Source organism: Mesoplodon bidens (genome assembly GCF_964165515.1).
Source record: "Mesoplodon bidens genome assembly, chromosome: 6".
NCBI lineage: Eukaryota > Metazoa > Chordata > Mammalia > Artiodactyla > Ziphiidae > Mesoplodon > Mesoplodon bidens.
Window position 1 is genome coordinate 76,881,807 of NC_138162.1, and position 253,679 is coordinate 77,135,485.

The 253,679-nt window shown below is 41.6% G+C and overlaps 1 protein-coding gene and 1 long non-coding RNA gene across 2 annotated transcripts in view; both read right to left on the bottom strand.

Moving 5' to 3' along the window:
- The window catches only part of LOC308618917, a 14,078-nt gene extending 13,455 nt beyond the window's left edge, over positions 1 to 623 (bottom strand). Inside the window, exon 1 of the long non-coding RNA XR_014016101.1 lies at positions 412 to 623. This is a non-coding gene — a long non-coding RNA (uncharacterized lncRNA). The remainder of the gene's footprint in view (positions 1 to 411) is intronic.
- Positions 624 to 13,086: 12,463 nt separating this feature from the next.
- On the bottom strand, positions 13,087 to 239,848 carry DOCK8 (dedicator of cytokinesis 8). The gene is made up of 48 exons (XM_081236682.1): positions 238,641 to 239,848; positions 186,190 to 186,292; positions 173,170 to 173,345; positions 170,149 to 170,220; positions 153,764 to 153,887; positions 149,040 to 149,252; positions 144,586 to 144,671; positions 142,105 to 142,171; positions 139,983 to 140,132; positions 136,698 to 136,778; positions 133,173 to 133,332; positions 130,916 to 131,046; positions 129,237 to 129,330; positions 128,352 to 128,514; positions 104,015 to 104,132; positions 102,485 to 102,555; positions 101,262 to 101,400; positions 100,543 to 100,644; positions 98,917 to 99,012; positions 97,990 to 98,224; positions 95,035 to 95,199; positions 93,672 to 93,841; positions 90,717 to 90,812; positions 86,297 to 86,392; positions 79,806 to 79,955; positions 77,487 to 77,600; positions 70,655 to 70,810; positions 68,695 to 68,834; positions 62,696 to 62,865; positions 59,200 to 59,342; positions 57,115 to 57,297; positions 56,652 to 56,784; positions 55,365 to 55,452; positions 50,636 to 50,732; positions 49,116 to 49,250; positions 47,659 to 47,811; positions 46,440 to 46,598; positions 45,697 to 45,797; positions 44,433 to 44,625; positions 39,383 to 39,526; positions 37,435 to 37,566; positions 36,835 to 36,969; positions 35,092 to 35,181; positions 31,372 to 31,608; positions 28,298 to 28,441; positions 26,974 to 27,080; positions 16,704 to 16,874; positions 13,087 to 16,308 (listed from the first exon to the last, which is right to left on the bottom strand). The coding sequence occupies exons 1-48, from the start codon at positions 238,691 to 238,693 to the stop codon at positions 16,248 to 16,250; spliced, it is 6,297 nt and encodes a 2,098-aa protein (XP_081092808.1). The 5' UTR covers positions 238,694 to 239,848; the 3' UTR covers positions 13,087 to 16,247.
- Positions 239,849 to 253,679: the final 13,831 nt, after the last annotated feature.

Genomic DNA, 253,679 nt, shown 5'->3' on the forward strand with positions numbered 1-253,679 from the left:
AGAGAGTTGTATGATTGAGTCCCACATTTGCAGGTGGCATGGCCCCCATCATGTGGAGAAGTGTGGAAGGAGAAGGAACAGCGGAGAACTCTGGTGACATCAAGCCCCTGGCCCCTAACACTTAAGTCCTCAGGGCTGCCTGGTTCTTGCAGTTCAGTGAGCAATCCCAGTATTTTCTCATTAAATTTTCCTTTTCCTTACACTAGTTGGAGTTGGCTTCCTGTTATTTGCAACTGCAAGGGTTCTAACTAACAGCTTATGCATTCATTAACACTGATGATTAGGAGGACCACACAGCAGCATGGAAAGTGATTTTGAAGAATTTTACAAGCAGCACCATATAAAATTATATGAATGATATCATTACAGCTATTTAATCATTCATGTGCAAACTAAGTGGAAAAGAAGTACCTTAAATATGTAATGGGGGCTTCCCTGGTGGCGCAGTGGTTGAGAGTCCGCCTGCTGATGCGGGAGATATAGGTTCGTGCCCCGGTCCGGGCAGATCCCACATGCCGCGGAGCGGCTGGGCCCGTGAGCCATGGCTGCTGAGCCTGCGCATCCAGAGCCTGTGCTCCGCCACGGGAGAGGCCACAACAGTGAGAGGCCCGCGTACTGCAAAAAAAAAAAAAAAAAGATGTAATGAATGTTTAGCATGGTAGAGTTATGGGTGATTTTTTTCCCCCTCCATATAATGGGGTAAAAAATTTATCAAACTATGTTCAGTATGCAAAGTTAAATGTGGCTTATTTGTTTTCTACAACTGACCAAATCTTCCTCATCAACTTCCTTCATACTGACCATTAACTGTATCTTAGTCTCTTTGGAGAGGAAAAAGGTTTTAGTTTAAAAGAGTTGCTTTGTTTTTGTTTTAAGGTAAATGGCTAATCTTGTATTGTTTCCTGCCCTCCTTTCTAATATGGTGCCTTGGTTCATTGCAGAGGCAGGTGCTTGAGGCAATAGGAGTGAGCTTTAGATGTGTACACCTGTTATCAGGGTTGGTGTCATGGACTGAATATTTGTGCCCCCTACCCCAAATTCATAGGTTGAAGACCTAACTCCTACAGTGTGATGGTATGTGACATGGAGCCTCTGAAAGGTAATTAGGGTTAGCTGAGGTCATACGGGTGTGGCTAATCCCACCAATCATGGGATTAGTGGCCTTATAAGAAAAAGAAGAGAGAACTCATTCACTCTCTCTCTGCATGCACAAAAACAAGGAAAGGCCATGTGAATACACAGCGAGAAGTTTGCTATCTACAAGCCCGGAAGAGAGCTCTCACCAAGAACCCAATCAGCTGGTTCTTCCCAACTATAGAACTGTTAGAAAATAAATATCTGCTGTGCAAGCCACCCAGTCTGTGATCTTTTGTTATGGCAGCCTGAGCTAAGACTGTTGGTGCTGACGTTTTTAGCAACGTCTCTGGGTACCTGGCTGGTTGCACTATTGACCTCTGTGCTTGGGGAAACTGTGGCTCTTTCTAGCTCAGTCGGAGCTGGAGGGTCTTCCCTTGTGACTTGCTCCCAGCTGCAGACAAAAAAATGTTGCCTGTCATTTCAGTAAACAAAGAATGTTGCCTGCTTATTCCAGTGAACAACACATGTTTCCAGGCCATCAAGTCATCAGCCACTTCAGCCGCCCTGACAGTGCACCCTGGGGGGAATTCAGGATGGAGGAAAAGCAGGATACTGGTTCTAGATAGTTAAGATGCATATCTAAGGAATAATTTCATGAGCCCAGACTCTTCCATCTTCCCATAGAAAAGCACTAACATCATTAACGTGAGATGTCATTTTTTTGTGATTAGCAGTAATCTTTTAATGTTCAACTACATGTTTTTTGTTTGTTTGTTTTCAGCAAAAACTCCTATATATCCTGGCTCCTCCCTTAATCTTCAGAGTAGTTCCTCAGAGCTATCTGAGAGGCTATCTCCTGGGCTATGGTCCTCAGTAAGGTCCCTGAATAAAGCACAACTTGCAACTTTTAGGATGTCTGTTTTTCTTCAGTTGACATTGCCCCTACCTTGGCTTTGGTGGCCCTGCAGACCACCCTGTGTCTCAGCCACATCCCTCATCTGGTCACTGGCTTAGGTTAGTCAGCCAGCCCATCCCTTACTATGGCAGCCAACTCTCAACTCAGCTGTACCCACATTCTGGAGGATGTGTGGAGATGTCTTGGCCCCTCTTCTGCCACTCTGGGGCTGAAGGGCCCAGGAGCACTCATGCAGACCCTCTGCCTGATAACCATGCTGTAGTGGTGTTGTTTTAGTTGTCGAATGATCCTTTATTGAAATAACTCCCTTTGCAGCTCTTAACTAGCTGGGCATTCCACTGTACCACTGTTGAGGTTTATCTATGATGCCATGAGTGTGGTGGCCATCAACACAGCAGGCCCCTGGATCTCCTTAATGGTTCCAGAGAGTTCTTTGGCTAATGATTGGTACTACATCTGTCTGGCAATGTTGACAATTCCATCTGAAGTACTATTTCCACCGTGCTTAATGTTCTTCTGCTTCTTTCTGTCCCTCGTGGTCCCTTGAGGGCTTTGATGATCAGGGAAGAGGCAGAAGTACCACCTTGGTCTGGACTGTCTGTTCTGAATGGTCAGTTTCACTGTAATCCTCACACCCTTCCAGGTACTGGCTGCCTTGGCAATGTCTTTACCTACAGTTTTTGGAGACAGACCCAGGGGGCCACTCTTGGGGTCCAGGGCAGATGTGGCACCAACGTCCCCATCAGTGCACTCCAGGTTTATGACTCTGATCTTGCTGAGGTCAAACTTGGCAGCACAGTGGAGGCGACTGGTGTCTGATGACCCCAACGTGGGACAACTGGAGAAAGTTGCATCTTGGCATCCTCTGAATGCTGAAAGGCCCATGCTGTACTTTCATTCTCCTCCTTTGTACGTGTTGGCAGGGGCCATTTGTGTGACAGTCCCGTGGCTGAGTCTCATGAGGAGCAGGATACAGTTTCCCTGTCCTTTCAGGGCTCCTTTCCCTCAGTTTATCTACCACCCATGATCTCAGCCTTGAATGGAGAAGCCAGGATACACATGAGTCATTTTTTCTCCTCCAACCTCTGTCTTGTCTTCTGATAGCACTCTCTTAGTTTGGAAAGGTAAAACAACCCATCTCTTCTGTGCAGCAAGGACACCCCTTATGTCAAACCTCAGTTCTCTGTACCCTTGGCTTAGAGCTCAGGTCTGATCTTCTGACCTTTGATATGTTAATGGGAGTGATAGGAATTTATAAAATCCTTTTCTTTTTCTACAACCTCTGACTTCTAAAGACTAGAAGCTGAAATTTGAAAGTCAAAAGCTGGATGTGTACATTTTTTTTTTTTTGCATTCCTGCTATAAAAATCTCAAACCTCCCCAAGGCACAGAGATAACACCAATTGATCAGGGGAAAAGTCATTCACAGAGTATAAAAGAGAATAATATATTTAAAATATATTATCCTGGGCCTCCCTGGTGGCGCAGTGGTTGGGAGTCCGCCTGCCGATGCAGGGGATACGGGTTCGTGCCCCGGTCTGGGAGGATCCCATATGCCGCGGAGCGGCTGGGCCCGTGAGCCATGGCCGCTGGGCCTGCGCATCCGGAGCCTGTGCTCCGCAACGGGAGAGGCCACAACAGTGAGAGGCCCGCATACCACAAAAAAAAAAAAAAAAAAAGAAAAAAAAATATATATATTATCCTTATTACATTTTTTTCAGACTTTCCATGATGTCTTTTACCTTTTTACCTATCACCCAAACTCCCTGACAACCCCTGCCCAAATTGCAAAATGGAATAATACTAATTATTGTTTATTGAATGCTTAGTGTCAGCCAATAACGCTATAGCTGTTCATATCTCCACTGAAGAGATGAGAAATTGGGGCTCAGAAAGGTGGCTTGTACAACGTAACAGAGCTAATTTGCGGGAAAAAAACTTTAGAAGATACATTTCTATCTTTTTTGCTTTTGCTTACTTTGGCTCAAAAGTCAATCATTTATTCCAGTACGGCAAATGTAAAACTTAAAAAGACAAAAAAGAAAAAAAATCCATTGAATAAGTTGGTCCTTAACACACTGCTTAGAAAATAGTAAGCTCTCAAAAGGAAGGCAACAGTTATTATTTATTAATATTATTTCTATTGATGTCCCAGGAGATGAGCATCTTAGTATATACAGATGAAAGTCCATCGTGGTCAAAAGGTTGGTACAATTTGATATTTCCACAGCTGAGCAAGAAAGTAGGTGAAGTACTTTGGGAAGGCAGAAGCTCCCGGTTGGATTGGGGACATGCGGTTGGCCTTCTTTTCTTTTGGCTAGGAATCCGAGAGACCTGGGCTCTTGCTCAAGCTTGGCCAACGATGTGGGGAGGCCACAGAAGGTCCTCTTTATGGTTTAGTTTCCTCATCCATAAAATGAGGGGTTTGGGGACTTCCCTGGTGGTCCAGTGGTAAAGAATTTGCCTTCCAACGCAGGGGATGCAGGTTTGACCCCTGGTCGGGGAACTAAGATCCCAAATACTGTGGGGCAACTAAACCCGTGAGCGCCAACTACTGAGCCCACACGCCTCGACTAGAGAGCCCGTGTGCCGCAAACTACAGAGCCCACGTGCTCTGGAGCCCACATGCCACAACTACAGAACCCACGCGCTCGGGAGCCTGTGAGTCACAACTAGAGAGAAGCCCACACACTGCAATGAAGAGCCCGCATATTGCAACAAAGATCCAGCGTGCCACAACAGACCCGACACAGCCAAAAATAACAAAATAAAATAGAAAAGAAAAAAATTTAAAAAGAACAATAAATAAAATGAGGGGTTTGGAAATCATCAAATGGTTGCTGAGGTTTCTCCTAATATTAGGAATCCTGGGGAAATGACACCCTCAGAGTTGGGAAAGTCTAGACAGCCCCAGAGTGCTGCATTGTCACCCGAACACCAACGTCTCTCTACCTTTTGTCCTCCTCTGATCTCTCCTGTGCTCAACCCCAGTTCAGCTGAGGAAGCTGAAGGAATGTGGCGATAGAGAGAGAAAGGGGGGAAGGGCAGCAAGGGGGACAACAAAATGCAGACGATGGAGAGTGTGGGCAAGACATAAAAATTACACACATACACTTTTAGAGAAAGGCCATGGGGGAAAAGGGAGGAGGAGTCAAAGAATGACCATTTACCTTCTTCTGCTCAGCAAATAAAACAACAGCTGAAATGTATGAAGCCCTCGTTCTAGGCCTGGCACCTTGTTGAATGTGTCACATGGGTTATCTTATCTCATTGAGTCCTCACACATCTCATTTTCTAAACAGGTGAGAACTGAGGCTTACAAAGTTCATCAATTTGCCCCACATCTCTATCTTAGACCATTCAGGCTACTATACCAAAGTACCATAGACTGGGTAGCTTATAAACAACAGAGGTCGGTTTCTTACAATTTGGAGGCTAGAAGTCTGCTATCAAGGTTCAGGACAGACTCTATTTGATGAGGACTCTCTTCCGGTTGCAGATTGCCCATTCTCACTGTATCCTCACACTATTGAAAGACAGCGAGAGAGCTCTCTGGGGCCCCTTTTATAAGGATACTAATCCCATTCGTGACAGCTTCACCCTCATGATCTAATCAGCTCCCAAATGCCCCACCTCCGAATATTATTACATTAGGGGGTTAGGGTTTCAACATATGGGGACACAAACCTTCAGTCCACTGCAATCACTAATGAGTAAGAGGCAGGACTAGGAATTGAACCGCAGTGTCTTTGATTGTGGGGCTGTACTCGTCAACAGCAGCCCACACTGCTCTCCTCTGTGCTAGGGAATGTTGCTATGTCACTTAAGGCTGACTTAGCATTTAATCTTGATCTCATGGCTGACCTAGCATGATGAGTTCACCACCCAGAGGCAGACAGACAGTCAGGCACCTACCTACACACTCCCTCACCCCTTGATGACACTCAAGAAGGCTCAGCAAAGAAAAGTCAAAACAGTGAATAATATAAATAGAAAGCCTTTTTTTTGGTTAGATGCCATCGTATAGGGACAACTGTTTCAGCTTCTTCAGTAACTCTGGCTTAACTGAATGTTGAAATTAACTCTTGTTCCTTCAGATGTAAGTTCACTGTCTGGACACTCATTCTCAGATGACCACAGATGCCTGAGGTTTGTTGGGGGATAATAAACGTATAAGTAAGTGGTGACTAGCCCTAGCTAACCACATCAAATTTTCTTAGTATCATCCCTATCAGAAAACTAGAGTAAGCCTGATTTTAGGGTACTTCTAAGCTCACCAAGGACCACAAGAACTCCAGTAAAAGACAGAGCTGTGATGTGACAGTGTCTCATTAAGGGTCTTTCACACGTGATCATTTCCCTAACATTCCAACTGTGGGATTTGTGAGGAAACTTGGGGAAGTCTGCATCAGATCCCTACCCAACGGTCTCTGAGGGCCATACACACTTTCCCTGGATCTTTCTTTGTTTCATTGTAGGGATATTATACAGATCTTGGAACCATTCAGACTCAGGTTCCAATTCTGCCTCTGTCATTTACTGACTGTGAGGCAGGGGGACCAATCCCTTGCCCATGGAACTGCAGTAGCCTCTCCTGTCAACAGGAATCACAGCCCAGGTTATTTTATGGATCAGGTGAGCCAGCACACAAAACACACCAGCATAGGACCTGGAGCACAGCAGGTGTTCAGTCACCGTGAATTCTCTTTCTTCCTGTCTCAGTATGTATTACCGTATAACAAACCATCCTGAGGAAGTGGCCCTAAGGACTGTGCATGCCTATTTGCCAGGAGAGCTTTAGCTAACTTACTTGAATAACAGCCAGATATTTGCTATGGTTCAGCCATCAGGGTTGGGCTCACCTGGAGTCACTAATGCACTCCTGCATCCCCTCAGGAGGCTCAGTTGGTCTCAGATATCCAATATGGCTTCACTCCCATATCAGGCACCTTTGCTAGGATGGCTAGAACAGCTAGGACCTGGCCAGGGTCCTCTCTTTCCGCAAGGTCACTCCATCACAGGGGTCAGCAGGGCCAGCTTCACAGGATGCCACATGTGTAGTCACCCAGGGCCCCATACCCAGAAGGGCGCCTGCTTGGTTTAATGCTGTTACCACTGCCACTGCCTTGAAATTCTTAATACTTTTTAAATAAGAGACCCTGCATTTTCATTTTTACACTGGGTCCTGCAAATTATGTAGCCAGTACTTGTAGCCACATCTCTTTCCCCAAAGGCTCCCAGCTCCAAGGGGGTGAAAGAAGAAGCTGGAAAGCTTCTTAAGACCTAGGCCAGGACTCACACAGTATCACTTCACTGCATTCCACGGGCCAAAGCAACTCACAAGGCCATGCTGATTCAAGGGGAGGAGGAGGAGGAAAGTCTCTGCGGCCATCCACCTCACCGCCGTTTCCTTCTTCCAGCATTCCCATGAGCAGTCAGGTCCTGACAGAGCTCGTTGGGTGCTAAGAGGCAGAAACCCACCTAAGCTTCCTCATAAAAAGAGGGCTTGACAGTAGAGTCAGAAATCTCCCAAAAAGAAGGGTAGCCACACTTTAGGAAAGTGGAAATGAGAGTTAGAAACTCAGAGCCTGAGGCTATGCCTTGCTTCTCAGGGATCACATTGGTTTCCTTGGTGAGTCAGCCATGATCTGGGGCGGGGGTGGGCAGCAGGAACCTGGTCACTCAGAAGAGACAACTGCCCCTTCCAGGGGCTGTAGGCTGGGTGGGCTCTCAACAAGGGGCTGTGGATAAGGTGGGCCATATAACCTGATGGGATGCTTGTCTTTATTTATCAACTATTTATGAAGGGCCAGTAATTATGAACAAGACCATGTCTGGGCCTATGGGGATATAATTTGGCCCTAGAGGACCAGCGCCCCTTCTTCTCAGTCACATAAAGGCATTTCTTGCTACCTCTTATTGAAGCAAAGGGAGGGGTGGGTGTGGGGATCCGATTTCTTTTTATTGTCCCTTGGGCCCAGGGAGTCAGTTCTGGTTCTTGCTGGACGGCTCACCTGACCTCAAATGGCAACGCCCACCTACAATGGAGGTTTAGGAGAATGCATTCTCTTACTAAAATGTCAACCAGCCTCACAGAAAGGCTGAGTGATGAAGAACCAGAAACTGTGACTTTATCTGAGTCGACTCTGTCCCACTCCAGGAAAGATGGCCGACTTAGGCTCTCAGAAGGAGGGATTCCCACACTGAGAGCCCCACCTCTCTCACACGGCTCTCCTCAGTGTGCTCCCCACCCCACCTCTCCCATTTCACCCCCTTACAGTTCCTTCCTTCACACCCTCATCCAGTGTACTCATCCCTTTCTCAGGAAACCCCACCTACTTCCCCATACATTCTGCCCTTCCTTGTTCCTCTCTTGGTGTTTTCTTGTAAACGCCAACATTTACAGCCTCCGCTGGTGCTGGGGTTCTCCTATGCCCGGTTTCGTTGGCTCCGAAAGACAAGTTTCCATCTAGCGAGTGAAGGAGACATTGGGATCAGACCCCAGTGCAGTTTCCCACCCGTGACAGCTGTGGGAGCGATTTTTCATTCATTTCCTAAAACACAAGCAACTTCAACCAAGTGAACTTTCATATTTCCCAGTGATGACACAATCTAGTTTTATTTGAAGAAATGATATTTTTCTCTATTAACCTCTGACTACCTCCTTGTTAGCAGTAAACTTGGCATGATTTAGTTGGAGAATTAAAATGTTCTGGTGTCTAGTCTACATGATAAGAATCACCACAAGAACTATGAACAGGTCTGTCTTAACTACCCAGGACGGCTAGTGTCTACTTGGATAAGAACTTCCTGATCATCAGTCTCTCCACTGATAAAAAAAGGATAGCTCCTGGCCTCAAGGAACTTCCAATCAAGTGGAGCGGGCAGTCTTATACTCAGATAAAACCAAAGAGTGAGGGGCCGATGAGAGATGGGTGGGAAAGGGAGGAAAGCTTCAAGAAGCAAGCGTGAGGCAGGGATTAGCTTGCAGCTAGGTTCCAAGTGGGAGCTCAGGTGCAAAGGAGGGCGGGGACCCTTTCAAACTGCAGCCACAGCTGTGTGCACACAGATGACCCCACTGGAGTGGAGGTGTTCTCTCCGGGCAGGGACTGGGTCTTGTTTCCTCATCTGCAGGAAAGCCTGCCCGGCTTGCCCTCGCCACTGTGTGGGCTTGCCCTGAGATTCAGGGTTCAGGCAGGTGAAAACCAAGCCTGGGCACAGGTGGAGGTTCCTCTCAGGAGACTTTACTAGACACGCACCCCGGCTCCCCCACCCCCACCCCACTTCCTCTCACCCTTCACTCCAGATACATTTAGCAGCACCTTCTGGGTTCCTCCAGTTGGACGGAACCCAGGAAGGAGATTTTAGCACTGTGCCTATTTCCCATGATATTACTTTACTTGCTTTCCACTTCGACTCCGTTATCAGGCAGCTTCACAATTCCTGAGAGGAATGGTCCCCGAGCCTCCCCGAATCCCTCCTTGACGCTGTGCAGCATCTCCCTTTCCCAACTTCCAGCTACTCACCGCCAGACTGAAGCACCTTTCCGCTCCTGACGCCAAAAAACAAACAAACAAACAAACAAACAAAAAACCCACTCGATGCGCGCACATGCGCATTAACCACACATGATCCACCCTCCCCGCGCCGTGGGGCGTGGGCGTGGCGGGTTACTTGATTTGTCTAAGCCGCTTTTAAATTGGGACGTTTGCTAGGGCGTCCTGTGCTCAGTTCTCGGTGGGTTAGGACCATTGAGTTTCCTAATCAATTTCTGGGCTCCACGCAATCCTTTTTAGAAACTTTTTGCTTGATATGCATCTGGAGACATTCGTGTCCCGGCTGCAAAGCTGGAGCCGATGGAGTGGATGGAACAGGCAGACAGACCCTGGGCTTCTTAACGAGCAACGTCAGCTTAGTTATTCCAGATCCATCCTGGCTGCCAAGTCCTCTTTTTCTTCTTTCTTACTATAAGGGAAACTTGCCACTCAGTAGCTTTGTTTCAAGTGGAAGTCGGTGTGCTTTGATACCCTCCGGGAGCATTTACAGGCGGGGGACACAGGTGGGCTGTTGGAATCCGTGTATTTACCTTCTAGGGGAATGCACTGGAGACACGCTGCACTAGAGGAGAAGGGAAGCCAGGTCAGATTGGCTTTCCAGGTGGCCCTATGTGCCCTCTCCGTTCCACCGATTCCCTTTCTTCTTCTACCCTGAAGGCCATTGCTTTTGGCCTTGGACAGACCATGGAAACTGACACTGCAAGTTGAATAGACCAGGCATTTATTTTCTGATAAATCAGGCCTCTGTCCTGCCTGCACCTTTGGCCTGCTTTTGATAAATGTTGCTGGCATTGAATACGACGTGTGGGGTTCTGGCTAAACTTTCTGGAGGTGTCAATGGTAAATAGTGTTTCCTTACATTTGGGGCAGCACTTTTCGAGTTTCTAAAACATGCTCCATGCAGTAATTGTCTCATTGGATTTCCTCAGCAGGTTGGGAGAAGATGGAGCAACTCATCCCTATTCTGCAGTGAAAAAACCTGAAGCTCAGAGAGGTAGAGTGACTTGGGCACAGTTGCAGGGCTAGAAAGTACAATAGAAGAATAAGAAACCAGGACTTCTGATCCTCGGTCTAGAAACTTCTGGCAGTCACACAGTCTTTTTTGTTTGTTTTTTTAATCTTACTAATTACCCTGATAATCCTGTTGGATAACAACAATTTGTTCATCCATGTCATGTTCTCTTGCTGCATAAAGGAAATGATAAGGGACAGGAGCGCTGATTTCTCAGCTGTAACCTTTAGAGCTCTACCACCTTGCTAATCACTCCCTTATCCTGGATACCAGTGATTTGCCATCTTCCAAACGTGTGGGGAAAATAGTAAAGGTGAAAGCCATTTAGCTGCTAAGCTAATGCCACAAAGATCATCATCAGACCAGGAACTGGGTTGGACTCAGTAGCATCATTCCAGAGAGAGCACTGCTCCCCCAAGATGTGCTGCAGCATCAAGGCCTTGAGGATCAGGAACGTGGACAGCTCTCCAGACAGTTTTCAACCAAGGCTATGCTACATTTCCTTCAGTAATCCCATGGCAGAAAACATAGTGACCATCAGAGCTTTGGCTTTTTAATCAGGCTCTGTGATTCTTATTAAGGATAAGCTCTAGGGTGATTCAAGGGAAAACAGCAGAAAAGAGGGAAAAACCCTCTTAATTCTTGTCCATTCATAATAGGTAAAGTCAAGAGGGAACGGAAGGCCATTCCTCCGGGGCTAGTTGACCTTAATTGTCTGTCCTCTGTTAGGTGCTTTTAGCCGAGAGATACAGAAGAGGAACAGTCTGACAGAAGTCATCACTGATGGCCACCTTCATTCAGTACTTCGGTCATTTACAAACACTCATTGAGTGCCCACTATGGCCCAGGCCCTGAGGATGCCATGATGAGAGACACAATTTTGATGCTTGACTTTCTCCACTCAAACCTATCATAACTTATTCTATTTCCCTGTTGCTCTCACTTTTCTCCCAGTGCCCGTCCCAGCTGAGTTCTGATTCCTGATCATTTGTGTCATTTTTGGCAACACACTCCAGAGGATGTATTACTGGTACAGCAAAACCTCCCACTCCCATCTGTCCCAGTCCCCACTCTTTCAGGATAGGATAAGCCCTAAGTCCTCTTTCATGTAATGTATATCCCTTTCATCTCCCCTTCTAGGGAAGATGCTTCCAGGTCAATGGTTGTGAACATGATATGAAATAAACTGTAATCCTGATCTCCATAGAAGTTCCTTCTTCTGAATGCATTTACTTTTAGTGATGTTCTGCAGGGAGCCCCCATGTTACGCTTCTTTTTCCCTTTCTTCCTGGTTCCCTGGGGAACCACCGGCCCCTCTATCGCTAGCCCTGTGGTTTGAGTTGATATTCATCTTGCTTCTCCTTAGAGGGGAGAACCTTGTTTAGCCTGAGCCATTCCAATCAGAGTGAACCCAAAGAATTTGCCTGAGAATTCTGGAACACAGAATCTCTTTTCTTTGTGGAGCTTGGTGGTATGAAGTTGTGAGGCTCAGGATTGCCTCTGTCATGATGGATGAGCCTGGAATTTCCAGGAACCACTGTTAAAAGCCTGGGGGTGGAGCCAAACGAGAAAGCAGAAGAAAAATGGGCCCAGGACATGGTGGGTAGGCCCTGAATGCAGCTGGGTCTGAACCAATTCTACCTCTGGGTTAATCTGTTAAGTGAACCAATTAACTCCACTACCCCCTTTGAAAACACTAATTTGAGTTTGGTTTTCTGTTCCTTACAAAAAATTGCCAGCTAAGGACTCCCCTTAGGCTAAGGCTTCCCAAATGGTGTGCCATGGTGCACCTGTGAGCTTGCTTATAGATATTACTTGAGCTTGATGGCCCTAGCCTTTGGGAGGGACTCAGGGCAGCCAGAGTGCCAGGGCCGGTCATCTCTAGAAGCAAGTAACTTTGTCCATTTATCCCAGTGAGACAACAAATGCAAAATTTTAATGTGTCCCATTATGGTGATTTTAAAATGTGTTCAAAAATTCTTTAACACTCCTCCATTCCAAAGGTAGAGACTACTTCTCCTCTCCTTGAATGTGGACTGAACTTAGTGACTTGCTTCTGAAAAATAGAATATGGCAGACAAGAGACAGTATGACTTCTGAGACTAGGTCATAAAAAGACACTGCCACTTTTGCCTTGCTTCTCTTGAACTGCTCATCAAAGGGGAAGTCAGCGAGCACTCATGCAGTAGGGGCTGAGGTCCACAAGCAGAAGAACTGAGGCCTCCCATCAATGACCAGCACCAACTTTCTAATGTTATGAATGAGCCACCTTGGAATAGAATCCTCCAGCTTCAGTCAAGCCTTCAGATGATGGCAGCTTTGGCCAATATCTTGATTGCAACCTCATGCAAGACCTTAAGTCAGACTGCCCAACTAGACTAATCCTAATCCACTGGAACTGGGTGAGATATTGTTTATTGTTGTGTTAAGCTAATGAGTTTGGGGGCTATTTGTTATGCCTCAGTAGATAACATTTATACCCAGAATGTGAAAAAGGTTAGGAAACACTGTGGACATACCCAGCATTCCGGAATATAATAGAACCTTTAGTTTTAGTTTGTTTTTTTTTTTAAATGATACTTAGTCAATAGCAGCTTTACAACATTTGAGATAACAAGCATTTAAAAATACATTCAAAGCAAAACAAAAGCTCCCTGTGTTTGAAAACATACTTGCAAACCACAATTACCAGTGACAGCTCTAAAAGTTTTTTGTTTTACAACTAATCTATTGTCATGGAAAGGACTTCTTACTGAATAGAATTATGGAGTTTAAGACAATGTGTGGCATGACAAACCCAAACAGGTCTATGCAGTATATGCATGTTTCACTTTCATGAGATTCTTAAGAGCTGGTGACAGTTGCACCCTTGACCTTGCTAAAGGAAAAGAGGCAAGAAGCTAATCAGAAGATTTCTCCCATAAACTTTCATTGAAGAGTTTTCCAAAGTAAAATCAAGAGGCCTACCATGGCATAGAGGTTTCTCCAATCTTCAGGATTCAAAAGGCCTCGTGTGCTTTACTCTTAGCAATGTTTGAAATGCTTCTTTCTGAACCCCATATTTAGGATACATAATCAGAGGACCAATGCCCAAGTTCTTTGTTTATGCCGTTACTTACGTAAGTGCAGCAATGCCTCCACTTCATTTATAACTGTTACGTAAAGAAGAACTAAACTATCTGGAATTGAGAAAAGAGCCAGGGTTAGCCTAGAAAGAGTATGAGCTTAAACCAGTGTTGACCAGTCCACACTTGCCAACTCCACCAGCTTCACTTCTAGGTAAGCCCATGGGCTCTCAGTCAGAATTCTGTCTTTCTTACTCTAGACAGTATTCTCCCTACATTGGTTATCTATAGTCTGAGCCCACAGATCAGAGGCATCACGTTATAAAAGTTGGAAGCTTCTAGAATTGTACCATCCAATACAGTAGCCATTAGCCACATGTGGCTATTGAACACCTGAAATGTGACTGGACTTAATTGAGATTAAGTGTAAAATCTCTAAATATAAAACACATACATACAGATTTTGAAGACATAGTATGAAAAAAAGAATGTAAAATACCTCATTAATAATTTTTCATATTAATTACACGTTGAATTGATAATATTTTGTACATATTGGGTTAAATGAAATGTATTATTAAAATTACTGTCACCTGTTTCTTTTCCCAATTTTTTTTTTAATGTGCCTACTAGAAAATTTAAAATGATATATGTGGCTTGTACTATATTTCTACTGCACAGTGCTAGTCTAGAAGCAGGCCTACTCACACTCATTCATTCATTTAATTATTCAGCTTATGCTTATTAAATGTCTTCTGTGTGTTGAGTTCTGGGCTAGGGGATAGAAATGCAACAGTGGACACAGCCCTTGCACTTGTGAAGCAAGTGGTACCCACTGCGGTATAAGAGAGACTGAAATCAAAAGTGACAACACATATCTAAAAGCAGGGGACATTTAATCCGGAATATTTTAGGTCATAGGATTGTTAGGGCTTTTAGAGTTAAAAGCCAGGCCTACATTACTTACCACCTAAGGCTTATTGTTTGAAGGCAAAATATAATAGGTGTTGATAATAATGGCCACCCTGGAGTCACTCAGGAAAGGTTACCTTCCGCAGCGCCTGTTCTAGTCTGCTGTGTATTATGGCTACAGCCATACAGACGCTCTTCCTCACTAAACTAAGAGGCTTTGGAGGGCAGTGACACTTGTTTGACCTTGGTCTCACCCAGTGTCTCCCACACAGAAGATGCTTAAAAACACATGGAATTAAAATATGTCATGCGTACTCATTTAAGAAAACAAACATATCATATACTTTAGAAAGAGTTCTGCCCCAAATGCCTAAAAAACAAAAAGTTTGCCCCTTAAACTAGTAAGCTTTAGTAATTTAAAAACAAAACAAAACAGTCCTCTTTCAGAATATAAATTCATGCATACCTGATGGTGTAAGCAAAAAGTTCTGGAATATCCAAATTGAATTCTCTCTCATGACCGCCAAGATTAAATATTATATACGAGGAGTGACCCTGGATAGCACTGTTTGACCAAGGCCATGATCATGCATGCATCTTTCTTCTTCTCTGAAATGCTTTACAAAAGTCATGAGTTGTCGAAATAAAAAACACGAGTTGCAAAGGGAAACACTTTGCTTGCAATTCTTATTACATTTTTAGTACCAGTCAAGGTAATCAGTCATATTAAAAAATATATAATTTAATTCTCAAATAATAACTTTGTTCATCTTTCTCCTAAAGTACACTGTCCAAAGAATCCTGAATATATTCTTTAGTTGATGTACACATGCCGACGGACAGCACAATGTTCAGAAATGAAAGTAGAAATATTATCCTTTTATAAAAATAAACTTGGTCCCAGAGAGGATGAGAAAAAAGAGTGAGCATAAGAAAAAATGCAAAGCTTTAGAGGAGAATTGTTTCAATTTAAGTAACTGCAGCATCTGCAACTTGGGGCGGGTCATTCAGAGTACCGTTATCTCCTACCTCAGTGCTTCGAGTGTGCTCCTCTATAAATGCATGTTAAATTAACCACCTAACAGAACAATAAAGCAAAAATAACTATACAACAATTAGTCCACCGTTACCAAAAGGGTAACAAGTTCACAAATAATTAATTGATCCCCACATTTCCAGCCTTCATGATCTTCTGATTTCTAGTAAGGCCTCCCCTCACAGTTTTATTGGAAATGTTTTGTACTCCAGCAAGGTCACCCTCCTTTCCCATAAAGAGGGGAGGAGAGAAGTTCACTCTGAATAGGTTGGTGGACAGCTTGTCCATTTTCCCTTGGGCAATTTGGGTTTATCTAAATTCAGGTTAAATTCAAATACAGGCGGGAGGAAGTCATCAGTTCCTGACCACTCAGCAGGAGATGCTGTTTATGCTTTGTTTTGCACAATTATGTGAAAAAAACATGGCTTAATAAATACACAGGCACCCCTGATTAACCATCCTCCACCACCTCCATCCCCCAAATGCCCCAGATCTGCTCAGACCCCATTTAGGTGTAATTCCCATGGTCACTTGGATCCCAAAGCTTCCAGACTGCTGTCTGGTCAGGGAGCATGTGGCATGTCCTGTGTGGCAAATGTCCTGTTTTAAGTTCCAGCGGGTCCTTCTCCAGGGTCACAGGGCCTCCAGTCTTCATGCGTGAAGATAGCTTTTCTTAGCTGCCCTGTGACAACTGGGTTTCACATTTCCTGAAACTAGATCTGTGGAAGGAGTCTCTGAAATTAAGGAGGGAGAGAGAACAGAAGTAAGAAACATCAGTTAGCCTTTTAAAGAGGAAAATCACTCACTAGAAAAGCACATCAATCATGGAGAATTCAGTAAAGTAAGTAAATATGGGAAAGTGCGGCCATGCCTTCACGCTGTGCCGGAAGAAATACAGGCAGTAATTCGGCCCTGGGAAGACGCCTGGCAGAAGGCCGCATGGAGGGGCCCCGGAGAGGTCAAGGAGAAGGCACAGGGGGAGCGGGATGCAAGCAGAGCAGATCACGCTTGGGTGGCTTCTCTGATTCCAGGGCCGGCTCCCACACCCAGAGGTTCTGCAGTTCTGATTGCTGGGCCTCAAGCGCTATCCTTTATCCTCTGGGAAGAGGCCTCCCTGCCCTCTTCTTACCTCTTATGACTGTCAACTCTGAATATCGGCTTGTAGAGTTCTGGAATTTTCCGCTCTATCATTGGCCTGAGGTTCTCTCTCAGCTTGTTATAGTTCTTTTTGAGTTCCAGCTGGTACTCCCTCTGGTCTGCCGTGATGAGACGCTTGTTTTTCTCCACGGCTTCACCGCATCTGAGATGCAAATATCAGGGTGGGGAGAAAATGAGGTTGCGTTTCATACAAGTTTGAAGTGATTACAAATTTTATATATATATATATATTTTTTTGTGTGTGTGTGTGGTACGCGGGCCTCTCACTGTTGTGGCCTCTCCCGTTGCGGAGCACAGGCTCCGGACACGCAGGCTCAGCGGCCATGGCTCACGGGCCCAGCCACTCCGCGGCATGTGGGATCTTCCCGGACCGGGGCACGAACCCGTGTCCCCTGCATCAGCAGGAGGACTCCCAACCACTGCGCCACCAGGGAAGCCCACAGATTTTATATATTTAACTCATTTAATCTTTACAAAAATTTATGAGGTCGGCTATTATCACCATCACACCTCAGGTGAAGAAACTAAGGCACGGAAAGCTTAAGTAACTCGCTTCATGTCACAAAGTCAATAAGCTGCAAAGCCAGCTCCAGTCTGTCTCCCATGCAGTACGGTATGTACTAAAGAAGAAAACCATGTTATTCAAACATGATGAAGCCTTGCCTTTTATTTTATACTGTTCTACCCAAGGGAAGTTACAAATCAACGAATCTTGAAATGACAACATAATGGCTGAAACTTAGCTGACGTACAATGATTAGTAATGATTCTGTTTTCCTTCAGATGAATAGGATTCCCATGATCAACATGGTTTAAACAGTTTTCTTAATAGTGATGCTAGATTTGGATTGTGTTATGGGGATACCCAGGCCTTGCTACCAAATCCTTCCTATTACCACTAAACACATGTAGCTACGGGGCAGGGGAAAGCTACCTGGCCTAGGCAACATTAAACCTACAGCCATAGCTTCATGATGGAATCAGCCTGCTGTAGAAGAACGGCTTGATTTAATTCACCCTGGAAGCCAATAGCACGCCCTTAACTGGATTTTCACCTATCTTTTAAGTTTGACATTAATTGAAGCAAACTGTAGGATACCAAAGGTTACATATCAAGATTTCAGGGAAGAGGTAGGAAGGGGAGGTATATAGCCTTTGAATCCTGAGAAATCTACATCACCCCTTATTATTTTTTTATTGCCTCTTAACTAACAGTTATGAGCTACCACAATGTGTAAAATGAAATCAGTTTCTTCAAGGAGACTTCAAGGACCAGTTCTGTAACACTGGCAGACAAGAGACCTGCAGGAGTGAACTGCTAACTTGGGGATGGCTACTCTGCAAACTTTGGAAGAAGCAACTATACTCTCTGTGATCTTTGTTATCAGAAGACATAATAGCTATAGATATATATAGTGTTTTTTTTTTTTAGTATAGTTTTTAGTGCTTGTTATCACTGGTGGATTTGTTTTTTGGTTTGGTTGCTCTCGTTCTTTCTTTTTTTTATTACTTTAAAAAATTTTTAATTTTTATATAGTGTTTTAAAAAGACAAATATATTAATAGGTGGATCGAATTTTTATAACTTTATATTTTAACAAATTTTATACCTTATAAAATTGTTTCATAGACATTTTCTGTATTTCTTCCTTCCATTTAGATTATATTCTCTAGATTTTCTTATTAAAGTTAAAATAACTTCCACTATGTTAATTTAAATCCATAAACTAAAGAGAGCCATGCATTATGTTTCCCTCCTAGAGAAGAGCCATATCTCTTGGGACATGTATACAGGATCATATAACTACATTGCAAATCATTTTTTTAAATGGTCCTATCTGTAACATTTTCATTAGGTCCACAAACAGCTGAACTGTGCAACTTTCACTCAGTGACACCACCATTCCAGACAGCCCCCTCCTTTGCTGCTCCCTTTGTTGATAAGTTCACTGAACACAAGCATTTTCTTAAAGTCAGTGTGCTGGGATTTTTCAGCAGAGTCCTACAGAAACCAGACTGATGGGGACTAGAAAGGGCAGGAAGTTGTGCTTCCAGAACATGGTTCCTGGTTTTGCTGGGGGTAACTTTCATAGTCCTCTATCTAAGGTGTCTTTTCTACAGAGAGGGTGGTCATGCAGCCCTCACCCTCTGCATCTCTTTTTTTTTTTTTTTTTTTTTCGGTACGCAGGCCTCTCACTCTTGTGGCCTCTCCTGTTGTGGAGCACAGGCTCCGGACGCGCAGGCTCAGAGGCCATGGCTCACAGGCCCAGCCGCTCCGCGGCATGTGGGATCTTCCCAGACCGGGGCACGAACCTGTGTCCCCTGCATCGGCAGGCGGACTCTCAACCACTGCGCCACCAGGGAATCCCCCTGCTGCATCTCTTGCCCTCCCTTCTCTGTGATGCTCCTTCAGCACAGCTCACATATCAGTCCCTCAGTATGGCCAAAAAATTGCTAGTTGCTTCATCAACAACCATTCCCTCTCTTGCTTAGTAGCAGAACTCCAGGTGGTATACCCACCTGGAAAATTACATTCCCTAGCCTCCCTTATAAATAGGGATGGCTGATGAGCTATAAGATGAAGTCACTAGGAAAGCTCTTTAAAGGGGTGTAGGCTTTTGCTCTTTCCTCATTTCTATTCCTGATACCTGCCTAGGATGTGGTTGTGATGGCCAGAGCCTTAGCAGCCATTCTGTGACTATGAGGATGGCTATACTATAACCAGGATAGCAGAGCAAAAGAATGGAAAGAGCCAGGGTCTCTGATGACTTTATGTGACCACCACACAGCTCTGGGATGCCTATCTCTGATCTTGTTTCATATGAGAGAAAAATAATTTTCTATCTTATTTAAGCCACTCTTGATTCCATTCTGTTACTGGCAACTGAATGTACTTCCTAGAGAGAACAGGCTCTGGAGCTGGAGTGTTCACCTCTGAATCCTGCTTTGCTACTTATTGGCTTTGTGACATTAGGCAAGTTACTTAAGCTTTCCATGCCTTAGTTTCTTCACCTGTGACATGATGGTGAAAATAGACTACCTCATAAATTTTTGTAAAGATTATATGAATTAAATACATAAAATGCTTAGAATAGTACTGGTACATAGCTAAAGCCTAGAACACTTATTGTTATTATTATTATTGTTACTATTCCTGATAGACCCAGTCTGAGTGCAGAAACTATTTCTTCTATATAAGAATGATGATGGGATGTCAGAGATTTCATATTCCAGTTCCTTTTTTTTTCATAGTTGATGAAACTAAGATGCAAAGAGATGAAGTGCCCTGTCCAGAGTCATACACCTTTGGGAACAGCAAAGGTGGATGTAAATCCAGGATCCTGTTGCTCCCAGGCTGATGTCTCATCAGCCCCACTGTGTGTTATGGTACAAACCTTACAGAGGCACACAAGTCATGGGCAGACAATGTCTGTATTTAAATCAGATTAAGTCTCTTTCCTACGTAAATCAATCTGGTTTCTATTTGCCCCATAATGTTATATTCATCAATCACTTCATATGTGCCAAGTCCTGTTCTAAGCTCTCTGAATTGACTCTTTTGATACTAACTTTGAGAGGTAGTTACTATTTTATCCCCATTTTACAGTTGGGGAAACTAAGGTTGGGTAACTAGTCCAAGGTCACACAGCTAGTTAAGGCAGAGTAGATATTATTTATTTATTTACTTATTGTTTTATCTTTGGCTGCGTTGGGTCTTCATTGCTGCACACAGGCTCTCTCTAGTTGCAGCGAGTGGGGGCTACTCTTTGTTGCGGTACGCGGGCTTCTCATTGTGGTGGCTTCCCTTGCTGCGGAGCACAGGCTCTAGGCGCACGGGCTTCAGTAGTTGTGGCACACGGGCTCAGTTGCTCTGTGGCATGTGGGATCTTCCCGGACCAGGGATCAAACCCATGTCCCCTGCAGTGGCAGGCTGACTCCTAACTACTGTGCCACCAGGGAAGTCCCAGAGTGAATATGTGAAGCCAGGCAACTGGGCCCGAGAGCCCACACTCATAACCCCAGCACCACAAATGCTGCCTAGGAAAGACCCTGACCCTTCCAGCTAGAATCCAGGCATATGGCCTTGGTCTCAAGTTGGGACTATTCTCTTCCGAGCCCCAGTTTGTAGTATTCTGCCTTTCTCATCTTCTTCCTGGTAACACTGTAGCAAGTCTCCAGCTAAGGTCCAGTAAAAAAACACAGCTGGGGCTTCCCTGGTGGCACAGTGGTTGAGAGTCCGCCTGCCGATGCAGGGGACACGGGTTCATGCCCCGGTCCGGGAAGATCCCACATGCCGCGGAGTGGCTGGGCCCATGAGCCATGGCCGCTGACCCTGCGCGTCCGGAGCCCGTGCTCCGCAATGGGAGAGACCACAACAGTGAGAGGCCTGCGCACCGCAAAAAAAAAACAAAACGATAAAACCAAACACAGCTGCCGGAGTGAGAGGAGAAATACCGGAGAAACTGAGGGATTGGCTCCCCAACCCCTCCCGTGACTGGAGTGATATATGTGGTCCAGGCCCTTTAAGTTGAGGAAGGATTATCTGGGGGCAGGGCACCAAAGGAACATCTGGCCTTTCCACAGGAAGGGCTGCAGTGGATGTGAGGGTCCCCTGGTCAGAGCCACCTCGGCTGGCACCTCCAGCGCTGTCCCCTGCATTTCCTCCCTCCCAGCCCGACCTCTACCAAGCCCCAGATCCCAAGGGCAGCCGGTCTCAGGTCTCAGTGGAAGGCTAGTCTAATTCCCAGTTCTGCCACTTACTTGCTGTGTGACCTTGGGCTAATCGTGGTCTCCTTCAACCACACTTTCTTCATCTATAAAGTGGGTTTATGAGGATGAAATGGTGTCGGGCGTGTGAGGACCTGGCCAAGCGGCTGCAGGAGGAGTGCTGTGCAAGCGGCGTGGCCTGCCTCTCCTGGAGCGAAGTGGGAGAGACGGCCCACCAGGGGCACTGTCCGGGGTGCCCCGCTGCTGCCGGTAGGGAGGCGCCTGAGGCCGAAGGAGCAGGGCACCACGGGGGCAGGGAGCGCACCCCAGGGTAGACAGCAGCAGCCACGGCTGGATCCTCCGGCTGTCCCCCTGAGCCCCCTCTACTTCCCTTGGCTGGGCGGCCCCAGAGGGGCCGGTGTGGCTGCCTGCCTCGGGGAAGTCACAGTGGCCCTACTTCCTCCTCCTAAGGGGGCGAGATTGGGACTATGGGCTTGGGAAGGTGTGTGACACCTGGAAGCAGGTTCTGAGGACCTGCTGAACACCCCAGAAGCCAGCGGGGGGTGGGGTCCGCCTAGATCAGACTCTAGGCTAGTCTCTAGGACCTGACTCACATTACGCTGTCTTCTGCCTCCTTGGGCCCTGGGCGTCTGTTCTGAGGAGTTACAGAGGCCTGTGGTTCCGATGATCGCACACTATTCTCGAATTCACAGTCAGCCCGGACACCCTCCCACGCAGTGCCCTGGCCCTGAAGTGAGAGCACCGTCAAGCCCTGAGGACCGAGACCTTGTTCGAGAGAACCAGGGGTGGAGATGCGCTAAGAGAGGAGGACAGGATAGCACTGTAACTGAAATGGATTTCCTCTCTCGAGAGTGGTTGCAGAAGGGCTGGGAGGGGGAAGCCACGTGCAAGTGTGTGTGTGTGTGTGTGTGTGTGTGTGCTGCTCCACTTGGCTCTCAGTTTGCCACCCAGCCTCCTAGGCCCACTAAGACAGGTGTCTGTGACCTGGAAAAGGGACAGAAGTCCTTCATACGTCCCTGCTATGGACCTGCCCCCGAGCAACCTCTCGTAATGTTTCAGGCTTGGTTTTCCCACCAAATACTCAGATCTCTTTTCACCTACTGCTTCTGTTTCCACCCACACTACACACAGTTGGTTTTCCTTTGGCCACTTGGGCAAATTCCCTCTCCTTCCTCTTCACAGACCTTAACTCCCGTTAACACTCTTTGACCATCTATGCGGTGGAACTCTACTGATGTATCTGAAACTATGTCCCTTAAAGGCAACCTGGGCCTGGTGCCATTGAGTCCTGCTCTCTTTTCTTTAAATATAAAAATGAATTTAAAAATCACTTAGTCTTTATAGGAATGAGAAAGTTCACATGTTATGGACTGAAGGTTTGTGTCCCCCCCAAAATTCACATGCGACCTCCATGTGATGGGATTTGGAGGTAGGGCCTTTAGGAAGAATGAAGGTTTAAATTAGGCCATGAGAGTGGGACCCACATGATGGGATTAGTGCCCTTGTAGAAAGAGACCAGAGAGCTGCTTCTTCATCTCTCTACCATGTGAAGATACAGTGAGAAGGTGGCCATTTACAAGCCAGAAAGAGGGTTCTCCCTAGGAACTGAATCTGCTGGCACTTTAAGCTTGGACTTCCCAGACTCCAGCACTGCGAGAAATAAATGTCTGTTATTCAGCTACTCAGTCTGTGGTATTTTGCTATAGTGGCCTAAGCTGACTAAGACAGAAATATAAGAGGAAAATTTAAAAACACAGACTGGCACAGATTGCAGTGTTTAAAATGGTCCGGGTGCTCTGGGCAGCAGAGGAGGGACACAGTATGTTGTACCTCTCTCTTGGCTTCTGAAACCCTGAGATGTTTCAGAAGGGGATCCAGGCCCCAACTTGGCAACCATCTGAAAAGCCGCAGGACTGGCTGGATCAGTTGTCAGCTGCAGCAGGTCAGCCTGCCAGGTTCTTTATGGCTTCATCCAGGCCCACTACAGCTGAGTCAGACAGGCCACTGCCCAGTGGCAGAACCCAGCTACAGTGTACCCAGCAAGCGTACATTTCCATTATCAGCAATCAGCCTTGGAAGGCTCACTTATGTTCACCTTGGAAACCTGGGCTTATCGACCTACAGCCCAATTCTGCTGAGAAGCTGGAGCTCACTCAAGGCAAAACTGGGAATGGTTTCACCACCAAACATTTTCCACTCCTGCATCATCTCTGCTGATAGCAGGTTCCGGGGAGAAAACACACGGGTGCAAACAACTTGACCAAACAATTCCTCTATTCATTACAAAGCTGTGACTTGCTGATTGGACTTGAGAAGCAATTAAGCAATGGAGTAAAGGAAGGTTTCCTCACCTACTACTTGTACTGAGGGTATAAGTTACAGGTCATCACATTTACCCTTGTAAATATACAGTTTGATTAGTTTTAGTAGATTAATACAGTTATGCAACCTTCACCACAATCTCACCCACTACTTTTGATGCACGTGAAATGAAGTGGAATGAAAGTCACTGTACTTTGACTTTGACAATGAAGTAGTGAGCAGAAGTATTGTTTTGCCTGTAGCCTTGTCTCATGTGTACTGGAACTGCATCTTTGCACACAGGTAGCAGGGTGCCTGGCACAAAGTATGGGCTCAATAAGTGTCTGCTGAATGAATGCACTGGCATCTATAGTTGTTCAAAGGTGTTAATAGTAATGGCACATTTCCTCCTGTGAAGGGAGGAAAGAGGAGGAAAAAGGGTGAGTGACAGTAGGCAGGACCTGACGCGTGAAGCCCTCAGGGACGGGGCAGGGAGGAGAAAATGTGAGATGGCGGCAATCAAGCAACCTCTACAGCTTTGCGGCCTCTGCTCAAAGATCGGTCCCATCCGGCAGCTTCAGCAGCACCTGGGAGCTTGTTAGAAATGCAGAGTCTCAGGCCCACCCCAGAACTACTGAATCAGAATCTGCATTTTGACAAGATCCCCAGGTCATTTGTTTTGCACAGTGAAGTTTGAGAAGCGCTGACAGATATTCTTGTGGCATTCCTAGAACAGGGCGGCAGCCCACCCAGCAGGGGGAAGGTAGGACTACAGACTAGTTTCCCATAGGAATCATTGGAAAGGTTGGAGAACAACGTCGTAAACGGTGAATTTGATTTTGGAAATCCAACATTTCTGCAAGCCATCTGGGGAGAAAGATAACTTTCCCATCAAAAGTCTAACAATACATGACTTTGTTAAAGGATCATCCCTAAGAAAATCCATTTCCTTTTGTTATCTTGCCTGAGACTAGTTTTACTCAGCTCTGGTTTTCTTTGCAGTCACTTGTCCTGGGGCTGGAAGCTAATTAGAGAATGTATGTTAGTTTTTTTTTTTTTTTTTTTTGCGGTATGCGGGCCTCTCACTGTTGTGGCCTCTCCCGTTGCGGAGCACAGGCTCCGGACACGCAGGCTCAGCGGCCATGGCTCACGGGCCCAGCCGCTCCGCGGCACGTGGGATCTTCCCGGACCAGGGCACAAACCCGCGTCCCCTGCATCGGCAGGCAGACTCTCAACCACTGCGCCACCAGGGAAGCCCTCGTTAGGGATTTTATAAGGACATTTTAACTAAAATATCACTTCTCTTAGCAAGCTTCCTTTTATATCTATATTCTATTCCGAGCCCCACTTGTCAATAGTGCTGTCTCCCCAGGCTCCCCTCCCTGTGCTGGCATGCCCACAGAAGGCACTGCTCTTGCCAACTCAGAGGAGCCCAGACGTATCAAGGACACCCCTGCCTCTGTGTCTTGTGCTCCTGTTGGTCCCTTTACCAGTAATGCCTCTGCCTTCCCGCTGCCCCCTTCCTGCCCCCTTCCTACCCCCTACATACTCAAGACAAGGTTTACGTGATGTTTTCCCATAAAGCTTTCCCTAGCCACTCCAGACTGCAACTGACCGTTCCTTTCTGAACTCTTAGCCCTATATTTTGTGTACTCTCCACAATTCTTAGGACATGCTGCATTGCTTTGTTATTTAGCCAGGTAAAAGTCCTGTTGTCAGGAGCAGAGGAATACCCAGCTCCTGTATTCCTACAGCTAATATCATACCTGGGTCCTAGTGTGTGCTCATTAAACACTTCACAGGTCCTTGCAGAGGTCCAGAGAGGTCCGGGCCGCTGCCACCTTCATGGGCCTTTCACAATAACTTCATTTTATATGAAGATACATGGAAAGTAAATTGATCTTTAAAAATTCCCCCAATATTTTTCTAGCCTTTTGTTTTATGAAAATGCATTCTTTACTGAAGAATATCTAGATTTTGCATAATGTCAAAATTGTTATGAAATACAGGAAACAATTCAAGTACAAAACATTAATAAATATAATTTCTGTCTGTGCATGTGGATGTATGTGCATATGTATAGTGTGCACGCACACATACACACAGACACACACACAAACATACCCCTATTACTAAGCAGCTGAGATTCACTGCAGGACAAAGAATGTCTCCTTTATACGTAGCAAATTTACATATGTCTCACCAAAGCCTGTGAAGGAGGAGAACCTCACCTGACACTAGCATTCTGGTGAGTTTTCACTGAATTTAGCAAACTTTAACTTTTAGCCTCCTTTATCCCCATCTGCCAAGTAAAGATATTCCTATACTGTATATGCTGCTCTAAGATTCTGGGTGAAAAGAAATATTAGTACATGTATTTCTGATGTCCTTCTCTCTTATGGGTGAGGTGCCATCCACATCCTTCATAATCATTCCTTTTAGGGCCACAGGAGTCCCAGTATACCTGTCTGCATTGCAGCAACTTGCAAGACCTTGTGCCAAGATTCACTTCCTATCCAGCCTGAACAGGCTGCTCTTGGAGCCAGCTCTACTGCAGAATTCAGGAGCAGAGATGACGCTTGTCTGCCAGTGGGAATTGCCATAGAGATGATTGATACCTTTGTAAAATTCTAGTTTTAGAATCTCGCCTCTATCTCTCAATTTGAGGCAGTGTCTTATACATTTATAAAAATAAGTTATTGTATGATATGGGAAATTACAAAGACTGCCAATGCCAAGAAACTCTCAGGCTCTAATTCATCAGTGGAATATCAGCACATTGAAGGAAGTATGCGCTACTTGGATTCAGAAGACCTGGTCTGAACTCAACTCTGCTACTAACTTGCTGTGTGACCTTAAGTAAAATCATTTCCCATCTCTGAACGTCCATTTCCTCTTTTGTAAAATGAAGATTTATTTTACAATGTGAGATGATAAATATGAAAGCACCATACAGTTTGTTAGTTACTAGTGCAAGTAGTGTTGCTCTATGCAGGCTTCTCAAACTTGAGCGTGCATTCGAATCCCCTGGAGGACTTGTTAAAACATAGGTTGCTGGGTCCCACCTCTGGAGGGTCTTACTCAGTAGGTCTGATTGGTATCTGAGAATTTTCCCATCTAGCAAATTTCTCAAGTGATGCTGAAGCTGTTCGCCTGGGGACCACACTTTGAAAACCACTGCTCTACTGAAATCCCAGCCATTTCCCCTCTTACCGCATTATGAATTCTTTAAAGCATAATCTCAACTTGTTGTGATGTCGATAGAGTTTTGGGTCAGCTGGAATTTCAGCCAAAAATACTTGGGCTACTTCCAGTGGTCCCTGATGGGAAAAGTGAAAAACATTACTGATGTTGGAAAGAAAGTGAAATTACTTGGGAGGAAATGTTGGGAGTGAGGTCGTAGTTTGAACATTTAATTTTGTTAGTTTGACCAAAACAAAATATCAAGAAAGGTCTTGAACTTCTCAGGAAAATGCTGATTCCTTAGGAGGAGTTTGCAGTTTTAGGAGAATATTCAAAAGTATAAATGTATTTCCTTAATCAAATACTACTAATTACAGATTTTCCTTCATATAGAAAGGTAATATACTACATCAAAGGGTATGTGATTAGAGATTGTCTTGATCCAGCCATTCATATTCATTTGTCTAGTTGCCCTAGTGGCAAGCACCATTTTGTGTAATTGCTGGCTTGAGTCAGAGATATGCATAGTACATGTGTAATCTATGGTTGTGGGCTTATAAAGTCTTCCATTTTCATTAAAAGATTGGGACTTACAAAAGCAAAAGCTTCCTAATATTTTCTGATCATGGAAATGTAACAAATACTATTTCTGTCCCCTTGATATTATGTGGACAGAGAATTTTTGCTGGGGAGTCCAGTTGTGCCGAATGAGGAAAGGGTCACGGCACTCATTGAGTTTTTGCATGTGGAGGTGTGCAGATCTAGTTCTGAAATTAAGGAAGCACACTGGACAGAGAGAACTAAGCTAGTATGCCCTCCATCTGAGGCCGGACTAGTTCCATGCTGAGATCGGAGTTAGAATTCTAACGGATCTGAGAAGATCCAGTCTGTTTTGAAGTGGCCCAAGAAGCCGGTTCCAGGTCATTCCTGCTTAGCAACGCTCCGGGCATACTGGTTTCATCTGGTGACTGACCCAGGGGTTCAATGTCCTAGACCCTTTCCCTTCTCTCCTACAGGCCTTCTCAGATTTATCTCAAGCCTTGCAACAACTCTGCCTAAATTGGGCATGACTAAGCACTCCATCTGGATCATATTGCCAGGACTGGCCCCAACTTCTCCAAAAAATGGTACTCCTTAGACACGGTCCACTCATCTCTAGGATTTCTTGTCTACCTTGGGTTGTTACAGAAGGGAAGGGAAGGGACCTCCTCAAGTGTTCAGTGTAAGTTTAGGAACATCATTTGTATGTTGATCAGACTCCTCATCGACCTCAAGAAAGGAGGGAGCAGACATATAGTAACACAAATCAAAATAACAAGAACCAGAGGAGTTGCCACCAGCTGGTTTTGCTTACCTGATTGACAGTAGCTCCGACAGAGCCTTGCAGCACCATCTGAAGCATCTTGGCATCAGGGGGCTCCTGGTTAATGGCCACTGCTAACTGCAGGGTCTTCTTCTTCATATCTTCAATGGCAACTTCAATTGGGGTCAAAACAAACTGAACATAAGACATAAATGTAGGAAAGTCACTGTCAGGTCTTATAAGCCATGGACAAACCTGGAGCTATGACAAAGAGGACACCTGGGTTTGAAGCAGCAGCTAAGAAGGCTTTCAGAGAAATTTAGAATCATCAGGACAGGTTAAGAGGAAGGAAGAGCCTAACATTTCTTGAGTACTTATTATGTTCCAGGAACTTGACATGCATTTATGATTTACTTCTTCAAACAACTTCCTGTTCTCTCCACCTTGCAATCAAAGAGGTATTTGTAAGGTTAAGTAAGTGACACAGGTCCTAAGTGGGGAGGTCAGATTTTGACCACAATAATGTCTACATTCAAAATCCATGTTTTTTTCTACACTGTTAGGTTTCCTTTCCTGTTGTTGAAGAAGTTACTTGACTTATAATTGGGAAAGCTATTAGAAGCACAGCATTCAAGATTTTCTTCTCCACCATAACACAAGATTTTGGCATCATGTGTGCCTTTTCTAACTCACCCTGAAGGTGAATTCTTAGTAAAGAGAATTCTCTTAAGGGTCAATCTGCTAGTTGCTAAGTTCTGTTGGCTTGGAGTATGACCTTTTCTGAATTTTATTGATGGAGTCATGTCCCCTCCAAATTCAAGTATTTAATTCCTAAACCCCAGTACCTCGGAATGTGACTTTATTTGAGACAGGGTCTTTATAGAGGTAACCAAGTTCAAAGGAGGTCATTACGATGGGCCCTCATCCAATATGACCTATATGTCCCTACAAGAAGAGGAAAAATCTGGACATAGGGACATGCACAGAGGGAAGATGATGTGAAGAAACCCAGGGAGAAGGCAGCCATCTACAAGCCAAGGAAAGAGGCCTGGAATAGATCCTTCCCTCACGTCTTTCAGAAGGAACCAACCCTGCCAACACCTTGATTTTTGACTTCTGGCCTCCGGAACTATAAAACAAGAAATTTCTGTTGTTTAAGCCACCCAGTCTGTGGTACTTGGTTACAACAGCTCTAACAAACTAACACACTGGGGTTCTTAGGGAACTACAAATGGCCCAGAAAAATTGTGAGGACTCTTACTGGGACCGTGAGTTTATTTCTGTGCTGTGCCGACATGTCCTAGTGCTGAAGAGTCTAAAACAGTAAGAAAGACAGCAGATGCCTTCTAAACAAACCTTCTCTTAGCTGAGTCATCAGTTCTGGCTTCCTTTGCCCTCTGTGAAAACCACTCTCTGATGTGGTTGCTGAACACTTGAGCTGGTGGACGGCTCTCCAGTAGCCTCAGTCCCTGTGCTCCTGCCAAGGAGGTGTGTATTCACCACAACTCATCAGTGCTTGTTTACCAACTTGCTTACGCTTGTTACACTTGTTACTTTAATGACCTAATCTAATTCCATAATGCATCAACTGGTGAACTATGGCTGTGGAAAGAAGGAGAGTTGTTTCTATGAAAACCAAGCTAATGCTTGGGCAAGATGTTATGAAAACAAGTTGCTATAAAAGATTCCTGTTGGGGCTTCCCTGGTGGCGCAGTGGTTGGGAGTCCACCTGCCAATTCAGGGGACACGGTTCGTGCCCCGGTCCAGGAAGATCCCGCATGCCGCAGAGCGGCTAGGCCCGTGAGCCATGGCCACTGAGCCTGTGCGTCCGGAGCCTGTGCTCCACAATGGGAAGGGCCACAACAGTGAGAGGCCTGTGTACTGCAAAAAAAAAAAAAGAGATTCCTGTCTTATTAGGTGTGCACAAGACAATGGTAAAGGGCTAGGGGGAAAAATCATAAAAATCCAGAAGCATTCTGCTCTTATATTGTTTAACAAGGATCTTTAAGCTCTCACTCTGCTTTACAGAAACCAAAACTGAACATCCTGGACACTGCATATGGTTTATACAAGAAAGACAGTGCTGAATCGTGATCAGCCAACCCTAAATCACAGACAAGGCTGTGGCTCTACACAAAATGAATGACAAATAAGTGCACATGTATATATTTTAAAGTAAAAGAAAATGTTTACAGTATGTTTAATTTTGAGCAGTTTTGTAGCTTGAGACATTTTCTCAATCAGTGCCATTACAATGAACTTGAAGACTTGTGCTACACATGGAACCAGAAAAAAGAAAGAGGTCTTCCCTGTATCAACATTTAGATAAGGAAACTGAATGAAGATAAGTGCCTTGTGCAATGTCACAGGAGGATGCTGGGACTAGAAGACAACTGGTCTCCTGTCTGACTGGCATGGTGCCCTCTTCCAGCTCAACACAGACTCCTTGGGGCTCTGCTCACTTGCTGTTCCTGCCTCTGACGATGAATAACAGAACGCTGCCTGAGTCACATGGAAGCTTTTAAATATATAAAAATCTAATATAAAATATGGTAAACTTGGATATTTCATGTAAATTTAACATTAAAATATAAAGACATAGTAAGTATTATAATTGTGTACATATATTTATGTTAAAGATATAACTTTAAAGTAGAAAATGCTTAAATATAAAGTGTGCTATAAAACATGTAGCTGCCTAAATAGGATTCCCTGGCACCATGAGAGTGAGAGGATACCCACCATAATAATGTTTCAAAGGCATCCCTTTTTATTTATTTATTTTTTTTTTTGCGGAACATGGGCCTCTCACTGTTGTGGCCTCTCCCGTTGTGGAGCACAGGCTCCGGACGTGCAGGCTCAGTGGCCATGGCTCACGGGCCCAGCCACTCCGCGGCATGTGGGATCTTCCCGGACCGGGTCACGAACCCTTGTACCCTGCATTGGCAGGCGGACTCTCAACCACTGCACCACCAGGGAAGCCCAAAGGCATCCCTTTTTAGATTTTCACCTGAGTCTGCCATGAAGGAGCATGAAGGAGGTTTGTGTGTCATCCTGGGAGGTGACCCAGGCCCACTCACTCAGTGGTGGCCTCCGTCCAGAGCCCATTCCCTCCAGAGCCTTACCTCCTCCTTCTGGATGACGCTGATCCTGGTCTTGATGTAGGGGAAGGCGTGCATGGTGGTCAGGACAGTGTTCCGCCGGTACTGCTCGTGCAGTTCTCCCCGAGGTCGGCCCTCCAGGGTGAAGGGGGTGGTGTACATAAACCTCCGCAGATCGAAATTCTTCTCAAAGTAGGTTAGCCTGTCTTTCATCTCATACTCATCAAAGTAGGGCTCCACAAAAGTGATCTGTATGTAGGCCTGAGGGGCGAAAGAGAAGGGGTGAGCTGGTCTGCAAACTACCACCCAGGATGCACTGGGGGGCACGCGGAGCACAGAGGGGCAGCACCACCCCTGTGTGCTCACAAAAGCCGCAGAAGCTGAAAGCATCAGGCGAGACATCGGCCATCGGCCATCCTTCCTCTCCACCCCAGGGATATGAGAGACAGGACTGGGAGAAGGGACGGGAGTGCGCCCGTGTGAAGTCAGGTCCACAAGCTACCCCTCCTAGCAGAGCTGCTCATCCAACTGAAACTTGGGGTGAGAGTTTGCAAACTGCTATTCAGAAGAAGCAAAACTTTCCTTTTCAGAACAACTATGACCACTGCGTGTTTATTAGAACGGCCAAACTAAAGCAACTGACAACAACAAGGGCTGAGAAGGATGGGGAGCAGCTCGAGTGTGCATACACTGATGGTGGGAATGCACAGTGGTACAGCCACCTTAGGAAACAGGTGGCCATTTCTTATATAGTTTAATTATACTGACCATATGACCCAGTAATCCCACTCCGGTGCACGTGCCCAATAGAAATGAAAACTTATGTTTACACTAAACCCTGTACACAAATGTCTATAGCAGCATTATTCATAATAGACAAAAAATAGGAACAACCCAAAGGCCCCTCAAGTGGGGAATGGATAAACAAACAGTGGTACATCCTTATAGCAGAATACTACTCAGCAATAAAAAGGAATGAACCATTACAAGATGGATGAATCTCAAATGTGTTGTGCTAAGTGAAAGAAGCCAGACTCAAAAGGATATATGATTCCACTTATTTACTGTATAATTCCACTTATGTGGCATTCTGGAAAAAGCAAAACAACAAAGACAGAATACAGATTAGTGATTGTCAGGGGCTGAAAACAGAGGGAGGGAATGACTACAAAGAGGCATGGGGAAATATTTTGGGGTGATGGAACTTTTCTATGTCTGATTTTGGTGGTGGCTCCATGTGCTTGTCAAAATTCATAGAAATAAACACCAAAAAAGTGAATTTTACTGCATATATTTCATTTAAAAAATGTACACACATACACATGAGCCCACACAAACATACTATGAAGAAGAGCACTTATTTAAAAAGAAGGCCTTGGGCTTCCCTGGTGGCGCAGTGGTTGAGGATCCACCTGCCAATGCAGGGGACACGGGTTCAAGCCCTGGTCCGGGAAGATCCCACATGCCGCGGAGCAGCTGGGCCCAAGTGCCACACCTGCTGGGCCTGTGCTCTAGAACCCGTGAGCCACGGCTGCTGAGCCCACATGTCACAACTACGGAAGGCAGTGAGCCTGGAGCCCATGCTCCGCAAGGGGAGAAGGCACTGCAGTGAGAGGCCTGTGCGCCACAGCGGGGAGTGGCCCCTGCTTGCTGCAAGTAGAGGAAGCCCGCGCACGGCAATGATGACCCAACTCAGCCAAAAATAAATAAATAAATAAATAAATAAATTTATTAAAAAAAAAAGAATAACAATGACTATAGTCACTGCAATACCCACCCACTGAAATGGATGGATGAGGTCACTGATCTCAGACCATAAATCACTATTGAGTGTGATGAAATCTGGTTATAATTCTGGCTGCAGATTCTCATTTAAAACTCTCACAACCTACTTCGGGCGTTTTAACAGAGGGGAAAAGAGAACTGTGTCAGGGATGTCACTGGTAACTCTACGTGGCATGTGCTGGGCACAGATCACCGTGGGCACACAGCCAATCCTGTCTTTCAAAGATGTCAAACATTTCTGTGTGAAGCTTAGCTCAGCTACTTACCACAGTTATTGCTTCCAGGCTAGATTAGGGAGTGTATCTGAAGTGAGTGAGTCCTTTGAAATGTGTAGAAAAACAAACTCTTAGATTTGGACACTTCTCCCTACTTGCAACATCTTCATAATATCCTGGAGGACGGAACTGAGAGAAGAGTTTGAACTCTTCATTTTATAGGCCTGCCAGATGATGACTGGAGAGGGCACAGAAACTCTGGGATACATCCCAGATCTTGCCCTATGTGTACCCTTTATCACGAAACTATAATCATCAGTGTAGCCCTTTTCTGAGTTCTGGGAGGCATTCTAGTGGGTTATCTACTGAGAGGTGCTATGGGAACCCACAAATTTGTATTTGTCTGGTCAGAAGTGCAAGCGGCCTGGGGTCCCACTTGAGGCTGGTGTCTGAAGTTAGGGCAATCTCCTGCAGGACGAGCCTGTAACTGGTGGAGTCTGACCCTAACTCTGGGTGGTGAGCATCAGAATTGTATTGCAGTACACCCAACTGGGGGTGAGACAGAATACATCCTCACTTGAAAAGTGAGGAAACTGAAGTCCAAGCCCTTTTCATCATTCCTCCAACAGCATAATGACCCTGCACTTGGCTGAAAAGAAGTCCTCCACCAAATGCTGTCAGTGAGAAGTTTGTATCTTTTCAACATATTTTAAATTGAGGATTCAAGGTTTTAATAGAAGGGCAATAAAGAGAAGTGATTAAAAGTGCAGGTTTGGGACTTCCCTGGTGGCGCGGTGGTTAAGAATCCACCTGCCAATGCAGGGGACACGGGTTCGAGCCCTGGTCCGGGAAGATCCCGCATGCTGCAGAGCAACTAAGCCCGTAGGCCACAACTGCCTGTGCTCTACAGCCCGCGAGCCACAACTACTGAAGCCCGCACACCTAGAGCCCGTGCTCCACAACAAGAAAAGCCTCCACAATGAGAAGCCCGCGCACTGCAATGAAGAGTAGCCCCCGCTCACTGCAACTAGAGAAAGCCCGCACGCAGCAATGAAGACCCAACACAGCCAAAAGTAAATAAATTAAATAAATTTTAAAAAAATCTTCTTTAAAAAAAAAAGTGCAGGTTTGAGGATGACAGACCCTGAGTTTGAATACTGGTTTTGACACTTGCATGATCTTGGAAAGCTGCTTACCCTTTCTTTTCTCATCTGTAAAATAGGAATAACAACACTTATTTCAAAGGGCTTTAGGAGGATGAAATGAAATGCTGTACGTGAAGGGTCTAATGCAGTGTCAGGCACACAGATGATCGTTAATAACTGGTAGCTCCTATTATGATCCCTGCCTTTGAGTATTGTTTCTTTTTTTTTTTTTTTTTTTTTTTTTGCAGTACACGGGCCTCTCACTGTTGTGGCCTCTCCCGTTGCAGAGCACAGGCTCCAGACATGCAGGCTCAGTGGCCATGGCTCACAGGAGTAGCCGCGCCGCGGCATGTGGGATCTTCCCGGACCGGGGCACGAACCCGTGTCCCCTGCATCGGCAGGTGGACCCTCAACCAGGGAAGCCCTGAGTATTGTTTCTTTAAGACCTAACCAAATAGTAGTTAAACGGTAGACAAAAAAAAAATTTGGCTGCATTGAAATGACTTGAAGAGTCCAGACAGAGGAGGTCATGTTATGTTTTTGGGTGTAGAACAAAGGGAATCAGAGCCTGATGGTTATTTTTTGCAATTTTCCCATACCTTGTTAGGGTCCAACTTGCTTTTGTCCACAGGAGCAGAGTCTTTTATCACTTCCACAAATTCTGCACCAAAACACTGACTATAAAATCCCTAGGCAAGAGAAACCAACAGATTATAAAGGTTATTTTAATATACTGCAACTCTTTGTCTCTCAGAAGTGGAATACGTTTGGAACAAGTGTAAGGGAGAATATGCTTTTTTTTTTTTTTTTTTTCTTTTTGCGGTATGCGGGCCTCTCACTGTTGTGGCCTCTCCCGTTGCGGAGCACAGGCTCCGGACGCGCAGGCCCAGAGGCCATGGCTCACGGGCCCAGCCGCTCCGCGGCATATGGGATCCTCCCAGACCGGGGCACGAACCCGTATCCCCTGCATCGGCAGGCGGACTCTCAACCACTGCGCCACCAGGGAGGCCCAGAATATGCTTTTTGATTACTGAAAGTCCCTCTAAGCTAACGAGGCAAGTTCAGCATTTCCTGAGACAAAAATAAAAACATAAGGAAGTCCAGCATTGCAAACTGATATATGCTTCCTTATAAACTCTATGCGTGACATCTAATTCAACCAACATCATCATATTTCCTAAAGATGCTCCAGGGGCATGGAACTATTTACTTCTTGCCTTTTGTACCCTAGGGTTTTGGAGGTCACCAGGCTTCCCGTAATGGGACAAACCACAGTGCACAGGAAGATAAAATATATGCTTCTAGTACTAAATTGGGGAAACAAATTAGGGAACCAAGTGGCCTGGGGTCAATTGCTAATTCCTCTCATGAGCTGAACAACTTTGGGCAAGTCACCCAACCACTCTGAGCCATGGCTTCTTTGGGTCAAGTAAGGATTAAAGTCTGTTGTCTCACTTGGCATGGATGGAGCAATTTGACAATGAAAGTGTTTTAAGTTTGACAGCCACGAAAGGGCATAAATTCAAAGCAATAGCAAGAAAGCAAAGAAGTGAATCTCTGGTTGTTGTCAGCAGTTCAGGGGACCCCAGTTATTCAGTCTGAGATGGTTTTGTTTTGAGGGCACCCCCTGACTTTCCTCCTGAGTTCTCAGTGCTTGGCCCTTTCAACGTCTGTTTCTTTTTTTATCACTCTTCTCTATGTTGTTTCTCCTTTTCTCCAGCCTTTCCTCCAAGAACATGCTGCTCTCTTCTGCTACGTTACGGATCAAATATAAACAGCAGGTTGGATTGGGGCTGCCAGCCCATGGAATGGGATGCTGACTCTGATTATCCAAAGAGGGGTGCTCCTTGGTCAGCAGGGAGAGTTCATTTGTTCCAGGTCACAGCGGGCCTATAGTCAAGCATCTCCATGTCAGAGTGGGAAGTGTTGTCTGGTGACACCAAAAGGATGACCACAGCATTTTCTAGGGGTAATTTGATAATTTGGCCCAATGACTTCAAAGTCAAGAGGATAAACTTCAAGCTGAAAAACTATTACTAAAATTTGGAAAGGTTTATAAGAAAGCACATGACATTGATTGAATTTGGATGCTCCTGAAAAGAAATATTCACCATATAAACTTACAAAGTTTGAAAAGTATGTACAGAATCTTAGGGGAAAGCTATCCTTATCTTGCTTTACCTCATGATCTCACCTAATATCTTGATATTATACAAGCAATGTGGGAAACTTTATATACGGATCAATGAGGAATCCATGACTCTTGGTTTTGTTGTAATGACCCACTCTAACCTGTTTGTGTAAAGCACACAATGTCAATCACCTGGAATCACTTGTCTTACCTCTAGTCTATGAGAGATCTCAGGAAGCTTGGTAATTGCAGGCTCTTTGTAAATGAATTCCTTCTCATCCAAGTCCCCAAATTTGGATCCATAGAAACCAACTCGAAAGTAGGTTCCAAACATTCTCTTATGACCCTGATGAACAAAATAAGACAACCTCTCCTTAGTTATGTAATTCATGAGGATCCATTGAGATGAGAGGGCAGGAGTCTTTTATTGTTGGCTTATAAAGCATTCTATTCCTGTGGCTAATACAAACAGAATTCACTCCTTTAAAAAATTTTTTTAATGTTTATGGAATAAACTTGGGAAATAATGGCAAAAAAAAAAAAAAATCCCATGAAAGATTTCTAGGACTTCTCAAGTGAATTTAAGATTTTCACATTCCTGGTTGTAAAGTAATTCAAGCTTCCTTCTTTCACAGTTTGAATCACGGTCCTCTGTCTCTTCTCAGCCCTCTTCCGTTTGATAGGAGAGAGCTACAATAATGATGTCCTTAAGGTAAATCACTCCCTAGAGAGGAAGGAGGGCTAAGCATCTCTGAGACAGGGTCACCTGCTGCCAGATTATAGGACCTGTTAGCCAGGATGCCCCCACTACCTTGCTAATGATGCTGTCAAAGGTCTTCTGCAGCTTTTCGTGGGTGGAGGTCAGCTTCCGGAAGTCTCGATGAGCTTCCAGGATGGGGGTGACCAGCTTGTAGACCTCATTGACCGTCTCGTACAGTCCTCCCTTGGAAAGAGGAGAAAAAAATCAAAAAGAATTTAATCCACTGGAAACTTAAAAGAGCAACCAGAGTGCATTAGGCATTGGAGAATGGATTTATTAGTGGCACCACAATATTTTATAGAGCAGGAATAAAGTCTGAGCGTCTTTGGGATGGCTGTAGCATTCAAACTGAACTAGACACACTAAATGGTCCTATTTGATAATGTTAAGTTGGAAAAAGGAGTTTCCTGGGGAAAAAAATAGGACAGGAGACTGGCAGCAGGAACTAAGAACAATTCAGGAAGGCAGCTTTAGCATATTTAAATGTCACCAGGGGTCCTCCTGTAGCCAGATGTTCATTGCATGCCTGAAAAGAGTTAGGGGTCTATCTACCTGGTTTTCTAGAATTCCAGGAAAAACAAGAGTATCTTGGACTTTATGTGAATTCTGAAAGGGAAAGCTGGAAAAAGAGAAGATAGTCAAAATAAAAATTAAAATACATAGATTGTAGGATGGAAACTTGGAAATGAAAAGTAGAGAAGAAAGAAAAATATCAAGATGAAAACAAAACTGGATCAACTAAACAGTGAAGTATTAAATATTTGCTTGGCTTAAAATTTGAGGGAGGGCTTCCCTGGTGGCGCAGTGATTGAAAGCCCACCTGCCAATGCAGGGGACGTGGGTTCGAGCCCTGGTCCGGGAAGATCCCACATGCTGCAGAGCAGCTGGGCCCGTGCACCACAGCTGCTGAGCCTGCGTTCTGGAACCTGAGAGCCACAACTTCTGGGCCCGCGAGCCACAACTACTGAAGCTCACGTGCCTAGAGCCCGTGCTCCGCAACGAGAGAAGCCACAGCAGTGAGAAGCCTGCGCACCACGACAGAGAGTAGCCCCCACTTGCTGCAACTAGAGAAAGCCCGCGAGCAGCAACGAAGACCCAGTGCAGCCAAAAATAAATAAATAAAATAAATAAATTTATTTTAAAAAAATTTGAGGGAGTAGGGAAACTATGAAAATGAAAATGAACAACATACTTTCTTCCCTGCCCTGAATCTCAATGACTTAATCTATATATATATATATATATATATTTTTTTTTTTTTTTCTTTTTGCGGTATGCGGGCCTCTCACTGTTGTGGCCTCTCCCGTTGCGGAGCACAGGCTCCAGACGCGCAGGCCCAGCGGCCATGGCTCACGGGCCCAGCCGCTCCGCGGCATATGGGATCCTCCCAGACCAGGGCACGAACCCGCATCCCCTGCATCGGCAGGCGGACTCTCAACCACTGCGCCACCAGGGAGGCCCAATCTATATATTTTTAATCTCTCTATATTTTTCTCTTATTAGGAGTGTTTAGACCCAGATTAGGTTAATGAGGGGAGTCTCCATGGCTTCCACCCTCACATTTCTCTGAGCTGTCCCTGGTCTGTGACGATCCTGAGGATTACTCAGCTGTCAGCTGAGTCCCTCTCTCAAAGAGAGGGAAAATAAGAGAGTGAGAACGTGCCTCGTGATTTATTGTGTAACCCTGGGCAAGCCATTTCCCCTCTTTGTGGCTTAGTTTCCACCTCTGTTAAATGGAAATAATACTGTGAAACTGCTGCCCAGCCAGTGAGCGTGCAGTGAAAACCAGAATACTGCAGTGATGAAAGGCCTTCTCACCTCCCTGAATGCTGAGGCAATTTACATACATCAAAGTCCTCCAGCCCCTCCTCTGCCCTGCACGCCCCTGAACGTGGTGTCATCATGAAGTGGGACTGGCTGGACGTTAAGACCGGCGCTCAGGGCACTGACACCAGAGTTCAGGCTGACTGTGGAAGCCCAGACAGCTGTGTGCACTGACCGTGCTGAAGAGCTCGGCTGCCTGCTCCAGGAGGCCCACCAGGCCGCTCTCGGTGAAGTACCGGCCGGAGCACACCCCGTCCTCATCCGGCGACAGGGTGTCATCAGAGACCGCAGACTCCTCCAGCACGTTGGAAGAAATATTCTGAAAGAGATCATAGTATGAGCCAGGAGAACAGGGGAATCTGACTAACAAAGGCCCCACAGGAACCCGTAACATATGGAGGAGGAAGCCCTGGCTCCAAGATCCTCACCATCCCTCATCATACAAGGTCTGTAATTCCACCCACAAGAGCCTTTGGCTGCCACTCATTTTGAAAGAATGCACAGAACAACTGGCCTTCAAAACTCAAGATTTTCTTTTCTTTTTAACTATTGGGAGATACAGAAAGGACACTTCCTTCAATGGAACAATAGTTGAGTTGCTTTAGAGAAAGGACCCTAAGGGACGTCCAGCAGGGGTCGTGGTTTTTAAAAGCCAAAGGCCAACGAACAGTTAACTAGACTCCTTGTTTCACCAGCTGAGTGACCCTCTGAAGTACTTGCTATGACTGACTTGGCTTTTAGGTGAACGGCCATAATATCATATGACAATTGCAAATGAGAAGGTCTTCTTTATGAAATCTTTATGGCAATGCAGCAGTTACTATTCCCCCCCCCAAACATTTTGCTCATTTCTACACACTATTCTTTTACATAAACCATAGTTTAGAGTCTCATAGAGAATGCAGTGATCAGGGCCAGGATTAGGGTGAACAAGGTGAAAACAAAATGTAGGGAACACTCACTCTCAGGGTCCTGTAAGTCGTGACCCTGAACTTTCTTGACCCCAAGAGTGAGTGCTCCCTTAAATTCTGCACTTCATGTGCCTTATTCACCTCACCCCAGTTCTGGCTCTGACAGTGACTCTCATACTTTTGACAGGTCAAGAATCATTTTCTTCAACCTGTCTCATGGATATAGAAGAAATGCATATGGAACATAAAAGAAACTGGAAACCTTTGTAGCTTAGGACTTGCATACAGGTAGCACATTTGCCTTTCCTTTTATGCATACACTCATGGCAGACAGAACTAATTAATTATAGTACTCTTTTCCCTGAAGCTTGGATACGGTCTCAAAATTCTCCTCAGCATGGTACCCCATTCAGTCACTACCAACTGACCAGAGTTGGCTAGTGAAGTAAAATTTGTCTGCCTCTCGTCGGCCTGGCTAGCAAGATCAAGTGACTCATCCTTAGCAGTCAAGGAAGAGAGAGTTATTACAGTCCTGTATCTTCATATCCAAAATTATAAGGTAGTTTTAGGAATATAGGAGGCTTTCAGAACCTTTTGTGGCCAGCCTTTCTTTCAAACCTGGTCTTTCTATTATGATGTTTCCGAATTGGAAATGGTAAAAGGTCCAAGAGATTCAGTTGAAAGAATCTAATAACCCAAGAAACGAATACTATTAGTATTGTATGCAAGTTTCCACATGTAGAGGAATATATTTGCAGTTATGCAGCCTTATTAGCTGTCGTCAGAGGGAAAAGATTCTGGGCAGAATTTCCTGGCTTCAGAATTAGGGAGGTGAAAGTAACAGCAGTTATGTGAGAATGTATCCATATCTACATTTGTGGAATAAATATTGTACTCTGGGGCATAGAATTTCAACGATCTCAGTTCCTTGGAATTCTGTGGCCTCAGAGTTATTTTCCTTGCACAGATTTATTTATCTCCAGTTTATAATTCTTTTCAAAAAAATCAATTTTACTGGAGCAGAACAAGGTTGAAAACTAAAGCACACAGCATTTAAGAAATCAACACCAGACATCTGTAGTTAATGCTGCCCAGAATTCCTTCATCCTTCTATAAAGTATAGCCTCCTGAGAAACCATCCATAACTCCACGTGTGGACCTCAGCTCTGGCTCTGGCTCAGCCAATCATGGCATTCCATGTCTCTGGCCACTATGATTGGTTCAGAGATGAGCATATGACCCCATCAGAACCAATAAGATGCACTGAGACTGTCTCTGCAACTGCTACAAATGAGGGATTTCTCTATTCTCCTGGACTTGAACCTGGGAAGATGTAAACATAAGTATCTCTCAATGAGTGTGGGAAGCCTATGAAGAATGAGGCTGACATAACAGAAAGCAGAGACAGGAAGTGATGATGACACTGAGGTCTGATGACATTGTTTGGACCCCTAGGTCCAGTTTGGCAGGTGCTACTCCAGACTCATCTCTCTCATGCAAGCTGATAAATTCCATTTTTACCTTAGGTCCATCTGGGTTAGGTATTCTGTCACTTGCAAGCACACATTTCCAAAAAGATTTGGTATGTCTCATTTGAGAGAAAAGAGAATTTGTTCATAAGCATCGGCATAATTTGGCTTCTCTTCTGTAGCTGAGAACACCTAACTCACCATGTTCTGTGTATTCTGAAGACCTCATTCTTCACAGTCCCTTCTGCTTCCCCCTCCCGTTCCTCGTCTTTCTGAGCGTTCCATGACCCCCAGGCTGATAAACACTCACAGCATCTTGTACCTCTTTATTACAGCATTTATCATAATTGAAATTGAATAAGAAATGGAAGAATTAGCTGTATGATGCCACTCTCCCTGGCTGGAATGTAAAGTTCATGAGGATGGAATAAGTGCTCAATAAATATCACCTAAAAGAATGAATACGTGGATAAAGATCTATGAAAAAATAGAGCTATATGCTCCCGTGTAGGGACAATGTGGAGTTTTTCTGTTGTTTCTAGAATAACTATTCTACTCACCTTGGCATGACTTACTATAAGCAAATTAAAAAGAATTTATAAGCAATAGTAATGAAACAAGACAAGAGGTTGATATAATTCCACATTAAGTGTTAAACCCAGAGATTTCTGGTAATTGAAAGAGTAGCACTTATAATATTTATCCTTGCTAATATCATATGGCCAAAATAAATTTTACAAAAAAGCAAATATGTCTAAAATCGATTTTTATACCTTTCTTCACTTTTATGTGATTCAAAATCAGATATGATTTTTTAATGTTTTTTGTGTAAGAATTAAATTTTTGGCTTTATAATGAACATTCCTGAATTGAGAATAAAATTTGTTTGCTGAGAATAAAATGATAGAATAAATACTATTGTTACTGAAGACCATAAGAAAGGAGGAATTAGCAGTTTGAGGCAATACCCAGATTGCCTGGTGAACAGTATTCAGGAAATCAGAAGCTCCTGGCTCTACCAGCAACCATTTTTATGCCTTACTCTATAAGCCTGGGAAAGCTACTTTAAACTGTCCTCTCTTTCTGGTTCACACAGCATCACAGAATTGTGTTGAAGAGCAACAATGAGAACAGAGTCTTTTATAAAATCAGTCATGAAAATTCAAACAAGAATAATCCAAACACTTGTAAATGACTTTGTGAGTCTGGCTTGAAAAGGGCTCTCTTACTGTACTATATTGTTACAGGTTTCAGGGATTGTCATTTCTACAGATTATGCCTCTAAAAGTACTCGTAAAATTTTCTGTTTCCTCTAAAGACTGTTTTAAACTACTCAGCCAAAACAGTCCAAGTGGCCACTGAGCATCCCAGCCTGAACCAATTTTCAGGCCTAGCAGACAATTTCCCTCTGCTAACTATGGGTAATATTCAGCTCATCCTAAGACAGTATTGATTCAGCCCTTTTTTTTCCCTTCCCAGGTCAATTTGGTTCTTTCTTTCTTTTTTTTAAAATAGATTTATTTTATTTATTTATTTATTTTTGGCTGCATTGGGTCTTCGTTGCTGTGTGCGGGCTTTCTCTAGTTGCAGCGAGGGGGCTACTCTCTGTTGAGGTGAGCTTCAAGTTGAGGTGAGCCTCAAATTGTGGTGGCTTCTCTTGTTGCGGAGCACGGGCTCTAGGTGCGCGGGCTTCAGCAGTTGTGGCTTGCGGGCTCGAGAATGCAGGCTCAGTAGTTGTGGCACATGGGCTTAGTTGCTCTGTGGCATGATCTTCCCGGACCAGGGGTCGAACCCGTGTGCCCTGCATTGGCAGGCGGATTCTTAACCACTGCACCACCAGGGAAGTCCCAATTTGGTTCTTTCTTGATTTTAGATTAGCGAGGAGGATGTTACAGAGTTGAGGAGTGTAATCAAAGGAATGGGCCCTGAAGGAAATAATTTCTCCAATATTTAGAAAAAATACTTTCACAGTTGTCAGTATACTGTGCCAACTACAAGTCTTTGAGAAAGGGTTTAAATAACCTTAGAAAAGTTGCTCTCTCAGTTTATCTGTGAAGTGGGAGTAATAATACCTTCTCTATCTGTCTGTTTCACTGGTTTATGGGGAAGGTCAAATGAAATCATGGACGTGAAAGTGTTTGGGAATGTCTAAAGTGCCTATCGACTCTACATTTATTATAAACAATAATTTTTGGGGGGCTTCCCTGATGGCGCAGTGGTTGGGAATCCACCTGCCAATGCAGGGGACACAGGTTCGAGCCCTGGTCTGGGAGGATCCCACGTGCCGCAGAGCAAATAAGCCCATGCGCCACAACTACTGAGCCTGCGCTCTACAGCCTGTGAGCCACAACTACTGAGCCCACGTGCCACAACTACTGAAGCCCACGTGCCTAGAGCCCGTGCTCCACAACAAGAGAAGCCACTGCAATGAGAAGCCCGCGCACCGCAACAAGGAGTAGCCCCCGCTCACCACATCTGGAGAAAGCCGGCGCACAGCAACGAAGACCCAACACAGCCAAAAATAAAAACAAATAAATAAATTTAAAAAAAAAATTTTTTTAAACCCAAGATGGTAAAGCAATTAGAAGAGGCAAATTTAATACACTAAAGCAGGGTTTTTCAACCTTGGCATTATTGATGTTTGGGGACAGATAATTCTTTGTGGTGGGAGCTATCCTATGCATTGTAGGGTGTTCAGCAGCATCCCTGGTTTATACCTATTAAGTGTCAGTAGCATCCACCTTCCCACCCTCAGTTGTAACAACCTAAAATGTCTTCAGAGACTGTCAAATGCCCCCAGTTGAGAATCAATGTGCTAAAGGAAAAGCTAAACTTGTCCCCCCACCTGAAAGTTGACGCTGCCCACGGGCAGGTAGCTGTGGTCCTCCAACATGCTCAGATATTCAGCCACTAAGGCAGCTGCGTGCACCAGGCACATGGCAGCCTCTGTGTAGCACTTCCTCTTGGTGTGCTTCTCCGCCATGTTCTGGAGCCAGGTCAGCCGCAGATCAGGAGATGTCTGATAACTCTTGGCAATTCTAAAGATGGGTTGAGAAAATTTCAAGGACAACGGGTTAGTGACAGTGTTTTTCTATTGTGCATGGCCACTTTTTTTCCCGTTAAGGGTTTTGCCTACATGTTCAGAGAATGAGAGAAAAGGCAAACATCTATCAGTCCAGCTTTTTTCATTCCATGTTTGGGGTGTGCAGGATGCCAAGAATGCTATGATTTAGTTAAAGATTTATGGGGGGAAAAATACCTGATAAAATGATGTCTATTTGAATGGAGCTCTAGCAATTTTCTTCTTTTCTCGCAAAAAAATAACAGAAGACAAAAGTACTATCCTTGGGCTTCCCTGGTGGCACAGTGGTTAAGAATCCGCCTGCCAATGCAGGGGACATGGATTTGAGCCCTGGTCTGGGAAGATTCCACATGCCGCGGAGCAACTAAGCCCGTGCACCGCAACTACTGAGCCTGCACTCTAGAGCCCGCGTGCCACAACTACTGAAACCCGCGTGCCTAGAGTCCGTGCTCCGCAAGAAGAGAAGCCACTGCGATGAGAAGCCCGCGCACTGCAACAAAGAGTAGCCCCCGCTCGCCACAACTAGAGAAAGCCCACGTGCAGCAACGAAGACCCAACGCAGCCAAAAAAAAAAAAAGTACTATCCTTCTTATGACATCACATCAGAACAATTTTGCCTTTGTAAGTAGTTTCTCCTAAAACAAGGACTATAAGACAAAAATTTAAATGACAGAGTAAAATATGATTTCTAAATAAAACTTACATGTATGTCTGAATATAAGTGGAAAAACATTTCAGAAATAATTCACGTATCAGTTGATATTCTTTTCTCTCATTCTATGGTAAGTAGAAAATAATTTCAAAAAATAAGTAACCTCCCTTTAAATTAGGGAGATCTTTCTGAAAACGTGTACATGAATCAACACCCTCTGAATGGTGATTTTCTACCAATTTCTAAGTACAGTTTTGCATGTCAGCCAAAACAGTGTACCCACATTTCCTGTGACTGTTATATTCATAAGAACTTCATAGTGACAAACCCTAGATCCTTAAGTGACACCCTTTTGATTTTACCAGAAAAGTTTACCTGTACATGAGATCCATAAGCATCTCAGGATCTTCCTGAAATTCCCTCATTTTCACTGTGTCGTATAAGATGCTATTCAGATTGCAGAGAAGTTCTTCCACCTGCAAAAAAAAAGTGTACGCCCCAAACAGTCTCAGCTTTGTAGTCCATGGTAACAAGTTAGGATGCATTGAAAGTCCAAGGGGCAGACATGGACAGGCTTCACTAAGAGAGGAGAGAGCACAGGTGAGGGGAGTCTAGACTGGATCCTCTCTGACCTCACCTTTGCAGGTCCAGGTACTTCCGAGGCCCAGATGTGACTTGGCCCTTGGGATCCATGAATTAGTCCTGAAATCGTTATACTATCTTCCCTCTCCAACACCTTTTTGGCTAAATTAGTTTGAACTAGTTTCAGTTATCTGCAACCTGAAAGCCCTCAACTGTACTCTGGAACATCAGAGCTTTTTATACCAAGTAGGAGGCAGCTTAGGACCTCAGCTTAGATTCCATCTAATATATATCATAATACGTTATATAATTATCTGTATCATATGACATCATTATAATATATATATTTCACAAAAATTATATAATCTGTAACTATATGTTATGTAATATATGGAATTATATATTACATACATATATACATGCATATATATATGTATGTATAAGTATGTATATGTGTGTGTGTGTATACACACATACATACACACACACGAGTTTATAGCTGGCTGATCACAGACAAGCCATGCTCTTCAGTCTACCTGCATGGGGAAAGGAGTGGTCTGCATGTCTGTGTCCTCTTCCGCATAGGCCAGAATTGTCCTCAAGGATCTTCTCAGGTACTCCTCATTAAAGTCTGGTGCTTTTCCCACCAAAGATGCCAGAGACATGGTTACTTGCATCTTTACTCTTGCAAAGTTCTGAGTCAGGAAAAAATAATGATGGAACAAATAAGAGGCACTCAGCTAGTAGATAACTGAAGGCAGTAGAGCCAGATACCAATAACTCTCTGGTGTTTCTTTAACCCAGTCTCAATTATTTCCTTTTTTTCCCAATGAAATATGAGCTATACTTTGCTCAAGACTCATACTGTTGTTTAACTGGTTTAAATGGCTATTGCCCTGACATAAATCTGTTAGTTCCCTTTAAATTTTCATTGAGGACCTGGCCAGCTCCGTGCAGCAAGGCTGGAAGGTTCCTACAGAGTTGGGTCACAGGATATCTCCCTTTGTGTCAAGATTCCTCTTCTTGGAACTTTATTTAAACTGCAAGGAGGAACAGGATCTATATGGGCAAGATTTCTGAGATTTCTGGATTCTGGGTAGGCAGCAACTTTGTTTCTCCTTTCCTTCTAGGCCCATGGAAAACTATGGCTATTCCAAGGGCCTCTGGCCTCTGAGGAATGACCTAAAGGCTTTTAAATAGTTATACTTAATACATTCTGAGGGCCCTGCCTTTCTTCCATGGGCCAAGTTATCTTTTCATATCAGTTGAGCATGTTCATTAACATGACTACAAATGTAAATTCCAAAAGAACATACTAAAATCTAGACAAACTAAGACTGTGCTGTAATAAAGCTGAATTCCAAAGGCTGCTAAGCTTCAATTAACACTCAGGTGTAGATGATAGCAATCATTTCAAATTCTCTTCCATGGGTCATTCTGGTACCAATCAGATTTTAGAAACAGGACAAACTCTTCTGGAGTCCTAATTCTGTTGTATTTTTTTTCCCACAGACGACAACCTTGAATCTACACATATTTGTTCATTTCTTATTGAAACACATGGATGGAAACCACTGCATTCATCAATCTTAATAATTTACTTCTAGAAGCAAAGTCAAACAAAAGCTGCTATCCATCTACATGCCCAACTGTTTCCTTCCCACGTAGCAGAAGTCACTGCAATAGTGCACACTTTTCCTCCCCCAGGGCTTTGCATTGACTCTCTGCTGATCCTGGGTTGCCCTGGGTGCTTACGCTGGTGGCTCCAAAGCTGAACCTCATGAGGAGGTAGAGAGTGGCGCAGGCTTGGCCCCGGGCGACGTCCATGCTGCTGCTGCAGTGATGCAGCACTCGCTGACACAGGTCCGCGCACTGCTCCACTTCCTCCTCAAACAGTAAGTCGCCGAACTAGGAGAGACACAGGGGCCATAAGACGTCACTTGGCACGATCGTACACTTTCTGGACTGGATGCCTGTTGAAATATGGAAATGGCTGCTTGGACAAGCAAAAAGCCCACAAGAATTAATGCGTTGCTCCATAAAGATGATGAGTTACTTGAATCAGAAGATGAAGTGGGGCTTCCCTGGTGGTGCAGTGGTTGCAAGTCCGCCTGCCAATGCAGGGGACACGGGTTCGTGCCCCAGTCTGGGAAGATCCCACATGCCACGGAGCGGCTAGGCCCGTGAGCCATGGCCGCTGAGCCTGCGTGTCTGGAGCCTGCGCGTCTGGAGCCTGTGCTCCGCAACGGGAGAGGCCACAACAGTGAGAGGCCCGCGTACCGCAAAAAAAAAAAAAAAAAAAAAAAAAAGAAGATGAAGTGAAACAACGGAGTCGACTTAAGAGCTCCTTATGAGCTGTTCAGCTAAGATCAGGGCTGCGTAATTAGCTGCATGGTTAGCCAGGCTGCCTTCCCTGCTGAAGTCCCAACTCTGAAGGAATTAGCCTGAGTTTACTGGGTTCCCTGGAAATTACTGGTGACTAAGAAAAAGCAAATGATCCTGACGGGTGAGAGCAGAGGGATTCCACTTTATTTTCTTTTTCTTTCCCACCCCCCCTCCACGGCCACGCTGCACGGCTTGCAGATCTTAGTTCCCCGGCCAGGGATCGAACCTGTACCCCCTGCAGTGGAAGCGCAGAGTCTTAACCACTGGACCTCCAGGGAAAGTCCCGGGATTCCACTTTCTAAATGTAAAAGATCCCAGATAGAAGGCATCAACCGAGATTTTCAATAAAGGGGGAGATAGGAATCTGCAATAGACTGTTTTACCTCAGGAAAATCTATATTCTTCAGGCTATGAGAAATGTATTGCTAAACCTTCTGCATTTTATGACATGACATTTTGTAAGATTTATGAATGGGAGTCATGTATAGGAACTGAATCTCACTCAGATAAGTTACTAAAGAAAAAGGGTGAAAAACAAAGTTGCTCAACTGATTTCCACTCTCATGTCTTCAGTGAGTGGCCATTTCAAATTTCTATAGTTGGGTCCACATTTCTAGTGTGAGAGGCACTGTTTTTCCTCTTCATGGTGAGTGCTGTAGAATCAGTGTACCTGCTTCCTTCCTAATGAGACTTAAGACTTTTACCGCAGTGTCACTTAACACAGTGGTCTGTGGGTTTTGGTACACCTGAAGCAAGAAACGTGAAGCTAGATTGATGAGAATCTTAACTCTTAATTAAGAGTAAGAAAGCAAGTGTCCCATGCTTACCTTGGCAATGAGAGCACGGAGTGTCGCAAAGCAGTGAGTCAGGTAGGTGGTGCTCTGATCACAGCTCAGAGAATTCACCAGGACCCTTAGCACGCCTCCCAGCAGGCTGTCTTTACAGTCCAGAGCCGAGCTTGCCTGGGGGAACAGAACAGCATCAATGAATCCCTGTGCTGTGCCCATGAACTGAGGGGGAAGACACAGGTGGGTGCTCTTGGCAATTAGCACAGTGATGCTGATGTTTCATCTCTCTCCGTCTATGATCTTAAGGGTTTGGGAAAGCACCCCGTATATCGTCCACTACCAGGTGAGCTGAAGACCTATTTCCACATGACTTTATTCCAAAACTCCCAATTGATTTGGGATGTATGCCTAATTCTGGGCTGCTAAACCAAGTTATAAGGTAAACCTTCCCCCAATCCTGGGCAACAGCTTTTGGAAAGTTCTTTCCTTGTATACAAGGCACAGCTTTTCTTATGGGCTTTCAAACCACAATTGTGGGCTTCCCATTACACTAGGGGCTGCTTGTGGCAGTGATGTTTCTAAATAGAAGCTTATTTATCAGCTGCAGCAGGACTAATGCCCCCCAAAACAATGATAAATAAGTTTCAGCTTCCTTTGAAAACTGCAAATACATTTTGAGGACTGGGTTTAAGAATATAGCACTCAAAGCAGTATTGTATAAAGATATAATCAACATGATGCCAAGTATTTGATACCAAGTATTTATCAAAGGTATCATATATTTTTGGTCTTTATTTTTGTACAATAATCACTTTTTAAAAGATAACTTAAAAGTTGGATTACTAACTTCAACTATGTTTCGACAATATTTCTTCTTCTAGCCCTCTAATAAATGATTTTTCATTGGAAACATGTAAGGACTCATTTTTCAGGTTAACTAAAAACCCATTATCACCTAGATGTCTTGAGAATTTCTGGAAGCATTCACTCAGAAAACGAAATTAGTATGGTGAATTGTATTACTATAAAATTCACATTGATATAACACTTTTCTACAGCAGGGATGGCAAATTCATGGCACAAATGATTTTTCTTCACTAATTTGTGTCCAAAACAGACATCATTAATCACACTTAGCACTCCTTTTACCTAGCCCAGTCATAATCTTAGCTCCCATACAGACATCAACTATAATTCAAATGGAGTTGACCTATCAATAAAACCCCTACCACCCCTATTCTAGATACTGAACTATAAGCCCACCACCCACATTATAAACTTTGCACATGCGCAGGCAGATTTAACTACGAGAGTCAGTCTGTCAAGCACCTAACTCTTTCCAAGCAAGCTTCAAGTCAATGAATCCAGAAGGATGTTTGGTAAGTATCTCTGGAATTTGTAAGGTGGACACTATTGTAAATGGTAAACTTCCCAACTTCATTTAAACAAAAAGCATTTCATATCACGTTTATTTCTTTCACAATTTTCTATAAAGAATTCCTTATTAAATTCTAGTAAACATATTCATGTTGAATAGATCAGTTGTTTGTTGTCCTCACCTGGATAATGTTTTCCTGCATATCCAGGATGATTAAATTTGCTTCGGTAGCTAGATTGCCACTGATCAAGGCTTCTTGATCTAACTCTGCTTTTGTTCTAAGGAACAAAAAGAGGTCAAATTAAAGTGCATATCAAATCGGGCCATTTCCCAATGATGGTAATCTATATTCCAAGTGTAAGGAAATCTTCTGAAGAGTCAATCTTGAAGTGAAAACAAAGCAGCTGGTTCCTGGTAACTAAGGAATATAGGTGCCTTCTGTAATTGGTGTCTGGTTAAAAAGGCTTCCTAGGTAAAGTCTCCAGGTCATCCCCATCGCCCCTATTATGAATAATTATGACAATTATAAAAATAACAGAAGGGGTAAAAAAGCAATTATTGGTTATTACTAGCAATTAGGTCAGCCAATCAGATTGGTGCTTAAAGCTTCAGGGTCATTCTTGCATTTCACCCATAAGAACCATCTCCTGATCTGAGCCAAAAAGCCTCAGCAACAAGCTAGAGGAGGTGAGACTGGGTGTGATGTGAATTTGGCTAATCGCGATGCTGCTTGATTAGGAAAGGATGATGTTTCAGAACTGGGTCAGGGAAGAGTCAGTGTCTTGACTTTCCAAAGACTGCCTTGGGGTTGCACAGTCAAGTATGGGCCTTTTGTCCTTTTCCAGTGGGAAGAAAGGTTGCATTCCTGTGCGGCAGGCCATCTAACATCCTGCTGGACGTCAGTGGTTATTACCCACGAGGGAATGGGAAATTACCTGGTGCTGCTTCTCTATTAGGTTCCTTTTTAAAGAATCAGAACATTTTATGCATTAATTTATCCATTCTCATAAAATCCAAGTGAAGCTGGAAAGAGACATTTTGTATCTTCTAAATATAGTGGCCAGGAAAGGAAAGTGTGAAGAATTAACTTTCCCAAGATGTCCCAGTGGCCAACGTGTTGCCATAGGGGTTGGGGCATCCTGATATGAGCTCAAAACTCTTGGTCCAGGATAATCACTTAGCTGTGCTTGAGTCCCCTTCACCCAATGATGGGGGCATTGCTATGGCTTACATACCATCAAGGGCTCAGAATAAATATTTCCCTGCATAATTTTATTTATTTATTTTATTTTAATTTAATTTTAATTTTTACTTTTGGTTGTGTTGGGTCTTCACTGCTCTGGGTGGGCTTGCTCTAGTTGTGGTGAGCGGGGGCTACTCTTTGTTGCAGTGCACCGGCTTCTCATTGTGGTGGCTTCTCTTGTTGTGGAGCATGGGCTCTAGGTGTGCGGGCTTCAGTAATTGTGGTGTGTGGGCTCAGTAGTTGTGGCTCGCAGGCTCTAGAGCGCAGGCTCAGTAGTTGTGGCCCACGGGCTTAGCTGCTCCTCGGCACATGGGATCTTCCCAGACCAGGGATCAAACTCGTGTCCCTTGCATTGGCAAGCGGATTCTTATCTGCTGCGCCACCAGGGAAGTCCCTTCCCTGCGTTTTAAATGTTTTCACTATGGAGAACAGTATGGAGGTTCCTTAAAAGACTAAAAATAGAACTACCATATGACCCAGCAATCCCACTACTGGGCATATACCCTGAGAAAGCCATAATTCAAAGAGTCATGTACCACAATGTTCATTGCAGCTCTGTTTACAATAGCCAGGACATGGAAGCAACCTAGGTGTCTATCAACAGATGAATGGATAAAGAAGATGTGGCACATATATACAATGGGATATTACTCAGCCATAAAAAGAAACAAAATTGAGTTATTTGTAGTGAGGTGGATGGACCTAGAGACTGTCATACAGAGTGAAGTAAGTCAGAAAGAGAAAAACAAATACTGTATGCTAACACATATATATGGAATCTAAAAAAAAAAAAAAAGGTCATGAAGAACCTAGGGGCAGGATGGGAATAAAGATGCAGACCTACTAGAGAATGGACTTGAGGACACGGGGAGGGGGAAGGGTAAGGTGGGACAAAGTGAGAGAGTGGCACGGACATATGTACACTACCAAATGTAAAACCGATAGCTAGTGGGAAGCAGCCGCATAGCACAGGGAGATCAACTTGGTGCTTTGTGACCACCTAGAGGGGTGGGATAGGGAGGGTGGGAGGGAGGGAGACACAAGAGGGAAGAGATATGGGGATATATGTATATGTATAACTGATTCACTTTGTTATAAAGCAGAAACTAACACACCATTGTAACGCAATTATACTCCAATAAAGATGTTAAAAAATTTTTTTTAATTAAAAAAAAATGTTTTCACACTTAGGATAGGCTCTGTGGTCCAAAGCTGCTCTACATTTTTTCCTCATTCTCCAGATGATAATATTTGGATAAAATAAGTGAAATTTAAAAGCCACTTTTTATTAATTTACTGGAGGTTTAGATTTAGAGCAAAGCTATCCAAAAGAAACATAATGGGGGCCACATGTGTCATTTTCTACTTTGTAGTAGCCACACCAGAAAAAGCAAAAAGAAACAGGTGAAATTAATGTTAGTATATTTTATTTAACCCAGTATATCAAAAAATGGTCAATGTATAATCACAATAAAACTTACTAATGAGATATTTTACATTCTTTTATTTGTGCTAAGTTCAAAATCTGGCATGTATTTTTCACTTATAGTACTACCTTGGCTATTGTACTGGACAGTGCAGATCTAGAGTGACCTAATCTGGATTTTTTTTTCCAAATTTTTTAATTGTGGTAAAATACACATAATACAAAATTTACCACCTTAACCATTTTTAAGTGTACAGTTAAGTACATTCATATTTGTTGTGCAACCATCACCACTACTAATTTGATTTTTAAAAAGCCATTTTTTTAAAACGATGGTTCTCAAATTTGACTACACAAGAAACACCTAGGGAGTTTCACCACATACTGATTTCTGGGTCCTGCAGCTGGAGATTCCAAACTAACTGTCCTGGGGTACACCTGGGCACTGGGAGATTTTAAAAGCTCCCCAGGTGATTTTAATGTACAGCCCAGGTTGAAAATGACTGCTGTAAAAAAAACAGAGCCAAAATAATTGAAAAGTGATCTGAAAGAAAAAGGTGAAAGACACCACTATTATAATTACAAAAGTTTTCCAAATAGCTTAATTTAGCACTTACAATTTTACTATGTTTTCTCTTTTTAAAAAATCACCCCTGAAGATGATCAGAGGAGAATCATTAGCTCTGATTATGAGCAGTCCATCCCGTAGCTCAGGGCTGAGACTTGACCTGGAGGGCTTTGGTGCACCCTGCATGGAATGTCTCGGTATTGTGTTGTTTCTGCAGCAAAAGGGAAAGGTTTCCCCACACATCCACTCACACAGCCCAGGCAAACATGCTTTGTTAGGCTCTTCTTTTAATCTCATGGCCTAACCACCCAAGCAGTTCTGTGGCAACTAACTACATACAATATTTCTTTAATTTTTGGGGGATGGGGGGCGGGTTTCATTGCCTGAACTAGAACTTATGCACTCTCAGAACCAATATCTTATAAATCAGTTCAGGGAACTTAGAACAAGCATAAAATACCCAAACCAAATGGATACTATTCATAAGACCAGCAACTGGGCTGTGCAGGTAACACATACAATAAAAATATTTACCTCCTTAATGTTTTAAAATAAATTTGACTCCCAAAAGTCCCATAAGTGAGCCAGAATGATTCATTCTTGTGGTAACAACCAAGATAGTAACATATTTATTTACAAAACAACATTGCTACTCACATCTGCCCCATCTCCCACCCCTCCTTATGATGGGTGCTTTATACACCATGGGGATCCCCTACCTATGCCTTGTCAAGTGTGTGTGTGGGGGGGGGGGTCTTTAGCCATATAATGTTTTGCCAGTGAACCCTAGGATTCATTAGGCTACCTGTTGCTAAGAGGAGCAGCTGATATGTGCTATCTATGCAATTTCATTTTAGCACTCATATGTCCAAATTGTTGCACATATAGCTATATGTATATAGCATATATTGCAATCCAAGTAGGATTTTTCTTCTTTCATTTCCTTTTAGCATTGTTTTCTGATAATACATCATAATACACATCCATTGTAGGACACACAGCAAAGTATAAAAAGGAAAACATCATTTACACATATTCTTAACACCCAAAGAAAACCATGGTTAATGTTTTGGTAAATTTCCTTCCAGTCTTTTAAAAATGTATTTACTATGTGTAGCTGGAGATTTAAGATTATACTCTAAAAACAAGTATCTGTTCTGCTTTGTTCACTTAACATTACATCATAAGCATTTCCCATATCATTAAAATGATTTGAAAACATTTAAATGCCAATCTAATATTTCATTCCATATTTCCCTATTCTTAAGCATTAAGAATGTTCCAGTTTTTTTCACAACTTTATGTAATGCTGACATAAATGTCCCTGAATATACATCTTTGTACACACTCCTGGAGTGTAAATATGGATTGAAATGATGTGGTCCTGGGTACCCTGTCCTGCCTTATCAGCAGCTTTTCTTAAGCTAGCTGAGATTGCTAAATATTAGTTTTCTTTAAATGCTTATCAGTGTGATAAATGTTTAAGGGCTGGAAATCATAACTCTTTATACCTTTGATTATCCTGGGTCCCTGGATGAACTGAATTTACACAGATAATGATGTTTCATTTTCTTACCCTTGGAAGGATGTAGTTGTTTCAGTAATACAAGTAGCCTGGGAAAAATAGTTTTGAACTTTAGGTAAAAGTAGCACAAAGTTGCTGAGTGACTTACTTATCTAGCTTCTCATTAGCTTGCCGCCAATGTGTCTGCTCTTTCCTCCATCTCAAATTTTCATTTAGGCCTGGAAATCGGTCATTCCCTAGGAGTTAAGAAATGCATGACAGGAATTTGATTAGCAGTAGCAAGATAGCCAGAAGTTCCGTAACAAGCTCAACTGAGAGGACTCAGCATCACTTCTCTGGCTAATTGGAATCCATGCTGGGTGCTGGTGGGAGACAAAGCCCACAACCAAGTCTGGGCTGACCTGCTCTTTGATTGACAGGCTAGAGCTTAGAAGAACACCTGCCCTTCTGGAGTGTCAGCAAGCACATTTCTCATGAACACAGGGTTCCGGTGAAATTGGGGGTTCTCCCTGAATTATTGAAAAGGAGAGTGTTTGTGTTGAATGAGGGTGTCCAACCACCACTGAAAAAGCTCGTCTCCTTCCAAGTTCCCTACCATGGTGTCTCACTGCTGAAGGAGCTGTCACTCTGTTTTTCTTGAGCACAGTGAATAAGACTGAGGGTGCCTGAACATTTCACTCTATCCTACAGAGAAGAGCTCAGCTTTTTGGAGATCATTCCTAATGTGGTGAGATCCCTGGAGGACTGGAACACTCTGAGACCGTTGTGAGGATTGTATCCATTCTAATAGTGCCCTGCATGATTTGAGAAGATGATCTTGGAACCAGAACTATCCAGTAGAACTATCTACAAAGACTATTCAAATATCCCAGGGAGAAGTGTCAGCCTTGAGGGAGACACCATTAATCTCATCCTATGACTCACATTCTTGGACAGGACCTTTTACCACCAACAAGTTTGAAACAGAAGATGCCATTTGAGGACATTTCCAGGGTTCTTGTGATCTCAGGAAAGGAGCTTTCCCTTAGAGGAATGGGGTTAACATCACATACATCTTGCACAGAATCCCAGAAGCTGCTTGTCTCTATTACCATAACGTCTTTTTTTTTTTTTTTTTTTTTTTTTTTTTTGTGGTACTCGGGCCTCTCACTGTTGTGGCCTCTCCCGTTGTGGAGCACAGGCTCCGGACGTGCAGGCTCAGTGGCCATGGCTCACAGGCCCAGCCGCTCCGCGGCATGTGGGATCTTCCCGGGCCGGGGCACGAACCCGTGTCCCCTGCATTGGCAGGCGGACTCTCAACCACTGCGCCACCAGGGAAGCCCTACCATAACGTCTTAAGAAAGTGATGGTGTCTACTCATCATGTGGGGAGGACACTCCTTCCCACAAAGGGTACAAAGCTCTGCTGACAGCAGGGAAGGGCCGATCCAACACACCTGGAGCCCGGCAGCGCCGCATCATCTCCCCTCTGGCCCCTTCCCCACGGAGCAAAGCCTCTTCCAGCCTGGCCTTGACGTCCCTCGACTTCTGCAGAACTTGGGTACTGACTTTGTCAGAACTCTGTTTTCCCTGGATCGCACAGAAGCAGAAGGACATTAAGTTTGGTTAGATGTCTGCTCATGGGGAGAATCCTAAAGACAGAACACTTCATGGTGACATCAGCCAGTTTGGACATGTGCTACACAGACACGCCCCGAAGGCTGAAATCCTGTTAACGGGAATGAGGTTCTCTCTGCAGAAGGAAGAGATCCTTTGCCGGTGGAATTATCATAGCTAGATAGGTTATGGATATACAAATAGGCTATGGACTTTAATACAGAAATAAGACAAAGTTAAGGATGCCCCCACTGCCCAAACAGAGGGGAACAGTGACAAGACAGGATAGAACTTGAGCAATACCTTGTATTCAAAACATGAGACACAGATGAAAAGGAGATCTAAAATCCTGTTTAGTTGCATTGATGGCAGGTCAGCAATCCACTTCCTAAGGAGGCTCTGATCAGCATTTTTCATGATCCAGAGGAAGCAAATCATGAGGTTTCGGGTCGTGTCGGCATTCAGCATGTTGTACTGCTTGTAGGGCTGGAAGCAGGCAGATTGGGAGATCGACGTAGGGCAAGAGGCTGAGCAGCAGACACATTGAAAGGGATGCTATTTCCTAAGACACAGTAACTGTACTTTTCCTTGACGGGGATGTTTCCGGGAGCTCTGCCTTCCTCCAGCCGGGGAGGCCGTGTTCTTTTGAGTTGGGCTGCTTTGCAAAGGGGCTGGCCCGGGGCAGTATTCTAACCAGGCTTTCAGCCAGGGCACCCTCTGTTTCAGGAGCAGTGTGGTCTGGTGGTCCGCCCTGGACCTTGACCATGCCCTCCCCCAACCCAATCTCAGTGATACACAGGGCCTTCCCAGCTGTGAGACCTTCAAGTATTATATTTCTCCTTCAAGCTGGCGACTGCAGGGTTGGACTTATAGCAAAGAACTACCCTGGCTGGTTTCCCGAAATACCCTAACTGTTTAAGATTTAGCTTCTTTGTCAGAGTCCAAAGTATAAGGGTCATGAACTGCTCAGCAGATTAATCAAGTGCATAATTCAGTGGAAGCCTCTGTAATGGGACTTTAACCACAATTTATGCTCTCCTGCGGGGGAGGTGTAGGGGCTCAGACTGTTTGCTTTCATACTTTGGCTGCAGTGTTCATTTCAGAGTGCTGAGCACACTTTCTGTCACCCATCCAATCAACACAAAGGACAACATGTGATTCACGTGGCATAGCTAACATCCAACGGAATGTAGTGGTGAAGCTGCAGTGAGGTATCAGTTCATATGTGAGGGGAATGGTAGGTCTGGATGGGAATGATAGGGCTTACGAAATTACTTTAACTTTAGTTTTTCTGAGTCTGCCTACAAGAAGAAGTGAAATCTTTAGATGTATTGAGTATACACACAATATTATAACTTCACAGGAAATAACTTCTAAGAGGTGAAGGTTCTTGGGCTTTTGAGTTTCTCTGTTGGAGACAAACAACAATGTAAAAGGCACACACCACCTCAGGCAGCTAACTTTGGTAAGAAGGTAAGAAGGTGGAGGAGGTCATAAAGCACACCATATTTATTCAACCGTAGGATGACTGATGTCAACTCTCCAGTGTTTCTTTTCTCTTTTTTTACCTCCTGTCCTTCAACTCTCATGGGGGTGTGTGGGGAATGGGGGAGTGCTGGAGGGAAGAGAAGAAAGTCACCCAGCAAAGCAGAATTAGGTTGAGAGGCTGCCTTCCCAGGAAAGAACTGAGCTGAGTTCTCTGCAGATATGAACGCTACACTGAAATGCAAAGTTAAATTAAGCTGGAGGATGCAGCGCTGTCTTGACAAAAGGATTGTCAGAGCTCAGCAAGGAACAGAGGTAGATCCCACCTCAAGTGAATCAGAGGTTGTATTCCTGCACGAGCCCCTCTTCAAGCCCATAGCGTCTGTGCAAAAGGACAGAGCCAAACAACTCTGCTTAGGCTCTCTGGGGACCTAGAAAAGCTGAAGAAGCTTAAGACACCCCCTACCAAGCGACCGGCCTCCTTCAATCTTTTTTTTTAAGGCAGACACAGAATGAATAATATACACATAGAATAAACACAGTGCCAGCCTCCCACCTGAGGGAGCCTTGGTTTGATCTCCTTTGCAATATCTCAGGTTTTCCAAGTTCACCTTTCTTGGTTTTCTGAGCCTTGAACTTAGCACCATTGAAACTGCCTGAATTTGATCTGTGAGTCTCTTGCTGTTGCCAGAACCCTGCCTGACTGTGTGCTGCCTCAACTGTGCCATTTCCCTTTTCAACTGCTAGCTCACAATGATTCCTTCTAGCGTCAAGCAATGAGGCAGAAATCTCACTGCCTGCTCTATGCTGGGTTCGGGTGGGTGAATTTAGGAACAAGCCCATTAAAGGATGGGAAAAGACACAAAATGAAAAATAAACGGCAGAAGTTGTGCATCAACATACCAGGGAAGACAGCGCTGTTCCACTTGTCTTCAAATTAAAATTCCCAGCTATGGCTAGTGCCACATTCTGGTTAATTGCACTGGTCCCTTCTTGTTCTTCATCTGAGCCATTGGTACGATTTTTTCCACTGCGGGCATCTGCAGCTGCAATTAAAATACTATTGGCCTTACCATATGATCCAGAAATCAAGTTCCTTGGTATTTACCCAAAGGAGTTGAAAACTTATGTCCACACAAAAATCTGCACATGGATGCTTATAGCAGCTTTATTCATAATTGCCACAACTTGGAAGCAACCAAGATGTCCTTCAGTAGGTGAATGGATGAATAAACTGTGGCACATCCAGACAATGTGCTAAAAAGAAATGATCTATTAAGCCATGAAAAGGTGAGGAGGAAACTTAAACGCATATTAATAAGTGAAAGAAGCCTATCTGAAAAGGCTACATACTGTGTGATTCCAACTACACGACATCCTGGAAAAGGGAAGACTATGGAGCCGGTAAAAAGTTCAGTGGTTGCCAGGGGTTGGGGGAAGGGAGGGATGAATAGGCAGAGCACAGCAGAATTTTAGGGCAGAGAAACTAATTTGTATGATACTACAATGCTGGATACATATCACTATACGTTTGTCCAAACCCTCAGAATGTACAGCACCAAGAGTGAAACCTAATGTAAATTATGAATTTTGGGTGATTATGATGTCTCAAATGTAGGTTTATCTATTGTAACAAATGCACCCCCCTCTGGAGGGGGCTGCTGATAATGGGGAGGCTGTGCATGTGTGCAGGCAGGGGGTGTATGGGAAACCTCTGTACCTTCCTCTCAATTTTGCTATAAACCCAAAACTGCTCTAAAAAATAAAGTCTTAAAAAATCTTTCTTGCCATCAAGCTAAAGATGGTATTACCCTATGTTCCCTACCCACTGCCCCATGTGTGACTGATACTTAGTTACTAAGGTCAGCACAGTAATTTTAAACCTGAAATTTAGCATTATTTATCTGCTATAGGAAAATAGCATCTATTTATTCCTGTTTAGCATCTATAGGAAAAAGTAGGCAGTCTAATAAAAGAGAGAACATGTCCAGCACAAGATTAGGCTGGAAGTTAATTTTTCAAACTGTGAAAAAAAATTTCAAAGCTTTCATAACACTTTTCTATAATATGATATTTTTACTTCATTCATATATTTCAAATAATGACAAAATAGAAAGGAACCTATAATTACAGAATTAAACAGTACCTTACAAAATAACAAGCTATTATCACAATTTCAGCAATAATTTATTAAATTTTGAATATTTGAAATAAATGTTAATTTATTGTATCAATGTAATATAGATGTATCTATATTTATACATAGGTCTAGATGCATGCAAACAAAATAAGGACCCACCAATTAAAAGGCTCGTTTTAAGACCATTATGAATCATACACACAGAAAGTATTAATATTTGTTTAAGCAGTTCTGAGAAAAGTGTGTTAAAACACGTATGACTGATCCATTAAAAACTTGTAATTTTATTAGACCTGTCAACATTATAGTATTTTGACTTTCAATTTTTCATAAAAACTACAGTGTCAACAGTATTTTCACCTGCCAAACTTATAAAAGCAGAACTCAATTTTTAAAAATAATAATTCACTATTGTTTTTAAGTCAGTTGAGTTTTTAAACCAATGGTGAAATGAAGAGCATGTGGCAATTATTCAAGACCTGATAACTTTATCAGGATTAATTTGAGGATACGTTCTCATTTCCCCTAAATGTGCATAGGGTCATGGTTACAAGACAAGGAGAGGAGAGGCTAGAAACATTTGCTGCCAAAATGCTTTTATAGAAGTTCTCTCATTTCATCTTTATCACAACCCTAAGATATAGGCATTGTTATCACATTTTTACAGCCGAGGAATGGAAGGGAAGGCATTAAAAGGCTGAGGAACTTTCCAAAGGTCATATATAGTAATAAACAGGCTGGAATTTGAATTCAGTTGTATCTTTTTTAAAAAATATACTATATTCTTATTAGTTTATCAATCAAAAGATTTCATATGTAACAGATGCACTACATTACCTCCAATAGTAGAATACTTATACTGTTTTCCCGCTTGTCGGCTACATCATGACTATAAAGTTCACTGCATACGTAAAGAAACCATTGAGACTTAAAAGGCTCAAAGACCAAGTGCTGAAAAGTTTTGATCCCAAGTCACTGATCTGGAAAATTCTAATCAACAAGGAAGCTTAGGATAATGCAGGCGTATGTGATTCCCTGCTTTGGGAACAAACAAATCACAGGTCTTCAAGTGAAACTTTCTTGAAAGGTCCAGGCAAAATCCTAGAAATGGTCTGCAAGTCACCTGCCATGCTCTGAACTGCATCTTTAAATCTTGAAGACAACTCTGCTCTCCATTTGCCCTCCAGTCAGGCACTGCTACAGAAAGCTCCATGCACCTCACCCTGCAGCCAGCTCATCTCGTGTGCCGAGCTTGCTTCTGTAATTTCCCTGCCCATTTTTTCCTCATTTTATGAGCTAAAAAATGGTCACCACAAGGATTTTAGAAATAATTTAGTCACATAGGACACTTTGCATTTGGAGGAAGCAAGAAAACATGGATGGTGCTAAGATTCCGAGCATGATTGCTTCCAAGGATGCTGGGCTCAATAAGCATTCCTTGGGATCCTTCCTCAGTTGAGAGAACAAGCAAGGTAATTTTTAAGAACTTCCCTTTGCTGAGGAAAAAGCAAGAACCACTCTGAAGTGGTCAGAATTGTGTGTGTTGTGGGGAGGGTAGGCAGATTGGCTTGTCTTTCTCAGGTCTCAGGTAAGATACTCTTTTTTGGGAGAGGGTAGTTTTGTTTGTCTACATTCCCTAATCCACACAGTAACATGCAAATAAACCCAGGAGGTACACAAAGGCCTCTCAGACAATCTCTCCTTTCCTCTTGTGGCCAAGTGGGAGATACTGACTTTCAACCTTAGAATGAGCCTCTTAGTGACAAAGGCAAAATTCCTCTGCCGTGGCAGAATCTCCTAAGAGTGTCAGACACCATGCTTTTTTTTTTTTTTTTTCGTACTACAAGTGTTTAGACTCATTTGAGCCTGCTTCCTTCCTTAAAAGCTCATAAAAGAAAAAAAAAAGAGAAGGAACAACTTTATTTCAAGGCGTTAGAGCACGGATCTCCAGAAGAAATAATTCTGTTATTATCTTATCCTTTGTGGTGTATGGTCTATAATGTTCATCATATACCAGCAGACCAATGAGTGAATTAATAAACAAACAATTTCTAAATGAAAAACATATACAGGTCTATGTGCCTTAAAAAAAATACACTTATTGGGGCCTATGTTAAAAAAAAGTCTGGAGAGCACCGGTGCTGGGAATTGCTCACACAAGCATATCAACACTGGAGCTAGTAACAGAAACCTCATTTTAGTGGGGCATTTGGCAAGAGCTCCCATCAATCTAAAGAAGGAAACAGAAGGCATTGTTACCTGTAAAGTCACAGAGCTGAGGCAAAGCATCCAAAATGATACCAACCAAAGGCAGGTAGAGGGCAGCAACTTTGACCTTCACCTCTGGTTTGACACAACGCGGGTCCAGGTCGTGAGAACTGAGCAGGCTGTGGATGGCACTGACAGCTTTCCTTTGCACTTTGCTGATCCTATTGGCACCACACAAAAAGCGAAAGGTTATAGTGAAGCGAGGTTGACCAGAATGCTCCTAAACGATGGGGTGATGACATGAAAACCAAGCAAAGTAGGGTAGAGGCATACAGAATCCAGAGACAAACTGCCTGTGTTCTAGTCCTGGCTCTGCTGTTAGCATGATGTTTAAAGTTCATCATGTTGTAGAATCAGTACTTCATTCCTTTTTATTGTTGAATAATATTCCATTGCATAGTCAGATCACATTTTATTTATGCATTCATCAATTGATGGATATTTGGGTTGTTTCTATTTTTTGGCTATTATGAATTATGAATGCTGCTATGAATATTTGTGTATAAGTTTTTGTGTGGTTATAGGTTTTTTATTTCTCTTGGGTATCTACCTGAGGGTGGAATTACTGGATCATCTGGTAACTCTATATTTAACCTTTAGAGGAACCACCAAACTGTTCTCAACAGTGGCTACATCACTTTACATTGCCACTAGCAGTATATGAAGGTTCTATTTTCTCTTTGCCAACACTTGTTATTATCTATCTTTTGTATTACAACCATCCTAGTGGGTATGAAGGTGCTAGGAACTGAATGTTTGTGACCTGCCTCCCAAATTCATATGTTGAAACTTAAGCCCTAATGTGATGGTGTTTGGAGGTGGGGCCTTTGGGAGGGCTTTAGGTCATGACAGCAGAGCCCTCATGAATGAGATTAGTGCCTTTATAAAAGAGACCCCAGAGAGCTCCCTTGCCCCCTTCTGCCATGGGGGTGACACAGCAAGAAGATGGCCATCTGTGAACTAGGGAGTGGGTCCTCACAAGACACTGAATCTGCCAGCTCCTTGATCTTGAACTTCCCAGCCTCCAGAACTGTGAGAAATAAATTTCAGTGGTTTATAAGCCACCTATTCTAAAAATATTCTATGATATTTTTGTTATAGCAGTCTAAAGGAACTAAGACAGAAGGGGTATTTAACTAGTTTTGATATACATTTCCCTGATGGCTAATTATGTTGAAAACCTTTTCATGTACTTATTGGTCACAGCTTCGTTGGAGAAATGTCTATTCTGATCCTTTGCCCTTAAAAAAACTGAGTTATTTGTTCTTTTATTATTGAGTTGTAAGATTTTAAAAATATATTTTAGATACAAATCCCTTATTAGATCTATGATTTGCAAATATTTTCTCCCATTCTGTTTGGTGTCTTTTCACTTTCTTAATGATGTCCTATAAAGCATAGAAGTTTACATTTTAATGAAGTCTAACTTATGTCTTTTGCTGGGTGTATTTTTTATGTCAGATCTAAGAAACTACTGCCTAATCAAATTTCACGAAGATTACCCTTAAGATTTCATCTAAGAGTTTTATAGTTTTAACACTTACCATTAGGTCTTTTATTCATTTTGAGTTAACTTTTGTATATGGTGTGAGATAGGGGTCCAACTTCATTCTTTTGGATGTGGATATCCAGTTTTCCCAGAATCATTTGTTGAAAACACTATTTTTTCGCCATTGATTTTTTTCACACCCTTGTTGAAAAATCAGTTGACTATAAATGTAAGGATTCAATTATAGACTCAATTCAATTTCATTAATTTACATAGATCTATCTTTATGTCAGAACCACACAGTCTTGACTACTTTTGCTTTGTAGTAAGTTTTGAAATTGAGACGTGTGAGTCCTCCAATTTTGTTCTTCTTTTGCAAGATTGTTTTGGCTATATTGGAGTCCCTCGAATTTCCACATGAATTTTAGTATCAGCCTGTCAATTTCTGTAGGGCCAGCTGGAATGTTGAGAGGAATTGCACTGAATTTGTAGATCAATTTAGGGAGTATTGCCATCTTAACAATATTAAATTTTCTGCTCCATGAATACGTCATGCCTCTCAATTTATTTAGATCTCTCTATTTCTTTCTAAAGTGTTTTGTTGTTTTCAGTGTACAAGTCTTGTACTTCTTTTGTTAAATTTATTCCTAAGAATTTTACTCTTTTTTTTTTTTTTTTTTTTTTTTTGCGTTACGCAGGCCTCTCACTGTTGTGGCCTCTCCCCTTGCGGAGCGCAGGCTCCGGACGCACAGGCTCAGCGGCCATGGCTCACGGGCCTAGGCGCTCCGTGGCATGTGGGATCCTCCCGGACCGGGGCACGAACCCGTGTCCCCTGCATCGGCAGGCGGACTCTCAACCACTGCGCCACCAGGGAAGCCCGCAGAATTTTACTCTTTTGATGCTACTTTAAGTGGATTTTTTTTTAAATTTCATATTGTTCATTTCAGGAGTATAGAAATACAGTTAGTTTTTGTATACTGATCTTATACCCTGCAACCTTGCTGAACTCACTTATTACTTTTTTTTTTTTAACAGTAGGTCCTTGTTGGTTATTTTAAATATAGCAGTATGTACATGTCAATCCCAAACTCCCAATCTATCCCTCCCTCCCACCCTTCCCCCTGGTAACCATAAGTTCATTCTCTAAGTCCGTGAGTCACTTATTACCTTTAATAGTTCTTTTAGTGGGTTCTTTAGGATTTTCTATAAACAAATCATGTCATCTGTGAATAGAGATAGCTTTACTTCTTCCTTTCTGATATGGATGCCTTTTATTTCATTTTTTTGTCTAACTTCTCTGAGTAGAACTTCCAGTACAATGTTGAATAGAAGAAGCAAGAGTGGACATTCTTGTCTTGCTCCTGACCTTAGAAGGAAAGTATTCAGTTTTTCACCAATAAGTATGATGTTAGCTGTGGGTTTTTCACAGATGCCTTTATCAGGTTGGGGAAATTCTCATATATTCCTAAAGGGTGTGTGAAGTGTCTTTTTTCAGGAAGAGTTAATGGATTTTGTCAAATGTTTCTTTTCAAACTTTTTATTTTATATTGGAGTATATTTGATTAACAATGTTGTGTTAGTTTCAGGTGTACAGCAAAGTGATTCAGTTATACTTATACATGTATCTATTCTTTTTCAAATTCTTTTCCCATTTAGGGTGTTACATAATATTGAGCAGCGTTCCCTGTGCTATATAGTAGGTCCTTGTTGGTTATCCATTTTAAGTAGAGCAGTGTGTACATGTCAATCCCAAACTCCCCAGCTATCCCTTCCCCCCACCCTTCCCCCCTAGTAACCACAAGTTGGTTCTCTAAGTCTGGGAGTCTGTTTCTGTTTTGTAAATAAGTTCATTTGTATCATTTCTTTTTAGATTTTGCATATAAGCGATATCATACGATATTTCTCTTTCTCTGTCTGACTTACTTCACTCAGTATTTATTCACCTACTGAGATGACTGAGTGGGTTTTATCCTTTATTCTCTTCATATAATGTATTGCATCAACTGATTTTCAGATGCTAAACCAATCTTGCATTCCTGGGATAAATCCTACCTAGCCATGGTGTACAATCCTTTTTATATGTTGTTGGGTGCAGTCTGCCAGTATTTTTTGAGGATGTTTATATCAATATTCGTATTTGTCTGCAGTTCTCTCCTGATGTCTTTGTCTGCTTTTGCCATCAGAGTAATGCTGGTTTTATAGGATGAGCTGGGACGTATTCTCTCCTCTTCTATTTTTTTGGAAGAGTGTGTGAAGGATTGGAATTAATTCTTTAAACATTTGGTAGCGTAACACAAAGATGCTAGATAATTTCCACATTCTTGAAAACCACTATGGATTTAATGATATGTGGATGTTTGTGGATACCCCCAGGTAAGGGGGGTTCCAGAGAGATCCATTAGAAACTAGACCTGTGGCTCCTTTTCAGGAGTTCAGGTATTGAAATGTGTCCCACTGGCCTTGCGCCTCATATGGGAAGGTGTTGGTGAGTCTACTAATTACATTGGCAGCAAAAGGAAGTACTGATCAAAAGGAAATATTGTCAAAGGATAAGATGTTTCTGAGATTTTCACCCACAGGGTAAAGTCTGTGGTGGCATTTTTAATGACTCTCCAGGAGAGTAACTGACAACACCGCGATCAGGGATTCCTGTGTTGCCAAAGGAGTGACACTCTTAATTAGTTTCCTCTGGGGGGTAGAAAAGGTACCTTGTGTGTATTTGTGTGTGTACACATGTGAAGAATGTCCCTACCTGATTGAACATAATCACATCATGGCTTCTGAACATACTCTACTCTGTTGCTAGTATTTAAAATAACAGCAACAATTTTAGGAGGAATCAAAACAGATGTAAAGGCTGTTTCCTTAGACATTTCACTAGAAGAGAAATGGAAAATAGAAACTACCGTTTATGTAAATACTAAAGAGCACTTTTAGAAATCACGTAAATCAGTGCTATTAAAGGACAATTAAGACAAAGCATGTGTGTGTGTGTGTGTGTGTGTGTGCATGTATGAAGGCAATTTTCTTTGTGCATAAGCCTCCTTCTCAGTGCCTTTCAGCATATTTGTCAGGGCACTTTGTGTTGCTGTGGAAATTTATGTTAGCTACAGAGTAGAAAGTTCTATTGTGAAAATTGAGAGGAGTTTAGTTAGGGTTGAGAGAAGACTAAGAAATTGAAGCCTTGGAAAATGAAGCTCTGTAAGGATACACTTGGCACCTGAATTTCTGGAAGGAGGCAGAATTCAGAGCTAAGAACATCAGACTTCCCACAATGACCTGCTGGGCGACAGAGACCTACATTCACTTAGGCAATATCAGTATAGGCAAAGCGCTTAGGACACATTTGTTATTGAAGTTACACTATCTTGTGCTCCTGTAATTGTTTCATACAAGGATGTCCTGTTTTTGTCACAAAATTATAAGCACTTCGAGAGAACTTGAGAATTTCCAATTAGACAAGAATCTATAACATACAGCCATGCTGCCATTAGTCAGCGTACTCTATTCCAGAAACTTCTTTAGCAGAGGAAGGAAGAATGTAGGCATTGTAGGAGTAGGTTCCCAGGCAGGGAGATGATGTGGTATAGGAGGGTGGGCCCTGAGGAGGGACTCTCAAGACCATGGCTCTAGACTTGGCTCTGCTATGTAACTTTTGGCAAGTTCCTTCAATTCTGTGGGCCTCAGGTGAACACCAAAAGGGCTGAACCTAAATTATTTTCCAATCCTAAGGCTCCTCGGATTTGAGCCCCTGAATGGTGAGCTCTCTGGGGGCAGGGGATTTTGTCTGTTTCGTGCATTGAAATATCTCTGATATATTCCAACACTCAACTATGTCTGCCCCATGGTAGGCATTCAGTAATTGCTGAATGGAATGTGTAGTATTGTGGAAGGCATTGTCTGCTTCTGTCCAGTCAGGTCTGATCCTTTGGGCTTATGGAGCAGAGGAAAAGAAGGAAAGAACAGAAGTCCCAGTTCACTGACTTTAAGTCCAGATATTGCCACGTGCCTATAGGTCATCAGGTTTATAAGTAGTGGAAGAATGTGTAAGCCCTGGACCCGTGGCATCTCTCTTAGACTGGGAAGGTCTTTTTGCAAGAAACCTAATCTGGACACGGGGCAACTACCTTCTCATCAGTGGCCACTTCCTTTGTTAGCACTGATCCAAATGGCACCTGGCTGCTGTGTGCACACATCACCCAAGGCATGCACTGCTTCTAAGGAGCTCACGAATCAAGCATCCCTGGGAAACCTAGTAGAATTGGAAACTTCCTCTCAAAGGATAGGAGGTTGAAAAGAGCTATTTTATGGTTTCTCTCCCTACCCCATGCCTTTCCACATTCCTATAGCAGCATTTTCTCTAAACGTGGCTGCTTCTACTCTTTGGAACTGGTGAATGGCAGAGATTTTCGCCAAGCAAGAGAGGCTGAACTGCAAACTTCAGTAAGGAGCACCTTTTTTTTTTTTTCTTTGTGTTCCATTATAAATGTCTGAAACATACCCTTCCCCTTCGGCATCCAGGGCGGCGGCCAGCTCGGTAAAGAGAAGCCCAGCGAGGAAGTGCTGCTGGCGGTACTCTGGTGTCAGATCAAACATGCTGGCAATCTTCTGGTCCTGGAAACTGGAGCAGGAGCTGGAGTTCTACAGAAATGCAAGGAGCAGTTCTATGAGTGACAAGAACTGGAATTAAAATCATGATGGCTAGTATTTATTGAGCACATGCTATGGCCAGGCTCTGTAGGCACGATGCAGTGAAGCAGGTACCACTTGTGTCCCCGTGTGACAGATGAAGAAACTGAGACTTAGGGCGTTCACTCTGCTTTCCCAGCAAAGAGGATTAAAATCTTAGGATCACATTTGGACAGGGAAATGGGGACTCTTTCCAGTGCTATGGCTGTGAGCAGGTGATTCCTCTGTAACAAACTGCCCCCTTTATTTAAGGCTCCTGTTACACTTCTGAATATGGCTTACATACATTCTCTGAATTTTGCTGGCCTGGAAACCAGAAGCAGCGTCAGGCAGAGAAGTGTCAGATTGACCAGTCCTAGGCAATTCCTGTGTTCTTATCTTGGGGGCATACTTTATATGTCACTAGGAGAATCCAAAATGTCTCTGGAAAGCCTTTCCAGTTTGGTGAGGCTGGGGCAGTCAGAAGGGGAATGTGGGAGAGGACCCAGGGCAGAGCTGGCACGTCTGGAACAGCTGCTTGTCAGTCAGCTCTTTCCCAGTTCACAGGAAGATGGTCATGCAGTGCACATCTTGATCATGTCATTTGGCATGAATAGCTAAGAGTTTTAAAAAATTATTAAGACAAGCCTTCTCCTTTGGGCTAGTATTCAAGGAATATGCATCAGAAAGAAAACCTAAGAAGAAGAAATCTTGCCTGCTGCTCTGAGCTACTGATTTGTTCCCTATAAATGGAATGTGACTATTAAACAGCATTCCTTTAAAGTTTTTCTAGAGGACACTAGTCCCCCGAATCATCAATGGAGGAAAAAAAAAGATTTCCAGAGTCCAGTCATATTGGGAATCACTGCTTATCATACGCAGCCTCCCATTTCCTCTCCCATCCCATAGGCATTTATAATTTATATGAACAAGTTAGAGACTCTTGGATGGCCTACTGCAAAGAAACCTGTTAACACGGGGTTTTCAAAATGGATTTGTCTTTGGAATTCTGTATTTGCATAATACCTCTTAACATCCTGTAGAATCTGGGGCCCACCAAACTTAACCTGCAAAATATTGTTCTACAAAAAAAGATTGGCCATGTCAGTCAAAGCCTCATCTCTAAATTTTAATACAAGTGTTACTCTTCTGGGCTGATGAAGAAAAAAACTTGTTAGAAATACACTCTCTATAAAACAGAACACTTGATTAGTTTACAATGAGATCTTTTTAGTGTTTCAAGAGCTAAATTTTCTGGAATATGATCCAAGGAGGAATCACCTTGTGCTGAATTCCATTCTAAAGCACAATCAGCAGAAAGTTCTAGGATCGTTCAAAGATATAATATCCATGTTAAAAACCACTACTAGATCATTTGGGAATCAATATAAAGGAAGCTGCCATTTCTTAAATTTTATGGTGTTGAGGTTTAGGAAAAGGGAAGTGAGCAAAGGAGACTGTCAAGCTAGAGTGGAAAGATGCCTGTCAGACAAAGGAAGATCTGTGACTTTTCTATGAATTACATATTTTTCATAGTGCATAGGGACTCCTTGCTCTACTTGGCCTCAGCAGGGATCCTTGGACCTAGGAAGAAAACAATCACATAGCTTGTAAATGATTAGTTAGATGGCACAACTATGGGTAGCATACTTGTGTGTATCTGGATCAATTGATCTGGCTTGAATAGCTCAATTTTTCTTCTAATTAAGAAGACCAATCTTTACAGGAATAAATGACTAAGCTAAGCTATTTCAATGAAATAGCTTAAACAATTTTTTCAGTTAGCCGATTACCTGGGAAGATATGGAGGGACAGGGAGATGCTGGAGCAGTATCAGTATTCATAAAGAAGAGGTTCAGATTGAGGTAATGTTCGTGGCTGCAGAGAATTCTCAGGAACTCTAGCCTCATGGAAATGAGCATTGGAAGGTTGTTGAGCTTGGCTGACAGCTGGGAAGAAAAATGAGAAGAGAAAAGAGGTGTTTAAGGTGAATGGAGTTGAGGTTGACAGACACAAAAATATCCTTTCTCCCCAGATTAAGGCAATCAATCGAATAAAAACAAATGGGACAGGGCAACAGATGGCAAAGTCTGCATTACCGGGAGGCCCAGTAAATTTTCATCCATTACTGTTCCCTTTAATTATTCTAGTCTAACAGCTATCTGAAATGAGGATGCTTACTGCGACTCCCACCCTTGTCAAATCTCTAATACCATGGCAAGCCTGTGTTAAAAATAATCTGGAGGTATGTCTTCAGTGTAATACAATATAATTTCACAAAAATCCCACTGTGTCTGAGAAACTAAATGAAAGGAGTTGACCCTACATGGGGCCACACAAAATTAATGGAATAGGACTGGATGACTTCAATGCCACAAGTGTTCTTTTGTGGTTTCTAATTAAAGGTTCCCCTGGGAAGTTCTCAAACCAGTGCCCTAGATGAAGGCATCAAATTACTTAGAAAAGCATGTAGTCCCTGCATAACAGCCAAGGAGTTTGCCCCAGACTGGGAGAGGAGGAAGTGGAGGAGAAAGAAAGAGAAAGCTGGAAGAGTTTCCAGGAAAAATCTTCCCTTAAACAAACCAACCCTGAAATAAGCAATGAAAAGCTGGCAAAGGTGATAGTCTGGAAGAGATCTCTTGCTTCCCTCAGGTAGGTTGACAATTGAAGGACCGAGACTCTATGGGCTGTGACTCAGAGACAGCTTCTCTTAAGGCAAAGTAAGGAAAGGAGGGTCTTGATGGACCTTCTACCTCTCAATATATCATTATAAATACTCTGCTGCCGCAGCACAGGAAACCAAGGATCTCATCCTTACACATGCCCATGCTTCCTCTTCATGCACTTTAAGAGCAGTTTTATAAACTATACAATTTAAATGAGCACATGTTTTCAGCCATTTTAGGAAAAGCCATTGTGTTATGGCATTTTGCCTATAGAATCTATAGTTAGACAGTTACTGGAAACAAATGAATACCATTATGTATTATAGAAAAAACAGAATATACGACTTCTGTGTAAAAACATTTACCAGAACCCGTACGCTTGTCAATGTGCATTACTGGCTGATTTTGGACCAATGGGGACACCAGCAAATTGAACTGATTAGAACTTGGTCTTATGCCCATCACTTAATGGCCACTCACAAAGTTGTTGGGTCAAGCCAGCTAATAGAATTTGAAAGCACAAGATTTTTTTTTTTTAACATTTGCATAAGCCTGTTTTAGATCTTTTATTTAAATTACTTTTTTAAAAACATCTTTATTGGAGTATAATTGCTTTATAATGGTGTGTTAGTTTCTGCTGTATAACGAAGTGAGTCAGCTATACATATACATACATCCCCATATCTCCTCCCTCTTGTATCTCCCTCCCACCCTCCCTATCCCACCCCTCTAGGTGGACACAAAGCACTGAGCTGATCTCCCTGGGCTATGTGGCTGCTTCCCACTAGCTATCTATTTTACATTTGGTAGTGTATATATGTCCATGCCACTCTCTCACGTCGTCCCAGCTTACCCTTCCCCCTCCCCGTGTCCTCAAGTCCATTCTCTATGTCTGCGTCTTTATTCTGTCCTGCTCCTAGGTTCTTCAGAACCCTTTTTTTTTTTAGTTTCCATATATATGTGTTAGCATACAGTATTTGTTTTTCTCTTTCTGACTTACTTCACTCTCTATGACAGACTCTAGGTCCATCCACCTCACTACAAATAACTCAATTTCCTTTCTTTTTATGGCTGAGTAATATTCCATTGTATATATGTGTCACATCTTCTTTATCCATTCATCTGTCGATGGACACTTAGGTTGCTTCCATGTCCTGGCTATTGTAAACAGAGCTGCAGTGAACATTGTGGTACATGTATCTTTTTGAACTATGGTTTTCTCAGGGTATATTGCCAGTAGTGGGATTGCTGGGTCATATGGTAGTTCTATTTTTAGTTTTTTGAGGAACCTCCATACTGTTCTCCATAGTGGCTGTATCAATTTACACTCCCACCAACAGTGCAAGAGGGTTCCCTTTTCTCCACACCCTCTCCAGCATTTATTGTTTGTAGATTTTTTTTTAATTTTTATTTATTTATTTATTTACTTATTTATTTATGGCTGTGTTGGCTCTTCGTTTCTGTGTGAGGGCTTTCTCCAGTTGCGGCAAGTGGGGGCCACTCCTCATCGCGGTGCGCGGGCCTCTCACTATCGCGGCCTCTCGTTGCGGAGCACAGGCTCCAGACGCGCAGGCTCAGTATTTGTGGCTCATGGGGCTAGTTGCTCCGCGGCATGTGGGATCTTCCCAGACCAGGGCTCGAACCCCTGTCCCCTGCATTGGCAGGCAGATTCTCAACCACTGCGCCACCAGGGAAGCCCCTGTTTGTAGATTTTTTGATGATGGTCATTCTGACCGGTGTGAGGTGATACCTCACTGTAGTTTTGATTTGCATTTCTCAAATGACTAGTGATGTTGAGCATCCTTTCATGTGTTTGTGGGCAATCTATATATCTGCTTTGGAGAAATGTCTATTTAGGTCTTCTGCCGATTTCTGGATTGGGTTGTTTGTTTTTTTGATATTGAGCTGCATAAGCTGCTTGTATATTTTGGAGATTAATCCTTTGTCAGTTGCTTCATTTGCAAATATTTTCTCCCATTCTGAGGGTTGTCTTTTTGTCTTGTTTATGGTTTCCTTTACTGTGCAAAAGCTTTTAACTTTCATTAGGTCCTATTTGTTTATTTTTGTTTTTACTTCCATTTCTCTAGGAGGTGGGTCTAAAAGGATCTTGCTGTGCTTTATGTCATAGAGTGTTCTGTCTATGCTTTTCTCTAAGAGTTTTATAGTGTCTGGCCTTACATTTACATCTTTAATCCATTTCGAGTTTATTTTTGTGTATGGTGTTAAAGAATGCTCTAATTTTATTCTTTTACATGTAGCTGTCCAGTTTTTCCAGCACCACTTATTGAAGAGGCTGTCTTTTCTCCATTGTATATTCTTGCCTCCTTTATCAAAGATAACGTGATCATATGTATATGGGTTTATCTCTGGGCTTTCTATCCTGTTTCTATCCATTGATCTATATTTCTGTTTCTGTGCCAGTACCATACTGTCTTGATGACTGTATCTTTGTAGTATAGTCTGAAGTCAGAGAGCCTGATTCCCACAGTTCCATTTTCCTTTCTCAAGATTGCTTTGGCTATTCAGGGTCTTTTGTGTTTCCATACAAATTGTGAAATTTTTTTGTTCTAGTTCTGTGAAAAATGCCATTGGTAGTTTGAGAGGGATTGCACTGAATCTGTAGATTACTTTGGGCAGTATAGTCATTTTCCCAATGTTGATTCTTCCAATCCAAGAACATGGTATATCTCTCCATCTGTTTGTATCATCTATAATTTCTTTCATCAGTGTCTTATAGTTTTCTGCATACAGGTCTTTTGTCTCCTTAGGTAGGTTTATTCCTAGGTGTGTTATTCATTTTGTTGCTATGGTAAATGGGAGTGTTTCCTTAATTTCACTTTCAGATTTTTCATCATTAGTGTATAGGAATGCAAGAGACTTCTGGGCTACTTTACCAAATTCATTGATTAGCTCTAGTAGTTTTCTTGTAGCATCTTTAGGATTCTCTATGTATAGTATCATGTCATCTGCAAACAGTGACAGTTTTACTTCTTCTTTTCCAATTTGGATTCCTTTTATTTCTTTTTCTTCTCTGATTGCCATGGCTAAAACATCCAAAACTATGTTGAATAATAGTGGTGAGAGTGGGCACCCTTGTCTTGTTCCTGATCTTAGAGGAAATGGTTTCAGTTTTTCACCATTGAGAATGATGTTGGCTGTGGGTTTGTCATACATGGCCTTTATTATGTTGAGGTAAGTTCCTTCTATTCCTACTTTCTGGAGGGTTTTTATCATAAATGGGTGTTGAATTTTGTCAAAAGCTTTTTCTGCATCTATTGAGATGAACATATGGTTTTTAGTCTTCAGTTTGTTAATATGGTGTATCACATTGATTGATTTGCATATATTGAAGAATCCTTGCATTCCTGGGATAAACCCCACTTGATCATGGTGTATGATCCTTCTAATGTGGTGCTGGATTGTTTGCTAGAATTTTGTTGAGGATTTTTGCATCTATGTTCATCAGTTATATTGGTCTGTAGTTTTCTTTTTTTGTGACATCTCTGTCTGGTTTTGGTATCAGGGTGATGGTAGCCTCGTAGAATGAGTTTGGGAGTGTTCCTCTCTCTGCTATATTTTGGAAGAGTTTGAGAAGGAGCGGTGTTAGTTCTTCTCTAAATGTTTGATAGAATTTGCCTGTAAAGCCATCTGGTCCTGGGCTGTTGTTTGTTGGAAGATTTCTAATCACAGTTTCAATTTCAGTGCTTGTGACTGGTCTGTTTATATTTTCTAAGAAAGCAAAGATATTTGCATTTGAAAGAAGACCACATTGTGGCCATCTTTCATAGGTCCCTTGAAACTTCCATGAAGACGGAAATTTCAAAAATAATTTTAGCAATGTTTAGGAAAGAGTAAAGTGCCGTTCCCAAAACATCCTTTGCAAAGGTCAGGACCCAAAGCAGTAGCCTCAGTGGCCCAGTTTTCACAAGGATCTTGCTAAATCAGTTTAGCCAGAATCCCTCACCCTTGATATCTGATCACTCTTGGGATCTGACCAAATTCCTCATCCCTCACCATCCCCCAGGTGGTATATGATCACCTGGCCTGCCTTCAGCAAAATCCTGTTAGGTTAGTTTGGCCAGAATTCTTCCTTTACCCCTGATGTTTCCTCTTAGTAATTTTTCATCCACTGACTATTCCTACCCTGCTCCTTGGCTATAAATTGGCATTTTTCCTGTTGTATTCAGAGTTGAACACAATCTCTCTCCCCTACTGAAAAACTGTGGTGCAGTGGTCCCTGCACCTATCACGATGGTCCTGAATAAAGTCTGCCTTACAGTTTACCACGTGTCATGCATAAATTTTTTCTTTAACAGAGGCTAATCCTGGGCTTATAGTGGTGTTCCAGTATCTCTTTTCCATATATTCAACTTCAAGTTTTGAAAAACATATTAATTTACATTTGCAATTCATCCAGCGACCTGCCATCCTAAACACCTGAGAGGGATGGCAAAGAGAAATGGCACATTCCTCCACCACTCCAATCTGGTGGGATAGGGACAGAAGATCAATGCAGGGTCAGGAGGTCAGGCTGCACCAGATGTTGGTGCTCTGAGACTTCTGATGTTTCCTTAGGATTCGCTTTTTATAAGTGATCTTCCGTATTAGGTGTCTCTTTAGAATAGTCATGGTCTTTTTACTGGGAAGGGGAGATCCTTTTATTTTACAGATGAGGAAATGAGACCCATAGAAATGTAATGACTTATCTAAGGTACAGAGTAATTAACCTACTGTACCTCGAGTTAGGTAGCCATGGCTCTTTCTTCCCTGGAGAAGTTACATAACTCCTCTAAATTTCAGCCTTATAATCTGCAAAATGTTGACAATGACACCTTGCAAGGATCAAATGATACAATTTCTATAAAGTGCTTAACACAGTGCTTTGTCCGGGGGTGGAAGAAACCAGGGGTGGTGACAGTGATGGTGATGGTGGAGGTGGTGGGTGGTGATACTGGTGGCAGTGAAGACAGTGGTGGCGGGTAGTGATGTTAGTGGCAAGGATAGTAGTGGTGGTCCTAAAGTAGGAATATGGAAGGAAAGGAGCAGCAGCAATAATAGCTGCTACTTACATTTCTATTGTTGGGATAGTTTGAGGAGGATAGAGAACAAAAGAAGAATTCCATTTGAAAAATCTGGGGCACTGAGAAGATGCTCCTGGATTATAAAATACGGTCGGCCCTCTGTATCCACAGTTTCTGTATCCATGGGTACAACCAACTGAGAATTGAAAACTATTCAGAAAAAAAAATTCCAGAAATTTCCAAAAAGTAAACCTTGAATTTGTACTGGCAACTAGTTATATAACATTTACATTATACTTGATATTATAAGTAATCCAGAGATTTAAAGTATGTGGGAGGATGTATGTAAATTATTTGCAAATACTATGCTACTTTATAGAAGGGACTTGAGCATCCATGAATTTTGGTATCCTTGGGGGAGCTGGGGAGGGGTCTTGGAACTAATCCTCTACAGATACACCAGAGGACAGTATTTGCTTCATGCCAGGTCAAATTCAGTCTCTTTGATTTTACCAGGGTTCTTTAATGTCAGAATTTCACACCTACAATTTAATTAATTACCCTGATATGAGAAAAGAGACCTCATATTTTCAATTCTGTACCTGGTCAAAGACTGAATGCTACAGTCATGTAATTTCTGTTAGATGTTAAATTGAAGAAAGCAGCTCATATCACTAACAAATTTCAATTCCCATAGGTTAACTTGTTGGCTCTTCTGTGCTGGGTTGTAAATGCTTCAGGAATCCACACAAACCAGTGTGTCTACAGACGTCCATGGCACAAAACAAACGACTTGAAGAATATACCACAAAACCCAGAATGTTCAAGAGTCAAGTTGTCTAACTTGGCAATGAACAAAAGAACATGCCGCGGCAATGAGCATCACATCAGATGGGAAGGAACCAGAACAACAGGGCTGGGTCTGAGGGAACACTCACCTGGTTGCAATAATGTTTGATGAGGTTAAACACAAAGCCACGATCCATGAGTGAGAGGAGGTCATACAAGAAGAAAGCCAGGCTGATGTTGATCTTTTCCGCCTGTTCAATTTCCTTAAAAACAAACATACAAACACCCACATCATTTGGTGGTAAACCCTGGTCATAAACTCCCAGGTCTCTGATGGGAAAGTTGGGAGAGGCAGGTCCTATGTTTTTAGCCAGTGTCCCTCTGGAAGTTACTGAGCAAAGCAGGTAACCCTGCAAAAGTATAGCAAATATAATTTAGAACTTAATTGATGCCATGAGTGTTGAATGAAGTAATTCCTTATCTACTGTTAATATTTAGATACATTTCCTTCCAGGCTTTTATTCCTACGTGCATATTTATTTGTATATAATTGAGCTCATTCTCTATCTACAACAGGGTCCTGAATTTATTCATTCAACATTATACTATGAACATTTTCCCACATTCTGGTTTCTCATATTTCTTATATTCCTTTATATTGCTCTACTATAATTTATTCAATTCTGGTAACTACTGTTTTGGCAAAAGTAACTTGAAATGTATTCACTATCTTCAATGAGATAGACTCTTAATTTGTAAGGACTGTTGCAGAAAATCTAATCAAGATAAAAGAACCAGTTTTTACTTAAGGATTTTTTTTTTTTTTTGCGGTACACGGGCCTCTCACTGTTGTGGCCTCTCCCATTGCAGAGCACAGGCTCCAGAGGCGCAGGCTCAGCGGCCATGGCTCATGGGCCCAGCCGCTCCACAGCATGTGGGATCTTCCCGGACCGGGGCACGAACCCATGTCCCCTGCATCGGCAGGCAGACTCTCAAACACTGCATCACCAGGGAAGCCCAGGATTTTTTTTTTTCTCCAATTAGACAGCATTCTCAGCCCAAGAGAGGTCAGAGTCATACATGGTAAACTCTTGCATGAATTGAGGCCATGGTTTTGTTTGTATTACTTCTCAGTGCTCATATTTATGAGGGATTTTCACAGCACTTCAGAGCAATTGGGGATTCACTTTTTCATGTTTATGTCCTTTATTCTCAGAATTATAATTTGCTCTGACACTATTGAAAATATGATTTTAAAATATTTTCCTCTTGTTATCATGTACAGTTTGCAAATTCAGGCCAAGCTGACCAGCCACTGGCATGGATGGAGACTTGGTAGTTTCCACAGTTACCATGGAGTGGCAAGTCCTCATGCTTTTAGCATCCTCCACATGGACCACTCCTTAAGAAACTGAATATTCTGGGCTTGGAATCTTCAGTCTTGACTTTGCTGCTAGCTGTGTGACTTTTGGAAAATGTATCAACCTCACTGTGCCTCATTTTTCATGCCTGCCAAAACGGAGACACCATTGCTGCTCTCACAAAGTTTGCCATAAGAAATAACCAAATGGAAATTTCTTCTCCTTAGTACAGGAGAAGTATGCTACCTGTAGTACTTGTATGCTACCATACAAATACTTCTCCTGAGTATTTGTATGGTAGCATACAAATCTTCATAATGATAAAGGTATTAATAATGATCATTGCTGCTTCAAATTTTATAGAATTTTAAATTCTGCGTCAAATTTTAGAATTTTGTTTTATTTCATTTTACATATTTTTTTACTTTCTACTTTGAAATAATTTCAAACTTAAGGAAAAGGTGCAAGAATAGTAAAAAGAACTCCTTTAACTAGACGCATCAATACTTGACATTTTGCTACATTTGCTTTATCATTCTCCCTGCATATACAAATTTTTTTCTGAACCATTTGAGAGTAGGTTGCAAATATCATGTCCATTTACCTCATAATACTTCAGGGTATATTTCCTAAGAATAAGAATATTATCTCTCGTAGCTACATTGATACAACAGTTTAAACTATTGCAATTCCATATTGTAATTTCTTTTTTTTTTATATCTTTATTGGATATAATTGCTTTACAATGGTGTGTTATTTTCTGCTTTATAACAAAGTGAATCAGTTATACATACACATATATCCCCATATCTCCTCCCTCTTGCGTCTCCCTCCCTCTCACCCTCCCTATCCCGCCCATCCAGGTGGTCACAAAGCACCGAGCTGACCTCCCTGTGCTATGCGGCATATTGTAATTTCTTGCTAGCAGTCCCCAGCCCCACCCCAGGGTCCTGTCCAGTATAACATACTGCATTTAGTTGTTATGCAGTATGTTAGTTACATTTTAATTACTGTTTTAAGATGATGCTTATTTTTCTTTGATTATGAAAATAACATATGCCCAAGGTAAAAAATTTCAGAAAGTAAAGAGTAAAATGACACAGTTACCCTCTGAGGTTTTACTAAAAGGGCTGCAATCTCCGAGGTGACCACATTAACAATAGTAGTTATGTCATCTTTGAAACGGTCGGAAAAACGAGTCCTCCGAAAATTGTCCCGTTTGTCCATGTTGTGTACATACTGGGCCATGCTTTTCACCTGCAGAGAAGATAGGGGAAATGTCAGTGTGGAAACTGGTGACCTGCTTGTACACTGTGGAAAAGGGGAAAAGCCTGGAAGAAAAGCTCATTAACAATGGACTTTCTAACACTCTATCTGTGCTGCTGGTTGCCCAAGCAGGCTCTGATCTGAAAAATGCTCCTGACACCCGGATGGTTACCATGGTGGCAGGAGGTGGGAAGGGTGCCCCCTTCTTGACCCCAAGTCAAGGGGCTCCCTTTTTGCTGCTGACAAAGCCAGGGAGCTTAATTCTTTAGCTGTGGTGTCACAAGACTCCCTTTCTCTCAACCGGGAAGGCAGACCTAGACTGGGCCCCTAGGGCCACTGAGGCACCACCCTATCATGGTACACAACACATTCAAGAAAGAGGAAGTGTTTATGAGACTGTTTTTGATGTGAACTGAAGTAATTTCTGTCTCTGAAACTACAGTAAGGAGAAGAAGAGAGAAATGGTAATCCTATGTCAAGTTTCCAGTTGAACAGGAGAACAGTTTTTCCAGAAGCAATTCTATAGTATGCTAGCTGGAAACTTAACCACTGCTTGGAACATTACCTCTAGGAGGAATTATGTTCTGAGTTTTATGCGACTAGCTTGCTAAATATACATATATATGTATACATTTATATTATATAATTATATATTTAAAATACATATTTAATGTATATGTAGTTTAAATAAAAACCTGTATATCAATCAGTGATTCTTTGTATTATGACTAGTACAATACCAGCTCAATGCCTACCACAATTTTAAGTCAAAATCATGCTTATTTTTTGGACTTCTTCCTGGCCCAGGAGATTATGGGTCAATACACCCCCTTTTGATACAGCCTGAGGTTGCGTCTTGTTGGAAGCTGCCCAGAGCTAGTAGGAACAGTCTGACGGGAAAGGCTGGAAGAGGCTGTGTGGTCAGGTGCCTACCTTTTCCATAAATGTTTCCACACTAGTCTGAGAGTCACTGCATAAAGAAATGGCCCTGGAACTTAAACCACCCACACTGGCCTGAAGGTGACCCACTAGGTCAGGGCTGGAAGAAGAGGGGACAAAGACAGTGTATGGGAAAATGACTTTCACTCCCAAGAGCACTAACAGCACTAACATTTCTAAGAATGCAGGGGTGGCAATATTTTTAGCACTGAGATAAACAGAGATTAACAAAAACAAAACAAAACACAGAAGAGGTAACTTAAGAAGTGAAAACATACAGATAGGTAAATGTGTTTTCTGTGTTCAGATAATGCCATAGCCAGTTTGGGGAAGACCTAAGAACATAAAATCCTGAAGCCCAGGGTAAGAACCACAGTTTCTCTTCACAGTAGAGTCCTTCTTGGCTCAGGACACACTAAAGTGTCTGTACCCCACAGAGTCACATGTACTTGATGGAAGACCTGAATGAGAGGTGGGAACTGGACCCAATATTTGTCTGACAAAATGCCTCTCTCACTATGATCCTAACAAAGGACCGAGGAAGACGAGGCCCCTTTGTTTAGAGCTACCTGCTCCTGACTCCCTGCTGCCTAAGCCACTCCAGCACTGGGCTTTTAGAACTCACTGCTGTGTTCGGCTCCTGCCTGCTGAGTTTGGCCATCCTACAAACAAATAGATAATCCTCACAATACCATACTTCCAACAATTGGCCTCTTGCCAGACTGTCAGCTACTTGCCAACTACTATGTTCTTTGCATCTCAAGAGAGGAACACCCAGTAGAAATAGTAGTGGAGACTTGGCCCGTTATTTGTAGTGTGGGATAAGGCAGGAAAATATTTTCCTCCATATTGGCCTCTGTGACCCATTCAAAGCTGGGATACCAAGAACCCCTTGGTGTAGAACTTCAAGTCCTGGGTAAACTGGGTCACCATTTACCTCTGGATCCCCAAAGTCTGGCTCAGCAGTTTCTAGAAGCATGGGAATTTATTCATTAGCAAGTGTGAAATCTGCCCAAGGATTGTGTTCAACAGCTCTGATGCCAAAGTGGTTGTTCATTAGCACGTGGGCATTAATACAACTAAAGGGTGTTAAATTGCCCAGGTTGTTGGCTAAGCCCAAGGAGGCTGTCACTCCTTTCTCCTCAAGTTTCTTGGGAAAAAAACTGTTTTGGTTTTGCAACAACTTCCTAGGCATCTGTAAGGCAAATGCAAAAGCAATGCATGGAGGACTGGGTGTCCTGTCTGGGTCCAAGATCGGTTTCCTTGCAAAGTTCTGGCTGGGGCTGATAGTTTCCATTTGCCTCCAAATGCAAACTCCAGCTCCCTTTCTTGCCCTTCTCCATCTATCTCTGAGCCCTGGGAAGCTGATCCCTATAGACTACATCATTCAGGACTCCTTGAACTTAGGCCTCTGGTTGGACCTGGCAAATGGGAGGCACCATCAGGGGACCAGTGGGCGGGAGAAGAGTGGTGCAGGTACACATCCACTCCACTGCCCTCATCCCTGTGCAGCATGCTTCTGGCAGTGGCAGTGTTTCTCTAAGATGCCAGCTCCTTGTCATGTGGACCCTCTTCTCTGGCTCAGCTTTCTCTTGCCCCCAGTTACACTATTCCATACCCTTGCTTCTTTAGAGCTAGGAGAGAGAAATGCTTCCAGCACCTTCTGCTCCCAGGGTGCCTCACCAACCCTTATCTGTTCCTGTAACCTGGCACATACCCTGGGCAAAGTCCCTTTGATAAATGCTTTTCAGTTAACCCTTTTGAGCAATGCCAATGCTGTCCTGCGAGCACCCTGACAGACTTAGTTATAACCTGCAGGGCCCTGGGCGACTGGGTAGTCAGTATCCTGGGTGATCTGCATGTTGACCAACCCCCTCCAAGCACTCGTATCAGTAGGACTTTCTTTCCAGCTTCTGCATCTGTTTACCATAAAGGACTCCTAGAGGAAGGAGGGCTATCAGCTTTAGCTTTTGCTTTCTTCCCTGAGCCTACTGAGTCTTAGTAAATAAATGTGCAAGATCAACAGCAATTTTCACCTGTTCCATGGTTCTCAGATCCCTGCAGTTAGGGGCACTGAAATGGTACTGATGAAGTCTTTGGCAGACCTGGAGACTTCTTACAGCCTCCACCCTTCCTCCAACCCCATCTGTAAACTGGGGATGATGGAAAGCTCCTGACTGAGGGTCGTCTGAGGATTCAACCAGATGATGTTTACAATGCTTACAAGGGTGCCTAGCATGTATATCGATGCTCAACACATTTTAGGTGTTATTATTTTTCCTTCCTTGGGGATGCCAGCTGTCACTGGTATTATATGAAGGACAGAGTATCATTACATTTGCAGAGAATGCAAACTTGCTTTTGAAAGAGAGCTCTAAGATGCCACGAGGAGCCATTTAGGGCTAGCAATGCTGAGTTCATGCCTACTGAGAATGGGATAGTGATTGCAGCACTCCATTAAAGCTGACTTCGGAATACAAAGGTTTTGCAGGTTGTTAATACGTTAGGCTAAGAAAATGTTTTGTCACGTTAAGCTTCCAAGGAGAAGCAAAATGGCAGAGGAACAGAATTTGGACTAGAGCATTGCGGAACTGAGGCCCTGCCCCTCCCTGGCTGAGAGGACTGGGCAAACCCCTACTTAGCTTCAGGGTCCTGTGTTTGCACCGGGGATAACTGCTCATGATAGAGCTTATAATACATAGCCACTAAATAACATCTAAGAATGATTAGGTGAAGTGTGTGCATATGTGTGCATGTGTGTGAGTAAATGACATGAAACATCTTTGAACTGAGATACTGCTTTCCTTTGGGACTCTCTTCTAAGAGATTCCACAATGTCAAAGTGAGTTTTTGCATCATGTCTTTTAAAATTTGCAACATGGCAGATCAACTCAGTTGAAGATTATTTGTATAAATTATCTATAGATGGATTACCACCTGAGTAAAACTTCTTTATGGAGAAACTTGATGGTGGTAGGATGGGCACATAGAAACAGGATGTACTGGACACACAGTGGTGGTTTTGATCCTCCTCTTGCCTCAAGACAGAGTTTATGGCCAGCCTCTTCCTGCTAGATTGCAAAGCTCATGTCTCACTGCCAATGCGGTTGCTCCAAGACTTGTGAGCTGCAGCCACCCACCTGAATCAGCTTGTCTTTTAGAATGCAAACTCCTGGTGCTGGCTGCATATAGAGACCCTTAGCTCTGTTCGGGCCTCACAGAGCAGAGGTGTTGTGGACTAGTGGATCTTCAGCATGCTTGGAGGGCACCTGGGCAGACAGGTTCATGCACCGCCGGCTTCCCCCTCCTCATTGCACTCAGTATTCTAGGGAGGGGCTCCAGATCTGCTTTATTCTCACTAAGCACCCTAGATGATTCTGCTGCAGGCATCTGGGACTGTGTTTGGAAAAGACATCTCGCTAGCAATACCTTTCTCATACGACGGGTGGGAACTTGGTGAAACTCTAAGGGATTTGCAACCTGGATGTGCTTCTGTGGCATGGGCCTCACTTCTTTTTTTTTTTTTTTTTTCGTGGTATGTGGGCCTCTCACTGTTGTGGCCTCTCCCATTGCAGAGCACAGGCTCCGGACGCGCAGGCTCAGCGGCCATGGCTCACAGGCCCAGCCGCTCCGCGGCATGTGGGATCTTCCCGGACCTGGGCACGAACCCGTGTCCCCTGCATCGGCAGGCGGACTCTCAACCACTGCGCCACCAGGGAAGCCCCCTCACTTCTTTTTAACTCTGTTGCACACTACTTCCCATTTCCTCCCCAATGTATGTTTTATTTTTGTTTCCTTTGACCCTCTTGTCCTCTATGTCTTATTGTTCAGTATTGTTCTCTTTTACTTGGGCTTGAACTTACATAGATAAACTAGAGCTCAGGTGAAAATCCTACCATCTCTCTCAAAAAAAAATTATCCACTTTAACAGTGTCACAGAGCAAAGAACCCAGTCAATATAAAGCTAACTCTATCACTAAATCTCAATCCACTATTTATCCTCTGGATTGTTTGTATGTGCATTTTTTTTTTTTTTTTTTTTTTTTTTTTTTTTTGCTGTATGCGGGCCTCTCACTGTTGTGGCCTCTCCCGTTGCGGAGCACAGGCTCCGGACGCGCAGGCCCAACGGCCATGGCTCACGGGCCCAGCCGCTCCGCGGCATGTGGGATCTTCCCGGACCGGGGCACGAACCCGTGTCCCCTGCATCGGCAGGCGGACTCTCAACCACTGCGCCACCAGGGAAGCCCTGTATGTGCATTTTTATGTAGTTAGTGTCTGTGCTTTCATACCTTTTTCATTTAACCTCATTTCACAGTGCATCTCAATTTATCCACATTGACAAAATGCTTATTCTAGTGGCTTTGTGGCAAAATCCTTTCACTTCTAGTATAAAATAGGTATTACTATTATTCTCTTTATTTTTAAATTAAAGACTATGCTGTACCTTTTGCTTTTCTGCTAGAGAACAGATAGAAGTTGCAGGTAAACAGTTTTACAAGTTTCATTTTTCCCCCCAACAAATATTAGTTGGTGCTTGTACGATGCCAAGCCATGTTCTGGGGCTAGAGATAAGATAATGAAGAAGATAGACCCCTAATCCTAGAAATCCAATAGGCAAAAGAGAAAAACAATTACAAATTGTGATAAGTGCTAGGAAGGAAATAAAGAGGGTGTTTAAAAGGAGAGGAATAGAGTGGAAGACATATTATGGTATAAGGTGGTCAGAAAAGGACTCTCAGAAGTGGCGACATTAAAGCTGAAACCTAAAGAGAAGAACTCCCGAAGTGTGTATGTATGTGGGGGGCATGAAAGGTACGGACAGGGGAAAGAATCTTAAGACGGCTCTGAGGCTGAAAAGGTCTCAGCATCTTCAAAGGACCAAACTGGAAACAATGTGGCTGAATGACGGGGGGAATAGGGTCTAAGATAAAGTTAGAGATGAAGGGAAACAGAATCATCCAAGGGCTTTTTAGGCCATGAGAAAAATGTGTGCTTTATTTCCAGTACACTGAAAATCACTGAAAGGTTTTAAAGAGGGGAGTGTCATTATCTGCTTAATCTTGAGTCGCCCTGTGCAGATTGGATGGGCAGAGGGCACAAATGAATGCAGGTGGGCAAAGAGGAAGCGAATGCACACATGATGGCAGCTTGACTAGGCGAGGAGCAGTGAAGGTTGGTGAGAAGCGGCAGGTGGAAGTAGGTTTTCAAGGTGGAATCAGTAAGATTTGGTGGAAGATGGATGAAGGGGTGAGAGAGAGTTAAAACTGAAGGAACGGTCCCAGGTTTTCTGCAGGAGCAATTCAGTAGATGTCAGTTCCTACTATGGGAAACCTCACTGCCCGTCTGCTTTTCGTGCCCTATTGAGCACAGATATAAACATGCAAGAATCTCACCAGAAGCTCAAAGAAGAACCAGGAGTACTTGAAGACTGTTTCTTTCACCATTCCAGTGCTGACCACCATCTGCAGGGCAAGCTCCTCATGGAAATGCTGGACAAACACAAAAACATTACACTTACGTAATGATGGTCTGTACTAGGTGCTTTATTCGCCGACCCCACTTTTCTTTTTTCCCAATTGTAATAGCTTGTTAGTATGTGTCCTAGATGTCTTAGACCACAATGGATGGCAGAGTCAATGCTGACATAATCTGAGACTGGAAGGCCCTTTAAGTAGGTAGGAGAAGGCTGTGTGGATCCCAAATCCCCAGAGCCACACAAACACAGGCAGGAGTTTCGAGGGAGGAAGGGGGCACAGCAGGAGTGTATTTTTAATCCTTTCTTGAAAAGAAAAGGCAGTAGAGCATTCTGAGTCACTGGAAACCTGTGCACATGGGGCTTCTAAACCTTACTGGAGAGCTGGGTTTGAAGGAATGGCCTCGGCAGGGGAGTGAAACTAATACATTCTATGGGGGAAGCATTCCTGGGTAGTGGTCAGAACTGAGACTCTGTTCTTTTCCTTCCAGGCCCCACTGTAAACCCTCTGTGTGACCACGTGTAAGCTGTTCCTCCCCTTACCCTCCATGTTCTCATCTATAAACTCAGTTGGTAGCAGTGGTTCTCAAACTTGAATGTGTGTCAGAATCCCTTGGAGAGCTTGTTAAGAAACAGATTGCTGAGCCCACCTCCAGAGTTTCAGATGCAGTAGGTCTGGGGTGGGGCCTCAGAATTTGCATCTCTAACAAGTTCCCGGGTGATGCTGCCACTGCTGGTCCAGGGACCTCAATCAAAGAACCACTGTCTAGGACTTCCCTGGTGGCACAGTGGTTCAGAGTCCGCCTGCCAATGCAGGAGACACGGGTTCGTGCCCCGGTCCGGGAAGATCCCACATGCCGCGGAGCAGCTAAGCCCGTGCGCCACAACTACTGAGCCTGTGCTCTAGAGCCCGTGAGCCACAACTACTGAAGCCCGCGTACCTAGAGCCTGTGCTCCGCAACAGGAGAAGCCACCACAATGAGATGCCTGCACACCTCAGCGAAGAGTAGCCCCCACTCGCCGCAACAAGAGGAAGCCTGCGCACAGCAACGAAAACCCAACGCAGCCAAAAATAAATAAATTAAATAAATTAAAAAAAAAAAAAAGAACCACTGTCTAGATGGTATTTGAACTCCGTTCTAGATGGAACAATTTTTGTTTTTATAATCCTGCTATGGCTTTGTGGGAAACGAGGTTTGGGTTTATCAAACCTCGTTTAATGTAGATTGTCTGCATTAAAAGGCATAGGGGGGATGGGGCTTCCCTGGTGGTGCAGTGGTCGAGAGTCCGCCTGCCGATGCAGGGGACACGGGTTCGTGCCCCCGTCTGGGAAGATCCCACATGCCACGGAGCGGCTGGGCCCGTGAGCCATGGCCGCTGAGCCTGCGCGTCCGGAGCCTGTGCTCCGCAACGGGAGAGGCCACAACAGTGAGAGGCCCGCGTACCGGAAAAAAAAAAAAAGGCATAGGGGTAGCAGCTTGAACTCACCCAACTTCTATACTTCTTTGTCCCAGGGTCAGATGCTCCACTTTATGTCTACACCCCCTGTCAAGTCATCTGACTGCAGATGTAGCAGATGGTGATTTTGTACACCTTTTGCATCTTTTCCATTCCCTACTTTATCTGGATACTTGTTAATACTCTTGACAACAGCTTTGACGGGGAACAAGTTTAAGACTAAAGGTAGGGCAACCAACTCATCTCAGTTTGCCTGAGACTGTTGTGGACAAAGACAATGTTGCCTGTCATTTCAGTAAACAACAAATGTGGCCTGCTTGTTCCAGTGAACAACACATGTTTCCAGACCATCAAGCCATCAGCCACTGAGACCCAGAGGCTGCACCCTGAGGGGAATTCAGGATGTACAAAAACAGGATACTTGGCCCTAGAGAGTTAAGATGTGTATCTAAGGAATAATTTCAATGAGCTCAGACTCTCGCATCTTCCCATACACAGAAAAACACTAAAATCATTAACCTGAGATGTCTGTTTTTCATGAACATCTTTTGATGTTCAACTACATGGGTTTTTTTTTTTTTTTTTTTTCAGCAAAAATCCCTATATATCCTGGCTCTTCCCTTACCTCCTTGGAACAGTCCCTCAGATATCTGAGAGACTGTATCCTGGGCTATAGTCCTTGGTAATGTCCTTGAATAAAACATAATTCTCAACGTTTAGGATGTGCGTTCTTTTCAGTCAACACTCTCCTGGTCTTAAAATGTAAAATCCTATATCCCAAGGACCCCCTAAGTCCCAGAGAAACTGGGATAGCTGGTCACCCTAACTGACAGCAAAAATGATGTCTGGGCATTTCTGTGGATTCCATTCATTTTACAACCATAAAATCTAGAATAAATACAGATGAACTCATTTTTTATTGCTCAGTGGGTAAGAAAGCTGAAACTACTTGAACACCCTAATATCACATCCTAGAGTACTGGCGTATGTGGAAATGAAGCTTTAAAGTCAACACCCAAAGCAAAAATGTATTACAGCAAAGCTTACCCTTGACAAACCTTTAAATTACCCACAGTGTACAGTAGGCCTACAACACAATTTACTGATTCTTATGTACAGTAAAATTGGAGAGTTACTCAGCTATACTAAAAGGAGACAAATGGAAAGATCTCTGTGCAGATGTCTGGGTATTCAAACTATTTACGTCCCCTGATGGTTAATGGGGATGAGTGGAGAATGCTGAAGTGTTTCAGCTTGTCATTGGTCCCACTTCATTCTGTCAGGCGAGTGAAACCTTTATAATCTCAATACATGTGAACACATTTGTGTGCTGTTGTGAGACATGAGGGAAGCTCTCCCATCTGGGAGAGGTGCAGGGCTGCGTGTTAATCTAGCAGGTGGTCTAAGCTTGCCCTGATGTAACTCAGCTACACCCGGATCTTCCCATTGTAGGGAAGACACGCTCCACAAGCTTCAAAGGTAACCTCTGGAAAATAGGTCAGTTTGACTGCCAGAATCTTAAGGCAAGAGAAGATTAGAGGAGGATAAGCCGCTTCTTAAAGTAATTTATGTTGCTTACCAGGCAACATTATTACAAGAACACCTTGCTCCGGAGGGTACAGAAAATAGCCAAGCAGCTAAACCCAGTTTGCTGAGCTATTAAGGAAACCCACTGGTTAAACCTCCCTCTGAAATGAAATGATTCTCTTCTGGTCATTGAAATGACCAGAAACAAAATCAAAACAAGGCAAATGTGCCCAGAAGAAATCAGGCCCTGCCTGAAGCAAGCCAGGCTGTAAGCAAATCATGGTTTTTAAGAAGGAAAATGGTACTTGTAACCAGTCCCTGCAAAGCCCAAAGCTAAGATTTAAAGTAAGTGAAATATTTATTTTCAGCATCTCATGACATCTTCTTTTACTCCTCCTGTTAGAATTAATTCCTGGTACCTCTTTCCAGACAAATGGAGCCCGTATTACTGCCAAGTCTGCAGGCACTGGACCCTACTAGGGCCTCCCCATGCCTGATCTTTCCCTCAGCCAGTCCAAAGTGAGCTGTGCTGAAGCTCATGACCTCCATGGCTGTTTAACACATCTTTCCCAGTGGTGTTAGCTGTTGCAAAGAGCTTCCTGTGTTATCCTTCCAATCAGCATATTTACATTTTAATAGGGGTCTTGAAAGACACTCAAGACCTTAACTTAAGTAGCTACTAAAATGGTGAGACTCTCGGGTGCCTGGCAGAGGAGAAAACTTGGGGCAGACAGTTTCTTTATCCTCCACCCCTTGGACCACACATGACGTGACGACTGTAGAATCCTCTTAACATAAAGAGTTCTTTCTGATGAGCAGTTTAACAGCTTGTCAAGTCTCTGAACTCAGAGGGAAGGCTGATTGGAAAGAATTACAAGGCTTTTCATGTTTGATATCGTATTGAAATAAATGATACCTAATTATTGCCATTCACTTTTTGAGGATGAATTGCCCCCAGCTCTCCTTTTACCAAAAAAGAAGCTAATACAGCAGTTCTCAGGTTCTCAAAGTGTGGTTCCTGGACTAGCGTCAGCTGGGAACTTGTCAGAAATGCAAATCCTTGGGCCCTACTTCAGATCTATTGAATCAGAAACTCTAGGGGTAGGGCCAGCCGTCAGTTTTAACAAGCCACCCAGGTACTTCTGATGCACAGTAAGTTGGGGAACCACTGAGTTAGTAGGTAATTAGGTGGTCAAAAAATGGGGCACCTGGGACAGGGCTGCAAAAGTATGTGTGTGTGTGTGTGTGTGTGTGTGTTAGGAGGGCAGGAACAAGACAGGAGAGTACTTGATGGCATCTATTTTCAATCATAGTGAGAGGCTGGGCAAATTATTCTCACACTGCCTGTTCAGTACCTTTTTGCTGATTGGCCTTGGGGTTGTTGTTGAACTTGGAGCATCATTATTGCCAGAGCAATAGTAAGACATCCGGATGCAGCTACGATCAGCCATCTGAAATACACAAACCATGACTCAACAGTCAACCAACAGTGGTCTCCAGAAAGATGAGCCAACAGCCTGGAAATCACAAGCTTAGAATTCACTGTTAACATATTTCTTTTTCTTTTTTTTTTTTTTCTGGTTACAAAGGTAAAACAACTGCCAAAAATAAACATAAAACAAAGCAAAGAAGGTAAAGTTACACCTAATTCTACTTGCTCCTGAGATATTCACTGTTAGTTGGTGTGTAGCCACCTATAGTTAAATCCTGAACAGTCCCTTCAACTTTCTGACTTAATTGGAAGAGCAAGAAAAAAAAAATGTGTGGGAACAGTGCCTCTCTGTGGGTTAGCATGGTACTTTACCCAGTCTCCTAAACACTCTTTAATAAATTGTCAAAAAACCACTTCTGAAAGGAAGATCATGCTTGATACTTCTAGTTAGACAAAATTTTTTCCCCTCACTACAGAATAATTTAAAAATTCTTAACCTAGTCCACAGAGAGAATTTAATATTTTCACTTTCATTAAAGGAAACCGTAATAATCAAGTCTGTGGATAACAGCTGCCGACCACTTCTCCCCTCAGCGATCCGAAAAGATACTGCTTAAAGAGGACTTAGATGCAAAATTGAACCAGGGTGTGCTGGCAAATGCTTAACAACCAGCTCTCAAAGGGGAGGGGCTGATTGGTAGAATCTGCCAGTTTCTGTGCTTGTGAATGCTTCCATCATAACTGATTTCAAGTTAACATGACATTACCGAATATGGTGTTGCAAAGAGATGTGCAGTAGTAAACCACTGTACAGTAGGCATAAATAACCTCAAGAACATAGATAACAGTAAAATGTAGTAAAGTAATTAAGAAGGGATGAGATTTGAGTACTCCCTTAAAAAGGGAATAATTTTGAATTTATGGACAAGTTGCAAAGGTGGTTCTTGGATACCCTTCACCAAGTTCCTCTTAATGTTAATATCTTACATAAATATGGTACATTTAGGGCTTCCCTGGTGGCGCAGTGGTTGAGAGTCTGTCTGCCGATGCAGGGGACACGGGTTCGTGCCCCGGTCCGGGAAGATCCCACATGCCGCAGAGCGGCTGGGCCCATGAGCCATGGCTGCTGAGCCTGCGCGTCCGGAGCCTGTGCTCCGCAACCACAACGGGAGAGACCACGACAGTGAGAGGCCCGCGTACCGCAAAAAGAAAAAAAAAAAAAGGTACATTTGTCAAAACTAAGAAATTAACATTGGCATATTAACTAGTAACTAAACCACAGACTTTATTTGAATTTCACCAATTTCTCCTCTCCACTAATGTCCTGTTCTGCTCCAGAACACTGCACTTAGATTACCTTTGTTTTCCATATAACTTATTTGTTAGTTTATATAATTTAATTTTTAATAATGTCTGCGTTTAACAACTGGTTCAGAAAGTTCTGGAAAATTTAACAATCAGCTCTCAGAAACTGGTATGAACCAGCTCCAGCACATCCCTGCGTTGATTCTGTAAGTCAAAAAGGATAGAATATCAACAGTTTCATATGATAACAACCTATAGACCATCAGAATCTCCAGGAGTGGATCTATAGATGATTCTTACATTCATCCAGGGTTCAGAACTTCTACAGAGATGAGGAAAATCAGGCTCAGGGTAGGAATTGACTTGCTCATGACCACAGGCCTGGGTGGTATCAGATCGAGGCCCAACCCTGGTCTCCAGATTTCCTGTCTCACAACGTACTGTCTCAAGTGGGTGGTTTGTGTAAGGGGAATGATGTCAAAACCTAGAGAGTTTGATTTATCTTCATCAGAGGAAATGACATTATTCTAAAAGCTTAGCCACCCTGAGGCCACAGATAACTGGAAAGAAAATTTAGATTAAAAATTCATGGTAGTTTTGTACATATATGAAAAAACACTGAATTATACACTTCAAAAGGGTGAATTTTATGGTATGTGAATTATATCACAATTTTTAAAAATTTCAAATGAGAGACATTTTACAAAATACTTGACCAGTATGCCTCAAAACTGTCAAAGTCCTCAAAAACAAGGAAAGTCTAAGAAATTGTCACAACCCAGAGGAGCTAAGGAAATGTCACTACAAAATCTAATGTGGTATCCTGGGTGGGATCCTAGAACAGAAAACAGACATTAGGGAAAAACGGAGGAAATCTGAATAAAATATAAACTTTAGTTAATAATAATATCAATATTGGTTCATTAATTGTGACAAATGTGCTGTTCTAATGTAAAATGTTAATAACAGGGAAACTATGCATTGAGTACACAAAAATTTTCTGTCATATATTGACAATAATTCTATAAATCTAAAACTTTTATAAAATACAAAGTTTATGAGAAAACGTAAAGAATTCATGGAGGGAAACAATCTAGGGCAAGTCACCAACCCTCCCAGGATCTCGGTTTTTGTTTATAAATTTGGCTTTGATCTTTGGGATTCTTACACGGGATAATCAATCTATCTATGGATGTTAATGAATCTAAAAGGCAAGTTATTAAAAAAGAAAACAAAAAACAGTCTTTCTAGGCATCAAAAACAGTTAAAGCCAAATTTTTTTCCTTGAAGATAAAACTCATGGTATTCATCGACTCCACGGGGCTAAACCAGCTATGCTCAAGAAACTTCCCACCAGAGTTCACTAACTCCGCGCATACCTTCAAATGCCAGTCTTGCCTGGCATCAGAATGATCTCAGTCACTTCAAAAGAAAAGAATATTAATAACTTGAAAGCTGAGCATTTGACCAAGACAGTGGGCAGCAGCAGTGGTTGATTTCTTGTTGTCTCTCCAAGTGTTAGTTAAAAATAAAAAAGCCCATGTCTCTTTCCAGGGTTTGACATCTTCCTTACCTTTGAAGACATGATGTTATTAACCTCCTCGTCTGCTGCAGAGTGTGTCCCCGCGAGGTCTGGGTTACTGCTGCTCATCACTCGGGCCTGCATCAGCTTCGAACTCACAGCGGCAGCAGACGTGCGTCCGTATGTGTGGTAGCGAGGGTCCAGGAGGGAAGTGGGGCCACCTGCACCCCACCAGGTATAGACATGTAAACAGAAAGGGGATCAGAGTCACTTATTGGACTTGAGAAGGAACTGAGGAGGGATGGGGTAGATAGTAGAGTGGAAACCCACTAGATTAGGTCTTGGAATTAGGGTCTTATTAGCAAATGCCTAGGGGAGGCCAGCGAGGCAATGTTTTGGTGGAAAGATAGGGTGTAAGGCAGTAGGGAGTGGTGAGGACTGTGGTAAACTGGAAACACATGCCTCATCCAAAGACAGGGGCTGCTCCTCCTCTCCAGCTTATTATTGCCATGGGGAAACAGCCCATGAAGTTCTGATTTCTCAAGACAAGCTCGAAATGTGGATATTTTTTATTTCTTAATATTTAAATGATGACAGCTTTATAAGTCTTGTATTTCTGAGATTTGAGAATCCAAGGAATCATCTGAATCTTATGAGAATAAGTATACACTGTATAGCAATGTTTCTCACCTTTAAGTATTTACATGTGTTCAAAGGTGATTATGTGAGTCTATGAATATTATGAGTATTTTTTAAAAACATTTAAAATTACAGGTTTACTTGAAATGAGGCTGCATGGACTAATAAATATGCCCAAGTTCCTTTGTCAGAGCCTGGAATTTTGTTAACTTATTGATGCTACTTTTTATATCGTGCTGACCAGACGTTCTGGTTGATTATTACCTATGTAAATAATTAAAAAGAGTGAAGAAATGAATTATTATTTCAGAAGTTTAGTTTGGGGGAAATGAGAAAAGGGATTTATTTTTTCATAATGAAAAGTTTAGGGGCCACTGCACCCAACAGCTATCAAATATATATTATTTTCCTTATCATTATGATCCTAAAATCCTAGGCATCTGTTGTCACTTCTCCAGCTTTTAAAAGAAGGGATTTGCAGCTGAATCAGAAAGTACCGACTGGGTGAAGATCAGCGAGGAATTATCAAATAGGCAGAAAAAACAAGTGTTTAGAATATAAAAATAGGGAGGAAGGCAGATAGAAAGCAAGAGAGAAAAATCTAGACATGAACTTTTAATTTCAGCATTCATGTAAGTTTTGTTTATTCTGAAAGATAAAATTTAACTTTGGGGCTTTTAATTTTATTGTGAATTCTGTGGGGCGGGGGTGAGGGTGTGCTGCCCGCCAGGTTCCCATACTCGGGGGCGGCGGGGGTGGGCCAGGGGGACGTTACCTGACTTGGGTACGTCCCTCTGCGGCTCGGGCAGGCGGAAGACGTAGTGCACATAGGAGGCCAGCAGGCAGTTCCTCCCATGTTGGTCCTTGCCCAGGCCCTTGCTGTTGTGCAGACTGTTGGCGGTGACCACCACAGACTCGAAGGCAAACTGGGAGAAGTTGGCTGAGGAACGAAGAGAAAAATGGGCGGCTCCGCAGTGAGTCCTTAATGAGGAACATTCTTAATGAGGAACATTCTTTGGAGCAGTGACAAGGAGTCCTGACCACTGACCGGCTGAACCAGGCTGAACCCCCTGGGGCAGGGTGAGTGGTTTTAGTAAGCTCCAGCATGCCAGCTCTGCTTACTGCAAAGGACTTCACATTTCCTCCTTCTGCCAGCACTGTGGTTTTTCAGGACAAAGATGCGAGCCTGTCCAGACATCCTCCCCTCTCTAAACCACACTGTAAACTGGTGCTATTCAGTGGGGTCTGTCCTGACATCATCAGTATCACCTAGGATCTTATTAGAAATGCAGAATCTCAGGCCCCACCCGGGCCCGACTGAGTCAGAATGTGCATTTTAACAAGATGCCCAGGTCATCCTTATGCACACTATGGTTTGAGATGGGCTGTTGAACAATACAGATTCTTGGTGTACAGAATAATCTAAAAACGTATGTGTATCATGTCAGTCCCTGGACCTGTACAAACAATGCTTCTCCGTGGACACTCTCTTGCTGAGGAGCTCCAAACCCTCCACAGTCTGGCTCCACCCTACTTATCCCACCTGGTACCCTCTTCTGCTCAAATTCAACTTCCTTAAAATAAGGCAATCTTGGGCTTCCCTGGTGGCGCAGTGGTTGGGAGTCTGCCTGTCGATGCTAGGGGACGCGGGTTCGTGCCCCGGTCCGGGAAGATCCCACATGCCGTGGAGCGGCTGAGCCCATGAGCCATGGCCGCTGAGCCTGCACGTCCAGAGCCTGTGCTCCGCAACGGGAGAGGACTGCGTACCGCAAAAAAAAAAAAAAAAAAAAAAGATAAGGCAATCTTTATACTGTCCCCATCACACGTCTGCTTCTCACTTCTGCAATTTTGCTTGTGCTGCTGTCCTCACCTAGGAAGCCCTGCTTGCTCCCACCCACAAAGCATACTAACCTTTCGATGCTAAGCACCATCCCACCTCCTCAATGAAGCCTCTGACACCACTCAGTACCAGGCTTACACGACACCAAATCACAAGGTTCTTGGACTGTTTCCAGTGGGAAATTCTGTCTGTCTGATAGGCCGGAAGCCAAGTGCATTTCTCCTACTTTCTTCTCTCCCCACCATGCCTTCCATGGTGCCTGACACAGATAAGATCTGAATAAATGCTTGGAGACTAACTGCCTCTGCCTATTCTGCTTGTCCCAACACCCTGGAGTCCCAAATATTGGCTCAAAATGTGTGAATGAATGTTCTGCCAAGTGAACAAGTCTACATTCCATAGCTGGGGCCTACAAAGCAGTGCACCAAATACGTGGAGGGTGTAGAAGGAAATCCAGGGAGTGTACAGATGGCCACTCCACAGGAATCTAGCTGGAGAGGCCACAGCTACACGTGTGGAAAGTTAGCCGACAATGTAGGATGCCTTATCTGTGGAGCCACAGAAGATGCATCCCAGGATACACTGCAAACTGGGGGATTCAGAGGTCACGCTCTTCCCTAGCTCTGAAAGCTCCCCCATGTGTCCTAGGCTACAAGTTCATCTCTCCCTCCCCACCAACTTACTCATATTCCATGGCCCAACAGTGGTATCTCCTTCTTTTCTGACACTCCCAGAAAAGTGGTTTTTGACACTTTTTTCTGAACTACTTTTTTTCTGATCCAGACACTCTGGTTCTCTGCTTTTGCCAGTCACTGTCCCCATTTTGGCTTCTTTCCCTCTAACCCCCCTTCAGAGCCATCTCAATTGCAGTCTTCTTCCTGGGGGCCTTCCTCATCCTCCCAGATGGGTGTCTTCGCCATTCCCCCAACAGTATTTAGCTGTGTCCATTTGAGGACTTGTGTCCTGTGCTGCTGTTCTTTGCTATATTTTATTGTAAGTCCTCTGAAGTTCAGTATGCTCTTGATTATAATTGCAAAACCTACAACTCTAAGCATGGTACCGGCAGCATGGATGGTACCCAAAGCTATCTGCGGGGCTGGAGAGCAGAGACTAATACAAGCCCAGCTGAAAATAGTGTCAAACAAAGATGCCCTACAGCAGCCAGTCTACCCCTGCAGGAGTTGGAAGAACCACTGGACCCAGGCCCTACATGACATTATTTCCAAAGGAAGTCGTACACATTGTATTTAGTGTTCATTTGTTAAAAGTAAGCATTTGAGATGGGCGTTTGCTGCGTGCTGAGGGGAGGGGAGAATGGGGTGACTGTTCAGGAGTATGGGGTTCCATTTGAGGCTGATGAAAATGGTCTGGAATTAGATAGTAGTGACAGTTGCATTACCTCGTGAATATACTAAAAACCACCGAATTGTACACTTCAGTGAATTTTATGGTATGTGCATTTTATCTCAATAAAAAAGGGATCACATTGAATTTCCATTTAGACAGTTCCTTTCCTTCCATTTAATATGGGTTGTCTTATTTCTTTAAAACATTGGATTCCCTTGTTGGTCAAGTCAACAAAAAATATCTTAGAGGTAAAAGAAAGCCATCAATTACTAGGAATGGAATTTAAAGGATTGGCTTCAGTCATTCAACACATTAATGTAAAAAAAACCCGATAATTTTAAGCATCCTATATTAACGTTTCTTTTTTTTTAAACATCCAGGGAATCTCCAAAAAAAAAAAAAAAATAGCAGTGGACTTGGTTTCCCTTGGACTCACATCCTCAACAGAAAGATCACATTGGCCCTGCTCCCGGAACTTCTGGAAAATCATGTTTCATAAAACAAGGCACTGCCTGCCTCCTCCCAGGCCCCCAGGCCTCCTACCTGTCTGGCCAGCGATGACCATGGGCTGCACGAACAGCTGGAAGAGCTTGTCCAGCACCAGGTGCAGGAAGAGCACAAGGGGCTCCAGGCGGGAGGAGTTGAGGCAAATGATGCTGAGCTTCAGCTCGTGCTCCAGAGCCGCTTCACTGATCTTCTGGTCCAGCACGCGGATGGGGAAGGTCACCTGGCTTTCCAGGGAATGGCAGAGGGTGAAGAACTTCTCCAGGTGGTTGTCCTGGGAAGGCAGATGGCAGGCCTCATGGGTCTCATCCCCTCAACGCTCACCAGTGGATTCATAAACACAATCAGATAGCTCCTTCTAGGCAAAACCTCTTATCCAGTGTTTCAGAGCAGAAGTTCTAAGACACGGATGTTTCAGACCAGGTTATGAATTTCTTTGTAGAGTGTTGTGCACAGAATGGAACCTCTCAATAATTATTAGCTGAAGAAAAATTAATCTGGACTCTGACATGTTCTGTAAGCAGAGGCAAGGATACCAGGCAAACACACTGCCGAGATAGGGGTCTAAGCAGATGCAAAACTCAGACAGTGGCAGGAAAAGGAAGGAAAGTAGAACAACAACAACAACAAATCTGGAAGAGAAACGGCAGAATTACAGAGGGAAATGAGACAGCAACAGCAGGAAAATGTTTAAATGAAGTCTCCCCACGAAACTTCTCAACCAACAGTGCAGGTGCCGAGGTGCTTCAACATTTTTATAAGGTCTTTCTATGAAAACAACAAATAAAACCTCACAGGCTTGCAACTTCCCACACAGAACTAAAAGGGTTTTTTGGTGTTGTTTTATCCAGGCACAAAGATTTTCACTGATCTTTTATTGAACTGTCCTTAGAAGTTTCTCTGCTGAACCCCATCTTCATTATTAGCCTGCTGTTCTGATTTAAACTTGACCTGGATATTCCTTACCTGGGTGTGAACAGAAGAAACAGCTTGCACTTCAATATTGAATACTCCCTTATGTCCTTCAGCCCATTTAATGGGAGGATTCTGCAAAGGGACTTTCTGTGTTAAAAGAAAACAAATTAGCAATTCAATTCCCTTTTCTCAGTACTAACAAGCAGAGTAAAGCAACTTGACAGTAGATGTCAGGGTTATACAAATATAAATCTCCCTGGAAAACTAATATAACTGGCCTTAGAGTTAGGAGCCCTGGGTTCAAGTTCAGTTTTACACCAAATTAATTATTTTCACTTCGACAGGTCAATGAAACTTTCTGGGCCTTCATTTTCTCATGCTGAAAGAAGGGGTTTGAATCGAGTTATCTATCTAATTTAAGCTTCCATCCAGCACTGGTAATCCTTGATTCTAGGAATTAAAATAAAGTAATATCCTAATGATTTCTCCATTAATCAGGAATGTCAGGACAAAGTGTAAAATATCTTTAGAAGACATGAAATTTTAATGCTTTTGAGCGACTACAGTTTTGTTCCCTTTTAACAAAATGTTTCCAAGTAGCAGTCCTTCTAGGCTCCTGCTTTAATTACTCAAAATGACTTTTATAATATTTACATATCAATAGCCCTGTAGTCCTCAGAGACCATTTCTTGCCTTAAAATCTCAAGGGAATTGTCATTCTACAGTGTTGAGTAAGGAGGGCCTTGGCAAACCTGGCCATGTGAGTGTGGGTTTTGTGTCTCTTGCATTTTAATGGAAGGAAGCATACTGTACTTGCAAGGGTAGGATGTGTGCACGGGGTGGGGACCTTTGGAACTATCTCAGACAGAGTTACAAACTGGGGCCCAGAGCTGGATCCAGCCCACAGACAGGTGCTGTTTGGCCCAGTGTTAGAAACTGTCGAATTAGTTGCCAAACATTTGAATGTCAGAAAATTTCACATGAAAGCCTGCTTTTCTATCATCTTTTCAGAATCTGAAGATATGAAGACATTGGTCTTGCATCCCAGCATGGCACCAATGTGCAGAGCAGAGGAGTAGCTATGACCTTGTGTGGGAAGACAGTCTCCAGTGTGAACAAATTCCACCAGGACCTTGCACTCATTATGCTTATTATTTATTTATTTATTTATTTTTGCTGTATGCGGGCCTCTCACTATTGTGGCCTCTCCCGTTGCAGAGCACAGGCTCCGGACGCGCAGGCTCAGAGGCCATGGCTCACGGGCCCAGCCGCTCCACGGCATGTGGGATCTTCCCAGACCGGGGCACGAACCGGTGTCTCCTGCATCGGCAGGCAGACTGCGCCACCAGGGAAGCCCTGCCTTCCTTTTTAAAATACCCCATTCTGTAAACCCCTTTGTTATAGATAATACAAGGTAATGCTGCCTGGGTATGGGTTGTATTTACCCAACATTCTGAATTGGTGATAATCTAAATTAGTGAGGTCTTAAAACCAGTTATTTCTCCCATCCTATCAGAACAATGTGCTCACAGAAAACACCCTGTGCTGACAGATGACCGCTCCCCAAAACATGCTGAGAATCCTTGGTCATGTATAAAGGAATGGGAAGTGGCTCTGGAAAGGTGGTCCAAGACCATGGCTGGACAGGAAACAGGTGATGGCCAGCTTGCTGGTTACCTCTGCAGAATGCATAGAGTAGTTGGGTGGCAGCTTTTCCAAGGCAACTGGGAGACAGTAGGAGCCAGTTTGAAGACGTTCATTTAAGAGAATTGGCAGCCACTGAAATAGATGATGTAAAGAATAAAATGGTATTTATTACAGCATATAACTCTGGCAATTTATCTAGCTCACAATAATCAAATGCAACTAAATGATGATTAGATATTGACCAGAGCTCTTTTGGGCAGTAATTTCTGCCAAGTTCTTTAGATTTTAAATTCCCTGAGAGCTCCTGAGATGGTAATATCAATGATTCACTGCTTTCGGAGCCAAAGTAGTAGAATTTTTCTTTATAGCCAATGTGTGTGTATATCTGGAAAACATCAATGTTTATCTTACCTTTTATATATTGTAAAGAAATAACTTTTTCCCCTTGGGGAAAAAAGAGCTATTTTTATATGTGAAGCATATATATAAAATTTGGAAATAATGGACATTGTAATGCTTTTTCTACAAATGAGTATTCTTTCACTATCTCTCACCCACTACCTTTCATTCCTGAAATCGTCATTTGCTAAGTCAAGTCATCTCTGCTCTTTGCTGTAATCTGGTTTGGCACATTTTGCTACTTCTGACAGGACAAAAAGCAAGTGAATAGAATTTAGCTTTTTATCTCTGCAGGAACCTTGGATGCACCAACAACTGCAGAGTGAATCTGCAAGTGGAAAACAACTCACTGAATATCCCAGGAGACTTTCTACGGAGTTTCCTTGCTTCTGCTGACAGCTGATATGGTAGAAGGTGAACAGGAGGTGGTGATTTACTGTGAGCTTAGCAGGGAGCTTAATTTTCACTTCTTCGTAGAAGTCAGGAGACCTGTTTCAAGAGCACATTATACACAAATAACTTTTAGCAAGAATGATGGCTTCTCTGACTATAAATTGTAACACCACGGACCCTTTGCCCCTCAGAATTCGCCGGTTTGGTGTTTTATTTTTTATTTTACATCAGTCTCCTCCTAAGCTTAAAGTCCTGAGACCAAGCTTATGTCACTGGATACACTTCACTTATATAAGGCTGCTCACAAACGAAAAGCTTTGCCAGAAAAAAAAAAAATCCCTGCACACAATGGAAAAACCCAACGACTTAATTTGGACAGAGGATGAGGTTTGGAGTCCTGCTGTGACCTCCTTTTCTATCTCTACCCCAAGAACAGGGACTGGTGCACAGCCGGCACTCATCAAAGGATTTGGGGGAAACAAATGAAGGATGCAGGAAGGAAAGGGAATCTGATTTTACTGAATTATGACGTCCCAGGCAGTTTACTAAGGGCTTCACGTACATTCCTCATTTAATCCTCATTCCATTCCAAGAGGGTGGGTTCAGAGAAGTATTCAATACTTAAATGGGCCAAGGTTATCAGGCCGGGATCAAACCCAAGTTTCTCTGACCCTGTACAGATGTTCTACCTGGAAGTGTGAATAACAGTTTAGACATTATTCTCTGACTCAATTTATCCACATAAAAATGAGTGTTTCATTTCTCCTTCGGTCAACTTAAATCTTCTTAAAGTAGGTAGTGGTGAGGTGTGGATAGAAGACAAGGAGACAGACCAAGGAGGGCTGGATTTTGTTTCTGGCCCCTCCAGTACCTCAAAGCAAGGCAAGAAATTTCTCTCTTTATGGAACACCATAAGACCTCTCTATATCACACTAGAGTAGAAGGCTCCAGAAAACTCAAAACAATATTAGGTTCTTGAAGATATGTTCTTCTCCCAAACACAGTTAATGGCAAAAATCGTGGTTCTCCAACATAGAATCAGGGAACTGGCATGGATTTCCTCTGTCCCTTAGTCCCTGAATTATAAATACTGGTAGGAGGAATCACTTAGGGGATTCAGAAAAGCCAGGAGATAATAAAACAATCTTGGCATATATTTAGAACTCTGAAATATACTTACTTGTTGTGGTATGTAACAGCCGTGTAAACTTCCTGCAGAAATTCAGGCCCATTGGATCTTCCAAAGATGACCTGTTCACCAGTATAGAAAGGGCCAAATTAACTGTGGTATTTGGTTAAATCAAATCAACGATCATCAGCCCAGTAGGAGGTTCTGGTCTCATAGAGCTGCATTTTGTAAATTAAGAGTGCTGAGTTCTACAAGTGGCCTAACTGATGCAGAAGAACTGGCTATGAAGGGTAAACTGAGACCCCAGTGGCTACATCAGTGACCAAGGGCCATAGGCTTGTGAGACTAGAAAACCAGTGCTCTCTCCATCTGCCTCTTCACCTAGGGGTCTATACTACAGGGCAACGTTACAGAGTTTTGCCCTCCGTGAGAGATCCCTGGTCGAGGCTCTTTTTCCAGGCTCTTTTGCCTGGTCACTTGGGTCATCAGGACCATCACTGGCCACACGTTTATGGTGTTTAGAAAAAGACACCTCTTTGGGCCTGGGTCAGCCCTAAAGGCACATGACTTCACAAGTGGACTCACCTTTGGGTAAATTAAAAAAGAGCCCTTCCTACTAGATGCACTAATGCCCATGCCAGGTCCCAGGGCTTGGTGAGTGGTGAACAGGCTGGAGTTTGGCCCCCACTCATCCCTGGCTGGGTACCTTGGCCACCACCAGGATCTGCATAGCTGTACCTGGCAGCCCTGATGGATTTGCCAGGGGTGAGAGTGGGGAGAACCAGGGGAGTCTTCCTCTAGGATTTCTTTCCCACAACCATTGCAAAAGGATGCCTTGCATTGGGAAGGTAGGTGGGACATTAAAAAGATGGGTTTTTTTAAAAAAGTGGATATTTGAAGAATGGAAGCACTGGAAAAAAGTGACTTCCGTAGAAAGGTATATTAACTGAATTCTACACCTTAAATAAAATAGTAATAGCTAACCACCATCTCGTTTGTTGGCAGATGGTTAAAAAAATACAAATTCTGGCATTTTGGGTTCCTTAGGGAACACTGCATTATGTATTTACTGTTTGATTTACATTTTACCTCAGGATGAAGATCCATTCCTAGAAGGTGTTGAGATGGTGTATGTTTATTATTATAGGCAGTACTTTCTATTATATTTATCTCTAGATGTGGACTGGGGCTTAGGTAGATGTGTACCGCAGTGCACATCTGAAAGTACAGCAAGCATGGCTGACACCTTGGGCCTGTCTTTCTACTTCTTATTGGGTTAGGGTGGCATGGAAAGAATTCATGATATTTTTCAGTCTTCTAAAATGATTTGCATTTCTAAATTTCCCAGCTCACTGTGGAATAAGTTGGGAAAGAGACTTTCGATCGAGGCTGACCCTGCTTCCCCATCAGTATCCTGGGAGCAATACTGGACCAGCCACAAAGGCCCTTACACATGATCAGTCGTACTGACCTGAATCAACACACACTCTACGCTGATCAGCCCTTGATTTTCTCTGTGTGAACCAGCAAGGGAAGTTCAGCCCACCCTGGTTTGAGGCAAATGTTTATTTCCCTCATTACCGGCATAGCATTGCTGGCATCCTCTCCACACATAAACTGGATCTTGATTGTGATGTTCCGGGCAGATGCTAGTTTGTTAGCAAAGTTCAGCCTCTGTGGGTAGACATAGAGAAGGTTTCTGGAAAACAAAAGATGAGGAACCAATCAGTAAGGTCTATAGTTTCTTTTAACCAAGTTCTTCAGGGAATGCTAAAGCCTGCACTCATGGGATGATTGTTCTGAAGGAGTTTTTCCTTTCTGAAGTGAATTACTTTTGGAGAGTGAGTTACTGTTGATTCTTCCTCTTCAGCTGCAGTGATCTGATAATAACCAACATTGTTCTCTGTTTTGCTACACAGACAGAGGTGCCTGCTGCAGCTGAGAAAGTCTTGGAATGTCTTGGAATGTGCAAATCTGCCTAGAGGTAACTATATGTCTGATACAAAGATAAGAAGGCAAAACGTTCAATTCATTTTAAACAAAACACATGGCCATAGACAATGGCCTAATTTCAGTTCTCCTCTTTCTCCTTTCTAATGTTATGCAGTAGTTCAAAAAAAATTTTTTTTTTAATCTTAGTTTGGCCACGCTGTGCGGCATGCAGGATCTTAGTTCCCCGACCAGGGATTGAACCTGCGCCCCCTGCAGTGGGAGCGCAGAGTCTTAACCATTGGACCACCATGGAAGTCCCAGTAGTTTCCATGTTTTATTGGCATGACTTTCTATATTGGTTTAACTTTCTTTTTTCGGCTGCCTTGGGTCTCAGTTGTGGCACGCGGGATCTTTTGTTGTGACGTGCCAGCTCTTCGTTGCGGCGCACGGGCTTCTCTCTAGTTGTGGCGTGCAGATTTTCTCTCTCTAGTTGAGGTGCACAGGCTCAGTAGTTGTATCACGTGGGCTGTGTCCCACGTCATGTGGGATCTTAGTTCCCCGACCAGGGATCGAACCTGCGTCCCCTGCATTGGAAGGTGGATTCTTTACCACTGGACCACCAGGGAAGTCCCTAACTTTCTTTTCTTACATAAGATGACAGTTCAAACTTCCAAGCCCAATTAGCTACATAACATAATACAAAACTATGAATAATATATCCATCCATTCAAAAAATACAGGACAGGTACCAGGCTGACTATAATTTTGTATATTTTTTCTTTCTGTTTGCATTATTACTACTATAACCCACTAAAAGGTAAGCTCCATGAAGGCAGGGATTTTTATCTGATGTTTTTGATTCACTGATGCATCTTCAGCAGCTAGAACAGTGCCTGGGACATAGTAGGTGTTAAAAAAAAATACTTGTTGAATAAAAGAATGAATGTATATACTTTCAATCATATTCCTGATTTAAAGAAACAATAGTGATACTAATATTTATAAGGTACTTATCCTAAGTTGGGCAGTGTTTCAAATACTTCGTATTTATTAGTTTAATTCTCATAATTATTCTATAGGTAGATACTATTTTGATGGCATCATCCCCACATCACAAATGAGGGAAAAAATGACATACAGTTAGTGAATGGCAATCAAGAATTAAAGTCAGGGCTTCCCTGGTGGCGCAGTGGTTGAGAGTCCGCCTGCCGATGCAGGGGACACGGGTTCGTGCCCCGGTCTGGGAAGATCCCACATGCCGCGGAGCGGTTGGGCCCGTGAGCCATGGCCGTTGAGCCTGCGCGTCCGGAGCCTGTGCTCCGCAACGGGAGAGGCCACAACAGTGAGAGGCCCACGTACAGCAAAAAAAAAAAAAAAAAAAAGAATTAAAGTCAGGCACTCTGGTTCCAGAGCCATGCTCTTAACCTTATCTAAGCTATATCCCCTCAGATAAGACTGCCATTAAGCAAAAGAATAAGAATGGCCTTTTCAGACTATGTTATTCATGACATCTCTCAGAGGCAAGCTTGCCTTAATTCTCTGGATCTTATTAACAGTTGAGTGTCAACAGTACACCAAAGGCTGACTCAACTGTGTCATGTTCTCTGGGAAAATGTCTTGTCTTCCTCACCCTTGGTCCACTATTCTAACTCCTAGGTAACACATTCTCCCCAAATGGACACATTCTTGCCCCAAAGGCTTCAAGATGACAAAACAGCCTTTGTGTGAACTAGACACCAGGAGAGCAGTGACCAAGAAGGAGTGCCAGGTGACCAGATTTTCCCTCTGTGAATATAGGCTCTCATAATACTTTACAAGGATTTGCATATTAATTGATACCAGGGTTTCAGCCTCAGCACTGTTGACATTTTGGACTGGACAATTCTTTGCTGAGGGGCTGTCCTGTGCACTGTAGGCTGTTCAGCAGCATCCCTGGCCTCCACCCACTAGATGTTAGTAGTATCTCCCCCCTACTCAGTTGTGACAACTAAAAAGGCCTCCAGATATTGCCAGATGTCCCCAGGTGGGGCAAAGTCACCCTCATCTGAGAACCACTGAGCTATACATGTGAATTTTGCATTATAGATCTATACAACTATACCTGGCAAATTTCCTATCTTTAATAGATGTAGTCCGTGCCACCTACTGGGTCCATACTCACATGTAAGGTTTGTTCCATTGGAAAAGAGTAAAGTCAATACTCAAGTACGAGGTAGGAGAAGGAAAATTTTAAAGTTTGATTTATGAAGTCTGGGGTAGTCAGGAACTGAAAAACCAAAAGAGAAAGACTAGGCTGACCAACTCTAACCTCTACATTGTCATAACCACAATGATCCTCCATCCTGTGTGTGTGCATGTGTGTATGTGCGTGCATGTATGTAAATGGTCTTTCTGGACCAGTATTTGCATAAATCCATGAATTTACCCCATGGATCTTCCTTGCTACAACAATATCAAGAGTGACAACACTAATAACCACAACCCTGGACAAGTCACAGTGAATGGCCTAGTGGACCTGCATCTGATGGTCATGCAGATGAGAAACTGAGGCCCTGAGAGGTGAAGTTAACAGTTCACTCCATGAATTAGCCACCAGTTGGGCACAGTGTCCAGTTCAGTGCTGTTCTGACCCTACAACATGGATGTCTCAGTGCCGCTTTCCAAATCTTTCTCTGTCACACTGAGGGACCCCAATCTCAAGGCAGGCAGATAGAGTTGAACCTCAGATGCTGTCAGGAGAGGCATGGACGTAGTAACAATGGCAGAAGGCAGTTCACGGTTGGGATGCAGGGATCTGTGTGGGGTATACTCCCCTCTCTGCATGAGAGAGGCTGCATGCAGAGAGGGGAGTATAATGGCTGCATGATCTTCCATATTATGAGGGTGCCATAATGTACACAGTCTCCAAAAATAAGCACTAAGATTTTTTCCTTTTTTGTCAGTTACGAAGCTGGGATGAACACTTTCTCTGTCTTGCCCCTCTGCAATGCAGTATACTTCTGGGAGAATCCGTTTTAGTTCTATATAGTTCAGTTTCTTCATCTTTGAGTTAATTGAAAAGACACCAATCAACCTTTCTTTATGCTGTGCTTGAAGAAATAATGAGCAAGAGTTTGTAAAAATGCTTTGAAGTAGCTAGATGAAAGGGTCTGTGTAGATCACAATGGTAGTAGCCCTGCCAGAATACATAAGCAAGTCAGCTGTCACCACACTCCTCTCCTACATCCCAACACAGGGGCACCACCTACCTATCCCACACATCCCCCAACACCAGTCAACAATTTTGCACACGACTTCCAAAGGGTTTGCTGACCCCCTATATTCAAACATCATCACCACGGGCATACAGTGTTCTGCCCGTACTGAATGCACTTTCCACACAGTACCGAGCAGGAAGGAAACATCAAGAGAATTTAGTCCAACATCCCTTTCTGCAGGCCACAAGCCGACTCCCAGAGACATTAAATGACTTTGCTTAAGAATTTTTTTAAGAAGATGCATTTCCCAAGTATCATCATAGTTCTTACTGGCAAGAATGCCAAGTGATATGTTTTGTTAAATCTGTATGATTTTTAAGAAATGAATATAAGAAAATAATAGTGTTTTCTCTTGGAAGGGAAGATCTACCTGCAGGATCAGTGATGCACAGAGGCTCAACCAGATAAGAGTAATGATCAACAAACTGATAAACAGCCGCATACATTTTATATATGGTAAATTAAGTGTCATATTAGCTAGAGAAAAATCCTAAGAATTATATTATCTAATGATTTTTGAGAAGCTCACCCATAACTGAAATAGGAATCCCTTGTTAAAGCAAAGTTATTTTGAAAGTTTCTCCAGTAACTACAGGTCCAGTGTAAGTGCAGTTCATTTAGTATAATCTCATCTTTCCCCAAATACAGGCAAAAATGCTTCTCTTCAGTCATATGCATCACAACATAGAACAGGACATTTGGTATTCATCAACAGTTTTCTCTCCAAAGCCACTTCAGATGGCTTCTCTTGATTATAAACTATTTTAGAAATTTTAAATTCTTTCCACTGATTCAGCAATTGCCCCTCAACTTATTTTTAAACTGCCGGGATTAAGCAGCTCCAGGAAGTTAGAGGTTAACTTGTAGAATTTGGTCATTATTAGATCTAATTGTTGACCAAGCTCTCTCTGCTCTTTACTCTCTTGGGACTATCCTCCATTTCTTTTGCTGAAAACAGGTTAACTCAAGGGACCTTGAAAACTTTCAAAGCCGCAATGCCAAAAACATCAGTTTGGCTTCTCCTAAGTTTAGCCTATTCTTTATCCACTGCAAGGAAACAAAGAGAAAAGCTGCCCTACAAAACAGAAAGACAACCTACAGAATGGAAGAAAATCTTTGCAAACAATACAACTGACAAGGGAATTATCTCCAAAATATACAAACAGCTCATACAACTCAACATCAAAAAAAACAAACAACCCAATCAAAAACTGGGCAGAAGATCTAAATAGACACTTCTCCAAAGAAGACATATAGATGGCCAATAGGCCTATGAAAAGATGCTCCAAGTCACTAATTATTAGGGAAATGCAAATCAAAACTACAGTGAGGTATCACCTCACCCCGGTCAGAATGGTCATCATCAAAAATTTACAAATAACAAATGCTGGAAGGGGTGTGGAGAAAAAGCAACCCTCCTATACTATTGGTAGGAATGTAAATTGGTACAGCCACTGTAGAGAACACCATGGAAGTTCTTTAAAAATCTAAAAAGAGAGCTATCATATGATCCTGCAATCCCACTCCTGGACAAGTATCTGGAGAAAGCCATAATTCAAAAAGATACATGCACCCCAATGTTCAATGCTGCACTATTTACAATAGCCAAGACATGGAAGCAACCTAAATGTCCATCGACAGACGAATGGATAAAAATGTGGGGTATATATATTTTATATATATATATATATATATATATATATATATATAAATGTATGTATGGAATGGAATACTACTCAGCCATAAAAAAATAATGAAATAATGCCATTTGAAGCAACATGGATGGACCTAGAGATTATCATACTAAGTGAAGAAGCCAGACAAAGATAAATATCATGATACCGCTTATATGTGGAATCTAAAAAAAAAAAAAAGATACAAATGAACTTATTTCCAAAACAGAAAGAGACTTACAGACCTAGAAAACAAACTTATGGTCACCAAAGAGGATATGGGGGGAGGGGGGGAGGGATAAATTAGGAGGCTGGGATTAACATATACATACTACTATACATATAATATATATTATATATAATATATATTATGTATATATACATTTCAGATTATTTTCCCTTATAGGTATATATATAATATATATACATATACATATGTAGGTATAACTGAATTGCTGTACACCTGAAACTAACACAATATTGTAAATCAACTATACTTCAATTTAAAAAAAGTGTGAGTATACACATTAATAAAAACATTGCTGACCAAAAAAAAAAAAAAAAGCTACCCTGTCACGGGTTCAGTGTTCTCCCCCAGAGGCTTCTCCAGCTCCAAGTGGAGCTCAAGGAGCAAGTGAGCTAGAGCAAAAAGCATCCTGGCCACCTGATTAAACAACTGGATGCTCTGAACACCTCTTTAGCTGAGCTTCTAACACAACTCAGCCAGCAGAAGAGGATGAAAGGAGGCCTTGAGAGGAGAGCTGAGCAGCCTCAGCCCGACAAGAGGACAGAAGGCCTCCATCGGCTGGTTGCAGGGATGAAGCCCAGGGAGAAATTCAACGAGAAGCTAAAATCGCTAGAGCAGAAGCTGCGGGAAGCTGCGTTATTCAAGACAGGTGGGCTCTCTCTGACTAGGGTGATGGGTGCCATCATGGTGAGTAGATCGTTATTGATAATTTGAGTTAACCATGATTTTAACAGATTGGAAGATAAGCCACAAGGGTAAGATGCATCAAGTTGGGCTTATTTCTCCTGTGCAAAAGCCTGGTTAAAAAGAGTAGTGGTGGGCTTCCCTGGTGGCGCAGTGGTTGAGAGTCCGCCTGCCGATGCAGGGGACACGGGTTCGTGCCCCTATCCCGGAAGATCCCACATGCCGCGCAGCGGCTGGGCCCGCGAGCCATGGCCGCGGAGCCTGTGTGTCCGGAGCCTGTGCTCCGCAACGGGAGAGGCCACAGCAGTGAGAGGCCCGCGTACAGCAAAAAAAAAAAAAAAAAAAAAAAAAAAAAAAAGAGTAGTGGTACAGATTAATCCTTTGGGATGTAAATACTTACGTATCTTCTGTGGCTGATAATGCCAACCTAAACCATGTTTTGAATAAAAACATATTTGTGTCACTCACTACCACACCTGCCAAGGAGTACATAGAGAACCACTCAGTCATGCCATAAAGCCAGAAGCCTAGCCTGCTATACTCTGAGAATATTATAGGGCCTTGGAAATCCCAAAGAGAGCCAAAGGATTAACTGTAGCTGTTCAGGTCAGACAATCCTTGGGTGCTACTTATGTATCTCTTTGAAAGTGAGACTGAAGTGAGTTAAATGGCTTATACTCATTGCATAATGTGGAGTGAAAATTTAGAATATAACACATTCTGTACGAAAGGGGCGTAAATATTCAGAAGTTGAATATGCGTAAAGGATAAGGGCTAAAAGATGATCTGGGGAAATGAAAAAGGTAATGTGATTTTGAGAGGAACTGGTGTCAATTTTGGTTTTCTTTCTGTTATTTCACTATAGAACCTGTAACAAAGTAATAATATCAAATACATGTTTAAAAAAAAAAGAAAAAAAGGAGAAAAAAAAGAATTGCAGGTTTTGTGGCCTGGGTTATCTTCATTGTCTTTTGAGTATCAGTAATGCCTGTAACCTAAGCTTCTTTTATACCAGGGAAGATGGGCTTGTATGGAGACCTATGATTAGTGACCCTAGCCAGGTAAGAACTTGGGTGAGAATGTCCTTTAAAAAACTGCAAAATGTTCTACAAATAGAAGGTGGACAAGCCAATTTCCTCACCTGTAATAGAAAGGTTGGAGTTAAGTCTCAAATGCAATGATACTCCAAAAGTGCTTAGTAAACTGCAATGTGACACAAATGAAGATTCTCTTCCTATCAAAATTGTAAAACAGCTGAGTGGACTTTATAATGCAATTTTAAACACTCTGCAGGACTGTGAGATCTTAAAACATATTACTTACAGAATGGATCAATTTCTCTGGGTTTCTCTCTCCACCTTTCAATTTATCTATGCCTCTCGTATATCTCTTGGTGGCGCTCTCTCTCTTTCTCTCTCTCTCCCTCTCTCTCACCCACCCACCCTGTCTTTAATCCGTGTGTGTGTCTCTGCCTCTCTTTCAGTATCCCTCAGTTTCTCTCTTTCTGTCTTTCTGATACAGCCTCTACCATCTTTTTCTCTCTCCCATGGCCTCTCAGAAAGGCAAAATGCTCTTTTTGCGGGGGCACTCCTTCAGTTTCATCTAGTCACTGAAATCCATTTCCTTACAAGTTCACAAGCGTTTGATGATTTTCCACCCTGAGCCAGGCCTGGGTTACAGGCAGGGCTGTTTCTTTCTCTCAGGATGACAGGTACAGAGCCCAAGATCTATGAACGTCTCAGGATTCCAAAAAAAACGCCTGAGACCCTCAAAAATGATTAGCTCCAAAATATGAAAAGTAAAACCTCAAAATCAAAATTAATGAATTTTAAATTAAATGCTTACCAAAAATTGCAAACCTAGAGATACTATTTTGTTTGTTTGTTTGTTTGTTTTTGCGGTACGCAGGCCTCTCACTGTTGTGGTCTCTCCCATTGCAGAGCACAGGCTCTGGACACGCAGGCTCAGAGGCCATGGCTCACGGGCCCAGCTGCTCCGCGGCTTGTGGGATCTTCTCGGACCGGGGCATGAACCCACGTCCCCTGCATTGGCAGGCGGACTCTCAACCACTGCACCACCAGGGAAGCCCAAGATACTATTTTGAGGTACCTATGCAAGGTAAGAAGCTGAGGAGGCGGTTTTATTTTTTAGTCACATTTCATTTCCAGGAAAATTTATTTTAAATGTAATAGTAAAAGTAGCTAATAATATTTATTTTTTACCTCTTGCAGGCACCATTCTAATAACAGCTAATAGTACCAATGACAGGTACTACTATTTAGCCTCATTAGACAGATGATAAAACTGAGGCACAGAGAGGTTGCATAACTTGCACAAGGTAACACAGCTGGCAAATGGCACAGGGCAATTCAAATGCGAGTGCCCTGAAAGTCATACTAGACCCACTGCCCATAACCTTTGCTGCTTCTAAGAACAGTAAACAGTTTCTTTGGTCAACAATCAGACTCATCAGAACTTTATCATGATGTGGTTTTTTATTAAATTGTTCAAGGGCTAAAGGATGTTTCACCAAGCAAACTATAAGAGTTTTTTTTTTTAAGTTTAAAATAACAAAGGTTAAAAAGTTTAAAATAACTGAGGAGATGAGAGTGAGTACTGTCCCTCAGTGTTAGAAGTTTTGGTGTTTTAAATACATCAAGTGCAAATGAAGTTAGAAATCTCAGAGTTTAGTATTTGGAATATTCTGGAAATAGGAAACCTGCAAGCCTAAAGTGGCTATATATTTTAAGTGGGATCATGCTTTGTAAATGCTTTTGGATGAGCTGACTTTGCTACTCAAAGGACATCCAGAGAGGAGCAGCATCAGCATCACCTGGGAGCCAGTTAGGATGCATTGCAGACCTGCTGAATCAGAACGTGCGTTTTAACAATACCCCAGGTGATTCAAATGCACATTCAAGTTTGACAAGCACTGATCCAAGGGAACTGGTCTGTTTCTTAATTTGACAGATGTATGAAACCTGTAGTTCAGGGTTTTTTTGTTTTGTTTTTGTTTTTTGTTTTTGGTTGCTAGGAAGCTCAAAGTCAAATTTGCAGCTGACTTTGTAAGAAAATGTAGAGGACCTTAACCTTACCCAGATTTATACCAATTTCCTTCTCCTTATTTTCCTTTCACCCAGAAATTTTATTCCTTGTTACACAATCTCCATAAGCTGCCTCACATACTTTTTTTTAGAATGGGAATATTTATAAATAACTGCACAAAAATAAAATATTTGCTACCTCCTGTCTTGTTGTTCCATGGTCTCATGCCATTATTTGTGTTTATTCCTATTTCTAATACTTTAGGTTAGATCAAATCACAAACTCACAAAGGAATCAGTGAAAAACGGAAAATGGGAAGAAAACCCCTAACATGTAGGGTGAAGAGAACATTCCATCTTCAGAAATCAGAGCAAGAGAAATGGAATGTGAGACTTGTTCTAGGACACCAGTCAGAATCCACACAAGGCTGCCTGCCCTGCGAAGTGGCACAAGAATGGAAGGAGGCACCGGGGATGCTGTCACAAGCAGCAGCTTGCCCCTTAGTAACCTCTGTGCTCTGTGGGCTAGGCTGCAATGCTTTGTATAAGTGTTGGCACTGTATCCTGAACATTGCGGACCTCTACCCTCTGCCCCCACAAAAAGCAAACACGGTTAAGAAGCCAGAGACAAAATGTTACTGTATTGTTTAGAAACACTACAATGACCCAATATGCTCTCTCCATAGTCTTCTTATGTTAAAATAATGCACTCAAAACCAGAAATCAAATGAGAGAGAGAAAAACAAAAAACAACAGCAAACTCTAATACTTGTTATTACACCATTTTCAAGACTTTTGCAGGGAAAATGGTCTATGCTTTCTCAACTGATGAACTACAACTTGAACATCAAATATGGTGTCTTTACATAGGACAGCTATTATAAGTACTAAGAATCTGTCTTCCAACATGAACTAACTAAATGCTCACAGCTCCTATATTTGCAGAGTACCTTTTCTGTTACATCAATCCCTATCCCTTCTTTTTATGAGATAAGATAAAAAGTTCCACTTAAGTGAGAGCTTGAAAAGCCAGCATTCCTATGAAATAATGCAGGACCTCAAGCTGGGGCAAAGAAAATGTTACCTTTTAGAAACAAGTGAAAGCACCCTAGCTCTCCTTAAAACCCACTTAACTTGTTTAGGAAAAGTCCAGCTAGTTTTCAATAGCAAAAGACCCAAAGGGAAAGTTGGGATGTTTATGATCCTAGGCTTTATCTAGATCAGATTCCCATTGAAAAGAATCACAAATACATAAGCATTTGAAACATGCTGGGGAAAATTGACTGCTTCAAGAAAAAATAAATAAATATCTAACCTTGCTTGAAACGTTTTTTTAAAGATACTTTGTTGAACTGGCTGAAATTTTACCAGTTAAGATATTCATGTTACCATATGCTCTTTTGAAACTCTGCTTAGCAGATTGAACGTATTAAGTGGTTTATATATCATTCACTCCCACCCTTAGTATGAATTAGTTTACCCAGATTTTTCCTTCTTACAAAGAGGTTAGATTTAGGGGCTGTTAGGTGTGAGTGGTGAAAGGAAATAAAAAGGATGACCTGGTAATTGTTAACCATGAGGCACTGCTTTGAGGAAGATTCCCCAGTTGCCTAGGGTGTCAGGGAGAGTGACAAAGTAAGGGGAAGTTGGAAAAGTACCCAAATCCAGATTTTTTTATTCCACAATTTTTTTTCTATAACTTTCTTTTTTTTTTTTTTTGTGGTATGCGGGCCCCTCACTGTTGTGGCTTCTCCTGTTGCAGAGCCCAGGCTCCGGACGCGCAGGCCCAGCGGCCACGGCCCACGGGCCCAGCCACTCCGTGGCATGTGGGATCCTCCCGGACCGGGGCACGAACCTGTGTCCCCTGCATTGGCAGGCGGACTCTCAACCACTGCGCCACCAGGGAAGCCCCTCTATAACTTTCTTAAACTTGACACTGACAACACAGTCAAAATAGTCACTGGATAACTGCAGCTCTTTCAACTCCCAGCTACCATCATGGAATCCATGATGTGGTTTTAAGGTCTAAGTTATTTGGATATTCTTTGTGATTCTCACTTAGGGAGGGCTCAGATATTTGTTAAATAGGTCAAGCTCTCAGTTGGCTTATTAGCCTATTTTCAGTGGGTTTTTATGGATGACTAGAAAATATTTAATAAGAATGTATTTTATTTTACATGAGCAGAGTTTGGAACTACTTCAGCAATATACATTTCAGACATCCTATAAGACTCACCCTTCCACACGTACATTCTGTATTTCACTCAGAGGATTTATATAGGTTTTATATACGTATATAGATGAACAGATGCTTGGGTGGTGAGTCTATGATAGGGTGTAAGGCGGGGAGTGTGGTAGGTAAGGTGCCACATGCTGGGCAATGGGAAAAAAGACCCCATTCCTTAATATGTACAGCTTAGGGTTTTTTCCTACTACTATGAGTCTAAGAAAACTTGGGAAATCTCCTTTAACCTAGGTGAAAAAAATGTTCCCCTGCATGGTAAGCTTGTTTCTTTGGAGTGTGGGTTAGTGAGGAGGGCTGGGCTGGGAGCCGGGCCAGGGACGGACTCGTCTCACCTTAGAGGATCTGTCAAGAAGCTGTTAATTTTCTGTTAGGGAGAGGTGTAGTGTCCTAAAAATATACCAGGCTCCACAAGGAGCCTGGTCCTCTGCAGCAGCAGAAGTAATCCACCCTCCCTCCCTCACCTTCCCACCTCCCCACACTCCTTCAAATTCACACAGCTGGAGTGCCCCAACTTTTGGTAGCTTGGTTAAGAACTATGGTAGCAGCTCCTAAGGCTCCCAATGACGCCTGCCTCCTGGTGTTCTCACCCTCTGTAATTCCCTCCCCTCAAGTGTGGGCTGGACCTAGTGACTCATTTCTACCCAATAGGATACAGCAAGATTAGGTTACAAAAAGACCCTGGCTGCTATCTTGCTTTCTGTCTCTCTCTCTCTTTCTCGCTTATTCTGAAGACCCCAGTTGCCATGTTGTGAGCTGCCCTACAGAGAAACCAATACAGCAAGGAATTCGAGGGGATCTCTTGCCAACAGCTAGAGAGGACCTAAGGCCCTTAGTTTAACAACCAGAGAGGAACTGAACACTGTCAACAACTTCAGGAGTGAGCTTGGAAGTGAATTCTCCCCTTGTTGACCCTTGGGGTGATCCCAGCCTTGGCTGACATCTTGACTGTGGCCTTTGGAGAGCCCTGAGTCAGAGGCACTCAGCTAAGCCACACCTGGATAACCCACATAATCTGTGAGATAACAACTGTTGTTTCATGCTGCAAAGTTTTGGTTATGCAGCAATAGGTAACTGATACAAGTATATACATTTTTTAAAAGTATATGTTAGGTATTTGCTGATATTTAAACATGTGATTCCTTTAAAAATCCTTTACCTTGTAACATTTCTGCCTCTTAACTGTATCTCAGGGTTCTTATTCCTGCTCTAAGGAATATAATATCATGACTATCTAGAGGAAAATACTCAACATCAAAATAGCCTCTATGGAGTCCATCCAATCACCAACTAAGTATAAAAACTTGAGAATTTAAAAGTATATGAATAACTAAATTTTCTTTGGTTGTAGTTTTGATTTTATTCACTGAATTAATGTTTCTTAAAGAGGCTGTGACAGGTCAGATAAAAGAGGAGAAGAATGCTTTAAAGTACCGACCACAAATACCTTCCTCCTCCCTTAAAACATCAAATTTTTAATGAAAGTTTCCCCCAAACAAAACAACAATTTCAACATATTTGGCTTTGCCAAACATATGTTTGGTAAATATTCAAACATTTCAACAATATTTGGTTTTGTGAAAGACCTAAAATTCAAGTTTAAAGACACCATTTTGATGCCAAATCTGGACAACATTTTTCAAAAGGCCACTAGGCAGAATTGTCACGTGGAGGACTAACACGAACCAACCTGCATGTTCTTTTGAGAGACAGAGGGAGCACATTTTTTCCAGGCTTTGCAAATAGTTTCCTAAAACAAATCTGCCAACTGAAAAAAACTCATACACATACCAGAAAATTTCCAAGTTTTGCTGTTGCTGAAGCTGACTTTTTTCTTTGGGTTTGAGGCAGAACTTTTACTAGTCCCCTACCCATTAAAAAAAAAAAAAACAGCCAATGAATAAATCAATACTATTGATTAAAATGCTTGCTTTAACATTCCTGATAATTTTAATATTGGCAGATGTCTTGGTTTGGGTTGGGGAAGAAAATATTGGAATTGGAGGAAACAGCAAGCCTACTAAGAAATAAATTGTTCAGATGTCCCCAGCTACTTCTAGAAACATATGCCTGCTTTGGGTACTTGGTGAGAGAGAAGGCTTGTCTGGGTTTTGGAGGCAGGAGAACCTGCAAAGATCTCAAGTGACTGCAGGACAAAGTTGCATGCGTGTCTTTCTGTAGATCAATGTGATTGTGAGGGGTTCCAGTGTCTCCAGGAGACTGCGGTTTACCTCCAAGGAGAGGCAGTCCTCCTCTTTGTCTCTCTCAGCACTAAACATTGTGCCTGGCACACGGTCGGGGCTCAAAAGTATGTTAGGTGATTGCATGAACTTTATTCATAGGGTGACAAGTATTGCTCAGTTGGTGACATTCTCAAAGGACAGGTATCTGGGACTTCCCTGGTGGTCCAGTGGTTAGGACTCTGCGCTTCCACTGCAGGGGGCGTGGGTTCGATCCCTGATCGGGGAACTAAGATCCCGGGTGCTGTGATGTGTGGCCAAAAACAAAAAAACAAACAAAGGACAGGTATCCTGCTCTATGACAGAGGGTGAGGAAGGAGGAGAGGGAAGAGTTCTCGCTGCCCACACTCACACCAGAGTGACAAGTCCACAAGGGGCTATGCCATCCCCAGACCATTTGGAAGGTTGAGTAACAGTCATTGTTATGGACTTCTTCCTGACCTAGAAACACAAAGAGGCAGCACTTTGTTGGCTGCTGGCTGGGATACGGATTTTGGATTTTCGTGCTAGAGTTGGTTTCGTTTCAACTCAACTCTGGGAGAAGACTTTAGAGAGCATATAAAAGAAGTGTATCTCTCTCCGGGCTCTTGTGCCCAGAGCCTGAAACTAATATAATATTGTAAATCACCTATACTTCAATAAAAAAGCATGTTCCCTTTAAATAAATTAATAAATAAAAGTAAAAAATGTAACTCCAGGAAAAGATGAGAAATGGGCTTTGAGATGTTCTTATTGCTAAATATATAATTATTAGTCTAGGCATGGAAATCTCTTTAAAATCATTAAAATGAGCCATTGAATTGAGCTCCTCTACTTTTATCTTTATTAAACTGTAATATTTCTATTTCTGAACCATTGCATGGATCTCAGTTTACATTTCTTTTTTTTTTTTTTTTTTTTTGCGGTACGCGGGCCTCTCACCGCTGTGGCCTCTCCCGCTGCAGAGCACAGGCTCCGGACGCGCAGGGTCAGCAGCCATAGCTCACGGGCTCAGCCGCTCCGCGGCATGTGGGATCTTCCCGGACCAGGGCACGAACCCATGTCCCCTGCATCGGCAGACAGACTCTCAACCACTGCGCCACCAGGGAAGCCCTCAGCTTACATTTTGAAGTTTGTCAAACAAAGAACATTAAACATGTGAGGTGGAACAGCACAGTTTTGGAGGTTATAGTTTAGGTCAGTGGATAAATGAAATTCATTTTTTAATTATAAAAGGTACATGATATGTGACTGATAAGCCATGGCTTTTTAAAAATTACCTTCTTATACTGAGTCAAAACTCAGTCCCCCCCACCCACCCACTCCTAGTTCTATTTTACTTTGTGCTGTGGGGCTAGCCTGCATTGTCCTCACTCCTAAACCCACTTTTGCCCTGGGAAGACTGACACAGCATCTAATATTTCGACCCAGGGCATTCTGACTTCAGCAGAGAGGGGCAAAGGGCAGCGTATCTGAGTCCTTAAAACCACAGGACACCCATTACTGGAGAGTTATTAAAACACCTCTCCTTTAGAGATGGCCAAACACTTCATGGGAAGAGTGGATCTTTAAAGTATACAGTAAAGTCAGAACAAAGAATGAGAAGCTAAAAAGTAGAGAAGGGCTTCCCTGGTGGCGCAGTGGTTGAGGGTCCGCCTGCCGATGCAGGGGACATGGGTTCGTGCCCCGGTCCAGGAGGATCCCACATGCCCCGGAGCGGCTGGGCCCGTGAGCCATGGCCACTGACCCTGTGCGTCCGGAGCCCGTGCTCCGCAACGGGAGAGGCCGCAACAGTGAGAGGCCCGCGTACAGCCAAAAAAAAAGTAGAGAAGATTTTTTCCCCCTAAATGGTAAAAGAAATAAGAGGGAACAATTCCCTGAAGGATATCTCATCAGAAGACAAAGCCACTTCAAAGAACTAATTTTAAAATAACAATTTAAAAAACAGAAGTAGAGAAGTCAAAGAAAGAAAGCTTTTTGAGTTTGAGGAAGCTCCTTCTAATCTAGGCAAACTATTCATCATCATCATCAAATGCAGGCCCAGATTTGCCACATTTTCATCACCATTTCTCTGTTGCTTCTGCCCCCACCAACCTTACATTCCCACCCCATGTAAAAACAGGATGCTTCATGAACCTTACTGCTGAAATCTACGTAAAGGATCTCTGGGGAAAAAAATGACATTCACCCCCAATATGTGGACAGAGCAGGATTTTTGGTTAGGACAGTTGTTTACAGGCAGTAACGCTAAAGCATGATGGACTCAAAGGGAATGAGTATAAAATAGAGACCAGTGAGGGGTTGTGACTTGTACTTAATGTACACAGAACCTCCTTAACACTATTTCATTACTGCCAAACCACATTCCTTTACTTTTGTATTTGAGGCAGGTTTGGTGAATGTGTAAAAATGTATAGTGAGCAATCCACCCCCAAAACGAGATTTTGCTGTCTCTCTAGACCACAGGATACATTTCTCCATCCTCCTCTCCACCACGTCTTTCAACAAAGTGACAGATTTCTAAGTTCCTGACTTAACTGATGAAAGAAGGCAGAAGCTGACAGGGTAAAAGAAAATCCTTTGCAAAAAGTGCCAACAGTGATCTCTTGGGACACTGGAATACTTTCCCAGTTTTTCTTGGTCCTGCGCTTCAAGGCAAAAAAATACAATGCATGTTTGCCTTTAATAAATCACGACTCCATCTGCTTAGAAATGGAAAGGTACCTAGCTGCTTCTGAATCTAGAAAGTGAGCAAATTGTGCCCTCAAGTGGCTAAATGTGGTACTGGAAGGGGAGCTTCGCAAAACCTGCCCTTGCTGCTAAGAAATCTTAGGTAACTTGTTCCCTCCTGAGTTTTTTCATTCTTCTAAAAAGAGGAAGGACGACTGAATTTTGGAGGAAAGTGAGGATTGTGTTCCTGATTTATTATTGAGGCCAACTTGCCAGAGCAAAGTCAAGTACAGGAACTTAATTATCTGGGTAATTTTGGCACCAGGAATTCACTTTGCCTTTGTCTGCATTACTTGGCTAATTTAAATGATTAGATTTTGCCTGGGCTGTCACTGCTATTCCTAAATAAAGTGTTTGTTTATAATAAGCTTCATGTTCCACAAACAACTGCTCACTGAGTCTAGGAAGACCAAGGACTGAGCTTCAGGGCTGTCTTATACTTACAACAGTTATTTAAACACTCCTTGAGAGGGTGAAAAGCAGGAATTTACACCATATGCTTGTACATGTGTGAAAGGTTATATAAGATTCTTCATTTTAACATCATTTGTAATGTTAAAAGATTGGCAACATCTTAGATGCTCATTAGTCTGGGGTTAAATGAATTATGATACAGCCATATAATGAGATTCAGTGGAGGTGTAAAAAAGCATGAGGCCACTCTGTATTCATATAGAAGTGCTGTCTATAATATAGTGTTCAATGAGAAATCAAAGTGCAGAACAGTGTGAGGATTATGCTATACTTGCACTCTGAAAGGAAAAGTGCAGGGTTGTATTGGTTTGTACAAACATAGTTTATTTCTGGAAGGATAAACAAGAAACTGATTAAAAATGGCTGTTTCCAATTGTCAAAAATTGGATTGAGCTGTGAAATATACATGATTTTCACCTGTTTTGTTCACTAGTATTCTCCAGTGTCTAGAAAAGGGCCTGGCATGTTGCAGGCACTCAATATTTGTGGAATAAAATGAAGAAAATAAAATGTGTGTATGTGTGTGTGTGTGTGTGTGTGTGTGTAAATATATATATTTTTTAAGACTGTCTCCAAGGAGGGGAATCTACAGTTGGAGGTCAGGCATGGTAGAGAGAATTTTCACTGTGCATTTATGTACTTATAAAATATTGAAATATTAGCATAGGATACCTATTCCAATATAAATAAAATTCAAACAACCAAAGAAACAAATAAGAATGGGGAGTTATTATTTGGAATAGTTATTTAAGTAAGGTATTGTTTTGTGGTGATTTAGACCACGGTCAATCACATCATAAACTACTAACCATTCATTAGTAATAACCCTGGAGTACTAACAGCATGGAGGAGCATTATGCCATAAAAAAAACATCGTCCCGGGCTTCCCCAGTGGCGCAGTGGTTGAGAGTCCGCCTGCCGATGCAGGGGACACGGGTTCGTGCCCCGGTCCAGGAAGATCCCACGTGCCACGGAGCGGCTGGGCCCGTGAGCCATGGCCGCTGAGCCTGCGCATCCGGAGCCTGTGCTCCACAACGGGAGGCCACAGCAGTGGGAGGCCCGCGTACCGCAAACAAAACAAAAAAAACCTCATCATTCTCACATGGAGAGGTTTTCTGGGTGTTGTAGATTCCTGATAGACAAGTATTGAATACTTGCTCTTCACCATATCCATTTCACCTGGTATCCTGGCATACGATAGGATTGCTTCCCAGGTCAGAGGGATTAAGTCGCAAGGCTCTTTCCCCTGAGTTTCCCGTGGCTTGCGTCACTGTGGACTTTGGATGACTCCAATTAGTAGAGGAACTTATTAAGTGGGGCCATGGAAGGGAGGGAGAGGCTTTGATCCTCAAAGAAGCGTGTTGTACCCTTAAGACCCTACCCCAGGCCTCCTGAATGGGAGTCTCCAGGTAGGGCTGGACACTTGCATTTTTACAAAGCTCTACAATGAACTCGGAGGCACACTACCCTCCTTCCCCTCCCCCATCCCACCCCCAACACTGAACAGATCCACTCTGGATGGAGAGACGACTGGGCTCAGATTGGACAAAAGAAAGTTCCTCTCAAGGATACCTTCCATTCCCCATGCCCTGACTCCTTCCTCAACACGTCACCCAGAATTCTTTCTGGTTTATTCCTTAGAAACGCTATTCACTAAATTATAACTTCCAGACAGTCATTCAACACCAGCTTGCACATTTATCCTATGCCGTGCTTTTTGCCCCTGTAGGATGCAAGCCTGGCAGCGTTCCTCAAAACGCCATTGTGATACGAAAGGCACCTCCCTGTTAGACCAGAATGCAGACTTCTGGTCTGAGAACATTCAGCTAAATAGGAGGCAGCCTGAAAACAGCTAATTATCCATCAAAGAAATCATGTTCTAACTGATATGCTTGTTCACAGCAAGCACAGTCGTCCACAGCGAGTCTGATAATTGGATAAAACGACCTCAGAGGCTCTTGGGGGCTGGGATGAGAGATGAAAACGCACTTTATGTGGATTTCTCTAATGTAATCACCAGTTACAGGGACAGCAAGGAGCTTATTAACAGGCTCATTACAACCTCAGCGCCTGTGATCTCCACGCAAACTCCCGTAACTGCCACAAGATAAAACCCCCTTAAAGGTCTCGCTGGGCCTTGGCCCCAGGCCACATTGTTTTCATTCTGCCCCCGCCAGAAGGCAGCTGGAGTCTCCATTACCAGCTGCTGGGCCACGTGGAAAAATCAGCCAGGAGTTGGTTCCAACGTGTTCTTGGGCTAACAACCAGTATTTTTAAAATCTGGGCATGGAGAAAAGAATGCCATACTCAGAGTCAGATAATCCTGTTTATCGACCTAATTTTTCCAGCTGTTCTGCTCCACTTTCGGAATGACCGTCCTTCTGCTTGTGATTTTGAAATAGCTCTTGCCTGGGTCTGCTTCGGTGTACTTGTCTGACCCCATGCCTCTCACACACAGAGGCTGCCGACAGCACTGCAGAGGCCCAAGCCCCTGGTTGGGGAGATGCTTGCCATTCCTAGAATGAGTACTTCTGGCTCTAGAAGTTCGTCTCTTCCCTCAAAGTGAGTGTCTGTCTTATGAGTGACCAACACTCCCATTGGTTCATGGGGATGCTTCCTCAGCCAGGCCCAGTTCTTTTATAACCGATCTAGATTACTCCTCAAAGTGAGTTGAATTAAGGTAGAGGCATCAGGCAGCATCCACAGAGAATACAGTATGAATGGTGCCCCTGTGGGCAACACAGTGACCCCAGCTGAGGGCACCTGAAGGGGCAGGGCTGTCAAAGGAGGCACCTGAAGAGATCGGAGGATGGAGAGACTGAGGGCAGGAAGGCAGCTCAGCCTATCCCAGGCCAATTTTATCTGAGGCTCCATGGCAGCTGCTCTTTAAGAGAGGTAAAGAACCTGAGTGCTATTCATATGGTATTAAACTGAAGCCCCACCCATATGACAATCCTGTAAAGCATGACTCTGGCCACAACTGACACTCAAGGCCAGACAACACCTGCCACTCGTTCATGTAATAGTTCCCTCCACTCAAGGGAGCTCTGAAGTTTATGTGAAAGATACACAAATTGGAAATCTGAATCCTGGCTTTGTCACTGTAGGCATTCCTTGCTTGGCCCAATAGATATATTCTCCACAAGTTCCAGGGAGATCAATTTATTATGTCAAGCCATATTTCAAATTTATGAGGTAAGTCTGCTATCAAACAAAGAATTATCCCTAAATTTATCTGCTCTGTAAATCTTAATTTTCATTTATTTGATTTCCTTAAAGGGATACAGCCAGAATTAGAGACATGGAAATAGAAAGGTCAACATGAAAAGTTACCCTACATGCCAAACCCTTAGAATGATGTCCAGAATTCAACTCAGTCAAAGGAAAACTTTTCTAAAAGAAACAGGAACTGCTGTCCCTACTGAAATAATATTCTTGGGAGACATAAGACTTTAGACCTCACCTGTTATTGGTACCATAATGTAAAGAGGTTTAGAGACCTTTGCTTAAAAGGAGACTTTGATTTGGAGAGGAGGGGACAGAAAAGTCAAGAGGTTACAAGTTTTGACAAAAATGAGAAGATGAGGTCATCAAGGGTAAACTGAGTCAACTTCCCGATTTGACCTGGGGTTCGGACCTGACTTGAGTGTTCCATTTCCGTTTTGTGAAATGGGAGTGGTGGTTGAGAAAAGGGGAGAATTAGTCTAGGACTGGGTTACTGTCCAGACCAGCCTAATCAAAACCACTACAAAGCATATGAGGCCTGGAGACAAAACACTTAAAAATTTAACAACAGCATGAGAAATTCAGACAAAATGTTCTCTCAATTCCTTGACATTTTCACATAGTAAGATTCTGAACCAAGTTCACCACAACTCTCCTCCCTTAAACAAGCTATAATATATGGTGGCCTGGGAGCCAGGAGAAGACAGAAGACCAAAGCTGGAGGGAAGTATTGTCTTCTATCATTCCTAAGAGACCTGATTTTTAATGGGGTGGCCTTGGCATTTCCACAGTGTACAGAACAGCTAAAGAATATTCATTTTGCACTTGTGGGTCTGTTTCTCATGATGCCAAGTTGGGTCCACAGTAATCCATTCAAACTTGTCCTCCTCAGCACTCCTACATTTCTGAATCAGTAGGTGCACTAACGCATTGAGTCCCGCTGTGATGTAATTAAGGGATAATGTTTGCAGCAAGGAGTAGAGAGAGTTGTAAATGCCTCCCATGGGTGATTAAAAGCTAGGGGAGGGCTTCCCTGGTGGTGCAGTGGTTGAGAGTCCGCCTGCCAATGCAGGGGACACGGGTTCGTGCCCCGGTCCGGGAAGATCCCACATGCCGCGGAGCGGCTGGGCCCATGAGCCATGGCCGCTGAGCCTGCGCGTCCGGAGCCTGTGCTCCGCAACGGGAGAGGCCACAACAGTGAGAGGCCTGTGTACCGCAAAAAAAAAAAAAAAAAAAGCTAGGGGAAGTTGAATAACTATAGAACTCATTTGGTGCAAGTTTATTCCAGTACCAAGAGCATTCTTTTTTCCAATTATAGGATAGGGTTTCTAAAAAGATACACAGCATCCAGAAGCAAACATTTTCATGTCTTCATCTCCCTCTAGGGGATGGAGAATGGAAACTACTGCATCCTAGGAATGCTTACTTATCTAGGAGGGAAACTTAGCTGACTTTGTATTTAGGAATGAGAAGAGAAAACCAAGAACTGCTTCAGAAAGAATTAACTGGGGGAAATGCATGTGTACTTCAATTCTGAAAGGAAGAGGTACACTTCTAACTGTATGAATGGTTGGTTGTAATTCTCACTGCCATTTTTTAAAATTGAAGTGTAGTTGATTTACAATATTGTGTTAGTTTCAGGTATACAGCAAAGTGATTCAGTTATACATATATACATGTATATATATCTATATACTTTTTTCTTTTTAAATTTTTATTGGAGTATAGTTGATTTACAATGTGTTAGTTTCAGATGTACAGCAAACTGAATCAGTTATATATACACATATATCCACTCTTTTTTTTAGAGTCTATTCCCATGTAGGCCATTACAGAGTATTGAGTAGAGTTCCCTGTGCTATACAGTAGGCTCTTATTAGTTATCTATTTTACATATAGTAGTGTGTATATGTCAATCCCAATCTCCAGATTTATCCCTTCCCCGATCCTCTGGTAACCATAAGTTTGTTTTCTACATCCGTGACTCTACTTCTGTTTTGTAAATAAGTTCCCATTTTTTAGATTCTACATTCTTTTTCTATGATTCTTTTCCATTATAGTTTATCACAAGCTATTGAATATAGTTCCCTGTGCTACAGAGTAAAACCTTGTTGTTTTACTCACTGCCATTTTTTTTTTTTTTTTTTTTGCGGTACGTGGACCTCTCACTGTTGTGGCCTCTCCCGTTGCGGAGCACAGGCTCTGGACGCGCAGGCTCAGCGGCCACGATTCACGGGCCCAGCCGCTCCACGGCATGCGGGATCCTCCCGGACTGGGGCACGAACCCGTGTCCCCTGCATTGGCAGGCGGACTCTCAACCACTGCACCACCAGGGAAGCCCACTCACTGCCATTTTTGACATCAACAAACCACTCACTTATCCTGTCTGGGTCTCAGTTTTATACATCTGAAAACGTGAGGGGTAGAGGTGCTTAGATTAGGTGAGTTCTGAAATTCTTTGCATTTCAGTCCCACATACCCAAACATCACAATGGGAAGTATGAGTGAGGATCTGGGGGAATCAGAACCCTCTTACACTGCTGGAAGGACTGCAAACTGACACAATTTTGGAAAGAAATGGTGGTATAACTAAAACTGAAAATATGTATCACTGTGACCCAATAATTTTATTTCTAGGCATACTGCTTAGGGAAACTTTCACATATGTGCACAGAGAGACAAAGACAAAAATTCTCACTGCACAGTGTTTATAAAAGCCCAACATTGAAAAAATATAAATATCTATCAATAGAAAAATAGGAAATAGATAAATAAAACATGGCCTCTTCACAGAAAGGAACACTAAATAGCAGTTTAAAAGAATGGCAAAGCTCTATATAAATCAATATTTCTAAAATACAAGCTATTAAGGAATTCCCATTGGTTACATTTGTGAAAATCTGAGTAACTAAAAAAGAATAATGACTGCTACTGAGTGTAACACACTGAATCAATAGAATTCATGAGTCCACAATAATACTCAAACAAAAAAGAAAAAAAATCATACTGTTGGATGAAAAGTACAGTAGTACAGTATAACACATAGAGTATGAAGCCATTTACGTACATTTTAAATGAATATAAAAATAATACCATTCAGTGTTCACAGATTCATAATACATGACTCTGTGTGTGTGTGTGTGTGTGTAAATCCAGGGAAAATAGAAAGGACCTATGTAAGTTCATGACAATGTGATGTGAGAGGCAGGGTAGGGGTCTGTAATTGGAGACTGGGGATAAAGGAGACTTCAACTTAACCAGTATGATTGTTTGTGTGTATATGTGTGTGTGTGTGTGTGTGTGTGTATAAATATATATATATATATATATATATATATATATATATATATATATATATTTATACACACACACACACACACACACACATAACAACAAAATGTCATTTCTAGATGCTGGAGACAAGGTGCTTATTATAACTTTCTTCTCTGCATTAAAAAAAATCTTCTCAAAATAAAAAATAAAAGTATATGATCAGCAATGCTTTCGGCAGACGGATGTTGACAAGCTCCCTCTGAGCCCCCATGCAAAGGGCCTCCAAGAAACTGAGGCAACCTAACCTTTTAGGCCTTTACTGTGTAGTTCCATGCTATCCAATATGGTAGCCACCAGCCACATATAGCTACTTGAATCTGAATTCAAATTAATTAAAGTTAAATAAAATGAAAATTTCAGTCCCTACACTGCACTAGCCACATTTCAAAGGCTGAAGGGCCACATGTGGCTAGTGTCTATTTTACTGGGCAGCACACATATAGAACATTTCTATCATTCCTCTAAATTCTATTGACAGAGCCAGTCTTGAGCTAAAAAAGCTGTCTTTTAGACAACCAGAACACTTTTAGTCATTGCTCTTTCCCTAATATGTCCTTCTGCCCATAGGAAAACCAAGGTAATGACTAGGAGGATTTTTTTGTTTCTAGAAGGAATATGTCCACTATAATTCTACATTCCAGTTATGACTGAAGTAACATTTTCTCGTGAAAAAAAATGAGATAAATCATCTTTTAAAATTGATCTTAAAAAGTAATTATCTATAGTTTTGTAAACATCATATTTCATTTTCCCCAAAACTTAGGAAGTAGGAAAATAGGTCAAAGGATGATGAAAGCATTACCCAAACAAGGCTCAAATTTTTGGATCAATAATTTTCCAAGAGCCTTTGTTTCTTACCTGTACACAGTATGAGGGACATACACTTCTCGGATTGGAAATTCCAAAATCTCTTTGTGTGGACGTCCCCGGTTTTCAGGAAAGGGTCTCACTGGCAGCATTTCAGGAGTCAGACAGCAGCTGGTTGTCTCTGGAGCCAGAGAAATCTCCAGTTTGAGCAAGCCTAAAGAAAGAAAATAGGACTGTCTTAGTAAAGACGTTATATACGAGGGAGTCAAGAAAGACTGCTGTACTATATTTCTTTTATGGAAATGAGGGTAAATTGTGTGAGTATAAGCATTTTGGCATACCCAGTTAATTTCCCATAGTTTGAGAAAAAGCATGTCATGACAATTTTTGAGAGTTAGTTTCTAGAACTTAAAAAGCAAAAAACTGTAAAATGAGTAAGAACACATTAGAGGATCTTTAAAGTCCCTTCCAGAACTACCACACCGTAAGTATATAGTTCAGTAATTTCTCTCATTACGAGCACTAAAAATTGGTGGTTTTCAAACTAGGTTCCCTGGTACCCCAGGGGACTGCAGAAGTGCCTCAGGGGCTGTTAAGCTGAGGATAAGGAGGGTGCACCCTCACCTTCTACCAAAGCATTTCACTTTCACTTTTTCTCATGTTAAGAGTTCCATACAATATGATGAAGAGGCTCCTCTCTTCGAACAATTATCTGATTTTCTGAGTGAGCAATCAAATATAAAGCATGATGTTTATTTACAGAATCAGTCCTTTAATAAAAATAGAAAACATAACAGGTTGGCCAAAACCAGACCTTAACTCCTAATACAAAATCCTATATTTCACTTGACAAAAAATTGCAGCATTACATGAATAATGTGTCTAATCATAAATGGCTTTGGCACAACAAAGAGGATAAAGACAAGCCATCCACACCTGGAACTGACTTGACTCTTCTCTGTAGGGATGAAGATCTTTTGTAGTCAGCTAAAAACTTGAATAAGTCTTCATCACTAAGGCGATCTCCCTCCTGCCAAGAGAGAAGTCAGGGTTAGTGTAGATGCACCATATACTCCTGGGGTCGGGACCAAAGATTTCTCAGAAGATTTTTATCTTTAAGTATTATTGAACGTGCCTTTCATAGATACAAGGCAACTCTGAAATCTTTTAGTCAACCTCTTGTCAAATATTCTTTCTCTGCCACTCTGACTCTCTCAGCCTCTTCCATCCTCCTGGAGATGGGGATTTTACTGCATTCCTGAGGAAGGCTGTTTGACCATTAGTATCCAGGCCAAAAGGTCCTCCCCCTATAACTTAAACCCACTGATACTTGTTTACTCCCTGGAACAAAACAGAATAAAAGTTTTCTTCAAAGATTTGAAGATGGAGAAAGCAGCTTTCCATCTTTTTCCTATTCTCATATTCTTCACATTTGTCTTGACTAAGAAGGCTAAGCACACATACTACACTCCATGTGCGTATGTGGGACAGGCATGCTGCTGAGGGATACGTGTGCATGAGCTCTGATCCTTACAGCAGCCCAGTAAGGAAGGTAGGTAGGTAGATAGCTGTGTCCTATTCCTAAGTACAGATGAGAAAACTTTGGCTTATTTAGTCAAGGGCCTTGCTCCCCAAGGCAATACAATTGGAAGGAGTATTTCCCAAATAGAAACCCTTTCAGTCCCCTGCAATCTCTATCCTGAGGCATGGCACACAGAACCCTTAGTATCTCTTCTGCATTTCAGTTTGTTAACATAACCCCTTGACATGCCCCATGAGAACTGCTTGAGCTGCAGAAAATTTTCCAAAACAGAGTCAAACCAAGTATAAGTCAAGTTGTTTTCTTTGGTAGTAAAATACATATCACGTAAAATTTACCAGCTTAAGCATTTTTGAGTATACAGTTCAGTAGTGTTAAGTACCTTCACTTGGTTGAGCAAACGATCTCCAGAATGCTTTCAGTTTGCAAAACTGAAACTCTATACCCATTAAACAGCTCCCCATTCCCCATTTCCTGCAGCCCCTAGCCATCATCATTCTACTTTCTGCCATTCCACCTTCTGTCTCTATGAATTTGATTACGCTAGGAAATGCTTCATTCTTTAAGTAGTCTCAATGATTTCTGAGCTAAGAAAGAGCACCATCTGTAACGGTCACACTCTGTGAGGAAGTAGGCAGCTCTAGAAAGCCTGCACGTGGAAAAGGGGTGAGATGGACAACATCTAGGCCAAGAAACCCCAAGCCAAAGGGGAAATGGATATTTTAGCCAGACTGTTTTCATAGCCTAATAAATGAATTGACCATGATAGTTCAAATAGAATAGTTTGTATTAATGGGAACCAGCCCTTCTCTCAATTAAAAGGGCTAACATTCATTTAGCACTTGTTATATTCCAGGCACTCTGAGAAGAGCTTTACACGTCTCATGTCATCGAACCCTCCCAAAAGCCACATCAAGCAAGTGCCATCATCCCTGTTTTGTAGATAATGAAACCGAGGCTTGGTGAGGTTGACTAACTTGTTCTCTTAGTCACTGCATATACTCCTCCTCTGGGCTCCAGCACTCATGCCATTGTGAGGAGACAAAGCCAGACACACTGTAACATGAAGAGATACCTGTTTGAAGAAGCTGTTAATGGTCAAGGTCTTGAAGTTGGATCCAACCCCATTCTCATCCAAGGAGAAGGCTCTTTCAGAAAGTCTTCGAGATTGGGACAAAGTTTTCCGCTCACCCACAGAGCCTTTCCCTTTAAGGAAAACAATTGTCATTCTAAAGTTTGTCTTTCTGTTTGAATATATAGCAGTTATTAACTTTACCGTATGTAAGATATGTTGAAGCTCACTGAAGGAGAACACTGAACACGGCCATTCTTGTTTTGCATGACAATTTCCCTCCCCTGATCCCTGTTCTTAGACCCCCCTGTTGGAGACCCTAATCCTCCTCTGATCATAGAGAGAGCCCATGAGCAACCACAGTGCCCTCCCACGTGGCGATCAAGGTAGCAGGAGTCCAGAACTGCAGCCAGAGCAGGGTCTGGCTAAATAATAAGCTTTATTTAGTCAACAGTGTTTAGTTTTGTTTTATTTTTATATTTACATTCCATTGGGAGAGGCATGTACTCAAATGCCCCTGCAGGCATTTGGGATTGTGGCCCGAACATGCTATGTACAGGTCAGCCTGAGTACATCCTGGATCTTAGCTTTCTTCTGCTCTTGCTGTGTGGACCAGGCAGCAGAACTGAGTTTCTGCCTTGGCCAAACTGCCTAATGGTAATTAGAACTGAGTCACACCCAAACCTGAACCGTGATACTCTGCTTAGTTATTTCTTACCCCTTTTGAGATTTAGGTGAGGATTTTGTTACTTTTATACTGTAAAACTCAGGGGTTCTGTAGTGAATGGTCAAATTGCATACAACTGTAATATTTCAATCCTGTCTTTGAACATTCTCTTACCCTTAATTCTTGTCATAATGCTGAACTGGAGCTTCCTGCTACCACTGAGCCACCTAAACTTGCCATGCTGCCTCAGTATAATACACTACATCTTTTGGTTGCTTCTTAAAAATCAGCCTCTGTAGTCAGGTTAATTTCTCCTTGACCCAGAGATGACTGAGGACTCAGCAAGCTCTATGCCTTAACTATGTAGTTTATGTGTCCTTTAAGCTCTATGCAGAACTCTTTCAAATAAGGCTACCTGGGTCTACATAGAAATTAGCATTAAAAAAAAACCACACACACATATTGTGGTGTGAATGTTGGGATGCACTAAAATGAGATTTTTATTTTTATTTTTTTTTTGCGGTATGCGGGTCTCTCACTGTTGCGGCCTCTCCCGTTGTGGAGCACAGGCTCCGGACGCGCAGGCTCAGTGGCCATGGCTCACGGGCCCAGCCGCTCCACGGCACGTGGGATCTCCCTGGACCGGGGCACGAACCCGTGTCCCCTGCATCGGCAGGCGGACTCTCAACCACTGTGCCACCAGGGAAGCCCTGAGATCTGTCTTTGATAAATCAGCAATAACCCGGGAGTTCTGACTGGTAATTATGCATCAATAACTCCAGGATAGCAGCAGCAATAACAAAATACCTTTTCCTCCATTCCTCTGGTAAAGGCAACATTTCAGAAGTGGCAGAGCTTAGGAATGCATGAGAAACGTCCCAAGAAATGTGACTGGAGACATAAATATTTGCTGGATACAAAGACATTTTAAAAAACAGAAACTCTGCCACAGGTGAGGGGTGATATACTTGCAAACTCTGTAACCCTCTTGGATAGTTCCATACCCAAACTGTTGAGGAAATTAATAATTCAGATCAAGGGTTAGGTAATGAAAAAGAGAAATATGCTAAATAAATCAGAACAGTAACTAAATATTCTTTTGGCATCCACTTTTTTCATTTGCCTTTGGCAAAATAAACTTTAAGGAACTGGAAATTTTGATAGAAACCAGAGTTTTTCACTTTGAAGCTCTTGCTTTTCTTATATTTAGGAGCCAACCATAGTGCCTTTGTTTAACACACTACAAACTATATTATTATATTATTACATTTTCTTGTTATTTTCAAGAATTTTACTTTTAAGAAGAGATGGCCACTGAAAATTAACTCTTTAAAGTGTCAAACTGTACAGAAAATTCCAAACAAAAACCTTACTATATTTAAACTTCACAAAGTTCATTGTAATTGTCTTGGGGATCGCTGTCCAATCAAGCATTTGTATTCCAGTCTTAATCATGTTTCATCCTATTCACCTCCTTCTTCCTGCCCACTCCCCCCACCTTACTGCACCCCCAACCCCCCAACAATCAGCAGCTGACCTCAGAGCTGGTACATTGGGGAGCCCTTCCCCTCACACCACAGTTGAAAAGCTTACCAACCGTGGACTCCACATCAGTTACCTCCCTGTCGAGGGTAGAGACATTGAAGAAACTTGCTAAGCTTATGGGAGCCCAGGCAAAGGGCATCCGGTATTTCCCCAAACGTTGGCAGAAGGATTCAGCTTGAAGTTTTAGTTTTTCAATCTTTTCTTTACTCTAGAGGAAAATGGAAAGAGACAGCAGAAACAAACAATATGGCACAACATCACTCTCAATGGTGAAAAACTGAAAGCATTTCCTCTAAGATCAGGAACAAGACAAGGGTGGCCATTCTCACCACTATTATTCAAGATAGTTTTGTAAGTTTTAGCCATGGCAATCAGAGAAGAAAAAGAAATAAAAGGAATCCAAATAGGAAAAGAAGAAGTAAAACTGTCACTGTTTGCAGACAACATGATTCTATACTTAGAAAATCCTGAAGATGCCACCAGAAAACTACTAGAGCTAATCAATGAATCTGGTAAAGTAGCAGGATAAAAAATTAATGCACAGAAGTCTCTTGCATTCCTATACACTAACAACAAAAAATCAGAAAGAGAAATTAAGGAACCACTCCCATTTATCACTGCAATGAACAGAATAAACCTACCTAAGTAGGCAAAAGACCCATGCAGAAAACTATAAGACACTGATGAAGGAAATCAGATACAAACAGATGGAGAGATATACCATGTTCTTGGATTGGAAGAATCAACGTTGTGAAAATGACTACACTGCCCAAAGCACTCTACAGATTCAATGCAATCCCCATCAAATTACCAATGGCATATTTCACAGAACTAGAACAAAAAAGTTTATAATTTGTATGGAAACACAAAAGACCCCGAATAGCCAAAGCAATCTTGAGAAAGAAAGACAGAGCTGGAGGAATCAGGCTCCCTGACTTCAGACTCTACTACAAAGCTACAGTCATCAAGACAGTGTGCTACTGGCACAAAAATAGAAATATAGATCAATGGAACAGGATAGAAAGCCTAGAGATAAACCCATGCACATGTGGTCACCTTATCTTTGACAAAGGAGGCAAGAATATACAGTGGAGAAAAGACAGTGTCTTCAATAAGTGGTGGTGGGAAAACTGGACAGCTACATGTAAAAGAATGAAGTTAGAACACTTCCTAACACCGTACACAAAAATAAACTCCAAGTGGATTAAAGACCTAAATGTAAGGCCAGACACTATAAAACTCTTAGAGGAAAACATAGGCAGAACACTCTATGACATAAATCACAACAAGATCCTTTTTGACCCACCTCCTAGAGTAATGGAAATAAAATAAAAAATAAACAAATGGGACCTAATGAAACTTAAAAGCTTTTGCAGAGCAAAGGAAACCATAAACAAGACGAAAAGACAACCTTCAGAATGGGAGAAAATATTTGCAAACGAAGCAACTGACAAAGGATTAATCTCCAAAATATACAAAGCAGCTCATGCAGCTCAATATCAAAAAACGATTCAGTCAAAATATGTGCGTAAGACCTAAACAGACATTTCTCCAAAGAAGACATACAGATTGCCAACAAACACATGAAAAGATGCTCAGCATCACTATTCATTAGAGATACGCAAATCAAAACCACAATGAAATATCACCTCACACCAGTCAGGATGGCCCTCATCAACAAATCTACAAACAATAAATGCTGGAGAGGGTGTGGAGAAAAGGGAACCCTCCTGCACTGTTGGTGGGAATGTAAGTTGGTGCAGCCGCTGTGGAAAAACAGTATGGAGGTTCCTCAGAAAACTAAAAATAGAACTACCGTATGATCCAACTACTGGGCATATACCCTGAGAAAACCATAATTCAAAAAGATACATGTACCACAATGTTCATTGCAGCACTATTTACAATAGCCAGGACATGGAACCAACCTAAATGTCCATCAACAGATGAATGGATAAAGAAGATGTGGCACATATATTCAATGGAATATTACTTAGCTGTAAAAAGGAATGAAATTGACTTATTTGTAATGAGGTGGATGGACCTAGAGTGTGTCATACAGAGTGAAGTAAGTCAGAAAGAGAAAAACAAATACTGTATGCTCATGCACAAATATGGAATCTAAGAAAACAGTACTGATGAACCCAGTGGTAGGGCAGGAATAAAGACACAGACATAGAGAACGGACTTGAGGACATAGGGGGATAGGGGAAGCTGGGATGAAGTGAGAGAGTAGCATGGACATATATCCACTACCAAATGTAAAATGGATGGCTAGTGGGAAGCTGCTGCATAGCACAGGGACATCAGCTCAATGCTTTGTGACGACCTAGAGGGGTGGGATAGGGAGGGTGGGAGGAGATATGGGGATATATGTATACATATAGCTGATTCACTTTGTTGTACAGCAGAAACTAATACAACATTTTAAAGCAATTATACTCCAATAAAGATATAAGAAAAAAGAAAAACCAATATGGCACCAGCACCAAGTCAACTGCCTCTGCCATGGATATGACAGCCATCTCCAAAATCTCTACCCTACTGATTAAAAAGAGGGAATGGGCAGAAAAACAACACATCTCAGGCCAGAAGTCCAATTGATAAGGAAATACAGAATAGAAAAGGAGGAATTTAAAGAATTAAAGAAAGCCTACATTCAATTATTAAATATACCTTCAGCTAAACAAACAAACAAGCAAACAAAAAACCCAAAAGTATTGGGGCTTATTATACTACCTAATCAACAAGTACCTCTTTTAGGTGCTAGCTACACTAGATTCGCATGAGAGAATCTTGGGATGAAAAGTTTTGTACATCATCTCTATCAAGCTCTTAAGAGAGCCTGTTTTTCCAAAGTTGTCTTGGAAGATTCCAGAAAGATCTATAAGCGTTCCTAACAACCTCCTTATTAGGTTGACAACACTTCTAAGGTAATCATTCTAAGTTCAGGATAAAAGGTAGATTAAAAAAAGCAAGTTATCTTGAGTTCAATAAATCTTACTTGAAATTTATGAGTCTGCAGTAGGATGCTGTTGGGCAAGTCTTATTCCAAAAAGGCCATGTTTTAAAAATTATGTTGGAAACTTTTGCAAATGGGTGCTGAGAAGAGATGTCCTTTTCATGGCTCAGTACCTATGTTGTACTAATAAATTTATGATGTACAGCAGTCTCAGCTAATGTCCAAATATCCAGATCAGAAAGGGTGGTGGCCCATGTTGTGGAGGAAGCTAGGGGAGCTGTGGCACTGTTCAGTTTTGTGGGGTGTCTGTGGCCTTCCCAACCGAGTCCAGGCCTCAGAACCAAGACAACAGGACGCGTTTTTGCCCTAGTCAAGTTTTGTAATTAGACGTTGGTGTGTACATCATCATTTGCTGAGTTTAATAGTTTATTTCTTTAAAAAGTTGTCATTGATGAAGTTTCCCTTCCTTATTTTGTTTGAATATAATTTATTAGTGCTTCATATGGGGACACATTATGGACTAAACTCCATTAACTATTTTATGGGAGACTTCTGAAAAACGTCTGCTTATTCTAAAATGTTACCATTTAGCAATACTCAAAATAGCATACCTTTCCACCATCACTTTCTTTGATAACCATGTAGGGTTCTGCACAGTCTCCAATCTCTCCCTGCTGAAGGACTTTTTCAATCTACCAACAAAAATAATATTAAAACAAAGTGCGTGAATTACATTTGTATAATGGAATCTATGCAACCATCAAAATAGTGTCTTATGACAATATTTGATGACATCAGATGTCCATAATATATGTTTTTTGATTTAAAAAATTAGTACGAAGAATATTACACAGTTTGGTAAAAAAAATCATAAAGGCATATTAAAAGGACGATAGATACACAGCAAATATTAATAGTATTTGTCTTTGTATGGTGGGATTATGTACTATCTTTATTTTCTTCCTATTGCTTACATGTATTTTCTGTTTTTAAACAATAAACATGTATTTTGCCTATAATAAAAAATACAATAAAAGTTATTTTTTAATACAAAACCCACGAGACATATGTAGGATGTGAATAGCTCATTTTGTTTATTATTGCTTACAATGAAAAAAGAGATATGACCTCTGTGAAAGTCAGGTTGGGGACTAAAACCTTCCACAAAATGAATAAATGAACAGAATAAATTATCTGTAATTGTCTCCCTTGTATTTCCTATTAGGGCTGCTTCTCTGGATTTAACAGACTTGGAAAGGAACTTGAAAGCAGTAGGATGGTAGAGCTTCTCACTTTGCTAACTGGCTGGTAATATGAATTACTACTGTCAAGCATCGTCTTCCATCTTGCTTCAAGTGAAGGACCTGGCTGGCCATAAATCTAGGCACCATGTTTAAGAGAAAAAAAAGCAGAAATTTCAAATTGTCTAACCCTCTGCTCAAAGAAAATTTAATTTAACTTATATGTGGAAGAGAAAAACAAATGGATTTAGTCCCATTAGTCTGTGTTATTAGTTGAGATAATCCTTGAAGAAGAAGTTTGGGTCAACATATCCTAAAAGGCACACATTCTTAACAGGCATTATCAATTAGGCACAAAGTATTTAAACCAGAAACACCCAAGTGATGGACGGTGTTTCATGGAATTTCAAAGGAAATGGTATGGGGCTGCTCAATGAACATCTGTCTCAAGGAGAATGCAAGCATTAAGTCTCTCGTCTCACAGAGGAACTTAAAAACCCCTTCCCACTGCCATGGCCTGAAGACAAGGCTGATCCTCCTGAGAGATGCACCAGGTTGAGGCCATGGACACATAACACTCGAGGTAGAGACTAACCCATTTTCCTGTTAGTCAGCGATCATTCACCTATTCACTTGTTCAAAAAACATTTGTTGAGTCCTTTCTATAGGGTAGCTGTTGGGGAGCCAAGGTGGTGAACAGGATAAGCCTGGTCCCTATCCTCCTGAAATTTATGGTCGGGAGTTTATACAGCAAATTGGAAAGAAGCTAATTTTTCCATGAGGTCAGTGGATAGAAATGTGGTCTTTAAAATGAACTTTGAACAGAGATAAAGAACCTTTTCATTAGAATCCTGAAGTAAAGAATGGGAATGCCATGACTTTGCATCTATATCATGGAACCCACAGGAGAGGGATCTCCAGAACTTGGAAGGAGGATCCAGATTCGACCAGATCAGCAGATACTATTCCCTTCACTGAGTTGGCTAACTTCAGGTACTTTGCGAGAAGGAGCTGCCGGCTGCTATGAGAGCCTACTATATGGTCCTTCAGGATTGATATGTAGAAGAAATGCCTGAGTCCTCATAACCATGGCAGGTAGGGGAAAGGGGCATATCAGAATTGCCTGGAAATTTCTTTAAGGAAGCAACAACTGTGGCATTACAATAGAGAAAAACAAATCAGAAGCAAACCAGGGACTGTCTTACTGAGTAGATTTAAATTTCTTAACTCTCTCCAGACAATTTAGAGAATGTTTATCACTGCCAAATGAATGCATTTATACATCTGAAAATTTTGGAATATACTTAGTAAGTAAGTAAATAGTCACCCATAGGTAACGACTGATATTTAGCAGACTGCCATGGGTTACCCAAAATAAAGTCATCCACTGAGAATTGGAATTGGATGTAAAATTTGGATCTATGGAACTGGTATTGGCTTCTTTGATTTCCCAGGCTAGAGTGAATTTTCAAAGTAACTGCAAGCTGCTACAGCTTGCTAGAGTGGACTTTAAGCTAATTTTCCTGTATGTCTAAGTAATATTGCAATGAAAAGGACACACATTAAGTTTGACAACAACAGATGTGTCTTTTCAGCAATAGAATTTTAACTCTATTTTCCAGAAACTTAAATGTTCCCTTCAAGCTATAATGACCTTTCAGAATTTTTGTAAAACGGTGTAAAGGGAGCTAGAATGGAAGGACATCTGCCTCTTGTTAAGTGACCTCCACATCACCTGAAGTCTTTGGAACCTGTATGCTACTCTCATGGGATCATGGGGGAATCAATGAGATTATGGACATAAAACATTGTGCTAACTAGAAAATGTCCCAATCCTAGAATGCTGGGTGTACATGAAATTAAAACACCAGGACTTTTTTTTTTTAATTTGAGGGTAAAGAGTCAATGAGACTAATTATTTGGCTTAAAGTAGATAAAATACTCAATGTTTGCTGTTAACTTCTAACCAGCCATTTCGGTGTGTAGAGAAAGTCTCTGGTTTTCTTACATCAGCAAAGAGTACAACCTAGAATGAAAGGTCTTTCCACTTAGAACTGCCCACAGATTTTGACTCTCATTAGACATAGTCTGTGAGATGGTGATGAAATGGGAGAGTGAAGCTTGGATTCTATAACCCACACCTCAAACTGTCAGAGCCTGGATTTTCGGACATTTAACTCTGGGCCTTTAGAAAAATGTGAACATGATTAGGAGACTCTGTCTGAGATTTTTCTCCACAGCAGCATCCCAGAGCTGGATAGCTGAGGGTGTTTTCCTTGTCAGAAGGAAGGGTGTCTATACATGCCAGGTTTTATTCTGTAATCACAACTACTCATTGAGGGAGGTGTTATTATCTCCACTTTACAGATGAAGAAACTAAGTCTCAGAAAGGTTAGGTAATTGCCCAAAGTCATATAGCTACTAAGTTGCAAAGCCAGGACTCAGACCTAGGACTGTTTGACTCCAAAACCCATAGTCATTCTAGTACCCAACTCAATTTGCTTTTAAAGGAAAAGGAGTAAAGTTGAGAGGGAAACAAAGCGAATCTCACAGAGGACATGTAATATTTTCTGATACCTCTTTCACTCTAAACATTCACTGGGAGTAATGCAACAATGAGAACATCAGACTGCAAATCAGATTGTGTTGAACTACCTTGACTACTAGGTAGATGTCCGAGGATGGATAGGTGACTGAGAATACCGCAGATCTTGCCTGACTGGATGTGGCAACAGAGGGCGTGTGAGCACGCAGAAATCCTTTGAATTGGTCAGAGTTCAGGTCACAGTGAAAATTTTCTGAGATCTGTAAATGAGTGGCAAAATGAAAAATGAGTTATACCTATTGTTCTCATGGTCTAAACATGTTAATAAAAAAAGTGGAAAAGAAAAACCCACCAAGTTTCACCAAAGAAATAAGTATAACCGTAGACCTGGTTTATGACTAGTGGCTGCTGGAAAATCTGATACATATTTTGTTACAGTCTCTAGATATTTCTGAGTCATTTGAGAGATGTTCTTTGAAACATTAAAATTTTTATTAACCCACCAGTATCTCCTGAATTTCAGTGATGTGCTAGGTACTGGATTGAAGAAAAGCAAGGCATTACTTTGGCTCTCAATTAATTTACAAACAAGAATGAGGGAAAAGGCAAATGCATACTAACTACAGTAAGAGCAAAATATAAGTGATCACACGCATACAAAAAAGTGCTGTGGAAGTTCCCAAGGGTGAGAGGTCACATCCAGTTGGGGGCATGGGGAATGCTTTCCATGGGGGAGGCATGTGAGATGGATAGGCCTTGGAAGAAGGTTCCACCAAGCAGAGCTGGAGGGGGACTGTGTACCAGGGAGAGAGTGCACCACAGATATCTCAGAGGCTGGAACACGTGGAGTGACTTTAGTTAACATCAAGGAGCCTGGCTTGACTCTGCCTAGGCTCTCGAGGGAAAGAAAGCAGATGAGAGCCATCCTGAAGAAAGCCGGGCATGGAAGCTGAAGAATTTGTTTTTAATTTGCAGGTAGTGAGGATCCATTAAAGATTTCAAGCAAGAGCATGTCACAGTGAGTGCTCCTGAGCTCACCAGTGCAGTGTTACTTAAGAACCACTGTAGAGTTGGGTTTCCCCTTCATCACTAATAGATTTACAGCCAAGAAGTGGCTCTCGGGCAGAGACTACATTTACCAGCCTCCCCTGTAGAGTTAGGAGTGAGCATGTGACTAGATTCTTTCCAGTGAATTGCGAGCACAAGTGATGATGTATCTAACTTCCAGGCTCCAACACCACCCCACACCCCCACCAGCTTTTCCCCTTTCTCCGGGGGCCGTAGTGGCAGTGACAAGAGTGACTGGGGAGGGCACATATTGAAGATGGAGGAGACACTGCCACTTGGGTTCCCGAACGCCTGAGTGGAGCAGACCACTGTTGACCCCACACCTTCCTACTCTGGATTGTTAAGAGACAAAGGCAGAAAATTCTCCTTCTTCTAGCCAAGGGTTCTCCATATGTGGCCCCCTGACCAGCAGCTTCAGCATCACCCGGGGACCTGTTCGAAATGCAGATTCTTAGGCCCCATCCAGATTTACTGAATCAGAAACTCTGGGGAGGGGCCCACCATCTCTTTTAGCAAGCCCTCCGGGTGATTCTGATGCCTGTGCAAATCTGAGCTTTAAACCACTGTAAACCATTTAAACCACTTAAACCATTAAACCACTTTAAACCATTTAAACCATTCAGCTTTAAACCACTGAATGTGTGTGTGGGAGGTTGACCAATACAAATCTTAGTGATTATTAATATTTATTCAAAATATACACACTTCCTTAACTACTGAATGGTTATGGGTAGAGGGGCAGAAACGTCTCCTCTGGTTTTGCTATTTGTGTCCTCCTCTAGGAGTTACAAAATGACTAAACATTAAGACATTCATGGAGAAATCTTTTCAATTAAAAGCACAATATACTTGCACTGGGCTTCTTATAGCCGTGTTTACATTGCTTTGTTTTATGTGTAACCCCATATGTCACTATTTCACTTCTCTATCTCAGCCAGGCTACCACCTCCAGCCGACTTTCTCGTGAAGGTTCTTCAAAGAACATAAATTCCCAGGTCACTTCTTTAAAAACTGAAAAGGCAATAGAACTGGACATATCAAAGGTCATTTGCTTTCAAATCTGACGTGGTTTTCCTACACAGAAGTGAGATTTAAAAACATGAAACCCAAGACAATGAACAAAATGCGATGCCCTCAGGGTTGGGCTTTATTTTGCTGTCTTACCTTTTTCCTTTCTTTAACATCATAGAGGGCAATGCTGGCAAACAGAGGCTCAATTTCAATCTCAAACCTGTTAAAGAAAGAGAGAAAAACATATAGTTTTAACTTAGATAATTCTGAATTTTCTGAAAGTGCCTGGATATATAATCTGGTTAAAAATGTAAGTTGGGGCTTCCCTGGTGGCACAGTGGTTGAGAGTCCGCCTGACGATGCAGGGGATACGGGTTCGTGTCCCGGTCCGGGAAGATCCCACATGCCATGGAGCGGCTGGGCCCGTGAGCCGTGGCTGCTGAGCCTACGCGTCCGGAGCCTGTGCTCCGCAACGGGAGAGGCCAAAACAGTGAGAGGCCCGCGTACCAAAAAAAAAAAAAAAAAAAGTTGTTTTCAGAAGTATTTGGGTAGGGCCTCCCTGGTGGCGCAGTGGTTGAGAGTCCGCCTGCCGATGCAGGGGATACGGGTTCGTGCCCCGGTCTGGGAGGATCCCATATGCCGCGGAGCGGCTGGGCCCGTGAGCCATGGCCTCTGGGCCTGCGCGTCCGGAGCCTGTGCTCCGCAACGGGAGAGGCCACAACAGTGAGAGGCCCGCATACCGCAAAAAGAAAAAAAATAATAATAATAATATTACATGACTATCTTAGTGACCACGTGTTACCACTTGTGAGAAGAGCTACCATTTATTTATGGAAAACATCTAGGAGACTTAGTGTCATGCATCACAGGGAAGAATTCCTCCAATCCCAAAGGGCATAGTTGTTGTATCTGATGAGCTTCCTGTGGTGGGTGGGTGAGTGCCTCAGGCAATAGGGTGGATTTCCTGAACAATGAATGCAGAGGGGGACCGATCAGCCACTTCTACTCAGTCCTCCTGCTGAAGGGCTAGGAGGTTCCCCCTTCCGGGTCAGCTTGGAAGGGCTAGAGTTTGCCTTTCTGTACCCATTGTTTGATACAGAGCTCACTTATCGGCCGCTCATCTCCGTGTACAAGACAAAACGTCCGAACTGCTCCCCCCATCCTACTGGTAGAACTGGCTTAAGGAGGGTGTTACAACATCAAGAGATCTCCACACCTGTGTAAGCAGTCATGCTGGCTTGTGTTCTGAGCAGAGAATTCGGGAGGCTCCGCAATAGAATCAGAAATTTATGGCACATAGGAACTTTGAGATCTGGTCTCACTACTTCATTTACAAGAACTCAAAATCCTAGAGAAGTCCCCAGGGCTGAAACATAGTCTTGAATCCAGAATCCAAAGGCTCTAATTGCAAATCAGGTGCTGCCTAAGGGGTCCATGAATTGACTTCAAGAGATGGATGACCTTCCTAATAGGGTATGAAAAAATGTTATGCTTATGAACTTTTGCCTTGGTAGAGCACTCACAACTTAATATTTTCAAAAGAGCCTATGAAGAAGTGGAAGAACTAATTCTCTAAAGCAGCAGTCTGCAAAGAGGAAAGGGAGGCAGGCAAGCACTCCAGGGGGTAGGCAAGACAATCCACTGGAATGCAGGAAGAAAATACTATAATTTATTTTTATTTATTGAGTTCATCCTTCAAAATGCCTCATTTATGTATGTTTTATAATATAATATTTAATAAACAAATACAAAATGAATACACACATGCAGAGGATGTGTGACTTCTAAATACAATAAAAAAATATGGAAACAATTGCTTTAAAGCAAATGTGGCCCATGAGATGAATCCAGATTTCAGACATGTTCTTTTTGAAACGTGTGGTACTTAAGAAGGAAATGAGAAAATATTTAAGAAGTCAGGAAATTATGCAGAAAAATCTGGATTTCTAGCTTCTCTTAAAAAAAAAATCAGACAATTGACCAAAATGGGCTTGTTTACTTGGATGGCAAGAATTGACCCTAGCCAGTAGCGGGTGCCCCATTGAGATAGTTTGCTGCAGTCCCCACTACTCTATATTGTCCACTGGCACTGAGACTGAGTTTTAGTTGCATTTTTCATTGTGTTTTAACAGTGGTGTGCTGGTAAATGTTTAACAAACAAGCCTCTAAAAAAAAAAAAAAGGCTCTAATTTGTAGCATTTTCTGAGTTCAGTGTTGTAAATACTTCCACCATTTCACTATGGCCAATTTCAAGCTACCAACGTGACTTCACTGAATAAAGAGTTGGGAAGAGAAGTATACAATCAGCTCTCAGGAGTTAGAGCGGACTCCAGCACACCATTGGCTTTTACCGTTATTTTTCTTAATGTAGGCCACTTGACTCAATTAATTACCTACATGCCTAACCTTAGTGTTTTGCCTTCCCTGTCATAGAAGAATGACTGTCAAAGGCTTGGCAGGATTAGATTCTGGGAATAGCTGACTCCAAACTCTGCTCTTTCTGCTACCTCACAGGGCACTGTTAAAAGTGTGTTGGGGGTCCTCCCCGATCCAAGCTCTGATGGTAAAGACACAGTCTGTATTTGAAAGGCAAGACAGACCTCAATGTAGTGATTAGTGTCTGCTCATACTTACTTCAGGGTCAGCAACTTGACCAATATTCTGTTGCCCAGATGTTCCTTAGGACAGTCTGGTACCGGACGTATTTCCACAGCATCCTCCTATTGTTAATCACATTGTAAAAGAAATCAGTAGTGAATTCCCATGAAGAGTCCCAGTTAAAGTTAACTCGGGGAAGGGAAAGCTGCTAGCCACCATGCAAGACAGCTTGCATTTGCTTTATTTCTAATTGCAGAATAACACATTGACTTTTACAAGAGAGTTAACTATCCAACCCCTACGCTTCAAAGTCAGCATTTACAGCAAACATTTTCTCCTTTCAGAAAGCCAAGCATTTAAGACAAAGAGACTGAGGGAGGAAGGAAGGAAATGTGAACATGGATATGGCTTAGTAACATCCACCAGATGGCAATGCAAAATCTTATACTTAGTGTTGACTTTTTTTTTTTTTTTGGCTGGCTCTAAGGACACAGAATATTTCTCCTGCCAAAGGCTTTACTTGTAAATATGTGAGTTTCAGATTGGAGATCTGAGTCAGAACAGTTCACCTGAGGCTGTAAACCATTAAAACTATAATACAGTGTCTTTCTCGGTTTACTGTTTTCTTAAACAGATGATAGAGATGTGGGGTTGAATTTGTATGTTCTAAATAGACATGTCCAGCTAGAACTTGCTAAAGTTCTAAGTATAGAGAAGCTTAGTAATGACAAATTTAAGAGATACGTCTGTCTATTTTACTACATAGGGACCAAGGGACTTAAAGGGAAGTATCAAGTTCCTGTTGTAACTTTTAACATTCAAATGTGAACTATCACAGTATCTTAAGTATAGTCATGCATGCAAAGATCAACAGTGCAAGTTTCCCTGAGAACTTTAATTCTTGCTCTTGTAGTAGGCTATACAAACTCTGATGAGTGGTCTGCAGCTCACAACGGTGCAACGAATAGAGCCATGTCTAATTGTATTTTCCTGGGCTATAAATGATATCCCAAATACCCCACAGCAACCAGAAGAATTTTAAAATTCTGTTCCGATACCTACACTGAGCTGAAGTCTCTCAGAGCAAGCTGGAATTTTCAGGGTGATCAGAACAGACACATCTGAAAGGGAAGGGGCCCCTTACTGGAAAACAACCTCACCGTAAAGACACTCATGGGTTTCCAAGACTGCCTTTGGTCTGGATTCAGAGCTTTGGGATCCTTTTTAAAAAGCTTTTCACTTGGAAAATTGTAAATATATACAAAGGTAGAGAGAAGAATGTAATGAACCACATTTACCTCTCACCTAGCTTTAACAATTTCAACTCATGGGCAACTTGGTTTCATCTATACTCCCTCTTACTACCTTCCCCCATTCAGTGTTGGAAGCTTAGAAGCAAGGCCCCACATATCATATATTTCCATCTGTGAATATTTCAGTACAGATCTCTAAAAGATAAGGACTTTTTAAAAACACGTACCATAATACTATTATTACTTTTTAAAAATAATGTCCTATTGTCACGAAATATGTAGTCACTTCCAAACTTCCCCAGCTCTCTCAGTTTTTTTTACAGTTAGTTTGTTAATCCAGGTTCCAAAGTCTACATATTCATATATTTGCTAACTCTAATCTATATGAATTTCTTGCACCTTTACAGTTATCTGAAATAAGAATGAATTGCCAATAAAGCAGAAGAGGAAATGTGAAGTTGTACTGGATACCTGTTGTTTTCCTCTTCCTGGGAGAAAACAGATAGATATTTACAATGAGAGAGAGAGAAAGAAAGAGAGGGAGAAAGGCAGAGAGAGAGAGAGAGAGAGAGAGAGAGAGAGATCATAAGAGAGAAAGGGATAATATGAGAGATGATGTTCTTCCATCAGCTGACCCAATGGATCCTGAGGCCAATTCTACATCTGCCTACTTGTGATTTCATTATGTGAGCCAATAAGTCCCTACCTTTTTTAAAAAAATTGGTTTTTAGTTGGGTTCCATCACTTGCAACCAAAAGAGTCCTAATGCAAACTCCTCTACGATTTGGAGTATAGTGGCACCCTTCGTATGGATCAACACATAGGATGCCTTTTATAGAATCAGAGTGAATCAGGGAAAAAGCTCACCTCATAGAAGCTTGGTGGTTGAATTCTACTTTTGCATCCCCTGTATACTCAGTCATAATTTGGATGTAAGAGTTCACCTCTCTTCTTTTTTTCATTGGGAAATAAAGTAATAATAATATAAAATAATTTCACTAATGTGGTGTCAAAAAATTCAGCACTTGTAATCATTTCATGGTAGGCCAGAAAGTTACCCTTTTTTCTACAGGACTTTCTCTGGAGAAAGTACAAATTACAAGAACAAATGCAATTTCTGTGTGTACAACTCCAACACATTAAAGGGCTGGTATAGAAGCCCTCTAACATTTTAGACTTAGCAATTTCCAAATAAACTATACACTAATCACAAAGCATTCCTCTCTACTTAGTATGGCAGGCTCCATTAGGACATCCGCTAGATCATAACTTTTAGTCTCAATTGAGTTTCTGCATTGTTTAAAGACCATAAAACAAAATTCCTTCAAAATAGTCTATGATTCATCCTTGCAATCAAGCCTGGATATCCTCCCATTTAATCTCATGAAGGAGACTTTAATGAGCTGATGTCTCACTGGAAGCCTTCTCCTCACCCTTTAACTGTTTTCTCTCTACTTGTGTCCATTTTGGGTCTTTATTACCTTTTGGCACCTCCATCATGGAATTGGGAGGAAGAGGAATGCAAGTGAAGGTCATATCAGTCAGATATAATATTTCTTGACAAATTTGGTAAGAAGTTTTAAAGCTGTAGATGGAAACTGAAAAGTTACAAGATGTGATTGTTTATGTCATCTTTGGATTTCCATTAGGTGTGCTAATATACCAGGTAGCCATATATAGATAAATAAACAGTTAAACATAAAATTTGGAGTTAATGGGTTTGGATTCCCCATTCTATAATTCAATTTACCTGCTGTATCTTGAACAAGTTATTTAACCTCTCTGATTCTTACTTTGTAATCTGAAGATGGAGATGATAACACTGCCCACATAATTCATATTTATTTTTAATCTGCCTCATTCAGAAGAGGATTCGAGGCCCCTGACAATTAAAAAAAAGGATTTGAGGCCATTGCAAATAAAATAAATAGAAGAGAAAACCAAGGTGGTTGGAAAATAAGGATAAGAAAAAAAGAAAGCTGAAGTAATTCAGGACACCAATAAGTAAGCCACCAGATTTAGTAGAGGTGAACAGAAATTTGACTCCAAGTAACGAATTTTGTGGAGCTGATTACAAGATGTGACAATCTCTAAGCATACACATTTTCTCAGTGGGAGCATAATTCTTCCTTGTCTGAAGGTTTGAGGGACAATTTTTTTTTGGATCCTCATTGAGGCGGGTGTTGCATGATGAGTAGGTCAATATCCTTAATAATATTTGCACAGTGGACATATCATATCAAATAACTGCTATTTCCCTTATTGTCTTTTTTTGCTGACCACTAACTAGTAAGCTCATCTAAGGGCAAATAAGCAAACAATTCACAGGGGTGGGGGATTCACAAGGTGTGAGAGTGAGGCTCCCTGATGGTTTTGATTGATCCAAAGATCACATTTCAAATACTTAGAGGCATGGAAGGATGGCATATCTTTTATGCAAAATTTCCCTAAATCTTATTTCCTGCAACTCAGCTTTTAATAAAATTTGGACAGCAAAGATATATTGTGGCAATCCGTTTCTGGCAAGACGCAGAAATGTAGATATTCTGACATGCAGAACGGAAGACTATGAGCCTCTTGTAAAGGAGCCTGAACAGGCTTGAATAACGGTCATCCGCCATCCCATCCAAAGTGCCCCCAGGAGCGACCAAAGGCAAAGCCTAAATCAAGTTGTTTCAGGTCAGCTCCACTATATAGAGTGGACAATCAAGATCTGGGTGTTCTATGCATTGGGAACACAGCTATGATTATTTTCGACTGGAATGTTTTCAAAGCAGGTCTCTCTGGTTGTTCATTCTCTGGTTGTTCATAGAGACCATCCAACAAAAAACAAAAAATCTTAACAAAGCACTAACGAACATCAAGGATTAAGTAATACATGTATTGATAGATAAGCTGCAAAACACACCTTCAAGTAACTTAATGGTTTGACTGGCTGAGTGGGCTTACTGCATGTAGACCCTTGGAATGTTTTGAGGATTAAATGAGACAGTATCAGTGAAAGTGTTTTGTAAAGTGCTATGAAAATCCTAGTTGTTATTAAGGAACCTCATCTGTATGATTGATCAATAATTTGCTCTGCTGTTACACAGGCTTGCCTTAATGAAAAGAACAGCCCAGAAGTCACACAAGTAAGCATCCTGACATTACTATACAGTAATGACAAACAATAATATTTTCCTGGAGGCTCCCTGTGTCTTCATTGAAATTCTCCAGCATAAAGATGGTCACACCCACCTCATCCACTGATGGGTAAAGGGCAAAGAGCTCGGCATGCCGATTGGTCCTCCGGGCCTCCTCATTCTGCTTCTCAAAGTCCTCGGCACTCACTTGTTGCACGAGGTTTTTCAGCCGCAAATCAGGCTGCAGGCTGCGGAGGTCAAAGTCACAGGCAGTGATGGGGCCTTTCCCAGATACATCGCACAGCACGTTCAAGTGGCAGGGGCCTGCCTGTGAAAAAAGACATGTCTTGGTGAGAGAGATCATGGGTCTAAAATGAGAACTAAAGGGTCTGGAATGTCTCAAGACTGCTCCAATGTGAGACTGCAGGGTTGGGTCTCAAAGAATTTCTGACAAGAATCACATCGTAGCTTCCTGGACTGGGTATCCTAAAATTAAATGTATCCTACCTGCCTGGAAGCAGGTAATTAACTCATCAGATGTAGATACACCTGTTCTTGAGGAAAAGTTTGAAAACAGTTCTGTATTGCTGTTAGTTTGGGGCATGCTCTCTCCTGGAGATTGGGAGCCAAACCTCTTATGAACCCTACTCATGCCTTGTGCTCAAGCAGAACAGAACCGGAATAAGGTGTTTAAAAAAAGCAGAGACTGGACTGGGGAGTAAAGGGACCTCATCCTAATCCCAACTCCAGAGCTTGGCTTTCGAAACTGGAAAATAAGACGATCTGTGAGAAGGCTTCCAAATTAAATTTTATATAAACTCCAAAGCTGAATAGTATGTTTCCGAAGACAGAGATGTGGGCATGGGAACACTTTCCTACAGGACTGTAGTAGCAGTTACAGGAATAAACACCAGGAAAAAAAAAAAAAAGAGCGTTTGCTATTCCAGCAGTATTCACTCAGCTGCAGTGTGTTTGAAAAAAACTGTCTTATTTCAGTCACAAAATGGCCACTTCATTCCACGAGAAATGTCCTGGAAATTGGGAAATGGATACCTAACTACAGACTTGGCAAAAAACATACAACCATAATCAAGAATATGTTGTAAGAATAATAGATGGATCTGTTATAAACACCTGTAAAATTTACGGTAAAATGTTATTCTCAAAATACTATTACATGGACATACTACTGTACAATATCTCCATAATACATATTTTTGGTGACATCTGTCTACCTCATAAAAGTGTTACTCTCCTAGACCATAAATTTTATCTAAACTGAATGTGTTAACAATAATCAATGGTAATAATTTAATTATTAATAGTTTTGTTCGTCTTAGAATTTGTAAGATGCTTGGGAAACTGAATTGGATTTCCCAACACTCTTTACAAGGATGTAAAGATGTAGATAGATAGATAAATAGATAGATAGATAGATAGATAGCTATTGATGTCTTTATCTATCTTCAGAATTTATTCTAAGGCCACAACTGGACAAGTGAGCAAAGATGTGAGGACAAGAGTATCTCTGGAACTCTGTAATAACAAAATAATAGAAACAACCTAAATGCCCCCCTCGAAAGAAACTTTTCAGATTAAGAGATTTTGGAACTTTCATACAGTGGAACATTAGGCAGTCATTAAAAAACAGAAAAATGTGCTGCCATTGGAAGAGAAAGATGATCACAGTATATTGTCTTGTTAATAAAAAAGAGGAGGTTATACAATATTGTATATAATATAATTTTTATGAAATATTATGTGTACCATGGATTCACATCATATATATATTTAACTTATGAAATTCAGGCATTTGGCCTCACAATTCCACTCAATAAGGTGCATAAAAATGATTGAAAAGGGCTTCCCTGGTGGCACAGCAGTTAAGAATCCGCCTGCCAATGCAGGGGACACAGGTTCGATCCCTGATCCAGGAAGATCCCACAGGCCGCGGAGCAACTAAGCCCGTGAGCCACAACTACTGAGCCCGTGTGCCACAGCTACTGAAGCCCGCGTGCCTAGAGCCCGTGCTCCACAACAAGAGAAGCCACTGCAATGAGAAGCCTGCGCACCGCAACGAAGAGTAGCCCCCGCTCACCGCAAATGGAGAAAGCCTGCGCACAGCAATGAAGACCCAATGCAGACAAAAATAAATTAATTTAAAAAAATGATTGAAAGGGAGGATGTTGCTGGACTGAGCAACTCTCCATGATGAGTACTAGTCTGATACTTAAAACCACACCTCTCTTGTATAACTTGGCTCTGAAACCCAGCTGATGACTTGAGTGCTGTGTTAGTGTGCTGAAGAAATGAGTGTGCTTTATGGCTGTGCTGGACACTCACCTCTTGAATTTACCCTTTTATGCTCTGCTCTGTGGTGCTGGGTCTGCAACTCAGCAAATCACATTTCTGCTTTGCTCCTTCTCCCTTTAGGTTCTGCCAACAGGGAGCACTCCAGGGAGACTGGATGGCTGGGGGAGGGAAAAGGGACTGACCCTTTCCTCTCTGCCTGCAGTTCCTCTCACCTTGGTTATGGCCATTGGTCCTAGTCTTCTGTTTCTTTGGCACTTCCAGAACAACCCTCATCTTACCTTCCTTGGAGGTATCAGCACCAACTGGGCAATTCCTTCTCCCAGGAGGTCTAAGTCCAGACTCCCAGCCCCTGTGAGGTCTCTCCTCTGACGACACCACTGACTAGGCTGTGCCCCCTCCTCAGATATTTGAGTCCTAGCTCTGAGGCCCCTCTTCTGAGCTGCTAGGTTCTGATAACTCCAAGCTCCTCCCACTAGACCCATGCTTCTCAAACATGGTCCTGGGACCAGCAGTATCGGCAACTCCTGGGAAATGCTGTTTAGAAATGCAAATTCTCAAGCCCCACTCCAGACCCAGTGAAGCAGAAACTCTGGAGTGGGGCCCAGCCATCTGTGTTCCGACAAGCCCTTCAGGGGGTTCTGATGAAGCTTAGGTTTGAGAACCACTGCCACAGACCCCAGGCGTAGGGTGGCGTGCTGTTTCTTGTAGTTACAATTTCTGTATGACTTCAATTTTCCTTTTTGGTTCTCGCAGTCCTCCAAAATGTGTTTAACCATTTCCCTATGTTAAATTTCTTCTGTGGAAATACCTAGTGTTTCATCTGTCTGACTGATACAAGGAACAATTTAGCTGGTCACCTACATGATGAAAGCTGAATTTAGTCAAAATTACCAATGAAAAACCCCTGAAATTTCCCACAGAGGACAGCATACAGATATCCCATTCCTCAGTAAGCCCACCAGGTTCAGCACTGGAATTGATGGCTGATTCCTCTGCAGAGATAAGTAGTCAGCCTGACTGTAGTTTGAAAAAATAGGTATTATTTAAAACCTCTAGTCATATTCAGCATGTCGAGATGCTTGTGTTATGAGGGCACCTGGAAGCTGAAAACTATATTGGTTTAGAAGAAGTCCTGTGCAAACTTGGACACGTTTCTTCCTCTATGTTTTATTTTTCTTACCTATAAAATGGACAGATTGGACCAGAGCATTGGTTGTTTTTTTTGTTTTTTTTTTTGCGGTACGCGGGCCTCTCACTGCTGTGGCCTCTCCTGCTGCGGAGCACAGGCTCCAGACGCGCAGGCTCAGCGGCCATGGCTCACAGGCCCAGCCACTCCGCGGCACGTGTGATTCTCCCGGACCGGGGCACGAACCCGTGTCCCCTGCATCAGCAGGCGGACTCCCAACCACCTCACCACCAGGGAAGCCCCAGAGCACTGGTTTTTAAAATCTTTTTAAAATTGTGTCAAGTATATATGCAACATAAAATTTACCATTTCATCATTTTTTAATGTACAGCTCAGTAATGTTCATTACATTCACATTGTTGTGCAACCAGTCTCCAGAACTCTTTTCATTTTGTAAAACTGAAACTCTATACCCATTAAACCGTAACTCCTCATTCCTACCCCTCCCCAGCCCCTGGCAAACAACGTTTTACCTATATATATTTATGAATCTTGACTACTCTAGGTACCTTATATAAATGGAATCATACAGTATTGGTTCTTTTGTAACTGGTTTATTTCACTCAGCATAAGGTTCAAGGTTCATCCCCATGTTGTAGTATGTCAGAATTTCCCCCCTTTTTAAGGTTGAATAATATTCCATTGTATGTATATGCCACATTTAGTTTATCCATTCATCTGCCCATGGACACTGGGCTGTTTCCACCTTCTGGCTACGGTGAATAATGCTCTATGAACACAGGTGTATAGAGCACTGATTTTTAAACTGTAACTACTCTGTAATAGTAATTAATAATAACAACAACAGCAGCAGCAGCAGTAGCCAATATTTATAGGGTGCAAAGTGTGAGCTGGCATTGTCTTAAATGCTTTACATACATTAACTCATTTAATACTCAAACAACTTCATGAGTTGGGTACTTTTATCATCCTTGTTTTCCAGGAGAGGAAACTGAAGCCCAGAGAGTTGAGTTATCCTGTCTGAGGTTATAGAGTTGGTATGTGATAGACAGTCTGCCTCAGTGTGGAGCTTTCAATCATGCTGCAGCCTGCCTTAGGCTTGGGGGCACCTCTGAGTCTCTGTAGGAATCATTATAGGGATGGGCCCAATTCCCCCCCTCCCCAGTTAGAGCCCCTCCACTTTCATCTATTTTCATTTGAACACCAATGTCTATAGCTACAAACAAGTTTGAAAAAAAAATCACTGACTCTAATGGTAGAATTCCTCCTATTCCAATATTCTATGAGTCTAGCCTTTTTATTAGTTTCAAAAAAGATCGCCAGCATGCCATGGAAGAACGTCCAGTAACCTGGCAACCGTGTTTGTTGGTAGGAAATACCTGAGTGCTGGGTTCACTGCACTCCAAGGTTTCTGACTCAAACGTCTGTTTCTGAAGCGTCTTGTGAAAATCTTTTCGGGATCCAGTCTTTTTAAAGCCGCAAATCTCCGAACTTCCTTGGTTTCTTTCATTGTTGTTATTAAATAAGAGAGAGTGTGAAAGGAGGGAGAGGGAGAGAGAGAGAGAGAAGCAAAATCATTAGATTAAAATAAAAGTAATGGCTTAAGTGCAGACATGGTGCTGAAAGATCTTGCAAAGAGAGGACCAGTTGTAATTCTTCACATCTAATTATGCACCAGGCCTAACACAAGGCTCTGTTGTAATGAGATACAAACTTGCTTCCTGGCTGGCTCATTATTAAAGGCAGGAGTGGCCTGGGAAAATGCCACTTCAGAGGTGCGGCCATTTCAGCTGTGGGGCATTTGGCTCCAAGCTGAAGCTAAACTATGACCCTAGTGTAAGAGGCTGGAATAAATCTAACAAAGTGCAGATGCAGTGAATAAAGGTCGTTTGAAGATAAAAATAGAGGAAAACATTTAATCTCCAAATCAATGTTCTTAGTAATGAATAAAAAAGGCAGAACATGGTTAAGAAAAAATAGAAATAAATGATTTATGTACCGAAAGTCTTTGCTGCCATTCTCAATCACCACTGCATGCACACCATTAAACTTGTGTTTAAAAAATTTTGCAAATATTATATATCACTTATATGTAGAATCTAAAAAATAATACAAATGAATCTAAACAAAAGAGAAACAGACTCACAGACATAGAAAACAAACTTACGGCTACCAAAGCGGAAAGGGGGGGGCATAAATTAGGAGTATGGGATTAACAGATACAAACTACTACACATAAAATAGATAAGCTTATTTTTGTGTATGGTGTTAGGGAGTGTTCTAATTTCATTCTTTTACATGTAGCTGTCCAGTTTTCCCGGCACCACTACTGAAGAGACTTTTTTCTCCATTGTATATCCTTGCCTCCTTTGTCATAGATTAGTTGACCATAGGTGCGTGGGTTTATCTCCGGGCTTTCTATCCTGTTCCATTGATCTATATTTCTGTTTTTGTGCCACTACTATATTGTCTTGATTACTGTAGCTTTGTAGTATAGTCTGAAGTCAGGGAGTCTGACTCCTCCAGCTCCATTTTTTTCCCTCAAGACTGCTTTAGCTATTCGGGATCTTTTGTGTCTCCATACAGATTTTAAGATATTTTGTTCTAGTTCTGTAAAAATTGCACTGGTAATTTGATAGGAATTGCATTGAATCTGTAGATTGCTTTGGGTAGTATAGTCATTGGGATTGACATATACACACTAATGTGTATAAAATAGATAACTAATAAGAACCTGCTGTATAAAAAATAAATAAAATAAAATTCAAAAATTCAAAAAAATAAAATAAAATAGATAAGCAACAAGGATTTACTGTATAGCACAGGGAACTATACTTAATATCTTATAATAACCTATAATGGAAAATATTCTGAAAACATATATATATATATACACACATATACATATATAACTGAATCACTTTGCTATGCACTTGTAGCTAACACACTATTGTAAATCAACTATACTTCAATTTTTTAAAATGTGTTGCTATGGAAAGGGTTTAATATGATGTCTAGCACTGTCACTGGAGAAAGAAGTTAGACCATCACAAAAAAGGCAACAGATATACACTGTCAAATAATAACTATAGAAACCAACATGTGTATTCCCCATTTTTATGACTCAAAGGTCTCCTGGAAAACATGCTGCAAACTCAACTACACAAATATGCACCTGTTTTGTTTGATTTCCCACACTATTAGGAAACCACTGAACAAGCTGGTAAAGGGACGTGAAATGAGGTTACGATTTATTAGGCAGATCAGATGGAAGACAGGTAAAGCAGGAAATGTAGGAGAGCTACTAGCAATGATCCAAATACAGTTTATAACTCTTTGGGAGGGGCGAAGTGTTGGGTTATGCACAGTGGCACAGAGCAAGTATTCAATACTAAGTAAAAGAGGCCAGGAAAAAAATAAAAAGATAACTGCATGATTCCATTTATATGACATTCTGGAAAAGGAAAAGCTATAGAGACAGAAAAGAGATCAGTGGCTTGCCAGGGTCTGGGCGTAGAGAAAGGGGTTGACCACAAAGAGGCCTGGGGGAATTTGGGGGGTGGGTGGGGTGTGGAACTGTTCTGTATCTTGATTGTAATAGTGGTTACACAACTGTATGCATTTGTCAAAACTCACAGAACTTTAGTCTAAAAAGAATGAATTATAATTACCTCCAAATCAACGGACAGTTTCGGATTATGCCTGGCATTAATTAGGATAGTATGTACATTTAATAGTCATTCAACATAAGGGCTGATACTTCACTGCGGTTTATTATAGGATGGTGGTCTCACTGAAGCAGGAGTGAACGGATTTAAGTCCTGGCTCCACAGCTTACAAGCTGTGTGACTTAAGGCAAGTTAGTCTACTTCTTTATGCCTCAATTTCCTTATGAAGATAATAAGAATTAGAATAATACCTAGGTCATCAGTTCTATTGCATGCAATAAATAAATTCTCATATGTAAAATACTTAGAAGATTTCTTTGCTTATGGCCATAATTCAGTGAATATCTGCCACTACTTAATGATGTTTATTAAATAGTATTAGAGAATATAGCTCAATTATATGCCAATTGTCCCTGTCAGTGGACAAATAATCCAAATTAGACCAATGAATAAGATATTATAAGCAAAGGGGAAAAAAAAAAGGATACAACTCAGTATTGTTGAAGATTTCTTTTAATGTAATGGTCCAGGATAGATTTCACATCATAGGCACTAAAATGTATGTATTCATGGAATAAAGATAAGATTTGAAAAATCATAAGAATTATACTTTAGGGCTATTCTCGTTCCAGTTCAACCTATGCAAAATATTCCTTTCAAGTGAAGTAAGATTTTCTGAGGACTTCAGAAAAAGCACTTATCTTAGTATGTCAGAGGAATGAACCCCAAACTCTATCGCATATTTTTTTTTTTTTTTTTTGCGGTACGCGGGCCTCTCACTGTTGTGGCCCCTCCCATTGCAGAGCACAGGCTCCGGACGCGCAGGCCCAGCGGCCATGGCTCACGGGCCCAGCCGCTCCGCGGCATGTGGGATCTTCCCGAACCGGGGCTCGAACCCATGTCCCCTGCATCGGCAGGCAGACTCCCAACCACTGCGCCACCAGGGAAGCCCTATCGCATATATTTTAATGCATCATAGGGGAAAAAACTACTTTCCTCTGGAGGACCATGCTTAATGAAGCCGCTTTGCTTTCTATGGATGCCTTTTTTTTTTATATACAGCAGGTTCTTATTAGTTATCTATTTTATACATATTAGTGTATATATGCCAATCCCAATCTCCCAATTCATCCCACCACCACCACCATCCCCCCCACCTCTGCTTTCCCCCCTTGGTCTATGGACATGTCTTTGTCATCCATAACCATACAGTCAAACACTGATTTAGTTAGCTCTTTTATTCCTCAATTATCTCCTTGCTGATATTACATTTCTCTATAATACCTAGGAATAGTCTTTTATGTCCTTGCTATCTGTGATAATGGCTTTGAGTCCCACTTAGGGGCCAGAGGAGTAGAGTAATGGCCACCTGTGTTCCCTCCCACCCTCATAATTCTATAGGACATTTGCCACTTAGATTCTATAACTGAGACTTTTAAATCAGACAAATAGTGCTGCTCATGCAGGATAGAGGAAAGTTTTAGATTTTAACTTAGTAAGGAAAGATTCAAACTACACAGAAGCACAAAGTACTGTTCTCCTTTTGGGAGAAATGTATTTTCCTACTTGAACTGTTTGCCTCTGTTACTTAGACTGGAAGATGCCTTGAATGAATTTCATTTTATCTTTTTCATGCCTATAGCACAAAGTTTTGTTTCCTTGCTCTAAAAATCATAGTGCTTTTCTCTTCATGACTTTTGCAAATGACCATTAATCTAATGAATAGAACGGTGCCATGGTTGCTTGTTTATCTCATCTTATTTCCATATATTTTGACAATTTTGTATGCATTGCTGTTTACTGGCATCCTCTGGGTGATGGTAAATACTATAAGCATTATTTTCTCTGTAATTTTCTTTAATGAACTAAAGAGTGAATAACTTAATGTGTTTGGTTTCTTGGTGGACAGTAAAACTCTGAAGTAATTAAATTTGTTTACATACTATTTATTCTTGGTGTATTACCCATAGTGACAGTGAAACATTTCATGAGTGTTATGAGCAGCATCATAAAAGCCCTTAGACTTTGTCTTTCATCCTGGGTGATTAAGGTAATTCTGAAGGAAGGTCATGCTCAAGGAGAGCTGGGATATCAAGGAATGGGGTATCATCTGTTTTATTACTCCATATTTTACTCCCAGTGAACTGGTAAACAATTAAAATTCAAACACATCAGTGAATATAATTCAGTTACTCCCAAAACACCATAAAAATGTCTCCCTGATCAATAATTGCTTATTATGACATGCATTTGTTGCTCTGGCTGTCAAGGTGCTTAGCTATTTGCTTTCTAAAAGTATGGAAAGCAAGCCAGGCTCATCAGCCTATGCAGTGACAAAGAGCAATCCAGCTGTGGAAATCACTGAGCCACTCTTGACTTCTTACACGCAGACTCCCCATCCCCATAAATCCACTCCCACGAAAGCCCAATTTAAAGGCCAGAACTTGCACCAAGCCTTCCCTAACCTGGCCAGAAGTAACTGCTCCCTTCTCTGAATTTTCAAAGCATGCTGTTTGTATTTCTCTTAGAAGCTTTTATAATATTCTATGTTACAGTCTAATTACTTGTCTACATTTTTATCTCCCCTGCTAAATATGTGCTCTCTCTCACTAGACTATGACTTTGCTGAGGACAGGGAGTCCTTTAGAGCTAGGATTCCTGTGTATTCCTCTTTGCATCTTCTTTGGTGCCTTATTCTCAGGAGATATTTTCTAAACATTTGTTGAATGGGAGAATGAATGAAACTCTAACAAGCAAATATCTATATCGTTTTCCTCTCACACAAGTGTTTTCAAATCTGTCAGATCCAACACTGTCTTTCTCTGTAACAAAAGTTTTATAAGGCCACCTTTATAACCCATCAACTTTCTCATTTTTGGAAGTCAATAAAATGTCCCAGCTGTTATATAAATGAGAAATAAAAGAAACATAATACCTAAAATAGCATGTATGTAAATATGCAAATGCTTGGACACAACTACACCAGAGAACATAATGAAATAGCTGTTTGCACCTGTAGGAGGAATCGTTGTATATATAACACCTACAAAAGCAGACTGCAACAGATGTGTTGTATGGGTGACTCAAACACCACAAAGCAGCACTGCTGTCAGTAATGTGATTTTCCAAAATGGGGGAAAACTCTTGTAGAGCTCTAATCAGCACAAAGTTTAATTTACCCTATATTTACATGATAGTTGTTTTCCTGAAAAATTCAGTGCAAAAATATTTGTAAGATGGCATAGAGGCTTGGCTTGGATATTTACAGACTGGTTTTTCACCACCCTGAATGTTCAGCAGGACATTTGATAGTTGTGTTGGATGTTGAACTTGGGATGATCCTTCATTGTATGTGATGCCCCATGCACTGCAGGGTGTGAAGTGCAGTAGCCCACGCCAGTCATTGAGACAATTAAAAACAGAAACATTAGGGCTTCCCTGGTAGCGCAGTGGTTGAGAGTCCGCCTGCCGATGCAGGGGACACGGGTTCGTGCCCCGGTCCGGGAAGATCTCACATGCCGCAGAGCGGCTGGGCCCGTGAACCATGGCCCCGGAGCCTCTGCTCCGCAACGGGAGAGGCCACAACAGTGAGAGGCCCGTGTACCGCAAAAAAAAAAAAAAAAAATTACCATCTAATCCTCTAACCCCTTTCAGCTTTCACCAAATGTCCCCCAAATGCCTTTTAGAGCAAAAGGATCTAGTCCGCAGTCATGCATTGCATTTATATGTCACATTTCTTTACTCTTATTCGCTCTGGAACAGTTCCTCAGTGTTTCCTTGCCTTTCATGACCTTAAGATTATAGGCCAATTATTATTTAGAAAGTCCCTCTAATTGGGTTTGATTGTTGTAAATGCCCCATTCCTCATCAAGCCTTCAGTTTGATTTGTATCAATATGGATTCACAGTTTCCTATTTTATTCAACATATCTTAATCCATTTCTATTATTTATTTTGGTGTTCTAATTATCCTCAATTCGACCAGTGTGAATCCCTTCAGCTGGCTCTTACATCTTTTTACATGTCCCCAGCAGTCACTGATCACATCCTGCTTTCTGCCACAAGATATTCAGGTTGATCTTATACTTCCCTTTCCTCAACCCTGGAATCAGTCATTTCTCCAAGAAGCTCTGATTCTTTTTAGTGGAAAATAGTTCTTAGAAGCCAAGATGTAGGTGTTGGGTGTGCTCATTGCTATTAAGGTGTTGCTCCTCCTGTGTCTTCTCAGTGAACAGAGTTAGGTAGGGAGCGTGTGTCTATGTGTGTGTGTGTGTATGTGTGTGTGTGTGTGTGTTTCGAAAGCCAAGAGTTCATGTTGATCCTTGCAATCTCAATCTGACATCACAGTATCCATTCTAGTTTTCTTCCTTTCCATATTTTTAACTTCCTTCTCAGACAGTGAAAAATCTAACACCTACTGTCCTTAATATAACTTACTTACTTGATTAATCCCCTTAATGTAACCCTTGCTAACAGCACCCCTCCATGCCCACACATGTTGCCCTCCTTATATTCTGACTCTGACACCCTGCACCAGGCTTGCCCCTTTGGCATGATGTCTTCTTCAGTCTGCACTGACACTTAGTGGTAGGACATCCTTGTCCCTTGCCTGGGCTCTGACACCTCGTGGTAGGCTTCTCCCCCATGTAACACCCCCTCATTCTACTCAGAATGTCTGCTCTGTTATCACATGCCAGGCTGCCCCAGGCTCAGATACCCTCAGATACCCTCCTCACACCATGTAGGTTCTGATTCTTCATGCCAGGCAGCCCTTCTAAATGTGTGTCCTCCTCACTGTGTTTGGCCTTCAACTCCTTATTCTGGTCCTCTTCAGCTACTCCCCACCCTGAGTCATGGATGGCTAACTTGTTCTGATGGTTTTCACACCAAATTGTACAAGAAGGGAGAGGAAAGAAAGAGAAAAGGGTATAGGAAGGGGAAGAGGAAAAAGAAGAAAAGGAGCATGTATTATTTTCCAGTCTTCACAATAAGCCTTCAAAATGAGCAACATTTCCCCCCATTTCACACTTGAGGAAACTCTGGTTCAGAGAGATTAAGTCACTTCCCCAGGGTCTCATAAGGAGCCAGCATCTGGACCCAAGTCTAGACTCTATCTACTCCATGACACTGCCTCTAAAGAGAACGCTCTCAAAATATGTTTGGTCTTTGGACTGTCCCCAAATGGGTAACAGTAGTGTTTGAAGAAAAGGAACACAGTTCTCTGGAGAAGCAATAGGTTGTGTTTATTTCATGAGAAATAGTCTTTCTACCATTTGGCTACTTGCCCATCTCTCTCTTGTCTGCAAATAGGCTCAACAGGAACATGGCTTTATTTGGCTCAGATGCCTGGGTCGGGTAGTGAGGCTGGGACTCTGGTAGCTGATGGCACTCAGCCAGCAGTCTCACTACCTACCCCATGGTAGTTTCTGACTTCTGTGGCTGGCACTTCTGAAATGAGTCATCTTTACATGCTTGCCAACCCTTGGCCTCTCCTCACCAGCCAGCTTTACCCTTGCTGGCACAAGGTAGCTTTGCAACTTTCTGAGATTTCAAAATGGGGAAGTAGATGCTAAATCTAGAATGAGGAAGGGGAGCACAGTTTGCTCTGGTTTCAAATCCACAGCCATGGAATACATTTAGTCTTAATGCTTTCCATCCTCCAAATCCTGAGGATGACACAGATATAGGGTTAGAGTATACATGTTGTGAAATGAACTTTTAACAGTATTCTGTAACTCATTTTTTTTTAAATGCCCATTTGTTAGTGTCTTTGTGCGGTCCAGGTAAATGATTCAGAAAACATTCTAACAAAATGGAGGACAAAAAAGAAAGCATCAGCTTGCATAAAATAGCAAAAGAACAATAACCAAATAAGTTTAATTTCTCCCAGATTTAAGTTTCTTTTGAGGAGAAAATCTGATATAAAATTTTTCAGATATGGTGTATGAACTCTTTATCTTAAAATCTTAAAGCTGGGGGAAATGTCCTAGAATCAGCTCATGTCTATGCCATACCCAATGGAGAAAGAGGCGTAGAGAGAAGTGACTTGAGGAAAATGGAAGCAGGCACATGGCTGTAATTGGTGGGGGGGTGGGGATTCACTTGTAAGTAAACACTCTTGGAAATAAGTGCATTTTATGACACAAGGAAGAAAGCTAAAGACCAGATATAGTTCTGGTCTCCAAGGCTACCACACATAAGGTCTCAAGCTAGGTTGCTTCCAGATTTTTATTCCTGTGGCCCACACAGGTTTCCTTATGAAGAAGTATGTGACACTGAACCTGTGACATCAATATCCTCTGGAGTGTACACATCCTAAGAAAGGCAAAGGGCAAGTGTGAATTTTGAGTTTTAATTCACTGTTTTCTTTCCACCTTAGAACAAGTTAACGTTAGTTAATTCCTTTGGGAACTTTTCCCCTTAAAATTGGATTTCTCGGGAAAAACACTCACTAATTCAGTGTGTTGTCATTTAGGGTAGTAATCTTAGGAAGCAATTTAATCTTTGCCTATATTTTCCATTACTTTGAGTTGGGTGGTTTTTTTGCCAGGACATTAGATCACATGAAGCTTTTTATTTGAATCCTTAGGGAAAGCCCCCTAAGGATTTTATACACTAGAAAAGCTTACCCATTTGGCATACACATACATGTTGCTTAATGAATATTGGTGAGAATAACTTTGAAGAAGCTAGCAAGTTTATGAATGCCCATGTGAGGCTCTCTCTCAAAGATCTCTGTTAGAAAGTAGAAAATAAATATTATAAGATAAAATGAAGTTTGGTCACATGTGGATCTACTTTTTTTTCTTACCACTATGATTTGCACACTTAGAGCAACTGGAACCAAAATCACTTTCATAAATATTTTAAATAGTTATTTCTTCTGAGGAATTGTTTGAAAAGGTCCCCCCAAACCCTCCTACACTGTTGGTGGAAATATAAATTGGTGCAGCCACTATGAAAAACAGTATGAAGGTTCCTTAAAAAACTAAAAATAGAACTACCATACAATCCATCAATCCCATTCCTGGGCATATATCTGGACAAAACCATAATTCGAAAATATACATGCACCCTTATGTTCATTACAGCACTATTTACAATAGACAAGACATGGAAGTAACCTAAACTTCCATCTACAGATGAATGGATAAAGAAGATGTGGTATATATATATGTATATATATACATACACACACACACACACACACACACACACACACAATGGAGTATTATTCAGCCATAAAAAAGAATGAAGGGAATTCCCTGGTGGTGGAGTGGTTAAGAATCCGCCTGCCAATGCAGGGGATATTGGTTTGATCCCTTGCCTGGGAAGATCCCACATGCCATGGAGCAACTAAGCCGGTGTACCACAACTACTGAGCCTGCACTCTAGAGCCCAGGAGCTGCAACTACTGAGCCTGCACGCCACAACTACTGAAGCCCGTGTGCTTAGAGCCCGTGCTCCACAACAAGAGAAGCCACCACAATGAGAAGCCTGCGCACTGCAACCAAGAGTAGCCCCTGCTCAACGCAACTAGAGAAAGCCCACGCGCAGCAACGAAGACCCAACGCAGCCAAAAAAACAACAAAAAAAGAATGGAATAATGCCATTTGCAGCAACATGGATGGACCCAGAGGATTATCATACTAAGTGAAGTCAGACAGAGAAAGACAAATATCATATGACATCACCTACATGTGGAATCTAAAATGTGATACAAATGAACTTATTTACAGAAGAAACAGACTCACAGACATAGAAAACAAACTTATTGTTACCAAAGGGGAAGAGGGGGGTAGGGATAAATTAGAAGTTTGGGATTAGCAGATACAAACTACTATATACAAAATAGATAAACAACGAGGTCCTACTGTATAGCACAGCTAACTATACTCAATATCCTATAATAAACCATAATGGAAAAGAATATGAAAAAGAATACATATACATATTTTTTTCACAATAAAGGCTGTTTACTATCATTATTATTCCCTGGGGACACCCTCCCTGATGCCCCCGACCAAGTTAAACCATCTCATTAAAGACGTCTACAGCACTGTGGGGTGCTCGCCTTTCCAACTCTTATCTAGTGCTTTCTGTCCTCCTAGATCCTGAGCTCTGTAAAAGGCGCTGCCTCTGTCTTGTTCACAGGTGCATCCCTAGCGCCTAGGGCAGGCCAGGCCTCCAGTTGATGCAAAACACATATTTGTTCCTCACTCCTCCCCTCAACAGGGCTGCCTTTGGCCACGTACACAGAAGGGCGCAGCCCTGACTTTAGCCACCTCAATGAGTCTGGCGTCCTTCCGCACAGAACAAAAACCAACTTCACAGACCTTAGGTTGTGAGAAAAGCTGCCAACATAACCTACTTACAGATGTACTGAGATTTGAGCTGTGAGCTGAGTCTCTCTGGACTTCTAACCCTCAAAAGTCATTCCATTTGCTTCCAAACAGAGTCACTTTGCGGTACACCAGAAACTAAACAACATTGTAAATCAAGTACACTTCAGTTAAAAAAAAAAGTCCCCCCAAATACTTTTTTATTAATTGATATTTGTGAACATTATATTTTAAATTTTGCTTATTTTGCTAGCATTTAGGAATCCCAAAACAGAAATTATTCTGAATATTTCTCTTGATATCTTTTCTAAATGTTTAGTTTTATTTCCTTATTCAGAGTATACCTTATTCATCCATGTTACTGCATGTATCAATAATTTGTTCCAATTTACTGCTGAGTAGTATTCCATTGCATGAATGTACCAGAGTTTGTTTATCCATTACCTCCATTGACTATGATTTGGGTCATTTCTAGTTTTTGGAAATTACAAATAAAACTACTATAAATATTTGCATACATATTTTTAAATGAACACAGGTTTTCATTTTGCTTGGGTAACTACCTAGGAGTGGGACTTCAGGGTGTATGATAAATGTATATTTAACTGGGATTTTAGGATAGGTAAGGGAAGAAAACCCAGTGAAAGAAAACAATATTATGAAAGTGGGTGTAATAGCTTCTGGTTTAAAATGATAACTAGAATAAGATTGGAGGCATTTAAATTTTATTTTAATCAATAATATCCAGCCTTGGCAAGGATATGAGGAGAAAGGGCAGTTTCATGTCCAGCTGGTAATGGAGTAAATTAACACAACTTTTCTGGAGAAGAATTTGGCAGTACTTATTAGACTATATCATATGCACTGGTTCCATTTCTACCTTCAGAAATATTCACATATGTGTAGAGGCAAATGTGCATAGATGTTCATTGTGGTATCATTTATATTTTGGAAAATGGAGACAACTGCAGTGTACATCCACAGTAAGAAAGTCAATAATTTATGGTATTTTCCTTCACCCCTGGAATGCCAGGCAGCATTTTAAAAGAAAGGGATAGGTTTTTGATATGGAAAGATTTCAAAGACATTATTGAAAAAAAGTATATTATGTATGCATGTAAAATATTTATTTACATGTGTATTTTTGCATACATAAATATTTGTGTAAATATGAATATGAATATTCATGTATGTTTGTGAGGGCATGAAAAGAAGATCTGGGAGGCTACACAATGACCTCCATGCAGTTAAGAGTGGGTTGAAAAAAACAAAAAACCCTCAAAAAGATAGATAACAGAGAACAGAGTAGTGGGTACCAGAGGGTAAGGGGCAGAAGGAGGATGAAGTGGGTAAAGGTGGTCAACTATACGGTGATGGATGGAAACTAAAGTTTTGGTGGTGAGCGTGCTGTAGGGTACACAGAAGTAAAAATATAATGTTGTAGATGGGAAACATATAATGTTATAAACCAATGTTACCTCAATAAAAAAATAAATCTGGGGGGCTTCCCTGGTGGCGCAGTGGATGAGAGTCCGCCTGCCGATGCAGGGGACACGGGTTCATGCCCCGGTCTGGGAAGATCCCACATGCCGCGGAGCAGCTGGGCCCGTGAGCCATGGCCGCTGAGCCTGCGCATCCGGAGCCTGTGCTCCGCAACGGGAGAGGCCACAACAGTGAGAGGCCCACATACTGCAAAAAAAATAAAAAATAAAAAAAAAAATAAATCTGAAAAAAAGTTAGGAAAAAAAGAGAGTGATTTGAAGAGAAGGACAGGGAGCAAGCGAGCAGTGAGGGAAGAGACTAGCTTTTTACTTAAGACACTCCTTATTACTTGATTTCTTTCAAAACAAGGTTACATTATTTAGCACATAAAATAACAAATTCAAAGGAGAGCTCATTAATTGCTAATTAACAACTGGTCAGCAACTACTACTGTGACTTTCTCCAACTTCCCTGCCTATGAAGACACAGAAAAAAATGGAAACTCACCAAAACAGATAACTTAATGCTGAAGTCTACACAGAATCTCTGTGGATCAGATGCAGCGGGAAAGAGAAGGATGTACCATACTTTGCCTCCCCAAAGGGCAATGCAGAGGAAGGCGCTTTGTACTTTCCTTCCTGCCAGTCCCCCAATAGTCAATGTCTATAATAGTCAGAAATCTAAATTCTCCTTCTTCATTGTAATGGCTTATCTATGAAGCCATTCACAGGTTCCACCTGGTTTTACTGAAATGAACTACCACCAGAACCACTACCTTCCTTGCCTTTCTCTTTCTACCATCATTCTGCAACCATATAGAAATAACTCATAGAAAACAACTAGCTGAATATGTATGTAGGGCTGGGAGATGAAGGGCACCTGGAATAATGTATTGGATTCTCCCCACAAATAAAATATTATGGATGCACGTGAGGGCAGAATGATCCTGGGAGGCCTGTGCAATAGGAATTACAGCCTTTATGTTAGAGTATCAGATTTAGAGTACCAAAAGGTCAAACAGTGGAGTTGGAAAAGGGGCTTCCTCAGTTGAACACTAGTCAAAGCTTGCCAGAAACTGACAACGAGTTTCAAAGTTGCACACGTCTACCTGTCCATCAGCTAATTTCTGGGAAACAAGCTGGTCCATTACCCAAGTGCACAGATAACGGGGCCAATGACAATCCCCATCCTCAGTATGTTGCCAAACATAAAGTTAACACAGACATTGCTTTGTTTTGTGAAAATAAAAAGATACAAAACTTGCATAGAATAAATATATGAAAAACCACTGTTCCTACAGAAGAGATAAAAACAAATGGAGACACATGAGGGAACAGAAGCAATAATCAAAGTGGCTAATGGTCTAGTTTAACATTTTAATCCTAAATTCCTAGTAAATAATATTAGGTTTATGGATTAAATTTTAAGCATGACAGCAAAAATATAAATCATAAGGAAAACTGTCAATATAGATTTTACTAATAAATAATTTTGAATGTTAAAAAAGTATAAACAAATTTAAAAGACAAAGAGTATCCTGGGTAAGGAATTTGTATTATATGACATACAAAGGGTTAATATCCTTACCAAATAAAAGCAGCCCTAAAGATAAACAAGACCAGACAAATACATTAATAGAGATGCACAAATTTAATGAATAAGCAGAGCACCAAGGAAAACTTACAAATGGACGACAAATTTATGGAAAAAAAGATACCGAACTGAAACAAAGAAAATGCAAATAAAAGACAGCCATTTTACAAATAAAATTGGAAATTTATTAAAAGATATCATCCAATATTCTTGAGGATTCATGCATATCTTGCTAATAATCTTTCTGATATATTATTCCCAAATCCTTAAATTTGTGCATACACTTAAACACACAGAAACTCCTCTTGTAGGAATTTATTCCAAAGGGAAAAAACCATAACTATACACAAGAATGTTGCTATACTGGGTATAACACTGAAAAACAGGGGATCATCTAAACATTAAAATTGTTTAAATAAATTTTTGTATAAATACATTATACAACCATTAAAAATTGTCTTGAGGAAGAGTATTTAATAGCAAAGAGATAGTTACCACTTAGTGTGAAGACTGAAAAAGCATGCTGCAAAATAGTATCATAATCTGACTTAATTTTTATACAAATATATACAAAGAAATATGATTCAAAGGTAACACATCAAATGTTAATGGTGGTTATCTGTCTATAGCGAAATTGAGTGATTTTTGTTTTCTCTTTTTGTTTCACTATGATCTCCAAAATTTTTACAATGAGTATTCTAAAAAGAGTCCTTTAAGTTTGTTCAAGATAGAGAAAAAAATTCCAATGGGAATTGCCATGAAGAATGAAAAAGTGCAGTGTCCCAAATAGAAAATAAAAACCAAATGTAGTAAAATGGACCTTTCTATTTATTGTCCCTTCTCAGATTTCTTTCAAACCTTCATATCCAGAAAGTACCTCTAATTATAACATTTAAAAGCATGAGAACAACTTGTTCTGAAGCCTTTTACTTATTACCAGCAAAGTATAATCTTATTTGACTGCCCGGCAAACTTGGTTTTCTATTCAAGTTAGAATAGATGATGGATTAGCATCTAACTTTCTCTTAATTACTTTATACAAGTGAAGCTTTCTCTTTCTCAGCTACTGAAAATAGTATATGCATACTGACATTACTCCAAAACACATCAGCACAAATTCAATGGCACCCTTCCAGGAGCTGGATAAAACCCAACCTCCAAAGTCTTTCATCATTTATCCCACAGAACGGTAATTCTTACTGGAGTATAGGAGAGGTGAGGACATCAGAATTTCAGACTACTTGTGTGTTGTCACAGGTTCTCTGATGTTTCTCTAGTGGGGTGTGCCCCTGATTGCAGACTCTCCCCAGACAGCTCCCCAACATGTACACACATACAGGTTGCAAATTCCAGTGTGGGTAGATGCTTCTCATTAGAGGGTACTCTCCAGGTCATTGGCATGGAGACAAAAAGCTCAGGACAATGTCATAGAACATTTAATTAACCCAGGAGAGAAGGGCCTTTTTGACTAGAAGGCAAGCAAGTAATTTATTTCTTGGTCATAAATTTAAATGTGCCCTTTGAATCTGAGGTCAAATTTCCATTCATTAATCCCTACCCCCACCCCCCAGGAATTCATCAGAATAGAAATAAAAGGGCCCTATTCTTTGTGTTTAAAATGTAACTTTCTCCTTCAGTAGGTGAATGGATGAACAAACTATAGTAAATCCACGCAGTGGAATATTATTCAGTGAAGAAAGAAATGAGCTATCAAGCCACAAAAAGACATGCAGAAAGAAGGCAAAACTATGGAGACAGTAAAAAGATAAGTGGTTGCCAGGGAGGGAGGACCAGATGGCACAGAGGGGATTTTTAGGGCAGTGAAACTCTTCGGTATGACACTCCAGTGGTAGATAAATGTCATTTTACATTTGTCAAAATCACAGAATGTAAACACAAAACATAAGCCCTATTGTAAACTATGGACTTTAGTTAATAATAATGGATCAACACTGGCTCATCAGTTGTACCAAATATTCCACACTTACGTCAGACTCATCCAAGGAAGGATAAATTAGTCAGAGAAAGCTGCACGAAGAAAAAAGTAATTTGATATGATCTTTTATCCACAGGTAGGATTGGGTAGACAGATGAAAGAAGGGAGAGCATGCCCAGAGGGGAGACAGCAAGAGCAAAGGTGTGGAAGGAGAACTGAGTCAGTCATGTGGTGCAACAGTGAGGAAGAGACGCAGGCTCAGAGAAAGGAAGGGGCTCCAGGAGTTAAGGGAAACACGTTTTAATAGATAGAGTTGGGCCAGATTATTAAAGCCCTTGAAAGGCAAGCAGGTGGTGTTCATATTTGGTATCGTAGGAAATAGAGAGCCTTAGAAGGTGTTTGAGCAGGAGAGTGATACAAGATACAGTCAATGCTCATTACTCATGGATTTTGCATTTGCAAATTTGCCTACTTGCTAAAATTTATTTGGAATCCCCAAAATCAGTATTCATGGTCATTCAAGTACATAAAAACCTCACACACAAAAAAAACCCCAATACATTAATAATAGGGGGAGATGTGTGTGGGAGGTAGTATATGAGAACCCTCAGTACTTCTTTCTAATCAATTTTCTTGTAAGCCTAAACTGTTCCAAAAAAAGTTCATTAATTTTTTTTAAAAAGTTATAAAGATGTAACGATATAAAGTAAGTATATATGTAAAGAGGGAAAAAAATGAACTTACTTCCGATTCACAATTAGCCACTCCCGAATATAGGTCTGAACACAGTCCCGGACGTGAGGGTCCAGTTCAACCCTAATGAGGTGGAAAACAACATAAAAATGTTATTACCAGGTAAACACAACAAAGCAATCCTTTATCATAACCAAGGAGAGCAGCAGGATTTCAAATCCGTATCAACTGAGAATGCGGAGGGCATTGTTATCCAGTCCTTTCAAGTGTCTGAAGTATTCCTGAGGCAGTAACATTTTTACTTCGATGAGACAAACGTTGGCATTTTATGCTTTGTGGGTTTTCTTTATTACATAGAATCGTATTAGACTATTACCTATCCCTGAAGGCGTTCTAACACAAGACAGGTAGAACAAGCTGTAGTCATATACAAAACAAGAAGAATAAGTATAAATACCAGTCTCTTCTGGGGTAATCTAGGCATATTTTTTGCTTACGTGTAACCTTGTTAGGACATGCATGTTTTCCTTTTTGAAAGCCATGAAGAAGAGGAGTTGTACTTGAGGAGCTGACAGGCCCTGGCTTTGGTTGCTGATTATTAATTCGGGCAGCTCTTGTCTACTGAGTAGAGTGTGTCATGAGAGAAACTCTTAGAGTGCTTCGGAGTCTGGAAATTTAGAAATCACTACCTCCCCACAATAGCAAAGGTTATTTTTGTTTGTTTGTTTGTTTTGGTTTTTTTTTTTTTCTGTTCTCCCACATGTGTTGGTACTACAGATAAATAGGTCTAAGTGCTCTAAGTTTTCACTTTCTGGTTTGTAGAAAGTGGGTAAGAACAGTACCCACCTTGTGGACTGGCTGTTAGTTTTAGATGGAATACTGTAGAAGTCAGACATGTGGTCCCTGGGCCCTGACTACTCAAATCCCAGCCCCATTCCTTACGTGACCTTGGGCCAGTCACTCAACCCTTCTGTGCCTCAGTTTCCTCACCGTAAGTGGTGATAGTAATCGTGCAGTGCTCCTTTGGAGAGCTGTGATGAAGATGAAGTCAGTGTGTGAAGTGCTTAGAAAAGCGTCTGGCACATAATAAGACCTACCTGTGATAGTTCACACTTGTGTGCCATTCATTCTGCACTAGGCACTGATGCAATCCCTCTACATGTATGAATTCAGTTAATGTCAATCAGCTCCATAGAACAGACGCTATTACTATTTTCATTTTGCAGAGGGATGAGATGAAAAGATCTTTCTCAAAGTCACTCAGCAAGTGGAAGAGCAGGGAACCGACCCCAGGCCACTCACCTGGGAGCGCAGGTTTACACCCACTACACTATCACAGCTCAACATCAAGTTCTCGGATAGGCACTGGGGTTAACAGGAGTCAGCTGTCGTTTACTCTGATGATGATGGTACTTTCTTGGGCTTTAATTACACACAAGACTTTTGGGCAACGATTGAAATAGAGGGTATTTGAAAGCCATCAGACAGATAACGTATTTGTTATCAATTCTGGTGACAAGGCAATATTATGCTCAAAAACTGATGTTAAGGGCTTCCCTGGTGGCGCAGTGGTTGAGAGTCCGCCTGCCGATGCAGGGGACACGGGTTCGTGCTGCGGTCCGGGAAGATCCCACATGCCACGGAGCGGCTGGGCCCGTGAGCCATGGCCACTGAGCCTGCGCGTCCAGAGCCTGTGCTCCGCTACGGAGAGGCCACAGCAGTGAGAGGCCCGCGTACCTCAAAAAAGCCAAAAACCCAAAACCAAAAAACTGATGTTAAGAAAAAAATTACCTCTTCTACCAAATTTCAAAAAAAAATCAAAATCCTCCTACCTGTAAACTTATTGTAAGTATTTTAAACAGGATTTTCCAAGATTCTGATCTCATTTGAAGTCAATTAACCATATATTTTACGCAAAGAAATTACATTATTCTCTACTAAAGGTAACAATAATAGATGTTACCTATATGAAAGTCACATCTGAATAAATGGACTGACAACAGGGAAAATTGTTTCCCAAGAATCACCATGATTTTGTTTTCTGGGAAGTGAGTATCTTCAAAATGTTAGAGCAGAGCATATGGTCAGCTCTTCTATATGAATGAGAACTGTGTAAACAAAGAGCAAAGGGTCAAATAATACCCTATCACTGTCATCTAACCTTCTTAAACTTTGATGAAATAAAATCCAAAATAGAACTGGAATATCCCCGAGTGGTGAGGGCAGGGGCCGTGTTTCGTGATCTCATTTCCAGGACTTTTTGGGGAAGAGGAGAAGGTTGAAAATCTCAGGAGGATGTGAATCTTAATTTGGTTTTAAAGATGAATGCAAATAAAAGTTCATCCTAAATCTCCAAAGAGACATTGCTTGTTACACTATGGAAATAACAGGAGTTTCATCTAAATATAATTCCATCATTTGATACTGAGGGCTAATGCTGACACCTGTAAACACATCGATGAACCCACTGTAGAAACTCAACCCTAAGCAGCTATTCACATATTCACACTACAGAGATTTCCCCATTGTTTTTCCGCTTGACAAGACTTGCTTCAAAAGAAAGAACTTTGCCTTATTCATCTTTTTATCCCACTTCTCAGCACACAGTAGATGATCAAGAAATGTGGATCGGACTTACTTTTGTGACTTGATCCAGTCTCATATATGGAAACAATTAAAATGCTCCTGAATGGAGGCATTTCAATGATTATTATTTTTACAAATGGAAAAACTGAGGCCTCCTGAGGTCACATGACTCGCCCACAGTCACTGAGCTGACCCGGGCAGTCTGGGTCCAGAGCCTTCACTCTTCACCTCTTCTTAAGCAGTCGATTTTGTTCCACTGCAGCCCTTTAACTGGCTTAGTCCCCACATGGCTTTTCAAAGCCTCTGGTCAAACCAGTTCAAAATCTATCTACATGTAGGTGACAGTACCACCGTAGTCATGCTGCACATCTTGATAAATCTGAGTCATGTTACTTGTAAGAGAAGTCCAGAATTAGGGCATCTCTCCCTAACCAGGAACAGCCATGATCATCATAATCCCATCCACATTTTAAGAAAGCAATTTACCCTTCCTCCGGCAAAGAGGGCTGCAAAGTTCGACATTCCTTCGGCGTGAACACCACGTCCAAGTCGTCTTCGGAGAAGTCTCCCAGCTCTTGGGCAAGCTCCACATCCAGGCTGTTCAGGTGTGTCATCAGAAGTCCTTCAAAGTCCACTGGCTCCACCGGGTCATAAAACTGAGGCTGGGGGCAGGGAAAGGAAAAAGAGGTTCCCACACAGTTTAGGGTAAAAGCACTAAGGCGACAGGAGATGTGTGCCCTGTCCTCCCTCTCCCCCCAGTAAGTGCTTTGCTCTTCATGTACAACTAAGTGGGGCTGTCTTTAGAGAAGCTGTCAAACACAGAAGTGGTCATATGCAGAGGAAAAGAAACACAGCATGGAAAGTCAACTCAGACCACAGTGAGTAATTAAAATCACACCCCAAGGTAGAATTTTTCTCTGCTTAATTGCATCTTGATGAGGGTTCCTGAGAAGATCCAAGATGAGATCACAAGGCTTTGCTGCATTTTTATAATTTCTTATGCAAAAGCTCTCTGAGGCCGCGTTTACCCAAATACAGTGAAGCGGCGAATCGGAGGCAATTTTCTAGAAAATCAGGCAAACTCGACAGTCCTTCTGTCTGAGTATTTAGGTACAGTGCTTTCTTTGGCCTGAGTTATCCTATACATTGATTCTTGAAGGCACTTCATTTGTAATCACAGCCCACAGTGAACCAGGCTGGGTGGCTGGGACACTCCAAGGCAGTGATTTCCAAATGCTGCTGCACTGCCTGGTGCCGGCTGGGAAGAATTTTCACTGACTGCAGTTAAATGAGCAAACTAAGGGCAACTGGCTGAGTTTTCATAAGGCTAAATGTACTTGCTTGAAAAGGATTGCCTTTTTTTTTTCTCTTCAATTATTACCTTCCATAGTGGGGGTATAAAAGAAATGATAGAAGTAGGTGGTAATTTAAAAAATAATTTTCCTCTGGTGCAAGTTGGCAATTCAACAAATATTTTTTTCTAGCTTGTGAAGTCCACTTAGACTTAGGAAACCACTGCCTTAAGGGAGTAAAAGAATCACTTAGATCAAGTTGACATGTGTAGTAGTGGTAGTAGTAGTAGTAATAATAACAATAATAATAATAATAATAATAACAGCAGCTCTGTGGTGTTCATTTATGGCAGACTATTTGGAGTCATCAGTCCAACAAACACCCCAGACTCTTGGCTTGTACTGCCTCGCTCTGAAACAAGGACAGATCCAAAGGAAATGCTGACAAAACCGGTTTTTCATCACCCTGAAACCATACACCAGGCTAGATGTAAGGCTCCAGGTTAGAGAAGAGGAAAAAAGTGCCATGGAAGAGGCAAGAAGATTAGAGAAGGTAAGTGTGGCTCACCCTGTCTCCTCCCACCTTTGTGTCCCTGGCGGTGGTAGAGACCTGAGTGACACGTGAAAGAGTGAGGACGAAGCTGAGAAGTGAGCAAACATGCCCTCTTTGTCTGAGATTCTTGAAGTGGCTGGCTTACATAATGCCCTATGCCAGCAGGACCAAAAGGGGCAGAAGAGAAGGCAGCAGGACATCCTTCAGTAGGAGAGAGCACAGTCACTCCCCTGGGTCCCCAAGGCTCCCACAAAGTGTGACCGAGGACAAGGAAGTTTCTTTCCCTGGGTTCTGACTGGGGACCTGGAAGTCAGCTAAGGAGAGGACCACAGTCCTTGGAGGGGCCTCTCAAAATGAAGCAGCTGGGACCATCAGGGGCTCAGAGAACTGCAGATCAGGCTATGCAGAAGCCAGGTGGGGACAGTTTGCAAAAAAGACATCGTTGACCTCTACCAGAGGGAACAACAGGCATTATCCACGCACAGAACAAAAAAAAATCTACTGCAGACTTAACATAAGACCAACCCCGAAGGAGAAAGTGGACTTTCCAGTCCTTATCACAACACGGCACAGAGGTCAGGGGCAGGGACTGAAATGACTTCAACTCGAAATGAAGAGATGGCACTGTTTGCATACTCAACCTTGTTACTGGAAAGTTTATACCCTTGAACTAAAAACTGTTGAGCACTCTATGTGCCAAGAAGTTGTGCTAGGTCATTCTAGACATTATCCCATTTAATCCTCACCAGAACTCTGTAAAGTACACTCTTTTATTACCCTCATTTTACAGATGAGGATTTTGAAGCCTAGAGATTTAATAATTTGCCCATGTTTACATAGCTGGGAAGCAGCCCATCTGGAATTCAAACCTAGGCAGGCTCCTAATTTTGTTTTCTCTTGCAGGCTTTCCAGGGAATCTGGATTTCCAAAAATAATTAAACACAAGGCAGCGGTAAGCGTGTTTAGAAGAGAGTAAAATAAATCCATCTGCCACCACGCACAAGTTCCACTCTGAACTTCTCATGAGATTGGCTTCTCAAAGTAGTAATAGTGAAGTAATTAACTGATTAAAGTGATCCTAAACGTAAATTTATCATGAAGAATATCAATTATTCAAGCAGAGGCATTGAAAAGATATACTGAAAAATTATATTGAAGCACATTTGAAACAATGTGACACTAGCACTAATAACGATTGGGTTGGCCAAAATGTTCCTTTGGGTTTTTCTGTAACATCTTAATGGAAAAAAACCCAAAGGAACTTTTTGGCCAACCAATAGTAGGTAGAAGCTTCCACAGAGAAATGGCATTTGTGTGAAATCATCAGAGAGAAAAAAATTTAGGCCCAGCCAAAGTATTATACTTATCATGTCCCTAAAATTCAAAGCCACAAGGGATAAGAAAAACCTGGCTGATACTGGCACCTGTTACCTACAGGACAGGCTGCCGAAGAGCCGGGGTGGGGACAAAGGATAGCTGACTGAATTTTTGAACTTCATCAGCAAGTTCAATTACTTGCTGAATATCCACTAAATGCAAGTCACTGAGTTGGCCCTTAGGGATAAAGATGAATACAGGAAGCTACTCTCATGCCTCTTTCCCCAGACCTTGAGCCAACTGTGAGACGGGGAAGCTTGCCACCTTCTCACATACAAAATAATGCTATATTTGGAGCGGGGAGCTATGACAAAGAATACAGTGTCATCACTGAGCACTAACTGTGCAGCAATGTGCCAAAAGCAATAAACACAGCTGATCATAAACTCATAAACTCTTACAGTCTGAATCTACTTCAGGACTGAATAAACGATAAGAATAAGCCATAATGGGGCTTCCCTGGTGGCGCAGTGGTTGAGAGTCCGCCTGCTGATGCAGGGGAAGCGGGTTCGTGCCCCGGTCTGGGAAGATCCCACATGCCACGGAGTGGCTGGGCCTGTGAGCCATGGCTGCTAAGCCTGCACGTCCAGAGCCTGTGCCCCGCAATGGGAGAGGCCACAACAGTGAGAGGCCCGCGTACCACAAAAAAAAAAAAAAAAAAAAGAATAAGCCATAATGATAGAATTCTTGAGTATCATTCTAGCACTACACATAAGCTGGCATTTAATAATGGGTCACCACTACGCTTTCTATGCTGAAACTAACAAGGGAGGAAACTGTTCATTCCAAAAGAGATGTAAACTAGTCCTGCTGTTGGCAAGTGGGTGGAGAGGCCAACTACTGTTATCTAGGCCTCCAAGCAAGTTGTTCCTCTTGCATATTCAAATAATCAGGAACCAAAAGAGATTTCTGTTCTCTAAACTATCTGAAGTCAATCTCAAGAGTAGGTTTTATTATTAAGCAATTAACACACATTTAGGGGTAAACAAATATTGAAGAGATTTACAGTGGTTTTGCATTTCATTGGGGGCTGAAGTTTGGGAATGGGGCCGGAGGGGGATGTTCTGAGGTCAGAACATCCCTTGGGCTCTTGGGAGCATAAAAGCCAAATGTGAAAATTTACTATTTCTGTTTTCTCTGCTACTGAATTATATGTGGTCTCCTAGTCAGTGGAGACTCAAGACTAGTTTAAATGGTATGATCCAAAGTAATTTCAAGGTCATCTTATACAAGGAATTATCACATCATGTCTATCATTTGTTAAAATAATATAAGAAAAAACCCTAAATAACCAAAATAAAAACAAACCAAAAAAACCCATTTTTAAAAACAAAACAACTTAAGACTGTACATTATCCTAAATCAGGCTTTGATTGTGATGGCTCTATAATGTGTCAACTTGGCTCAGCAGAGCTACATTCCTCCAAATTCCCTTCCTAGTATTCTTCCAGTCGTGGTTGGCTACCGGGGTTTTCTCTTGCCAGAACTGGAGGACAGAAGGGAGACTGCAGCTATTCTGTAGCATACACACACCTACTGATACAATCAAACACTAATTTAGGTGTGATGTGATATTACCAATGTAATTAAAGTCTCTAACCAGTTGACTTTAAGATAATCAAAAGGGAGATTAGCCTGGGTGCCCTGACTTAATCAGTTGGATGTCTTTTCAAAGAGAGTGGAGGCTCTCTGGAAGTTCAGGGCTCCAGGCTTCAGCTCATGCCCGTGGAGTTCCAGCTTGCTGTGATCTTGCCTTCCTGAATGCCCCGTGGACTTCAGGCTTGCTTAGCCACCACCAGTGGGTAAACCAATTCCCTGTAATCAATTCCTTAATAAACATGAAGATGCATCTCCTACCAGTTCCACTGCTCTGGTTGAATCTAGAATAATACACCAACTTTCACTCATTCAACAAGTACTCGCTGGGGTCCTAAGCAGTCCATCACTAGGCCAAGGAGACATAGTCAATGACCTCAATCAATTTTCAACACTCCTCTAGTGAAGATTCGTGCAGTCTTTCTTTCTAGCTATTTTCTTCAGATGTCTGATCAACAGAAGACTAGAAATACACAAAAAGTATAAATACTCTAAAAGCTTAAATTATTCAGAGACAAATATTCATTTTTAATGAAGAGGGTTGAAGATTTTCCTTGTCCCCTAATGCACATCAAGGGCTAGTTCTCCTGACACGGGGTAGGATTCAATTTGTTTTGAAGCTGAAAATTTCTACAGCATCAGAACCATGTCTGTTTAAAATTAATCTATGTAGCCTTAGCACAGCATAGTATGCTGTCATCACACTGATAGATGATTAAAATAACAAATCTGGACAATATTTCACAAATAAGGATACTGAAAAACAGAGAAGTTAAATAACTTGGTCCAAATCACACAGGTAATCACAAAAGACCTGGGTTCTTTGTTACAACACTGCGGAAGCTTCATGCCGCTTTCGGTGGGGCTAGGGGAAGAGGCATGATGCTTCCAAATGCCCTGGCCTTGTACCCTCATGCATGTTTATCCCTGTGGTGGGTGGTCCTCAAATCAACTTGGCTGTTCATGAGAGATGAGTCTTGGTCAAAGTCACCCAACACTTCCATGTTGCCAAAAATTCAGTGGCTGTTGCTCATTCTTGGTTTATCTATAGCACTGGACAGTTAATCACTCTTTCCTTCTTGAAACACTTTCTTCACATGGAGAGGGACCAACTGTCCTAGTGTGTCCCAATCTCTGAAAGTCCATGTACCAGGAAACCCCTCAGTCCAGCAAACTGGAACAGACACTTGGTCACTCTACCTTTGGGACATGACTTTTCCTAGGTTCTCCTGCTCCTTTGCAGAGCCCTAGGGTTCAGTCCTAAAAGAGCTTCCCTCCCCAGTCTGAATTTACTCCCATATGATCCCATCTATGCCCATGACTTTAAATACCCTCTTTTTCTTTCTTTTTAAAATTATTGCTATATATCTGTAGCCTCTACCTTTGCCCTGATATTCAGGTTGATTTTTCCAATTACATCTCAGCATTGCACCTTGGTGATCTAACAGGCCTCTCAAACATGACAAATTCAAAATTACTTAACTTTCCTGCCGATCTGCTCTTCCCATATTTTCCAGGTCTGTGCATCTCAGCAAGTGGCGATTCCACTCCACCAGCTGCCCAGGGCAAAATCTTTGGAGTCAATGTTGATTTCTCTCTTTTTCTTACATCCTGCATATTATCTATCAGAAAATCCTATCCACTTAACTTCTGAAATAGATCCAGAATCCAACCACTTCTCACCTTTTCTACTGCCACCACCCTATTCCAAAGCACCACCATTGTTTTGTTGAGTTACTGTGACAATTTCCTAACTGCCCTCCCCACCCCGGTCTATTCTTCACTTAGCAGCCAGAGCGATCTTTATAAAAAGAACCCTATAAGCAACCTTTATAATAAAAATTCAGATGGTGCTGAGCCTGTGCTTCCAGTGACTTCCCATCTTAATCCAAGTAAGAGCCAAAGTTCTTCCATGGCCTCTGAGGCCTATGACCCAGCCTTGATTCCTTTTCGATCTCATCTCCTGTTGCCCACTCTGCTCAGCTCACTGTCTGCATCCTTACTGTTTCTGGAGCATGCCATATGCTCTTGTTCTGGGGACTTTTCTCTTGCTGTTCCTTCTAAATCAAATATTCTTCCTTCAAATACCTGTTAAGTTCATTCAGAATTCTTCCCAAGTGTCTCCTTTCCAGCCCTCCAAGCCTGCACAGACCACTCAGTCTAAAATAGTGCTCTCTTCTGTGTCACTCTCTATTCCCTATCCACGTTTCATTCTTCAAAGCACTTACTACCCCTTGAGATAGTCTACATTCACTTATTTGTCTATGTCTCATTCCAGAATGTAAGCTCATGAAGATAGACACTTTGTTACAGTCACTACTGTATCCCCAGCTCCTAGAGCAATTCCTGGCACAGAGTGAGACCCAATACATGTTTCCTGAATAAATGAATATGTAAAGCAATCCTCCTGGCTCTCTACTATCTTTAAGTAAACAGAGCAGAAGGCAGTAAAGTTCTTCTGGCTTCAATATTTCAAAGTACTTCATGGCTTAGATGAAGGAATACTTCCCTGTTTCAACCAATGGCAATCTTCCACTGATGCCACTGCATGGAAGACACTGACATGCCATAATGGACATCAATCTAATCTTACCAAGACTGATTTGATTCCTCCGCTTTACAGTGACAGTAATGAAATTCATGCTCTGCGTGCAGGGTGGCACTCTTTCATTTTGCCTGCCACTGTGAATTTGCATGAAAATTGTAATGAAGTCTTCATTTTCCATCATGTCCCCTCCACTGAAATCAATGAAACCTAAGGATAGTCCAACTTCTTTGAAAGATGAAGCACAAAAGAAAAATAAAAAAGACCCCGTTTATCGAGTGATCCACCATTTAGATCATCCTTAGTGGTTAAAAAAAAAAGGTTGCTTTTATTGCAGAGAAGCTTAAACATGAAACAAAAAAGAATGCTTTCTAAGGTATGAGACCTTCTTTTTTCTTTCCCCTGTAGCTGTTATATACAAACATGTCGTGTAACCATAGTGTTTTGATTTATATCCAGGATGTGGCTTTCTACATCCTTCTCTTCAGCCAGAGCTGTTATGATCCAGCTGATTCATTCCATTTTACTTCAAAGTTTTTCTATTCTCACTTTTAAAAATAACACTTTTCCTCTATAAAAATGTAAGTTAAGTTATTAACCATGCACACAGTATCTCAAATCCTTTCTAACTAGGGCAAAGAAGACCTACCTTTCTTCTCTTGTACGCTTTACTCTCCTTTCTACTTTGAATAATCAGAAAAATAGTTTTACTATTTTACAGTTTCATCTTAATGAAGACAACTAATATATAGTTGTTTGCCTTTATAGATGATTGGCATCAGAGGGGGTCTGGCCAACCTATTCACATAGCTGTGGCAATGGAGAATTCCAAGGCCAATGGGTGATGCACAGGTGATTCTATTCACAAGCCCCTCTTTGGCACTGGCCACAAAGCACTCTGATGGGTGTATTAGGAGTGTCAAAAAGACCCAGGGCAAGTCTGTAATCATTGCATTTTGTTTTATAAAACCAACTCTAAATGGTGAATCCTCTTCATTTTCAAAAATGCAAAATTTTAAAATATTTTATCTACTTTGAAAATGCATGTTTACACAATCACCACAGCTAACATTTACAATTAGGGTTAAAAAAACAAAAACCCAGTAACACCACACATACACACATGCACACACACATACCCACAAAATCAAACGCAACCTTCCTCTCATTTGATTTATCAGATTTATGACAGAATCCGCTATATTTATATAAAACTATATTCACAGGATTAGCAAGTAGTCCTCGCTTACTACATTTTCTGAAATTCAGAGCAACCAGGACAAAAAAAGAAACTTTACCTTTCTTATGTTCCTCCTCCTGTTTGGACTACTTCTGTCTATCAACATATAGGTTCTTTAAATGATCCTCAACCTGGACCACATGTTAAAGTCCCATGGAACTTTAAAATACTGATACCGGGACCCCAACCCTAGGGATTTTGATGTAATTGTTCTATGATAGACCACAGGGAGGTTTCTAATGGTCTCAGGTGATTCTAATGAGAGCCAGATCTGAGAACCTTCCTCTAAATCTTCTCAACCTCCCCCTTTAAGCCTTTACCTCCTATTTTATCTTGGATCTTTCTCTCCTCTGAACACCTACCACACCCAAAGCCAGCATGGATTCTCTGTATTATCTGCCTTCCCAAATGTATCATAAGGCCCTTAAGAGGCAAAACCATCTCCTACTCATCTTCTTGAAATCTCCTACAGTGTCTCCATAGTGCCCAATAAACAGACAGCAACATTAGCCTCTATGCACACAGCATCTACTTTATCCTTCTTTATTAACCCTAATAGGGGTAGCATTGCTATGCCCATAGTGCACATGAAGAAACTGAAGCCTTGGGCTTCCCTGGTGGTGCAGTGGTTGAGAGTCTGCCTGCCGATGCAGGGGACACGGGTTTGTGCCCTGGCCCAGGAGGATCCCACATACCGCAGAGCGGCTAGGCCCGTGAGCCATGGCCGCTGAGCCTGCGCGTCCGGAGCCTGTGCTCTGCAACGGGAGAGGCCACAACAGTGAGAGGCCCGCGTACCGCAAAGAAAAAAAAAAAGAAACTGAAGCCTTCATCAAGGTTACTTAACTTGCCCCAAATTATGTAACTAATAAGTGACAGTTATGCTCCACCCCAGATCCATCTGACTGCAAGTTCCAGCCTCTTGCAAAACAACAACAAGGTATAATTGATTGGGTTTTAAATAACTTGGTGCCAATTTCCAAAAAGCACATGAAAAGATGCTCAACACTGCTAATTATTAGAAAAATTCAAATCAAAACTACAATGAGGTTTCACCTCACATTGGTCAGAAAGACCATCATCAAAACGTCTACAAACAGTAAATGCTGGAGAGGGTGTGGAGAAAAGGGAACCCTCCCACACTGTTGTTGGGAAAGTAAATTGGTGCAGCCACTATGGAGAACAGTATGGAGGTTCCTTAAGAAACTAAAAATAGAGCTACCATACAACCCAGCAATCCCACTACTGGGCATATATCCGGAGGAAACCATACTTCAAAAAGATACAAGCACCCCAATGTTCACTGCATCACAATTTACAATAACCAAGACATGGAAGCAACTTAAATGTCCATCAACAGATGAATGGATAAAGAAGATGTGGTACATATATACAATGGAATACTATTCAGCCATAAAATGAATGAAATAATGCCATTTGCAGCGACATGGATGGACCCAGAGATTATCATACTAAGTGAAGTAAGTCAGAGAAAGGCAAATATCCTATGATATCACTTATATGTGGAATCTTAAAAAATGATACAAATGAACTTATTTACAAATCAGAAACAGACTCACAGACTTCGGAAACAAACTTATGGTTACTAAAGGGGAAAGGGGGTGGGGGGACAAATGAGGAGTTTGGGATTAACAGATACACACTACTATATATGAAATAGAAAGTCAACAAGGACCTACTGTATACCACAGGAAACTCTGCTCAATATGCTTTAATAACCTATATGGGAAAAGGATCTGAAAAAGAATGGAGATATGTATATATGTAACGGAATCTCTTTGCTGTACACCTGAAACTAGCACAGCACTGTAAATCAACTCTACTCCCATATAAAATAAAAATTAAATTAAAATAAATAAATAACGTGGTGACAAGTAAGTACTTTTAAAAATTAAATATTTATATCAGCATGTAGGGTTGTTGAAATGGTGGTTCTATAAACAAAGGTAAGGGAAATAAAGGTCAAAACGCACTTAATCAAAATTTCCAATTGTCTAAAATCGTACAATGAACAGTCTATGGCTTCTCATTTAAGAAAAGTTTTTTTAAAGGTGCTTCAGGGTGAGAGTCTTTAGGTGATAAACTACTCCTCTGCCTTGCCAGAAATGAATCTTCCTGAAATGTCCCATTATCTTTCTATGAAACAAAATGATTTTTTTAAGGGAAAGGGAAATCACCATGTAAGTGGATGATTTTTTGTTGGAGGAACCTTCATTCGGGAAGATGACTCAAGGGAAAGAACAGCTACTTCATTCTGACATTACAACAAGACCAGCAGGTAAACATTAGGGTGATGGGATTTCCTGAGCAGTCCTTGCATTTAAAAAACAAAAGAGGAATCAAAGGCAGACTTTTGCTCCCTCATATGCCACCTGCTCTTCAGGCAGTTAACAAGAAAAAGCAGGGGGCTTCCCTGGTGGTGCAGTGGTTGAGAGTCCGCCTACCGAAGCAGGGGACATGGGTTCGTGCCCCGGTCCGGGAAGATCCCACATGCCGCGGAGCGGCTGGGCCCATGAGCCATGGCTGCTGAGCTTGCGCGTCTGGAGCCTGTGCCCCGCAACGGGAGAGGCCACAACAGTGAGAGGCCCGCAAAAAAAAAAAAAAAAAAAGAAGCAGGGTCAGCACACTGTGCTGAAGCTGGGGTAGAGGTCTGGGGGAAAATATTCAGAAGACTAAACTGGAATTAACCAGGAGAAATACATTTTAAAGGCTATTTATTTGCAAATAGAACCGGGTAGAAATTATGACAGGACCACATGATTCATGTATAGTTAAACATTTTTGTTATTTCTTTGACATATTCTATTAGAAGTTAAGCCACATGTTAACTCTACCACCTAGCTAATGAAGTAATTCATCCAAATTCACTTTTGTCAAAACCTGATGACGCAGCATAACTACCAAAAGAACGTCTGAAAAATAAGAAACAATTTTAAAAATTTGTGACTTTAAATAAAAAAGATTTCTCCTGAACAAATTTCAGGCTGCAGCTGGTATGTAGCTAAGGGGTTAAAGCCTGTGAGCTAAACTTCTTTAAAGCCTCTTAATAGTGAGGGCCACACTATTTCTCCAGACAACTACTGCAGAAAGCTGCAGTCTAAATTTACAAAGAAGCAAAGCACCAAACCCCCCCTCCCCCACCTTGTTTAAGATTTTAAAATGTATCTAGTCACTTTTTTTTTTTTTTTTTTTTTTTGCAGTATGCGGGCCTCTCACTGTTGTGGCCTCTCCCGTTGCAGAGCACAGGCTCCGGACGCGCAGGCTCAGCGGCCATGGCTCACGGGCCCAGCCGCTCCGCGGCACATGGGATCCTCCCGGACCGGGGCACGAACCCGCATCCCCTGCACCGGCAGGCGGACTCTCAACCACTGCGCCACCAGGGAAGCCCTCCAGTCACTTTTTAACTGCATTTTGCATATTTTGGAAGACAATTTGAGTCAGAAATTTAAAAAATTTTTTATGGTTTTCAATGAAATCTATACCAGCACCACATGAAACCAAAAAGCATATCTAATTTATCTTGGATTAAAGCATATCTAATACATCTGAAAGCACAGACATTATGTCCTTGGTGTGCTTTTATTATAATCTGTGACTCTGAAACAGACAGGAAAAGTACAAATAAAAAGGGCAGGTGAACAAGCCACCGAAGTCATAAGTAGACTTTTTAAAGAACTGTCATCGAAAGTTACCTCTTGCAGTAAAAGGTGCTATACATTTTTTAGTACTACTATTTCATCAGTGACACAACACACAAATTATCCTACTGAAAGAACCACAAATCACTCCAGTAAACATACCTTTAAAAGATACACAGTTACACGGCGTGGAAACTGTTACAGGAGACAAAATGGCGGCTACAGGAAACCGAGTGGAAGGTTACAAAATTTCTAAGAGCAGAAGTGGTTTTGAAGTAATAAGTGAGAAAGAAAAAATAACTAACCTCCTTAAGATAACCACGAGAACGAGCAAGAAAGTGGGGCTGTGCTGTGAGGGGAAGTGAGTACAGTGGAGGCTGCAGCTCTTTCACAAAGGAAGTGAAGACTCACTTCTGTTTTTATAAACTATCTCATTTAAGTCAGATTTAACCCACTGGGCACACGCCTAGCATTTAGTCCTCAAATAACATAACATATGTATACACACTCAACAACTGGCGTTAATATAAAAATGTAGGCAATTTTCAACTTAAAAGGGGGAGTGTGTTTTAAAAATGAAGGTTTGTACTGTCTGATTCCATGGACGTGAAGTTCCAGAGAAGGCAAAATTATGATGACAGAAGTGTATCGGTGATTGCCTAGGGCTGCTGGCTGAGGGTTGGGAGAGGAGACCCACTGCAAAGGGGCATGACAGGGCTTTTTTGGGGTAAAGAAAGAGTTCTATATCTTGACTGAGTACAGGTTAACTATAACTTGGCCAAATTCCTCAAACACCTACAAACACCTACAAATGAGTGAAATTTTATTGTATGTAAATTACACTTCCAAAAAATTATTTAAAAAGCTTAAGGTTCATAACTTGACTTTTCAGATTTGGGAATACATTTTTTTCCAATAAAAGCATGTCACAAATGGTTTTAAGCTTCCAGGCTAATCCTTCCCCTCCCCAAAATATGAATCATAATTTGGGTGAAATCAAATAGCCTGGAAGTCCACTGAATCCAGAGACTTCAGAATCAGAGTCCCTGGAGATCCACTTTGTATTCCCAGCCCTAGTAGACGGAGGGAGAGAGGGGGATTGATGTCAAAAAGCAGTGCAGAGCCAGGAACTGGCGGTTGGTGATGTAAGGTATCAGTGGGAAAATCTAAGACTCAGGAAGCAAAAGTATACGCTGGGCACTTCTGCCCTTGACCATTCTCTAAGCAAACCTGTAACTCATACTTACTAGTTGAAGAGAGGGGAAGCCAGAGGTACTTATGCTTTGTCGATGGTACTGGCCAAGGTTTGGTGGGAGGGTAAACTGTTTCCTTATTTCCGCAGAAGAATACCTTGGGTTAAAACAGAAAAATCTAAATGAAGTGGTTATTTTAAAACATCATCACAATTATAGATACAATCTTTGATAGCATGTTATAAAACTTATTCCTTAGCCGGGTGACTGGCAGAACTGACTAAAATGTCCTCAGTGGCCTGTGGGTAGATACTAGAGCTTTTGGGTGATAATATACACTCTTGAGAAGTTCACAGAAGCCAGGACACCTGCAGTTATGGCTCTTGCCCAATACTGGAAGGATGACAGCATGAGGAGGAAGAAGAGTTTGCAGCCCAAGGAAAAAATCCAGGACACTTGGCTCTTTCTTCCCAGGCCATTCAAAGGCATTTTCTCCACATGAGGACATCTGGCCTCTGATGAGAGTCCTTTAAACCCCCAAGCCGTCATCTTGAACCAGTCACTCTCCTTTCAAGCAGTTGAGCCCTATGGTCGCTGCCTGCTTTCACAGAAAATGCCAGCGACCTCTTATATGAACACTTCCACCTCCCCACAGGCACCTGAGATGCTACCTGGAGTTCCAAGGACTGTATTTGTTCCAAACCACTCCTAGCGAGTGATCCTTTGAGTCAGCCGCAGTGACACTGCTGAGCCCTCAGACAACATCCCAGTAGCCGGGAACCGAGCAGAGGAGAGTCGCTCTTCACTGTCCACGCACACCTGCTGGCAGGAGTTACCGACAAGTGATATCCCGGATTATGAGCAGGTTGACTTTTGTGCACTCACTTGTTGGTCATTGGTTTGTAACCCAGAACACATTTTCTCATTAAGTCAGTCTTTGGTGTCTGGATTCTTAGCCTAGTTCACAAAAGTGTACTTAAACCACAATGAGGCCACTATAGAAAATAACTAGAAACTGGCATTATTGAGTATAAAATGAGACCCTATTTGAAACATGCTGCATGTCCAACAGAGATATAGACATTTTTAAAATTGTAACTTAAAATATTTAAATATTATAAATAAATCTTATTATATTTTCTCCATTATAAAGTATGCTAGGGCATAATTATTAATTTTTCTGCATGAGGTTTCTGCCATGACCTGCTTGGCTCCCAATCTTAGTAAATGTGGTGCATCTAGAGAGGCAGGAAACCTGTCCTGGCCCCACCCGTGGCATCCATTCTCCCAACCCAGGAGCACCTCAATCTCCTTTCAGGATTGGCACACTCAGGTTGTACAGGTATAACCACAAATCAAAGGGACGGGCACATAACCCAACGTAAGACACTTCTCTCTCCTTTCCAGGATCCTGAATGATGAATGGATATAAGAAAGGAAGAAAATGGCTGGAGCACAGTCTTGTCAGCAGTGGCCCCTTACACTATGAGGCAATGAGATGTGAACCCCCAGAGAAGTTATAGCAGCCCGTAGTAATTGTACTCCTCCATTTCCCGAAGTATTTTCTTTCTCTGTTTTTTTAAAGTATGAGAAAATACTAGGATAAGGAGTAAGTAGTCTATTATCCATCAAGGAAATGCAAATCAAAATCACAATGAGATACCACTTCACAACCACTAGGGTGGATAAACCAAAAAAAGATGGGCAGTAATGAGTCCTGGTGAGGACATGAAGAAATTGAAGCAGTCATACATTGTTGGTGGGAATGTAAAATTGTGTACCTGCTTTGGAAAACAGTCTGGCAGTTCCTCAGAAAGGTAAACATAGAGCTCCCATATAGCCCAGCAAACCCACTCCTAGGTTTATATCCAAGAAAAAGGAAAACATACTTCCACACGAAGCTTATACATAAATGCTCATAGCAGCATTATTTACGGTAGCCAAAATGTGGAAACAACCTAAATGTCCATCAACTGATGAATGGATAAACGAAATGTGGTATACCATACATGGACTATTATTCAGCAATAAAAAAGTGAAAGAAGTACTGATACATACCACAACATGGATGAACCTTGAAAACATTACATTCAGTCGAAGAAGCTAAACCAAGAGATCACATATTGTATAATTCCTTATATGAAATGTCCAGAATAAGCAAATCTATAGAGTAATGGGACTGAGGTTTCTTTTAGGGGTAATGAAAATGTTCTAAAATTAATTGTGGTGATGGATGCACAACTCTGTGAATATACTAAAAAACACTGAATTGTGTATATGTGTGAATTGTGTGGTATCTGAATTATTTCTAAATAAAGCTGATAGAGATATAAATGTGTGCTGTGTATGTGTGTGTGTGTGTGTGTGTGTGTAAGTATTCTACAGAGACAAGAGGGAAGGCAACAATTTAGCATGACCAAGAATGGAGGAAAACTTTCAGATTTTGATCCCCAGCGCTCAATAGGCTCATTTTCATTACAAGTTTGGCAGTCACCATTTCTAAAAAAAATCAACAGCCTAGACAACTATCCAAAACAAAAGGCCCATCTTGCATAAACCACATTGTATCTTGTTTCTGGCATCACAGAAATCCAAGCCAGCAGAGCAATCACTTATCTGCTTATTTCAGAAGGTGACCATAGTCACGCAGGGCAGAGACATCCAAGCAAAGTTCCTTTTCTGTGACTGGGCTGACTTTTCACAGATAAGACTGACGGCTCCTGTGATTTCTGCTTCCAGGTCTATCCCCCAGGGCCTCTCAAATAATGAGTTTTAGTTTTCTGGCCATTCTCAAGCCTTTCCTGTCATAGACCAGAGGGGTCTACCTGAATTGGGAATATCTGAAAACGTTCATGAAAGTGAACATGCCAACATGAAGTGGCATCGTGAGAGAATCACAGAACAGCAGGAGGTACAGGTTCTTGCTTTCATTTTGAAGTACAGTTGGCTGTCTAACAAAGCTGCAATACGTTTTTTCATCATGCCATCAGAATGTTCCTGCTCCCCAGCCCTGCATAAACAGCTGGAGTTCCTGTTTCAACCCTTCACATAAGTTTCCTGATTCAGAGCTATATAACTCATCTTTTTCCCTGACATGTCAAGCCTGCCCCAAGCCTATTTCCTATCCCTACAGAATCAATCCTACAAAAGGCAATTAAACCTGTCCCTTCAAAACCGTCAAATAAGGAGATGAATTGTTTGTCCTTAAAATGAAAACACTGAATCATCACACGTGGAATGAATTGCTCTGTATTCGCTTAAAGAACTTCGAAATAAAATAGCTCTGGAGAGGCCCTATGCACATTTAAACTAGCAAAAATAGGCTGGAATGATAAAATTACATGTTGGTCAAGCTGTGGGAAAACCCCTGTGGGGTTGTATATTGGTGTCGTGTCTTTGGAAAATAATACTGTAACATGTGACAAGAACTCTAAAACTGTCGTTACTCTTTCATGGGAATATACCCCATGGAAATTTATACAGACAAAAATATAATTTGAACAAAAATGAACATAAGAACTCTGTATATGATAGCAAATAATTGAAAATAACCAATGCATCCAACATTAGGGAGAACACTAAGTGCATAACAGCATAAAATACATGAAATATGATTTTACCATTTAAATATTTGTATGGAAATGTACATAAAGAAAGAAGTTACAAGTAAAAAGTAATATGAGGAACTGAATACAAATATTCAACAATATATGTATAAATAAATATACCAGAAGATTCAGAAATGCTTCTGGTAGTTATATAGAGGGAGTTTAATAACTACCCCAATTCAGCTCTTTCTCCTATAAAGTTGCTTTAAAAAGTCATCATTTAAAAAAATAGTGTGTACCTATAAAGTGCCATGCAGGCATAGATGCACTACTGGGGATTTTTAAAAATTATGTAAATATCAGCTATTAAATTTACTGATATGGAACACAAATAAGAGAACCCAACCAGGGAAGGAGCTCCTATAGGTGTGGTGTCCATGTAGGTATTACATGGGGGTTTTATTTCCTCTGCATTTGAGTCTCAGATCAAATTCAACATGTCTAAGATAATTTTTATGATGCTAGATTTATATCATATTTCCCTGATGAGCTAAGATAGCCTTCTTCTAATAACTTGAAATGCTTTATAAATATTATCTTCTTTATTTCTGCAAATGTCGATACCCCTACTCTGGGGTCAGAATGGTAGAATGGGGTGGGTAGCAAAGCTCTATGTTTTTATTCAGATGGACAGATTGTTGTGATATATACAGTTGGAACTAAGTATCAGTGGAATTAATGATTGGGCAGAGCTTGCTAAGTGTGGCCTATGGACCATTTGCATCAAATCATCAGCTGCTCAGTAAAAAGGCAGATTCTTAGACCCTGCCCCACTCTTGTGGTGTGGCCTGGAAAAAATGCATTTTTAACCAGCACCTCCAGGTGATTTTTATGTCCAACAAAGCATAAGATTTACTGATGGGGCAAGTCTATGAGAGAGTGGTTGGTTGATTCATTCATTCATAAAAACACTGAGGGCACACACAGTGCCAGACTCTCTGCCAAGTGCTAGGGACTGAAGTCCAAGAAGACACTGCTGCTGCTCCTGGAAGTTCAGTCCAGTAGGTGGGAGGGTGGAGGGCAGATGGATAATTGAATAATTATAATACAATATGATAAGCATGTATTATACACAGGAATGTGCACAGTGCCTTGTGAGCAAAGAGGACGGAGTTACTAACTCAGTCTCGGAATGCTTAGGAGGCTTCCAGGAAAAGGGGACTTTGGAACCATGTTTTGGAAAAAAAAAAAAAAATCAGTAGGAACAGGCCTGATTGGAAAAAAAAAAATGCATTTCAAGCATTTTTTTAACCATTTCATGACATCTAGACATTAGGTTTCTATACTCCTACTTCAAGTATTTTAACCCTGCACTTTAACAGGGCAGTATCTGGGCTGCCCTGTTTCTTTACAACAGACATAGCTAGAAGAGCAAAGAAAAAGAGTGTGAACTCAGTGACTTAGTCCTGAGCTTTGCCATTCGTCAGCTGTTTTGAATTCAAGTACATCAGTTAACCAAGCTGGGTTTTAGTTTCATTACATGTAAAATGAAGGGGCTGGGCTATATGATCTCCTGGGCACCTTTCCAGCTCTAACTGGCAAAGATGCTTAAGCCTCTCCAAGTGGAACAATCGGCATCGTCATCTACACCAGCAGTTCTGCTAGGAAACCGAACAGCCCCAGAAGGCTTCTCTCTGGCTTTCATCCCTAAAAGAAAATTCTTTCACACTGTATGCTGGTATGGCCAGCAGCCAAAATGGTTGGGAGGATTTTAAAACTGATTCAAGAAAAAAACCTGGTGTATAAGTGTTTAAAGAGGTTTAGGGTCTTCCTGAATCTGACATGTTTTAAATAATAGTGAAAGGAGTGGAATAAAGAAAAGTAAACATATAATTTATTCTTAGTTTACATATAGTTACTCTTAGTAACTAAAAACTGACTATAAAACACTCAACAACTACAGTGTAAAGTACACAGCTGGTAACAAATAATAATTAGAGACATTTGAGGGTGGCATATATATGGATGTAGCCACAAGCACACTTTATAATTAAACCTTGCCAAAGAGGCACTGTTCACAACTAGAAATGATTTACACCAAGTAAATGGTGAAAGAACGTTACCCCCAAACTTCCTGAATTATAAGTTTAGGGCAGTGCTATATAAAAACAATAATAAAGCTTTTAAAATTTGCTGTATGTATGTAGAAAAACTAGCTCTGAATGATGTAAATAACACAGGGTTGGATCACACTTTGGGGCATGGATAACGTCTGAAAACACAGAGCTGGCTCAAGAGTGAGTAGTTCCTGGAGCTGACCATATAAAAATGATCTAAGGCTTTTTCTGAGATGCAACCTCAGATACTTTTAGTGAAGTACATCTTTAAATTTAAAAGGCTACAAAATGAATTTCTGTGGCAAAATCTATATGCATATAATATATAATGTTATATAATATATAATATACAGCTATAGATATATATTATATATGTATTAATATTATACATTATTTATATATCTATAAATAATATTATCTATTATTTATATATCTATATCTATCTCCATCCTTGCATATACATACATGTATACGTGTTTTTTTTTTTTTTTTTTTTTTTTTCTTTTTGCGGTATGCGGGCCTCTCACTGTTGTGGCCTCTCCCGTTGCGGAGCACAGGCTCCGGACGCGCAGGCCCAGAGGCCATGGCTCACGGGCCCAGCCGCTCCGCGGCATATGGGATCCTCCCAGACAGGGGCACGAACCCGTATCCCCTGCATCGGCAGGCGGACTCTCAACCACTGCGCCACCAGGGAGGCCCCATGTATACGTTTTGAGCAATGAATTCCTCAGAAGTTCATCATGCTGAGGTTTCAAAATAAATATTTCAAGTTTTAGAGTTTCTCATATTTTCCATCTCTTCTCATAAACAGACATGCCATAAATGTACAACTTCTGTAAAGATGATTCAACAGGTGGAAACATGACTACAAACAGAAGTTTGCCCCTATTAACAAGCTGTGGAACTTGTTTCTCCTTCACAGGGGAGTCCCAGATCCCTTTCACTTGGAAAATTCCTAGGCATACAGAAGAATATTTATTAGATGACTGCAGTGTTTGAGGATTCCTGCAGCAAGCCTAGAGAAGAAGGATTACTCAGTGTCTTCAGTGATTCTCTAAGGGATCTCCTCCCCCCAGCCCCCAGATATCACCTTGTAAGATAGTTTTTCTCCTGCCATTATCACCACCTACTAGTGAGGCAGCATAATCACCTAAAAGAACATCTGTAAATACTCAGTGCTTTTTATTTGTAACTGGTTGTTAAAAAGGGGTTCTCCAGGGCTTCCCTGGTGGTGCAGTGGTTGAGAGTCCGCCTGCCGATGCAGGGGACACAGGTTTGTGCCCCGGTCCGGGAAGATCCCACATGCCACGGAGCGGCTGGGCCCGTGAGCCATGGCTGCTGAGCCTGCACGTCCGGAGCCTGTGCTCCGCCAAGGGAGAGGCCACAACAGTGAGAGGCCCGCATACCGCAAAAAAAAAAAAAAAAAAAAAAAAGAGGTTCTCCAGAAAAATGTGTTGAGACATAAAGAAACAGATCTAACATATATAAACTGAAGTCCCAAAAGAAGAAGAGAGACATAACAAGAGCAGAAGTAACATTTAAAGAAAACTTGCTGACAAAAATAACCAAGACATACGTTTGTAAAGCTCTACAAACCCCAATCAGAATCAATACAGAATAAAGCAGAAACTAACACACCATTGTAAAGCAATTATACTCCAATAAAGATGTTAAAAAAAAAGAATCAATACAGAGAAAATCAAACCTAGATCCATCATAGTAAAACTGCTGAAAATCAAAGAGAAATTTTAATTAACTAATTTATTTATTTATTTTTGGCTGTGTTGGGTCTTCTATGCTGTGTGCGGGCTTTCTCCACTTGCAGCAAGTGAAGGCTACTCTTCATTGTGGTGCGTGGGTTTCTCATTGCGGTGGCTTCTCTTGTTGCAGAGCACAGGCTCTAGGTGCACAGGCTTCAGTAGTTGCAGCACGCGGGTTCAGTAGTTGTGGCACATGGGCCCTAGAGTGCATGGGCTTCAGTAGTTGTGGCGCATGGGCTCACTAGTTGTGGCCCACGGGCTCAGTAGTTTGGCCCGCAGGTTCTAGAGTACAGGCTCAGTAGTTGTGCTGCATGGGTTTAGTTGCTCTGCGGCATGTGGGATCTTCCCAGACCAGGGCTCGAACCCGTGTCTCCTGCATTGGCAGGTGGATTCTTTAATGACTGTGCCACCAGGGAAGTTCCCCAAAGAGAAATTTTAATGCTCTTAAAAAACATTTGGGGAAAACACACACTACCTTGGAAGTGGAACAGTAAGAGTAATAACTGAATTCTCAACTGAAAAAGTAAAGTCCAAAACCAATGCAACGTCAATCTTTAAAGTGTTGAAAGAAAACAACTACCAACATAGAATTTTCTACCCAGTGAAAATATCCTTCATAAATAAAGGACAAAGATTTCATCAGATAAACAAAAGCTGAGAGAATTTATTACCAACAGAGCCATACTAAAAGAAATAGTAAAGAGAGTTCTTCAGGCAGAAGGAAAGTGATCCCAGTTGGAAGCACAGAAGTGCTGAAAGCAATGAAGTGCATCAAAAGGGTAAATATGTGAGTAAATCTAAATGATAATGACTGTAAAAAATAATGATAATAACGTGGAATTTAAAATATACATAGAATTAAAATATACATCAACGGTTATATAAAAGGTGGGAGGGGTAAATGGAGTTCATATATTCTAAAGTTCCTGCATTGTCTATGAAATGATAAAAAACACTAATATTAGAATTTTAGTAAGTCGAGTATGGATTGTAACCCATATATTCTAAAGTTCCTGCATTGTCTATGAAATGATAAAAAACACTAATATTAGAATTTTAGTAAGTCGAGTATGGATTGTAACCTCTATGGAAACAAGAGACAGATTGAAAAATAGAAAAAAAAAAAAAAAGTAGAAGCATACATTTAAACTCAAATAAAGACTTGAACACAGGACCTGAAACCATAAAAGTCCTGAAGAAAACATAGGTAATAAACTCCTGGACATAGGCCTTGGCAATGATTTTTTTAATCTGACTCCAAAAGCCTAAGCAACAAAAGCAAAAATAAACAAGTGGGACTACATCAAATCAAAAAGCCTTTGAACAGTAAAGTAAACTATCAACAAAATGAAAAGGCAACCTGATGAATGGGAGAAAATATTTGCAAATCATATATCTGATAAGGGGCTAATGTCCAAAAATATATAAAGAACTCATACAACTCAACAGCAAAAAAAAAAATCTGATTTTAAAATGGGCAGAAGGGGGTCTTCCCTGGTGGCGCAGTGGTTGAGAATCTGCCTGCTAATGCAGGGGACATGGGTTCGAGCCCTGGTCTGGGAAGATCCCACATGCCGCAGAGCAACTGGGCCCGTGAGCCACAACTACTGAGCCTGCGCGTCTGGAGCCTGTGCTCCGCAACAAGAGAGGCCGCGATAGTGAGAGGCCCGCGCACCGCGATGAAGAGTGGCCCCCACTTGCCACAACTAAAGAAAGCCCTCGCACAGAAACGAAGACCCAATACAGCCCTAAATAAAAAAATAAATAAATAAAATAAAAATAAAATGGGCAGAAGATCTGAATAGACATTTTCCCAAAAAAAGAAAGGTACATGAAAAGATGCTCAACATCCTTAGTCATCAGGGAAATGCATATCAAAACCACAATGAGATAGCACCTCACATCTGTTAGAATGGCTGTTATCAAAAAGACAACAAATAACAAGTGTTGTCAAGGATGTGGAGAAAAGAGAACCCTTGTGCACTGTTGGTAAGAATGAAAATTCGTGCAGCCACTATGGAAAGCAGTATGGAGTTTCCTCAAAAAATTATGAATAGAGCTTCCATATGACCCAGCAATTCCACTTCTGGATATTTATCCAAAGAAAATGAAAACACTACTTCAAAAGGATATATGCAACCCCATTTTCACCACAACACTATTTACAATAGCCAAGATATGGAAACAACCTAAGTGCCTATCAACGACTGAATGGATAAAGCAATTATACAGATACCCAGAACTGCACCCTGAAAGCATATCAGATATTCTTTATTCAGGTGAGAAAACTGAAATTCAGAATTATTTAACAACTATCCTAAGTCACACAGCCTTGTGGCTGACAGGGTCTTGCTGCTCTGGCCTGGTGTCAGGCTTGAGCCTCCGAGGTGGGAGAGCCGAGTTCAGGACATTGGACCATCAGAGACCTCCCGGCCCCACATAATATCAATCAGCATGAGCTCTCCCAGAGATCTCCGTCTCAACGCTAAGACCCAGCTCCACCCAACGGCCTGCAAGCTCCAGTGCTGGACACCCCATGCCAAACAAAGAGCAAGACAGGAACACAGCCACACCCATTAGCACAGAGGCTGCCTAAAATCATACTAAGTTCACAGACACCCCAAAACACACCAGGAGATGTGGTCCTGCCCACCAGAAAGTCAAGATCCAGCCCCAACCACCAGAACACAGGCACCGTTCCCTTCCACCAGAAAAGCTACCCAAGACACTGAACAAACCTCACCCACTCAGGGCAGACACCAAAAACAATGGGAACTACGAACCTAGAGCCTGCGAAAAGGAGACCCCAAACATAGTAAGTTAAACAAAATGAGAAAACAGAGAAATATGCAGCAGATGAAGGAGCAAGGTAAAAACCCACCAGACCAAACAAATGAAGAGAAAATAGGCAGTCTACCTGAAAAAGAATTCAGAGTAATGATAGTAAAGATGATCCCAAATCTTGGAAATAGAATGGAGAAAATACAAGAAATGTTTAACAAGGATCTAGAAGAACTAAAGAGCAAACAACAATGATGAACAACACAATATATGAAATTAAAAATTCTCTAGAAGGAATCAATAGCAGAATAACTGAGGCATGAGAAAGGATAAATGACCTGGAAAATAAAATAGTGGAAATAACTACCATAGAGGAGAATAAAGAAAAAAGAATGAAAAGAATTGAGGACGGTCTCAGAGACCTCTGGGACAACATTAAACGTACCAACATTTGAATTATAGGGGTCCCAGAAGACGAGAAAAAGAAAGGGTCTGAGAAAATATTTGAAAAGATTATAGTTGAAAACTTCCCTAATATGGGAAAGGAAACAGTTAATCAAGTCCAGGAGGTGCAGAGTCCCATACAGGATAAATCCAAGAAGAAACATGCCAAGATACATATTAATCAAACTATCAAAAATTAAATACAAAGAAAAAATATTAAAAGCAGCAAGGGAAAAGCAACAAATAACATACAAGGGAATCCCCATAAGGTTAACAGTTGATCTCTCAGCAGAAACCCTGCAAGCCAGAAGAGAGTGGCAGGACATATTTAAAGTGATGAAAGGGAAAAACCTACAACCAAGATTGCTCTACCCAGCAAGAATCTCATTCAGATTCAATGGAGATATTAAAACCTTTACAGGCAAGAGAATTCAGCACCACCAAACCAGCTTTACAGCAAATGCTAAAAGAACTCTTCTAAGCAGGAAACATAAGAGAAGGAAAAGACCTACAAAAACAAGCCCAAAACAATTAAGAAAATGGTAATAGGAACATACATATCGATAATTACCTTAAATATAAATGGATTAAATGCTCCAACCAAAAGACATAGACTGCCTGAATTGATACAAAAACAAGACCCATATATATGCTGTCTACAAGAGACCCACTTCAGACCTAGGGACACATACACACTGAAAGTAAGAGGATGGAAAAAGATATTCCATGCAAATGAAATCAAAATAAAGCTAGAGTAGCAATTCTCATATCAGGCAAAAGAGACTTTACAATAAAGACTATTACAAGAGACAAAGAAGGACACTACATAATGATCAAGGGATAAATCCAAGAAGAAAATATAACAATTGTAAATATAGATGCACCCAACATAGGAGCACCTCAATACATAAGGCAAATACTAACAGCCATAAAAGGGGAAATTGACAGTAACGCAATCATAGTAGGGGACTTTAACACCCCACTTTCACCAATGGACAGACCATTCAGAATGAAACCAAATAAGGAAACAAAGCTTTAAATGATACAGTAAAGTCCATTAAGATGGACTTAATTGATATTTATAGGACATTCCATCCAAAAACAACAGAATACACTTTCTTCTCAAGTGCTCATGGAACACTCTCCAGGATAGATAATATCTTGGGTTACAAATCAGGCCTTGGTAAATTTAAGAAAATAGAACTCATGTCAAGTATCTTTTCCAACCACAACGCTATGAGACTAGATATCAATTACAGGAAAAAAACTGTAAAAAATACAAATACATGGAGGCTAAACAATATGCTACTAAATAACCAAGAGATAACTGAAGAAATCAAAGAGGAAATCAAAAAATACCTAAAAACAAATGACAGTGAAAACACAACAGCCCCAAACCTATCAGATGCAGCAAAAGCAGTTCTAAGAGGGAAGTTTATAGCAATACAATCCTACCTTAAGAAACAAGAAAAATCTCAAATAAACAACTTAACCCTACACCTAAGGCAATTAGAGAAAGAAGAAAAAAAAAAAACCCAAAGTTACCAGAAGGAAAGAAATCATAAAGATCTGATCAGAAATAAATGAAAAAGAAATGAAGGAAATGATAGCAAACAACAATAAAACTAAAAGCTGTTTCTTTGAGAAGATAAACAAAGTTGATAAACCATTAGCCAGACTCATCAAGAAAAAAAGGGAGAAGACTCAAATCAACAAAATTAGAAACGAAAAAGAAGTAACAACTGACACTGCAGAAATACAAAGGACCATGAGAGATTACTACAAGCAACCATATGCCAATAAAATGGACAACCTAGAAGAAATGGACAAACTCTTAGAAAAGCACAACCTTCTGAGACTAAACCAGGAAAAAACAGAAAATATGAGCAGACCAATCACAAGCACTGAAATTGAAACTGTGATTAAAAATCTTCCAACAAACAAAAGCCCAGGACCAGTTGGCTTCACAGGCAAATTCTATCAAACATTTAGAGAAGAGCTAACACCTATCCTTCTCAAACTCTTCCAAAATATAGCAGAGGGAGGAACACTCCCAAAGTCATTCTACGAGGCCACCATCACCCTGATACCAAAACCAGACAAAGATGTCACAAAAACAGAAAACTACAAGCCAATATCACTGATGAACATAGATGCAAAAATCCTCAACAAAATACTAGCGAACAGAATCCAACAGCACATTAAAAGGATCATACACCATGATCAAATGGGGTTTATCCCAGGCATGCAAGGATTCTTCAATATATGCAAATCAATCAATGTGATACACCATATTAAGGAATTGAAGGATAAAGACCATATGATAATCTCAATAGATGCAGAAAAATCTTTTGACAAAATTCAACACCCATTTACGATAAAAACTCTCCAGAAAGTGGGCACAGAGGGAACCTACCTCAACATAATAAAGGCCATATATGACAAACCCACAGCAAACATCGTTCTCAATGGTGAAAAACTGAAACCATTTCCTCTAAGATCAGGAACAAGACAAGGGTGCCCACTCTCACCACTATTATTCAACATAGTTTTGGATGTTTTAGCCATGGCAATCAGAGAAGGAAAAGAAATAAAAGGAATCCAAATTGGAAAAGAAGAAGTAAAAATGTCACTGTTTGCAGATGACATGATACTATACATAGAGAATCCTAAAGATGCTACCAGAAAAGTACTAGACCTAATCAACGAATCTGGTAAAGTAGCAGGATACTAAATTAATGTACATAAATCTCTTGCATTCCTATATACTAACGAGTAAAAATCTGAAAGTGAAATTAAGGAAACACTCCCATTTACCACTGCAACAAAAAGAATAAAATACCTAGGAATAAACCTACCTGAGGAGACAAAAGACCTGCATGCGGAAAACTATAAGACACTGATGAAAGAAATAAAAGATGATACAAACAGATGGAGAGATACACCATGTTCTTGGATTGGAAGAATCAACATTGTGAAAATGACTATACTACCTAAAGCAATCTACAGATTCAGTGCAATCCCTGTGAAACAACCAGTGGCATTTTTCACAGAACTAGAACAAAAAATTTCACAATTTGTATGGAAACACAAAAGACCCCGAATAGCCAAAGCAATCGGGGGAAAGAAAAATGGAGCCAGAGGAATCAGGCTCCCTGACTTCAGAATATACTACAAAGCTACAGTAATCAAGACAGTATGGTACTGGCACAAAAACAGAAGTATCAATCAAGAGACAGGATAGAAAGCCCAGAGATAAACTCACACATATGGTCACCTTATCTTTGATAAAAGAGGCAAGAATATACAATGGAGAAAAGACAGCCTCTTCAATAAGTGGTGCTGGGAAAACTGGACAGCTACATGTAAAAGAATGAAATTAGAACACTCCCTAACACCATACACAAAAATTAACTCAAAATGGATTAAAGACCTAAATGTAAGGCCAGACACTATAAAACTCTTAGAGGAAAACACAGGCAGAACACTCTATGACATAAATCACAGCAAGATCCTTTTTGACCCACCTCCTAGAGAAATGGAAATAAAAACAAAAATAAACAAATGGGACCTAATGAAACTTAAAAGCTTTTGCACATCAAAGGAAACCATAAACAAGATGAAAAGACAACCTTCAGGATGGGAGAAAATATTTGCAAACGAAGCAACTGACAAAGGATTAATCTCCAAAATTTACAAGCAGCTCATGCAGCTCAATAGCAAAAAAACAAACAACCCAATCCAAAAATGGGCAGAAGACCTAAATAAACATTTCTCCAAAGAAGATATACAGATTGCCAACAAACACATGAAAGGATGCTTAACATCACTAGTCATTAGAGAAATGCAAATCAAAACTACAGTGAGATATCACCTCACACCGGTCAGAATGGCCATCATCAAAAAATCTACAACCAATAAATGCTGGAGAGGGTGGGGAGAAAAGGGAACCCTTTTCCACTGTTTGTGGGAATGTAAGTTGATACAGCCACTATGGAGAACAGTATGGAAGTTCCTTAAATAACTGAAAATAGAACTACCATATGACCCAGCAATCCCACTACTGGGCATATACCCTGAGAAAACCATAATTCAAAAAGATACATATACCACAATGTTCAATGAAGCACTATTAACAATAGTCAGGAAATGGAAGCAACCTAAGTGTCCATCGACAGATGAATGGATAAAGAAGATGTGGCACATATATACAATGGAATATTACTCAGCCATAAAAAGAAACGAAATTGAGTTATTTGTAGTGAGGTGGATGGACCTAGAGTCTGTCATACAGAGTGAAGTAAGTCCGAAAGAGAAAAACAAATACCGTATGCTAACACATATATATGGAATATAAGAAAAAAAATGTCATGAAGAACCTAGGGGTAAGACGGGAATAAAGACACAGACCTGCTAGAGCACGGACTTGAAGATATGGGGAGGGGGAAGGGTAAGCTGTGACAAAGTGAGAGAGGGGCATGGACATATATACACTACCAAACGTAAGGTAGATAGCTAGTGGGAAGCAGCTGCATAGCACAGGGAGATCAGCTCGGTGCTTTGTGACCACCTGGAGGGGTGGGATAGGGAGGGTGGGAGGGAGACGCAAAAGGGAGGGGATATGGGAACATATGTATATGTATAACTGATTAAATTTGTTATAAAGCAAAAAAAATAAAAAAATAAAAAATAACAACAACAACAACAAAAAAGAACCTAGGGGTAAGACGGGAATAAAGACACAGACCTGCTAGAGCACGGACTTGAAGATATGGGGAGGGGGAAGGGTAAGCTGTGACAAAGTGAGAGAGGGGCATGGACATATATACACTACCAAACGTAAAATAGATAGCTAGTGGGAAGCAGCCACATAGCACAGGGAGATCAGCTCGGTGCTTTGTGACCACCTAAAGGGGTGGGATAGGGAGGGTGGGAGGGAGGGAGATGCAAGAGGGAAGAGATATGGGAACATATGTATATGTATAACTGATTCACTTTGTTATAAAGCAGAAAGTAACACACCATTGTAAAGCAATTATACTCCAATAAAGATGTAAAAGAAAAAAAAAATAGCCAAGAGAAAGCTGTGTAACTATAGTAATACCAGACAAAAAGGACTTTAAGGCAGACACATGACTATAAGGGTGACATTTCCTAAATGTTCAAGGATCAATTCACCAGAAAGATATAGCAATTATAAATATGTATGTACCAAGTAATAAAGGCTCAAAATGTATAAAACAAGAACTGTAGAAGAGGAGAAATATCAAATCCACAATTATAGTGAAAGATTTTAACATACCTCATTCAGTAAGCAATAGAACATGTAGATTTTTAAAAATTAGAGATATATAGGATTTGAACATGATAAACTTGATCTAATTGACTTATACAGAAAACACAACATCTTATGACAAAGTACACATTTTTTATTGTGCACAGTGAACCATTTACCAAAATTGACCACATACTGGGCCATAAAGCAAACCTCAACAAATTTCAAAGGTCAGAAATCATATAGAGCAGGTAGTCTGACACCAGAGTGGAATTAAACTAGAAATCAATGAAAACAAACTAGCTTTCTAAATATTTTCTTATTTTTGCCAATGGCATAATATTAAGCATCATCTCCTTTATGTTTCTGCACACAGGCTGAATAAATGGATTTTTCAAAACTGATTAAAAACTTTAAAAAAAGAGAGAAAAATTATGTATAATACCTAGACATAGCAATAGTTATAAACTATTCTATATTTATTTTGAGTCTGTAATATTTTTGTATTTTTAAATATAAAAAGTATTAAAAAAGAACACTGTAAAATGTCTCCCTCATAATTTTGTCTGGCAGTTATGCAGGTGCCCTCCCCATAGACAATCCACATAACAGTTTCTGTGTACCTTTTGTGCATATAGAGTATACACACAAATACATGTATATTTTCTTTCCTCCATTTTCTTTACACAAATGAGAACACAATACTTGAGATTCATCTATGTTGTAGTGCGGACCAATAGTTCATTCTTTTTTTTATGGAGTATTACATTGTGTATGGATATACCAAAATCTGTTTATCCCGTCCACAATCTGTTTATCCATCATCTGTTTATCATCCACTGGTGATCTGCATTTGCCTTTTTTCACTTAATAGGTAAGGACATAAGAATGCCTCATTCTTTCTACAGTTGCATATGTATTCTATTATATAGATTGGCAATAATTTCTCAACTAGTCTCTTTTACATATTTTTGTTTTTTCCAATTTTTTAAATTGAGGTAGAATTGACATATAAAATTATATTAGTTCTGGGTATGCAACATAATGATTCAGTATTTATATATACTGCAAAATGATCACCACAATAAGTCTAGTTAACATCTGTCACCATACGCAGTTACAAAAAAGTTTTTTCTTGTGATGAGAACTTTTAAGATCTCGTCTCTTAGCAACTTTCAAATATGCAATACAGCATTAGTAACTATAGTCACCATACTGTACATTATATCCCCATGACTTATTTATTTTATAACTGGAAGTTTGTACTTTTGGACCCCCTTCACCAATTTTGCTCACTCCCCACCCACTGCCTCTGACAATCACCTATCTGTTCTCTGTATCTATGGTTTGTTTTGTTTTGTTTAGATTGCGCATATAGGTGAGAGCATATGGTATTTGTCTTTCTCTGACTTATTTCACTTAACATAATGCCCTCGAGACCTATCTATGTAGTCGCAAATGGCAACTTTTAAAAATTTTTTGAGGGACTTCTATACTGTGTTCCAAATTGGCCACACCAATTTACATTCCTGTGTTGTTCCTATACTTTTGCCAACACAAATGACGTTCAGTAAATTGCACGTATTAATTCATACATTTATAAATATATCTGTGGAATATAGTCCTAGAAGTGGAGTTGCTGGGTCAAAGGGTTTGTGTGTTTGTCCTTCATAGTATTTTACCAATTAATACTCTAGCCAGCAATATAAGAGAACGTACAGAATGGTTCCATCAAATTTAAGGAATTAATGAATGAATTGGCTACTCTGCCTATTGTTATCTGCAACTATCCTGTAGAGTCAAGATCTGTTTATGTGATAAACAAAACCAAGGTCTTCAATGAGGAGCTTTTTTGCCTTTTGTGGACCGGAAGGTGTCATCTAACAAAGTTAATCCCTTCGTTTACAGGGCAACTGTAAAACTCAGGACTATATGGTTGGTTACCTTCCATCAGGCTGAAGATTTGGTCTAGATATACTGAGTTTGTGGTCCCAAGGAAAAGGACTCCAAGTGGAGGTCAAGTTGGCAGCTGGATAATCAGGTTGGAGCAGAAATGATAGGTCAGGTTGCAGATGTATATTTAGCCAGGTTTGAGCTAGGGGTTGTTTTTCCAGTAGGAGTGAGAGATCTATACCTCTCCACCTATGGTTTCTCACCCATCTCCCTAGCAACCCATCACCTAGATGGCTGTATGTGGTACCTGCAAGGGTGTGGTCAGAATCTGTGGTCCTGGAGCGAAGCCACACAACCTAGCTAAAGAGCAACTGAACCAACCTCTCAGTTCAAGCACAGTCATCCTTATGTTTTAGCTTTGAGTCCTCTTTGATGACTCTACTCTTTGAGAAAACCCAGGTAATAAGGGCTCTCAACAAGCTGTTCATAAAAGATCCTCAAAGCAGTGTCTGAATCACAGAAGAATTTATGGAATAAAATTTTGCCAAACTCATGAAATAAAAATAGATATGGTTCTAAATGTTGAGAAAAACTTCCCAGTTATTAGGACTGTGGAAAGTTGACACAGCCTTTTAGTGGGAACAGCAAACCATGCCACTATTTATCAACTGTTTGCATGATGCCTGGCCCTGTGCTGAGCACTGATGCATACCATCCCATTGAATCCACACAGCAACACTCTAAGCTGAATTTATCTTCTCAAATTTAACAAACGCAAAACTCAGGGCTGGAAATGTCTGGAGTCAGGATTTGAAACCAAGGCTATCTGACTGCAAAGACTGTGTTCTTAGTCACTATGATTATGTAAGCTCAAAAAGTGTATTTAAATTTAAGTGCACTGTTAAAAAATATACAGAAGAAAAACCACTAGAAGGAAATACTATTTACAGTTGTGTTAGAGAGGCAGGATAATAAAGGTTTTTCCCCTCTATTCTCTTTTCTTTTTCCAATGTGTCTGTACTGTGGTTGCCATAATCTTATAACAAACCATGTACACAGACACTTTTTTTTTTTTTTTTTTGCGGTAAGCAGGCCTCTCACCGTTGTGGCCTCCCTCGTTGCGGAGCACAGGCTCTGGACACGCAGGCTCAGCGGCCATGGCTCACGGGCCCAGCCGCTCCGCGGCATGTGGGATCTTCCCGGACCGGGGCACGAACCCGCGTCCCCTGCATCGGCAGGCGGACTCTCAACCACTGCGCCACCAGGGAAGCCCGACACACACACACATTTTTAACCTCCCATGTGTCAACTTACTGAGTAATGTAAATTCTTCTGCTGAGACACACAAGAATGAACCTGAATGTCTTAAGAGTGTCTTGAGGGCCCCTTTCACCATTACTATTTTGTTTCTAAGTCTCCTGCAATTTATAAGTAAAACTGTGTTCTCAGTACACTTTGTTTAAGCCCTTGTATCCACTTCCTGATCTATCTGGATTCAATTAAACTCAACAAACCTTTTTGGGTGCCACTGGTTTAAAAAAGCACCTCATTTCTCCACTCTGATCTGTGATTTATCTAAGTTATTTGTGCCAGTTCCTTCAGAAAGATCCTGAGAGCCCCCTGGCCTCTGCTACCCAAGGTAATTGCAGCTGTGAGGTTCAAATGCCTTTTACCATAAGATAAAATGGGGCGATTTTAACCCCCTCCATTTTTGTGTTTCCTATATTAAGTGGAATTTAGTTTAATTTATTGAGGTGACTGAGAGAGAAAGTTTTGGTTTAGCCCTTGAACACAGCCTCAACCTGTGCTGGACAAACGGACTGTAAGATTGGTTGTATCTTCTTGTGTGCCCTATATTAGGATGGTTCTCAAAGTGTGGTCCCCAGACCAACAACATTCCCCTAGGAATTTGTTAGAAATGCAAATTCTTGGACTTCATCCCAGACCTACTGAATCCTAAGCTCCGGGTGGGGCCCAGCAATCTGTGTTTTGTTTTGTTTTTTTTTTTGAGATACGCGGGCCTCTCACTGCTGTGGCCTCTCCCGTTGCGGAGCACAGGATCCGGACGTGCAGGCCCAGCGGCCACGGCTCACGAGCCCAGCCGCTCCGCAGCATGTGGGAACCTCCCAGACCGGGGCACAAACCCGTGTCCCCTGCATTGGCAGGTGGACTCTCAACCACTGCGCCACCAGGGAAGCTCCCGCAATCTGTGTTTTAACAAGCCCTCCAGGTGATTCTGATGCACTCTCAGGTCTGAGAACCGCAGGTCTCTTGTAGCAGACAAATCCCAGCTCTACCTGCCAGCTTTCCCTTGCCTTGTACTCATCCTCCCTCAGACTTTGGACTTTGCCATCTGATCACCCTTCCTCAGTCTAGCTAACTCTGCCTAGCTAGTTAATTTGAAGATCAAGATTCTAACAGACATTCATTTAATGATGCTTAAATTCCTACATAGCCAGATTTAACTAAAACATGCCACTTTATACAAATTGTTAATGCACCCCAAAATAATCACCTTCCCCCGTCCCAAACCATCTCCTCAAAATTTATTTTAGATTGGAGGATGGGAACAGTGCTTCTTAAACAAAACAAACTGCACCATTTCTAAGTTATTAAGCTATTCATAATGAACTATTGTTTACTTTAGGAAAAAGCTCTGAATCGAGGGGCAGTGGAGACTAGAAGGGGGAATGTTTTGTAGAAAGAGCAAGGTGAGGAAAGATGCAGAATGAAGAGAATCTCTTAGTTGAGAAGAGTAGAAAGGAAAGATGAGATGTAAGCCCAGAAGTCCGACACTGATTTATTCTTTCAACAAATATTTATTGAGCACCTACCTGTTCAAGGTTCTACAGTGAGGGAAGCAGACAAAAGTCCCTGTCCTTAAGCTGATATTTGAATGTGCAGTGATACCTGAGCTTCTGCACCATTAGTGGGTACCAAGCATTGCCCTGTTCAGTGATTTTTCAGCTCATGGGTTTCATGACAGTAGGTGTCTGAGGCAAGGGAATCTTTGGGTGCCTTCATGGGAGGGGAGGAGATGGCCAAAATGAGGGGAAATTGTTCAAAAAGGGAAGGCAACCAGTCTCATCTCAACTAAGCAAATTTAGCCACTCAGAAAGCAAAGGAGGCTTCTAAATTTTATTTCTCTATAAGTTCCTAGTATCGTGTATTTTCTATAAAGCCAAATCCATCCTCATAACACGTCTCCCATGGGATAAGTAATACCCCCATTTCACAGAAAAGGACACTGAAATAGAGAAGAATTGGGTGACTGGGTCAAGTTCTGATGCAGAGCCTGTTCTGACCTAAAAAGTCAAGTCTTCCTCTCCTAGGTTTTTTTTTTCTTGCTGAATGGGCATATTTACACTCACTTAGCTTTAGCAGTCATTCTATTCCGGAAGCAAGGCCCAGTCTTCTGCCATCATTTTCCAGGAAACCACCATGCCCTTTATTAATTTGCAAATATTCTTTCCTGCTGGCCTCGGGTAGAAAGAGCCTCGTTCTTGTGTTCCATCCACTATTTGCCATAAAAATCCTGAGGCTGTATCCTTAATAAATTTTCTATGTAGTTAGAAAAATAAGTTTTTATTCATCTCTTACTAAAGTGTTGGTCATGTTAGTGTGATATATGCAGAAGTAAAAGTCCCTTAAATTACTTCCTAACTGGGGATATATGTATATGTATAGCTGATTCACTTTGTTATAAAGCAGAAACTAACACACCATTGTAAAGCAATTATACTCCAATAAAGACGTTTTTTAAAAAAAGTTATTACAAAAATAAATAAATAAATAAATATTCGTATTCACCCTCAAAAAAAATTACTTCCTAATAATTGCGAGCATATTCTGTGCACTGAACAGTTATTTAAGATGACAGTTATTAGAGTATTTGCTTTGTCAAATCGCAAAGCCTGAGTTATGGACCAAGAAGTATTTTAAGTCAAGAATACTGGCTAAAGGGTTTCCCTGGTGGCGCACTGGTTGAGAGTCCGCCTGCCGATGCAGGGGACACGGGTTCGTGCCCCGGTCCGGGAGGATCCCACGTGCCGCGGAACCGCTGGGCCCGTGAGCCATGGCCGCTGAGCCTGCACGTCCGGAGCCTGTGCTCCGCAACGGGAGAGGCCACATGAGTGAGAGGCCCACGTACCGCAAAAAGAATACTGGCTAAAAACACTAGCTCATCTAATTTGGGGGGGAAGAGATTTCTTTTATTTTTTTTGGCTGCACTACGCGGTATGCAGGATCTTAGTTCCCCAACCAGGAATCATGGAGTCCTAACCACTGGACAGCCAGGGAATTCCCAGGAAGAGGTTTCTTATGTGGTATTTCCCCCATGTGCAATATTAGAACAATGATACTATAATTCCTGTATAAAAGTATAGCAAAATTTATACTACTGGGTATATTCTTAATACTGAGAAATAAGAAGAGACTAGAGGACATGCATGGTAAAGTTACATGAACTTTTTTTAAAGAGACAAATGGCAAAAGTAAGGATTGTATATAAAGAAATTTCTTTCTTCCTCTGTTAATTGATGATTCTTTCTTATTACTTGTCTTAAAATCAAAGCAGTCCAAAGAGTCTCAAAATAATAAGGATGACCTAAAGACATTCTGTCTAGATGCCTAGAAAATTATGCAAAATATTTATAATTGGGCACATATGTGACAATCTTTCCTTTTATGTATTGAGACTTTTTTTCTTTTCCTTTTTTTAGAAAACTTTAATAAAAAAATCTTCTGATATTCAAGTTAATAACATAAAAACAAGGCTAACTTGACCAAACTGAACACCTCCTTTGCTGCCTCTGTCCTGGAATCCTTTTTCTTCCAGCTGTGAGCCTCAAACTTAAGTGTACATAAGAATCAGCTAGGAAACTGGTAAACAGTGCAGGTGTCTGGGCCCCACCTCCAGAGATTCTGATTCGTGAGTCTGAGCAACGCCAGAATCTGCACTTTCAACAGTGGCAGGGGTTCAGATGCTGTCCCTCTAGGCACACTTTGAGAACAGGAAGGACTGCCTCATGACCTCAAAGCCAATGGAAAACCTGACAGAGAAACTTAGCTTGCTATTAGACCAACCACTAAATCTCAGGTAATAATACATACTTGGTGCTCACTCAGACAGAACTAGGAGAATGTGTGTCTCTGTGGTCCAATCTGTAATTTCCCACTTCCTCCAGCAGGGGAATGATTTATCCACAAGGCAGTAAGGTCAAGGTTCCCAGGATAACCTACAGAAATATTTTCCTCCTCACTCTATGTAAACAAGTTCAGGGCTTTAGATTACAAAAGTTAAGAAAGAGAAAGAAGGAACGATTGAAAAGGAGGATTTTTTACAGGAAAAACAGTAACAGAAAGGTTATATGGCTCACATAAGTGGGATGGACTGCAGTGTAAATGCTGCATACTTACAGGGTCTGCTTCAGATGGCATGTACTCAGCTAAGCCAGAATATTGACCAGTAACCAAATAGTAAGAGTTGGGAATTATTCACTTTCTGGCCTCATATTTTCTGCAGAGTCCATGAGCATTTAAAAGGGTGATGTTGCTCAGAAATCTCAATCCATACCAAGTGATGGCATGGAATTGCATGTCTCAGTGAGATTCCTGATGACCAAATTCTTCTTCAGTCACCCCTATGTCTGCCAAGGGTTTGCAAATTCTACTCTGGGTCTAGCTATTACATTAAGACATATCTTACTGTTGATGCCATGGTTCCTATTAAACTGCTCTCCGATGCAGTTCCCCGTGATCAAACACACAAGGAAAAGCATTTTCCTGAAAATAGCTTTACTTTTGAACTTTGACAAAGGAATAACTCTTGCTTTAACTTCCTACAGTTCTAGAACACTTTGTGTTTTAAAAGCCTCTTGTGGGCTTCCCTGGTGGCGCAGTGGTTAAGCATCTGCCTGCCAATGCAGGGGACACGGGTTCGAGCCCTGGTCCGGGAAGATCCCACATGCCGTGGAGCAACTAAGCCCGTGCGCCACAACTACTGAGCCTGTGCTCTAGAGCCCGTGAGCCACAACTACTGAGCCTGCATGCCACAACTACTGAAGCCCGCGCACCTAGAGCCTGTGCTCTGCAACAAGAGAAGCCACCGCAATGAGAAGCCTGTACACCACAAAGAAGAGTTACCCCTGCTCGCCGCAACTAGAGAAAGCCCGCGCACAGCAACGAAGACCCAACGCAGCCAAAAAAAAAAGTCTCTTGCATTTGAACACATCTCAAAATCTAGGCGACACCCACCCTCTATGCTCAAAGCATGAGTATGTAGTTATAATTTCTGAAAGTGTTCAAATGCCTTTGTACTAGGTGACTGCACAAAACATGGTAGAGGGGAAGTTACTACATGGTAATTAACATGAATGAGATTTCGGAAACAAAAAATCTAAAACAAGTTTCTGACATGAAGCCACTGCACCTAGCGGAGAGGCCACATGATGGGCGCAGAGCCAAATTCACACAGCCCATCCTGTAGCAACCCTTTTGGTCAAGGGCAAGGTGTTCCCACAGGAAGGCTACTGAACATGTCTCCAGCTCTGCTAGTATCTTATTTTGGCACAACTTTTAGAGCCTTACTAAGGCTCACCTTCCCTGTCCAAAGCCTCACTGCCTATAGGCAAGACCAGTCAACAACACTCAGGGAGTTAAGGGACAAGTCAGCAAGCAGCGAGGTTAATCCACTGGCTAAAGCTAACAAGCCTTGCAAGCAGCAAAGCTGGGATGAGAACTCAGTTCCCTTAGTGCTCAAGAAAGTCAGCTGTGGTCTTTTTCTTCTTAAGAAAGTTGCTTTGGGGCTTCCCTGGTGGCGCAGTGGTTGAGGGTCCGCCTGCCAATGCAGGGGACACGGGTTCGTGTCCCGGTCCGGGAAGATCCCATATGCCGTGGAGAGGCTGGGTCCGTGAGCCACGGCTGCTGAGCCTGCGCGTCCAGAGCCTGTGCTCCACAACGGGAGAGGCCACAACAGTGAGAAGCCAGCGTATCGCAAAAAAATAAAAATAAAAAAATAAAAATAAAAGTAAAAAATAACTCAAAGCTTTAAAAAAAAAAAAAAAAAAAAAAGAAAGTTGCTTTAAGGAGGCACAATGGGCATACATCAGTGTGTTATGATTTAAAGGGGGCAAAAATACCTGACCAACCGTAACTTGCTGTACTTGTAATTTTCACCACTTCTAAAGCATTATAGGAAGTGTTTCATTGGGTTGAATTGATTAGTCACTTGAGAGAATAATAGATAAATGAAACCTACTATTATGTCAGGTCCCTATATTGGCTTAATCTATTTCCTCTACTCTCATACAGGGACACTGAGGAAATGGAGCCCAGACCATCCCATGAGGGCCTAGGTTAGGGGTCCCCAACCCCAGGGCCGTTAGGAACCGAGGCGCACAGCAGGAGTCGGGCAGCAGGCAAGCCAGCGAAGCTTCATCTGCAGCTCCCCAGCGCTCCCCTTCACTCACATGACCACCTGAACTATCGCTCGCATTCCCGCCTGAACCATCTTCCCCCACTACCTCCCATCTGCGGAAAAACTGTCTTCTAGAGAAACCAGTCCCTGGTGCCAGAAAGGTTGGGGACCGCTGGCCTAGGGGACTGAGGAAGATAACGAGTCCCAAAAAGCAATGGTGGGACTGGGGGGTCCAGTCCTCTTCCAGGAGGGATGGAGAGTAAAGAAGGTAAAAATCAGGTTTTCAAGGCTAGTCTCAGACTAATGCATTTTAAATCAAACCCTCGTCCCACGGGCAGAACAAAGCACACGGGGACACTCTAAGACCTTGGGGGCACTCTAGGATCAACTTTGTCCATTTTCCAGTTTCCCTTAGATTAGGAAATAACAAGGTAGTTTAAATGCATGTTGGCTAGGAATAAAAGTCAACGATAAGCCTTGCCCTAATTTTTGCAAGGAAGTCTACATAGGATTTTTTTAATAAAAAAATCGAATAAGAAATTTACCTTCAATATCCTCATGCTAACTTACATAGTAATCATTTTCTAACAAGTGATAACCTTGGACCAAATCCTGCTGCATCACCTATTAATTGTGTGATCTGGGGCAAATTAGTTGACCTTCTAAACATGGTGGTGTAGGCAGAGGTATAGAGACAAAGAGGAGGCCAAAAGCAGAAATTGTAAAGCAGTAGAAGCCACAGTTGAGCAGAAGCCATGAAATGAAAAGATGTCAATGGTTCTAGTAGAGGAGGAAGGAGAAGGGATAAAGAAAAGAAGGAAAGAGGGACACCCTGAGTCCCAAATCTGTCAGACTATAAGAAATGCCATTTGCAGGTTGTAGGAATTCAGCCCCTATTTGGCTCCATAGCTGGGTGCCTTGTGCAGTGGCAACCCGAACAGCCTTACATGGAGGCCCTGGGCCCGTAACTAGTAGTAGGGATCGCCACTAACCTTGGCAAACCTGAGATCACAGACCCATCTGGAGAAGTGAGGGACTACTTTGCTCCAGGCCATCATTGGAGTAACATGCCTAGTGTTACTGGAAATCTGAATTTTCATATGAAATCTACAGTTTGTAAGTATTGGCAAGAGAAAAAAAAAAAAAAACATTTCCCTTGGATCTGCCAACCTAATGTGCTAAGTAGTTTCCTGTTCTCCTTACTTTGTGTCGTATCCTTAAAATAATTCACTATTAACAGGTAAGTTGGTCATTCACCATTACCAGAGGTAATTAGTATCCATAATCCTTGTAACCTAGAAAAGCCTACAATCGCTACAATTATAAGGCTAGCTCACACTTATTGAGTGCTTACTGTTTGACAGGAACTGCTTTAATTAGCCCACTTAATCCTCACAACAACCCTATGAGATAGGTATTATCTTCACCTTACAAATTAGAAAACTGAGGCCAACAAAGGTTATGAAACTTGCATAATGTAATTGTTCTAAGAGTTAAATTTCTGGCATTTTCCTGTTCCAGCAGCTTAGCAATGGAAAGCCCAGCATGTGAAAGCTTTCTGAAGAAGGGATATTAAACCTTACATCTGACTACTGAAGAGAACAGGTTTTAGCTTGTCATTGAGACTTTGAACCCAGCTCCAATATCATTAACCCTTCCACAGTAAGTAGTCTTGGAATACGCTCCAAATGTAATTCAAATACATTTAGCAATGGTAAAAGATTTAAGATCAACTACTGAAGGTTGATTTTTCATCAACTATGATTCTCTTTTTTTGTGTAGAGTTTTGTCTCTTCATGTTTCACCAAGGAACAAATCTCAAGCACATGAAAAGTGAAGCCCTTTGAAATCCAAAATCTGTTAATGCACTAAATATTTGGGGGGGATGTGGAATGGAGAAGGCAGAAAAGGTACCTGGAACAGATGTTATTCAAGATCTTTCCTCATCAATGATTCATATACGATCTTAACCAGCACTCTCCATCTCCCGACTCCTCACTACTTCCTAGAGACTTGCTCAACTCAGTTCCACCAGAAAAGAAAACCTTCCCTTCATCCTCAAGCTCCCTATCTCTCCCCTTCCCCTGACCACCCAGCCTCCCCTTCCGCCACCCCCTCCCATCCTTAATCCAGTGCTCTCAGGCTTCCGTGCAGAAGCTGCCCTTGATACATTGGGCAGCCAGTGACCTCTTTCCAGTCCTGTTCTAACTTGACCTTTCTGTTGCATCACACACTGTTGACCTTCTCCATCCTTCATGAAACCCCTCCCTGGAATTATACACATACTACCAACTCTCCGAGCCAAATGTCCTTAGTTTTTTAAACTGGTTTTCCTCCCCCTTTCTGTCCTTTAGATGTTGTTAATTCCCAACTGGTAGTACTTGAATAAATTTGGGATTGAGAGGAAAAGGATCAGCAGCTGATCCAGGTAAGTAAATCTTATTCCTCAAATATGGGGATGCTTCCCTGGTGGCACAGTGGTTGAGAGTCCGCCTGCCGATGCTGGGGACGCAGGTTCGTGCCCCGGTCCGGGAGGATCCCACGTGCTGTGAAGCAGCTAGGCCCGTGAGCCATAGCCGCTGAGTCTGCGCGTCCAGAGCCTGTGCTCCACAACGGGAGAGGCCACAGCAGTGAGAGGCCTGCGTACCGCAAAAAAAAAATATAGGGAAGCATTAAATTGAAGAAAAACAGGGGAGAATCCCAGCAATGAAAACCCCAATGTTATGTGGTATTAGAGAGTACTGTTGTGATGAGTCTATTGTGAATATTTTCTGCAGAATAGATAGATTATACTAAATGGTCTTTTCTCAAAGGAAATCAGTTAATTGTTTCATTCCTTCAAGAGCCAATGTCAAAGTTGTTGAGCTCAAAATTGCCCCCACTTTGATCATTTGGCCCACATGGAAAATTTTTCCCTAAAGAATGCAGAAAGGAATTTCTTTAAAGCAATCACTTTATCCTCTTTTGCCCAACTGAAAGCAGTAGCGCATGAGCCTTGAGTGTTTCCTGTCAGTTTAATAATAAACAACCCAGCCCTCTCTTGCCCTCTCATCTTGAACCGCACATTGCTCCTAAAGATATGGTAAATGCTTGTGTCAGGACATAATGACAACTTAAAAGATCTTTAGTGTGTGGAATACAGTCAGGAAGATCAGATGATCACAAGCTGTGGCTTCTCCTTACAAAGCCCATGTTCTAAAATAAGAGAGAGGGCCTTTGGGCCAATGGCAACTTTATCAAGCTTTCAGGGTGTTATGAATTGTTTTGATGCTATAATTAAAAGTAATAGAATATACTTAGAAAGGCCAAAAATGGCATGGCAGATGTGATACACTCTAACCAGCCAGGAACAGAGAAGAAAGGTTTGATGTTATATATTGGTTTTGAAGGGACGTTTATTGAGGCTGTCAGATTGGTGCTGACAGTATATAAAACATCACTGACTGCTCTTTTTTCATTTACCTGTGTGGAAAAATAGACGGCAGTCAGAGGCAGGCTAAGACTTGGATGGTGACTTATTTTTGTACTGCTTTAAAGAGGCTACTGTCGGAGAGTAAAACTCAGCGTGACAAATTTGGGATGTGAATACTCTGGTGTAGGCAGTTCTATCCCCAAAAGTCATGCCATAGGGCTATTTCTGGACATGAAAGCTTGCCATTTCCTGGCACTGGCCCAAGATCCTGGGCAACTTCCCAGCAGTCCTTTGCTTCCACCTTCACCCCATCCTGTGAGGTCCCAGGTAAGAGAAGTGTATACAGCAGTGACAACAGTTACAAACACAACCAGGTACAAAGAGAGAAACGAGAAGATGGGGCCTTGGGTCCAACCTGTAAAGGCATGACCTCCCTGCTACCTGCCCAGAGTGGAGTATAAACTGCATTCAGTTCTGCCCTCACCTCATTCTGTCCTTTAGAATGAAGTAACAGTATCAGGCCACAAATGCCCATCCATAGATTATGATGTTTCTGGAAAGTCCCATTTTCCAGAGTTAGTTCTGCTTCCCCAGGCAGTGACCCTGCATTTGGTAATAACTTTATCTCAGTAAAAATGCAACTAGCTCTATGAGCAATAACCCACTGCATGCTTACCAGCCACAAACCGATTCACATTGAAGGACGGATCAGGTAAGGGGAGGTTTTGAAAGTAGCTGGGGGAGAAGAAGACAGACAGGTACAGATAGAGAGAGCCCTTGCAGACCATGTCTGGATCAGGATCTCAGAACCTGCAAGAAGTGGGTGGAGCCAGGGAGGGATGGAATAAGAAGGTGGAGAATCTAAACCAACATCACTTATGTCTCAATTTTCCTCAGGCCCTGATAACTGAATCAGAGAAAAGGGGGAAAAAAAAGAGCACCCGATGTAAGTGAATGGTATTTCTTTGAAAGGAAGAAATATAAAATTGACCAAGTAAATCTGGTAATGAGTCAGGCCATAAGATGACAGACAGGGCAATGTTAGTGTTTTGTATAAAAGACACAGGTCAAGGAAAGCATGGGGAAAAATAGCCAAGCAAGAGAACCAAGGGCTCCCTTCTGGGGCTCTAGGAACACAAGCCCAGGGGGGAGAGTGAGTGTGGCAGCATGTAACACCTCAGTGTCACTGTCCCCCAGAAAAGCCACCTCACGTGAGGCCCCAGCCCACCAGGTTACTATACCAAACACAAGACCCTTTTTCTTGAAGGTATTGAAGAACTTCAACACAAAGTTTGCACAGATTGCTTGTTCAACTCCGTTTCTTTTTTTTTTTAATATATAGAGGAACAGAAAAGAACTTTTTAATATACTTTACATGGAGGCGACAGAATGGAATTAGAAATATTTTAGTCTATTTATAAACAATAATACTATCAACAGAAGTTAAGCTTGGAAATATTTATTTCCCCAGAGACTGCCACACTTTTGAAACAAAGATTTCTCTGCCATAAAACAAATTTGAATATTTTTTTTAATTTATTTATTTTATTTATTGTTTTTGGCTGTGTTGGGTCTTCGTTGATGCACGTGGGCTTTCTCTAGTTGCGGTGAGCGGGGGCCACTCCTCGCTGCAGTGCGCGGGCCTCTCATTGCAGCGGCTTCTCCCGTTGCGGAGCACGGACTCTAGGTGTGCGGGCCTCAGTAATTGTGGCCCACGGGCTTCAGTAGTTGTGGCTCGCGGGCTGCAGAGGGCAGGCTCAGCAGTTGTGGCACACGGGCCCAGCTGCTCCGCGGCATGTGGGATCCTCCCAGACCAGGGCTCGAACCAGTATCTCCTGCATTGGCAGGCGGATTCCCAACCACTGCGCCACCAGGGAAGCCCCAAATTTGAATATTTTAAAAATGACAAATAGGCACCATAAAAGATCTCCTGTCAAAAATACCCATCTTGGGCTTCCCTGGTGGTGCAGTGGTTAAGAATCCGCCTGTTAGTGCAGGGGACACGGGTTCGAGCCCTGGTCCGGGAAGATCCCACATGCCGTGGATCAACTAAGCCCATGCGCCATAACTACTGAGCCTGCGCTCTAGAGCCCACAAGGCACAACTACTGAGCCCGTGTGCCACAACTACTGAAGCCCACGTGCCTAGAGCCCAAGCTCCGTAACAAGAGAAGTCACTGCAAGGAGAAGCCCGCACACTGCAATGAAGAGTGGCCCCCGCTCGCTGCAACTAGAGAAACCCTGCACGTAGCAACGAAGAACCAAAGCAGCCAAAAATAAATAAATAAAATAAATTTTAAAAAAATATCCTTCTTGATTAAAGATTAGAAAATTCATGTAAATTCTACAGGCTCATTAACTTGCCATATTTGATTAATTTTCAAATTGTGGAAGCAGTGAAAAGACATAAAATAGCAATTCATAATGTTTCTCCAGCTGACAAAGAGACATTAAAAAACAAACAGCATAGCCAGGACATGGAAGCAACCCAAGTGGCCATCGACAGATGAATGGATAAAGAAGATGTGGCACATATATACAATGGAATATTACTCAGCCATAAAAATAAACGAAATTGAGTTATTTGTAGTGAGGTGGATGGACCTAGAGTCTGTAATACAGAGTGAAGTAAGTCAGAAAGAGAAAAACAAATACTGTATGCTAACACATACATATGGAATCTAAAAAAAAAAATGGTCATGAAGAACGGGAATAAAGACGCAGACCTGCTAAAGACTGGACTTGAGGACATGGGGAGGGGGAAGGGTAAGCTGGGACAAAGTGAGAGAGTGGCATGGACATATATACACTACCAAATGTAAAACCGATAGCTAGTGGGAAGCAGCCGCATAGCACAGGGAGATCAGCTTTGTGACCACCTAAAGGGGTGGGAAGGGAGGGTGAGAGGGAGGGAGATGCAAGAGGGAAGAAATATGGGGATATATGTATATATATATATAGCTGATTTACTTTGTTATAAAGCAGAAACTAACATACTATTGTAAAGCAATTATACTCTGATAAAGATGTTAAGAAGAAGGAAGGAAAGAAAGAAAGAAAATAAAAAACAAACAGCAAATTCAAATTAAGAGTATAATAAATAAGGAAATGTACTTCTTTCTATACATCAGGTGTGAATGACAATTAATTTATGCAGTATTATATTATATTTTGGTTGTAAGTTTAAAAATATTTTTACTAAGCATCAAAAGGCAAATATTCAGGTCATATAAAAGCTTTTAAATACTCAACATTCACATGTGATCTTCAATGCCAATTAGGAGACACTAAATTGAATGCTCAAAGAGAAAAAATACTGGTAAATTTCATTTTTTTCTGTGGCACCTCCATCTAGTTTATCTAACTTACTTGGACTTGTTGAAGGTCTTATTTTAAAACTGGTAAATTACCTGTGAATTACATGCCCACAATCTTGGGATTCAACAGCAAGACCACTTGGAAAAGTGGAGTCATTTTATAGGTATATTCTAAAGGTTTCAAATATATATTTGTCCTTCCTTTCACCATAAGAAAGAATCCCTTAAGTATTCCTACAGTCCATTTCCTCTGCCTCTCCTGCTTCTGTCAGATAAAAAGTAGGTCAAAAAACCACATTTTTTTGTGTGCACTTTTTAGTTGTTTTGTTTGCTTGCCTAAATTGTCTGAAAAATCATCTCAAAGTCCCATATCCCTTGGTCTAGTGAGTTTGAAGTTTTAACATCCACATCTTGGTGCTAGCCAACAAATGTTGGCTTCTCCGCCAATGACCTGGAATTGTGTAAGTATCAGAGATATCTGGGAAAATGCCTGATACTTTGCACGGAGTAGATGCTTCAAGATATCAGTTTCTTTCTTTAGTCACAGCAGTACAGCAAATGGAGCCAACCTATGGTAGGGAGTAGGGTAGGGTCAGCCTCACTGGGGTCCTATGGAGAGAACCCTTCAGTTTCTTCACTGTTTTTTAAGATGCCTAATGATTTCATCATTAGAGATGTATTATAAATACTTTGAGAGCTGCCTTTTTTGAAAAAGCAAGTACACTGGAAGGCTAAATTACCTTAGCCTTAGCTAAATTTAGCCTTAGCTAAATTACCCATGCTGTTAGCTGAAGATGGCCTACTACGCTGTACACAGCAGGCTGAGTGAGGCCTTAGGGGCCTAGGACCTGAAGTCAGCAATCAGCAAAGCAGCCTTAGAAGGTGGGTGACCTAGAATGATAATCTGATGTGGGCAAAACAAATGGCCAGCAGTCAGAAAACCCAGGTGTCTTATGACTTGGACCCAGAGGTCTGCCCTGCCCCTGGACAGCCCTTCCATCAGCTCCCTTGGAGGGATGCACCTGCCCCCAAGAACTCAGTGAGGCAGCAGCCAGCCATCTTCAGAATTCACTGCCCCACCTGTCATAGGCGACCATAGACGGACTAGGAAGAAAACACGAGTAGGGCCTTCAGGGGCTATGGTGGGGAAGCACCTCCAATAATATTGAACTTCAAACCTCCACAGCTGGGAGCTAACATTAGACTTGAGAGGAGGGATGGAATTCTGTGCAGGAACCCTGAAGACCTGGGGAAGGCTGGCCACATAAATTAGTTTATTAATTCTTTAATAAATATTTATTAATGCTAGGAGTTATGCTAAGCTCTAAACATTGGAAAGTTAGCAAAACCTACTCTTCTGAAGCCTCCAGTCTACTAGGGTTCAGGTGGGGCAGCAGGGGCATGAAATAAACAATCATACAAATTTAGGATTACAAATTGTGATACATGCTGGAAAGGAGAAGAGAGTGTTCTGTGCATACGAAAGGGGGAGATTGTGATGTACCGTGTATTTCTTTCTGTGGATGGTGGTGAAAAAACTTTGAAAGCTAATATTAAAGACCAAGTTAAGATTTTGGAGTAGTAGGTACCACAGATCACCTTTGAGGATGGATGATGGAGCTGTGGAGAGAAAGGGGGACTGTGGACCAAGCAGTCCCTTTCACTGACATACTCTTCCAGAGGGTAGGATGGAAAATACTTTTGCTGTCAGAGTCGTCTAGATTTGGGCAATTAGATAAATGAAATAACTCCATCCCCTTCCCCACCCAACCTCCACACACCCCATTTCATCAGGAGCCACTTGAGGCCTCGGGGGAAGGGTAGGGAAGAAAGAAAAACAGCTCTGCAGTTGGGAACACAGCTGTTGTTCAAACTAGGGCACCCTGAGAATCTTGACATTAAACAAAGCACACATCAACTAGTAAATATTGAACTGTCAGGGGATCAATCAGATCTTTCTTCTTTGTATCTGAAACTTGAATTTCACTGGTAGTAGAGACTAGAACCCAAGTCTGATCCCCAGGGTGGCATCTCTTTCTCCACACTATGACATCTTCCCAGAGAAGGAACACAGCAGTTGACTCTCCATCTGTGGGTGTGGTGCAGTTCATAACGTCAGCAGCACTCGGGGATGGGAATGGGCACTGGTTTGAAGGGGCCAGATGTGAATGGAACTGTGTCTGTTACACCAAAACATAAAGAGGTCTCCCCACACCCCAAACTTTCTCTCCTCCATCTAAAACTCAAGTTTCATCCATTATACCACTGAGCTAATTAAGCCCCTGAGGCTGGGCAGTGCTTTTAGTGGATTGTTTCCAGTTTTGATAACATGCAGAAGGAAAAAAAAAGACTCTTCAGTTTGAAAATGCACCTTTGTTCATAGCTAATTTCAGAGAAAAAAATCAAGTCTGTTTTGGTCCACTCTAATGGAAAGATTAAAAAAAGTCCGTAAAATCATATTCAAGTTGTGATGAAGAGACACCAGCACAGGATTTTCAGATGCTGTAAGGCTACCTCTAGTTGTGTTCGGAGTGGACACAGTCCGTCTCTCTTGGAAGTTAATCATCTGACTCATCTGAGGCGAAACGAAACATATTATGGCATATGGAAAAAACAATCTTGACAAATTGCATGGCAAGGTCACCATGAAAACTTATTTCAGCAAGAAAGTTGGCTTGCTGGCAGTAATGCTTGGCAGTAACAAGAAGAAAGCGGTGAAGAACATGGGTTTGGTCTCAGCTAGACCTGTGTTTCCACCACAGCTTTACTATTTATATCCTTGGGAAAACTGTATAACCTCACAGCCTCAGTTTCCAAATCTACATCCTTGGGATAATAAGAACACCCTGAACCTTTTAGGCTGTTATGAGAATTATACAAGGTAACACATGTGAAGGACATGGTAAAAGTGCTCAAAAAATGCAAGAATTCATTTTTAAAAATAATAGTCATTGATCATATTGTGTCTCTCTCTTTCCTTCTGATGTGACAAGAAATATACCACTGATTTCTCAGTTTCTCATTGACAGTCTTCCTCTGTCAGTGAAGACAAATTATACAGTTGCTCTGCCTACTTCTCAGCAAAACAGAATTTTGAAAAAGTCATAGTTAAGTTGCTGTCATTTGTTATTGGCTTGGGTCCCAAATTTCTTCTCAAGGACAGTCTGGGACCTGGCATTCATCCTTTTGAGTGGATCTAGTGGGGGAAGCATTTATAAACAAACAAAGTCATGTTAGCTCTGAAAGGGATTTTAGAAATCATCTATTATAACTCCATCTTGAAGAAACTGAGACCCAGAAAGTTGAAATGTATGAATTCTTCTAAGGCCGTGCGGGGTGTGTGTAGCAGCCCAGGACAGCTGGGTTCAGGCAAAAGAAAACCTGAATCATCAGGACTACTTGATATGAAGGCTCAGCCTGCCTTTCTCTTCAGAGGAGCAGCTGCTATTTAAGTTTGCTCAGAAAACAAAACAAAACACTTTTTTTTTTAATGTTAAAAAAAATTTTTTTAACTGCAGAGGAGCAGTTGCTATTTAACTTTGCTCAGAAAACAAAACAATTCCTTTAATATGGAATAAATAATTTGCTTATTTCTTAATCGCAAATGAGAATTCAACTATTTATACCAAATCAATTTCCTCTTCCAAAGGAGAAGAGGAAAGAGAAATTAACATTTATCAAACACCTATATGGTAATTTCTGCATAGTCTCATTTAATTCTCATAACAACCCTATAGGATAGCACATTATCTTTCTTTGTAACAGATAAAGAAGTTGAGGCCCAGAGAAGTTAAGTAGCTTGCTCACAGCTAGTTAGGAAGTGGTAAAATGGGCATTTGGAGCCTGGTGTGACGCAAATATTAAGGTTCGTTTCAAAATGACTTAGTGTCTTCATAAACCCTCACCTTGTGTTATTCTTCTTAACAGCAATTAACACCACCTGATGTTATATTATGTATTGATCTGAGCATTTGTTATCTGTTTCCACCATTAGAATCTAAGTTCTATGAGGGTAGGGTCTTTCAACAGCCCCAAAGTCTAAAATAGAGCCTGGCACATAGTAAGTGCTCAAGAAATATTTGTCACATGAATGGATGGATGAATGAATGAATTAGTTATTAATGACTTAATAAGGGGACACAATAGAAAATTAAATAGATAAATGTAAATAGTACATAACTCTGGCAATAAGAAAGAATTTGTACGTAATAAATTAATAGTTTTTCTAGGTGAACTTACACTTCTATATAACTTTACTCTCTTTGAGAAAATATACATTTAACTGCCTTAAAAGGGATAGTTTATAGACTCCTGGTTATAGCTGGAAATGTTGGTAATTATTATGAGGAGAGCCTCAAATAGGACTAAGATTATCCAGAAAAGCATTTATTTTAAAAAACTGAGGCCACAAGAAAACCTAATGAATTAATAGTATTTGTCCAAATCAGATTTACCTGCAGGTTCACTGACCCAACCATAATAACGGCTTCAGGGCTTCCCTGGTGGCACAGTGGTTGAGAGTCCACCTGCTGATGCAGGGGACGTGGGTTCGTGCCCCGGTCCGGGAGGATCCCACATGCCACGGAGCGGCTGGGCCCGTGAGCCGTGGCCGCTGGGCCTGCGCATCCGGAGCCTGTGCTCCGCAGGGGAAGAGGCCACAACAGTGAGAGAGGCCCGCGTACCGCAAAAAAAAAAAATAACGGCTTCAGTTCAATCTTTCGAGGTTGATTTTTTTAAATGTCATGTATAAAAGACTGACCTTACCAGTTATACTTATTTGAAAACAAACCAGCTTTCGATAACTTTCCCCACGAATCAAGGCAAAGTTCAGGGATGCTATGTTTTTCAAATATTTTTAAACTTCATTTTAAAGACAGATGTCACACAAAACCTTCCAGAAGGACAACAATATAAAGGAAATATTTCTCTCTCTCTCTCAAAAGAGAATTAAATTATGAACTAGCCTCACAATGGAATGTTATGCATTCATTTAGAAGTGTAATGCAAAAATATTTAGTGACATGAAAAGTTGTTCATTATATATTTTTAAATAAAAAAGCAGTATATAAGCATGCTTCCAATTCCGTAAAAAAGATGCATGTATTTGTGTGTATCTGAAAAGTATATATATCAAGCTATTAAAAGTGATTAACTTTAGATTAAAAAACTAGAAATAATTTTCATTTAAGAATTGTTTGCAGGACTTCCCTGGTGGCGTAGTGGTTAAGAATCCGCCTGCCAATGCAGGGGACATGGGTTCGAGCCCTGGTCCGGGAAGATCCCACATGCCACGGAGCAACTAAGCCTGTGTGCCACAACTACTGAGCCTGTGCTGTAGAGCCCGCAAGCCGCAACTACTGAACCTGCCCTCTAGAGCCTGAGAGCCACAAATACTGAGCCCGTGCGCCTAGAGCCCGTGCTCCGCAACAGGAGAAGCCACTGCAATGAGAAGTCCACGCACCGCAGCGAAGAGTAGCCCCCTGCTCGCTGCAACTAGAGAAAGCCCGCGCGCAGCAACGAAGACCCAATGCAGCCAAAAAACAAAAAAAACAAACAAACAAAAAAAAGAATTGTTTGCTATGTACACTTCTGCTTTTTCCATAATTCACAAATATAGCTTTTGTAATAAAAAGCCATTTTTCATTTTAGGAAAGGATAGGAAACATGCCTGTAGGTCTCCAGTCTCTAACTACAGTTGCTATTCTTCAGGATGAATCACTTCTCCTCAATGGTTCTGTTTTTTCAACATTTTATTTCTTTCCCATCTCTCATATAAACATTCCTGGTGATCACATGACATGCTTTGCCTAAGTGACTCTACCAAATTCCCTCTATAGTCTTATACAACTTCCAAGATTTTCTATAAAAAGTTACTTTTGGGGGAAAAAGTACATGTAAATGAGTTGAACCCTTATTTTATGTTGTTGTGGCTGTTTTTAACATTTCTCCATCTCTCATTTCCAGTGTATTTTACTTCGTCCACATGTGTTTTATTTTTCTTTTCTGAGACCCTGTGTGACCAAGTGTGAAACCCTGTGCCAGGTGTATGACATATGTCACCTCATCAACTGATCACAGAAACACGGCACCTATTCCCATTTTACAGATGTTTTATTAAAATGCGTGCAGTGCTCTCTGATTTATGTGGCATTTTCACAGATACTATTTCATTTGACCCTGTTGATGTGGCATTATTAATATTTCTGTCTTACAGATGAGAAAACAAAGACTTGGGGAAGTTAAAATGCTGAAAAATGCTCCTGTTGGGAATCAGTGGGGTTGGGACAGGAATCTGACTTGTTTGCCTCCTCCTATCCTGACTCAAAGGTTTAACCTGTTTTCTCTCTGTGGGTTGTTGTTATTATTATTACTACAACTGTTAACATGAATAAGGAAGACTGATTTCACAGATTATTAAAACGATTAAAAGGCAAATAAACAAGAGAATTCAACCGACCCAAAGGGAACCAGTCATGAAAAGTAAAGTGACTCAGCTTCTCATCAAAGTTCTCCTGTCACAGAGAGGAGACTGGACTATGACATTGTTACTCCTCCGTGGGAATGCAAAGTTTTAGAATGCTTCTTTCTCTAACATCTGGAACATCTTATTTCCTGTCAAATGAAATATTAATTCTAAGTTAATCACTCAAAAGCTTTAAAAATATCTTCATCTTGTGGTTTTTCCTAAAGTGTGTTAAAACTGATTGTTCTCAGGAAAAAAAAAAATGGCTGAGCAACTTGGCTCCTTGTCAATCTGCAGAGTTTCCAATAAGTGTTCAGCACTTCTGGTGTCCTTGACTGCAATTAGATTTAAAATAATTTTTTTAAACTATCAGTCACCTGCCTTAAAAGGATAATTATGCCTTGTATTCTTATTATCTCCTCCTAGAATCTCAGGTGCTTTCAGCATTTGCTTTTCATGTTTGCTTCCATTACAGCCTCCACTCTCTTACTGTTGTGACTGAGACCACGTGGCTTTTATCTATCCACCAAACACACAGCAAACCAAGCCTACACATACATTTATTGATATTTTGTTAATGACTCCTCCTTTGTGATTGGGACCCTGTAGCAGAGATGACTAGTTGACCCCCAAAGATTCATGCTCCCCTTTTGCAGTGAAGATTTGTTGCTGGAAAGTAGCTGCTGGACAAGAACTATCTTCCCCAGCCTTCCTTGCACATCAATAGACTTGTAAGTAGTCGTTATCAATGGGATGTGAGTGGAAGTGATGTGTACCACTTTTGAGTTGAGGTATTTAAGAACTGGAGGCACAATCTTTCACTCTCTTTTCCTCCTGGCCAGCAGCTGAATGTTATCAGAAAAACCTGAAAGTTTTTCTGATGGCAGAGCCATAAGGTGGAAGCAGCCTGGGTCCCTGAGTCACCGCTTGGAGGAGAGCCACCTGACCTGCATCAGACTGTGACATGAATATGAAATAAGATTTTGTTGGGTTAATCCACTGAGATCTTGGGATTATTTGTTACAACAGCTAACTTAATACTAGACCTATAAGCCTGGATATCCCTCCTCATTAGGCCAGGGTCCTGGAATTAGATGAGCTTGAATCTGCTACAAGCATTAACAGGATGGAAGCACCATGTTGCCACAATGGAAGTTCTGTCACTAATTTGTCCCCAGGGCAACTGTTGGGAACAATGGCAAAGACCATTAAGTTGCCCATCAATAGACATTATCCCCTTCCTTTTAACTCAGCCCTAGTTTTGTTGGAGGTGGCAATGTGCTGGGCTAATAAAAACTACATTTGCCAACCTCTCTAATAGGTAGAGTAACAGATCTGATCAATGAGGTATATAGCAAATGTCACTGTGGGAGTTTCTGGGAAAGTTCCTGAAAAGAGAGCAAAGTTAGCTGACATGCCTCTTTGGCCTTTCCTCTTCTTTCTGTCTTCAATATTCTTTCAATGCATAGAATTTCAAGAGCCATCCTCTGACCATGAGGATGAGAGCCACACACTAAAGATGGTGGAACACAAAGACACAAGGAACCTGGGTCTCCAGTAGTATTTTGGACTATCACACCGAGCCTAGACTGCCAACCACTGGAATTCTTCCTACTCAAGAAAAACAAGTAAACCCCTGATTTATTTAAGACACTGTTTAGTGGGATTGTCTGTTCCTTGCAGCAGCTAAAAGCAATCGTAACTCATAAAAGGGTGAACCTTCTAAGACAGACCACAGCACATACCTTCCTAACAGGTTGATCTCTCTGCTTCTCTGCACCATTCTTTTCTTCTACTGTCATTAATTCTTCCCAGCCCAGAACATACACTGGACCAGAATTTCTAAGCCCATTTGGTAACTCTTGAGGATAAAGAGCTCACTGGCCCTTTTCCTAGTCATTTAATTTAGTCTCAAATCCTGCTCCTCTGAATGACACATAGCAATTTTCAAGCACCTTCTTTCTCTGATATCCTCAAACTGCTGCTTCATCTCTGGACTAGAGAGCTCTGCAATCTGGGCTCCATCAACGTTATTATGGGATTTAAGAGAAACCCAACAAGTTATTGTTTATTCACTTGCCTCCAGACAGGACTGTGATTAGCTCTTCCGGATATATAGCTGTCTTCCATGGGCCAAAAAAGTCTCTCACAAAGCATGACTCATTGGTAACTTTGAAGGAGTTGATTTAATCTGTTCTCAGTTTCTCTGCCAGTGAAATGGGTATTGTGATCTGAACAGAGAATGATAAGACCTTTGGCTTAAATATGTGCAATTTGAAATGGGATATGATCACTTTTTTTGCTGGGGGCTGTAATAGATTAAAATGGACAAATATTTTGCAGCTCCTCCCATGAAGAGACTTAGTCTACTTCCCTATCCCTTGAAGCTGGGTTGCCTTGTGACTTGCTTTGACCAAGGAATGTGGCGTAAGTAATGTTGTAGGAGCTCTAGACTAAGCCTCAAGTAGCCTTGCAGCTTCCACCTTCATCCTCTTAGAATGTCCTCTCTACCATGTAAGGAATGTGGAGCGGACTTCTGAAGGAAAAGAGACCATGTGCAGAGAGACAGCCAGCCCCCCAGGGCCCTGGACTTGTGAGTAAGGCCATCTTAGATGCCCCAGCTTCAGTCCAGCCACCAGGGAATTGCAGCCACATGATGCCCACAGCAGGACCAGCAGAACCAAACTGCTGAGCCCAACCCAAACTGCCAACCCACAGAATCATGAGAAACACTAAACTGCTGTTGTTTTAAGTGAATAAACTTTGAGGTACTCTATTAGTTTCCTAGGGATGCCATAACAAATTGTCATGAGGCTGGTGGCCTAAAACAACAGAAATTTATCCTCACGCTATTCTGGAAGCCAGAGGTCCAAAATCAAGGTGTCAGCAGGACCTGCTCCCTCTAAAGGCTCTAGGGAAGAATCTTTCCTTGCCTCTTCTAGCTTCTGGTGGTTGCTGGCAGACCTTGGTGTTCTTTGGCTTGTGGTGACATAACTGCATTCTCTGCCTGTCTTCACGTGGCATCCTCTCTGTGTGGCTCTGTGTCTCTTCTCATAAGGACACCAGTGATTGGATTTAGGGTCCACCCTAATCCAGTGTGACCTCACCTTAACTTGAGTACATTTACAAAAACCTTATTTCCAAAATAAGATGACGTCCACAAAGACTTAGGAATCTTTTAGGGGGAACACAACTCAATGCAAAACATGTGGTTTGGGGCTTCCCTGGTGGCGCAGTGGTTGAGAGTCCGCCTGCCGATGCAGGAGACACGGGTTCATACCCTGGTCCGGGAAGATCCCACATGCCACGGAGCGGCTGGGCCCGTGAGCCATGGCCGCTGAGCCTGCGCGTCCGGAGCCTGTGCTCCGCGATGGGAGGGGCTACAACAGTGAGAGGCCCATGTACAGCAAAAAAAAAAAAAAAAACATGTGGTTTGTTTAACATATAGCTAATATTGGTACTCTTTCCTATCATTTTTGTACTTCAAACATATGAAGATAAATGTAAAGAAAATAAAACAGAAAGGATAACCATGTTCTTATAGATAATATATGACAGTGCCACTGAGTTTCAAAATCTCCCAGGAAGAAAATATCTAAGTTGACTATCTTAATTACTGTTAGTGCCAAGCAAAATTTATGATATATTAGACAGTATCAGGTATTTTAAATATCTTTAGTCACATGTAAGACTTATTTTATAGGGGAAAAAAAAACTACAACTGCGTGCTTTCTCTCTAAGATGAAAGAATCCTGTTAGCATTGCGTGTGATATTTGTGTGAAAGTCAAAGGCTTGTTGAGCCTCTGATTACCGCTGCCCCACTTCTCCTCTGCCTGATCCAAACTTTTGAAAGGAGTGGTCTCTACCAGCTTCCTCCATTTCCTCTGCATTGACTCCCTTCATAACCTGTGAAATCTGACTTCCTTCCCCACAGCTCCACTAAAACTGCTGTCTCAGAGGTTCACACTGATCACCATCAAGTCAAATCTGATGCCTCTTTCCTTGTCCTCATAATTTTGCATCTGACCTGTTTAACTGCCCTGTTACCTCCCTTTTCTGATACCACCTCAGTCTGCCACATCTTAGTCCAATTCTTCCTCCTCTCTGTATAGCTCTTCTCTTGCACCAACTAGCAGTGACCCTCTAGGCCCATTCCTTTTCTCTTCCCAGTCTACGTCTCTACTTAGAAAATGTGTCCATTCTTCATTCCCAGCCCCATCTTATCGATGACTTCCTAATCAATATTTTCCATCCTGACCTATCATTCAAGCCGCAAGCTTGTATCTCAAACTGCCCACTAGAAATGTTGTATATTTTATGCACATCTGTACTAGTCAGGGTAGGCTTGGTTTTGCTGTGATAACAAATAATCCAAAAATCTTAGTGGCTTATAAAAACAAAGACTTCCAGAGAGCAATTGTGGCTCTGCTCTGTCTCTACTCTAGGACACAGGTTGACAGATCAGCCTCTGTCTGGAACATTGCTGGTTGTATAGAATAGGAAGCAACGATATGACAAAGGGCAGGCCAGCTCTGAAAGCGCAACTCAAAGTGACCACATCACTTTCAACAAGGTGAAAAGTAAAGTCCTCTGACAGGGAGGGAGAGCAAATATATGGAAATGTGGAATCTACTATATTCTCTTAAACAAAACTCTACAAGAGAAGTACAAAATCATCCTCCTTAAACCAACTCAAGGTCCTAATTTTCATAATTTCTCATTGGCATCCTCTTTATCCAATTTCCCCAGGATGGAAATCTTAGTGTTACCTCTTTTATAAACTTTAGTTTTCCCAATTACAAAAACACTCTTTGAAAAAAACTTGTCAAATATACATCCACACATGTCGCATACAAGGAGACAAAAATCACCAATAATCCTAACACCCAGGTATTATCCAACACTTATCACATGTTAGCACATGTCCTTCTGCTCACCTCCCTATCACATGTATCAATCTATTTAATCTCTGTAGGGAGACACATATTTACATTTCTATAAAAAAAGATATCATACTATACATATAGCTTTGTGGCTGTTAAAAAACTTACCAAGATAACTCTAATATTTTCTTTCTCCCCATTATTTTAAAATATCCTCTAGATGGTAATGATGTGCAAATTTAAATATCCAGCTTTGACCTCTCCCCTGAGCCCCAGATTCCCAAATAAAATTACGTAGTAGGTAATTCCAGTTGAATTTCTCATATGCATCTTAGTATGTCCCCAATTAAACTCCTGATTCAGCCTGAAAGCCTATTCTTCATCCAGTCTTTTTTATCTGTTAAAAGCATCAACGTCCACACATAACGCTAACCTGAGAGACATTTTGATTCCTCTTTTTCTCTCATTGTCCTCCATGCCACATCTAATCCATCAACCCAATTTCCAAAATATGTCTCAGAGCTGACCGCTTCTCTCCCTCTACTCTCGGCTCCCCAGTCCTGCCACCATCACCTGTCCCCTGGACCCTGTACTACCTCCCACCTAGCCTTGCTTCTTCTCTTTTCTTCTCCATGGGGGAGCCAGAGTGATCTTCTAAACACAGAGGTCAATCACATCGTGCTTCTGCCCCCAAAACCTTCCCATTGCACTTGGAATAACATTTGAACATTTTCCTCGGCTTCTAAGGACTTTTTATGATTTCGTTTCTGCCTACTTTTCTCTTCATCTCTACCACTCCCCGCCGCCCCACACACACACTCACTCTATCCAGACACACTGGCTCTCTTTTCTTCCAACACATCAGCCTTACTTTTGCCCTGGGTATGGCACTTGCTAACTAACTCCCCTGCCTGGTCCTGGCCGGAGCTCATCTCCTTAGGGATGCCTTCCTTGACCTGGATTCCATCTTAAGGTATCCACACACCTGACATGGCCCTTTTTACATTCTCTAAATACATATCACCATATTTTACCTGATATTTCCTTTTCATTTCCTGGTTTATTTCTTTATTGTCTTCCCATTGGAAAAATGACTTATTTCAGGACAAGAACCTTGTCTGCTTATTCACTGCTCTGTCCTCAGCTCTTAGAACACACACTGCCAGGCACATAGTTGACTACAATCAATATTCATGAAATGAGCCAATGAATAAATATTTAGTTGTTTCTCAAGTCCAGCTGATTCCCCTTGAAGTGTCTGTTGGCGCAGACCCTTTTCTTTCCATGCTCATTACGCCAGCCTAATCCCAGACATCACCTCACATCGGAATGACTGCAACTGCCTCCTTACCCATCTCGTGGAGCCCCCTCCAACCCATTCTTCGCACTATACCAGCTTCATCTGTCAATCACCTCCCTGTCCTTCAGGCCTGGCTGAAGCCTCACCCCCTCACCCTCTAGGGCTGCTACTCTTTCCTTCCCCTCTGAGTTATGTCAACATTTCATTCCTGCCCTTAACCCTCACCTGGCCATGCAACCAAACACCATCTCTTGTGTTCACTTATGTGAATCTGCTCACTCCAGCTGAATTCGGGGGGCATAAACTTGTTGTTTTGGGAGTTTGGGTTTTTTTTTTTCTCATAATGCCTAGAGAAAATCATAGGCAATCAAAAAATTCATGTGAGTTGAATGAAATTATTGGGTAGAGAACAAGATACAATAAGCAAATTGGAGACATATACATACTACTATATATAAAATAGATAACTAATAATAACCTATTGCAGAACATAAGGAACTCTACTCAATACTCTCTAATGGCCTATATGGGAAAAGAATCCAAAAAAGGGTGGATATATGTATATGTATAACTGATTCACTTTGCTGTACAGCAGAAATTAACACAACATTGTAAATCAACTATATTCCAATAAAGATTAATTTTAAAAAATAGGCAAATTGGATACCCCTTCTAAAGGGATACTGTGAGAACAGGTAGTGATTTAGAATGAAAGAGTAAAATACCAGTAGGTAAAGCAAACCAGAGGCAATCCTGTTCCCATAGAGAACAGATGGCCAGCATTGCCTTGAAACAACATTTATGGTAAATAGCAGGATAAAGTGCATTTTTAGTAGACTTTGAACCCAAGTTTTTCTACTAGCAAAAGGAAAAGGGGATGGTCATTCTGGTGTAAATTACTGCATAAGGACTAGCACCCCTTAGGCAACTCTAGTTTGCCTCCCTAACTACCCAGGGCCTCAGGTGGGTAACTTCTTGATGAGACCCCAAGTTCTCCTGAGTGTTCAGAGTACACAGCAGAGAACTGACTACCGAGAACTCAAACAGATCCAACAAAGAAGATGTCTGCTGTGTGCTGAGTATTGCCCTGGGTAGCAACAAGGCAAAGCAGAGATTTGGGGAAAAACATTTCTATCCATGGCATTCTTCCCAGTTTGTCTAATTTGAGGTATGGTATAATAGAGGAACTACATCTCCCTGTTCAACAGGGGAGAATCAGCCCAACCATTCAGTTTTACCAAGCCCCAAATATCCCCATAAGGATTTTACATTTGGTAGTGTATATATTGTACAACTATTTTAATCCCTAAAGAATGACTTCAGAGGTCATACAGGGATCTGGGAGAGAAGCTGAATAGGAAGAGGTAAGAGACATTGAAGAGAAGGGGTCAAGATTCTAATAAAGTTTTAAAAGAATGATAAAACCAGGCGGGGGTGTGAATGTGAGGAAATGAGAACTTGCAGGGCCACTGGCAGGAGTGTAAATAGGTAGAACTTTTCTGGGAAACAACTCGGCCATGTGTAGCAAAAGCTTGAAAAATGTTTCTTTCCTTTAAGCAAGCAATTCCACTTCTAGAAATTTTAAGGGAGTATTTGCACTAACACATAAAGATATATGCATAAAACTGTTCATCAAGCTCTGTACATTATTATAAAAAATTAGAAACTATCTTAAGGCCCAAGCATAGAGAATTAATTCAATAAATCACTGTATATCTAATCAACACAACTTTATACAGCCTATGTAAATTATAATGTAGCTCTACATGGATGAACATGGAGAGTTCATATTTTTAAATTTAAAAAATAGAGCATAAAACATGTGCAATGTGATCTCATTTTTCTAAAAATGGAAAGATGTACATCCAAATATTAAGAGCTATAACTTATGGGTAATAGAAATTTTTGCTTGCTGTATTTTCCTACTTTTAATGATGAACATGGATGAAAGAATAGAATGTGGATGAAACACTGGTTCTGCCATTGCCATTTCTGCTTTTCTAATCCTGCATCTGATCTAAACACAGTGGGACATAATATAATGGTCTTATACCCTAGGCCAACTTTGCCAGTTTGTTTGATTTCTCCGCACCCTGCATACAGATGCCTTCCTATATACTTTCAGAGGTATCATTCTGTTTTTATTCTGCGTACCCCCAAGTTGTCAATATAGCAAACTATACTACTAAAGTGCAAACTCTAGAAGCACAGGGACCACACTTAACCACAACTGCATAAACTCTATTGTAATTTCCTAGAGCCTAGAGAACCTTTATAGCTGCTGATTGGTAATAAATTAGACTGAACATTCGTGGGAAAAGGAATGGCACATTCCTGTTGCTTTAGCCACTGATTATTGACCAAAACATGAACAAGCACCTGGTGTTTACCACTGAAAAGAACTAAGCATTCTTTTTTCTTAGCTTCCTCCAGCAAGAAGTCTGAGTAGTCACATCGCTGTCTGTTACAGAGGATGGAAGGTTGAGGTGTTTTTAACATCATCTCATTCCATCACTAGCTCTGTGTGGGGAGTGGAGATGTGAGACCTGGTCCCCTGAGCTCTTCCTCTCTCCCTAGGTAACCACATGACATAATTATATTTTCTTTGCCATGTAGAAGTAAACACTGACTTTACATATACATGTGAAATTGTCAGAGCTCAAAGAACTCCAATTGAAAAGCTCACCCTGGCAGAAGGTTCTTTCAATTGTATTAGATGCCTGAAGTTCAAGTGGAGCTTTTCCAAGAATCCCAAAATAAAATGATTCTGAATGTGAAAGACCAAAATTCTGAGTTCAATTGCCTGAAGCCTCTTCTCGTGGTTTTTGGTCTAGAACACGTCCGACGAATGAAGCAATTTCTGAAAGCAACCACACCCTGCTCTGCCATCACTACTAAAGAATAGCACTGTTTCACTGCAGACGTGCATTTAGACATATGAATACATATATTTTATGCTTGCATCATTTTTGCAGACAAAATTAGCAAACACTTCTCAGGCACAGCTCAGTGCCTTCTTGTTGTTCTGGTCTTTATGCTGAACATTATTGGGATTGTTCTTTTTTTATTGAAGTATACTTGATTTACAATGTCATGTTATGATCTCATTACATTGTCAATGTCAATGTCACTTTGTACAGCAAAGTGATTCAGTTTTATATATATATATATATATATATATATATATATACTTTTTCAGATTCTTTTCCCTTGTAGGTTATTACAAAAAATGGAGTATAGTTCCCTGTGCTATACAGTAGGTCTTTGTCAGTTATCTACTTTGTATATAGTAGTGTGTATATGTTAATCCCAACCCCCTAAATTATTCCTCCCCACCTTTCCCCTTTGGTAACCATAAGTTTATTTTCTATGTCTGTGGGTCTATCTCTGTTTTGTACACAAGTTCATTTGTATCTTTTTTTCTAAGATTATTGGGATTGTTCTTAAATGCAATCTGTCTTCTTGGACCCTTGTTTTTATCTTACACAAGATCACTCTCTAATGATAATTATTATGCATCACATTTTGTTCCTTTTCTACAATGAGGAAATGAAGGTATGTAAAGTTCTCAACATAATACTAGGCACATAGTAAGTAGTCAATAAATATTACTTACTTTATGATTATTTTAAAATAAAACTGGACTTCCCTGGTGATCCAGTGGTTAAGACTCCATGCTTCCACTGCAGGGGATGCAGGTTCCATCCCTGGTTAGGGAACTAAGATCCCACATGCTACTCAGTGCAGCAAAAAAATTTAAAAACTAAATAAATATAACAAAACTGAGACAGTAGCATGGTGTATAGTGGTTTAGGGAGAGGATTCTGGAGCAAGGCTGCCTGCATTTGAATTCCAGCTCTGGCCTTAGCTGTTTGTGACTTTGGACAATTTTCGTAAGTCATTGGTGCCCAGTTTTCCCATCTGTAAAATGGAGATAGTCATTGTTCCTACATCACAGGGGTGAATGAGTTACGATATGCATAGACCCATACCTGCCATACAGTAAGAATTATACAAGCATAAGTCATTATTATTTACTCCTTTCCATCCTTAAGGTCCATAGGATCATGAATATTTTTTCTACAATGTGCATTTTTCCTCTCTTTACCCAAGGTCCTTACATTACTTTAATATTTGATCTAGATCTATATCCTGTGGTTTTTTTTGTTTTGTTTTGTCTTGCGGTACGCGGGCCTCTCACTGTTGTGGCCTCTCCCGTTGCGGAGCACAGGCTCTGGACGCACAGGCTCAGCGGCCATGGCTCACGGGCCTAGCCACTCTGTGGCATGTGGGATCTTCCCGGACCGGGGCACGAACTCGTGTCCCCTGCATCGGCAGGCGTACTCTCAACCACTGCACCACCAGGGAAGCCCCCCACAAACATTTTTTAATGATAGTTTGTATCATTCAGGGTAGAAAGGTGAAAAAATATGAACCCATGCTGAATGTACTGATGGCCCTATTTCAACGTTGCCTTACTTTTGTAAGTTAATCTATTTTAAAAAACGAAGAGTACATAGGTATGCAAGGGAAAATATTTTCTTTTCCAACTTCAAAATTGCAAAACATCACACTTTGTTTACATGTTAAACACTGATCAGAACAATTTGCAATGTTGCTACTGAAATGTTTGTTTTTTTAAATTAATTACTTACTTGCTTTTAAAGGAAATTCTTAAGAAATGTGGATCAAAATAGCACATGCCCAATTAAGAACACAGTCTTTGGAGCAGTTTGTAACCCCAGCTCTGCCTCTGATGTTTGCATGGCCTTGAACAAATTACATGGCCTGTGCAACTACATCTCCAAGCTTCATTTTCTTCTTCTGTATGAGACGTCAGGTGAGTCTCATAGGGTTTTTCTAAGAATCTAACAATATAATCCGTTAAGCACATAACGCAGTGTCTGGGACATAGTAAATGATCAATAAATGGTGCATTTTAATATTATGTTAATACTAGGTATGCCCTTATTAATCCATTCCTTTGAACAATAATTTCTGCCAAGCTCCTCTGCATAACTCTCTACCAAGTACACAAAATGCTTCCAAAGGGAAAACAGAACCCCCTAAATAGGAATATCCAATCCTTATTTTTGCCTGAGGATTAGGGAAGCTTTTAAATTTTATTTAACTTGAGTGGGGCCTTTCTTGGTCAGATTGCATCATGCATTCTGTTCCACTGGGTTTGTCTGGTATACTCAGCACAGAGATGGAAGACATATGAGCAAGAACATCAACCTCAAGGGCACTCCAACCTGCTACTGGCATCACTGTTCCCAGCCCAAACTGGTCTCTGCACAGGAAGTTCTCCAGCTTCAGCTTTCCTTCCTACATTTCTTTCTTAGAATCTTCAAGTTGGTGGCAATGGAGATGATGACGACAATGATGAAGCTGATTGTAATGTGGATGAAGCCAGCTAGCATTTATTTAACATTTATTCTGAGCCAGGCACTATAAGCACTTTGTATATATTATTTCACTTAATCCTCTCAACAGTCATACAAGGTAGGTATTGATACGATGAATATCCCCATGCAACATATAAAAACTCAAAGTTTAGAGAGGTTAAATAGCATGCCCAGTGTCACACAGTTAGTCTGGTGCAGAGAGCCAATCGGTAAGCAGATGTGATTCCAGCCAGGGCCTTTATTCTTTTTTTTTTTTTTTAGAATCTTTGTTTTTATTTCAGTTTTGATTATCTTGTTTCGTTGGATTAATAGACTAGTATTTGTCATGGTTACACAGGTATTTTTAGTTTTTTAAATTAATTTTTACTGGAGTATAGTTGCTTTACAATGTTGTGTTAGTTTCTACTGTACAGCAAAATGAATCAGCCATACATATACATATATGCCCTCCCTTTTGGACTTCCTTCCCATCCAGGTCACCACAGAGCACTGAGTAGAGTTCCCTGTGCTATACAGTATGTTCTCATTAGTTATCTATTTTATACATAGTATCAACAGTGTATATGTGTCAATCCCAATCTCCCAATTCCTCCCACCCTCCCACTTACCCCTCAGTATCCATACATTTGTTCTCCCTGTGTCTCTATTTCTGCTTTGCAAATAGGATCATCTATACCATTTTAAGTAAGCCAGAAAGGGCCTTTATTCTGAACCCCCAGGCTACACCAACCCCACTGCTGCTTTCAAGACTGCCTTATAGGGATTAGTGCAGGTCCTACTGCTCTCCTCAGACTAATTCCACCCAACCCCAAGTCTCTAACGTATTTCTGTCAGAGTCATACCACCTGACCTGAAGTTCACAGAGACAGAAGAGCAGCAGCTATGACAAGTGGTACATCCATCAGAAACTTCAGTTTGATTTCCCTCAGCCCCCAAACGAACTGCCCCTCCTGCATGGCAACAGGCACGAAACCCGATGCAGAAAAAAATCCCCATAGGGAAATCCCTGATATGCTTTATGCCTTTTGACTACTACCTTCCGGCCTCCAACATTAATACACAGTACACAATAACAATTAAACTCATTTTAAAGATGAAGAAACAGTAAAGAGAAATGGTTTGCTCACAGCTACACAACAGGTGGAAATAAAATGGCCAGTAAAGCTCAATATGCCCTCTGCAAGACCTTACCACCTTATTATTCCAGGCTTCTAATTCCCTGTGGCTGAAACCTCTTCACAGTCTAGCAGCACAAAAATGGACTGTGGAACTAGCCTTTCACAGGCTCAGCTAAAAGAAGACTAACTAATCCTAGAGCAATGAGGGCAGTAAAATAATAAGTTGACCCTTCAGGATGAATTTCATATTATCTTTTAACCAGACAGCCTAGATTTCTCAGGGCACGACAAAAATGTCTCCAAACACTTGTCAGCAGTTTTCAGTGGAGGAAAAACTGCAGTTAAAGCACCTTTAGTGGGAGCTTTGAGCAGTAGATGTGCTTGCATTTAGTTTGTGCAATTTTGATTATGAATTGGATGGTGGGTTGGATCTATGTCCTTAGTTCTTTGCTGGAGTGCTAGAAATCTAAAAATGTCAGCCACAGGCCATTCCTTTTTTATTTAAACGGAGAACTTAAAAAAATCACTTTTTCGGGCTTCCCTAGTGGCGCAGTGGTTGAGAGTCCGCCTGCCGATGCAGGGGACGCGGGTTCGTGCCCCGGTCCGGGAGGATCCCACATGCCGCAGAGTGGCTGGGCCCGTGAGCCATGGCCGCTGAGCTGCGCGTCCGGAGCCTGTGCTCCGCAACGGGAGAGGCCACAACAGTGAGAGGCCCGCGTACCACAAAAAAAATAAATAAGTAAAAAATAAAAATCACTTTTTCCACTTCATGCCTCCTTTGGACCAGAGAATAAAAATAGCGATCTCAGTAGGAGCCAAACTTTATTCTGGAAAAATAAAACGAGAGGGGAAAGCGTCCTCCTCAGAACAACCAAAGTCTTGAAGCAGCTGCCTCAAAGCAAAACTCTCCTCATTTCAACCACTTCTCCTCTCACCCCTTCTCGGAGCAGCCTCAAAGCATGGCGCAGTTTATGAGAAACTCCGTGGCGTGCCCAGCACTGCTAACCGGGCGTCCTTCCCACTACCAGGGCCCGGCCACCTGTCAACCCCGAGGGCGGCGCGGGCGAGGCGGGGCTGGGGACGTGGCTCCGGGAAGAGGCACTGGTGACAGGACCATCAGGAGGACTGGGATTCTCGGGGAGGAGCTGGCTGAGCCCAGCCCTCGGGCCATCCCGCGCTCAACGGCCCCATCGCAGCCGCCTCAGGGCCCCGGGCCCCCTGCTGTGTCTCGGGCGCCACCACCACCCCCGCGGACTCCCTGGGACTCTGCGGGCGGCAACCTCCACCCCCACCCTTCGGAGCGGCCCAGGCGTCGCACTCCACCAGCTGAGGCGGAGCGGCCGCGAGTCCGCCGCGGGGCGCCTCTTACCTGTTGATCTTGAGCGCGAACGCGCGGCGCTCTGCGCTCGGCAGCGTGGCCATGGCGCGCCGGCGGCTCTTCGGCCTCTAGGGTCTCGGGAGGCGCCCAGCGGGGGCCCGGCGCGCCTCAGGGCTGCAGCAGCACGTGCCGAGCGGGACTCGAGCCTCATCTGTCAGTCGCAGCTGGAAACTTCCGCATTTCCACCTTAAGCGCTGAAATCACCCCGGGGGAGGGCCCAACCTCAGAGCTGCGGCGGCCAGCCCTGCCACCCGGCGCCCGGCCCGGCGCGCAGGGAGCTGCGCGCGAGGAGGGTGTGGACCCACCGCGGAATTGCCCTCCGGATGCTCGGACCGCCGGCGCGCTTCTTCCCGGGGCCTTGACCTCAGGCAGAAAGGAGCTCGGGCGGATAACCCGGCGACCACTGAGCGAGGCCGGAAACTCCATCTGCCCGAAGCTGCGAGGCGGCCAAGGGCCTGTGGGCAAGAGCTGGGAACGCGCGCCTTCCGCCCGCCCCTCACAGCTGGCGAGGTCGGGAAAGCAACCCTGGAATTCTTTGAGCTAGGCCTTGTTAAGTGTTCGCACCATGCCCTGGAGCAGGCAGCTTAAATTTAACAAGAAGAAGAAGAAAAAAAAACGTTGGTGGAAATTTCAGGAGACATACCAACTTTCGCAAACGGTATGCCCGTCATCCTTATTGGGGTGACTTTAAATAAATACAACGAGTCCATGCAAAGAATAAACAATTTTTTAAAACCTGGAGATAAATGCTTTTCTCTGGAGAAACAGTGCACAGCACTTTCCTGTGATTCAAGCATATGCTGCAACCCTGTTTATTTCAGCTTCAGACCGAGAAGTGTACGAAGAAGTCCAGCCCCAAACTCAAGAAAAAAATCAGAAAAGTCCCAGTGCTCACCGGAGTGGAAAAGTCTGTGTTTACCGACTTGCTCTAAGTTTTACTCTGCTAGAGCACTCCGTATGTAATGCCTCTGTTTGTCAACTGACCCTTAAAAAAAAATACGAAATCGAGATAACGTTTGGTTCAAAGCTGCACTACTGTCCAGTAGGTAGCCACTACCCACATGTGGCTATGGAACACTTGAAATTATAGTTAGTCTGAATTGAGATGTGCTGTGTAAAATCCGCACCGAACTTTGAACAGAGTACAGAAAAAGTGATGCAAAATAGCCTGTCAATGATTTTTTATGTTGATCATGTTAAAACGATACTTTGCATATGTTAGGTAAATATTATTAAAATGAATTTCACCTGTTTGTTTTTCCTCTTCAGAATGTGGCTCTCATTAAAGAAGTTTAAAATTACACATGTAGCTCACATTATATTCCTGTTAGATAGTGCTGGTTCAATAGAACCTAGTTTGCAACCTAATATTAAAGTGCCTGAGAACTGAATTCTGTCTCTTGCCCACTGCCTTTCTTTCTCTGGTTTCAGCTAGCTCAGGTAGTTTAGTAATTCTTCAGAGCTGGTTAGGTAACTCTCCTCCCCCTCCCCACTTCAAATATCGATGGCTTTAAGCATAGTATAAGACACAGGTCATAAGTGTAACATTACATAGACTATGAAACGAGACCCCAAAAAAAGAAACCTTTTTGAAATTTGGAGTTTCTGACTTTCAGAATTCTCCCAGGTATGTTTACCACACTGGAATTTATAAGCAAAGATTTACATAGAAAAATAGTAAGAGAACAATTCAATAATAACAATTCAATACTTCTTCAAACTGGGAACAAATAGATGATTTGTAGAAAATTGTTTTACACTAGAATCTTCAGTCTACCGTGTACTAAGTCAGCCTTTCAGATGAGCTTCTCTTAGTTTCTGAATGATGGTGACATACACTTTCATACAGAGCAAAATATATTGTTGTCCACACAAACATAAATAAAATGTAATGAGAGTATCTCAAATTTTCAGAATTTGCAATTAAGGAAAACTTTTGTGTGGGGGGGGAGAAGGGGAGGAATCTTAAAATGTCCCATCTTATGTCAGCTCATGCTGCATTCAACTCATTCACCTTAGCATTTGGTACCTAACTATGAAAGTAAGGCCAGCATCATTATCCTCCATCCCATCAATTCCTTAGTTAGAAGTGATGGTTAGAAATGACTCCAGATTTCCTTAACAGCCTTTTGGTAATTCACCATGAGTGTGTTATCCACTAAGTTAGGCAAATGCCTATTTTTAAATATTCTATCTGCTCTTGGGTACAGTCACAGATCTCTGGCAAACTTCAAAAATAGCTAAGTGCCTTGCTTCATTTCTCACTCCCTCCTATTTCCCTCTAGGGCTTCTTTCCTAATTGCCACTCTGTCCAAAGCCCACTCTGGAAGGCTTCCTTCTTTCCACACCATGTGACATCTCTAGGCCTTCCTCTTTCTCTGCATCTTTGTGTCATTTGATTTTGTTTGTCACCTTTATAAAATTCCTCCCTTCTATGACAGACCTTATATCAATTATCCCAAATTCCCTGTAGTTTTCTCCATACCTTCTTCTTCTTACCTCCTCAGAAAGCCAATCTCTTTCTTTACATTGCATCTTACTTATTTTTTACAACAGACAATTAAATAACACTTACCTTGTACCAGGGCCTGTATCAAGCCCTTTTCAAATATTAATTAATTAATAACAACCCTTAAGTAATAACATTATCCTCACTTTGCAGCTGGGGAAACCAAGGCTCAGAGAGGTTAAGTGACTGGCCCGAGATCACAGACTAGTACGGGGCATTTCCAATCCCCCAGATATTTCCATTTAAATATCTTCAAACTCCACAAACATAAAACTGAAACTCTCCATCTCCTCTACCCCATTGTATAAGCTTGCTATCCCTCCATAATCACTCATTTCTGTTGGCACTATTTCCCATTTGCCAGTTAAAAGCTTTGGAATCATTTAATGGAGGGGAAAGCAGGAAATCTGCGTTCTGGCTTCAGGTTTTCACTATGTGATTCTGAGCGAGTCACACCCTGTTTGGACCACAGAATTCTCAGTCATAGAATGACCCCATCTGCCCTTCTCTTTATAATGTGTCAGCTCTGACTTCTTCCTCTTCTTTACCCTTCAGATCTAATCAGCTAACAAGGCCTGTCATTTATTCTATATAAACATCACTCCTTTATAAATATCACTGTTCTCACTGATTCCATTCTGACCCAGCCCTTATAAATTAATGTCTGGATGACAAAAATAAGATTTTAGATGGCTCCCTGCCTATAGCTTCTCCTTATTCTAATCCAATCTGACTCTACCACTGTATTAATTTTACTAAAATACCATTTCATCATGTTACTTCCCTGCTCAATTAACTTTGGTGGCTTCCTGTAGCCTCTATGACCAAGTGTGACCTTCTCCAACTGGCTTATAGTGACTTCTCCATGTCATGTAACTAACTCTATCCCTTATCTCTTTGTTGAAGCAAGGAAGATCTTCAGCTAGAGAAATCGGTGTTCTTCCTGCCTGGGGCCTCCTTTGCTATGTCATTCTTCCTGCCATCCTCACCAGACATCACATCCAGTCTCTCCCCATCCTGTAAAGTTTGAGTCAAGTTGTCAATTTCCACCTCTACCTAAAGGAGTGTCTCATTCAGTCTGACAGCACCCTTTGTTTAGTTAAATAGGTCATCACCAGTAAACACAGCCTAGTGGAATGCAAGGTCCATAGGACTATAGAGAAAAGGGTGACATTTGTGCATTTCCTTCCTTATTTTGCAAGCCATTCAAGACCTCCATCAGCTTTCACTCAAATGTCACCTGCCATGACCATCTACTTAACATTGCAATGCCCCTTTCCCTAATCCTGACCCTCCCTAGCTCCTTTTCCAACTTTCAAAGCATAGTTTTTCTCCATAGCACTTGTCACTATCTGACATACTACATATTTTATTTATTTGCAAGTTTATTATCGCTCATGCTTCTAGAATATAAGTTCCATGAGTGCAGAGATTTTTGTTTTATTCCTTTCTCTATCTCTATTACCTAGAGTAATGCCTGGTACAAAGTAAGTGTTCAATAAGCTCTTGTTGAATAAATGAATGAAAAGCTGATTCGGTATTAAATACAAAGCAGACACTCAATAAATATTTGTTAAATTGAACTTGACTGGGAGTGGCCAAGTTGATGTGTCTTTCAGAAGGAAGTTAGAGCCTTTTTTACTCTCTTGAGTTTTTCAGTTGTGCCTTTTTATGAATATCTTCCAGCTCTGTTTTGTATTTATGTCTTGGGTTGAGAAATCAAACTAGCACATAGGTTATTACTAGCAAGTAGATCTCTTTATTATCATCTTGTAATTGAGGACAGATATAGAAAGATTTGTGTGCTAGTATTTAAATCCAGCCATAGCTCAGATATTAGAATTTGGAGTTTCTAATTTTCTCCACTTCATTTCTCATATTGTCACAAGAGATCTGTAAATATGAAAAGAATAAAACTAAGAAACTTTCCCTTAATATGTATATATTAGTCCCCCTTATTCATGGTTTCACTTTCCACGGTTTCAGTTACCCTCAGTCAACCACAGTCTGAAAATATGAAATGAAAAATTCAAGAAATAAACATAAGTTTTAAAATGCACACTGTTCTGAGTAGCGTGATGAAATCTCCCGCTGTCCTGCTCCATCCCACCACAGACATGAATCAGCCCTTTGTCCAGTGTATCTGCCCAGTAGTCAGTTATATATATGCATATATATAACCGTCTTGGTTATATATGCAGTATCACAGTGCTTGTGTTCAAGCAATGTTTTTTACTTAATAATGGCCACAAAGTGCAACAGTAGTGACCTGGAATCTGGATATGCCAAAGAGAAGCTTCTTTTAAGGAAAAGGTGAAAGCTCCTAAATTAATAAGGAAAGAAAAAATATTGTATGTTGAGTTTGCTAAGATCTATGGTAAGAATGAATCTTCTCTCCATGAAATTGTGAAGAAGGACAAAGAAATTCATACTAGTTTTGCTATCACAATTCAGACTGCAAAAGTTATGACCACGGTATGTGATATGTGCTTATTAATTTGGAAAAGGCATTGAATTTGTGCAATAAGATATTTAGAGAGAGAGAGAGAGACTGCATTCACATAACTTATTACAGTATATTGTTATAATTGTTCTATTTTATTGTTAGTCATTGTTAATCTCTTACTGTGCCTAATTTATAAATTAAACTGTACCATAGGTATGTATGTTTAGGAAAAATAGTATGTATATGGTTCAATACTATCCACAGTTTCAGGCATCCGCTGAGGGTCTTGGAACATATCCCCTTTGGATAATGGGGTACTACTGTATACACACATATTATATACATGTATCTTATGTGGTTACTTTACTATGTATATTAGTATTTTAAATGTAAGAGTTAGGCCATACTCTAATGTACAATGCTATTTCATATTCAATAGGAATATTCATACTATAGTATTTTATACCTAGAAGGACCTTGGATTAATCCATGAGTGAATAAATTCTCTCATTATCATTTATGTGCCTTCCATTAATTCCCCAAACATTTACCAAGTGGTTCCCATATGTCAGGTTCTGAACTAAATGATACTAGGGGCAAAATCATTAACAATACTTGTTCCCTGACTTCCCAGAACTCATGATCTAGGAACAAGATACACGTTACCAAGGAAAGAAGAGACTTATTCCATGGGACAATGCAGGAATGTTTTCCTGCACAGAACTCCATGAGAGTGAGGAAGCACAGACAGGAAATGATTTATTCTTGTGGAGAGGGTGTTGGCAGAGAAATTGACGCTGAGGAAGAATGACTTTACTGACCCAGTGACATGGAAACTGGTCTTAAATGACAAGTAAGCATTCACCAGGCAGAGAAGAGCGCATTCAGGATATTCCAGGCAGAAGGAGCACTACATGCAAAGGCAGGGAGCCAGGAGACACCAGTGCCCATCCCAGGAGTCAAAAGTATGATGGAGTCCACGGGTGCAGAGAAAAGTGGCGAGAAATGAAACTTGGAAGGTGGGCAGGACCTGAATGTGAGGGTCCTGTTAAAGAATTCAGACTTTATCCCAAAGGCTATGAAAACCACCAAAAAGGGACTGCTCTTTCTATAAAGGTCATTGCCACCTGGCAATCCATGATAAGGACTGTCCCATAGAGTATAGACACAGGGTGGTAAGGATTATGTCTCCCAGATCTGGCATTGCCATCCCCATCTTTCTCAACCTGGGCACACACACTGGACACTAATGAAGAAATAAATTGCTCTTTACAGCAGGATTTAGGCAATTTTCCCAAAGTCATATCGCATGGAGAGAGGGAGGATTTATGGGGGACAGAAAGTCAGGTGCTGGTCCTCTGGTCTGGTTACCTCTGCCCCTCATTGGAGTGTCCCACAGGAATATGGTTACTGCCTCTTTATTTACCCACTTTCCCATCAATCTACCATCTTCTCCCTAAAGAATCAGTTACCCATCCCTTGGTTTGTTGTTATGTCTGGGCAATTTCCCAGGCATCCACTAAATGTTGCACTTTCTCCTTCTGCTAGTTTCCACTGTCCCTGCAGGGGGAAAAGTTGGGTTCTGATCCACGCCTGGGGGGATTTAGTGGTGGGCTTCTATTCTAGGCTGCAGCTGACATTTTTCATGTGTAAAATGTGGTTAATAGTGGTACCAATTCCAGGACTGTTCCAAAGATTAAATAATATAAAACTCTCATAGTAAGTGACATATAATTATTCCTATTATTATCACTATTTGAAATGTCTACAGAAGCAAATTACTGAAAGTCTAAATAAAAGTAGTTTAATCTTTAAGTTTATTACCCTCGTAATAAACTAGGTCAGTAACTCAACAACACCATCAAGCGCCCAGCTTCTTTCCATCCCTCCACTCTGCCATACTCAGTCCATTGGTCATGTTGGTTATCCCTCTTATGACCTCATGGCTACAAGCTGGACTTGTAGCCATGAGGTCAGGACTCTGATCAGCCACAGCACACACCAGCACCCCAATAAGAGAGAAAGAAAGAGGCTAAGTCTTTCTCCATGAGAAACTCTGCCTTTCCCAGAAGTCCTCCAGGAAACCTGCCATGAGAACTCACTAGCCAGAGATGAGTCAGATGCTACTCCTCGGCTGCATGGGAAGCAGGGAAAGAGCATCTAGAAACAGAAGTGGGTGATTATGTTTGGCTTAGAATTACTCTGATTCATTCTCTTGCGCTGCAAAAACAGAAAAGGGACAAAGGGGAGAGTAGCTGTTGGATAGGCAGTGAACAGAGGCTGCCAGACTCATTTCATTGAGATTAAATAAGACGAAGCACATAAATGACAGAACATACTGCTGGTTATCGAGTACGCACTCTCAGAACATGTGGGCTGTGATTTTATTATTATTTGACATTTGTATTGCTCTGGAGCCATATAAATTGGGTTTTTCCCCCAGTTTCATTGCAAGATAATTGACATACAGAACTGTATACATTCAAGGTGTACAACATAATGATTTGACTTACACACATCACAAAATGATTACCAGAACAGGTTTAGAGGATGGAGGACATCCATCATCTCTTGTAGATACAACATTAAAATTGTTTTTTAAATTGTTTTTTTACATATTTACTATTATTTCCTCATAATAGATTCCCAGAAGTGGAAATTGTTAGGTCAAAGTTATAATCTCATGCCAAACATGCCTGCATGTAATCATGAGGAAATAGTAGACAAACTTAAATTGAGGGACATTCTGCTGAACAACTGCCAATCTTTTAAAAAATGTCAGTGCCATGAAAGACAAAGAAAGGCTGAGGAACTGGTACAGCTTAAAAGCAACTAAACAGCCCGAGCAACTAAAGGCAATGAGGGATGCTGGAGTGGATCGTGGATCAAGAAAAGAACACCAGGGCTTCCCTGGTGGCACAGTGGTTGAGAGTCCGTCTGCTGATGCAGGGGACATGGGTTCATGCCCCGGTCCGGGAGAATCCCACATGCCGTGGAGCGGCTGGGCCCGTGAGCCATGGCCGCTGGGCCTGCACGTCCAGAGCCTGTGCTCCGCAACGGGAGAGACCACAACAGTGAGAGGCCTGCGTACCGCAAAAAGAACACCATAAACAAAATTACTGAGGCAATTGGCAAGATGTGCCAACTGACTCTGTATTTGACTCTGTATCAAAATTACATTTTCTAAATTTGATACTTACATCGTGGTTGCATAAGAAAATAAAGACAATAGCTTTATTCTTAGGAGATGTACACTGAAGTATTTATGCTAAAGGGCAGAATGGTATGATGTCTGCAACTTACTCTCAGATGGTCATCAATGATCACAACAATGATAATGATAATAATGTTTATAATACTAAAATAAAATTGTAAATAATAATAAATTAACTAAATCCATCTAGATGAAGAGTATGTAGAAGTTTCTGCTCTGTAAATTTGAAAAATTTTCAAAATAAAAAGTTAAAGATAAAAAAATAAAAATTACAAACATAATTTTGGCTTTTGTAAGTTTGTGGCAATTTATAAGCAATGTATAAGAGGCTCTTTCATTATACGCTCACTAACACTGGCATTCATTTTTAATTTTTGCAAGTTTACTCAACTAAAAATAAATTTTAAATTATGTGTTTATTAGTTAAATGAGTTGAATATTTTTCCATGTTATTTCATTATAGAGTTGTATTTTTCTTGTGTGTCTATTTGTATCTTGTCCCACTTGCCTATTAAAGCCTTAGAGTTTTTCTTGTTGATTTGTGTCGACCTTTTGGAGTAATATGTTACCATTGTAGGTTCTCTCTCTTTAAGGAACTATGATCTCCCTAAATACCTTGAGCTATTTGGAGAACAATGGAAAGCAGACAAGTTTACAGAATTTTAGAAATTTTGTTGGCCCTGGATGACTGTCAACATGAGACCAAATTTAATATGCATTTTTGAAATGCTTTTTTCCCATTTCAGTGTTCTTCAATATCCTCCCAGTCACTTCACTCCACCCTATAGCCCCACATATTACCGTAAGGATTCAGGTAGCATGACAAGCACCAGGACACTTTCAAAAGATGGAAAAGCAGGCTGCGTGGTGGTTCTTTGTCCAAATTTGCCTGACTCAGTGTCCCCTGGTCCTCGCACACCATTGACTGGGCAGGACCACAGATTGGATGTCATACTATGGCACAATTCAACCATGTGATCTTTGCAATTCTTATAACAGTGTAGCAGCACGGTGCTGGTGGAGAGTAATATGTAGAATATGGATGTTAAATTCAGGTGCTATGTCTGCCATGCCCGCAAACCTATGTCCCAACCACTAACAATTTGTCTTTTAAGACAAAAGTTCTCAAACTTTGAGAAGATTAGAATTACCTGGAGAGCTAAGAACAAACACCGAGGCCCAGACTCATTGAAATAGGATGAAGCATAGACCTCCATAAGTCTGCCAAGGTCTCCAGATGATTCTGTTATATAGCAAAGCTGCTTGAGACTTCCCAAATAAAATGAAAATATCCTCAAAGGGTATAAGATTAAAAACTATTATCAGGTGAAGTTTTAGCTTGGATTATTTTAACATAGTTGAGAGGGATAGCTTGAAGAAACATCAGTTAGTGTAGGCAACCTGTATGAGCAGGCATACTGTGAATTTAGAATCCTGACATGGTTCTCTGTCCAGGACCAGATCATCATTCAGCAATAAACTTTTTAAAAATTCAGTACACTTTTAAAAATTGTGAATCATTATGTTGTACACCTGAAACTTATATAATAGTGTACATCAACTATACCTCATTAAAAAATTAAAAAACAGATTAAAAAATAAAAACTGAGTATATTAATGTAAATGTCCATGTAACCCATCCAGTGAATATATGACTGATAAATGGAAACAAAACACATCTTTTGTTTGTTTGTTTGTTTGTTTTTTGCTGTACGTGGGCCTCTCACTGTCGCGGCCTCTCCTGTTGCGGAGCACAGGCTCCGGACGCGCAGGCTCAGGGGTCATGGCTCACGGGCCCAGCCACGCCGCAGCATGTGGGATCCTCCCGGACCGGGGCATGAACCCGTGTCCCCTGCATCGGCAGGCGGACTCTCAACCACTGCGCCGCCAGGGAAGCCCCCAAAATACATCTTTATTATGGTTTCCCACTGCTTCTTCAAAAGTGCATTCAGCAGGGATAATCCTTGCCAATCCCATATGGGAATGTGGGCAGGTCCCATGACTTTTCTCTTACTCTTAGGTCAAAGTTCTTGGTTGCAAACATAGTTTCAAGTCTGAGACCAGAATGTCCAGCCCAAAATACTGATCAAAACTCCACCTTATGTATAATGGCAAATATTCCCCCAGCTGGGGAATGCTTGAGCCTGGCAGCCTGCAGAGGCAAAGGAGGGGAAGAATGCATGGTTGGCTTCTTCCTTCCACTTTGTATTATTTTTCCTTTCTTTTCTTCTCCCACCACAGCTGGCTAGCTAGTTTCTGACCTCTTGGGGTTGGAGGAATGGTGAGTATAAGAAAGCTCTTATTCAAAGCTGACTCTTTCCTTGGATCTTTTTAGGTCCTTTGGAAGATTGTTTTCCTAGAGACTTCTCTCCTATAAGTCATTTTACTTGGTTTGTTCATTTCTATGCCTCCTGTTTACTTGTGACTCCTTTGCAGCTCCCTTCCAATTTCCTGTTGCTAGGGTCCTCCACTCTCTAAGTGACCCTACTTGATGGGACCCCAAATGACCCTTGGTTGGATCTTTTCCATGTGGCCCACATCTGATTCATTGAAACTGCTCAACTCCTTGGCTTGACAATCCTGGCTGATCCCAACACAACCTCTACCTTTGTGTCCCAGGCCACTTTAACATCCTTGGTCAGGCATCAGGCAGCATACTTGTGTCTCCTAGCTGCAATAAAATTGTAATTTCAAGCTCTAAAATGTGTCTTGGAAGCTTTGGAAGGAAGTGGTAGCCCTCCCTCATTTATGTCTCCTGTCCCCACAGGTAGAAATGGGAACTCTCCTTGGCAAAATCTTCTCAAAAACAAAACAAAACAAACAAACAAAAACACTTTAGAAATCCTGTGGGATCCAAGAATCATGGAAATGGTTCTCAGAATTTCCTTGGTAAATTCTGCATATGGTGATCTGGTTGTGGAATATCTCACTTGTTGTATTTGTTTATCCCAGTGGAACTTACATTTCAGCATATTGTTACTATAGTCTTAGATATCCTGCCATTAAGCCGCATTTAGGAAGGCCATAGTTCAGGGCATTCTCTTACCTAGATTAGGAGCTCTTGGAGACTGCAGTAGATTGTTGGAAAATGCTACAGATGATGCTTTATTTTGCTAGTAATTTTTTCACTGTATAATAGACATAGAGATAAGTACATGGCAATAAATGTACAAAGTAAACACATCCATGTAATAATCACCCAGCTCAAGAAAGAGAATTTTACTAGCTTCCAGAAGCCCCCATCTTACCCTTTCCTAGTTGAGTTCTCACAAGGGCAACTAATATCCTATTAACACCATATATCAGTTTTATCTGCTTTTGAAGTTTGTGTAAATGGAAGCTTTTCTGCCTGGTCAACATTTTGTTTGTGGATTCATCCATACTTTTGTCTTCAGTTGGAGACCATTCATTCTCATTACTGTGTGGCCATGCTATGAATATATCTGGACAGTTAATATTTGGTCAATGACTCTTTTCCCTCAAGGGTAGCTTAGAGGTTGACTGTGGCTTCCTAGACCTTCCCCGATTCTAAATAGAATCCACAGGTGGATTCTCAAATCACTGTAAAGATTTGTATGGGGTGTCATGACAAAGCAGTTGAATTCTTTACAATTTTTTTTTTTTTTTTTTTGCTGTACACAGGCCTCTCACTATTGTGGCCTCTCCTGTTGCGGAGCACAGGCTCCAGACGCACAGGCTCGGTGGCCATGGCTCACGGGCCTAGCCGCTCCGCGGAATATGGGATCTTCCCGGACCGGGGCATGAACCCGTATCCTCTGCATTGGCAGGCGGACTCTCAACCACTGTGCCACCAGGGAAGCCCCTTTACAATTTTTAAAAGACTGTGTAAAAGGTTATATTCTTTCAGGGAAAGAGTTTATTACTTCTCCCCATTCTTTGTATTTTATCCCATCAATCTGCTCTTTTAATTTGGCTGATTTTGAATCATAGAATGTCTAAGCTAGAAAATCACATCTTCTGAGAAACATTTTGCATAAATTCTGATAACAGTCGTATGAATTTCTATTTCCTCAGGAATTACAATAAGAGGTTTATCACATAGGCCTCAAGAAAAATAGCAACAGATCCATTCACAGTAACAACTGGAGACCATAAATACTTTTCTGATTATTTCTTGCATTTTACTTTACCATTATATAATGGAATTTTTTCCCCAATTAAAACAGAAGGCTTCAAAGCATGACAGATTTCTATCTGAGAATAAGATGATATTTAATTTGTATATAGATTAAAATTCATATTTTAAAATTCTACAATGAAATTCAATAAGTATTTTGCAAACTTGTCAGCATTTACTTCATGGATTAACATCCACACTACAGTTTTAAATGTGGGAGTTAAAATATTATCTGTATTCTGAATAGTAAATGTAAAGTGTTAAAGATGTGTGTTTTATGAAATCCTGTTTGACATATGTTAAAATGTCATTAGAACATTATCTTAAATGAAAAAGTTTTTTTCATTCAGACTGAGGTGTATGTATAACTTCATTCATTTATTCATTCATTCAACAAGATATTTAATGAGCACCTGCTATGTGCCAGGCATTGCACTAGGCTATAGACATGTCACATGAATAAGATGACTATTGCCGCTGTCCTCAGGACAGGAGCCTATAGTTTAGTGTAGTTGAGATATAGATAAGTAAATAAATAATTTCTAGACAGGATACTCACTGCTTTAATCAGGCAAACAGGATTCTGTATTACAGAAGCACACGAAAGACACCAAATTGATCCTTGGAAAGTCATGAAATCTTTCCCAAGGAAGTGATGTGTAAGGTGGGTAAGAAGGTACCAGATACAGGTTAGAAGAGTGGTCTAGACATTTGGAAAGACGGAAGCAGCTGGATGCCATTCACTGACATAGGGCATATAGTATGGGAATTGGATTGGAAAAGGAGAAGGGAACATAACTAAATGACCTGGGGACATGAAAATGAACCCTCAAGAAGCCCAGAAAGAAATCATCATTACGACAGCATAGTGGGGCTTCCCTGGTGGCACGGTGGTTGGGAGTCCGCCTGCCCGTGCAGGGGACATGGGTACGTGCCCCGGTCTGGGAGGATCCCACATGACGCGGAGCGGCTGGTCCCGTGAGCCATGGCCGCTGGGCCTGCGCGTCCGGAGCCTGTGCTCCGCGGCGTGAGAAGCCACGGCAGTGAGAGGCCCGCGTACCTCAAAAAAAAAAAAAAAGTTGAGTAAGAAAGAAAAATATATTCATAGGACACCCTGAGGCTCAACTGTGAATATCATGTACACAGTCTTAACAATGTTAAAATAAATATTAATTTAGCCAACATAAATATATTGAAAGTGTGGGGAGATAGAAATAGTGTTTGTACTAGGTGTACGTGTAGGTGAAGGATGAAAAAACAGTTAAATTTTCCTATATCTGTGGTTATATGAAGAAAAATCATCAATCTGTACACTTAAGATTAGTGAGATTTATTCTGTCTGTTTTGGCTCAATTAAAAAAAAAATCCAACAATTATTGTTCAGGTTTCAACCTAGGATTGCAAACTCAAATGCCGAACGGGGTTGGGCAAGGAGCTTAACAGAGGGAAGCAGTCTTGGTAAGTTTGAATAAGGAACTGGTGGGATGTGACAAACTGAAGAGCATGTACTCTGAGCACGTGCTCTGTTCCTCAAGTGGACTGCTACTGCTTAGCTCTAGCTATGGAAACACGAGTCTTGTATCACAAGATTTAAGGATTTCTCGAGAAAAGCCAGATATGTAAATTTTTACAAATGGAAATGTCCTGATTTTTTAAACATTGCTTAATACAAAAAAAAAAATAACTGTGAGCTACAATTGGTCTATATAGTTCAAGCTGGCAGTTCTAAAATGATGAAGCTTTTTCATACTCACTTGGAGGGTGTGGGAAAGACATACAAGCCCTGAAATTATATTGCATCGAGTTAGTTAAACTGGCTCTGATGAAAACACTTTTAAACAGCAAACCAAGGAGTGAAGACCTATAAGACTAAGAAACCAAAGCCAAACAAAACAAAACGAAGAAACAAAACCTCTGGACCTTAATATTTTTCCAAGTCACGCTGATGTGATAAAATCAGAATTACTGAACACTTGTAAGATATCAAATGTTGTGCCTTTGACTTAGCATATTCAGAAAGGGAATTTAATTGAGAAGACTTATGAATTAATTGAAGATCTAAAGCATCTGGATCGTTCAGCTCCTACTAATATATAGAATTTCCAAAGGCCATGTTTAGTTTGACGTCAATGAATGATTCATCATTTCTCTTGACTTTCAGGCTGATCAGTGTCCCGTGTCAAATACCAAACAATGTGTTAGACTGAAGTTTTCTCATTCGTAAACTATCTATGCCTGCTCCTATGCAGATGAACAAGGGTAAAAAGTCAAGCAAATGAATAATGAGAAAAAGATTAGTGTATTGTATAAACAAAGACTCAAAGTAGATCAATGGTTACCTGGGGCCCAAGGTGGAGAGAAGACTGATTGTAAACAGACACAAAGGAACTTTGGGGGATGATGGAAGTGTTCTAAAACTAGATTGTGGTGATTGTTGTACAACTGGATAAATGTATTAAAACTCTTGAATTGTACACTTAAAATGGGTGAATTTTGTGCTAGGTAAATTATACCCTAAAAAGGCTGTAATTAAAAAAAAAGAATAATGGATGATAAAATTAGTGGGCTAAAGTACAGGTATGATGAAAAACAAGATATTTACATAGTCTCAAAGTATCTCCCACTAGATACTTATTAACTGCAATGGGGAAAACAGTAACTTTATGGTGGAGAAACCTGGCAGACAGTACTTTTAAATGATCAGAGTTAACATCACCAGTAAA

What these genes read in the sequence shown, in the direction of transcription:
- DOCK8 (XM_081236682.1), bottom strand. Translation starts at nt 238,693, where the DNA reads ATGGCCACGCTGCCGAGCGCAGAGCGCCGCGCGTTCGCGCTCAAGATC. An exon ending in AAAGTCTCCTGGGATATTCA is followed by an intron (nt 100,645 to 101,261) that starts GTGAGTTGTTTT and finishes CATCTATTTCAG; the next exon opens with TGGCTGCCAATTCTCTTAAA. An exon ending in CTTATGGATCTCATGTACAG is followed by an intron (nt 44,626 to 45,696) that starts GTAAACTTTTCT and finishes ACCCATCTTTAG; the next exon opens with AATTGCCAAGAGTTATCAGA.